Below are 288,358 nucleotides of genomic sequence, written 5' to 3' on the forward strand. Positions count from 1 at the left end.
TGTCTGTCTGTGTGTCTGTGACCGCTGTTTCTCGACAACTACCGGTCCGATATACTTGAAACTTGCCAGGTATATTGCTGGGGACCCGAGGATGTGCCTTTTCAAGGTTTGAAATTAATCGGACAAGTACTTACCGAGCTATGGCGATTTAGCCGTTCGCCGTTCGCTTTGCCGTTGCGAATGGACCAAACCATTCATGTAAATAGAGGGGGGGGTTCTGTGGTCGTTCGCTTTGGCTTTGCGAATGGACCAAACCATTCATGTAAATAGAGGGGGGGGTTCTGTGGTCGTTCGCTTTGGCTTTGCGAATGGACCAAACCATTCATGTAAATAGAGGGGGGGGGTTCTGTGGTCGTTGCGAATGGACCAAACCATTGTTTTTTTTTTGCAGTTTTTTTTTTTTTTGCAGTTTTTTTTTTTTTGCAAGGAACGGGCACCCACGTACGGGCACGTCCTAGCTTATATATAGTACGGGCATGCCCTAGTATATATAGATTGCAGGAGGAGGTGGTGGTCGACTCCAAGGGATCTGAGTGATATATAGTATTGTAGGAGGGGGTGGTGGTCGATTCCAAGGGATCTGGGTGATATTTAGTATTGCAGGAGGAGGTGGTGGTCGATTCCAAGGGATCTGAGTGATATATAGTATTGTAGGAGGGGGTGGTGGTCGATTCCAAGGGATCTGAGTGATATATAGTATTGTAGGAGGGGGTGGTGGTCGATTCCAAGGGATCTGGGTGATATATAGTATTGTAGGAGGGGGTGGTGGTCGATTCCAAGGGATCTGGGTGATATTTAGTATTGTAGGAGGAGGTGGTGGTCGATTCCAAGGGATCTGAGTGATATATAGTATTGTAGGAGGGGGTGGTGGTCGATTCCAAGGGATCTGAGTGATATATAGTATTGTAGGAGGGGGTGGTGGTCGATTCCAAGGGATCTGGGTGATATTTAGTATTGTAGGAGGGGGTGGTGGTCGATTCCAAGGGATCTGGGTGATATTTAGTATTGCAGGAGGAGGTGGCGGTCGATTCAAAGGGATCTGAGTGATATATAGTATTGTAGGAGGGGGTGGTGGTCGATTCCAAGGGATCTGAGTGATATATAGTATTGTAGGAGGGGGTGGTGGTCGATTCCAAGGGATCTGGGTGATATTTAGTATTGTAGGAGGGGGTGGTGGTCGATTCCAAGGGATCTGGGTGATATTTAGTATTGTAGGAGGGGGTGGTGGTCGATTGTGAGGGATCTGAGTGATATTTAGTATTGCAGGAGGAGGTGGTGGTGGTCGATTGTGAGGGATCTGAGTGATATATATATAGTCGCGAGCCAAGGAACATCACGTGATCGCTCTGAGCGATCGATTGCAACTCTGCATCCTGTCGTGGGCGTGGCCAACGTGGCCTCATTACCCCAGGTGATTGGCTAACTCGAGCTCGAGAGAGCCATAATGCGCTACGTTATGGCAAAAAATATGAATCTAAAGATGAAAGGGAAAAAAACCTATATGGTGTGAATGGCAATGTTCGTCGCTTATATGTGAAAAAGGCAATTGCTTTTCGCTCTGAAATACGTGCGAACACGTAACTGAGTTAATGGTGGCAGGGAACATCACGTGATCGCTCTGAGCAAATCAGCGTGCTGCTCTGCGACCGGTCAGATTCCGGTCATAATATTTCGCGCTGAGATAAAAATATGGTAAAAGCATATTATGAAATAAATTTTTAGGTCAGCCATGTTCGTCCCAGGCTCAATGGCCATGTCTGTGCCAAATATCAAGTACGTGAGCCTCTCCGTTTAGGAGTCTATCGGTAACATTACATACACACACACACACACACACACACACACACACACACACACACACACACAAACTGTTTTTTATATGTATAGATTTTGATGTATACAAGTGTAATACACCCTATCTAATGAAGCACACACATTTCCGCACTAGAAGGGTGACTTGCAACCAAAGAAAGGTGCACTTTTATGTCAAAACTGCGTATTTTTGCCATACAAGATTGGATTTGCGCGAAAACAGTTTTCTGTCAAATATGTATTATTTTGATGGATACAAGTGTAATACACCCTATCTAATGAAGCACACACGTTTCCGCACAGGAAGGATGACTTGCAACCAAAAAAACGTGCACTTTTATGTCAAAACTGCGTAATTTTGGCATACAAGATTGGATTTGCGCGAAAACAGTTTTCTGTCAAATATGCATTATTTTGATGTATACAAGTGTCATACACCCTATGTAATGAAGCACACACGCTTCCGCACTAGAAGGGTGACTTGCAACCAAAGAAACGTGCACTTTTATGTCAAAACTGCGTATTTTTGGCATAAAAGATTGGATTTGCGCAAAAAGTTTTCTGTCAAATATGTATTAAATTCATTGTATACAAGTGTAATACACCCTGTCTAATGAAGCACACACGTTTCCACACTAGAAGGATGACTTGCAACCAAAGAAACGTGCACTTTTATGTCAAAACTGCGTATTGTTGGCATACAAGATTTGATTTGCGCGAAAACAGTTTTCTGTCAAATATGTATTATTTTGATGTACACAAGTGTAATACACCCTATCGAATGAAGCACACACGTTTCCGCACTAGAAGGGTGACTTGCAACCAAAGAAACGTGCACTTTTATGACAAAACTGCGTATTTTTGGCATACAAGATTGGATTTGCGTGAAAGGTTTTCTGTCCAATATGTATTATTTTGATGTATACAAGTGTAATACACCCTATCGAATGAAGCACACACGTTTCCGCACGAGAAGGGTGACTTGCAACCAAAGAAACGTGAACTTTTATGACAAAACTGCGTATTTTTGGCATACAAGATTGGATTTGCGTGAAAGGTTTTCTGTCCAATATGTATTATTTTGATGTATACAAGTATAATACACCCTATCGAATGAAGCACACACGTTTCCGCACTAGAAGGGTGACTTGCAACCAAAGAAACGTGAACTTTTATGTCAAAACTGCTTATTTTTGGCATACAAGATTGGATTTGCGCGAAAACAGTTTTCTGTCAAATATGTATTACTAGCAGAAGTACCCGGCATTGCCGGGCGGGGGAGGGGAGGGGGAAGGAGAGGGGAGGGGAACGGGGGGAGAGCGAGCCCCTTGGTAAAGCGAGCGATTTTTTTTTTTCATAGCATCATAGCGTTCATAGCGTCATAGCGTTCATAGCGATTTTTTTTTTCATAGCGTCATAGCGTTCATAGGGTCGTAGCGTTCATAGCGTTCATAGCGTTTCATCGCGTCATAGCGATTTTTTTTTTCATAGCGTCATATCGTTCATAGCGGTCATAGCATAGCTTCATAGCGTCATATCGTTCATAGCGTCATCGCGTTCATAGCATTTCATAGCATCATAGCGATTTTTTTTTTCATAGCGTCATATCGTTCATACCGTTCATAGCTTCATAGCGTTTCATAGCGTCATAGCGTCATAGCGTTCATAGCGTCATCGCGTTTCATAGCGTCATAGCGATTTTTTTTTTTTATAGCGTCATAGCGTTCACAGCGTCATAGCGTCATCACGTGATCGCTCTGAGCGAATCAGCGCCCACCTGCTCTGATTCCGTTGATTCCGTGCGCTTAGGTAAATATGAATAAAAAATATGGATCGTCAAATATTTTGAGTTCGGCCATGTTCGTCCCAGGCTCAATGGCCATGTCTATGCCAAATATCAAGCACGTAAGCCTCTCCGTTTATGAGTCTATCGGTAACATCACACACACACACACACACACACACACACACACACACACACACACACACACACACACACACACACACACACACACACACACACACACACACACACACACACACACACACACACACAAACAAACTGTGTTTTATCTATCTATAATTCCAGTAATCTCTGTGTGTATGTGTGTGTGTCTGTGTGTGTGTGTGTGTGTGTGTGTTTGTCTGCGACCGCTGTTTCTCGACAACTACCAGTCCGATATACTTGAAACTTGCCAGGTATATTGCTGGGGACCCGAGGATGTGCCTTTTCAAGGTTTGAAATTAATCGGACAAGTGGTTCCCAAGGTATGGTCACCGTACTCGCAAGCCGTTCGCTTTGGCTTTGCGAATGGACCAAACCATTTCATGTAAATAGAGGGGGGGGTTCTGTGGTCGTTACTGCCACGTGCAAGCCGTTCGCTTTGGCTTTGCGAATGGACCAAACCATTTCATGTAAATAGAGGGGGGGTTCTGTGGTCGTTACTGCCACGTGGTTTCAAAGTTTTTTTTTGTTGTTGTTGTTTGCACGCATGTTTTTTTGCACGCACGTACGGGCAAGCACGTACGTGCGGGCACGCCCTAGTATATATAGATTGCAGGAGGAGGTGGTGGTCGACTCCAAGGGATCTGAGTGATATATAGTATTGTAGGAGGGGGTGGTGGTTGATTCCAAGGGATCTGGGTGATATTTAGTATTGTAGGAGGAGGTGGTGGTCGATTCCAAGGGATCTGAGTGATATATAGTATTGTAGGAGGGGGTGGTGGTCGATTCCAAGGGATCTGAGTGATATATAGTATTGTAGGAGGGGGTGGTGGTCAATTCCAAGGGATCTGGGTGATATTTAGTATTGTAGGAGGGGGTGGTGGTCGATTCCAAAGGATCTGGGTGATATTTAGTATTGTAGGAGGGGGTGGTGGTCGATTCCAAGGGATCTGGGTGATATTTAGTATTGTAGGAGGAGGTGGTGGTCGATTCCAAGGGATCTGAGTGATATATAGTATTGTAGGAGGGGGTGGTGGTCGATTCCAAGGGATCTGAGTGATATATAGTATTGTAGGAGGGGGTGGTGGTCGATTCCAAGGGATCTGGGTGATATTTAGTATTGTAGGAGGGGGTGGTGGTCGATTCCATGGGATCTGGGTGATATTTAGTATTGCAGGAGGAGGTGGTGGTCGATTCAAAGGGATCTGAGAGATATTTAGTATTGCAGGAGGAGGAGGTGGTGGTCGATTCCAAGGGATCTGGGTGATATTTAGTATTGTAGGAGGTGGTGGTCGATTCCAAGGGATCTGGGTGATATTTAGTATTGTAGGAGGGGGTGGTGGTCGATTCCAAGGGATCTGGGTGATATTTAGTATTGCAGGAGGAGGTGGTGGTGGTCGATTGTGAGGGATCTGAGTGATATATATATATATAGTCACGCGGCAAGGAACATCAAGTGATCGCTCTGAGCGATCGATTGCAACTCTGCGTCCTGTCGTGGGCGTGGCCAACGTGGCCTCATTGCCCCAGGTGATTGGCTAACTCGAGCTCGAGAGAGCCATAATGCGCTACGTTATGGCAAAAAATATGAATCTAAAGATGAAAGGGAAAAAAACCTATGTGGTGTGAATGGCAATGTTCGTCGCTTAAATGTTAAAAAGGCAATTGCTTTTCGCTCTGAAATACGTGCGAACACGTAACTGAGTTAATGGCGGCAGGGAACATCACGTGATCGCTCTGAGCGAATCAGCGCGCTGCTCTGCGACCGGTCAGATTCCGGTCATAATATTTCGCGCTGAGATAAAAATATGGTAAAAGCATATTATGAAATAAATTTTTAGGTCAGCCATGTTCGTCCCAGGCTCAATGGCCATGTCTGTGCCAAATATCAAGTACGTGAGCCTCTCCGTTTAGGAGTCTATCGGTAACATTACATACACACACACACACACACAAACTCTTTTTTATACATATAGATTTTGATGTATACAAGTGTAATACACCCTATCTAATGAAGCACACACATTTCCGCACTCGAAGGGTGACTTGCAACCAAAGAAAGGTGCACTTTTATGTCAAAACTGCGTATTTTTGCCATACAAGATTGGATTTGCGCGAAAACAGTTTTCTGTCAAATATGTATTATTTTGATGTATACAAGTGTAATACACCCTATGTAATGAAGCACACACGTTTCCACACTAGAAGGGTGACTTGCAACCAAAGAAAGGTGCACTTTTATGTCAAAGCTGCGTATTTTTGGCATACAAGATTGGATTTGCGCGAAAACAGTTTTCTGTCAAATATGTATTATTTTGATGTATACAAGTGTAATACACCCTATCCAATGAAGCACACACGTTTCCGCACTAGAAGGGTGACTTGCAACCAAAGAAACGTGCACTTTTATGTCAAAACTGCGTATTTTTGCCATACAAGATTGGATTTGCGCGAAAACAGTTTTCTGTGAAATATGTATTATTTTGATGTATACAAGAGTAATACACCCTATCTAATGAAGCACACACGTTTCCACACTAGAAGGGTGACTTGCAACCAAAGAAACGTGCACTTTTATGTCAAAACTGCGTATTTTTGGCATACAAGATTGGATTTGCGTGAAAACAGTTTTCTGTCAAATATGTATTATTTTGATGTATACAAGTGTAATACACCCTGTCTAATGAAGCACACACGTTTCCGCACTATAAGGGTGACTTGCAACCAAAGAAACGTGGACTTTTAAGTCAAAACTGCGTATTTTTGGCATACAAGATTGGATTTGCGCGAAAACAGTTTTCTGTCAAATATGCATTATTTTGATGCGTAATTTTGTATCTATTATGCAACCAAAGTGTAATGTGTACTTTAGGGGCGATGGTTCTTGGCGCGCTGCCGGCGGGGCCACGGTCGGCGCTTGTGGCGCGACACTCGGACCGTCACCGCGCGCGTCTCGTCAGGGGTCTAACGTGCGCCTCGGGTGGCGGCGGGAAACTCTCCGGTGCCGGTGCAAGTTTCCGGGTCCCCGGCCCCGTCCTTCGGCCGGCGGGCCTGCGCCCTCAGCGTCGGCGACCTGGGCCGGATCGGCCCAGCAGCGGTCCCGGAGCGCGAGGTACTCTGTTGCGAACGTGAGCCGTTGCCTCCCCGTGGAGCGCACCGGCTGCGGCACGCAGCCGCGCGCGCGGTCCGCCCGGACCCGCCGTGTCCTGCGCCCCCTTCCGCTCGTGCGGGCGTGCTCGCGCCGGCGCGTTGCATCGTCAACTCGTTGCTCACGGCGGTTCCCCGCTCATGCATGCGGTCGACGGGCAAAGGTGCGAGGCTCGGGTGTGCGCATGCGCCTCGGCGGGCGACCGACAGTCGCCTAAGAACCGGTGTGGACAAGGGGATTCCGACTGTTTAATTAAAACAGAGAATCACGATGGCCGGTGAGTGAGTGTGGACGCGATGTGATTTCTGCCCAGTGCTCTGAATGTCAAAGTGAAGAGATTCACAGAAGCACGGGTAAACAGCGGGAGTAACTATACGCTTCATCCTCATACCGTGTCTTAAGATGCTATATTAATGGCGAGTTGTTAGGGTTGTTGTTAGGGTTAGGGTTGTTAGGGTTAGGGTTAGGGTTAACCCTAAATGCATGTAACTATTACAAGTATGGTTAAAACACACACAAAAATCTGATGTTGGATTTATTTTTGTTTTATGAGAGAGAATTTTTCAGGACGATAGGAATCAAGTATGCCCTCCCAACTTTACTCCTTCTGTTTATGTAACCTACCGGTAGTCTTTTAACCAGAATAATGCCTGTATAAGTAACAGTATGCATATTCAATAGAAGCGATGGTTTTTATTATTTATGTTGAAGCATCATACATGTAATATTCAAGATTCATTTCCTCTGTAGGCCATGGGCTACCTAGACCCCTGGTGCACCCCCCCCCCCCCCCCCCCCACCAACCTACCACCCAAGGTTTTTTTAAAGCCTTGGGGTGTCCTGAACACGAAATTGAATGTTACAGTGAAAATATAGGGACGAACTTTCCTGCATCAAACACCATGGTGACTATCCGTTAACACCTGTTAACCTTCACAAAAAAAATTTCAAATTTTTGAAAAATTTGGTAATGTTGGAAAAATTTCCAAATTTGGGAATTCTGGGAATGTTAGGGAATTCTTTACCGGACGAAATTTAGGGAATTTAATCCACAGTACAAGATTTATGGAATTTAATCAGCAAAGCCGAGCCCCCAATACAACATATGGAATTTAAGGCCGCCAACGCGATTCATGGAATTCATGTTTTCTCCAACACTCTTTACGATTATTCGCCAAACAGTTTTTGTTTTCAGTTATATCTCCTGTTGTACATGTGAAAATATAGTTAAGTTCTACCCAGGCAATTCTGAAAGGACTTCGTCACAGGTTAGTTAAGTTTTTACTAATACATGTCGCGTGACATGGCTATGAAAATTCACAACAATTCACAGATTCACAAATTTCACAAACAATTCACAAACAAAATCACAGACTGGTCAAACAAGTGGAACATGTCTTTCAATCCTGACAAATCTCACACTCTTACTATGTCTCTCCGAAAAGCTCGACTGGACAACCCTCCCATCTACTTTCTCAACAATCCTCTCCAAGAAGTTCTGTCGCTCAAGATTTTGGGTCTCACTATCTGCCATGATCTTTCTTGGGAAAACCACATTTCCAAGCTGGCCTCCAAAGCCAGTCGCCGACTGGGCATCCTCCGTCGTGCGAAGTCCTTCCTCGGCACACCTGAGCTCCTCACCACATACAAGGCTTTCATCCGCAGCTCAATGGAATACTGTTCTCCCCTATGGGCCGGTGCTCCTGCCTCACACCTAGCTCGGCTTCACGCTGTTGAAACCAAAGCTTTCAGAATTATTGGAATCTCCCGCGATGAAGCTATCTCTGAGGGCCTTTCACTCACTCACCGCAGGCAGGTAGGTGGTCTTTCTGTCTTCTACCGACTCCTCTCCGGCCTTGCACCCCCAGCTCTCTCTGTGCTCTGTCCCCCAAATATTCCTACAGGTCGCACAAGATCTGCCAGCAACCCTCTGATGGTTAAACTGCCGAAATCTCGGCTCTCCGCTCACCTTCACTCTTTCATTCCTCTTTTCTCCCGCCTCTGGAACAAACTCCCTCACTCCCTTCAATCCCACTCCTCCCTCCAGGTCTTTAAAACAGCTGTTCACCACCATCTCTTATCTTCCCCCATCCAAAACCTTGATCTTTTCTACCCCCGCTAATTCACCCCAGATCCACCTTGTTTGAAATTCCAACTTCTTTCCTGGAAGTCCTGGCAGTGTCCATAAGTTTTATACCTCTCCCACTGCCCCCTTCCCACGCCCCCCCCCCCCCCCCCCCAAAGCCCTCGCCCTCTCTCAGATCTCTCGATGTCTCCATGTCTCTCGGTCCCTGCTCTCAAATGTTGTGTTTGTGTCCTTCCCCCTCTCTCCCCATCTTGTCTACCGCTCCCTATGTTATATGTTTTATGTGTCGGTTTGTCTTTCTGTGTGTTCATGTGATTAATGTTCGCTCTTTCACGAGCCTCGATATTGTATACAAAAAAAAAAAAAAAAAAAAAAAAAAAAAAATTGTAGTTAAGTTTCAATTTCCAGTGTACCATTCAACCAAGTGAATATATACGTCTCCTGATTCTCTTACCTTGGTTTTACACATAAATACTAAATATTACACATATATTTGATTGTCTTCTGTTTCTAAATGACTTTAAACGTGTCTTTTCAGGTCCAGTGTGAATGCACCAAATGACGCAGCCTGATCATGTCTGATCCTACTGACCCCTCCACGCCGATGGAGACTGGTCCACCTCCCCAGAAAAAAACACGACACGATAGTGGTTCTACAAGTAATGAAGAAACACAGACACAGAAACATATACCCGAATGCATTGTCCATGTTCCAGGATTAAAGTATGGACCACTTCAGCTTCTTTCGAGCACCAGTACCGCCGAGAACAAATTGTCGAAGTTGCAGGACATCAGACAAAGACGGCTTTCCCAACCAGTGGATTCTACACACAGGATGAAAGGATCATGTGATCTAATACCCAGTACCCTGTCAGACCATCATGGTTATCACCGACAATGTTACCAACGCTTCACTATGAATCTGGATCGCCTGCAACCATCTGAACCATCTGACCCACTTGAAACAGGTACTGCCCCCAGAACAAGTCGGTCGTCCGAAGGTGATCGCGTCCTCTTCAACCCCGACTGTTTATTTTGTAAGTCTGAAGGGAAGAAGATCAAATCAAGTGGATCGTGGACATCAGAAGGTTTGTCAATGTTTGAATTTGACGGAGGGAAAAATGTTGTCGCGTCAGCTGAGGAGCGAAGTGATGAGAGCTTGCTACGTCGGATCAGAGGGCATGACCTGTTCGCATGCGAGGCCAAATATCACAAGTCCTGTCGGGCCAAATATGTACAGAAGCTGCAAAAGTGGAGAAGCACTGACGATGAACAGCGGAAGAGGCAAGCCGACATGGAGAAGGCACATGGAGAAGCATTCAAGGCTGTCTGTAGCATACTGGACACAGATGTCCTCGAAAAGAAACAAATTATGAAACTAACGGATTTACGCAACATTTACATATCATCCCTGCAGGATTCGCAATACCCTAATCCAGAATACAGGAGCGAAAACCTGAAAATAAAGCTGCAGACGCGTGATCAATACAAAGACAAACTATCATTCTGTAACATGGGCTGCTACAAATCATTCATAGTGTACAGCTCCACTATCGACACGGATACAGCTGTGAAGCATGCCTACGAGCTTGGATCCGCTGATCCAAGCTCGTAGCACTGACGATGAACAGCGGAAGAGGCAAGCCGACATGGAGAAGGCACACGGAGTTGTGTGAAGGTTAACAGGTGTTAACGGATAGACACCATGGTGTTTGACGCAGGAAAGTTCGTCCCTATATTTTCAATGTTAACATTCAATTTCGTGTTCAGGACACCCCAAGGCTTAAAACAAACCTTGGGTGGTAGGTTGGTGGGGGGAGGGGGGGGGTGCACCAGGGGTCTAGGTAGCCCATGGCCGACTATTTCTTGTGATAAAATATTAGTACAACTAAGAATTGTGAACTAAAAACAATTATTCAAAACAAAAGTACTCAACAGTTTACATTATCAAATTATTGTATTCAAGAATTACGAAGTTTGGGTGTTAAACAGTGTAATTGTTTATTATTCCGTTTAAACTGAACATAAGGAACCGTGTGTAAGGTTCATCGCACAAAGAGCACCCAAGGGATATTTTGAATACTTTGAATCGCAGTGTCATTAGATTTTGTGACCGTTTTACATACAATTGTCTTTTTTCCTGTGTGCTATTTATTACCTCAAATTTAAGACTACTTTGTACATAAGAAAGAGATGACTGAGACATCATGTCACTATTGCACTCAATAGTGTTCATGAAGTGTGGTAAAAATAAAAAGATGTAGAAATCTATCACATAAAACTATTTGCCATTAAAGCTTTGGTTGCTTTAATCATTGTTGTAATGTATCTAACTGGAATTATGTAACCATAAACGCTTACATTCATGAAGAGGAACACATAATGTATGCTAAACTGTTATGTCATCTAACATGTACCATGATATGCAAATTATGTGACATTAATTGGCCATAGGCCCCTCCCTGGGAACATCAAAGGATTTTTGCTTTATATAAAGGAACTCTGCTCAACTGTTGTGCCGCTGTGTATCTGTGTAATGTAAATTAGTTCTGCATTGAGTCGGGTTTTCTCCGCAATAACTGAATAAATCCCTGTTTGTCGTTAAAGGCGGCAAAAAGGGTTTGCGTCAGGAAGGGCATCCGGCCGTAAAACATTGCTTCAAAAAGGGGACGAAAAAACAACAACAACCACGGTTCCCGAAAAAGGCCAACCCCCGCTTTGCGGGGAAAAATGGCCTCCAAAGGTGGTTATTAACTGAATAAATCTCGAAAACAAAGTGAAGTCGAAGTCTTTGAAACTTTAGACATCTCTCGACATCTTCGATTCTTCAACACCGTCCTTGCACCGTTCACTCACACGGTACTCACGGCCCTCCTTACGTCGCTCACTCACACGGTACTCACGGCACGGCCCTCCTTACGTCGTTCACTCACTCGGAACTCACAGCTGTCCTTACACCGTATACTCACTTGAAACAACTCACAATCCTCCTGACACCACTCACAGTTAACTCATGGCCCTCCTGACGTTGTTCACTCACACGGTACTCACGGCTCTCCTCATGTCATTCATTCACTCACTCTGAACAACTCACCACTCACACACCACTCACCACTCACTCGCACAATTCACTCCAGTCTTTCTTGCTCGGTCCCTCATACCACAGAACAACAGAACAGATTACCATGTTTGGAACATGTCCAGACAGGTATTTTCGTTTGTAAGAAGAGAATCTGCATAAAAACATTTTATTCACTCAATTTTCAAGATCTGGGGTCGGGAGCAATTGCCCCATTTGCCCCCGTTAAAATCTGCCATTGATTAGGACTGAAGGTTTCACGTTATCATTCATGGGGGACCTCCATTGCTTTCTTCAAATGTAAATTTTATTGTTTGGTGAGCATAAGGCACAGAAAAACAGGCAATACACATGACTTGGCTTCTACTTGAGATAATTTGAAAAATATCAATCAATTTGGTTCAGCAATGATGAAACCAACTCCACCAACTTAAAGTCATAATTGCTACTTGTCTTGTTCTTCTTTCCCCACAAAAGGGCAGTATCTGAGACTTGTTGGCATGTTATGCATTTGAACACTTCAATAAATCTCATTTTACCCTGTGTCATTATTTGGGAGCTCACCATCCCCCTTTCCCTCCCTTCTTCTTTTTGGCCTTTTTTTTGGTTCCAGCAGTAGAGGGTTTCTGCTGCCTCGGGGGTACCACATTGCTAGCTCCGCCACTGCCAGGCCGAGGGGATGCAGGAGGACTTGACACACCCTTGCTGGCATCCCTAAAAGGAATACAGACAACCAAAGCCGTAAATATCTCCCTTACAATAATAAAACAAAATTGTGATTTCATACATCATTGGATTCCGACTTTGTAGACATATGCACCTTCACAACACGAGGTCAACTGAATAGCGACCAAGTCTACAGACAGAGTTAATGGCGACACTTCCAAAATCCAAGCTCACTGCTCACATCCATAATTTATTCCTCTTTTCTCTCAGCTGTGGAGTCAACTTCCTCAGTCTTTTAAATCCCATTCTTCCCTCCAGGGATTCAAGATAGCTGTTCACATTTTCCTCCTCAGGTCACGCCCCACCTCAACCCCCCACCACATCCATACTCATATTTTTTTTACTACAATTAACCCCCTATCCCTCACCCCAACCAACCAAACCCACGTGTTTTTGTTTGTTCCATTGTTCTGTCATCCCAGTTTTCACTTCCTGGTCGTTCAGCCATCTTCTTGCTGTTTGAAACTTCCGAAACATTTTTCTTTCTTTCTTTCTTTCTCTCTTTCTCTCTCTTTCTCTCTCTCTGTGTGTGTGTGTGTGGGGGTGCATTGTGTGTCATCATGGCCACCGTGTGCAGCTGCCCTGGTTTGTGTTGAGTCGTTAGCATGGTTTTATTCTCTCCTGCCCCCCCCCCCCCCCCATTCCCTCTCCTTTTCCATCCTGTGTGCTTTGGGCATTTTGTTTTCATCCTTTCTACACCTTTGTCTTCAAGAGAGAGAGGGTTGAGGGCTGGCACATTTTGGGTGCGGCCTATCTGCTTCGACGACGCTTTGTAAGCTTTTTTTGTACTTATAATGCACTTTCTTATTTATCTTAGTTCGATTTATTTCGGTTTGATACCTTCTTGTCCAGTTCGGACAAGCGGGGGGTGTTAATTCACTGGTATGGCGAATATACAATCTCAGTTAGAGGTGTTCAACAATTTAACAAGGAAGCATGCATTCATGTCTGTTCCACCTAAAGGAACTTACACCGAGGACATTGTTTTGGCGGTGGGGAAAAGAATCGGTTTTGAGAATGTACGAGCAGTGTCGAGAATGAAACAGAAAGTTGTTGCATTTGTGTCCGAGGAAAAATTCGTTCACGATGTTGTAAGTGTGGGATTAACCACAAGGACTGGTCTCTTTGTCTTGGAGGCTCTTGGAGGAATGCATGCTATGCCTCTTGGAGGCTAAATTACCCCAACAATGGAAATCTCCACTCATGGCTTGCGGACTTCCTCTCTGGTCGTAGGCAATGTGTGGCCCTGAATGGATTTCTCTCATCTCCCCCCCCCCCCCTTCCTGTTCTGGCTGGAGTTCCCCAAGGTAGTGTTCTGGGCCCTGTGCTATTTCTGGTCTTCATCAATGATCTCTCCGACTCTTTGGAAAATCCTCTCTATCTCTTTGCTGATGACTCCACTATCTGCCGATCCATTCCTCATCCCTCAGATCGGCAGCCTGCAGCCTCCTCACTCTCTGCAGGCCTGGTCAAAATCACAGACTGGTCAAACAAGTGGACAATGCCCTTCAATCCTGACAAATCTCACACTCTTACTATGTCTCTCCGAAAAGACCGACTGGAAAACCCTCCCATCTACTTTCTCAACAATCCTCTCCAAGAAGTTCTGTTGCTCAAGCTGTTGGGTCTCACTATCTGCCATGATCTTTCTTGGGAAAACCACATTTCCAAGTTGGCCTCCAAAGCCAGTCGCCGACTGGGCATTCTCCATCGTGCGAAGTCCTTCCTCGGCACACCTGAGCTCCTCACCACATACAAGGCTTTCATCCGCAGCTCAATGGAATACTGTTCCCCCCTCTGGGCTGGTGCTCCTACCTCACACCAAGCTTGGCTTCACGCTGTTTAAACCAAAGCTTTCAGAATCATTGGAATCTCCTGCGATGATGCTAACTCCGAGGGCCTTTCACTCACTCACCGCAGGCAGGTTGGTGGTCTTTCTGTCTTCTACCGACTCCTCTCCGGCCTTGCTCCCCCAGCTCTCTCTGTGCTCTGTCCCCCCAATATTCCTTCAGGTCGCACAAGATCTGCCTGCAACCCTCTTATGGTTAAACTGCCAAAATCAAGACTCTCTACTCACCTTCACTCTTTCATTCCCATTTTCTCCCACCTCTGGAACAAACTCCCCCACTGGGTCATTCCATGTCAAATCATCAAAGAATCTGCCGTCATCTCTCAGATTTTTGTAAAACTTTGGGAACCAATTGGGACCCATGAAAAACGGCAAAAACTCAAATATTTTTGCTAACAGCCTCTTAATTAGTGAGATACAGACTAACAAACTTTGGACTAATTAGCGCGACATCGCGAATTCAAATGGCCATATCTCTAAAAGTATAACACCTAGAGAGCTGGTTTTGGTGTCATTTTAAAGGTATTTTCATGCCCTATGAATTTGTCTGGGCAACATTTTCCTACCTCCAACCACAAAAAAGTTATCACAAAATATAAACTTCAATTGTGAATCCCCCAAAAATGTATCCTTCAAATTTCCTCAAATTCATCCCAGAGGTACCTTAGGATGTCAAGAAGCTTCCACATAAATTTTGTGATGGGCACTCCAATAGTTTCTGCGATATGAGCAATAATGTACATGTACGTATGGCATATAGGTTCGAAAACTTTTCTTCAACTGCTTCAAGATGAACTTTTCCTTGGCAGTCGTCATTTTTCTGCAGCTCCTTCAGAAGTGAACTGCCAATTTCTGTTGGTGGCAGGCCTAAGCATTACACTAAGCCAACTTGGACTTTCCCTGGGGATCTTAGACTGTGAAAGTTGCATCACCTCGAATTACCCACATGGGAAATCCCAGTTGGAATTCCCCAGATGAGAATTCCCCTCAGGCCCAGTTGAAAATGAAAGTATATGATACCTCAAAGCAATTGATGGTTGTTCCCTGTGTTCCCTGTCATGGCTAGGTTAGAATGATTGTATAATACATTACAAATGCTGATTTTCGAACCTATATGCCATACGTACATGTACATTATTGCTCATATCTCAGAAACTATTGGAGTGCCCATCACAAAACTTATGTGGAAGCTTCTTGACATCATAAGGTACCTCTGGGATGAATTTGAGGAAATTTGAAGGATACATTTTTTTTGGATTCACGATTGAAGTTTATATTTTGTGATAACTTTTTTGTGATTGGAGGTAGGAAAATGTTGCCCAGACAAATTTATAGGGCATGAAAATACCTTTAAAATGACACCAAAACCAGCTCTCTAGGTGTTATACTTTTAGAGATATGGCCATTTGAATTCGCGACATCGCGCTAATTAGTCCAAAGTTCGTTAACCTGTATCTCACTAATTAAGAGGCTGTTAGCAAAAATATTTGAGTTCTTGCTGTTTTTAATGGGTCCCAATTGGTTCCCAAAGTTTTACAAAAATCTGAGAGATGACGGCAGATTCTTTGATGATTTGACATGGAATGACTGCACTCCCTTCAATCCCACTCCTCCCTCCAGGTCTTTAAAACAGCTGTTCACCACCATCTCTTATCTTCCCCCATCCAAAACCTTGATCTTTTCTACCCCTGCTAATTCATCCCAGATACACTTTTTTTGAAATTCCAACTTCTTTCCTGGAAGTCCTTGCAATGTTCATATGTTTTATACCTTTCCCACCTCCTCCAAAGCCCTCCCCCTCCACCGCTGCCCTTATTTTTGAGTTTTATGTGTCGGTTTGACTTTTTGTGTGATTAATACTAGCTCTTTCACGAGCCTCCATCTTGTATACAAAAAAAAAGAAAAGAAAAAAAAGAAAAAAAAAGTGATTTGGCGGTAAAGGGTATTTTTGATTTATTGATTAATCAATTAATTATTTAATTTCTTTTATTAATGACTTATTTAATTAAATTCTAAAAGTTACATCTTCAGATGAAGCACTTGTGGTTTAGTTATGCTATTAGCCAAATGAGTAAGAAAATATTTTATGACAATCTTTTATTGATTTTAATTATGCAATTAATCAATCAAATATTGAGCACCTCTCCCTCCCAATGCAGTCTCTATGAGCTGCACTGCGGTATCGCCCGGCGCCCGAGGCACCCCGGCAATGCCGTGCTGGAGGATATTTAATTATTTGGCATGGGGGTCGTGTACTTTGAATGTATCTGTACTTGTTTTCTTTCTTTCTTTCTTTCTTTCTTTTTTTCTTTCTTGTTTGTCCGGGCGATATCTCAGCCATCCTTTGAGCCAGGAAGCTGAAATTTCGACACAATAGTGAGCAAGTACTTTGTCATAAACGGTATTTTTTGTGTTTTTGATTTATCAATTAATTGATGAGTTATTTAATTATTAGCGATTAATTAAGTACTTATACATTTCCTTTCTCTTCTGGCCATTATCTCAGGCACCGTTTGAGTTAGGAAGCTGATATTTGGACATCACATTGACCATCCACATTGGACAGTTAGGAAGCGACATTGAGTGTCGTAAGAGACGACTAAGAGGGTTGGCGTCAGGAAGGGCATCTGGCCATAAAAACATTGCCTCAAAAAAGAGAACCATGACAATCACAAGTACATATGGGCAGGGTGCAGCCCGAAGTGGAGATCGGTTTCTGAGGTTTGGGACATGGAATGTGGGGACAATGACAGGGAGATCAGGAGAAGTGGTGGAAGTATTGGTCAGAAGAAGAGTGGACATATGTTGTGTGCAAGAGACGAGATTGAAGGGAAGTGGTGTGAGAATGGTGAAGGGTAGGCAGGGACAGAAATACAAGTTTGTGTGGCAAGGGTGCCCGGAGGGCGTGAATGGTGTTGGTGTCCTGTTTTCTGAGGAGTTTGTAAACAGTGTGGTGAGTGTGACTAGAGTGAGTCATAGGTTGATGATGGTGAAAATGATGATTGGAAAGCTCTTGGTGAACGTCATCTCGGCATATGCTCCGCAGGTTGGTCGAAGCGATGCAGAGAAGGACAAGTTCTGGTGTGCGATAGAGAAGCTGATGGAAAACGTGAAAGATGAGGAAGTTGTTGTGGTGGGAGGAGACCTGAATGGACATGTGGGAAGGAGTATGGATGGTTTTGAGGGAGTTCATGGGGGTTACGGATATGGTGTGAGAAATGGAGAAGGTGAAAGGATTTAGGAGTTTGCTGATGGAGCTGATTTGTTGATTTGTAATACTCAGTTCCAGAAAGAGGACAATAAGCTTGTTACATACACGTCAGGTGGGTCGACGACAACCGTTGACTACCTGATGGTGCGTCGGCGAGATAGGGGGCACCTCCGGGACACAAAGGTGATCCCGGGGGAGGAGGCTGTTTCACAGCACCACTTGGTTGTCTGCGACATAAGGGTGAAAGGTGCGAGGAGAGCTCGGCGGGTGAAGTACCAACCGAGAATGAAGGTGTGGAGGTTGAAAGAGGTGACAGTAAGGGAGGCATTAAAAGAGAGGCTGAGTAGGGTAGAGGATGATGTGGTTGAGCTTGAAAGTGGTTGGATGTCAATGAAAGCTAGTCTGTTGGGAGCCGTTGGTGAGGTATGTGGATGGACAAAAGGACCACCGCGGCACTCGGAAACATGGTGGTGGGATGTTGAGGTTGGAAAGAGGATTGACGAGAAGAGGAAGAAGTTCAAAGAGTGGCAGAAGGCGAAGGGTACGGGAGCAGAAACAGCAGAGCATGAAAGTTATAAGGCAGCCAGGAAGGCTGCAAAGAAAGAGGTAGCAAAGGCGCAGGAGGCATGTAGGAAAATGTTCGGAGAACGCTTGGATTCGGAAGAGGGTCAGAAAGCAGTATTCAGGATTGCAAAGCAGATAGCGAAAGAGAGGTGTGATGTGATGGGGGTGAGTTGCTTGAAGGATGAAGTGGGACAAATCGTTGTCGACCCAGATGGAATTAAAGGAAGATGGAAAAGATATATGGAAATGCTGTTGAATACAGAGAATGAATGGGATGGCAACATAGAGAGTAACCCAGTTTTAGGACCGGCAGAGAAGATAACTGAGAAGGAAGTTGAGGAAGCGATAAAAGCAATGAAGAGTGGAAAAGCGGGAGGGCCGACGGGAGTTGTGGGAGATATGTTGAAGGCAGCAGGAAGTTGGGGTGTGAAGGGAATGACAGAGATCTGTAATCTGGTGGTGAAAGAAGGCCGCATTCCAGTGGTTTGGGAACTGAGTACCCTCGTCCCTCTATACAAGGGGAAAGGTGACCCTCTGGAGTGTGGCTCGTACCGAGCGATAAAGTTATTGGAGCATGGAATGAAGATATTGGAAAGGGTGTTGGAGAGGAGGATAAGGAAGAAAGTGAAGATCGACGAAATGCAGTTTGGATTTATGCCAGGAAGAGGAACGACAGATGCGCTTTTCATTGTGAGGCAGTTGCAGGAGAAGTACATGGATAAGAGGAAGAAGTTGGTTTTTGGGTTTGTTCATCTGGAGAAAGCATTCGATAGGGTTCCACGCAAAGTATTGACATGGGCATTGAGGAAGTTAGGAGTGGAGGAATGGTTGATCAGAGTAGTGATGGCAATGTACAAAAGAGCACGCACAGCTGTAAGGACGAAGGACGGCAACAGTGGTGAGTTTGAGGTGAAGGTGGGAGTGCATCAGGGGTCGGTACTAAGTCCACTACTATTTGTAGCTGTGATGGAGGTGCTGGCTCAGACCGTAAAGGAGGGTTTACCGTGGGAATTGTTGTATGCAGATGATCTGGTGTTGATTGCGGAAAGTATGGATGGACTGAAGGAAAAGATGAACAAGTGGAAGGAATGTATGGAGACAAAAGGTCTGAAGGTGAATATCGGAAAGACAAAGGTGATGGCAAGTGGTAAAGCATGTGGTGAGATGGAAAGAACTGGGAAGTGGCCGTGTGCTGTGTGCAGGAAGGGTGTCGGAGTTAACTCCATTCAATGTACAATGTGTGCTGAGTGGGTTCATCAAAAATGTATTGGTCTGAGAGGGTCATTAACCAGTGTGGCAGCTACATTCAAATGTAAGGTGTGCACAGAGGGAGCTGCAGATGGAGGAAATGTTGAGTTGGATCTTGGAGACGGCGTGAAGCTGGAAGGTGTGAAAACATTTTGCTACCTCGGAGACATGCTGAATGGAGAAGGTGGATCAGACTCGGCAACGGTTGCTCGAGTGAGATGTGCATGGAAGAAGTTTCGGGAACTGAGTGGCGTGCTGATGAGGAGGAGAGTGTCGCTGAAGCTGAAGGGAAAGGTGTATGCTGCATGTGTGAGAAGTGTTATGATTTATGGGAGCGAGACATGGGTAATGAACGTAGAGCAGCAACGAAGGCTGGAAAGGGTGGAAATGCGAATGGTTCGATGGATGTGCGGAGTATCGTTGAGAGAGAGGAAGACAAATGATGAATTGCGAAAGATGATGGGAATATTGCCTGTGATTGATGCTGTGAAGAGGAACAGATTGAGATGGTTTGGTCATGTATTGAGGAAGGATGAAAGTGACTGGTTGAGAAGAGTGATGGAAGTTAATGTAGAAGGAAGTAGAGGACGGGGAAGACCGAGAAAGACTTGGCTAAAGATGGTGGAAGAAGAAATGCGGGCAAGGGGGTTAACAAGGAGAGATGCAGAAAATAGGGCAAAATGGAGAAGATTGTCATGGGGACCGCAAGGCTAACCCCCGCTCTAGCAGGGAACATGGCCTTAAAATGCATGTTGTGTGTTGTATTGACCAAGTGAGTTGGCTGCAAAGGCTATTTTTGATTTATTGATACATCAATAAATCCATTAATTATTTAGTTATTTGATTAATGACTAAAAAAATTTTTTATAAGTTACAGATTCGGATGAAATGGTGGTGGTTTATGTGTTCTATTAGGCAATTGTTTGATTATTTAATTTATTTACGATTATTATTTATTTCTTTTCATTATTAATCATTTATTTATGTTCTCTCATCTGGGAAATATCTCAGGCACCTTTTGAGCTAGGAAGCTGATATTTGGACATGGCAATGACTAAATGATTTGTCTGTAAAGGGTATTTTTGATTTATTAATTATGCCGAGCTAGCTCGACGCAGTAGTAGTCGTAGTAGATTAATCAATTAATCGATTAATTATTTATTGATTAATAAATTCTTTTTGAAATTTTTTAATTAATGACTTATTTAATTATATTTCTAAAAGTTACATCTTCGGATGAAGCACTAGTGGTTTCATTGTGCTATTAGTGAATTGATTAAGAAAATATTTTTTGACAATCTTTTGTTGATTTTAATAATGCAATTAATCAATCAAATATTGTGCACCTCTCCGTCCAAATGCAGTCTCTCGGAGCTGCACAGCGGTATTTTTGTCGGGCGCCAGAGGTGCCCCGGCAATGCTGCGCTGGAGGATATTTAATTATTTGGCATGGGGGCGGTGTACTTTGAATGTATCTGTACTTGTTATATATTATATATCTTCTGTTATTCCAAGTGCCCCAGTCCCTGCTGATGAGAAACATCCCCATAACAGGATGCGGCCACCACCATGCTTCACAGTGGGGATAGTGTTCTTTGGGTGATGTGCTGTGTTGGTTTTGCACCAAATGTAACATTTTGCATTTAGGCCAAAAAGTTCCATCTTGGCTACGTAAGATCATAAAACCTGCTGCCATGAAACTTGCAATTGTCATGTTCCAACATGACAATGACCCCAAGCATACGGCAAGCAACCCTGGAATGGCTTCAGAACAAGAATGTGAAAGTCCTTGAGCGGCCCAGCCAAAGCCCAAACTTGAATCCCATAAAGAATCTGTGGAAAGACTTGAAGATTTCTGTTCACCGACGCTCCCCATCCAACTTCACAGAGCTTGAGCGAATCTGCAAGGAAGAATGGGAGAAACTCCCCAAATCCAGATGTGCAAAGCCCCCGAAAGTGGCCGGAGGAATTATGTTTTCGGGTTGTCCGTCCGTCCGTCCGTTTGGGATAAACCTCGTTTTTCTCAGCAACCACATGTCTGATTGAGACAAAACTTTCAGGGTAGGAGTGACACCAATGTCGAATGTTTTATGATAATTGTGACTTTCAGGGTATAAGTGACACCCATATAGAATGTTTTATGATAATTGTAACTTTCAGAGTAGAAGTGACACCCATGTAGAATATTTTATGATAATTGTGACTTTCAGGGTAGGAGTGACACCCATGTAGAATGTATTTTGATAATTGTGATGTCCGAGTCATTGTGATTTCAGGATCATGTCAGGCGAGACAACTAACAACTGGCAGCCATCTTAGATTAAACGTAAATAATTAAATCATTTCTCGGAAACTGCTGAATGGAAAAATTCGAAACCTAGCACATTGTTATGTGCTCCCAATGGGGAACAAAAGCATTACAATGATGACATCATCAGTGTAGTGGTATACAAACCATAAATGTTTTAATCAAATGCCTTATCTTAAAAATCAAAAATTGCATGCACATAATCTATGGCCCATTTGTACAAAAATATTAAATCTATCAAATCATTGGCAGCTATATTGGATTTAACCTAAAACCTTAAAAACAAGACCGAAAGTATAACATCGGCATAGCCGGCCTTGTTTGATACTTTAGTTGAAGAGGAAAGTATGACCTGGGTGGGGATACCAGTTCGCAAATAAATGCAAGTATTAATTTTTTTTGGAAGTACTCTAAGTCTCCAAGCTGCTGTCACTATGGGAAGTGAAGAGATTGCAATGAGACCCTGGTTTATTCTATGTTTCGAGTCAACAATGAACCAACCATACACCACTTCTAGAAACTTTGAAATAACGACAAAGGGATTGCAGTGTTACGATTATATTTACTATGTTATTAGTATTAACGCTATTATTATTATTATTACGAAAACAATACCACTGTATTATTAAACCTGGGCTAAGTTGTCCGAAGTGGCCTGAAGGTGAGCCATGAGGGCATGAAGCCGAAGGCCTATAAGTACTGTGTCAATGGAAGACCCGTAACGCATATGCTTTCGATATTTGATGGTCATTTTAACAATCGGTTTGTTTGTGTTTCATACTGAAGGAGAAACATACAGGTAGAGCATGGCGATTGTGATATATGACAGTGATATATGATATACGACACCTTATGTAAAATGTGACTTCAAGAGCTCAAACTCTCTCCCTTCCCGCCCCCACCCCTCCCACATCACGCACACTGCACCGGGGAGTGGATCACATACCGAGGAGTGGAGCGCACACCGAGGAGTGGAGCGCACACCGAGGAGTGGAGCGCACACCGAGGAGTGGAGCGCACACCGAGGAGTGTAGCGCACACCGAGGAGTGTAGCGCACACCGAGGAGTGGATCGCACACCGAGGAGTGGAGCGCACACCGACGAGTGGATCGCACACCGAGGAGTGGATCGCACACCGAGGAGTGAATCGCACACCGAGGAGTGGATCGTACACCGAGGAGTGGATCGCACACCGAGGAGTGGATCGCACACCGAGGAGTGGGTCACACACCGAGGAGTGGGTCACACACCGAGGAGTGGGTCACACACAGGGGAGTGGGTCACACACAGGGGAGTGGGTCACACACAGGGGAGTGGGTCACACACAGGGGAGTGTGTCACACACAGGGGAGTGTGTCACACACAGGGGAGTGTGTCACACACAGGGGAGTGTGTCACACACAGGGGAGTGTGTCACACACAGGGGAGTGGGTCACACACAGGGGAGTGGGTCACACACAGGGGAGTGGGTCACACACAGGGGAGTGTATCACACACCAAGGCATGGATCACACACAGGGGAGTGGGTCACACACAGGGGAGTGGGTAACACACAAGGGAGTGGGTCACACACAAGGGAGTGGGTCACACACAAGGGAGTGGATCACACACCAAGGAGTGGATCACACACCAAGGAGTGGATCACACACCAAGGAGTGGATCACACACCAAGGAGTGGATCACACACCAAGGAGTGGATCACACACCAAGGAGTGGATCACAAACCAAGGAGTGGATCACACACCAAGGAGTGGATTACACACCAGGGCACACACAGGGGAGTGCGTCACACACCGGGGCACACACAGGGGAGTGCGTCACACACAGTGGAATGGGTCACGCACAGGGGAGTGGGTCACGCACAGCGGATTGGGTCACGCACAGCGGAGTGGGTCACGCACAGCGGAGTGGGTCACGCACAGGGGATTGGGTCACGCACAGGGGAGTGGGTCACGCACAGGGGAGTGGGTCACACACAGGGGAGTGGGTCACACACAGGGGAGTGGGTCACACACAGGGGAGTGGGTCACAAACAGGGGAGTGGGTCACACACAGGGGAGTGGGTCACACACGGGGGAGTGGGTCACACACGGGGGAGTGGGTCACACAAAGGGGAGTGGGTCACACACAGGGGAGTGGGTCACACACATGGGAGTGGGTCACGACATTCATTGGTGGTCTCATTCTGTTTTTTATTCATTTTGAAAATGGCAGTTACAAATGACCCTCATGCAACTCATTGAGACAGCACTGACATAAAGAAACAGGAATGACCACCCACATACCCCACATTATGCAACCTTGAGCTGAAGACAGCTCGGATACACACGACGCATATGGAGTATATTCTGACATCGAGAGCAACTCTCGCACCAATAACCTGACAAGACAACATCCGCAACACGTGACAGCACGGGATCACGACGAATGGCAGCGGCCACTTCGGCAGCAATTATAATCATACGTTTTTTTAATCGTAATTAGAAATTATAAATTTTTTCATTGTAATATATAATCGTAATTATAATCGCAATTATAATCTTAAGTAATTACCAGACCAGATTCAATCTGTTCCAACATAAACATTAAACACCTCAACCTCAGCTGCAGGTTCGGCACCAGCCTTTGGAGAACAGAGCTCTGCCGCTCTCCCCATGTGCAGAGTACCTAATTGTAACTTTTTATTGGGACTATGTCTAAAGAATGAAACATTCCGACTATACAAAGAATACAGTTCAAATGGAAAAGTCCCTGGGAAAAAAGTCTTATGGGCGGTGTATAAGAACATTACCTTACACCTTTCTGTCAAGCGAATACCAAAGTTACTCTTTTCGTTACAGCATACAAAATGAAATTTTGAAATGAAAGATTTCAAGTAAACCTCTTTAAAGTGTATGCGCACATCTATATATATATAAAACACAGTGTGTGTGTGTGTGTGTGTGTGTGTGTGTGTGTGTGTGTGTGTGTGTGTGTGTGTGTGTGTGTATGCGCGCGCGTGTAATGGTACCGGTAGACTCCTAAGCGGAGAGGCTCACGTACTTGATATTTGGCACAAACATGGCCATTGAGCCTGGGAAGAACATGGTCGACCTAAAAATTTATTTCATAATATTTTTAAACCATATTTTTACCTCAGCGCATTTCAGCGAGGCATATTATGACCGGAATGGCAGAGCAGCGCGCTGATTCGCTCAGAGCGATCACGTGATGTTCCTTGCCGCCATTAACTCAGTTACGCGTTCGCACGTATTTCAGAGCGAAAAGCGATTCCGTTTTTTCACATTTCAGCGACGAACATTGCCATTCACACCACATAGGTTTTTTTCCCTTTCGTCTTTAGATCCATATTTTTTGCCATAACGTAGCGCATTATGCCTCTCTCGAGCTTGAGTTAGCCAATCACCTGGGAGCATGAGGCCACGTTGGCCACGCCCACGACACGACGCAGAGTTGCAATCGATCGCTCAGAGCGATCACGTGATGTTCCTTGCCGCGCGATTGTGTTTTTTCACATTTCAGCGAGGAACATTGCCATTCACATCACATAGGTTTTTTTTTCTTTCATCTTTAGATCCATATTCTGAATCGGTGGCAGAGCAGCGCGCTGATTCGACGATTCGCGTGCCCTCCCCCCTCCCCCTCCCCCTCTCCTTCCCTCCCCCCTCCCCCCTCCCCTCCCCTCCCCTCTCTCCTCCCCTCCCCTCTCTCCTCCCCTCCCCCCTCCTCTCCCCTCTCTCCTCCCCTCCCCCCTCCTCTCCTCCCCTCCCCCCTCTCCTCCCCTCCCTCACGTTTATACACGGAATGCCGGGTACTTCCCCCCCCTCTTCTCCCCCCCCCCTCTTCCCCTCCCCCCACCCCCGTTCCCCTCCCCTCCTCTTCCCCGCCCGGCAATGCCGGGTACTTCCCCCCCCCCTCTTCTCCCCTCCCCCCCCCCGTTCCCCTCCCCTCCCCTTCCTCCCCCCTCCCACTCCCCCCTTCCCCTCCACCTCCACCTCCCCCTCCCCCTCCCCCCTCTCCCTCCCCCCTCTCCCTCCCCCCCGTCCCCCTCCCCCCACTCCTCCCCTCCCCCTCCCCCCTCTCCTCCCCTCCCCCTCCACCTCCCCCCTCTTCTCCCTCACGTTTATACACGAAATGCCGGGTACTTCCCCCCCCCCTCTTCTCCCCTCCCCCCCTCTCCTCCCCTCCCCCCCTCTCCCCCGTTCCCCTCCCCTCCTCTTCCCCGCCCGGCAATGCCGGGTACTTCCCCCCTCCCCTCTTCTCCCCTCCCCCCCCTCCCCGTTCCCCTCCCCTCCTCTTCCCTCTCCCCTCCCCCCTCCCCTCCCCTCGCCCCTCCCCTCCCCCCAATCTCTCGGCAATTTCCCCTCTGTGTTTATTTATTTATTTTACATATTTGAATTACATGTCCATGCACACATGAAATGAAGTTTCTTTAATGATCCTGGATGTGAACACAATTGATTCAGCCTTGAAAACTCGTGTGTAAACCCCAAAAAAAAATTTTTTTTTTTTTTTTGAAGATTATTGAAGCTATTGAAGATTTCAATCTTCTAATACCTGTGAATAAAAGTGGAGCAATAGAACGAAACAGAAATTTCAGTGTCCCAGGCCTATGTTTGATAGGGTTAATGCTATTAATGCTAATTTTGCTAATTGCCCAACATATGCAAGTTAGCATCCGGCAGTTTCTAAGTGCTGGGGACCCATACTGTACATTTCTAACTTAAAACTTTGGGGTACTCAACATTTCCGGGTTCACATTGCTGGCAAGTAGACTATATTGTTTCATTCCATGGTTGGAAAAGAGTTAACTCGCTTTATTTGGGCGGTGTATAATCGCTCCAAACTAAACGGGCAGTTTCCTTTGCTTGAGTTGTAATAAGAATGGACCTTTGTTTCTTCAAAAAGTAATTTATGATTGAAGACATGTTGATTGAGTCTTAAAATGCACATCAGTCACGGGTGACTTCATTTTTAAACTTGAATGTATCGAAAACCTTTCACTTTACAAAGTAAAATAGATTGTTGAAGACGTGTTGACTTGTTGATTGAGTCTTAAAATGCACATCAGTCACGGGTGACTTCATTTTTAAACTTGAATGTATCGAAAACTTTTTGCTTTACAAAGTAAAATAGATTAAAACCAAACGTTATTAATAAATATTGTATTCCGTAGTTAGTTTACATTATACAGGCCATCTCATGAAAAATGCATTTTGTTCTGTAAACGTTAACTTTCATAGAATATTTCTCATCTGTGTTATTTGGGCGGTATTTGATAAACCGAGCCGATCTCGTCTATTTCCTGCCTGTGGGTTAACTTTCAACAAATCTCCTTCCCGTTTTTTGCAACAGAGTTTAAAACCATGTTAGCAACTGTGAAAAATGAGATGGTAAATTAGAGTCAAGATAAAGCCGTGAGAGAGTGTCAATGGACTTTATGTTACAGGCCTTCAAAGATGCATTTCGTTCTATAAACGGTACCTTTAATTGAATTTCCTTCCCGTTTTTTGCAACCGAGTCAAAAACCATGTTAGTGACTGTGAAAAATGGAATCAGATGGTGAATTTGAGTCGAGATAAAGCCGTGAGAGAATCTCAATGGTGTTGGTGTTACAGGACTTTGAAAATGCATTTTGTTCTATAAACGGTAACTTTCATCGAATTCTATTCCTTTTTTTTCATACCGAGTCTAAAACCATGTTAGCGACTGTGAAAAATGAAATGAGATATCAAATTAGAGTTGAAATAAAACTGTGAGAGAGCGCAAGAAAACACAGGCTTAACAAAAGAGGTATCAAAGCTATGCGAGTAAACAAAATGGTGGATATTTTGTTTTGAAGCCCCTCCCAGACCAGGTGTAGCCACTCCCCCGGACAGACAGACAATCACAGAATCACCTACGGAGAATATAGATATAGATGATATCTTAGAAATCACTTATCCTATCATTGTTATATCACATTTCTTATTAGATCACGTGGTCTTAGCTCACAGCCATCTTGGATAGAAAAACGAACCTTATCCGATCAAGACGAAACTTCACAAACATGATCTCCTACCCATACATATAGTCAGGTTCACTATGTTTTTTCGTTCAAAATCATGGTAGATTAGCAAACCTATACATTTTTGGAAACGTTATTACATGGAAAATCTGAAAATCAATGTTTACATTTGCCAATTCCGACCAATTCGATTCGACCAATTCGACCAATTCCATTCGACCAATTCGACCATTCGACCATTCGACCAATCGCTTCGATCGACCATTCGACCATTCGACCAATTCGATCGATTCGATTCGATTCATCAAATTCGATTCGATCGACCATTCGACCAATTCGATTTGCCAATCAATTTGACCGACCTTTGCTTGTGTGGAACGGACTGTGAAAACGATGCGGACTATATTGTCGGATACGACACACAGGACAGTGATGACGAACTCTAAATGGCATATTCTGTAATCGTGTATGTTTGATGCCATTGACTGCCTGTGTATATTTTGTCATTGACTGCCTGTGTAGATGTGAAGTCTACACAGGCAGTCAATGATATATATAATTTTAGCTCTTTCACGAGCCTCGATTCAGTATACAAAAAAAAGAAGAAAAAAAAGAAAAAAAGTTATACTGACTGCATGTGTATATATGATTTTGCTGACTGCCTGTGTATGTTTGGTGATATGAATTATTGTGACACATTTTGATGTTATTAACTGCCTGTACAAAATGATAACATGTATTTGATTATGCAACTTATCGCGAATATAAAGACAGTATTTTGCCATTCAAAACCTTTGATTCGTGTCTTACCATTCCCCATAGCACTAATTTGATACTTTCATTGGATTCCTTGTCCCTGAAAATATAGGTTTAGTATATTTTTAAAAGTTTTTAGGGTAATTAGAGGCAGAAATAGAACAAAATATGTATTTTACAGTGGCCATTTTGAAAATCCAAAATGGCCGCCATACAGGTATCTCTCCAAATGTAAACATTGATTTTTAGTTTCCTTATGCTATAACCTTTCCAAAAATGTATAGGTTTGCTAATCTACCATGATTTTGAACGAAATATAATTTATTGACATCGTGAACCTGACTAATATGCAGAGTGTACATTTTTGATGTCATATGTCACGTGGTTTGGCAGCCATATTAGCTTGAAAGCCGATATTGTAAAAAAAAAAAACCTCCGAAAACCGCTTCACCGAATGATGTGAAACCTGTCATGTCTGGTAAAAATGTGATACTTCAGAACAGCTGAAGGGATTTAAAAATCAAACTTGTTTATTTTTAGGACAGTCAATGAGGGAATCTATCCGTTGTCAAGGGGAGGGACTACGCGAGGCATATTGATGACACAGTCGCATTGCTCTAGTTAAAAAAAAAAATTCTAAAAATAAAAATTCCACTTTGACATTATGGGATATTGTGTAGATCTGTGACAGAAAATCTCAATTTAATCCATTTTAAATTCAGCCTGTAACAACAAAATGTGAAAAGGTCAAATGGTGTGAATACTTTCTGAAGGCACTGTATGTACATTGTACTTTTACCTCCCATAAGTTTGATATATATAGTCTTCTGCTGCAGAATATTACAACGTGTGTCATTTGGGCTTATCTTCTACCTTCCAAACTATTTATTAACTCAACTGGACTACCGTCCAGTTGAGTTCATCACATACTGAACCCATCGTCCGTCGTCTGTCGTCGTCCGTTAACTTTTCGACGTTAACACTCCAGCGTCCACAAATATCAACCGATTCTGATCAAACTTGACATGCAGCATCCTTACGCCAAGTACCAGGTTGGTATTACATTTCAGCCCAATCCGTTGAAAAATGGCGGACTTAGGAGACCATTTTGTTTTTGGTCACGAAAACGACGTTAACACTCTAGCGTCCACAAATATTAACAGATTTTGATCAAACTTAGAATGTTTAACCCTTACCGCACAAGGTAGGTTGCTATTGCATTCCAACCCGATCCGTCACAAAATGGCCGCCATAGGACGCCATATTGTTTTCAGCTCCGAAACGACGTTAAGACTTTAACGTCCACAAATATTTATGGATTAGGATTATGGAATATTTCATTTATCTAACAACTGACCTACTTTAAAGTTGTCCAGTCAGTTCAGTTGAGTTCTGCGTCCCTGGAAGCTCTCGTTTTAGATACAATCGATGCATATATTTTGGACACTTACAATTCTGTTGCACCTCCTGTTGTTGAACCTTGGGTTCCCTTTCCAATCTGTTCCTTCTTCTTAGTCTTCCTCTTTCCCCTGTAGTACGAGCGCTCCTTCATGGGTAACCACCTCTCAGGGTCAGGGCCATTGTTGGGGTCATAACTCTTGGGTAACTTGCCTTGAAAAAAAAGGAGCAACAAGACCTTCACCAAGAGCAAAAATGTACTGCAGTAATGGAACCTTTTCACAGTGTAATGTGACAGCAGGTGCAAAAGAATTTGGAAACATTTTTACAATATTTCGTGAACGCTGCAGCAATTGAACACAAAATAATTTACAATACGACGCGCTGTTTCATCAGAACTGGCACCTTCTTTGCATAAAATATTGATGTTTACAGAAAATTTGATACAATTACAGAAAACAACACTATACCTGCACGTGTCAATCCAACAACTAATAGTCCAGTATAATTAGGTATTGGGGTGGGGAAAAAGGTTATAGTTTTCATTTTTCGCACACAAAAAGAAGAGGGGCCAAACTTTATCCTGTGAAAGTTCCCGAAACATCCAGTGTCAGCAACATAATTATTTATTGCATTCATTTTAAGCATTTCCGCTATAGAATAGTGTGTCGGATATTTAGAGGGTATGGATAGATTATTATCCAATGCCTTTCAAATACTAATTATTATTGGTGCATTCATCACATAAAAATGAAAGTAAACACATTTATCTTCATAATCATACCCATTTTTAACAACATAATAATCATACATGACGTTATATTTGTGCTGATGTCAGCTTGAAATAGTGATTTTCAGTCTGAAAACGTACTGCAAACTAAAAATTCACAAAAAATTATTGATCAGTCTACCAAGTCATTCAGTTCCAATGCATTGTTGCATGTTGGCTCCATACAGTTACAGATGACGGAACAAGGCATGCCTACTCGTCGACAGCCACAGCCACCAGTGCAGTCAGCCTTGCACTTGCATGACACAATGCGCATCAGTTTATCCGGTGCTGAAGGCAAATCCGTTGGCACTGGCAGAAGGGAACCATTGGACAGAATCCATCCCCATTTGGTTGGATCAATGGTATTTCCCATCCACTGCTGAACCTGGCAGTGGGTCCTGAAGGAATGCTGACGAGCAGCTGCACTCGTCGGTGGCAGGCTTGCCATTTGGAAAACACTGTTTGTCGACTTTTTGGCGTTATTTTTCTTGACGCTGCGAGTCTGAAATCATCCAAACTGTTCAAAGGTGAACCACCATACAGTGCCAGCAAAAATTCTTCGCCTGCCTTTGCAATGTCCTCTGCGTCTGCTTCTGGGATGTTGAAGACTGTCTCAGTCTGTGCCAGGTGGTCATTTGATTTCAGTACTTTGTAGCCTTTCTTTTTCCTTGCTGGTATGGCGCTGATGTCGTGTCGCTGCCGGTTACAGCATGAAGAAACAGTAAGTTGTCCTTCAAGTTTCTAAGAGCTTGCTGGGTGGCAGGCACACTGAATACTTTCTATGGGGCTTTACTGTGCCCAGGATTGACCTGACAGATGTTGCAATCAGAAGGTGCTCTGGCCACGAGGCTCACGAGAATGTCAGTGTCAGTTCCTATGACTACCACTGGCTGGCCCTCTGTCGTGTGATGGAGGGCTGTGGACACAATCAGTGTCTACATCGCTGACTGCTTGTTTCACATCAATGCCAGCAGCTTGAAGACATTCACTGAGTTTTTATGAGTCCCTTCTTGTTGTGTGGATTCCCAAGAAAATCAGCCTGGCACACAGTAGCTTTAATATGACCAGCTATGTCAATGTCAGCAGATGTGCGATTTGCTGCTCCTCTCCTCTGCTCCTCTGACTTTGTGGAGGGAGGGCCAGCATAACCATCAAAAACCACAGTTGCAGCCATTCCATAGTGAGTGAGAACATGCCTCACGTATGTCTGACAGATCTCTGCATACGTCGCTGGGCACGGCCATACAACACTGTGAAGAAGGTGACTTCCATCAATGACATAAAGTGGGTCATGAGGCACGTCAGCAGGCCCAGGTGGAAGAAGTGACAACAGAAGTGATGCTAATGCAGCTTTTGAGGGTCGTCTCAATGAATTGTCATCAAACAGAGATGGTGGTCGGGGCACAAGCTCATGCTTCATGTATGTTGCTAAATTTGATTCTGAGTCCAGAATTGAGAGGATACGATTCAGCATCTGTTGTGGCTGAACAACCACTTATTTCCCTCGGATCTTCACTGAGTTGTTCATGGAGGCAAGGGATTTGACTCTGTTTTTGCGTTGCAGTTTCACTTCAGCATAAGTTTTGCCGATCATGCCCTCTTGGGAACCAATCCCCACTCTGAGTGCATTGTCACAGTTGACAGATTCATCAGCGATCACTCCTGTTGACAAACTGACCAGCATGTTGGCAGGCTTGGCTTCAAAGGGTGAATGAGAGGTTAACCATTGGATGAAGCAGTCCACGTCGTTATTGTCTTTCGTTTGTCTTGAGGGTCGAAGCTCTTTGTGTTCTTATGTTTCATGAACAACACCTGCAAAGTTTTCAAGGCTGTTGCAGAGTGCAACTGTCAAAGGTAGTGCTTTTATGCACCGGGCAAGGGTGCTGTCAGATATCCCTCTTCCTCGAGTGAATCCTCCAGATGTTTTCATGGCCCTCATCAACACCTGTTCTATGGTCATGTCAGACCACACTCCACCCCAAAGTTTGTCTGAGCGGCGGATTGTAAAGTAGCCAGATTCCACAAAACAAGTGTTGGACCTCTGGGTTAAGCTCTTCCATCTGCTGCATATACAGGTGAGCAGACTTGGCTAATAGGCAAGATGTCCTGCAGCATGCAGGTAGGGAAACATCTGTTTGACGGTGTAGAGATGAAGATGCCAGTCCCCTGTTCGCTCTGCATGGACAAACAGTCTCATGATCTGCACAAGCTCGAAGTACTGAATCCACAGTTTACCTGTTCGGTTGCTATCCTTCATTTGATTGCAGATTTGTTGTATGTGATCAAACAGTTTTGCAACGTCTTCGGAGGAGAAGGCTTCTTCAAGATCAGAACCTTCCAAAAGACTTGCATACAGTTGACGAAGACTCTCTTTGCAAGTGTCATCAAGTAGATTGGAGGTCTTCAGAAGAATAGTTGCCAATGCTTCTTGAGTCAGAAAGTGCGCTCTGAGTGCTCGTGAGTATGCGTGGCCTGTGACCATGTGTGATACAGATGAAGGAGCATACACAGTGCTCCACAGTTGCTCAAGTCCACTCCCAGCCATTATATTGCCAACTGCACCCATGAAAGACACCAACGGATCTGCACCTGCTTCACCAGGACCAGCAAGCCTCACAATGACATTTCCGAGGTCTTCTGATGATGCTGCGATGATTTCTGAAGCTTTTTGATAGAATGGTTGATCAAACGTCATGACGCACCAGGTTTTGTTGTTCTTCTTGCACTCGACAAACATCAACAGCAAACATCAGAGCTGTATAGATGGCACTTGGTTTGGTTGGGTCAAGGTTTATGAATGGAAGTGCATCAACCGAACTGACTGCATACAGTCCTGAATTTTGCATTGCTTCCTCCATGAAACCAGCCCATGATGGCCTTGGTAGTATTTGCATGGCACAGCCTGCCATCCATAAAGAGTCCAACTTCATGGCCCTCATCAAGGATCGAGATGCTTCCTCAGGACACAAAGACAGGCTTCTGACTGTGATTCGTTGCAGTCCAGGTGTTTCTGGCTTTTTGTTTGTCCTGATGGGTACGTCTCCAAAAGTGCAAATGACACCTGCAAGTAAATTTTCCTTGCACCTTGGGACTGGTGTATTCCTTCCAGTGTTCATGGCAGGGGTGATGCACTCAATGCCCCTCATTGCGTGAAATGTGTTATGACCATCAAGGGTGTTGGTGTTGAAATCAGCATTGTCGAATGCAAATTGCATGAATCCCTCTATCAATGTGTTGTCAGGAGTTGATGAGTCCAGGACAAGGGAATTTTCGTATCGGAGTGCTTCAGCATAGCTCTCTGCTAATCCAGTATGATGCAGCAGATTGATGAGATCCTTATGGCCATATGTACGATGTATGTACACCGCAATACTCAACAGGATTGGTGACACAAAGGATCTTGGGCGGCTTGCAAACATGATAGCATGCTGGATAGTTGCTGACTTTCTGTCTGAGTTTTTGTTTCTTCCTTTGCGTGGTTGAGTGACACCATCAACGAAGCATTTCAGCGTTTCTGGGACCATCTTACCAGCTGTTTCTTCCGAAGAATTCGCTGCTGGATAGGTATCGCCATCGAAGATGTACCACCTGACATCCTCTCGGGCAATTGCTGCTGCCGTCTCAACTATGCGTTTTCGTTCAGTCATTGTATCAGACTCTTTATCTGTGATCATTGTATCAGACTTCCAAAGAATTCGCTGCTGGATAGGTATCGCCATCGAAGATGTACCACCTGACATCCTCTCGGGCAATTGCTGCTGCCATCTCAACTATGCGTTTTCGTTCAGTCATTGTATCAGACTCTTTATCTGTGTACCACTTGGTATGAAGGATCTTCTGTGCGTTGTCTCTGAAACTCACCACTCCATTCTTCCCTGGTAACTCAGTTATGGTGAGATTGTCTCCAAAGTTTGCCAGTAGTTTTTCTTTAAAATGTTTCCTGCTGTATGCCTGGTTGCCTTCTTCATTCATTCTTTCTTCAAGCTCGGCAATAGAATATTGACATTCATCATTCTCATACAGATATGCACAAAGCTTGTTGAATGCATACTGCTTTTCTTCATCCTCTGGACGACCTTGACTTTTATCAGAGATCTTGTCAGAAAAGTATCTTGAATAGCACTTGTTGTGGTACTTTACTTCAGCTGCTACAAAATCTAGGACACTCTCTGCCCGGGCTAGAACAACCTCACCCCACTCATCCCCTCTTTGAAGAGCTCGGGCAATCACTTTGTCTCTCATTTCAATGGTTCTGACTTCATAGATTTCCCTCCGAAATTTAGCTCCTTTGTTCTTTTCACCCCTTGTGCTGGCTTCCTCGCCACAGAAGACGCAGTCAGTCTTGAAATCAAATTCTCGCATGGCAGAACGTAGACCGGGTGTTCTGATGTTGGTTTGTCTGTGCTGGAAGGTTTCTTTTTGGATCCTGGACGGGTATAATCCTTTCGACAGTCTGTATGCACAACAATTGAGGAACAGTCTGTGAGCTGAGTATGCAGCCCATCTCCATACTCTAAACTTTTCTCAATAATGGTTTGAAGTCCTCTTGAAACAGCACAAGAGGAACCCTGGTTCAAACTTTCACCACAGAACAAGCAATCTTCTGCCATTTTTGAAGCCTGCGAACACACATAAAGGCAATAACAATTAACAATATTTGTTTCCCAGCAAACCTACCCCCAAAAATTATTCTGCCGCAGTCATTAAAAGGGTAGGCATGTTTTGTGTGACATTTGACAAAGTTGCTGACATTGGATTTTTCAGGAACTTTCAGACAGCAAGCAATGATGATTATACTGTATGTGTGCAAAGTATAAAAACTATAACCTTTTTCCCTGGGTTGCCTTATATAACTCGCCTAAAAATACTGGACTATAATGCGCTATGCTCAAATTGCTTTTGTATCGCTTTCTCCAATATTAGGGGTTTTCAATCGAAATTTGCTTCTGTGCAATTATATATATTCACATAAATTCACCTGGTCTGTTAGCTTTGTCAGAAAGTAGATTGGATAATGACATTGACTCTTTTGTAAAACCTGGTTACATATTTGACCTGATCATCATCCATCTCATGGTCTTGGTATTTATTTATGTCAAAGACTCTCTGCCTCTTGGTCATGAAAACTTCAAATGTAGCACTCATAAGTTTGTGTGTTTTCATCTTGGTCTCCTCCATTGCACAACACATCTGTGTTTTCTATATCATTCACCTTCATCACCCTTCTGTGCAGTGCTCGACGCCATCTCATACAGTATTGACCGGGCAATGTTCTTGCACCCTTCAGCTTGGATAATGGTATTTGGTGACTTCAATGTTCACCACAAGGAATGACTGATATATACACAAAGAATTAAGTTAAGCACCCCTACACAACGAATTAAGGTAAGCACCCCCTAATATATATTCTTTGTGTATATGTATACATTGGCATATATTCTAAGGTATGTGAGATCAAATAATGATTGGTATGACATTAGCAATTATCCATTGATGAAATTGAGTGATCAAAGTGAAAAAAAGTGATTGGTTGAGTCAGTGATCCGATCACGTGGGTCCTACACACGTTATTGACGCAAAGATCGCTAGAGGTCTTCACAGAACAATGACTGTACGTTAGAAAACATAAACGTCATCCACACTGTCCGTGATGGACCTATAGCTCCATACTTAAATTGAGGTGAAAATATGCCTAAAATTCCCAAAAAATTTCACCTTAAATTATTCAGAATAAAATATTGAAAACGGCATGATTGTTATGTTTTTATGTGACCATAATATCACTTCTCCAGAAAATATAGCAATATCATGGGTATATTACACTGTTTTGACGACAACAAACTTGTAATGTGCGAGGTTGTAAAAAAACGGGGGGGGGGGTGCTTAACTTAATTCTTTGTGTATAGATATATATTTGAAATACAGATCCTCCTGGCATCGAAAGTTGTCATTTTTTCTGTTTCTCAAAATCTCACCCAAATGATAGCATCTCCTTCTCATATCCCTGATCGTTATTCTGATGCAAGATACTTACTTGAACTCTTCATGTGTTGCCAAGGTTCTGCCTTCAATTGACAACTCGGATCACTCAACTGTTTCTGTACATCTATCATATTCTTCACCCACAACTACATTTCATCCTTTTCACCAAACTGTTTTTCAGTTTGGGAAAGCTGATTGGGATGGATTTCGTTCTTTTCTGGCTGATGTTCCATGGGCATCTGCTATCAGTCTGGTCCGGATTTGGCTGCTGAGGAAATATCCCAATGGATTCACATTGACATTGAGAATGATATCCCTTCACGTACCTGTGAGATAAAGTCTCAATCTCAAACCTGGTTCACTCCTGCTTGTGCAGCAGCAATTGCTTATTGGAAGCATTTTTTCAAGCAGCACCATTTACTGGGGACCATTGATTCAAAGCACCTTTTTCATGAAGCTAATTAATCGGTGTAAGAGTTTTGGAGGATGCGAAGCAGTATTATGCAGACTCTATTGCTGTTTCTATTACGACTCTGTGGCTTAGCTCAAGCGACTTCTGGAAGATTGCCAAGTGTTCCTTCCCTCAGATCGGCAGTCTGCAGCCTCCTCACTCTCTGAAGACCTGGACAAAATCACAGACTGGTCAAACAAGTGGAACATGTCTTTCAATCCTGACAAATCTCACACTCTTACGATGTCTCTCCGAAAAGATCGACTGGACAACCCTCCCATCTACTTTCTCAACAATCCTCTCCAAGAAGTTCTGTCGCTCAAGTTTTTGGGTCTCACTATCTGCCATGATCTTTCCTGGGAAAACCACATTTCCAAGCTGGCCTCCAAAGCCAGTCGCCGACTGGGCATCCTCCGTCGTGCGAAGTCCTTCCTAGGCACACCTGAGCTCCTCACCACATACAAAACTTTCATCTGCAGCTTGATGGAATACTGCTCTCCACTCTGGGCTGGTGCTCCTTCCTCACACCTAGCTCGGCTTCAGGCTGTAGAAACCAAAGTTTTCAGGATCGTTGGAATCTCCCATGATGATGCTGATTCGGAAGGCCTTTCACTCTCTCACCGCAGGCAGGTTCGTGGTCTTTCTATCTTCTGCCGACTCCTATCCGGCCTTGCTCCCCCAGCTCTATCTGTTCTGTCCCCCAAATATTCCTACAGGTCGCACAATAACTGCCAGCAACCCTCTTATGGTTAAACTGCCAAAATCAAGACTCTCTGCTCACCTTCACTCTTTCATTCCTCTTTTTCCCCACCTCTGGAACAAACTCCCACACTCTCTTCAATCCCACTCCTCCCTCCAGGTCTTTAAAACAGCTGTTCACCACCATCTGTTATCTTCCCCCATCCAAAACCTTGATCTTTTCTACTCCCGTTAATACAACCCAAATCCACCTCTTTGAATCTCCGACTTCATTTATACAGTGTACCCCTTCCCTCCCCCCGACCCCCCCCCCCCCCCCGGCCCTCTCCCTTCCACATATCTCCTGATGTCTCTGTTCTCTGCTGTTGTGCTTGTGTGCTTCCCTCTATCTCCCCATCTTGTCCCCCCCCTCCCTTTATTGTTTTTTGTGCCCATTTATGTTTTTTGTGTTTTATGTGCTAATATGTGCTTAATGTGCTTGCTCTTACATGAGCCTCAATGTTGTATACCAAAAAAAATAATTCAATTGATTGGACTTGATTTAGAAAAACACACACCTTTCTATATGAGTTCATTTATTTTATTTTTTTTTTTGGGATACAGGATCGAGGCTTGTGAAACAGCAAACATTTATCACACAAAAAATCAAACAGACACAAAATATATAATATGGGGAGCGGTAGACAAGATGGAGAGACAAGGGGAAACACACAAACACAACATTTGAGAGCAGGGACATCGGGATAAATCATGGCAGATAGTGAGACCCAAAAGCTTGAGTGACAGAACTTCTTGGAGAGGATTGTTCAGAAAGTGGATGGGAGGGTTGTCCAGTCGGTCTTTTCGGAGAGACATCGTTAGAGTGTGAGATTTGTCAAGATTGAAAGACATGTTCCACTTGTTTGGCCAGTCTGTGATTTTGTCCAGGTCTGCAGAGATCGTCGACGCTGAGGAGGCTCTCTGAGAATGGCCAGAATGTTGTCCACTTTAACAAGCACATGATCAGATGATGAGCCGATTGGAGCAGAAGAAGAGCAGCAGATATTCGCAGGGAAGATTGTCATAACCAAATCTAGAAGAGAAGATGCTCCGTTGACTGAGATCTGGGTCGGGAGATTGACAGATTGTGTCAGTCCCAGTGAGTCGTATAAGTCCTTTGTAGAGGAACCATGGCTGGTGAGAGAGGTACCCACACCCAGCCAACTGGCATGGTGACAATTGAAATCACCACATATGAGGAAGACAGAGTTGGGATGAGTAGATAGAAGTTGGTCCATAGTATCAGACAGCAATATGTAGATGGAGTCATCACTGTTTGGTGGACGGTACAACACACATATGAACAAAAGGTGGGAGAGAAGGGGAAGCCGTAGCCAGAGGTACTCCTGGGGGTGAGGTGGAGAGAGAGCAGTGCAGGGCGAGTGAGGAGGAGAGTTTTTGATAAAGATAACAACCCCACCTCCAGGACGAGGCTCAGGTCTATCATACCGGAGGAGGGAGGGAATCTATCTTTTTCACTTGGTGCAATGGAGTGTCATTTTAATGGACGACAAAGCCTTAATATAATACATAGAATAAGGAAATAACTACTGAACAGGGATATTATAGTGTCCTTCAATGTATGCTTTATGGAATTAACTACCGGGACGCCCTTTTGACTTCGATACACAACACTGGAGGCAGGAGGGGCCAGAATCAAGCAATGATAATAATAAAGCACACAATAAAAAAAATACAATCCTCATATCCGCAACAATATATATACGTATATATATATATATATATATATATATATATATATATATATATATATATATATATATATATATATATATATATATATATATATATATATGTATGTATGTATGTATGTATGTATGTATGTATTGTATGTATGTATTGTATGTATGTATATACAACCACAACAACAACAACAACATGCATTTTAAGGCCATTTTCCCTGCCAGAGCGGGGGTTAGCCTTGCGGTCCCCATGACAATCTTCTCCATTTTGCCCTATTTTCTGCATCTCTCCTTGTTAACCCCCTTACCCGCATTTCTTGTTCCACCCTCTTTAGCCAAGTCTTTCTCGGTCTTCCCCGTCCTCTACTTCCTTCAACATTCATTTCAATCACTCTTCTCAACGAGTCACTTTCATCCTTCCTCAACACATGAACAAACCATCTCAACCTGTTCCTCTTCACAGCATCAATCACAGGCTCTATTCCCATCATCTTTCGCAATTCATCATTTGTCTTCCTCTCTCTCAACGATACTCCGCACATCCACCGAACCATTCGCATTTCCACCCTTTCCAGCCTTCGTTGCTGCTCTACGTTCATTACCCATGTCTCGCTCCCATAAATCATAACACTTCTCACACATGCAGCACACACCTTTCCCTTCAGCTTCAACGACACTCCCCTCCTCATCAGCACGCCACTCAGTTCCCGAAACTTCTTCCATGCAAATCTCACTCCACCAACCGTTGCCGAGTCTGATCCACCTTCTCCATTCAGCATGTCTTCGAGGTCGCAAAATGTTTTCACCCCTTCCAGCTTCACGCCATCTCCAAGATGCAACTCAACATTTCCTCCATCTGCAGCTCCCTCTGTGCACACCTTACATTTGAATGTAGCTGCCACACTGGTTAATGACCCTCTCAGACCACTACATTTTTGATGAACCCACTCAGCACACATTGTATATTGAATGGAGTTCACTCCGACACCCTTCCTGCACACAGCACATGGCCACTTCCCAGTTCTTTCCACCTCACCACATGCTTTACCACTTGCCATCTCCTTCGTCTTTCCGATATTCACCTTCAGACCTTTTGTCTCTTGTCTCCATACATTCCTTCCACTTGTTCATCTTTTCCTTCAGTCCATCCATACTTTCCGCAATCAACACCAGATCATCTGCACACAACAACTCCCACGGTAATCCCTCCTTTACGTTCTGAGCCAGCACCTCCATCACAGCTAGAAATAGTAGTGGACTTAGTACCGACCCCTGATGCACTCCCACCTTCACCTCAAACTCACCACTGTTCCTGTCCTTCGTCCTTACAGCTGTGCGGTGTGCGCACTCTTTTGTACATTGCCATCACTACTCTGATCAACCATTCCTCCACTCCTAACTTCCTCAATGCCCATGTCAATACTTCACGTGGAACACCATCGAATGCTTTCTCCAGATCAACAAACCCAAGAAACAACTTCTTCCTCTTCTCCATGTACTTCTCCTGCAACTGCCTCATAATAAAGAGCATGTCTGTCGTTCCTCTTCCTGGCATAAATCCAAACTGCATTTAGTCGATCTTCACCTTCTTCCTTGTCCTCCTCTCCAACACCCTTTCCAATACCTTCATTCCATGCTCCAATAACTTTATCGCTCGGTATGAGCCACACTCCAGAGGGTCACCTTTCCCCTTGTCTCGAGGGACGAGGTTACTCAGTTCCCAATCCAATGGAATGCGGCCTTCTTTCACCACCAGATTACAGATCTCTGTCATTCCCTTCACACCCCAACTTCCTGCTGCCTTCAACATATCTCCCACAACTCCCGTCGGCCCTCCTGCTTTTCTACTCTTCATTGCTTTTATCGCTTCCTCAACTTCCTTCTCAGTTATCTTCTCTGCCGGTCATAAACTGGGTTACTCTCTATGTTGCCATCCCATTCATTCTCTGTATTCAACAGCATTTCCATATATCTTTTCCATCTTCCTTTAATTCCATCTGGGTCCACAACGATTTGTCCCACTTCATCCTTCAAGCAACTCACCCCCATCACATCACACCTCTCTTTCGCTATCTGCTTTGCATTCCTGAATACAGCTCTCTGACCCTCTTCCAAATCCAAGCGTTCTCCGAACATTTTCCTACATGCCCCCTGCGCCTTTGCTACCTCTTTCTTTGCAGCCTTCTTGGCTGCCTTATAACTTTAATGCTCTGCTTTTTCTGCTCCCGTACCCTTCGCATTCTGCCACTCCTTGAACTTCTTCCTCTTCTCGTCAATCCTCTTTCCAACTTCATCATCCCACCACCATGTTTCCGAGTTCCTCGGTGGTCCTTTTGTCCATCCACATACCTCACCAACGGCTCCCAACAGACTATCTTTCATTGACATCCAATCACTTTCAAGCTCGACCACATCATCCTCTACCCTACCCAGCCTCTCTTTTAATGCCTCCCTTACTGTCACCTCTTTCAACCTCCACACCTTCATTCTCGGTTGGTACTTCGCCCGATGAGCTCTCCTCGCACCTTTCACCCTTATGTCGCAGACAACCAAGTGGTGCTGTGAAACAGCCTCCTCCCCCAGGATCACCTTTGTGTCCCGGAGGTGCCCCCTATCTCGCCTACGCACCATCAGGTAGTCAACGGTTGTCGTCGACCCACCTGACGTGTATGTGTCAGGTCTCAGATTTGTTACTGCTTAATGCTCAATTATAAATGCCGGTTGACTGACGTATTACCACGTAAGCTATGTTATAAAATGCTGTTCTATAATGTTATTTCATGAGTTAATAAAATGTATTCGAACCTTAGGTAGGCTGCTTGAATCGTAGACATAAATCCTTTGATAAATTGCCAAAAACATTAACTGTTTTGTTTAATGACAGTGACGCCTGAGTTACAATGAGGTTTTTGCTTCGCTTTCATTGAAAATGAGGAAAGGCTCGCTTCAGTCGTGTTGGACAAATTGTATATGTGTGCACTTTCGAGGCTAGATAAGGCCGGTCGTAAAATCCCTATCATGATTCTCAGACGGCGCCTCGAGCCGCGGGCAGGAGAACGCTCACATGCGCGTGATTTTGCGTAACACTAGCAGAATGTTTAGGTTGCAGACATAAAACCTATCGTGAACCATATATATTTTTTGTATTAATCACAGCGACGCTTGACTCTGTATAAACATGCTCTGAATTACTCATTTTGAACAAACCCATATACTTTATGGGTTTGTCGAAGCCAAGAATGCACCCTCCCTTTAATGAGTTATATTTTCTGCCTCGTCGGAGTTTTGAAATCACATCTGGTCCGAATGATAAGGTGCGTGCTGCACTCCCCCGAATGACAGAGCGGATAACGGTGGGGGCTAGGAATGACGGGGAGGGACTCTCGCCAGTCGCTTTGTTCTCTCGGAGATTTTCTGATAATCGTATTCATATATAAATGAATGAGAATCAATGTGTTTTCAGGAAGGCTTGACTTGGCATGTTCTTGCTGTAGCTTGCTGTAGATGTCTGTCTCCTCCGGATCCGTATAAAGTGTTATTTTAATAAAGGTCTCGTCATTCTCAAGCCTGTTGGTGGAACTCTACTTCGATCAGAAAAGGTGGTTTCTGACATTTGGTGCCGTGACTCGGATTGCAGCAGACAGAGGACAGAGAGAGCGGACCCCGAGCGACAGAAGGAAGGCTGTCCGAACGCCGGGACGCCGGCACGTCGTACCTTCCTTCCTGGAGCGGGTTCAGCCCGTTCCTTTCTGCCTTCTGCTCTGCCTGCTCTCCGAACAGAAATTGTAAGTAGAGGCTCATTTCAGGCCACAGAATGACGTGTCTTTGTTGAAATCACCTGGATATCATTTAAGAGTAACGTTACAATATTTGCGCTGGATAAACATTAAGAGTAAAGCTAAGGATAGATTTAGCGCTGGATATTATTTAAGAGTAACGTTACAATATTTGCGCTGGATATTATTTAAGGGTAACGTAATAATTAACAAGGACGAGGGGGAAAGTGAGGTCGGACAGCCGTAAAGGTTGAGTAGGCCGAGAACTTTCCAGGAAGGATCAGCCCAGAGCAACAAGATGGGAAACAAGCTAACGAAAGAAGGGGAACCCCTCAAGGGAACCCCGGCATCTTTCATGTTTAAGAGGCATCATTTTGCCGCGGTAAGACCAATAAAGGACTGGGCTGTGCTAACTAAAGATTTAAGTCATCCCTGGCCAGAGGAGGGATCGTTTGCACTTGACAAATTGGAAGTGTTGTACGGAGCTTTGGATAAGCTAGAAAAGGAAAAGAAACACTTCCCACCCGATTATTGGAAGGTGTTTGGGTGGTGGGAAAAGGAAGGAATGAAGCGATTGGCGGCCACAAGACAGGCTAGCCTGGCAGGGGAAGTACTGAAGCTTCAGGACCAAAAGAAGCAAGCAGACAAGGTTCAGGACAAAACAATTAGGGAGGTAGTTAAGCAAGCAAATCAGCGGCTAATGCCGCTCGTCCAAAATCCGGACCAAGACCCCGCGGTAGGGGAGGCAGCTGCCATGCCCCTACCCCCTCAAGCCCTGAGCCCTGTCCCCGGGCCACAGGCGCCACCTCCCCCACCCCCGCCCCTGTTTCCCCAGGGGTTAGACCCCCAGAAAACTAGACCAGCCGCCCCTCAGGTTCACCTTAGCCCGGGCAATCCATTTAGAAGACAAGAAGCTAGTGGGGCGGACAGCGGGTTCGCGGCCCCAGAGGGGCTAGGAGAACTGTACCCCTCATTGGAAGGGTTCACGGAATCAGAGAACCCACAGCCTACAATCGGGATGTGTCCCTTAAAAACCATAGGACTGAACAGGGGGGCACCCATTAACGTCAGGATACCCTGGAGAGAATCAGATTTGGCGTCTATGCAGGAGCGGGTGAGAACCCTGCTGGCTGAACATCCCGGTCAGATACCGGAATTTATGCGTATGTGGATACAAAATACAGGTGCAGATTGGCGGGACGTCTGCCACATGGGGAAGGCTGTATTGCCCGCGCGGGTGTGGGACCAGGCCAAAGTACACGCACGCTGGCCAAATGTAGCACCGCCCCCGGCCGCAACCGCGGCCCAGACCCTCGCCGATTGGGAGGCCCTGGTCGACCTATTGTTGGCCGGGGTATACACCGCACTGATGCCAGCCGCAGGGCCAGATTGGAATAAAATATACGGCCTAAAACAGAAGCATGGCGAAGCAGCCATCGATTGGAGAGAGAGGGTAGAAAGAGCAGTGTTAAAGTGGGGAGGACTGGGCCAGGTGCGGGCACAAGATCTCCCTCACGCTGTAGTGAACAACTTTTTGTAGAAGGAATGAGACCGACAGTTAAGAAGCGCATTCAAACGGCTATGATAGGATGGAGAAACACCCCAACCGACCAACTAGTCGAAGCGGCCGAACAATGTGGCGAGGGCGACGAGAAGAAGGCCGATGTTAAGGACGACATGTTGCAAATGCTCGTCCAGGAGAAACGGGACCGACTCAACCAAAATAAGAAGGGAAATCAAGGCCAAGGACGGGCCCAGAATCGGGACACCAGGTTAGAGCCCAACGAAGAGTGGGGGCGCGACGACGAAAACGAAAATGACGCTGATGACAACGACAATGGACGAGTCGACATGCGGACACAAGGGCCCCCTCCCCAAAATTGGAACCCACAAGGGCCCCCTCCCCAAAATTGGAACCCACAAGGGCCCCCTCCCCAAAATTGGAACCCACAAGGGCCCCCTCCACCGCAAAACTGGAACATGCAGGGGCCCCCTCCACCGCCGCAGAGCTGGGCCATGCAACCACCCCCTCCACAGACCTGGGCAGTACAAATGCCCCCTCCCCAGAACGGGTATCCACAGGGACCCCCTTCCCAAATCGATGGGCCTCCCCCAAGTTATTGGGCCCCAAGCGGAGCGAACGGGAATGGGCCGCCACAATGGGACCAACGGAACCAACAGCCTGCGAGGCGTCCGACGCAACAGGGTCAGCGCAATAGCAACAGGTACCCCGCATCCACCGCTCCACAGGGGGCGTGCTTCCGTTGCGGACGGACGGGACATTGGAAACGCGATTGCCGGGGGCCCCGCCAGGGGTACCCGCCACAGAGAAATCAAGTAGCCTATTGACAGGAAGCCGGCGGGCCGCCCGTAGAATGTCCCCTCTTGACTATGACACCAACCGAGGAGCCGACCTTGACACTAGACGTAGATGGGCAACAGGTAGACTTTCTCGTCGATACGGGCGCTACTCGCAGTACTATTAACGAGGGGCAGCTACCATCCTTGCGCCCCACAGATAGGGATGTCCAGATAGTGGGAGTTTCAGGCTTGCCCCAAGCGCTCCCTATTTCAGAAGAGGTAAGAGTGGTGTGCGGCCCACTAGAGGCTAGACACGCTTTTTTGATGACTACCACCGCCCCGACTAACTTGTTGGGACGGGATCTACTTTGCCGTTTAGGCTGCCAAATTTCATGTACGGAGCAGGGAGTTTTTGTAGACGTCGCGGAATCCAAACGCGATCTGTTAATGACGGCATTGTCTCGGCCCGGCCCCACCGCCTACTGGTGGAGCCTGGAAAAGAGGGCTTTGGCCACTTGGATACATGTCCTAGACACAGTGTGCTCCCGGAACGACGGGTTGCGAGATTGGCTGCGCGTACATCAAATTACAACAGACATAAAGGACAACCCTCCCCATTGCACGGCTTACTACGATGCTAGGGGCGATGATGACGAGTACCGAGAAAGGATAAAGGGGTCAATAGGTAAGAATTCGGACCTATCGTTGTCAAATATATGGGTTGGACGGGAGGGAATAGGCGTCAAGGTAACCCTAACTGCGGAGCAGCGGGCGTTGTCTCAGTATCCCGCAGGGGTGGACGCCCATGTTACCCTCACCACCGCCAAAGGGTGGCCGGCAGAAAGTGTAGGATGGATGATGGGGCGCTTGCGAGAAATTCCGTGCAGCGCCATTTATGAAGTGGACCACTGGACAGTGACAGTGCTCGACAAAAACGAGGGGTATGTAATCACCCATGATGAGCAGAGTATAGAAGGAAAATTTGAAGAGACAGACCTGCCCCCAAAGGGCAACCACGTTGTACGAACGGTGTCTCAGGGCCCGGGCGAGTCCGATGACCTCTTGGAGGAGGTCCCGGCCGATTTGTGGTCCCAACACGACAACGACGTGGGGCGAATTCGCGACGCCAAACCTCTGGTAATACCGATCCAACCAGGAATGCCCCTCCCAAACGTGAGACAATATAAATTGCGGCACGAGGCCGATGCGGGCATAGAGCCAGTGATTCAATCTTTGGTGAAACAGAAAATAATTGTGGAAACTAACAGCCAATGCAACACACCGATTTTGCCCGTGAAGAAACCAATGCAGGATAAATGGAGGTTCGTGCAGGATTTGAGGGAAGTGAACAAAGTCATACAAGGCATACACCCAGTGGTACCAAATGCGGAAGGCCTTATGACATCTATCCCACCGGACGCAACACATTTTACCGTCATTGACCTATGCTCTGCCTTTTTCTCCGTACCCATCGCACCCGAGTCACAATACTTGTTCGCCTTCACCTTTAGGGGGCGCCAGTTCACCTGGACGGTGTTACCCCAAGGGTTCTCCGACAGCCCCACCCTGTTCTCCCGAGCGCTGCACCGCGATTTGGCAGACGTGGAACTAAAAGGGGGATCGGTGTTGTTACAATACATTGACGACTTGTTGATTTGTTCCCCTTCCAAGGAAGCCTGCGAAGGGGACTCCATGGCCCTGCTAAGAGCCTTGGCGGCCAAGGGCCACAAGGTGGGACGGAGAAAGCTCCAATTTGTACGGAAGGTAGTAACCTATTTGGGTCATGCCATTTCACACGGGAAGCGAGAACTGCATGCTGGACGAGTGACCGCTATCATGGAATCGCCACGGCCAAGTACGCAACGACAGATGTTGCGCTTCCTAGGTATGACGGGTTACTGCCGCTCTTGGATAATTGACTACGCACTACTTGCTAAACCGCTGTACGAAGCCACCAGAATAGGAGAACCAAACTACTTGGTTTGGACGGACGAATTGATGCGCTGTTTCGAGGGGCTGAAAAAGGCATTGGTAACGGCACCGACTTTAGGACTCCCCGATTATGCGAAACCATTCACCCTTTACACTCATGCAATAAGGGGTTTTGCTCAGTCCGTTTTGACACAGACTCATGGAGATAAGGAACGACCGGTAGCCTACTTTAGTAAAAAGCTGGAACCGGTCGAGCAAGGGTTTCCGGTGTGCCTGCAAGCCGTGGCAGCGGCTAGGTACGCAGTGGAAAGGACAGCGGACATTGTGATGGGGCACCCGGTAACGCTACAGGTACCACACTGCGTCACTTCACTGTTACTACAGCGGACAACACAACACTTATCGACCACTAGATTAATGCAATACGAAACAGCACTGATTACGGCCGCCAACGTCACCATTAAACGTTGCACTACACTCAACCCGGCCTCACTGATGCCCACCCCAGAGGAGGGCGAACCCCATGTATGTGTTGATGTAGTACAGCAAGTCTCTACGGTACGTCCGGACTTGAAGGACGTTCCCCTCGATAACCCCGATCGTGTGTACTACGTCGACGGATCAGCTAAACGCGGATGGGACGGCTCTTTGCTATCCGGATACGCGGTGTGTTCAGATAATGAGACGATAGAAAGCGGGCGCCTTCCGCCCACATTTTCCGCCCAGCAGGCGGAGCTGTGCGCCTTGACTAGAGCATGCAGCTTGGCGGCGGACCTTGCCGTCAACATTTATACAGATTCAGCATACGCGCACGGGGTAGTTCACGACAAAGGGGCAATCTGGAAGATGCGAGGCTTTCTCACATCCGCGGGTTCGGTCATAAAGAACGGCGAACTGGTTGAAGGGCTACTCCGAAGCATCTTGCTCCCCCGCGCTATCGCGGTGATCAAATGTCGCGGCCACCAAAGGACAGACTCTGACGTCGCCCGAGGCAACGCCAGAGCAGACGCAGCGGCAGGAAAAGCGGCCAACCAACAAATAGGACAGAACATGCCGATGGTAACGCGAGCAAAGGGGGCACACACGCAAACTGCCAACGTACCGACCTCAGGACCTACCCCCTCCCCGCAAATTGGGTGCACCATCATCACCGCCTCACCAACTAATGAGGACGTTATAAAACTTCAAAACGCAGCAACAGCAGCCGAACACAATGACTGGGTAAAAAGAGGGGCCACACGCCCCGGACCAAATGCGATGTGGACCCTTCACGGAAAACCGATAGCACCCAAGGAACTACTGCCTTGGCTGGCACGTATGGGACATCAAAATGGCCATGTGTGCCAGAGGGGGGTGATGGAACAGATAAACTATACCTGGGCGGCACCGGGACTGTCGCGAATCGCATCAGAGGTGTGCCGGTCATGCGCGGTTTGCCAACAACACAACAGGGGGGCACCCCCTAGGCACCCACATAATGCGGGCCATCCTCGGCCAATCGGGCCCTTCTGTCATGTCCAGTTCGATTTCATTAACATGGAACCAAGTATGTCGTTCCGATATGTCCTGGTAATCGTGGACATGTTCACAAAATGGGTCGAGGCCTATCCATGCGTTAAGTCAGACGCCCCGACAGTAGCCAAGCGCCTCGTGCGGGATTTCATGTGCAGATTCGGCATCCCTCAGAAAATTTCGTCAGACAAAGGGGGCCATTTCACGGGAGAGGTGATTAAGGGCATCCTAAAGGCACTGGGCGTGAAACAATCTTTCCATTGCGCTTATCACCCACAATCAGCGGGACTTGTGGAACGCACCAATGGGACGCTGAAACTTAAGGTAGCCAAGATCTGTGCAGACACAGGTTTGAAGTGGCCGGAAGCACTCCCGCTGGCGTTAATGAGTATTCGTTCCACCCCGGGCCACACCACGGGCCTTTCCCCCCACGAGATATTAATGGGACGACCTATGAGTTTGCCCGTTTCGGCCCCGATGGACATGTCCAAATTTGACTTGCCTGTGATGGATGACATGCTTTTAAAGTTTTGCAGAGGATTGTCCAACGTGGCACGCAGAATTCACGCCCGGGTACGAGAGGCGTTGCCTGAACCAACAAGCCACGCCATCCACGACTTCCAGACCGGCGATTACGTGCTCGTAAAACACTTCACCCGCAAGAACGCCTTGGAACCAAGGTGGAAGGGACCAGTCCAGGTGTTGCTGACTACACCAACGGCAGTCTTTTGCGAGGGCAAGACTTCGTGGATCCACGCCACGCACTGTAAGTTGGCCATACAAGCACCAGACACTACACCACAGCAACCACAGTAAGGATGGGCCTAATCATAGGTACGATACTATTGGTAGCGACAGCAGCTAGGGGAAACTCCGATTCCAATAGATGCGAAAACGAAACCCGACACCTCACCGTAACATGGGGACAAAGAGTATCACTACCATGTTTCGAACAGAAAGCCCTGCACACAAATTGGGTGAACATAAATTGGCTAGCACTGTCGGCAGGGCCTGGACGCGTTGGCATGGTACTACAAAAGCAACGAGAGTTCCGGGAAGACGGGCAAGCTAGAATTAAGACCTTGGCCCAACCAGGATACCAATGGGGAACCCCTGATTTTAAGCTACAAACACGCACACGCCTAGGGAAAGACATGACCATGCAGGTCCGGTGCAGCGTCTGGACCCCTGGCGCGGCCAGGGGCGAAACTAAATACACACCATGCATCGAATACATACTCACGCCACACCCCCAGAATAAGGCCCCAAAGAAGGGGGAAAACACATATTGGAAAGTGGCCAGGGAGGTGGCAACAATTCAAAATAGGACACACTGCTGGTCGTGCATGCACTTTCCCCAAGCAGGCACCACAGGAATACACATGATAGTGCTACCTCTGTCCCTCAATGACCTCTGCTCACAACCTATCGATTCCCCATGTTTAGTCACCACGCTGGAAAGAGAAGGGGTTGACAACGGCAAGAGTTGCAATCGACAATTTAATTATCGCCCGTCAATGATTGCCCATGTGGCCGAGAGGCCTGCCCCCGTCTGGGTCAAACCACAGAAAGGGACGGTCTGCCTCCAGGGTTCCGGCCACTTGCGTATGGGAGAATCAGAATGCGCCTACACTCTCCCCGGGAAGCTGGGACAAGGGAGCTCGGGGATTACACTACGAATAGTACTGCAAGATAAACACAACCACAACATAACGGCTATAACATTCTCTAGGGGGGTTAGTAGGATTAATGGGGTGGTAAGGGGAACCCAGTGCTTATCCACCCACCTGGTCCCACCCCATGGGACAATGTTTATATGCGGCGACAAGGCTTACCCCTATTTACCAAATAATTGGGGGGGCACATGTTATCTGGGTTCAGTCCTTCCTGACGTTGAGATACTGGATGAGCTAGACCCAAAGTCCTTGGACAGGCGTTATAAGAGGTCAGTCATGAACGAAGATGGAACCACTAAACTACACGGGAGCCTATGGGAAAAGGTGTTTGGTTTCTTCTTCCCAGGAGCGGGCACAGTCATGGATAGTTTCCGGATAGATAAATTGGCTTTGGCCCTAGAAAAGGTGGCAAACGACACCGCTACGGCTCATGACATACTATTGGATACGGTGATTCACATGCGTACAATGGTGATGCAGAATCGGGTGGCTTTGGACATGCTCTTGGCAGAGAAAGGAGGGGTATGCGGAATAATAGAGGGAAAATGTTGCACTTACATACCCGATCCATCTGAAGGAGTGTCAGCCGCAATAGTGAGACTAAGGGAAACTAGCCACGCCCTGACGATCGATCGGATCGCGCGCGAAAATTCTTATACATTTAGCTGGCTCACTGACTGGTTCCAGGGATGGACGGGCACCATAGTGAAGTGGTTATTGACCGCACTGGCTGTGATAATCGGGGTAGTAATTTGGGGGGCACTAATGAAATCTCTAGTCCTCCTCTGTATGAGAAAGTATTTTACAGGATGGAAATTGAAGAAGCCGCCGACAACGACTATGGTTCTGACCACAGAGGCCGTCGACCTGAACGGGTCCTTCAACAAGGCAGACGTGACCGGCGCTCCAGAAAATTGCATTGAATTTTGTAATGACTGTGATACTTGTGTTGATCCCATGTGGGAACTGGCTGCTGCCTGTAACGGTGTCTGTGATGACTGTGATACTTGTGCTATAAACCCCTTGCGTGTACTGGCTAACGCCTCTTATGTATTACAAGCTGACAGCTGCACGCCCCCTTCTGACCCAACTATGGATCTGATTGCGACGCTGGGTCTGGCGGTTGAGGGACCCGACGCGGATGTCCTAGACCCGCAAGCCGACCAGGCGCCCATGGGAGACTTTGACATAAAGGAAGTCCCTCTCTTTTCTTCAAATGTTTCGGATCTCTTTGATCCACATGTTGCGGATCTCTTTGCTTCAAGTGATTCGGATTCGGATTTTTACGCTCTGTACCCTGACCAGGAAATTGAGACACAAGATACTGACGACATTTTGTATTCCCCAGAACAGCAACACGTGAGGGACCTCATGGGCATGACCGTTGATTAACTTCGAAGATCTGCAAGGACTGCGTCTGCAAAGGGTGGGGGGAGCCAGTTCCGCAGGGGAAGTGATGCACCCTCTGGCGGAGCAGAACCTCATCTGGACCAGACGTCTTCGTTGTGGATCCGAAACGTTAATGAACTTTCATGTTTTGAGCCCTCAGGCTCCAAGCACGCACCACACGACACGTTCCCCAAATGCACGGGCGAGGCGCTATGGGCGCACGGTATGCCCTTGGGAGATACCCGCATTACACGATGGTCTTTCAATAAAGCCCGATGTGGCACGTTGTCTCTTGAGATACTTTGTCTCGACGAGACAAGAGGAAGGAATGTCAGGTCTCAGATTTGTTACTGCTTAATGCTCAATTATAAATGCCGGTTGACTGACGTATTACCACGTAAGCTATGTTATAAAATGCTGTTCTATAATGTTATTTCATGAGTTAATAAAATGTATTCGAACCTTAGGTAGGCTGCTTGAATCGTAGACATAAATCCTTTGATAAATTGCCAAAAACATTAACTGTTTTGTTTAATGACAGTGACGCCTGAGTTACAATGAGGTTTTTGCTTCGCTTTCATTGAAAATGAGGAAAGGCTCGCTTCAGTCGTGTTGGACAAATTGTATATGTGTGCACTTTCGAGGCTAGATAAGGCCGGTCGTAAAATCCCTATCATGATTCTCAGACGGCGCCTCGAGCCGCGGGCAGGAGAACGCTCACATGCGCGTGATTTTGCGTAACACTAGCAGAATGTTTAGGTTGCAGACATAAAACCTATCGTGAACCATATATATTTTTTGTATTAATCACAGCGACGCTTGACTCTGTATAAACATGCTCTGAATTACTCATTTTGAACAAACCCATATACTTTATGGGTTTGTCGAAGCCAAGAATGCACCCTCCCTTTAATGAGTTATATTTTCTGCCTCGTCGGAGTTTTGAAATCACATCTGGTCCGAATGATAAGGTGCGTGCTGCACTCCCCCGAATGACAGAGCGGATAACGGTGGGGGCTAGGAATGACGGGGAGGGACTCTCGCCAGTCGCTTTGTTCTCTCGGAGATTTTCTGATAATCGTATTCATATATAAATGAATGAGAATCAATGTGTTTTCAGGAAGGCTTGACTTGGCATGTTCTTGCTGTAGCTTGCTGTAGATGTCTGTCTCCTCCGGATCCGTATAAAGTGTTATTTTAATAAAGGTCTCGTCATTCTCAAGCCTGTTGGTGGAACTCTACTTCGATCAGAAAAGGTGGTTTCTGACATATGTATCAAGCTTATTATCCTCTTTCTGGAACTGAGTATTACAAATCAACAAATCAGCTCCATCAGCAAACTCCAAAATCCTTTCACCTTCTCCATTTCTCACACCATATCCGTAACCCCCACGAACTCCCTCAAAACCGTCCATACTCCTTCCCACATGTGCATTTAGGTCTCCTCCTACCACAACAACTTCCTCATCTTTCATGTTTTCTATCAGCTTCTCTATCGCACACCAGAACTTGTCCTTCTCTTCATCGCTCCGACCAACCTGCGGAGCATATCCCGAGATGACGTTCACCAAGAGCTTTCCAATCATCATTTTCACCATCATCAACCTATCACTCACTCTCGTCACACTCACCACACTGTCTACAAACTCTTCAGAAAACAGGACGCCAACACCATTCACGCCCTCCGGGCACCCTTGCCACACAAACTGGTATTTCTGTCCCTGCCTACCCTTCACCATTCTCACACCACTTCCCTTCCATCTCGTCTCTTGCACACAACATATGTCCACTCTTCTTCTGACCAATACTTCCACCACTTCTCCTGATCTCCATGTCATTGTCCCTACATTCCATGTCCCAAACCTCAGAAACCGATCTCCACTTCGGGATGTACCCTGCCCATACGTAGTTGTAATTGTCATGGTTCTCTTTTTGAGGCAATGTTTTTATGACCGGATACCCTTCCTGACGCCAACCCTCTTAGTCACCTCCTACGACACGCAGGGATACGGTGTACCTATTCTAAACCAGGGTACACACTATTATGATTTATTATGTCTATGATTTATTATGATTACAACAAATAAACATGACATGGGCCCAACACACATTAACGGGGGAGGGGAAAGGAACGAACAAACGTTGGAAGCCTGCCAGCACAAAGGGCTACGATGCTCCAGATGCCACTCCTCATGACGCCCCCGTCCCGGTGTCGCCACTGAGCAGCATGAGCAGGTAATGGTGATCCCAGCACGGACTTGGTCAGGCAAGATCGATCGTCAGCGTGGACTTTGGGTAGGTTAAGTCGATCGTCAGCATGGACAGGCAGGTAAGGTCGATCGTCAGCATGGGCAGGCAGGTAAGGTCGATCGTCAGCATGGACAGGCAGGTAAGGTCGATCGTCAGCACGGCAAAGTGAGGTTGTGCACATGTGCACCAAGATGGAGTCTGGCAGCCAGCAGAGAACAATGAACACGTGCAAAACGAGCAAGTTCAAGGCCTCTTTGTCGTGTTCTCATGCAGCAAGAGGGAGCAGGGAGAGTCCGGCCAAGAGAGCAACCACGTGCAGAAGCTGAGTGAACCCGGCAGAGAGGGAGAATAATCTTGCAGGCACGTACTGAGTGAACCCGGCAGAGAGAGAGAGATAGAGAGAGACAATAACGTGCAGAGGCCTGTGAGAGAGTTCGGTCGAGAGCGGATGGACACGTGCTGAATCAACCCGGCAAAAAAAGTCATGCGCACGTGCAGAGGTAACAAAGTCCAGGGCCAAGAGAGAGAATTGTAGGCACGTGCTCAGTGAAACCAGGCAGAGAGAGAATGAACACGTGTACAATGGCCTTTTGTCCACCCTCGCCAAGGGTGGGGGGAATGTTCGAGGGTGTCCTGGCTCCCGATTGGTGAAGCCCGTTACTCTGCCCCACAAGCTCCCATGAAGTTCCTCAAGTCCTGATTGGTGGAGTGTCGCTTCCCCTGCCGCCACAAACTCTCTTAAAGGAACTTTTACCTGGTGCTTGGATGGTGTGCCTTTGAGCCTGCATGCATTGCCTGGCAAATTATGCCTTATGTGTGTGGGACCTGTGTTTCCCTTTCTCCAATGCATAACGACATAATAACCCGAAATAAAGATAATGTAAGGAGCCTGTATGGTGATTTCCATTACTTTTTAGTGGTTTCCCAAAACCGCAACAATACCTAACTTTGATGACGAGGAGAGCTTGGAAGAACACTACCTCGCCGGCAGAACCGGAAGCGGCTGTTTCAGGTTTCAGTTTTCAAGATATTCCAAATTGTTGTATTTGCTATGCCCAATTTTTGTGCTTCGATTCATTTTTTATTTTTTTTATACTTGGGCTAAAACTCGTAATGGAGCTGACACAGTGACACACACACACCGACACACACACAAGTTTGTGGTGACAAATTCTCACAACTACTACGTTTTCAAAACATACATCCCATGACAATCTATCTATAATTCCAGTAATCTCTGTCTGTCTGTCTGTCTGTACGTTTGTTTGTCTGTGACCGCTGTTTCTCGGCAACCACGGGTCCGATATACTTTTAACTTGCCAGGTATATTGCTGGGGACCCGAGGATGTGCCTTTTCAAGGTTTCATATTAATCGGACAATTACTTACCGAGCTATGTCCAAAAAACGATTCAACCAATCAGAGAGCAGCGAACGATCGCGTGTGCCGAACGTGGCGGGCACACTCTGCCTCGGATGGCACATTTGAGAGCGTATTCATTTATTTCACGTTTGCAAACTATGTTGGCGTTAAACTATGTTTTACAACTAATAAAAACGAATTTGCGATTCATTCGCTTTCCTGCGCGTTTGTGCACGCGATGGCGATTTCTTTACCAAACTCCGGAAGCCGTTCGCTTTGGACCAAACCATTGCATGTAAATAGAGGGGGGGGATTGTCACCACTCGCAAGCCGTTCGCTTTGGACCAAACCATTTCATGTAAATAGAGGGGGGGGATTGTCACCACTCGCAAGCCGTTCGCTTTGGACCAAACCATTTCATGTAAATAGAGGGGGGGGGATATAATTTTAGATATAGATATAGTACGGGCATGCCCTAGTACATTTAAAAGGATGGCAGTTGACGTGGAGTTACCTTTTTTCTTCTTCTTCTTCTGTTTTTTTTTCCTTCTGCAAAAGTTTAAGTGCATTAGAGAGGAGCCACACACCGGTGTACAACAACAACAACAACAACAACAAAAGGCATTTTAAGGCCATTTTCCCTGCGAGAGTGGGGGTTAGCCGAGCCACACACCAGTGTCCAACAGAATACACATATCACAATTATTTAGTTAGCCAGAAACTTTGCCAACATTGCTCTGAAGCAATAATCCACATGCCTTAACCAACCAATAAAAATTAAGGGCCTTCTTGAAGGCATGCCTGTGTGATGCAGAGTATTTAGGTTACCCCAGCTCAGCCTGTGGCTGCAACTGCTTTTCCATTGGCTTAACATTCCGCTTGCGCATGTGAGTCATGCCGTAAGAGTTCTCCAGTTGATCCACGTCCACCTTGAGAGAGATGCAGTCTGTTGCTGGCAAATACTTGCTCAATCTGTATCAAAATAGCTCAGGAAACTTTCAACTAAAAAAACAACAACAAAAAAACATTTTTTTGCTCTTCCAGAAATGTGCCTTGGTCCACCAAAAGTGGAGAAAAATAAAAAAAGCTATGGCAGCAAAAATATTAATGAACATCTGTTTCATGTTATCTGTTTCCACGGCCTTTGTGTGGATGGCATCACCACAAAGTGAATTATTTGCTCGAGTTTGAATGGGGATGGGGCGGGGAAAGGAGATGGGTGAGGTGTGCCGCATCAATGTAAAAATAAAAAAAAGAACAGAAGTCGTTGAAACAGAAAGTAATATATTTTGTTGTTTTAAATAAGCGTTTCATTTCAAAAAAATGTTATTTGTTGTTTATATATATCTCTATATATAAAGGAGTGTCTGTGTGTCTGTCTGGATGTCCGCTTATAACTCAAGAACTACACATCAGAGAAACGTTTTAGACACAGATTCGGAATCAGCATAAAATTCCGGTGGTTATAGGCTACTTTTTATTTTAATATCAATGGTTTAAAAAAACCGCGCCAGCTGCAATTCCATGGTGTAGTTTGTGGCGGCGCTATTGCCCCTTTCCGATCCCATGACGCATTGCGGTTCCGATTCGCGATAAGGTCTATGCGCTATCACCGACACTTTTCCACCTTTTAATCAGATTTACCTTATCGTCCATCGTAACCACATTACGCTTGGAAACACGAGCATTATCCTTCTTCGGACCCATGGCTAACACAGACACAGTAAAGGAATACTGTACGTCGCCTCTGTTTTGAATGAGAATCAGCAGTGGTGCGTACGTACAGTATGCTGTACGTACATATTTATATATTTTTAATGTGCTTTTTATTGTATTTTAAATTGTTTTTTAGCTTCTTTTATTGTTAATTTATGTACTATTTTATTTATTTTAAATATATTTTTAAGGAAAACAAATGTTTTCACGTCCGTAGGAGTGACGTAAAGTCGCACATAATGACGTTCGCTGCCAGGTCATGAAATAAATTATGATTCTCTTGACAAAGTGACATGAAGATCAGGCAGTAAACCTCCCAACTGAGTTTCTCAACAGTCGTCAGCCTCAATTCTAAAATCCTTAATTTTCATCCTATTGACTTGAACTTTGAATAGGATTTACAAATCGGCTTACTGAATTAAACCACCAACTATTTTTGAGATCGGCGTCGGCCAAAAGGTCAACGTAGGCCAAAGGTCAACCACTTTTTTTTTTAGTTTCTAAAATCCTCAATTTTCATCCGATTCACTTGAAATTTGAATGGGATTTACATATCAGCAAACTGAATTCAACCAACAACTATTTTTGAGATCACCATAGGCCAAAAGAGAAACATAGGCCAAAAGTCAACAACAATTTCATATATATATATATATATATATATATATATATATATATATATATGTTGTTTATATTATTATACACGAGGAGTACCGGGCGAGGGGAGGGGGGGGGGGTTGGGGGGGAGAGGGAGGAAGCAGGAGAGGGAGAGGGAGGAAGCAGGAGAGGGAGGAGTGAGGAAGGAAGTGGGGGGAGTGGAAGAGGGTTCATCACCTTTTTGTTGAATATATGCTGCTGAATGTGCCGTTCATGACGTTTCTGAGTTAAGTATGATGCCGATCAGGAAGAAGAAGCCCTACTACAAATTTCGTACACTTCCGGAATCGTTTGATTTATTTGTGTTCAAATGTCTGGTGATTGTTTTGTATTTATTTATGCGATTGTGTACTTGTATATAACTGTCATTAATTTTAAAAGGTTTAGGCACTATTGAGCGATTCTTTTTTTTCTTTCTTTTGAGCGATTCTTTTTTTTCTTTCTTTTGAGCGATTCTTTTTTTTCTTTCTTTTGAGCGATTCTTTTCCCGAAAACACTCACAAGCATTCACTGATGCATCTCTGAAAGTCACACACACACACACACACACACACACACACACACACACACACACACACACACACACACACACACACACACACACACACACACACACACACACACACACGCACACACGCACACACACACACCTCTTATATAGGAGATTATTACATGCATCACTTTCGACATGAACAGACGGTGCAGGCAGAATTTATTCACCATGCTTGTTGCTGGCATACTTACACTACTAGCAAATGTTCTGATAGCTGGGCATGGTCTAAAACCAGGAACAACCAATCAGCTCCCAGGACTTGAACACGAAAATGGAGAGAAGCATAAGAAAAATAAAGAAGGATATTCGGATGGGAGAATATGTTCTCTGGAGGGATTTGAGAGCTTCAAGCAAGTATGGTGGAGTTAGTCAAATACTATACTGCACTGTGTTTCTTTTTCCCTGGGACCATCTGCACGGATCTCCCTCACTACTCACGAGCTGGCTACTCATGTGAACCGACAAATTTTTCTACTTCTCAGGTATTTTATCCACCATGGACACTCCCGTGAGCTGCATTTTCCTTCCATCATTTTCGGATTGCTTTTTCAGCTGACTAAATATTCATCTTGACGACCGATCTTTAACCAATAGTGAATATTAATCTTTACCACCGCTCGCTTCACCACTGCTGAAAATCAACATCTCGCCACGTGTTTACCTGCCAAGCAAAAGGATCAGTAGATAGAGGGGGAAAACACCAACAGCAGAGTTGAAGACCAAGACAGAGGGAGACTTGGACAAACAATGGGTTTCGGGAGGAATGGGGGAGGGGGGGGGGTAGGAGAGGATGCATGGGGTGGACAAGATAGATACAGAAAGAAACTCTCAGGTGGAAAAACAGGAAATCTGGAAGGAGGAGGGATTTGGATGGGGTGGTGGGGTGGGGGCAGGACGGGGGATGGGGGTTAACGAGAGTAGAAAAGATCATGGTTTCGGATTGGGGGTGAACTGAGATGGTGGTGAACAGCTATCTTGAACACCTGGAGGGAAGAATGAAACTGAATAGGATGTGGAAGTTTATTCCACAGGCAGGGAAAAAAAGAGGAACAAATAAGTGGAGGTGAGCAGTGATCCAAGATTTAGATAGTTTCACTATAAGGGGGATTAGAGTGGACCATGTGAGTCCTGAAGAAAGCTGGGGGGAGGGTGGGTGAGAGATGACCAAAAGAGAAGAGGGTGAAGAAAACAGAAAGGAGGTGTTACAAGACAAAGACACCACCGATCTGTCCGCGATGGCGACGTGTTGGACCCATAGACTCGGCTTCCTCATGAGAAATTCCAATAATCTTAAAGGCCTTGGTTTCCACAGCATCGAGCTGAGCAAGATGGGAGGCAGAGGAGCAAGCACACAAGGGAGAGCAGTACTCCATCAAGCTACAGATGAAGACCTTGTCGGTGGATAGGAGTTCAGTATGCCAAGGAAGGGCTTTGTATGATGGAGGATCCCCCCTTGGAGGTGAGCTTCAAGCTCTAATAGTATAGTATTTGACTAACTCCAAAAAGTTCAATTTTCATCTCATTAGACCACAGAATATTTGGCCTCATGCTCTCACAGTCAGAAGAAGCTCAGAAGTGGTGAAAAAGGACTTCGCACGACAGAAGATGCCCAGTCGGCGATTGGCTTTGGAGGCCAGCTTGGAAAAGTGGTTTTCCCAAGAAAGATCATGGCAGATAGTGAGATCCAAAATGTTGAGTGACAGAACTTATTGGAGAGGATTGTTGAGAAAGTAGATGGGAGGGTTGTCCAGTCGATCTTTTCAGAGAGACACAGTGAGAGTGTGAGATTTGTCAGGGTTGAAACACACATGTTCCACTTGTTTGAACAGTTTGTGATTTTTTTCCAGGTCTGCAGAGAGTGAGGAGGCTGCAGACTGCCGATCTGAAGGATGAGGAATGGAGCGGCAGAGAGTGGAGTCATCAGCGAAGAGATAGAGAGGATTTTCCAGACAGTCTGAGAGATCATTGATGAAGACCAGAAAAAGCACAGGGCCCAGAACACTGCCTTGGGGAACTCCACCCAGAACAGGAAGGGGAGATGAGAGAAATCCATTCAGGGCCACACATTGACAACGACCAGAGAGGAAGTCCACCAGCCATGTGTGGAGATTTCCATGGATACCATAGGAGGAGAGTTTGGTGAGCAGAGCTGGGTGCCAGACCGTATCGAAGGCACGTGATATGCCAAGGGAGACAGCTCTGATTTCCTGTTTGGTGTTCAGTACCTCCAACCATTGTTGAGACAGCAGAGGCAACATGTCCAGAATAGAATGACCTGGTCTGAATCCAAATTGATGATCAGAGATCAAGCCATTGGAGAGGAGGCAATGATATCCGAAGCAATGATGGATTCCATGACTTAGCCGATAATTGGGAGCAAGCTGATTGTTCTGTAGTTGCAAGGATCTGTTTTTGCACCTTTTTGTGTAAAACGGTAATGTTTGCTGATTTCCAAGATGCTGGCAGATGACCTTCAGCAAAAGAGAGGGTGAAAAGAAGATAGAGAGGGTGAGATAGAACGGCACAGCAGGATTTTAGGACCCGTGGGCTGATGCCGTCTGGTCCAGTTGCAGAATCAGAGTTGAGGGTTGACAGAAACTTCGCCACCTTGTCAGGAGAGAAGGACACAGAGTCCAGGAGCAGTTGGGTTCGACTGGGTAAGGTCGGAACAGAGAGAGAGGTGGGTTTGGGACACAAGCTTTTGAGGCAAACAAAGAGTTGAGGCATTCGGCTTTGTCACGTGCGGTGTCAACTGTGTAGCCATTTGAGGTAAGGGAGCGGATGGTGGGGGAATAAAACACCAGAAACGGATTTGACCAGACGCCACCAGGATTTGGAGGAAGGAGACAGGTTTGAGAGTTCATTCTTGAGTGTGGAGAGATAGTGCTTCCTGGCACTCCTGAGGGTAGACACACACTTGTTCCGAGCTTGGTGGAAGGAACTGAGATTGCCTTCAGTTGGATTAGCCTTCCAAGAGGCAAAGGCAAGTTGTTTCAGGGCAACTGCCTCACCACAAGATTCAGTGTACCATGGACGGGAGGAAGGGTATGACAACTAAAGACGAGATGGGATAAATCTGTGCATGAGAGAGAGCAATTTACTTTGGAAGAATTCCCAGGAAGAGTTGATGTCAGAGGCAGTAGAGATGGGAGACCAGTCCAGATGATTGATGGCTGCTTGCAGACCGTGCCAGTCAGCCTGAGTGAAATGCCAGACTCGTCGACACTGAGGAGGCTCTCTGAGAATGGCCAGAGAGATGTCCACTTTAACAAGCACATGATCAGAAGAACCGATTGGAGCAGAAGAGCAGCAGACATTTGCAGGGAAGTTTGTCATAACCAAGTCGAGAAGAGAAGATACTCCATTGACTGAGATCCGGGTCGGGAAATTGACAGATTGTGTCAGTCCCAATGAGTCGCAGAAGTCCTTTGCTGAGGTGCCATGGCTGGTGAGAGTGGCACCCACACCCAGCCAGCTGGCATGATGACAGTTGAAGTCACCACATGTGAGGAAGAGAGAGTTGGGATGAGTTCATAGAAGTTGGTCCATGTTGTCAGACAGCGAAATGTAAATGGAGTCATCACTGTTTGAAGGACGGTACAGAACAAATATGAACAAAAGGTGGAAGCGGAGAGGAAGCCGTAGCCAGAGGTACTCCTGGGGGTGGCGTGGAGAGAGGGCAATGCAAGGAGAGTGAGGAGAGTTTTTGATAAAGATAGCAACCCCACCACCAGGACGAGGCCCAGGTCTATCGTACTGGAGGAGGGAGTAACCAGAAAGAGATATTAAGGAATCAGAGACATCTTGAAGGAGGAAAGTTTCTGTTCAGCAGACCAAGTCTGGATTGTCACAAGCAACCTGACTGGAGAGATCAATCAGGTTTGAGTGAAGGCCCCGGATGTTTGAGGTCCATACCGTTAATGAGGAGAGAGGGGGAGCATCGGGTGCAGGACAGGGGAGGGGGGGGAGGGGAGGGGAGGGGTAGGGTCAGATGAAGGATGAGAAAGGGAGGGAAGGGAGAGCAGTTGATAGTGTGTCAGAGATTACAGCAGCGTTACAAGAAAGGGAAGGATGAGGAGGACGAAAGGTTTGACGGTGATGGGATGAGGCACAGTGAGGAGTTGTTTGAGGAGGGGCAGAAGAAAGTAGAAGGTTGGGGGAGGTGGAGGTATGAGATAGAAGGGCTCCGAAGTGGGGAGGAGGCAGCTTTGAGGAGGAGGGGGGAGGGGGGAGAATTGGAGAGGGATGGTAGGGGGGGAGGAGATTTGAAGGGGAGGGGTTGGGGGGGAGTTTTGAAGGGGAGGGGTGAGGGGGGAGTGTAGGAGGGGAGGGGCAAGGGGGGAGTTTCGGAGGGGAGGGGCAAGGGGGGAGATTTGGAGGGGAGGGGTAAGGGGGGAGTTGAGAAAGTGGATGATTAATGAAAGACGAACATTTATAACAATTTGGGTTGATTGTGATTTTCAAGTTAGCGATCCGTTTAAGAACGATAGAGGAGGAATGAATGAATGAATGAATGATCGTTTTGAGGCCATTTTCCCCGCTACAGCGGGGGTTAGCCTTGCGGGCCCCATGACAATCATGGTTCCCTGTTTGAGGCATTGTTTTTAAGGCCGGATGCCCTTCCTGTCGCCAACCCTGAGACGCCTCTTACGATGCGCAGGGATACTACACATAGTATACATGCATTACTACTACACATGCGTTACTACACATATTCTAAACCGGGGTACACACCGGGATCATTCATCCCAGCAAGCTGGTACTCAATTTGCCGACCTCAGAAGGATGACAGGCTGAGTCAACCCCCCTGGTGTTAATTCAGCGATGGACCGGGATTCGAACCCAGGATCCTGGGATCCCAAGCCGGCACCCTAACCGCTAAGCCAACACCAGGCTAACGATAGAGGAAGGGTGGAATGAATGTGAATTTAGAGCATGTAGTGAGGAAGAATTATAAGTGATTGAATTTTTTTTTGAAGTGGAATGAGTTGAAGAGGAAATTGAAAAGAGACTTTTAAATAGGAAGAAAAACAGCGTGTTGTAATAAACCACTGAATAAAACACTGCAGGGGAAAGTTTAAACATATTTAAACAGAACCATGAAGAACAATCTTATATTCACAAAAATACCAACGGGGAGAGGGCCCAGAGGGACAACCACGAGTCACGTGAACAGGGCAAAATGTGGAAGGCGAGGAGATAATGATCGAGGCTCGTGTTAAAATAATCATCAAAAGTCCCATTGTCGAGAACCAAACCAACTCGATTCAAAGGTTATATTTTAATCACAAAACCAATCCAACTGTCACAGGCGTAGTGATTCGGGAGTGAGGTACCACTCTGAGCACGAACGTTGTCCATGGGGTGCCAAATGACACCACACAAAAAAAACCTATTCATGCTCCATTTGCTGGATATAAATGTAAATACAACGGACTCGTGAGAGCACGAGACGTTACTTTCTGAACGATGTGTTACAGGTTAACCCTTTGAGTACGGATAACGTCCAGTGCCGCAACCCGCGAAAAAATTTTGTGTACGGATGACGTTACTACACGTCATCGACTATACCTATAAATAGATCGTCAGTACGTGGTTGCATTCCCGTAATCCTAAACTAATCCCGTACCTGGGGGGGGGGGGGGGGCGGGGTATTTTTTATAAATAAAAAAATCCCGTACTCAAAGGGTTAAACTCTGTGGTACGTGTCAATGTGTCAATGTGTCATGTTTACAAACGCTTTGTATTCGGTTTCACATTTTTCGTAATTCCTCATCACCTACACACAGTAAATAAATCCATATTTGTAATTATGTGGCTGCCGGGCTGTGTAAATATCTTATCTAATTGTCGTTTGAATCTTCAAACAGACGAGGTTATGCATTCTGTAATACAGAGATCGTACATAGGCCCAAGGGAAGGAGGGGTTATAATTGTTGGAGAGTTATTTCGTAGTTATGTGCCGAAACGGGCAAATAAGACGAAATAAATGGAGTGGGAGACAAGAATGGGGAGAGTGGGGGGGGGGGGGGGGAAGCACACAAGTACAACATTTGAGAGCAGGGACATCGGGAGATCTATGGGAGGGAGAGGCTTGGGGGGAGGAGGCACAGGAAAGTGGGGGGGGGGGGGTGGGAGAGGTAAAAAGTGCCCAAGTGTGCCATAAGTGCCCGATAAGCAACCGTCAGGATCACACGTCAACTTAGCTCTTTAACTTCCTTGTCCGCCTCTTTTCCTTTTGACGTCTTGGATTGGAATCTCCACTTTCCTGTAATTTCAGCCTCTATATAATGTGTTCGGCCATCCAAGGATAATTGTAATCTGCGCTCTTTGTTAATTTTTTCTCTCGTTCACGGGTAGTTTCATTCAGCCCGGCCCATGTGTACACACAAGATACGCCATGACATATGACGTATGGTGTGGAAGGGAGCATGAGGAAAAAAAGCGAAGAAGGCACTGGCACTCGAAGGGTCTGGACACAAGGGTAAACGTAGTGAGAGGCCTTAGTGAGTGTGCTGGGCTGGCAGGAAGGCCTCGAGGTACGCACACCAACATCTAAGCTGTCCATCCTTGGTTCAAATCCCGACCCAGCTATAAACTGTCATCCCGGTGTTTCACAGGTGGAGTGATTCATCAATGTGTGTGCCCGTCCCTCGAATGGACGTTTACCTGGGAGTCCCGTCTGCCGGCATTAGTTGGCTGACATTAAAGATCCCATGGTGTTTGGAAAGAGTAGGGGAGCACAGCTCTGTTTCTGAGCCCGCTGGGGAAGCTTAGAGCTCTTTCATATCACCCCCCCCCCCCCCCACCCACCCCACCCTCTCTCTCTCTCATATCTTCATATCTCTTTCATATCCCCCACTCCAATAGAAATTCCTGACAATGCCAGTGCCCGTGGGGCGCCATTATTACTCCCACCAGGTAGTAATGCATTCGATCGTGTGTGTGTGTGTGTGTGTGTGTGTGTGTGTGTGTGTGTGTGTGTGTGTGTGTGTGTGTGTGTGTGTGTGTTCGTGTGTTCATGAACAGGATATCTGGAAAAGTTCTGAACGGATTTGGATGAAAGTTGGTGGGATGATTGCCCTTGGGATAAGGAAGAATTGATTAGTTTTTGGTGAAGCTCAGGATATTATTCTGGATCCAGGAATTTTTTTGGGGAATTTTTTTGGGAAAGATTTTTTCTGTTTTACTGCATTAAAGCTTTTAATCTTATTCTTAAATGATGTTTTTCTCCTCTAATTCCGAGATATATCAAAATAAATTCTCTGACAGTTAGGGCTTACTTTCTTTTTCATTTATTGTTTTGGGGAGAGGGGATGTTTTACAAAACGTAATATTCCAACTAAACCCATAGCGGGAGTATGCGCTCCACTGAGTGGCGTTCTAGTTACTCCCGCCAGGGAGTAATGCATTCGAGTGTGTGTGTGTGTGTGTGTGTGTGTGTGTGTGTGTGTGTGTGTGTGTGTGTGTGTGTGTGTGTGTGTGTGTGTGTGTGTGCAAGATATCTGGAAAAGTTCTGAACGGATTTGGATGAAAGTTGGTGGGATGATTGCCCTTGGGATAAGGAAGAATTGATTAGTTTTTGGTGAAGCGCAGGATATTATTCCGGATCCAGGAATTTTTTGAAGGATTTTTTACCATTGGAAGATAGGGCTCATTTTTTTTTGGACATAATCTTCTATATATTCTATATTTAACATTGTGATATGAAAATAGTTTTCATATTTGTTGTAAATGTAGTTTAAAATCGTAGTTATGCGTTAGAGCGGTGTATTTTGTAGCAGTGTCGGCTTCAATGTTCATTTTTTTTTTTTCTAATAGACATTCTGTCATTTTAATACCACCAAAGTGTGCATTAGGTTTCCCCGTTTCATAAAATGTATCGTTTGATACGTATAATGCTTTAAAACTGTTTTTTTGTTTTGTTTTTGTTTTTTACCTCAGAAGAGATATCAACATTTACCTCAGCGAATGTCAATCGCCGTGTCAGTATTTGATGAACTTATAAAGACGTAGGTGACTTACAAGTGTGACCAGCATGTGCACGGGATTCTTCCCAGAAGAATGAGTGGTCGCATTAGCTTGTACGACTTAAAATGAGCGAGTTTGTTTTCACGTTTGGGCCAGTTTTACATGTTGTATCCCTAAGGAATGAAACGAACGTTTTCCTGGCTTATAATTTTATTTGAAGTCACACATGCCTCAAAATACACTCACTTATACAGAACGCTGAATCCGAAAATGTAAGTGAAATTGCCTTGTTTTTTTTAACATTATCTTCTATATATAATTTCTTTTTCTTTTTTTTCTTTTTTTTTTATTACGATTATTATTTCTTATTTTGTGGATATGAGTGAGTGGGTGAGGGTGTGTGTTTTTGCATGAACTAATTTTTGCATGAGTGTGTGTTTTTGTATGTTGAGTGGTGTATGTTGTAAGAGTAGGTGGTTGGTTGGTGTTGTGTGTGTATGTATGTGTGTATGTATGTGTGTATGTATGTGTGTATGTGTGTGTATGTGTGTGTATGGGTGTGTATGGGTGTGTATGGAAGTGTATGGGTGTGTATGGGTGTGTATGAATGATCTGGTGTGTTTTGTTGGTGAGTGGTGAAGGGTATAAAGGTGGGTGTTTGCGTGTTCCACCATGTTTGTTTGGTGCTGTGGATTCGGATGCGAGGCGCCGTCACGAGTGAACCAGTTCTGTTTCTCTGCCGGTGTTTTCGTTTCCTGTATTTTGCTGTGTTTGCATTTATTTCTTATTATGTATTTATTGCTTTGATTATTGCTTGTTTGTCCTGCATTTTCGTTAGTCTTTTCCCTCCCCGCTTTCCCCCATCTTCCTCCTGTTTGGGGGGCGTTGCCCACCAGACAGGGGGGAGTCTTGTGCTCCCCTTAGTCTCCCGTCCCTCCCCCCCCCCCCCCCCCCCCACCCCGAGTGTTGTCCTCCGCCCCTCCTAGAACCCCGGCATGGCGAGTAGGCGCCATAATTGTGTCCGGTTTCGGTTGGTTGAAGTGGATTACAGTGTGCCGGCTAGAGATAGATTCGGTAAAGATGTATTGTTGGGTGTGCTGGGGTTCAAGGCTGTTGACTTTTTCTGCCTGATCTCCCTCGCCCGTGGCTTCGACGTGTCCTTTCAAACAGGGCAGGGACTTGCCGAGTTCTGGCGCCGGTGGGCTACCGCTCGGTCTGCTGGGAAACTGGCAGACTGGGCGGTCGAGGCTCTCTCAGAAACACAGGAGAGAGTCGTGGCCGTCCACCTGTACAATGAAGGCGTGAGTGACTATGATGTCAAGGTTTGGCTCAGTCGATACGCGGACATCCGAGGCCCAGTACGGCTCGTCCGGGACAGCCTCGGTATTTGGACCGGGACTCGGCAGTTCCGGGTAAAGCTGCGGACGAGGCAGGATGGCACGGCCACCCATATCCCTAATGGAATTATGGTTGGGATGGACCGAGGCCAAGTCTTTTACGCGGGACAGCCGAAATTATGCTGCCGATGCGGTCAACTTGGCCACTTGATTACTGGGTGTACAGTGAACATCTGCACCCAGTGTGGCGAGTTGGGACATTTGAGGGAGCGCTGCACCCAAGCGGTGCGGTGCAACCTCTGTGGTGCGCCGGGGCACACTTTCCGCTCCTGCCCGCAGAGTTACGCGAGCAAGATGCGTGCTGCTGCGGGCGGGAGTGGGGGTGTTGCTCAAGGGACAGGGGACGGTGTGCCCCCAGGGACAGGGAAAGGGGACGGTGTGCCTCCAGGGACCAGGGGGGGTGTTGCCCAAGGGGTGGGGGAGGGGGTTGCCCAAGGGGTGGGAGAGGGGGTTGCCCAAGGGGTGGGGGAGGGGGTTGCCCAAGGGACAGGGGAAGGGGTTGCCCAAGGGGTGGGGGAGGGTATTGCCCAAGGGGTGGGGGAGGGTATTGCCCAAGGGGTGGGGGAGGGGGTTGCCCAAGGGGTGGGGGAGGGAGTTGCCCAAGGGGCTGGGGAGGGGGTTGCCCAAGGGGCGGGGGAGGGGGTTGTCCAAGGGGTGGGGGAGGGGGTTGCCCAAGGGGTGGGGGAGGGGGTTGCCCAAGGGGTGCGGGAGGGGGTTGCCCAAGGGGCAGGGGAAGGTGTTGCCCAAGGGTCAGGGGAGGGTATTGCATCTGGGGTCGGGGGGGGGGGGACTAATGTGTTTGTGTGTGTGTCAGCCCCCTGCCCCGTAGAAAGTAAAGGGAGGGAGGTGGAGGGAAAGGAGAACATGGAGGAGGGAGGGTTAGATCAGGACCTGGATGTGGCTTCGCCGGGTGTCGGGCCCACTGCGGTGGGAGGGGAGGATGCACGAGGAATGGTGGCTCCAGTGGCGGGGTCAGAAGAAACATCCTCGGTGCCAGAAACCCCGCTGCCGGAGGCTGGAAGTGATGGCTCCTCCTCCGGCTATGAACAAAGCGATCCCGGACAATGGATGGAGAAAAAGCGTCGGAGGAGGGGCCAGGACAAAGGAAAAGCTCCTCTGGGCAAAGCCCCACAGGGAAAGAACACAAGAACGTCAAAGAAGAAAACCCCTGTGGGGTGCAGAGCCCCCCGTGCATCAAGCGACCCATCCAGGCCTGGGGGATCGCCTGCTCGTGGTAGGGGTGGGGTGCAGTCGGGGTTGGCCGCAGCAGGTCTCCGGGGGAGGCCCCAAATGCCGTCTTCCCCTGAACGCTCACGTTCCCGTTCCCCCGTGAGTCGTTCCCCACCCGTTGACCTCACCCCTCCTCCGGGGGCAGCTGCGGCCATGGGCCTCAAGGAGGATTTGCTCGCGGAGGACTGGTGGCTTTCTTCCCCGGGTGGCGGGCGAGGGGGGGTAATTTATTTGACCCCCGAGGAGGAGGACCTCTCCCTGCTACCCGGGGAGAATGTCTGCATAGATGGGGACTGGCTCCCGGGCACCCTCATGGCTCCTGGCTGCGGGAAGAACCGCAGGGGGAGGAAGAATGGTAGCTCGTCGTGTCTTGGCAAGGAGGGAGGAGCTTCATAAGTCCTATGACTCCCCTTTCGTGGTTCGCACTAGTGTTGGTGATTAATACACTAACACCTATGAGCTTTAAACCAACGAGTTTAAATGTACGGGGAGTCCGTACCACGGTCCGGAGGATCGCTATTTTTGAAGAACTGCGCAATTTTGAATGGGATGTCTGCCTGTTGCAGGAATGCCATATTCCGCACGGTGAGTATGGATACCTCCGAGCAAATTGGCGGTACGGAGAGTCGTATTGGTCCGGCAGCTACACTAACAGGGCGGCAGGATTAGGGTTCCTTATTAAGAGCCCGAATGTCGAGGTCCTTAGTTTAGAAGAAATTATCCCGGGGCGATTGGCCGTGCTCAGGGTGGTGGTGTCCTCGACCCCACTGACCCTGGTCAACGTGTACGCTCCAACGACGGGGGAAGGAAGAGTGGAGCTCCTGCGCCAGTTGGGGCCCCTCCTCTCCACCTCTGGCCCCGTGATTGTCGGGGGAGATTTTAATATAAGATTGGACAGGTTGCCCCTGGGGCCATCGGCGCGGGCCCTTAAAGGGCTTGTTCAGGATCTTAGGTTGAGGGACACGGGTGCGGCAAGGAATGAGGTCACCTGGACCGATGCGGCTGGTACCAGTCGGGCTAGGCTTGATTACATCCTTTTGGCACCAAATTTTGGCGACCCGGACCTGGTACTTCACACGGTGGCATTTTCAGATCACTGTCGTTTGTCTCTGGGTATTGAATTAAATGGGGTGCGTCCCCGGCGCTCTGGACTCTGGAAGCTTAACTGTCGCCTTTTGCAGGATGACAGTTTAGTGCATGCCTACGTTCGGAAGTATAGGGAGTGGGAAACGGTTAGGTGCCTCTTCCCTACCTCGGCAGCCTGGTGGGAGGAGGTGAAACGTAGGACCATAGGGTTTTTCCGTACGGCCGGGCGAATGAGGGCCGCGGGGAAACGAGAGCGTTTGAAGCGCATGCAGGCATACCTCCAGCGCCTGCATAAGAAACTTTGCGAAGGGAGGGACGTGTCGGGGAAAATCCGCCGGGTGAAGGGGAAGCTTTTTTGCCTCCTCGAAGCCAGGGCGAGGGCCGTCATCTTCCGGAGCAAGGTGCAGGCATTGGAGGGGAACGAAAGGTGTACCAGATTTTTCTTCCAACGATGTGCCAGGCAGAGGGGCGACTTGGCCCAGGTTAATGTGGGGGGAGGCCGTGTTTCGGATCCGGACCAAATTACTGAAGCAGTGGAGGACTATTACTCCAGGCTTTTTGAAAAACGACCGGTTGACCAAATCCAGATGGCCGACGTTCTCGGCCATCTGAGGAATCATCTGAGCCCCGAACAGCGGGAGCGATTGGAGGAGCCGGTGAGCCTGGAGGAATTGACCTCCGCTGTTGGGGATTTGGCCGCGAATAAAACCCCGGGTGACGACGGCCTGCCTGTGGAGTTTTATCGCCGCCTTTGGCACGTCCTTGGCGAGGATTATCTGCAGGTAGTGAGGGAGCTAGCCACCTCTGCGAGGCTTCCAGATTCGATGCGCCGGGGCGTCGTAAACCTCGTGCACAAGAAGGGTGATCGGGAGGATCTGTCCAACTGGCGCCTGATCACTTTGTTGAATGTCGACTACAAGATACTAACAAAGGTGCTGTCTAAGAGGGTGCATGGTGTCATGGTGGACCTCGTGCACCCGGACCAGACTTGTGCTGTTCCGGGACGCAGAGTGTCCGACAGCCTGGGCCTGGTTCGAGAGGCGATCCAGCTAGCGGAGGAGAGAGGCCTCCCACTGAGCATAGTCAGTTTGGACCAGGAGAAGGCTTTCGACAGAGTGTCACATGAATACATGATGGCCGTTTTGGACCGTTTTGGCTTTGGGCCAAATTTGATGCATTGGGTAGACCTGATGTATAGGGACGTTGAAGCCCGCGTTTTGGTCAACGGACACCTTTCGGGAGCCTTCCCAGTCGCTTCTGGGGTCAGGCAGGGCTGCCCAATGTCACCAGTCCTTTTTGTCCTTTGTATTGAACCGTTTGCTTGTGCACTGCGAGCGGACCCATCCTTCCCTGGGTTGTGGATTCCCGGAACCCATGGGGAGCGCCTAAAGGTGAGTCTGTACATGGACGACGTGTCGGTGTTTGTCACCGATGCAGTCGCCATGTGCAGACTGGTGGGTCTCTGCGAGCGTTTTGGGTTGGCCTCCTCTTCTAAAATCAATCCTCAGAAGAGTGAGGTCATGCACTTTGGTCGGCACAGGACGGGCTCCGGCCCCCCTTGCCCGTACACGGAGCGGAGAGATCGATTAAAGATCCTCGGGGTCTGCTTTGACCCAGGTGGCGTGGCCGCTGAGAACTGGCGAACGGTCATTGGGGGATTGGAATTGGAGGTCGCTTCTTGGCGGTCTCGTCGCCTAACCATGGAGGGGCGAAATTTAGTTATCAAGAATGTTTTGATCGGTAAGTTGTTGTATTTGGCGAAAATCTCCCCACCTCCTCCTGCGGTGGGACGGGCTCTAGAAAGAATAATTTTCACTTTCTTCTGGGGTACCCGAGCAGAGCGCAGGAGTAGGAGGGTTGTGAAGATGAGCCTGTCCTTGGGTGGGAAGGGTGTCCCATGCCCGGTGTTTGTATGTATGTCTGCGTTTACTCTCATGGAGTTATTCGTGTCTGAGGACCCGGGTCGCCGGCTGGCGCGGGACTTTCTGTTCTTCTTTCTGGGGCCGTCCGTCGCGCGGTTGGAAGGGCGGTCCCTCCCGCTGTCTCGGCCTTTTTCCGGGTCGTGTCCGGGGCATTTCCGGATGTTTGAGGGGTTCGCCCGGGAGCAGGGCCTGTTGACCTGTCGGCCCATCGGTTGGCAGTTGTCGCGGGTCCTGGATCACTTGCGCCCAAGGGAGGTGCTGCGTGAGGTGCGTATCCTTCGCGGAAGGCCTCTCGCAGAACGTACGGCGAGAAAGGTTTGGGAGAACGTTTCGGCTCGCTGTCTCGCCAACGACCAGAAGGACGTCGCGTGGCAAGCCGCCCACGAGTGTCTTCCGGTCCGGGTGTTTCAGTTCCAGAGGGACCTGAACGTGTCGGTCCAGTGTCCCCGACCCGGATGCACAGGGGACGAAACCGTCAGGCATGTCCTTTGGGACTGCCCTGTCGACGAGGGGGTCTGGTCGCTTGCGGCTGGCCTCCTCGAATGCTATGTGCCTTGGCTGGTGATGGTCAGCCGGGACGTCTTTGCGTTTAGCGGGCTCCTACCACAACCAGTGCCTGTCCGCAAGTGGCGGCAGGCCTGGAGAACGGTCTGTATAATCAAGACCGTCTTGTGGCGAGCAAGAACCAGAGGTTTCCATACCAGGGTGTGGTTGGATCCTGGGCAGATATGGGGCATGGCCCAATCCTGCCTCCAAAGGTACAGGCTTGGCGACAGCCTGCGGGCGACGGGGCGGGGTGCTGGCCGCAACGATGCGTCAGGTGTGTCGTAAAGCCCTCCCTGGAGCGGAGAATACGGCCGGGCTTTTCCGTGGTGAAGGGGGGGGGTCCCGTGGGACGTTACTTCCAAATGTGCGGGCGACAGTCATGTGCAGCCGTAGTCCCTGACCGAGCTTGCCGCCCGGGCTTGGAAAGGTTGGGGGTGCTCCGGCAGGTGTGCTTGCGGGCCCTGTCGGGCGGTGATTCTCATTGGGACACTCACACCTCGTGGGCAGCTCAGGGAGCCGGGGCCTTCCTTGTGGGGCATCTTCCGGGTGGGCCCTCCCGGGCGCGGCCTGGGGAGGGTGGGGGCAGTTGGGTTTCCTTTTGTTTGATCTTGATTTTGCCTTGGTTTGATTTTTATTTTCTTTCATTATTATTTCCAGCGGTGGGTCGAGCCCTCAACGTGTTTGTGGCTGCATGTTCCCGGCTGCGGTTAGCAGCCGGTTGTTGATTTCGGTATGCAAAGGAAAAAAGGCCCCTTGACCCTTATTGTTTTAAGGTGTCCCTTCTTTGGTTGTTTTCGGGGGGGTGGGAGGGGGGATAGGGTCTTCTTTCCTTTCTCCCTCCCCTTTGGTTAGTTAGAGTTAGGTGTCTGCTGCCTGGGGTGGGAGAGGGGTTTTTGGGGGTTTGGGCTAGGGATGATGGACTTTGGTTTTTATGATTTATGGTTTATTGAGTTTGATTTGATTTTCATTTTGGTCTTTGAACCTTGTTTTCTTTCGTTTCTTGATCTTTGGTTTGCTTTCTCTCTTTGATTTCCTATTTATTGTTTGATATCTTGTTTCTTGGCTTTTGATTTCTTGGTTTTTGATTTTCCTGGGTTCTTGTGTGGTGGTGATGGTGATGGGTTTATTGATGGATTGATTTTTGAGCGTGTTTTTTTACCTTTTTTTTATAATAAAAAAGGCCTCGGCCATAAAAGAGGTGCTGTTGTAGTCTGCGTTCGCAATGGCTGGGGGTGGGGGTATGTATGCATCCAGGTGTAGTTGCTGCACGTGGATGTGTATGTGCCCCTGCTGGCCCACCTTAGCTGACCGTATCGAGGTTGAAGGGCTGAAACGGGATGATGCTGAGGACCTCGACTGAGGACCCAGTCAGTGCGGCACACTTGTGACCAGGTGTGTTTTGAATATATATATATATTGTTGCGGATATGGGATTTACATCCATCCATATCCGCTTGTAAATATTCCCCTATTTCCTCAATACTTCCCAACTATCCCCAATCCCCCATTCCCTAGTCCCATTTTCTGTAAACAACACTCTGTAGACCCGACCTCCCCCTATTTCCCCCATTAAATGTCGTGCCCAGGTTCACCGCATCTCATGTAAGACAACTATAGGACATCTTGCTAGTTATTCTTAGTCTATGTCAGTTAAGGACTCGTTTCCATTAATTCTGACCCTTCGTTGCACCAGAATGTGATTGTATGGCACCGTTAGGAAGTTTAGGACCTCCCAATACCTCCCCGCAGCTCTTCCTCACGGTTCAGCAACAACAACAACAGCAACGGCAGCGGCGGGCGCGGGGAGTGCACGTCATCACTCCGGCTTGGTTGGTAGGGGGTGTTGGGAGGGCACCAGGCCTCCCCAACGAGCCACCATCGAACATGTGCTCGACGGGGTTACCAAATAGGGGCTCCCTGTCAGCTCCTCGTCAAGGGCGGAGCCCGGTAACCCCCGCACCCAATAGAAGCGGCGGACCGGCCCCAGTGGGGCGGAGCCAACCAGCCGAGGGCGTGTCACTCCCCGCTGAGCATGCGCAGGAAGAGGGAGGTGACGTCAGATGCGCGCTGAGCTTGGAGCAAGCAAGACGTCCCTTCCGAGCGCTGTGAGGCCTCCCCGCATCTTCTGGACCGTGCTTTATCCTGTCCCCGAGCCAAGGTGCACCTTGTGCTATCGACCTACCTGTCCCTTCCTGCCATCAATCCCTGTGTAAGTCCGCCTTGTTCCGTTTGTCTGTGGTCTGTCTGGGATAAGATAAGACGGTAATTAGGTGCCCATCTCTTCTGTGTCTTTACCTCACTGCCTTGTAATCTACCCCCTTTTCTCCACCACTGTAATTATACCCTCCTCCGGAGGTCTTGAGAACTGTACCCCTTGCGTCGTTTCCTCTTTCCCAGTCGTCGCGTCCTTTCCATCATTGATTTGGCATAGCGCGATTTGGTCAACGTCTGGGTGGAATCGGGGTCTAGTCGGGGAATAACTGTTCGGTCGCGGTAATACCACCGCTCGGTAAATAACATCTAAACCGCGTCCGTAACAATTGGTGTCTGGGAGTGAGATACGGACCCGAAGCGCGCTTAACGCGCTCAAAATTACAAGTCACCGAAATTTGTTTTGTTTTAAAATAAAAACCCGAATTTTGAAATCGCGCCATGGCTGGTCAAGGCGATCGGATGCCGGTGGGTGAGCTAGAGGAGGGGTTAGGAGTAACCCAGGATCAAATGGAGGGGAGCAATGAGGAGGCGGTTGAGGGGGTATCAGACGCACAAAATGGCGGCCTCGCGCACGAGGCTTCAGACGCACAAAATGGCGCTCTCGCGCACGTGGTTGAGGGGGCAGCTGCGGCCGCACCCTTTGTACTACCAACGGTGGCCCAAATGCAAGACTTCATGGCGCAATTCGCCGAGATGCTGAGAATAAACGGGGAGAAATGGAGTAATAGAATGGAAGCCAAAATGGAACAATGGGGAAACCAAATTGAAGCAACAACGAACGGAATGAGGGCCGATAGGGAGGAAAGGGAGCAGAGGGACAGAGACCGCAAGTTGGGCGAAAGGGTCCCAGGGGTGCACGAGGAGGTAACGCGGGTCGAGAAGCGCTGGTTGAGCGAAGTGGAGGAAAGCACGGGTAACCGGACCAGGGTAGAAATCGCGACACGGGGTTTGGAAAAGCTGGCGACCGATGAGGTAGAGGGAATTTTTTTAAAGCCAACGGTCGTCGATCGAGGTGAGTAAAGAAAAAGTGGAAGTGGGCATTGAAATTGAAGAGACCGGGGACTTAGAAACCCACTCGCGGCGGCAGGGAGAAATGGAAAATGTGCAAAGTCCCTGCTCACATCACGATGCTGTGCTTAACCCGAATGGAAGTTTGCAGGTGCGCGTGGAGAAAAGGATCCCCCAGGTGAGTCGTGCTGTATATTGTGCGGGTAGATTTTGTAAGAGGATGTTTAGCGACAAAAGAATTTTCGCGCGCTTGGGATCGAGGAAGCATCCGGGCGTTGGTGAAGGGTCCCGTGTGAGTGGAAATGGCACGCGTGGGAGGAAAAAGTGTGCATCGGCGAGTGGGTGTGTTATAAAGTGTGGGAGTGAAACCGAGTGCGAGCGAAAATGCACGTCGGGGTGTACGGAGTGTGACACGAGGAGTGAGTTGGTGGTGGAGCGGGTGCGAGAATGCACGCTTGGAATGGTCGAGGGTGTGCGAGGAAGCACACCTGAGTTAGTGGTAGCGCGGGTGTGGGAGAGCCCATGTGAGTGCGTTAGTGGGTGGATGCAAGAGTGCACGCCCATGGTGAGTGTTACGGAGGACGTAACGGAGGAGAGGTGTGGACCGAAGTGTGCGCAAGAGTGTGCGCGAGAGGTGTGGTGTGTAACAGGGAGAGCGTTGGTGGAATGTACGAACGGCGTTGGAACGCCGGGTTTTGTGAGGGTGAAAGGGGTAGCGTATGCGTGTGAGCATGCAAGTGAAGCATCGACGGTAACCGGGTTAGCGGTTAGGGCGACGGGTAGCCGATGCGAGCACTCGGGGCGCGGTGTGCTTTGTTGGGTGCGAGGCCCGGCGCGGATCGATGCTGCGTCGCTTCTCTTCGAAGCGTTGTTGCCGATTCGGGCTTGGCCCCGCCCTGCACGGTCGAGTCCGGGCCTTGGCGGGCGAGGCAACCGGTACGGTTCAAGGGCGAGTGGGAGGAAGCGGAACGGTGCCCCCTCACGGGGACGGGGTTCCGACCGGGGGAGATTGAGCCATCGGGCCCGGGACCGCAAGGTACCGCGCCGAGATGGTGCGTGGAACCTCGGCCCGACCAAACCACCTCCCTTGAACCGAAAGCCGGACGGATTCAACCTGCAGGCGACCAAACCACCCGAATTCATTGCTCGGCTTTACGAAGCCGAGTTTAATGATGTCATGACGCACCGAGGCTAGGACATAGTGGACGGTGATGATGATAATAGTGATAGTGGTTTTGATACGAAATTTAGAAAGTGAATAAAATTGGCAGTAAATAGAAAATTTTTGATTGGATGGATTTGGACGAGCAAAATTTATAGTGGGACCTCCCCGATGTGGTGGGATGGCAACTCTGTCATCCCTCACAGAAGGGGGGGCAAAGGAGCACTAGCTTATGGGGTGTATGGCAGTGAAAACTAGCCCGGGTGGGTTAGGATATTGTGTGTAGGGCCCTAGAAGATGACATTAGGTAACGTTAAGATTAGTTTGTGACAATGACACCTGTAGTGGGGACGCAGGTAGAGTAGAGTGGATGATAATGACGTGGGAGCGCAATAGTTTAAAGGGACGACTGGGAAGCGCAAGTTTCAGAGGGGAGTAGTTAGATGAGATGATGCTGTGTGAGAACTGGACAGGTGTGTGGAGCAGTGTATGAGTAGTGAGTGTTGTGGATCAGCGCGAATGCGCTTGGGGGAGAGAAGGGTGCAGGCGGCACCAAGTATGAGAGCACAGGTGTGCAAGTACAGGTGTGTGGAATATATGGAGCAGAGAATGAGTGGTGTGGAGAGAGTTGGAGTAAGTGGTACGGAGTGGTGTGCATGGTGCGAAGGTGTGGATGGGGGAAGAGTGGACCCCTTTTCACGAGTACCCGGGGAGGGTAGTTTAAAGAATAGTTAGAAGGTATAGGTAAATTGTGGTTGGATATTGGCATTTGTGGTGCGGTTGCAGAATGGTATTATGGATGGGTGCATTGGTGTGGTGAAATTGGCTGGTCATGTGGCCTGTTAGTATGAGTGTGAATGGTTGGGCACTCCGCCACTGTTAGATGTCGGCCGGGTGAGGCCGCAGGTGGGCTCTGGGAGCCGTTAGTGTCAGTGGGTGCCTGAGGATCCCGGGTGTGGATCGGGCAGCCCGTGCCAGAGAGGGCACTGAGGGGGTGAGAGTGCGAGAGGGCCTTCCCCAGTTAGTTAGGTTAGGGTGAGGAGCAGGTGAGCTCGGTAGGCAACAACAGTGGTGGAGGTGTGCAGGTGGGCAGACCAGCTGGGAGCGTCACACGACCCAGCCACCGAAATTGTGCGGGGGCACCGAGTGTTGAATCGGGGAGTGAGACCCAAATTGATGGTGTGCACCACAGATGGTCAATGGGATTTTGGTTCTTCGAACCACATAGAGTAATGAGGGCCAATGGTTTGGCAGGAGAAAGACCCCGGGTAATGTAAAGTTGTTTAAGTCATTTAGGAAATAGTTAGGATTGATGAACCTGTCGCACCATACGCAGCCACTTGCCTGAGGTGATGATGATGACTCCACACCTGTGTTTTCTTTGTTTTGTGTTGCAGGAAATGAGAATTGCTGTTTGGATTTGTGAGACGCATCATGACGTGGATAAGACATTGGGGTGATTCCATCTCTCCCTCCTTAGGAGGGACTGATGATGAATTGGTGATGGCAGATTTTGATGTTGAGTTGGAGGTGGCAGATTTTGATGAGAGTTGGAAATGGCAAATTTGATTGGTTAGGAGGGAGAGAAGACGAATTTGGTTTATGGGAGGCATGGGGAAGACAGTAGGGACGTTTGTTGATGTGTAAAGTAGATGTTTATGGGTAGTGTTGTGTTTTGTGGATACAGTAAGGGTAAGGGAGGGGCAACGTAGGTTACCTGGTGGGGGGGGGGGGCGTACGGTGTGAACGTACCTGTCTCACCTGGTTCCCATGTGCCCCCAGTGTGCATTACCTTGTATTGCGTGCACTTTTGCGCCCTTACCACCTTACTCACTTGTCTTATTTTGTCTCCCACCTCCGAGGATCTGGCTTTGGGGCAGAGAGAGAGGAGAGAGAGGTGCTGGCTCCGCAGTTGTGGGCCTGTACTTCCGCTGCTTGCTGCCTGGATCGATACACCATATGGACCGCAATTTTTGTGGCCGCCCACAATGGACCGCAGTTCTTTTGCGGTCAAGCACCACCCGTGGATGGACCTCTGGGTCAACGTGGCACCTATGCCATACAGGTGAACCACTTTTAGTTGGCCCCCTGACGGCCACAATTCAGAAATGGACGCGGTTGGCGCCTTTCTTTATTTCTAAAGAAGCCAGAAGGCCAAGTGCACTCCATGAAGGCAAGACCAGCGGCAGAACATCGGCCGGCTGCGACACCACCGGTGACTATGAACACTTTATTGGTGCACCGGATGGTGCTGACTGTGCGTAATGGGATGGTGCTTGTGGTGCTTGGACGGGGTGCTCTGCACATTATTAAAGGCCGTAGGGCCACAGGGCACTCATGGGTTGGTGTATCGATGCTGGCATGCGTGCTCTCCCTATGCATAACATCTGCATGTGTTCCTCAAAGAACAGGTCCTGGATCATAGTGTAAATATCAGTGTTGTATAAATAATGCTCCCTACCGGCTGTATGTTTAGTTTGAGGATGCTTTCCGCGATTCGGTTATCCTGTGGGTGTGTTTCTGTTAGGAGAAGGGTGCAACGTCGCAGGGGGACATATTTACTCATTTGTGAACATCTGTAAAACTGTCGCACTCAGGGTTGAGTTAATAGTAGAGGGAACTACATCTGAGTGCCACACTAAAGTAGGTAAAAATTGATCGGGTCGGGACGCCCCGAGGTAGAGAAGGGTGCAATGTTGCGGATATGGGATTTGCATCCATCCATATCCGCTTGTAAATATTCCCCTATTTCCTCAATACTTCCCAACTATCCCCAATCCCCCATTCCCTAGTCCCATTTTCTGTAAACAACACTCTTTAGACCCGACCTCCCCCTATTTCCCCCATTAAATGTCGTGCCCAGGTTCACCGCATCTCATGTAAGACAACTATAGGACATCTTGCTAGTTATTCTTAGTCTATGTCAGTTAAGGACTCGTTTCCATTAATTCTGACCCTTCGTTGCACCAGAATGTGATTGTATGGCACCGTTAGGAAGTTTAGGACCTCCCAATACCTCCCCGCAGCTCTTCCTCACGGTTCAGCAACAACAACAGCAACGGCAACGGCAGCGGCGGGCGCGGGGAGTGCGCGTCCTCACTCCGGCTTGGTTGGTAGGGGGTGTTGGGACGGCACCAGGCCTCCCCAACGAGCCACCATCGAACATGTGCTCGACGGGGTTACCAAATAGGGGCTCCCTGTCAGCTTCTCGTCAAGGGCGGAGCCCGGTAACCCCCGCACCCAATAGAAGCGGCGGACCGGCCCCAGTGGGGCGGAGCCAACCAGCCTAGGGCGTGTCACTCCCCGCTGAGCATGCGCAGGAAGAGGGAGGTGACGTCAGATGCGCGCTGAGCTTGGAGCAAGCAAGACGTCCCTTCCGAGCGCTGTGAGGCCTCCCCGCATCTTCTGGACCGTGCTTTATCCTGTCCCCGAGCCAAGGTGCACCTTGTGCTATCGACCTACCTGTCCCTTCCTGCCATCAATCCCTGTGTAAGTCCGCCTTGTTCCGTTTGTCTGTGGTCTGTCTGGGCTAAGATAAAACGGTAATTAAGTGCCCATCTCTTCTGTGTCTTTACCTCACTGCCTTGTAATCTACCTCCTTTTCTCCACCACTGTAATTATACCCTCCTCCGGAGGTCTTGAGAACTGTACCCCTTGCGTCGTTTCCTCTTTCCCAGTCGTCGCGTCCTTTCCATCATTGATTTGGCATAGCGCGATTTGGTCAACGTCTGGGTGGAATCGGGGTCTAGTCGGGGAATAACTGTTCGGTCGCGGCAATACCACCGCTCGGTAAATAACATCTAAACCGCGTCCGTAATATATATATATATATACACATACATACATACATACATACATACACACACACACACACACACACACACACACACACACACACACACACACACCTGTGCAGTGTCTGTCTTGTGTTGTGTTGTCTTGTGTTGTGTTTTCACTGAACTACTCCCTCAAACTTTTGTGAAATCGTACTATTCCAACTTGACCCACGGCGGGAGTATGCGCTCTACTGAGTGGCGTTCTAGTTGACCTTTGGCCCCAGGCGCCACAAACCCTAATTATACCACTGCCTACAGTTACAGGATAGTGATGTAGGAAGACCTGTTATATTATGGCACGATTACAAAAACACCATCACAAGCTCATGCAGGGTACGATCGATCATCTTTCCTAGATTGGATGTTTAATGCCATAAACATATGCTCAGCGCCCAAGTCCACAAAAAAAAAAAAAAAAAAAAAAATTAAATATCCATTCAAAAGGATACTTCTTTGCTTTCTGTGCATCTAATTGAGAATAAGCAGAAATTAATTGCGCCAAAGTCTTCATATCTTCTGGGTTTTGTCTGCAAGAAAAGATGGACCTCATAAGACAGTAGAAATCCACAATCAAAGCAAAACTAGCAATTCAGCTTTAAACTAGAACGGCACTTAGTGGAGACCATACCTCCACCTGGTTGGCCATATCACTCAATGGTGAAGAATCACTTTTAAAATTTCTCCAAGCTGGATCCGGATCCGAATCCGGATCTTCACCAAAATCTAATCATTTCGTCCTTGTCACATACGCTACATCGCTGCCAAACTTCGTCCGAATCCGTCCACAACTTTTGAGATATTTTGTTCACAAACAGACAAAGACAATCAAACAGACAGGGGTGAAAACATAACCTCCATCCACTTTAGGTGGTGGAGATAATAAAATGAAACGGTGCTCTCTTTATTTGTTTCTCCAATCGGTCTCACCCCATTTCACTTTTTATGTGAAACCTCTCCCACCCTCCCTACCAATTATTCAATCATACAGCCCTCTCTTTCAAACTTCCTTTTTGGCCCTTCATTGCAAATTACCCGTCACCCCTCCAATGAACAACTCACCCCTACCCCAATGATCTCCATTACAATTACCCTTACAGCTTACATGCCCATCACCCAACAGGCCTTGACCCCCAATTACAGATTTACAGACACTCATCAATCCTCTCCCCACTTTACAAACCCCTTTCTTACTTCCATAACTGCTCCAGATCTGCAACTGCTTCATTTTCACGGCTGTGTCTTATCTTGTAATTGGCAGATTCTTTCATGAGCCGCAGGTACACAGGAGATCCTGGCTGAAAGCAATGCATGCAAGTGCTGATTAGTCCATGTGAATTCAAAGTTACAAAACGACAAAAAAGAGCCTCGTCATTTCTTGCCAAGATTTTAAATGTATGAAACTGCATTGGTGAATATAGACAGAGAGAAAATATTTTTGGTTTGCATTACACACTGAATGACAATCCCAGAAATCAGGGTTCACGATATAACTTTGCGTGATGTACATTTTCAGACTACTTGAATCTCAACCATTATGAACACCGATTCATGAATACCTCCAAGATTCTTGCAAATCCCAACCAATACACCAAAGCATATAAAAAAAGAATATAAAATAAATAAGTAAATAGAACAACACTCATAGAGCACCTAGTCTCACCTCACACATTAGTAGGGACTTAAAGGAGCCTCTGGCCCGTGATTTGGTACCGTAGCCAAAAAGCTCATAATAGCTCAACTCGCTTCGCTCGTCTCACTATCATTCGTTTTCGGTCTCCGTTACCAAATCACAGTCCAGGGGGCTCCTTTAGGTCCCTACTCCACTGTGTGGGCTTGGCTTCGCCCTTCTTTCACCAGTAGAATAAAAAAAAAAATTTGAAATAATATTAAAGTCAAGTTTATTGAATTTAAGAAAATCATTCATAGATCCAAGAAATATCTGATCATGTTTTATCTCTCTGATAAGATCCATCATTTTAGCACAAGAATCACCATCAAGAATATTCACAAATAAAACATCTTTATCTTTTCCCTCTTCAAGATATTTCTTTTGAAGATTAATAAAATTATAAACTTCTATCAGAGTTCTATTCTGAGCTCCTCCAGAACTACACACCATCTTCGGATTATAATAAATAATATTACCATTAAGGTATTGACAATAATCGAAATCTTCAGTCCATTTAAAAATGTTAAAATGCCTAAAAACAAAAGATAACTCATTTGTTTCAACATCTATTCTTTTAGTTTTATACGAGCCGAAACCCATGGAACATCCACGGAAAGGAGGATGTGGTGTAGTACACCGCGATCGACGACACCGGCACAAATGCATGCTCTGGATTGTCCACTCAGTGGATGGCTTGCTTTCGCCTTCGCCTGTCCAATCAGCGGACGGCTTGCTTCGCCTTCACCCAGCCGACGCCAATACGATGGCGTGTGGAACATCCACAGAAGGGAGGATGTGGTGTATGGATAGAGTGTACCATTATGGATGGCATAGGGGATTTGCTTGTCCGAGTAAGAGTTAGGAAGAAATATGAGAATGAAGAGTGTGTGGGAGCTGTGCTCGCACGATAAAGCCAGACAAAATGGACGACATAGGAACGAAGTTTCCCCGAGCTATTTATTTAGCTCAAAACCAAAGAACTCAAAAGCACACTGAATCCGCCCCTCGAACGGGCGGCAATTTATAACGCAAACTCAACACACAAAAGCCACGCCTCTCTGGCGGGGCATGGTATGCAAAAGAGGTAAGTCACGCCTCTCGACGGGGCGTAGTATGCAAGGCAAGTGTTCGCCCGAGAGGGCAAGTCTGGACACACCCAAGCGAGTACGGACACGTGACCGCTCGCCGGTTGCGTCATCGACCGGTGCACGGTATTCCGGTAACCGCTACAAGTGCGTATATGAACAACGATCGCCGACACCGGCACAAATGCATGCTCTGGATTGACCACTCAGTGGACGGCTTGCTTTCGCCTTCACCTGTCCAATCAGCAGACGGCTTGCTTCGCCTTCGCCCAGCAGACGCCAATACGATGGTGTCGTAAGATGGCGTCGTATCGGCAGTTAAATCGGATGCTTTTGGGCCCCAACGTCGGCTAATTCAGATTTTTTGAGTATGGCTGTACGTGATAAACAAAGTGCGCGGTTCGTAGATCGTAAATACATTAGTGCCGTGGGCATCGGGTCACTGGTTGCGGCGTAAAAGCGGCAAAGTCGAGTCCTTACGCTATTATAATATAGATAGTTTAACACCAGTTTCTACTTCAATTGATTTAGCTTTGTACTTTTCACATTCATAATGTTTACCATTAATATACCAATCTGAACTATTCCTCCATTCTTTAGTTTGATTCAATTATATAGATTTCAACCCGTATGGAAGTGCATTTATTTTATCTTCCTTTGAATATCTTTTATCATCAAATGAAGAAAGAGCTTTCTTATTGAATGTCTCCGTAAAAATCTCATGACCATAACTTCCAATAAGGTTCATCTCTCGAAAGATTTCCTTACAGTCATGTATACAATCTATATATAATGCAGCAAATGTTTATGTATGTACTGTATGTACAGTAACGTGAAAAAGTAAGTACACCCCATGTAAACTTTTGACTTTTTCAACATGTTTCAACATACAGCTATTTGATCTTCATTTCAACAATATTGACAGATAAAGGTGATATAATATAACAAATATCATGAAACATTTACATTTTGTAGTCTATTGTATAATTTAAATAAACATAAATGCAAATTTCGCATGTGGAAAAAGTAAGTACACCCCTACATTTATCACTACTTCAAATACCTAAAATTAGAATCAGGTGCACCAGCTCAGGTGCAAATGATTAGAACATGGTTAAAGAGGCTCTTGGAGGAACCTGTCTTATTTAAACCTCAGACATTGAGTTTGGTTTGCTCTATGTTGTTGAAGTGTGTGGCATCACCATGCCTAGATCAAAAGAGATCTCTGATGCCTTCAGAAAGAAGGTTATAGATGCCTACGAATCTGGGAGGGGATTTAAAAAGATCTCCAAACAATTTAAAATCAATCATTCGACTGTCCGGAAGATCATCTACAAGTGGAGAGGATTCCAAACAACTGCCAACTTGTTCAGGCCAGGCCGCCCCAGCAAGTACAGCCCGAGAGCAGACCGAAAGATGCTGAAAGAAGTCTCTAAGAACCCCAGAATGTCATCACAGGACCTACAGGTAGCTCTTGCCACTGTTGATGTCAAAGTGCACGAGTCTACCATTAGAAAGAGGCTGCACAAATTTGATCTACATGGGAGGTGTGCCAGGAGGAAATCTTTCCTGTCCAGAAAGAACATCAGGGCAAGACTAAAGTTTGCCAATGAACACCGAGGCAAAGACCAGCACTTCTGGAACAATGTGCTCTGGACAGATGAGTCAAAGGTAGAGCTATTTGGCCACAGTTCCAGAAGACATGTTTGGTGAAAACCAAAGACAGCATTTGACCACAAGAACCTGATACCAACTGTAAAGCATGGTGGTGGAAATATTATGGTTTGGGGCAGCTTTGCTGCATCAGGGCCTGGGCAGCTCACCATCATAGAATCCACTATGAATTCTTCATTGTACCAGAGGGTGCTTGAGGATAATGTGAGGCCATCTGTCGGAAAGTTGAAGCTCAACCGAAGGTGGACCTTGCAACATGCCAATGACCCTAAACATACCAGTAAATTCACCAAGGAATGGCTGAAAAGAAAGAAATGGAGGGTTCTGGAATGGCCAAGTCAAAGCCCAGATCTAAATCCCATTGAGATGTTGTGGGGGGATTTGAAACGAGCTGTGCATGCAAGAAACCCCTCAAACATCGCACAGCTGAAAGAATTCTGCATGGAGTAGTGGGCAAAAATTTCTCCCAGTCGATGTCAGAGACTGGTAGACAGTTATAAGAAATGCCTACTCCAGGTTGTTTCTGCCAAAGGGGGCAATACCACCTATTAGAGCCAAGGGTGTACTTACTTTTTCCACATGCGAAATTAACATTTATGTTTATTTAAATTATACAATGGACTACAAAATGTAAATGTTTCATGATATTTGTTCTATTATATCACCTTTATCTATCAATATTGTTGAAATGAAGATCAAATAGCTGTATGTTGAAATATGTTGAAAAAGTCAAAACTTTACATGGGGTGTACTACTGTACTTACTTTTTCGACTTCCGTTGAACTTGGGACCGACTCAGAAGAAGACCTTTGTTGGTCGAAAGCTTGTCAAATTAAAGACCGAAGTCCTGAAGCTACGTTCGCGTCTGATTTAATCTCCCGATTATTTATTCAATGCAAATGAGACGCCCTGCTCGTACTGTGGAGTTTCTACTATTTCTCACAGTTATATATACTAGGGCATTGCCCGTACGTGGGTGCCCGTTCCGTGGCCAAAAAAAAAAAAAAACGCTACCCGTACGCTCTACCCCGCCCGTACGCCCGTAAACAAAAAAAGCAACGCTCTTCGCTTCCGCCCTTCGCTCTGACTGAATTGGGAGAAATAATGCGCATAAGAAATCGAATTACGTACCGTAATGGCGGTCAGCTCGTAACGCGCTCAGCTCCGCTCGTCTCACATCGGCCACGCCTACGCAACAGAGCGTTCTGTGATTGGCTGCCGGAAGATAAGTCGTCACTGTCCGGAAGTTCGCAAATCGCAGTTAGGATGAATCGTTTTAATTTAATCGCAGTTTGAATTCGTTTTAAAACATAGTTTAACGGCAACATAGTTTTCCAACGTGAAATAAATGAATACGCTGTCAAATGTGCCGTCCGAGGCAGAGTCTGATCGCCACGTTCGGCACACGTGATAGCTCGCTGCTCTCTGATTGGTTGAAGCGTTTTTTGGACATAGCTCGGTAAGTAATTGTCCGATTAATATGAAACCTTGAAAAGGCACATCCTCGGGTCCCCAGCAATATACCTGGCAAGTTTCAAGTATATCGGACCCGTGGTTGTCGAGAAACAGCGGTCACAGACACACAGACACACAGACACACAGACACACAGACACACAGACACACAGACACACAGACACACAGAGATTGCTGGAATTATAGATAGATATATATTGTTACGGTTCTCCACCACCCTTCTTCCCCTTACCAAGGGGGGATTAATCCCCTTGTTCTTTCTGGGCTTGGCGGAACCGAGAGACCTGAAACGCCTCTTCCGGGCAAAACGCAAGGTAGGGTTTCAGGAGCAAGTCTCGCTCGTACCTAAATCCCTGCGCCGCCACGAAAGCGAGGAAGCAAGCCTCACACGAGCCACGTGTGATCTGTGTACACCGAGCGGATTGAGTACCACGTGGTCCGTGCAGTTTTAGGTAGTGGAACCCGATTTGAGCGGTTCTATTCATACCACACTTAGCCAATGAGGAAATCACAGGAACGATCGAATGGAAAAGGAAGAACACAGGTTTAATTATTATTCCCACACGTATGTACAATGATCGGGACGCAGAGACAGAGTAGCACTTAAACAGTCTTATCATACTCCCCAGACTCGGGCCCGTCAGACTCACACAGGGAATTGCAGGCAGGTTGATGCTCCGCCCAGACGCGTCGACGTGGTCGTCCAGGAATGGCCCCGTCTGGCTCTCCACGGTCCCAGCACGTCCCGCAAAGATGGCAAGCAGGCGGTGGAAGGGTCCTCGTAGCGCGTCTCCCGAACAAAAGGCAGCCGATGAGGTAGAACAGAAAATGCGCGTCTCTCAGCGTGGCTGGCGGTTACACAGCCGTTATCACTCGCGTGACTTAATGCACTGTACGCGGCTCGGCCTCCAGCTCAACTGAGCGTCACTTTATAATAGCGCATATTCCAGTTCATGCGCGTTTTCCTCCACTCGCGTATCTCTCAATTCCTGCTCGTCAACGAGTCCTCTCATCAGTCCTTCAGTTCATCAGCCAGCCAGGTCCGCGCAAGTCCTCCAGTTAAGTGCGCGCGGGTCCTCCTGGGGGCTTTGCACGATGGGTTATATAGATACGCCCCAAACCTTCTTGAACCCTCTCAAACCTTCCAACCACGCCCTGTGACGCAGTGCTGCCGCCACAACCTCTGCGCCCTGGTTGGTGGCTAGTGCTTACCGTCAGCTCCTCTGCCGCCCTCATTCGGCCCCGCCCCGACCCTCCTAGGCCTGCCTCGTGTTAATTCGCCCAAAATGAACCAAAGTCAGCGCAAAGGGGCATGAGGCTAGGGAGGCGGGATAGTCAGTAGAAGTCGGACCTATTCTCCTTACTCTACTCAACGCAGAACTAACATAGGAAAAGGACTAAGCTCACAAATACTAAGAAATAATGACACTATCGCGAGGCTACATGTTGCTTGTGTGACTAACTATGAGGGGGAAATTTTAACCTTTATTATATTGACTGTACAAACTCAAAACCACAACACCACCCCTCTCCCTCGTCAGACTCGTCCCTGAGTCGAACCTACAAAAATTGGAACAACCAGTTTTGAGAAAGATCTGGGAACTAACACTTACGTTTACATGCGACATATAGATGTGGTTCCCCCTAACATTTACTCTAACCCGTGGGTGCGACAATTTTAAAACTCTAAATATGTCCCACCTACTGCGTTGAGTAGCTACTCTAACAGAATCACGCCCACAATTAACCGAATCCGGAATTGTTTTCAAACTAAACATAGAGCCAGTGGGCAGCATTTTTATATACAAGCACAAAACCTACTCCTTATTTACAGTTCTATGACCCAGGACCTGTCCTTTTTGGAAAGAAGATTGGAGGGGAGAGAAAGCACAGCAAAGTACACAAACACACTCAAAAATCATATTTTTGCTGCTTGCTTCTTGCATCTTCTTCTTGCATCTTCTGTGTGCGTGTATCAAACCGGCAAGCCCCCGGACCGGCATACAGGCCATTCCTGCTCTTCAGGGCTAAATAAACTTACAATTCCTCTCGTCCCTAGCACACAATAATAAAAATACACAAAAACTGTGTTTATTGTATTCTGCCAGCAGGGCAAACCCTATGTGGTCCGACTGCGTGACATTCATGCCACTCAAAACAAGTGGCCCGAAGATGCAAGGTGAATTTGCAGCAAGGTGCTGCACAGTAGAGGTGTAAGGCCACAAAACCTGTGGTCCATCAGCGTAATGTGCAGCAAAGTGTTTGTGGCAGCAAGGTGCTGCACAGGTGCAGCAAAGTTATGACAAAAGAAAATGATACGGCAGCAAAGTGCCATGCTGTTCAGCTGCACAGATGTAGCAAAGTGCAGCAGGGATGCGGCACAGTCGATGGTGCTGCACAGCTCCACCTCCAAAATGGTCCTGGGGTGGGGCGAGAAACAAAGCACGAACAGCAAAGCGGAAAGGGCACAAAGGTACACAGCAAAACAAGGCAATGCAGCATGAGGGGCGCGGAAGAGCGAGCAGAGCAAGGTCGTCCCTAACCGTCCGTACCCCCCAACGTCGGCTTACACTACCCTGGCCATTTTTGGTATTTACAAATTCAAATTCGTCTCTACGTCTTGTCTCCCATATCCCCCTCTATCTCCAAGTTCGTCTCCCAATCCCTCCCAGGAAGGAAGGAATGGAAAAACCACAATGTCTCATCACGTCATGATGCGTCTTACTCACTCAACAGTTCACTTGGTCCTGGTGCGGAGCTTCGTCCTCCTTGGTGAATGGCTGTGGATGGCACAAAGGGAATTCCTTATTTCCTAACTACACTAACTGACATTAACTCTTTTAATCTACCCGGGGTTGTACCCTGCCAATCGGCCTCTTTAAACTATGTGGTTCTAAAAACCGAATTCCCATTGCCCACCTGTGATGCCATCAGAATTTGGGTCTCACTCCCCAATTTTTCTTACTGTACCCTTGCACAATTTCGGGGCTGGGTCATGTGGCTCCACTAGCAGGTCCAACTACCTGCGCACCTCCGCCACTGAAGTCGCCACCCGAGCTTACCTGCTCCTGAGACTACCTAAACTCGGGAAGGCCCCTCCTGGCTCTTTACCCCTTTGATGCCCTCTTTGGCATTGGGCTACCCGGGTCCTTCCTTTGGATCCTCGGGCCCCACTCAACAATTCACAACTACTCTGACTGGCTCCCAGAACCTACCTGCGGCCTCCCCTGGCCGACAAACTACCAGTGGCGGAGTGCCCCAATAACCATACGCACCAATTAAGCCACACGCCCAGCCATGTCACTGACTCATGCACCCACCAAAGCACCACTTGCCACTACCTGCACCACAGGTGTCAATATCCAAACAATTTACCGAAGACCACGACCTGACTTTAAACTACCCACCCCGGGTATTCGTGAATGGGTCCATCTCCCCCCATTCACTCCTTCACACCATGCATTCCACACATTTTATTCCACACCAAGCATTCCACACCAAATATCCTCACACACCATATTCGCACACCTTTTATCTCCCACACTACTTTCCTCGCACACCTTTTGTGCTCACTCCTCAAACCGATTCCATTTATTCTCAAACAATTCCTCACACACACAGCATCATCTATCTCGCTGCTTTTCCCCTAAAACTCGTGCTTCCCCGTCATCCCATTAAACTATGCACTTCCTCCGTCATTAACAACCATCTAATTTCTCTACGTCCCCACTACAATACAAATGTCACTACTTAAATCTCATGTCCTCTACTGTCATCTAATTCCCTATCAATTATCCTAGCCCTCCCTCGGCTAGCTTCGGTGCCCCATGGAGGTAACCATCGCTGGCCCTCCATATGCCTAACACTGCCATCCCCCTAATCTAATGCTCATGAGCCCGGAGTGAGGAATGGTAAAACTACCATTCCCCCACGTAGGGTACACTATTGCCATTCGTCCACTGCACATGAGCCTCTCCAAGTGGGAATACATCGCCATTATGGCTCGACCTTGAGAAGCCGAGCGATCCGTGCGGGTGGTTGGTCTACTGTAGGTTGGGTCCGTCCGGCATTTTCGATCCAGGGAAGGAGGCATGGATGGGCCGAGGTTCAGGGCCCAATCTCTGCGCAGGGCCTCGCGGTCCCACGCACGATGGCCCAACCGCCAACGGTCGGAGCACTGCACCCGCCAGGGGGCGCGGCTCCGAACTCTCCTACCTCCCCTTGAACCTTGCCGATCGCCTTTCCCGCCACGGTGCGGCACCAACCATACAGGGCAGGGTCCGGCACGAATCATGCACGTCGGTCCTTGTGACACGGCCGTGGCATCGATCCCCGCCGGTCCCTGCCGCACCCAACTCACCGAGGGCTCAAGTCGGCTATCCGTCGCGCTAAACGCTACCCCAGTCTGTGTCGATGCTTGAGCCGCGTTCTCACCACACGCGACCCATTCCACACTCGCACACCGCGGCGCTCCCATACACTCCATACATTCTGTTACAGCACTCTCCTGTGTACACTCTTCTCTTACACACTCAGGTGCACACCACCCAGGCGCACTCATGCCCCTCACACAACCCGTTACACACTTTTCTGTTACGTACTCAACGCCCACAGGCGTGCACTCTCCTGGTACACACCCGATCCTCACACCTTTTTCTCCACACACTCGGGTGTGCACTCCTTCACACACTCTGTAACACACTCTCCTGTTACACACTCCGTAACACACACTTCTCCGACACACTCCGGCGCACACTTTCCTCGCTCGCACTCACGCTTTGGTGCACACTTTTCTTGCACACACGCACCAGTCGCCCTCGCACACCGCACAATGGACCTTCCACGACCGCCCGGGTTTCGTCCATGTCCCAAGCGCGCCAAAAACCTTTTCGCGCCAAACACATTCCTACTCACCTTGGAGACCTTCTTCTCCGGCAGCAGCACCTGCAAACTTTCCATTTGGTTAGCAAGCCCGACATCACGGTGCAAACACAGACTGAGTACATTCCATTCCTTTGTCCCGCGATTTATTTTCTAACTCTACCGTCTCTTCGGCCCCAATTTCAATCATTTCTTTTATTTCTTCGACGACCGCCGGCACGCATAAAATTTTCCTGTCCAATTCGGCGGCCGTCGGATCTTTTACACCCCGAGTCGCGATTTCTATACTCGGTCAATTTAGCTGCGCTCTGCCCAAGCTCGCTCCCCACGCGTTCCTCGCACCGCGTTACCTCGCACCGCGTTACCTCGTTGCGTACCAATGCGACCTCCTCGCTCAGCCCACGCCCAATGTCCTCCCCTATTTTTTTTATTAACTCCCCTCAGGTGTCCATTCTTTCATTAATTTTGGCCATGTCATTATTTATCCCCCAAAGTTCGTCTGTTTGGGCATCCATTATTTCTTTCATTTCCTTGGTTAACTTGTCCCCCTCTTCTTTTATGTCTTCCTTAAACTTGACCATAAAGGCCCTCATTTGTGCCATAAATAGGCCCCAGTCCGCTGGCACCACGGGCTCGGCTCTCGCCACCACGTGCGACGTGCCGCCATTTTTTTTGCCAGCTACCGCCCCCTCATCAATTCTTCCTTCATCTACCAGCTCCTCATGTGGGTCCTGGGTCATTAATTTTTCATTTTCTACTCCCACCGGCATTCGACCGTCTTGGCTAGCCATTAAACGAATTTAAAATTTTGAATTTGAAAAAGTAAATTTTGGTCGCTCATAATTTGGAGCCAATCCATCCAAAAAAAAAATTGGTTAGGGTTCCAAATCCCACTCCCGGACACCAAATGTTGCTGCCAATATGTAAATTAGGTGTCCAAAATTTTGATGTCCAAAAATTTTGTCCAGGGTTCCAAATCCCCACTCCTGATGACCAAATGTTACGGTTCTCTGTTGCCCTTCTTCCCCTTACCAAGGGGGGATTAATCCCCTTGTTCTTTCTGGGCATGGCGGAACCGAGACACTTGAAACGCCTCTTCCGCGCAAAACGCAAGGTAGGGTTTCGGGACCAAGTCTCGCTCGTACCTAAATCCCTGCGCCGCAACGGAAGCGAGGAAGCAAGCCTCACACGAGCCACGTGTGATCTGGGTACACCGAGCGGATTGAGTACCACGTGGTCCGTGCAGTTTTAGGTAGTGGAACCCGATTCGAGCGGTTCTATTCGTACCACGCTTAGCCAATGAGGAAATCACAGGAACGATCGAATGGCAAAGGAATAACACAGGTTTAATTATTATTCCCACACGTATGTACAATGATCGGGACGCAGAGACACAGAGCAGCACTTAAACAGTCTTATCTTACCACCCAGACTCGGGCCCGTCACACTCACACAGGGAATTGCAGGCAGTTTGATGCTCCGCCCAGACGCGTCGACGTGGTCGTCCAGGAACGGCCCGTTTGGCTCTCCACGGTCCCAGCACGTCCCGCTAAGATGGCAAGCAGGCGGTGGAAGGGCCCTCGTAGCGCATCTCCCGAACAAAAGGCAGCCGATGAGGTAGAATGGAAAATGCGCGTCTCTCAGCTGGCGGTTACACAGCCGTTATCACTCGCGTTACTTAATGCATTGTACGCGGCTCGGCCTCCAGCTCAACTGAGCGTCACTTTATAATAGCGCGTATTCCGGTTCACGCGCGTTTTCCTCCACTCGCGTATCTCTCAATTCCTGCTCGTTAACGAGTCCTCTCATCAGTCCTTCAGTTCATCAGCCAGCCAGTCCCGCGCTAGTCCTCCAGTTCAGTGCACGCGAGTCCTCCTGGGGGCTTTGCACGATGGGTTATATAGATACACCCCGAACCTTCTTGAACCCTCTCAAACCTTCCAACCACGCCCTGTGATGCAGTGCTGCCGCCACAACCTCTGAGCCCTGGTTGGCGGCTCGTGCTTACTGTCAGCTCCTCTGCCGCCCTCATTCGGCCCCGCCCCGACCCTCCTACGCCTGCCTCGTGTTAATTCGCCCAAAATGAATGAAAGTCAGCGCAAAGGGGCACGAGGCTAGGGAGGCGGGATAGTCAGTAGAAGTAGGACCTATTCTCCTTACTCTACTCAACGCAGAACTAACATAGGAAAAGGACTAAGCTCACAAATACTAAGAAATAAAGACACTATCGCAAGGCTACATGTTGCTTGTGTGACTAACTCTGAGGGGGAAATTTTAACCTTTATTATACTGACTGTACAAACTCAAAACCACAACAATATATATATATATATATATATATATATATATATATATATATATATATATATATATATATATATATATATATAAGTACAATATATAAGTTCAAAACACACCTGTTCACAAGTGTGCCGCACTGACTGGGTCCTCAGTCGGGGTCCTCAGCATCATCCCATTTCGGCCCTTCAACCTCGATACTGTCAGCTATGGTGGGCCAGCAGGGGCACATACACATCCACATGCAGCAACTGCACCTGGATGCGTACACACCCCCACCCCCAGCCAGTGTGAACAACAACAACAACACCTCCACATCCAGAATCCACAGCACCAAACAAACATGGTGGAACACTCAAACACCCACCTTTATACCCTTCACCACTCACCAAACAAAACACACCAGATCATTCATACACACACATACACACACATACACACCCATACACCCCCATACACCCCCATACACACCCATACACACCCATACACACACAACACAAACCAACCAACCACCTCCCCTTACATCATACACCACTCAACACACAAAAGCACACACTCAAGCAAAAATTAATTCATGCAAGAACACACACCCTCACCCACTCACTCATATACACAAAATAAGAAATAATAATGATAACAAAAAAAACAAAAAAAACTTCTTCCATATTGTTGCGGTTTTGAGAATAAAGGATGATCCCCCTCGTAGGTAGACACACCACAACATGAAGCCACACGATAGTTCAGTTATTTCTTAGTAAATGTAAGGTAGTCCTTTCCTGTGTTAGTTTTGCGTCGAGCAGGCCCGTGAATAGGGCGGTCGTTTGGGCTGGAAATGCCACGTGGTAGGCCTTCAACAAGTCTGGCAAGGCCGAAGGGACGAGCTGCAGGGGGAGTGGCCGGTAAGCAACGAGCCGCCAATCAGGGCTCGAGGGGAGTGAATTACCATGGTGGCAGGAGGCGGGGCGTGGAACATTCAGGTAAGATCGGGGAGGTGCCATAAAAGGCCCTGCCCCGAGCCCATTAGGCAGAGTTCGTGGAGGAGAGTGATAAAGTCAGAGTTCCCATGCTGTTCCATCCCCATGACCTCCTCCTTTTGCAACCGCTCCTCCATCTCTTCCAACTCTGCTCTTGCATTCCACTTCCGACTTCCCTTCTTCTCTGGGAGAGCATTCTTTACCACTGCATCACTTGAATCCCGCAACATCATAAACTCCCGCACCCTCACAACCTTAAACTCCTCAGTTAATGATGTCAAGGGAAACTGGAGTTTTCCACCCTGAACATAAAAGGCAATGCTCGTCAAACAGCATGGCACTCCCAACCACCTCCTCACAAACCCGCTCACCACAACCTCCATCCTCTCTACATGCCCAATTGCAATATCATACATCATCAATGGCCACAATACTCGTGGCATCAACCCAAACTTCAAACACCATACCTTCAACTTACCTGGCAAACCACATCCATCAATCCTCTTCAAACCTCTCAAAAGCTTGTTTCTTATCTCCTCCACTCTTCCCACATCATTCAACTCCACTGTATACCATCTTCCCAAACTCTTCACAGGGGCCTCTACCAATGATGGAACCACCTCCCCTCCCAGCTCAAACCTGTGCATGTTATCCACCACTCCTCGTCTCACGACCACACTCCTCGACTTTCTTGCTTTAAATCCCATTCTTGCCCACCGCATCAACCTTTCCAGTCGTCCCAGTACCTCTACTGCTGCATCAGCAGACTGTTGGACAACTGTCAAGTCATCCATGAAAGCAAACATTGCTGGCAACCTCTGACCAGGGGCAAGCTCCACTTCTTTCCCATGTCCACTCACCGCACGTATCAACAACTCCATAACCAGCACAAACAAAATCGGGGAGATGGTACATCCCATCGGGATCCCCACTTCCAACTTCTGCCACTCTGTTACATAGGACTGTGTCGCAAACCGAATCCAAAACAGATCATAAAATGCCATCAAAAAATCCCTAAATCTCCGTAGCACCCAAAATAAATCCATGGCATACCTGATCAAGGCATGCGGCACTGACCCATATGCATTCTCCAAATCCAGCCATAACACCACCACATCCTTCCTTTGCCTCTTTGCCTCCTGTAACACTTGTGTGTGTGTGTGTGTGTGTGTGTGTGTGTGTATATATATATATATATATATATATATATATATATATATATATATATATATATATATATATATATATATATATATATATATATATATATATACACACTTTTTTTTTTTTTGGTTTTTTTTTTATACACATGCGTATATATATATATATACATGTGTATATATATATATATACATATACGTGTATATATATATATATATATATATATATATATATATACACGTGTATATATATATATATATATATATATATATATATACGTGTATATATATATATATATATATATATATATATATATATATATATATATATATATATATATATATATATATATAATAGTATCTGTAATCTGGTTCTCCAACCTAATGAGCGGACAACATGACGTCATCGCCATGCATGTCCGCATTGCCTGCAAAGCTCCAGAGGAACCATCTAGCAGTGCGTCATTACGGTTTATAAATTCAGATACTGTCACAAGTGCATGCAAAACTCACAGTTACCGACCTGGTTTCGCCCTTGTTGGGGCTTCATCATCAGGGCAACGCAGTGAGGTTTCCATACGCTTGTAACTCTGTGAACCTTTCGGTTTTTATATCAGTCACTATGCGACCTTCATATCATCAGTGGAGAACCGCCAGCAAGGTGTCCCATACAGCTGCTGCTGCACCTTGCTGGGAGCGATAAGCACCGCCTGCCACACGGTAACGTTATCTCTGGTATCCACTCATCATATGGAGTCGACCTGGTTGCGGTTGGGAGTTACTAATAATGGTATCTGTAATCTGGTTCTCCAACCTAATGAGCGGACAACATGACGTCATCGCCATGCATCGCCATGCTCCTCTGGAGCTTTGCAGGCAATGCGGACATGCATGGCGATGACGTCATGTTGTCCGCTCATTAGGTTGGAGAACCAGATTACAGATACCATTATGTTTGCCACTCTGTCAAAGCGCCTTTGGGCTTCTGGAAAAGCGCTATACAAAATAAATGAATTATTATTATTATTATTATTATTAGTAACTCCCAACCGCAACCAGGTCGACTCCATATGATGAGTGGATACCATAGATAACGTTACCGTGTGGCAGGCGGTGCTTATCGCTCCCAGCAAGGTGCAGCAGCAGCTGTATGGGACACCTTGCTGGCGGTTCTCCACTGATGATATGAAGGTCGCATAGTGACTGATATGTATGTATATATATATATATATATATATATATATATATATATATATATAGATAGATAGATAGATAGATAGATAGATAGATAGATAGATAGATAGATATATATATATATATATATATATATATATATATATATATATAGATAGATAGATAGATAGATAGATAGATAGATAGATAGATAGATAGATATATATATATATATATATATATATATATATATAGATAGATAGATAGATATATATATATACACATATAGATATACATATACAGTGAAACCTTGACTTACGAGTTTAATTCGTTCTGTGACCGAGCTCATAACTCAATTTGCTCGTTTCTCAAATTAAATTTCCCCATTAAAATGCATTGAAATGCTATTAATCCGTTCCAGCCCCCAAAAACCACACCAATTTTTTTTTAAATATACAGTATATATAAAAAATATCTCGCGCTTTATATTTCACCTGTATGCAGCATACAAGTTGGCAGGATGGCCTGGACTGGAGGTACGCACACTTGACTCTAAACTGTCCAGCCTGGGTTTGAATCCCGACCCAGCTATAACCTGTCATGGGTGAATCACAGGCAGGGTGATTCATCAATGTGTGTACCGCTAAACTGGGCGCCCCGTTTGCGTCCCATTAGTTGTTGGATGTTAAGGATCTCACCGTGTTTTCCACAAAGAGAAGGCGAGCTATCGCCGGCACTCTGAACAAGTTGTGGCCTGGCATGCTCTTCTCCTCTGCCGTTATATACGTCCTCCTCGGCATCTTTTTCCAGAAGAGCCCTGTCTCGTCACAGTTGAAGATTTGCTGGGGGATGTATCGTTCGGCTTCTATCAGTTCGGCAAAAGTTATAATAAAATCTTCAGCTGCCTTCACATCCGCCTCACCAAGTCGACAACACGCACACCTCGCTCATGTTTTTCGAAGATTGCGTGTTTTATATCCAAGCACATCATCCTCTTCTTCTTCTCAGTACGGCCCTTGGCACTCAATTTCTTAGGACCCATGGTTAAAACTAAGAAATTTTCCAAAATAACCAAAATGCGAAAACAAAGCAGCAGCGATATACGGCAGGGATGCTTGCACGGCAAGATAACCACGTGACCGGAACCCACTTGGTGGCGGGTGGCGTAAGCTCGTAACTCAGATCTCGGCTCGCATCTCAAAGCAATAAACCGCCCGAGCGACGGCTCGTATCTCGGAAAACTCGTAAGTTGGTGCACTCGTAAGTCAAGGTTTCACTGTATATATATTATATATATATATATATATATATTGACCGGTAGTGTATATATATATATATATATATATATATATATATATATATATATATATATATATATATTGACCGGTAGTGTATATATATATATATATATATATATATATATATATATATATATATATATATATATATATATATATATATATACACTACCGGTCAAAAGTTTAGAACACCTCAATTTTCCAGTTTATATTGAAATTTAAGCAATTCAAGTCCAGTGAATAACCTGAAATGGTACAAAGGTAAGCAGTAAACTGCTTGAGGATAAAAAAAAAAGTTTAGGTTAGCAAGAACGGGAAAATAATGTAAATTGCACAGTTATATTGTAAAAAAAAAAAAAAGGCCTTCTTCAGGGAACAAGTAATGGGTTAACAACTTACAGCTGTTCTGCAGCAATGTAAGTAAATTAAGCCTTGAAAGTTGATGCAAACAATTCCTGCAGGTGTGCCAGCCTCTGCTGATCACTTGATTACAAACCCCCTGTCTGTATAAAAGCAGTATTGGAACCGACTGTTATTACACCCTCTGAAGCATTATTTGGACAATATTGCACTGCAGGAAGTAGTATGTTGGAAACTGGAGGAAACTCTGACAGGAAGAGGTCTGACAGACCCAAAGCCACACCAGAATCAGAAGACAAGTTTCTGAGAGTCAACAGCTTGCGTGATAGGCGGCCCACAGGACAACAGCTTCAAGCACAGCTTAACACTGGTCGAAGTAAGCAAGTCTCAGTTTCAACTGTGAATAGAGACTTCGAGCTGCAGGTTTGACAGGTCGAGTGGCAGTAAGAAAGCCATTGCTAAGATGGCAAAATAAGAAAAAGAGGCTTGCCTGGGCCATGAAGCAACGCCAGTGGACTACTGAAGACTGGAAGAAGGTCTTATGGACCGATGAATCAAAATTTGAAATCTATGGTTCATCACGCAGGGTTTTTGTACGCCATCGAGTAGGCGAAAGGATGATTCCTCAGTGTGTGACACCAACTGTCAAACATGGAGGAGGAAGCGTGATGGTCTGGGGCTCTTTTGCTGGATCCAAAGTCGGCGACTTGCACAGAGTGACTGGCACCCTGAACCAAAAGAGCTACCACAGCATTTTGCAGCGCCATGCAATACCCTCTGGTATACGCCTAGTTGGTCAGGGGTTCGACCTACAACAAGATAATGACCCTGAACACACCTCCAGGCTATGCCAAAAACACCTTTGAGGAAAACAACAAGACGGTCGACTTCAAATCATGGAATGGCCAGCACAGTCTCCAGACTTAAACCCCATCGAGCTGGTTTGGGATGAACTGGACAGAAGGGTGGAAGCAAAGCAACCTTCAAGTGCAACACATTTGTGGGAACTTCTGCAATAGTGTTGGGAAGAACTTCCCGAACAATATTTGATATCCATTGTAGAAAGAATGCCACGAGTGTGTTCGGCGGTTATATCTGCAAAAGGTGGCTACTTTGCTGAGTCAAAAATTTTAAATTAAATTTTGTCAAACAATATGATTCCATGATTTCTTTTTTATCTCCAATTGTTTATTTGTTCTATGCTTAATTTCAAAGTACATTGAGACATTAAACTGCGTAAATTTCAATGAAAACTGGAAAAATTGAGGTGTTCTAAAACTTTTGACCGGTAGTGTATATATATTACATTCAAAGAAATTTAAGAGAATAACTCAGACTCTGAGTACTGAATCTCAACCATCATGAACACAGACTCTGAGTTGACTCAAGTATTGCTTTTGTGATGGAAAGACATACATATCTCTCCTTTGCAGTCCTATGTACTAATTTGGGGATAAGGTCTGTGAGAGCTTTATTGTACAAAGACAATTATCTTTTAGTTCATTTAGTTTTAGTTCAAATCAATGAATGATTTTAGTCCAGAGAAGATGACGGTTTAATCAGGGATCTCTCATCCCCCGATCTAAACCCTCCCCATTCCCTACTCCCTAATCAGTAATTCCTCGAACCCCAATCTACCCCTCCCCAATCCCTTATCAGAATCCCTCGTCCCCCGATCTCCTCCTTCCTGCCCCCTCCCACTGTGAGGACTCAATCAAATCTTCTCCCATTGTCTTCCCAATTGCTATAAATGAAGCCAAAGAAGTGCGATCGAAGAATTATACTCGTGTCGACCCGGGGTCCTTGTGCTGTGTGAGTTGGTTATACCATGCATTGCTGTTGTAACAGAATGAGTATTTTTCCCAGTGTTATTCAATTTTACAAGTATGCAATGAGTGAACATGACTTGGTTTATGTGCACAAATTGTTCCAAGAACAATATGGTGCCCAACGTGGGGCCACTTCAGACAGGGATTAAGACCGACTCCTCTCTGGCCTTGGCCCCCCCCCCCCCCCCCCCAGCTCAGCTCTCTCTGGGCTCTGTCCCGCAAATATTCCTACAGGTCGCACAAGATCTGCCTGCAACCCTCTTATGGTTAAACTGCCAAAATCAAGACTCTCTGCTCACCTTCACTCCTTCATTCCTCTTTTCTCCCGCCTCTGGAACAAACTCCCTCACTCTCTTCAATCCCACTCCACCCTCCAGGTCTTTAAAACAGCTGTTCACCACCATCTCTTCTCTTCCCCCATCCAAAACCTTGATCTTTTCTACCCACACCAATCTCACCCCAATTCCACTTTTTTGAAATACCAACTTCTGTCCTGGAAGTCCTTGGTGTCCTTGTGTTTTATACTTCAAAACCTTGCCACGCCTCCTCCCCCCAAGCCCTCTCCGTCCCACACATCTCCCTGCTCTCAAATGTTGTGTGCTCTCAAGTGTTTGTGTGCTTCCCCTCCTCTCCCCATCTTGTCTTCCGCTCCCTCTTTTTATATATTTTGTTTGTCTGGTTGATTTGCTTGTGAAGTAAATGTCAGCTCTTTCACGAGCCTCGATTCAGTATACAAAAAAAAAAAAGAAAAAAAAAAAAAGACCTGTACCAGGCTAGGTGATTCCAGAGTTCTGATGTTGAGGTGGAATGATGGAGTCTCACCTGCTGGTAGACGGAGTTCTTCTTAGCCTCTGTTGAACGTGGCTCCGGAAAATGCAAATATTTAATATCACTGTTGTTGTGTGTATATATTATATGTGTTGATGTTCCAGTGTTTCATGATGTTATTGAATAGGTCATTGAAGAGGTCACTGTAGAGAGTTGGGGATGAAGGGAACTCCCAGGCACTGATAATGCAAAACCCTGTTGTCCAATAGGTGTTGAAAAGATACAGCTGGACAAATCACAAGAGACGACCTTCTAATATTTTACCCACAGCCTTGAGCGGTCCCAGAAAATGTGTCCTGATAGTTGAAATCTTGTAGGTATACTTACGGTGAGGTCCTGGAGCACACATGCCGAGTAGACGCTGGGGTGGTATGTAGTTTAAAAGCTGGTCAGTCTGCTCGAGAGAGAAATTTATTTCTCGCCCCCCAAACACTATATCTCGCTCCCCAAACATATATATAACATATACATATGATATAGAGATATAGAAATTTATTTACGAGAGAGAAAGCGTAAATTGTAAAGAGTGTTTAAAAAATATTAAAAAACCCTTCACAAATGTCATACAACAATTTTGTGTGTGCACCACAAACTGGGGTATGGCTTTGTGAATTAAAATATCAAATAAGTAAGGTCTGAATGTATCTAGTTTGATAGAGTGATAAATTGAAAAAAATTGTCTATTTCAGATGCAAGGAGATTGAATAAATTATTCAGTAAAATCTGGATGGGTTTGAGAAAATAAAATATCGAGAGATATAAAGATTTTCCATCATTAAGCTACTGGTTGTGAAATTGATATTTCAGAAAAACATCGTAAAAGATTAAGCAGGGGGGAACAAAGCGCAATGTCTTTTGTAAAAGTCTGCATAACGTTATCTGCTGGTTGTAAGCGCGAGGTCTATTTTTAACATTGGCCCTCACTGCAACGTAAGGAATAATCTAACTATTTGATGTTAATTAAAGGGCTGTCACACATGGTTGGCTATAACGAGCGATGGTCAACAAACGAGTGCGTTATAACAGAGAACGGCGCTCATTAGAGAGCTTACCTCCGCCTGGTTGGCCGTATCACTCAATGGTGAAGAATCACTTTTAAAATTTCTCCAAGCTGGATCCAGATCCGGATCCGAATCCGAATCCGGATCTTCACCAAATCACTTAAAAACTAATTATTCTCGAATCAATCTCGAGATCATTACCAAAATCGAATCGATTGATCTTTGTTGAGCACCAAGTCTATTCACCGAGTTTCGTCAAAATCCATCAACAAGTTTTTGAGATAGCCTCCTCGCTATCGTTTTTGGCCTTGTCTCCCAAATGGTGAAAAATAAAAACAAACAAAAAAAATATTATATTGGCCGGATCCGAATACGGATCTTCACCAAATTATAATCGTTTCATTCTTGTCACATACGCTACTCCCCTGTTAAATTTCGTCCAAATTCATCCATAACTTATGAGATATTTTGATCCACAAACGAACAGATAAACGGGGTATGAAGACTTAAAGAAAGAAAGGATTATCTCGGAGTCCCCCTCCCCCCCCCCCCCCCCCCCCCCCCGATGCTTCTCGAAAGGAAATATGCACAGAAGCTTACTGGCTTTGACCAACCTCATGCTTTTGGTACCACCAGGTTGCTTCATTTAAGACTTCCACTGCTGTGCTTACATCTTCCTGATGGCTGTACAACATAACAAGAGCAGAAACCTAAAGGAGAGAAGGAGAGAGAAAGACAGACTGGGGTGACAGGGAGATTGAAGGGGTGCAAGAAGGGGAATATATGCAGAGAGTTAGAGGAAGGGGAGGAGGGGAGAGAGACAGAGAGGAGGAGGGGATTGAGAGGAGGCGGAGAGGAAGGGAGGGGAGGAGGGGAGTGACGGAGGTGGGGGGGGGGGGAGGGAGAAGGAGAGAAACTGAGGGAGGGGAGGTGGGAAGAGAGACAGAGAGGGTGGGAAGAGGGGAAAGAGATGGAGGGAGAGAGTGGGGGAAAGATGAGGGGAGGGAACGGAGGAAAGAGATGGAGGGAGAGGGAATGAAAGACAGGGGGGGGGGGGAGGAGAAAAAGGGAGGGAGTGGGAAGGAGAAGGGGTTGGGGAGGGTGGGGGAAGAGAGATTGAGAGAGAGGAGAGGAGGGAAGAGAGGGAGAGGAGGGGAGGGAAGAGAGGGAGGGAAGAGAGGGAAAAACAGGGGAGGGAGTGGTGGAAGGAGATGGAGGGAGTGGTGGGGGAAAGGAGACGGAGGGAGTGTTTGAGGAAAGGAGACAGAGGGAGTGGTGGCGGAAAGGAGACGGAGGGAGTGGTGGAGGAAAGGAGATGGAGGGAGGAGAGGAAAGGAGACGGAGGGAGAGAGTGGGAAGAAAATGGTTGAAGGGGAAGAGATGGGGGGAGGGGAAAGATGAGGTATGGGTGAAAAAGATGAGTGAGAGGGAGGAGGAAGGCGACGGGGGGAGGAGAAGGAAGGAGACAAAGGGAGAGGGGAAAGAAGGCGATGGGGGGAGGGGAAAGAGACAGAGGGAGGCAAAAGAGATGGAGGGAAGAGGAAGCGATGGAAGGAAGGACAAAGAGAGAGGGAAGAGACAGAGAGAAAGGGAGGGAAGAGACAGAGAGAGCGTGAGAAGAAAAAAAGAGGGTGGGAAGAGACAGGAAGAGGATGGAAAGAAACAGAGAGAGGGTGGGATGAGATGGGGAGAGAGAGAGAGAGTGGGGTGAAATGGGGGAGGAGGGCGAGGTGGGTTGATGTGCAATGCATGTGCTCATACACTGATTTGTGTGTGATGGTTCTTCCACAAGCCTTGGTAAAATAAATAAATAAGTAAACATGTCCAAAACTAGGTGTTGCTCAGATCCTTCATTTACATTCAGTTGCTAGTCATTTATTTATTAATACAAACCATTCCAGGACAAAACTTCCAATGATCTATACTTCTCAGTATCTCGGTGCCTGCTGACAAATGTCCTACAAGAAAAAACAAAAACAAAACATTATTATCGATATAATTTAAACATTGCTATTTAAAGTATGCTGTATTACATCAGTATACTTATAAAGCACAGTGTTTAGAACAGTTCTCACTGAGCACCTTTGCACCTAACCCCCACCTCCGTTGCCAAAACCCTGCCTTCAATGTCGATGGGGAGACATCTTAAGCCCAGCCAGCAATATTGAACATATCTGCATTGTATTGGTCTGCACAGCCGGGGTTGGAAACTAAGTGCCGTGCAATGGCAGAAGAAGACGAAGAAATGGTCGACGGTCCTTGAACGTTCATGCATGCTCGTACCGGTTGAGTCCTCACTACCAAGTTCTTTCCAGGTGGACATGCTGTTTGATACGATCAGCCAACCTTTGGGTTGTACGGCCCACGTACCGAGCTTCACATCGGCACTTAAACTCATAGATAACATTGCTAATTTGTGAGGTGGGCAGCACATCCTTGTTGACTGACGTGAGCAGACGGCGAGAGGCGAAGATTACTCGAGGTTGCACATCCAGGTAGGTGTTTGATACCGCATGTTTCATTTGTTCTTCAAACCTTCGCGATGATTGTCCTTTCCATGGGATCCTGATATACGTACACCGGACATTTGCCAGGACCGATCTTGCGTTCCTTTGTTGTGTTGAGAAACTAGTGCATATATCCCTTGATTATATACTGCAGGTAACCATTGTCACCGAGTATATTCATGATTTTGTCCATTTCAGCAGGTAGATTACAAGGTGAGCAAATCCTCCAAGCTCTGTTCACAAGGATGTTGATCAAGGCAATTTTGTATATCTTGGAGCTGTAGGAATCCCAGTGAGTATACCTGCCCAGTGAAGGTAGGCTTCCGGTAGATGGATGTAATGAAACCACGTGCGGATCTTTCAACCAACACATCCAATGTTGGGAAAGTGTTTGAAGATTCCAGATCCATGGTGAACTTCAGCGCTGGATGGAGAGTGTTGAGCTGCGTCAATAAGTTATCACATGCCATCCGAGTTTCATGCCTGAGTCTCAGATGACATGTGATAACTTCTTGACATAAGTTTGATTTGAGTCTCATGTCTGAATCTCAGATGGCATGTGATAACTTCTTGGCATTGCAAGGGAATTGTTTTTTTTGGTTTTTTTTGTATACAAGATCTAGGCTCGTGTAAGAGCTAACATTAATCACAAAAAAAACAAACGGACACAAAAACACACAACAAAGGGAGCGGGAGACAAGATGAGGAGAGAGAGAGGGAAGCACACAAGTACAACAGTAGAGAACAGGGACAACGGAAGATCTGTGGGAGGGAGAGGGCTTGGGGAAAGGAGCAGGGGAAGGGAGGGATGGGAGAAGTAAAAACAAATGGACACTGCTAGGACTTATTTAATAATAATAATAATACATTTATTTTATATAGCGCTTTTCAAGAAGCCCAAAGGCGCTTTGACATAGTACAAAAAAACAAGTGCAAAAAGACAAAAATAAATAGGTAAATAATCAAAGCAAAAGGAAGGAGAAGGAGAAGAGATAGTCAGGGGTTAAATGCTGTGGGTTAAATGTTGAATGCAGTGTTGAATAGGTGGGTCTTGAGTGATGTTTTGAATGTGGTGAGTGAGGAGGAGTCTCTGATGGTGTGAGGTAGTGAGTTCCAGAGGGTGGGAACAGCGATGGAGAAGGCCCTGTCCCCCCAGGATCTGAATTTGGTCCGGATGGGGGGGGGTCAGGAGGTCGTTACCAGCAGAGCGGAGGTTGCGGGTGGGAGTGTGTCTGGAGAGGAGGTCAGTCAGGTAGGATGGGGCCAGGTTATGGAGGGCTTTGTAGGTCAAGAGGAGGATTTTGTACTGGATTCTCTGGGGGATGGGGAGCCAGTGAAGCTTGTAAAGGACGGGGGTGATGTGGTCACGGGTCCGGGAATGGGTGAGTAGACGGGCAGCGGAGTTCTGAATGTATTGGAGTTTATTGGTGATTATTGAGGGTGAACCATAGAGGAGGCTGTTGCAGTAGTCCAGAGGGAGGTGATGAAGGCGTGGATGAGGGTTTCTGCAGCCGTGGAGGAGAGGGATGGACGGCGATGGGCGATGTTTTTCAGGTGAAAGAAGGCTGTCTTTGTGATGTGTTTAGTGTATTTGTCGAAGGAGAGGGTTTGGTCAAAGATGATGCCAAGATTCCGGATGTGAGGGGAGGTGGATACTGGGAAACCGTCGATGTTGAGAGCAAAGTTATGGGTGGATTTGGTGAGCGTTTTTGGGCCAATGATGATTATTTCAGATTTATATATTTATTATTTATTGATTGATTTTTGTATGCAAGATCGAGGCTCGAGAAAGAGCTAACATTAATCACACGAAAAGTCAAACCGGCACATAAAACATCTAACAAGGGGAGCGGTAGACAAGATGGGGAGAGAGGGGGAAGGACACAAACACAACATTTGAGAGCAGGGATATCGAGAGATCTGTGGGAGGGAGAGGGCTTGGGAGGAGGTGGGAGAGGTATAAAAAACGTATGGACACTGCAAGGATTTCCAGGAAAGAAGTTGGAATTTCAAAAAAGTGGATCTGGGGTGAATTAGCGGGGGTAGAAAAGATCAAGGTTTTGGATGGGGGAAGATAAAAGATGGTGGTGAACAGCTGGTTTAAAGACCTGGAGGGAGGAGTGGGATTGAAGGGAGTTTGTTCCAGAGGTGGGAGACAAGAGGAGTGAAAGAGTGAAGGTGAGCAGAGAGCCTAGATTTTGGCAGTTTAACCATAAGAGGGTTGCTGGCAGATCTTGTGCGACCTGTAGGAATATTTGGGGGACAGAGCCCAGAGAGAGCTGGGGGAGCAAGGCCGGAAAGGAGTCGGTAGAAGACAGAAAGACCACCAACCTGCCTGCGGTGAGTGAGTTAAAGGCCCTCGGAGTTAGCTTCATCGCGGGAGATTCCAATGATTCTGAAAGCTTTGGTTTCCACAGCGTGAAGTTGAGCTAGGTGTGAGGCAGGAGTACCGGCCCAGAGGGGAGAACAGTATTCCATTGAGCTGCGGATGAAAGCCTTGTATGTGGTGAGGGGCTCGCTCAAGTGTGCCAAGGAACGACTTCACACGACGGAGGATGCCAAGTCGGCGACTGGCTTTGGAGGCCAGCTTGGAAATGTCATTTTCCCAAGAAAGATCATGGCAGATAGTGAGACCCTAAAAGCTTGAGTGACAGAACTTCCTGGAGAGGATTGTTGAGAAAGTATATGGGAGGGTTGTCCAGACGGTCTTTTTGGAGAGACCAAGTAAGAGTGTGAGATTTGTCAGGATTGAAAGACATGTTCCACTTGTTTGACCAGTCTGTGATTTTGTCCAGGTCTGCAGAGAGCGAGGAGGCTGCAGACTGCCGATCTGAGGGATGAGGTATGGAGCGGCAAAGAGTGGAGTCATCAGCAAAGAGATAGAGGGGATTTTCCAGAGAGTTGGAGAGATCATTGATGAAGACCAGAAAAAGCACAGGGCCCAGAACACTGCCTTGGGGAACTCCAGCCTGAACAGGAAGGGGAGATGAGAGAAATCCATTCAGGGCCACACGTTGGCTGCGACCAGAGAGGAAGTCCGCAATCCATGAGTTTGTTTGCAATAGTTTGCAGTAGAGTGTGGAATATTTCAGGAGTTTGACAGTAATGTCCTTTGACAGCATAATGGCAGGGGCCCCATGGAAATTCCAAGGAGTCTTTTGGATCTGAAAGGTCTTCGGGGTCTGAAGGGTCTTTTGGGTCCTCGAGGTCTTTTGAGTATTTTGGGTCTTCAGGGTCCTCGGGGACTTTTTGGTTCTCTGGGTCTTCCAGATCTTAGAAGTCTTTTGGGGTCTTCAGAGGTCAAAGGGGCCTTAGCAGTCCAAAGGGTTGAAAGGTGCATTCCAATAGTACATAATTAATAGACGTATGTAATTAATAGACAGAATGCAACCGACGCTCAATCAGTACATAATTAATAGACATATAGTCACACGGCTAAATGGATGAACGGCTTTACCAACCATGTTGTTTTCGGTTTTATATATTTCGATATATCGATAGATATAGACAGATCGACTGAATCGTTTTTTGTTTTTTTTTACTTCCTGTATATGTGCAAACCAATGACTGAGCATATACTCCACGTGCGCAACAACAAAAAAGAATATAAGTTGAGATTGCATGAAGAACAATAATTTCAAACCTTATGCACTGTCTGCACCCAAGCTCTTAAATGAGGCACCATTCATCCGTGTAAGTGTATACCCCAATTAGATACCCAATGTATACCCCAATCAGATGCAAACAGACAAACAGGCATCACATCTCACCCATAATTGGAAGGAACAACAAAATTAGGTCTCGGGCTCACCTCATCAAATTATCCCCAGTTTCAACTTGGACTTTTTTAAATTAATCCCTTGCCCTTCCAGCCAAAGAAAGCTGCACAAAGCAACCAAGAAAAGCTTCACAACGTAAAAGCTACGTACTATAAGGGCTTACCTTGTGTAGCTTTTCTTGGTTGCTGTATGCAGCTTTCTTTGGCTGGAAGAGCACCCTGTATAATGTATATGAAACACCATGGTAACAGTTTAAAACTGGGTCGAGGTTGAATCTAGGCCAGACAGCTCGTAGGTAACTGCACAGGCCGCTCGGCTATCCTTCCAGCCCATAGATAACAATTATTTTGAGAGGTCACCTTGTGCCAAGTTCAGCTGTGCGATTGCCAGCTTCACGAGACTCGAGTCTGCATTCTTATTGCAGAAATCCTAAAAAAAAAAGGAATAAAATATGCTTGATGTACATTCATGTTTCCTCAACGCGTGTCCTCAAGAGCACCTCTCCGTCGGCCCCGCCGCAATAGACAAGACACTAACCACGGAAGTACAAAAGGTGAGATGCTGCCACTGGTTACTTCTTTCCCATAGCTACCTGCAAGACCTGTAGTGCCATATTCTGCTGCTTTTCATGGTGGTAGAGGGCAGTCAGCACCAGCACAGGCAGGGGATCATGTGGGAAAGATTCCCGCAGGTTCTGCACAAGTTGCTTGCATTGATCCGACTGCACAACATGCACAGTGCATTCTTTCAGTGCATTTAAATTCCAAGATTCCAAGGGAGAATGAACACTTTCACCAATTCTTCCACTTCTCATCTCAACAGCCTTATATTTTATCGCCACTGATAGAGAATACAATTGGTTGCCTGCCTTTCATATATAAAGAAGGCTGTTCACATGAAACATGCAAATCACCTGGACAATTTGTTTATAGGGCAAAATCTGCTGCCCAGACAGCAACCATAGTCAAGATAGCAACTGATGTAAACCAATGTCAAGGAACCTCCAATTAGACCAAACTATTCGTGACCCGCAGTCCATGCAGGAATTTGGAATTGGTTCAGGGTGCCGGCGATAACTTGCCTACTCTTCACAAAAGCTGCACCATGGGATGCATAAAGTCCACCAACTAATGCCAGCGGATGGGAGAGGGATCAACATCCGTCCGAGCATCCGAAGGACAGTGCACATTGACCAAATTCCCTACCTGCGAAACACCAGGGTAAGTTTATAGCAGGGCCAAGATTCAAACCCAGGCGAGAAAGCCCAGAGGTGAGTGCACTTCCCTCCATTGGTTGTGTTGCACCTCATCCACTGGTATAAGAATTAAAGAGAAATTTCCATCGGGATTTCATCATGATGGCGAAGTTACCTCCAGATTTGCTTGAGTGGCAAGCTATCCTGAAGTCATAATTATCCGTTGTAGCAATGTGCAATGGCCAGAGTTATTGAAGGACCATTAAACTGTCTTTTTGCAATCGTTAATTTGTCTTTTACAGACTTTCATGATCTGCAAATATTAAAAATACTTATAATAGTAGTATAAAAACAACTAGCGAGGTACCCGTGCTATGCTCGGTTGGGAGGACAAAAACAAACGACCAATGCGGAAACGGTGAATGCTAAACCATGGAACCAATAAATTCCACATTCGTGTGCCACCTTCAGTCAAACGTTAGACATGGACAGCCGGTCCTTCAATGACTTGAGCAAAAAACGGCAAATGGAAAACGATGAACCAATAAATTCCACATTCCTGTGCCACCTTCAGTCGAAGGTCAGATATTGACAGCAGGTTCTTGAATGACTTGAGCAAAAAACGGCAAATGGAAAACGATGAACCAATAAATTCAATATTCCTGTGCCACCTTCAGTCAAACGTTAGACGTGGACAGCCGGTTCGTGAATGACGAGCAAAAAATGACGAATGGAAAACGATGAACCAATAAATTCCACATTCCTGTGCCACCTTCAGTCAAACGTTAGACATGGACAGCCGGTTCGTGAATGACGAGCAAAAAACGGCAAATGGAAAACGATGAACCAATAAATTCCACATTCCTGTGCCACCTTCAGTCGAAGGTCAGATATTGACAGCAGGTTCTTGAATGACTTGAGCAAAAAACGGCAAATGGAAAACGATGAACCAATAAATTCCACATTCCTGTGCCACCTTCAGTCGAAGGTCAGATATTGACAGCAGGTTCTTGAATGACTTGAGCAAAAAACGGCAAATGGAAAACGATGAACCAATAAATTCAATATTCCTGTGCCACCTTCAGTCAAACGTTAGACGTGGACAGCCGGTTCGTGAATGACTTGAGCAAAAAACGGCAAATGGAAAACGATGAACCAATAAATTCCACATTCGTGTGCCACCTTCAGTCAAACGTTAGACATGGACAGCCGGTCCTTCAATGACTTGAGCAAAAAACGGCAAATGGAAAACGATGAACCAATAAATTCAATATTCCTGTGCCACCTTCAGTCAAACGTTAGACGTGGACAGCCGGTTCGTGAATGACTTGAGCAAAAAACGGCAAATGGAAAACGATGAACCAATAAATTCAATATTCCTGTGCCACCTTCAGTCAAACGTTAGACATGGACAGCCGGTCCTTCAATGACTTGAGCAAAAAACGGCAAATGGAAAACGATGAACCAATAAATTCAATATTCCTGTGCCACCTTCAGTCAAACGTTAGACGTGGACAGCCGGTCCTTCAATGACTTGAGCAAAAAACGGCAAATGGAAAACGATGAACCAATAAATTCAATATTCCTGTGCCACCTTCAGTCAAAGGTCAGATATTGACAGCAGGTTCATGAATGGCATTGGGCAAAAACGTACCCAGTATGAATCGTTCTTAACCCAGTCAATGGTGAATCTGCAATATGGTGAATCCACAAATGTCACGGTTAGAAAGCGGAAACCCTCACGTCATTTCCTCATTCATATTTAAACTCAATATCTCTATTTTCATTTCAAACAGCATTATTTCAAACAGCATTATTTCAAACAGCATTATTCCAATCACACATTAATACTATAACAAAATACTGTGATAAATCACGATTGTATTTAGATATTATCAAACCAGCCCATTGTCGTCATGTGTTCACTCCCGGATTCGTAGCAGCTCGGTATTTTTATTTTTATTTTTTTTGTATACAAGATCGAGGCTCGTGAAAGAGCGAACATTAATCACACAGAAAGACAAACCGACACATAAAACATATAACATCGGGAGCGGTAGACAAGATGGGGAGAGAGGGGGAAGGACACAAACACAACATTTGAGAGCAGGGACCGAGAGACATGGAGACATCGAGAGATCTGAGAGAGGGCGAGGGCTTTGGGGAGGGCAATGGCTTTGGGGGGTGGGGGAGGGCATGGGAAGGGGGGGGGTGGGAGAGGTATAACACATATGGACACTGCCAGGACTTCCAGGAAAGAAGTTGGAATTTCAAACAAGATGGATCTGGGGTGAATTAGCGGGGGTAGAAAAGATCAAGGTTTTGGATGGGGGGAGATAAGAGATGGTGGTGAACAGCTGTTTTAAAGACCTGGAGGGAGGAGTGGGATTGAAGGGAGTGAGGGAGTTTGTTCCAGAGGCGGGAGAAAAGAGGAATGAAAGAGTGAAGGTGAGCAGAGAGCCGAGATTTCGGCAGTTTAACCATCAGAGGGTTGCTGGCAGATCTTGTGCGACCTGTAGGAATATTTGGGGGACAGAGCACAGAGAGAGCTGGGGGTGCAAGGCCAGAGAGCAGTCGGTAGAAGACAGAAAGACCACCTACCTGCCTGCGGTGAGTGAGTGAAAGGCCCTCAGAGATAGCTTCATCGCGGGAGATTCCAATAATTCTGAAAGCTTTGGTTTCAACAGCGTGAAGCCGAGCTAGGTGTGAGGCAGGAGCACCGGCCCATAGGGGAGAACAGTATTCCATTGAGCTGCGGATGAAAGCCTTGTTTGTGGTGAGGAGCTCAGGTGTGCCGAGGAAGGACTTCGCACGACGGAGGATGCCAAGTCGGCGACTGGCTTTGGAGGCCAGCTTGGAAATGTGGTTTTCCCAAGAAAGATCATGGCAGAAAGTGAGACCCAAAAGCTTGAGCGACAGAACTTCTTGGAGAGGATTGTTGAGAAAGTAGATGGGAGGGTTGTCCAGTCGGTCTTTTCGGAGAGACATAGTAAGAGTGTGAGATTCGTCAGGATTGAAAGACATGTTCCACTTGTTTGACCAGTCTGTGATTTTGTCCAAGTCTTCAGAGAGTGAGGAGGCTGCAGACTGCCGATCTGAGGGAAGAGGAATGGAGCGGCAGAGAGTGGAGTCATCAGCAAAGAGATAGAGAGGATTTTCAAGAGAGTCAGAGAGATCATTGATGAAGACCAGAAAAAGCACAGGGCCCAGAACACTACTTTGGGGAACTCCAGCCTGAACAGGAAGAGGAGATGAGAGAAACCCATTCAGGGCCACACGTTGACGACGACTAGAGAGGAAGTCCGCCAGCCATGCGTGGAGATTACTTCAGCTTCAACGCTTCAGCTTCAATACAACAACTCCCACAGCTTCAGCAACTTCAGCTTCAACGTCAACTGCGCAGTCAACTTGGTGTGAGCCAACTCAATGGTATGGAGTCAATTTCAAAATCAGAATTGTAATGAGCAACTTATGAAACATCTTACCTACCTTACAACATCTGCTGGGACTTCAAAAACGTTCCACAGAAGGTTTGGCGGGGCTAGCCCCAAAACTGAGGGAGTAGTTTGGGGACGGACGGACACAGACAGACACACAAACAGACACTCCTGTTTTATAATACAGATAAAGTTAGGATACACAAGGAACTTGGATGCAGGACGAGGCTAAAAGAACCATCAAGTCATCAACTCAATACAACAGTTTATCAACATAACTCAACTAGAATGGTATTCATAGAATGCACAGTCATTTGTCAACTGCGCAGTCAACTTGGTGTGAGCCAACTCTTCTATTTTTGAACGTTTCTTTTTTTTTTATCCAATATGGCTGCCAGACGACGTGAGCGATGACATCATCAATTTATATTCTCTAAATAATTGTTGCAGAGATTATAACAACAACAACACAACATGCATTTTAAGGCCATTTTCCCTGCAAGCGCGGGGGGTTAGCCTTGCGGTCCCCATGACAATCTTCTCCATTTTGCCAGATTTTCTGCATCTCTCCTTGTTAACCCCCTTGCCCGCGTGTCTTCTTCCACCGTCTTTAGCCAAGTCTTTCTCTGTCTTCCCCGTCCTCTACTTCCTTCTACATTCATTTCCATCACTCTTCTCAACCAGTCACTTTCATCCTTCCTCAACACATGACCAAACCATCTCAACCTGTTCCTCTTCACAGCATCAATCACAGGCTCTATTCCCATCATCTTTCGCAATTCATCATTTGTCTTCCTCTCTCTCAGCGACACTCCGCACATCCACCGAACCATTCGCATTTCCACCCTTTCCAGCCTTCGTTGCTGCTCTTCATTCATGACCCATGTCTCGCTCCCATAAATCATAACACTTCTCACACATGCAGCACACACCTTTCCCTTCAGCTTCAACGACACTCCCCTCCTCATCAGCATGCCACTCAGTTCCCGAAACGTCTTCCATGCACATCTCACTCTAGCAACCGTTGCCGAGTCTGATCCACCTTCTCCATTCAGCATGTCTCCGAGATAGCAAAATGTTTTCACACCTTCCAGCTTCACGCCGTCTCCAAGATCTAACTCAACATTTCCTCCATCTGCAGCTCCCTCTGTGCACACCTTACATTTGAATGTAGCTGCCACACTGGTTAATGACCCTCTCAGACCACTACATTTTTGATGAACCCACTCAGCGCACATTGCACATTGAATGGATTTCACTCCGACACACTTCCTGCACACAGCACATGGCCACTTCCCAGTTCTTTCCACCTCACCACATGCTTTACCACTTGCCATCACCTTCGTCTTTCCTACATTTACCTTCAGACCTTTTGTCTCCATACTTTCCTTCCACTTGTTCATCTTTTCCTTCAGTCCATCCATACTTTCCGCAATCAACACCAGATCATCTGCATACAACAACTCCCACGGTAGACCCTCCTTTTAGGTTTGAGCCAGCACCTCCATCACAGCTACAAATAGTAGTGGACTTCGCTGTGCGTGCTCTTTTGTACATTGCCATCACTACTCTGATCAACCATTCCTCCACTCCTAACTTCCTCAATGCCCATGTCAATACTTTGCGTGGAACCCTATCGAATGCTTTCTCCAGATCAACAAACCCAAGAAACAACTTCTTCTTCTTCTCCATGTACTTCTCCTGCAACTGCCTCACAATAAAGAGCGCGTCTGTCGTTCCTCTTCCTGGCATAAATCCAAACTGCATTTCGTCGATCTTCACCTTCTTCCTTATCCTCCTCTCCAACACTCTTTCCAATACCTTCATTCCATGCTCTTGCTCCAATAACTTTATCGCTCGGTACGAGCCACACTCCAGAGGGTCACCTTTCCCCTTGTATAGAAGGACAAGGGTACTCAGTTCCCAATCCATGGGAATGCGGCCTTCTTTCACCACCAGATTACAGATCTCTGTCATTCTCTTCACACCCCAACTTCATGCTGCCTTCAACATATCTCCCACAACTCCCGTCGGCCCTCCCGCTTTTCTACTCTTCATTGCTTTTATCGCTTCCTCAACTTCCTTCTCAGTTATCTTCTCTGCCGGTCCTAAAACTGGGTTACTCTCTATGTTGCCATCCCATTCATTCTCTGTATTCAACAGCATTCCCATATATCTTTTCCATCTTCCTTTAATTCCATCTGGGTCCACAACGATTTGTCCCACTTCATCCTTCAAGCAACTCACCCCCATCACATCACACCTCTCTTTCGCTATCTGCTTTGCAATCCTGAATACCTCTCTCTGACCCTCTTCCGAATCCAAGCGTTCTCCGAACATTTTCCTCCATGTCTCCTGCGCCTTTGCTACCTCTTTCTTTGCAGCCTTCCTGGCTGCCTTATAACTTTCATGCTCTGCCTTTTCTGCCCCCATACCCTTCACCTTCTGCCCCTCCTTGAACTTCTTCCTCTTCTCGTCAATCCTCTTTCCAACTTCATCATCCCACCACCATGTTTCCGAGTGCCTCGGTGGTCCTTTTGTCCATCCACATACCTCACCAACGGCTCCCAACAGACTATCTTTCATTGACATCCAACCACTTTCAAGCTCAACCACATCATCCGCGACCCGACTCAGCCTCTCTTTTAATGCCTCCCTTACTGTCACCTCTTTCAACCTCCACACCTTCATTCTCGGTTGGTACTTCACCCCCCCAGCTCTCCTCGCACCTTTCACCCTTATGTCGCAGACAACCAAGTGGTGCTGTGAAACAGCCTCCTCCCCCGGGATCACCTTTGTGTCCCGGAGGTGCCCCCTATCTCGCCTACGCACCATCAGGTAGTCAACAGTTGTCGTCGACCCACCTGACGTGTATGTAACAAGCTTATTATCCCCTTTCTGGAACTGAGTGTTACAAATCAACAAATCAGCTCCATCAGCAAACTCCAAAATCCTTTCACCTTCTCCATTTCTCACACCACATCCGTAACCCCCATGAACTCCCTCAAAACCGTCCATACTCCTTCCCACATGTCCATTTAGGTCTCCTCCTACCACAACAACTTCCTCATCTTTCACGTTTTTCATCAGCTTCTCTATCGCACACCAGAACTTGTCCATCTCTTCATCGCTCCGACCAACCTGCGGAGCATATCCCAAGATAACCTTCACCAAGAGCTTTCCAATCATCATTTTCACCATCATCAACCTATCACTCACTCTGGTCACACTCACCACACTGTTTACAAACTCCTCAGAAAACAGGACACCAACACCATTCACGCCCTCCGGGCACCCTTGCCACACAAACTTGTATTTCTGTCCCTGCCTACCCTTCACCATTCTCACACCACTTCCCTTCCATCTCATCTCTTGCACACAACATATGTCCACTCTTCTTCTGACCAATACTTCCACCACTTCTCCTGATCTCCCTGTCATTGTCCCTACATTCCATGTCCCAAACCTCAGAAACCGATCTCCACTTCGGGCTGTACCCTGCCCATATGTAGTTGTAATTGTCATGGTTCTCTTTTTGAGGCAGTCTTTTTATGGCCGGATGCCCTTCCTGACGCCAACCCTCTTAGTCGCCTCTTACGACACGCAGGGATATGGTGTACCTATTCTAACCAGGGTACACACCGTACACACCGGTCAAAGTCAATTCATGTAAAACTAAAAGCACAAGGATGGCCGAGTCGTCCTCCCAAATACATTACACATACAAGCTCCTCCACAAGCTTGAGATCACCATTGATAACAAAGAAAAGGTTCGTTTACACTGCACGTAAAGTCGCTAAGATGGCCAGGCGTACAGAATGTAAACGCAACACTTTCGAAGGTGATGATGCACGAAAGAAAATGCTTGATGCTTGATGAAATGAAAATGAAAATGCTTGATGGAAATGCTTGGTGCACGAAAAAAAACGATCAATAAACTATATTCCCAAATGGAGCACTCCCAAACATACCCAAATACAGACAAAGGGAAATCCAACTGAAAAACAAAGAGGTGTGATTTAGTGGGCACTTAGTCTTAAATCGGCTGGTGTATCTCATCAGGAATCGTCAAAGATCGTCCGAGGCCCTGGCGTCTTTGTGCATGAAGCACACTCCTTGGCGCGAAGTAGGCCTTCCGCTTGAAGCGAACGGCCTTGGCGTGCAGCTCGCTCTTCCCAGCCGTGCTTGTCCTCACGATGTCTGCACAGAAACCACAGCTCTCCGTCCACAGTTCCCCTCCTCATGACCGACCCCAGCAAGACGTCAGAAGACGACCGCTCCTGATGAAGCCGGGACTCGAACTCGCATGACGTGAGAATGTCTTGCCTGATCGATGTACCTCCAAATTGGCTGGTGTATCTCGTCAGAGATCGTCTGAGGCCTTGGCGGGAAAATGTGTTCGTTGGCGCGAACTAGGCCTCGCTGCGTGTCCGCTCCACGCACAGCTTATAGAAGGTCTGCAGGACGAACCGCCGCTTCGAAGTCAGCACGAACCAGGACGCACAGCTTAAAGAAGGTCCGCAGGATGAGCCGCCGCTTCGAAGTCAGCACGAACCAGGACGCACAGCTTAAAGAAGGTCCGCAGGAAGAACCGACGCTTCAAAGTCAGCACGAACCAGCAAGTTGCATAGACCCTCAACCCTCTTAGTCATCTCTTACGACACGCAGGGATAAGGTGTACCTATTCTAATCCAGGGTATACACTGGGATACGTTTAAAACATGGAAATTCTGGGGGGGGGGGGGGGGGGGAGGCCGTCAGCACCACGCCACGGCGGTCAGGTCAGCACCACACCACGGCGGCCCGGTCAGCACCACACCACGGCGGCCCGGTCAGCACCACACCACGGCGGCCCGGTCAGCACCACACCACGGCGGCCCGGTCAGCACCACACCACGGCGGCCCGGTCAGCACCACACCACGGCGACCCGGTCAGCACCACACCACGGCGGCCCGGTCAGCACCACACCACGGCGGCCCGGTCAGCACCACACCACGGCGGCCCGGTCAGCACCACACCACGGCGGCCCGGTCAGCACCACACCACGGCGGCCCGGTCAGCACCACACCACGGCGGCCCGGTCAGCACCACACCACGTCGTCCGGTCAGCACCACACCACGTCGCCCGGTCAGCACCACACCACGTCGCCCGGTCAGCACCACACCACGTCGGCCCGGGCAGCACCACACCACGGCGGCCCGGTCAGCACCACAACACGTCAGCCCGGTCAGCACCACACCACGTCGGCCCGGGCAGCACCACACCACGTCAGCCCGGTCAGCACCACACCACGTCGGCCCGGGCAGCACCACACCACGTCAGCCCGGTCAGCACCACACCACGGCGGCCCGGTCAGCACCACAACACGTCAGCCCGGTCAGCACCACACCACGTCTGCCCGGTCACCACCACACCACGTCGCCGGTCAGCACCACACCACATCGGCCCAGTCAGCACCACACCACATCGGCCCAGTCAGCACCACACCACATCGGCCCAGTCAGCACCACACCACGTCAGCCCGGTCAGCACCACACCACGGCGGCCCGGTCAGCACCACACCACGTCAGCCCGGTCAGCACCACACCACGGCAGCCCGGTCAGCACCACACCCTTGGAAAGGACTTCGATGCTGTGGATATATATATATATATATTGAAAACAATGACATGCTTCCCCCCAAAACACCTTACCTGGTGTGTATGCATTGCCAGCAGTGCACGATTCAAATTCACTGCTCGTTGCTGCTTCTTGGAAAGTTTGTTTTCAACACCTTCTGCACAAGTCAGTTTGATTTTCTTTTTGGAATCAAAAATGTTTTGATCCTGAAAAAAAAAAAAAATTAAAGATATATTTCTCTCCATACATATTTCCATATATGTATGTATGTATGTATATATATATATATATACATATACATATACCTATTACATGTATACATATACAGTCATGGCCAAAAATATTGGCACCCTTGCACTTTTTTCAAATGATGTACCATTTCTTCCAGAAAATTGTTGGAATAAAAAAATCTTTTGGTTTCCACATTTGTATTTCTTTGGTTTGCAGTGGAACAAAACCAAAAAGCTGAAAAAATTAATAAATGTTAGCTTATTCCACAAAAAAATCAAAAGAAGGCCTGGACAATATCATTGGCACCTTTTAGAAATTGTTAGACATAATTAGCTTTCAAACAGGTGATTCTCCCACACTTTGGAATTGAACTCACCTGCAGTGATTTGCAGGTGTCTTCAATATAAATATCACTCATTCAACCAGTTTGAATCGAGAAAAGGAGTTATTTTCTGATTTAAAAGGATATATTAAGTTCTGAATCAAAAACAAAGGTTCTTAATATTAAGTGAAATAAAGAATTGTGGAGACCAAATACTTTTGTCAATTTCAACTTCTTTTTACAGAAAATTGTGAGTTATTTTGAAAAAAAAGTGCAAGGGTGCCAATATTTTTGGGTGTGTGTGTGTCTGTGTCTGTGTCTGTGTCTGTGTCTGTGTCTGTGTGTGTGTGTGTATATATATATCTATATGTATGAATATACAGACTTGGCATTTAATATGGCATATTTTTTTGTGGGGGTGAACTTACTTTTCAAGATGACTTAGAACCAAAAGTTCATTGGAATTATGTTGAAATTATTCTAGATTTTGTTAATGTGACCTTTAAAAGAAACAAAAACCACATTTGACATTTCGAAGCAAATAAATTGATCCTTGAAAGTGATGCAAACTGATATCGAACTCAATTCATGGACAGTACTGTGTTAAACTTCTGTGCGTTTTCCAGAAGTATCTCTATTTTGTACATCAGCCAAAAAATTTTTTAACAAAAACAAAAGTTAAATTACGACTGGGATTACGGACAGTAAAATTACAGTTCAGTACTTCGTGTAACCCCCACGAGCATTCAGGAGAGCACGTACACGTTTAGGCATGCTGTTCACGAGATTTGCCAAGGTTTGGACAGGAATCGCTTGCCATGCAGTGACAATAGTCTGCTGTAATTCACGCACAGAGGTAGCCTGCTGGTCCAAGTTGTCGATTTGATGCGTTAATTCTGCCCACAAGTTCTCGATAGGATTCATATCCGGGGACATGACAGGCGACTCCATATGCTCTACACCACGGTCAGCAAGAAAGTGTTGGATCATGCGAGCACGATGAGGCCGTGCATTGTCATCTTGGAAGACAAAGTTTCCTCGAAAGGCTGCACGAGCAAATGGAAGCAATGTTTCTTCCAGAATGACCCTGTACTTGAACTGGTTCAAGTTTCCATTCAGAACAACCAGGTAAGTTTTGCCCCCTGCATGAAAAGCAGCCCAAACGGTCACCCCACCACCTCCAGCTTGGACTCTTGGCACTATACAATCTTCGTTGTAGGCTTCATGCACTTGTCTGCGGACTCGGACGTGGAACTTCTTGACGATAGACCAGAAATCTAGACTCATCACTGAAGATCACGTGATTCCAGTGTCCTGGCTGCCATTGACTGTGCTCTCTGGCCCACTGCAATTGGCGCTGGCGGTGTTGTCTGGTCAGTCGTGGCTCTCTCAGGGGACGCCTGGCACGATAGCCTGCTTGAACCAGTCGTTGGTTGACTAGCCTTCTGGATACAGACACATTTGTCAGTTGCTGCCACTCAGCCCGAAGCCGATTAGCTGACTTGGTACGGCCATTGCGGACTAACCGGTGCAGCTGGCGATCATCCCTCCTTGTGGTTCTGCGGTGCCGTCCTGGCCTCGGTATTGGAGTAGGGACACCCCTCTGAGCATTTCGTTTCAGGATATTTGACACCTGACCTTGAGCGATGCCATACTGCCAAGCAATAGCACGCTGTTTCATGCCGGAATTTCGTAAAGCCACCACTAAATGACAAACAGCATTGTCGAGTTGACGGACCATCTCCAGGGGAAGCGGCAATAACTTTTGAAGACGTGCAGCAGTTGTTTACCACTAATACAGAACGCAACAACCCTTATATACCAGATTGTGAAGCCAATCGTCAAATGTACCTGTCCGTACATTTTGTCACGCCACCTGTGATATAATCCTGTTATTGCCTTCTTGCTGCGACAGACAATCAGTGACATGGTTCTTTCAACAAAGAAATCACCGAAGCATAAAAGAAACTCACCAGATTGATATACCGAGTTCAGAAAGTAAACCCGTCAAGAAAAAAAAATTTATTCCATATTAAATGCCAAGTCTGTATATACACTACTGATCAAAAGTTTGAGAACATCTCAATTTTTCCAGTTTTTATTGAAATTTACGCAGTTTAATGTCTCAATGTACTTTGAAATTAAGCATAGAACAAATAAACAATTGGAGATAAAAAAGAAATCATAGAATCATTTTGTTTGACAAAATTTAATTTAAATTTTTGTCTCAGCAAAGTCGCCACCTTTTGCAGATATAACCGCCGAACACACTCGTGGCATTCTTTCTAAAATGGAAATCAAATATTGTTCGGGAAGTTCTTCCCAACACTGTTGCAGAAGTTCCCACAAATGTGTTACCAGAGAGTATTGCATGGTGCTGCAAAATGCTGTGGTAGCCCTTTTGGTTCAGGGTGCCAGTCACTCGGTGCAAGTCACCGACTCTGGATCCAGCAAAAGAGCCCCAGACCATCACGCTTCCTCCTCCATGTTTGACAGTTGGTGTCACACACTGAGGAACCATCCTTTTGCCAACTCGACGGCGTCCAAAAACCCTGCGTGATGAACCAAAGATTTCAAATGTTGATTCATCGGTCCATAAGACCTTCTTCCAGTCTTCAGTAGTCCACTGGCATTGCTTCATGTCCCAGAGCAAGCCTTTTTTTCATATTTTGCCATCTTAGCAATGGCTTTCTTACTGCCACTCGACCTGTCAAACCTGCAGCTCGAAGTCTCTCTTCACAGTTGAAACTGAAACCTGCTTACTTCGATCAGTGTTAAGCTGTGCTTGAAGCTGTTGTCCTGTGAGCCGCCTATCACGCAAGCTGTTGACTCTCAGAAACTTGTCTTCTGATTCTGTTGGGGCTTTGGCTCTGCCAGACCTCTTCCTGTCAGAGATTCCTCCAGTTTCAAAGTGCCTTTTGATGATGTAGGAAACTGTGCAATTTACATTATTTTCCTGTTTTTGCTGATCTAAACTTTTTTTTTGAACCTCGAGCAGTTTACTGCTTACATTTGTACCATTTCAGTTTATTCACTGCACTTGAAATGCTTACATTTCAATAAAAACTGGAAATATTAGGTGTTCTAAAAGTTTTGACCGGTGGTGCATATATATATATATATATATATTGTTGCGGATATGGGACTTGGCCTCAATATCCGCTTGTAAATACTCCCCTATTTCCCCAATACTCCCCAACTATCCCCAATCCCCCATTCCCTAGTCCCATTGCCTGTAAATAACACTCTGTAGAACCGACCTTCCCCTCTTTCCCCCATCAAATGTCGTGCCCAGGTCCACCGCATCTCACGTAGACAACTTTCGGACATCTTGCTAGTTATTCTTAGTCTATGTCAGTTAAGGACTCGTTTCCATTAATTCTGACTCTTCGTTGCACCAGAATGTGATTATATGGCACCAGTAGTGAGTTTAGGACCTTCCCATACCTCCTCCCATCTTCTTCCCCAAACAACAACTACAACAACAACTACAACAACAACTACAACAACGGCGCGCGCGGGGAGTGTGCGTCCTCACTCCGGCTCGGTTAGCCGCCATTACCCATGCGCTCCACGGGGTTACCACGAAGGGGCTGGCTGTCAGCTCCTCATCAAGGGCGGAGCCTGGTAACCCCCCCGCACCCAATAAGAAGGGCGGACCGATTCCATCTGGGGCGGAGCTAACGAGCCGAGGGCGTGTCACTCCCCGCCGGATATACGCGGCCACTTACCGGACGTGACGTAAGATGCGCCCCCAGCTTGAAGAAGAGCCAGTCACCACCTCCAAGCGCTGAGCGAGCTCCACGCATCGACCCGGTATTGCAGTACCTCCGAGAACGGTGCACCCCCTCCGAGAACGGTGCACCTTGAGCCATCGACTGCCCGCTTTCCTTGCCATCAATCCCCGTGTGAGTCAGTTTTTGTCCTGTTTATCTGTCGTCTGTCAGGGAATAAGATAAGTGTGTCTAAGTGCCTGTCTTTCTATGCTGTCCCTCTTGTCGTTGTAATCTGACCTTCCGCCCTAATATAACCTCCTCCGGAGGTCTTGAGAACCGTATCCCTGGTGTCGTGTCATTTTAATCCCAGCCGTTGTGTCCTTTTCCTTCATTGATTTAGCATAGCGCGACTTAGTCAACGTTCGAGCATAATCGGGTAACTTGTGCGGACACGGCGGCCATTCCGCTCGGCCCACCATAACATCAAAGTCGTGTCGGTAACAACTGGTGTCAGGAGTGTCGGATTCGGACCTGGGACTAAATTTATTAGGCCCAAATTTTGGAACACCAATTGTACCACTAGGGTAACAATTGGTGTTGGGGAGGTAGAATTCGATCCGGAGCGCGTTTCCCGCGCTCGACGAAATTATAACGGCGAAATTTGATTTTGTTATACGGAAATAAAAACCCGAATTTTGAAAGTCGCGCTATGGCAGACCAAGTCGGCTGGGGTCCGGTAGTGGAGAGTGAGGCAGGGTCGGTCCAGGACCAAATTGAGGGACGTGAGGAGAGCGAAGCAGCGAGGGTAGCAGACGCACAAAATGGCGCCTCGCTGGTCACCGCGCCCGCGACCGTGGCAGCGCCCCTGGTGGATTCGAACCTTTTCCTCCTGCAAATGAGGGCCCTTATGGAACAAATGGGTGAGCGATTGGAGGGCCAAATGGGGGTAATGAGGGACGAAGCGAGGGCTCAGAGTGAGCAATTGGGGGTAATGAGGGACGAAGCGAGGGGTACCAGTGAGGGGTTAGACAATAATTTTAAGGGATTAGACAAGAAATTTGGGAAGTTAGACAATAATTTTGAGGAGTTAGACAAGAAATTTGGGAAGTTAGACAATAATTTTGAGGGGTTAGACAACGGGATAAAAGAGGTGAGAAATGGGTTAATAGGGTTAGAAAACAGTATGGAAGGCAAATTGAGGGACATGAGGGACCAAGCGGAAAGGGAAGTTAAACAAATGGAGCAGCAGATAGAGGGGGTCAGAATGGGGGTAGAAACCAAACTGGATGCTCACAGGGAGGAAATGGAGCAGATGAGGGTGGCATCTGGGCAGGAGATGCAAGTGATGGGAGAGGAGATCAGAAGAGGAGTGAGTGAGGAGGTCGGAGGAGTGCGCGAGGAGGTGAGGCACTGTAAGGAGCACATGGAGAAGGAGGTGAGAAAGGGGACTGTAAAGTTACAAGGGGGCATAGAGGACCTGACGCAGGAGGTGGAACGGCTGACGGAGGGACAAAAAGAAGTAACAGAGCAGGTTCAAAGGAACACTGCGGTATTAGGAGGTTTAAAAGCGACACAGAAAGAACTAAAAGATGACTTGGTAGCGACGAAGAGGGAATGTCAGATGGTACGTGAGGGACTGACAACGAGGCTGGACGAGGTGATAGAGGTAATGGAGACGAAGGACCGGCAGGTGAGGACGCACATGGAAACGGTCAAGGTAGCCTTGGAGGACGAGCTTGAGGAGACGTACCGGGGAATAAAAGAGGTGAAGCAGAAATTAGAAGAAGTGGAAGAAGGGGTGAGCGAAATTAAGAAGCGACGGAGAGGGGATAACAAAGAGATAAAAGAGGAGATAAAAGAATTGGTCCAAAGTCTGTGTTTGGATCGTGATGATGTGCTCATTAACCGGATGAGGGATTCGCAGGTGATGGAGGAGAAGCGAAGAGGAAGAGGACCCGGTGTAAGTGGTGACCAATATGGTCGTGCGTATGATGCGCCAGGTGATTTAAGAAGCTTGGGGGTCGAGATGGACCCGGGTGTTCGTGAGAGGCCGTTGGTGAAGTGTGCGACAGGTCTGGTGTGCGAAAAAGGAGGTGTGCGAGAAAGTCCGACTCTGGGGTGTGTGAGGAAAAAGTGCGTGCCAAGGAGTGAGGGAGCTGGCGAGAGTGAGTCGGTCGTAGCGTGTGTGCGAGGGAGCACATGGAAGCGCGGTGTGGTAAGTGTTACAGAGGGTGTGACGGGAGAGTGTGCGCGAGAAAGGTGTGTGACGGACAGGTGCATGGGGAAAGAGTGCGCTGTCAAGAGTAAGGGTGAGTGCGCTGTCAAGAATGGAGGTGAGAGTAGTGAGAGTGACAAGGAGAGTGAGTTGGTTGTGACAGGTGAGCGAGGATGTACACCTGGGATGGAAGGATGCACACCTGGAATGGTAGAGCGTGAGTGGGAATGCACGCTGGAGTTGGTGGTGAGGCACGTGGTTGGGTGTGCGAATGAGAGCACACCTGTGATTGTCACAGAGGAGGTGACAGAGGAGGGGGTGCGAAGAGGTGTGTTGGTAAGGTGTGCGAGTGCCGAATGTGTGCCATGGTGTTCGGTGGTCAGGTGTGTGACCAAGGCTGTGAGTGGAATGAGGGTACCTGGGTGTGTCAGGAAAGGTACGAGGAGCATGGAAACGGCTGGATGTGTGAGCAAGGAACGGGCTGCGGGGTGTAAGCGTCCAGGTGAAGCATCGACGTTAGACGGGTTAGAGGTTAGAGCGACTTTTAGCCGAAGCGGGCCCTCGGTGCGTGCTGGGCCTCGCTTTGAACGGCCGCGTCCGTGCTCCACTAGGCGGAGCGGGCAGCCCGATAGAAAGGGTCGTCATGGCGACCACTTTTTGTTGAGGCAGTCCGGCAGGTCGAGATCGGGACATTGGATGGCTCCACGCCGAGATGGTGCGTGGGATCTCGGCCCGGGTAAGCCCCCGTCCCTGCACCGAATGCGGGACGTGTCCAGCCACTGGCACCAAACAACCCGCATTCATGGCTTGGCTTTACGAAGCCGGGCTTTGGACGGGAATTGGCGCACCGAGAGGCATTAGTGAGTAGACTGGGTGATGAGGTTAGTGTTTTGGACCCAAAATTAGAGAAAAACAAAATTTGATGATTGGCAAGGGATTGGCAGTAGTGATTGGCAGATGATGGGTAGTGATTGGCAAATTTTTGATTTGTTGAAATTTGATGTGCAAAATTAGTAGTGAGCGATGAGCCCGGTGGGTAAGGGTGGCATCCTTGCCACCCTTCCCATATAGTGGGGCAAATGCGCAATAGTTTATGGGGTGTATGGCAGTGAAAACTAGCCCGGGTGGGTTAGGTTATATTGTGTGTAGGGATCTAGCGAAGATGACGGTAGGTAACGTTAAGTTTAGTTAGTGACTGATACCTGTAGTGGGGACGCAGGTAGATTAGTGTGGATGATAATGACGTGGGAGCGCAATAGTTTAAAGGGACGACTGGGAAGCGCAAGTTTCAGAAGGGAGTAGTTAGATGAGATGATGCCGTGTGTGTGTGAGGATGGAACAGGTGTGATTGCACAGGTGTGCAACTGGACAGGTGTATGGAGCAGTGTGTGAGTAATGAGTGTTGTTGATCAGCGCGAATGCGCTTGGGGAGAGAAGGGTGCAGGTGGCACCAGGTGTGAGAGCACAGGTGTGCAGGTACAGGGTGTGGAGAGAGTTGGAGTAAGTGGTACGGAGTGGTGTGCATGGTGCGAAGGTGTGGATGGGGGAAGAGTGGACCCCTTTCACGAGTACCCGGGGCGGGTAGTGTAAGTGTTAGGTAGAGGGTACAGGTAAATTGTGGTTGGATATTGGCATTTGTGGTGCGGTTGCAGAATGGTGTTGTGGATGGGTGCATTAGTGTTGTGGAAATGGCTGGGCGTGTAGCCTGTTAGTGTGTGTAGTTGGTTGGGCACTCCACCACTGTGAGGATGTCGGCCAGGTGAGGCCGCAGGTGGGCTCTGGGAGCCGGTAGTTGTGAGTGGGTGCCTGAGGATCCCGGGTGTGGATCGGGCAGCCCAGTGCCAGAGAGGGCACCGAGTGGGGAGAGCGCCAGAGGGCCTTCCCCAGGTAGTTAGGTTAGGGTAAGGAGCAGGTAAGCTCGGAGGCAACTGCAGTGGTGGAGGTGTGCAGGTGGGTAGACCGGCTAGGAGAGCTACACGTCGCAGCCCAGAAATTGTACGAGGGCACCGAGAGATGAATCGGGGGAGTGAGGCCCCAAATTGAAAAGCACCACAGTTTGGTCAATGGGAATTGGTTTTTAGAACCCATAGTGTAAGAGGGCCAATGGTTTGGCAGGAGAAAGACCCCGGGTAATGTAAAGTTGTTAAAGTCATATAGGAAATAGTTAGGATTGATGAACCTGTCGCACCATACGCAGCCACTTACCTGTGGTGATGATGATGACTCCACACCTGTGTTTTCTTTGTTTTGTTGCAGGAAATGAGATTGCTGTGAGGATTTGTGAGACGCATCACGACGTGGATGAGACATTGGGGTGATTCCATCTCTCCCTCCCTAGGAGGGACTGATGATGAATTGGTAATGGCAAATTTTGATGTTCAGTTGGAGATGGCAAATTTTGATGAGGGTTGAAGATGGCAAATTTGATTGGTTAGGAGGGAGAGAAGACGAATTTGGTTTATGGGAGGAACGGGGAAGACAATAGGGATGTTTGTTGATTTGTAAAGTAGATGTTTATGGGTAGTGTTGTGTTTTGTGGATACAGTAAGGGGTAAGGGAGGGGCCATGTAGGTTACCTGGTGGGGGGGGGGGCGTACGGTAGGAACGTACCTGTCTCACCTGGTTCCCATGTGCCCCTAGTGTGCATTACCTAATGTTGCGTGCACTTTTGCGCCCTTACCACCTTACTCACTTGTCTTCTTCTTTTGTCTCCCACCTCCGAGGATCTGGCTTTGGGGCAGAGAGAGAGGAGAGAGAGGTGCTGGCTCCGCAGTTGTGGGCCTGCACTTTTGCTGCTTGCTGCCTGGATCGATACACCATATGGACCGCAATTTTGGTGGCCACCCACAATGGACCGCAGTTCGTTTGCGGCCAAGCACCACCCGTGGATGGACCTATGGGTCAACGTGGCACCTATGCCATACAAGGTGAACCACTTATAGTTGGCCCCCTGACGGCCACAATACAGAAATGGACGCGGTTGGCGCCTTTCTTTCTTTTTTGGAAAGAGGCAAGAACACCAAGTGCACCACACGAAGAGCAAGAGACACCTGCAGGGTTAGGGGTTGTTGTTTTTATTTTAATGAACAATGGTGACTGCACCGATTGGTGCAGGGGTGGTGCTTTTGGTGCTTGGAAGGGGTGCTCTGCACATTATTAAAGGCCATAAGGCCACAGAGCACTCGTGGGTTGGTGTATCGATGCTGGCATGCGTGCTTTCTCTATGCGTAACATCTGCATGTGTCCCTCCAAAAACAGGTCCTGGATCGTAGTGTAAATATCAGCGTAGTCTTGTAAATAATGCTCCCTACCGGCTGTATGTTTAGTTTGCGAATTCTTTCCGGATTCGGTTATCCTGTGGGTGTGTTTCTGTGAGGAGAAGGGTGCAACGTCGCAGGGGGACATATTTACTCATTTGTGAATATCTGTAAAACTGTCGCACTCAGGGTAGAGTTAATAGTAGAGGGAACTACATCTGAGTGCCACACTAAAATAGGTAAAAATTTATCGGGTCAGGACGCCCCGAGGGTAGAGAAGGGTGCAATGTTGCGGATATGGGACTTGGCCTCAATATCCGCTTGTAAATACTCCCCTATTTCCCCAATACTCCCCAACTATCCCCAATCCCCCATTCCCTAGTCCCATTGCCTGTAAATAACACTCTGTAGAACCGACCTTCCCCTCTTTCCCCCATTAAATGTCGTGCCCAGGTCCACCGCATCTCACGTAGACAACTTTCGGACATCTTGCTAGTTATTCTTAGTCTATGTCAGTTAAGGACTCGTTTCCATTAATTCTGACTCTTCGTTGCACCAGAATGTGATTATATGGCACCAGTAGTGAGTTTAGGACCTTCCCATACCTCCTCCCATCTTCTTCCCCAAACAACAACTACAACAACAACTACAACAACGGCGCGCGCGGGGAGTGTGCGTCCTCACTCCGGCTCGGTTAGCCGCCATTACCCATGCGCTCCACGGGGTTACCACGAAGGGGCTGGCTGTCAGCTCCTCGTCAAGGGCGGAGCCTGGTAACCCCCCCGCACCCAATAAGAAGGGCGGACCGATTCCATCTGGGGCGGAGCTAACGAGCCGAGGGCGTGTCACTCCCCGCCGGATATACGCGGCCACTTACCGGACGTGACGTAAGATGCGCCCCCAGCTTGAAGAAGAGCCAGTCACCACCTCCAAGCGCTGAGCGAGCTCCACGCATCGACCCGGTATTGCAGTACCTCCGAGAACGGTGCACCCCCTCCGAGAACGGTGCACCTTGAGCCATCGACTGCCCGCTTTCCTTGCCATCAATCCCCGTGTGAGTCAGTTTTTGTCCTGTTTATCTGTCGTCTGTCAGGGAATAAGATAAGTGTGTCTAAGTGCCTGTCTTTCTATGCTGTCCCTCTTGTAGTTGTAATCTGACCTTCCGCCCTAATATAACCTCCTCCGGAGGTCTTGAGAACCGTATCCCTGGTGTCGTGTCATTTTAATCCCAGCCGTTATGTCCTTTTCCTTCATTGATTTAGCATAGCGCGACTTAGTCAACGTTCGAGCATAATCGGGTAACTTGTGCGGACACGGCGGCCATTCCGCTCGGCCCACCATAACATCAAAATCGTGTCTGTAACAATATATATATATATATATGTATATATATATATATATATATATATATATATATATCATATATATATATATATATATATATATATATATATATATATATATACATATATATATATATATATATATCATATATATATATATATACGTATATATATATCATATATATATATATATATATATCATATATATATATATATATATATCATATATATATATATATATATATATATATCATATATATATATATATATATATATCATATATATATATATATATATATATATATATATATATATATATATATATATATATCATATATATATATATATATATATCATATATATATATATATATATATCATATATATATATATATATATCATATATATATATATATATAATATATATATATATATATATATATATATTATATATATATATATATATATATATATATGCATATGTATATGTATATATTGTTGTGAATTTGAGAATGGTGTTTTTTTGTGTTGTGAAATATCACCCTCCTTCCTCCAGTTGTTGTGTATAAAGGTCAAAGGGCATCCCTTAGTTAGGTCATATACAATCACGTAGCCAAATCAATCACGTAGCCCCCCCCCCCCCCACCCCCTTCCCACGCCTCCCTCCCGCCAAGCCCTCTCCCTTCCACACATCTCCCTGCTCTCAAATGTTGTGTTTGTGTGCTTCCCCCTTCTCTCCCCATCTTGTTTTCCACTCCCTCTTTTTATATATTTTGTTTGTCTGGTCGATTTGTTTGTGAAGTAAATGTTAGCTCTTTCACGAGCCTCGATTCAGTATACAAAAAAAAAAAAAAAAATCTCCCTGTTCAATTGTTATCTCCTTATTATGTGTATTAGATTAAGGCTGTGTCTTCCATTCATTGATACTCCATTGCACCGAAGTCAAATAAGCTCGGTCCCCCTTTCGTTTTCATCCCAGCGGTGCGAGTGGTTTTCCATCGCCGCAAGGCTCCATTAGCCACGAGGTAATCTCGGAGAAGAAGGGGGAGGAGCCAAATCACGGCGTTGCCCGCCCATCGTCATCAAAAGGGTGGAGCCAGCGAGCCCTGACCAGCCAACCAGGGCTGGGGAAATACCATCAAGGGCGTGGGCGCGGGTTGATCTGAAAGCGCGTTATAAAAGCGCCACGCGCAAGCATTTCGAGAGATACGGCAGATGAGTCCAGATACACCAAGAGAAATGGCAGAGCAGAGAGAGAGAGTTCTGAGGGGGGTGCGCTGGGCGAGAGGCAGATTCTATGGAAGTGTAAAGCGAACTTCGGAGGCGGAGGACGAACAAAGAAAGCTGCCGGTGTGAAACCGAATACGTGGAGCTGCCGGCTCCTCTCTGCCAGCCCGACGCGGAGCTGTTTTTGCCGGGTTTTCGCCTTGACCCCAAAAGCGCGGATCGGAGCACGTGCTCGGAGCTGGACCTCGACACCTACCATCTGCCTGGACCCTTCTCTGCCGTCCCAAACCATTCCTGCCATTCCTGTCATCATCCCCCGTGTAAGTGTGCTTGTAGTCTGTCTTTTGTCTTGTCCTGGGGTATAAGTTAAGCCTGTTTCGTTAAGCTAGAGTTTCACTGTGTCCTTCTGGTCCGTCCCTCTTTCTGCATTATTTTATTATCGTTCTTTCTTCCTTGGTTCCTTTGATACTTGTAAATAGTAGTAATAAATCATATTCGTATTTCCTACCTTTTGCCGCCTTCTTCTTCTTCTTCTTCACATCCGTTCGTCTTTGAGGTTTCCACATTGAATACCTGTGGCACGATTTGGCCAACGTTTCAGGATCGGGTCGAGTCATTGTTAATAGTTCGTGCCGCGGTTGCTTAAAACCGCTTGGCAATTAACATCTGTCCGCGATACGAACGGGGCTGTGCCACCGGCCTTTCCGGAGGTCGCTGTACAGCGCCCGGTACCACGTCTGTCAGTTATAGAAGAGGGGATTAATCCCCCTCTAAGGGGATCCGAGGCCGACGTTGGATTCCGCAACAATATATATACACAGTCACGTGAAACAGTAAGTACACCGCTTGTGAAGTTTTGGCTTTTTCAACATATTTCAACATACAGCTATTTGATCTTCATTTCAGCAATATTGATAGATAAAGGTGATATAATATAACAAATATCATGAAACATTTACATTTTGTAGTCCATTGTATAATTTAAATAAACATGAATGCAAATTTTGCATGTGGAAAAAGTAAAGTACACCCTTGGCTCTCATAGGTGGTATTGCCCCCTTTGGCAGAAACAACCTCAAGTAGGCGTTTCTTATAACAGTCTACCAGTCTCTGACATCGACTGGGAGAAATTTTTGCCCACTCCTCCATGCAGAATTCTTTCAGCTGTGCAATGTTTGAGGGGTTTCTTGCATGCACAGCTTGTTTCAAATCCCCCCACAACATCTCGATGGGATTGAGATCCAGGCTTTGACTGGGCCATTCCAGAACCCTCCATTTCTTTCTTTTCAGCCATTCGTTGGTGGATTTACTGGTATGTTTAGGGTCATTGTCATGTTGCAAGGTCCACCTTCGGTTGAGCTTCAACTTTCCGACAGATGGCCTCACATTATCCTCAAGCACCCTCTGGTGCAATGAAGAATTCATAGTGGATTCTATGATGGTGAGCTGCCCAGGCCCTGATGCAGCAAAGCTGCCCCAAACCATAATATTTCCACCACCATGCTTTCCAGTTGGTATCAGGTTCTTGTGGTAAAATGCTGTCTTTGGTTTTCACCAAACATGTCTTCTGGTACGGTGGCCAAATAGCTCTACCTTTGACTCATCTGTCCAGAGCACATTGTTCCAGAAGTGCTGGTCTTTGCCTCGGTGTTCATTGGCAAACTTTAGTCTTGCCCTGATGTTCTTTCTGGACAACAAAGGTTTCCTCCTGGCACACCTCCCATGCAGATCAAATTTGTGCAGCCTCTTTCTAATGGTAGACTCATGCACTTTGACATCAACAGTGGCAAGAGCTACCTGAAGGTCCCATGACATTCTGGGGTTCTTGAGACTTCTTTCAGCATCTTGCGGTCTGCTCTCGGGCTGAACTTGCTGGAGCGGCCTGGCCTGAACAAGTTGGCAGTTGTTTGGAATCTTCTCCACTTGTAGATGATCTTCCGGACAGTAGAATGATCGATTTCAAATTGTTTGGAGATCTTTTTAAATCCCTTCCCAGACTCGTAGGCATCTATAACCTTCTTTCTGAAGGCCTCAGAGAGCTCTTTTAATCTAGGCATGGTGACGCCGCACACTTCAACAACAAAGAGCAAACCAAACTAAATGTCTGAGGTTTAAATAAGACAGGTTCCTCCAAGATTCTCTCCAACGATGTTCTAATCATTTGCACCTGAGCTGGTGCACCTGATTCTAATTTTAGGTATTTGAAGTAGTGATAAATGTAGGGGTGTACTTACTTTTTCCACATGCGAAATTTGCATTTATGTTTATTTAAATTATACAATGGACTACAAAATGTAAATGTTTTATGATATTTGTTATATTATATCACCTTTATCTATCAATATTGTTGAAATGAAGATCAAATAGCTGTATGTTGAAATATGTTGAAAAAGTCAAAACTTTACATGAGGTGTACTTACTTTTTCACGTGACTGTATATACATATACATGTATATATCGATACGTTACCAACATAATTTCCTTCGATCGTTTTTTGCAAAAAAAAAAATCTTCACTGTTAAGAATGCCTAACTATACCCAACATGTCCAGAAAATTTCATGACGATCAAACTCATTTTCGATCCAAAAAACGCGATTTTTATTTTGGGAAAAATTGCCTCATGCACAAAAGTAGTCTCAAAATCGGCGAAGGCAATTATGTTAGTAATGTATCGATACATGTATGTATATATATATATATATATATATATATATATATATATATATATATATATATCTATATATATATATATATATATATATATATATATATATATATATATATATATGTACGTGGGGATTGTTATGTGATGGCAATACTGTGAGCTGCTCTCTACACAAACATCATCCCTATCTTGTTTAGGACCTTTTTTAGACTGTAGTTTGTCATCCCTACATTTAGGCTAGTGGCCAAATGAGGTTTTGGGTGGCATACCCCTACCCACGGTAGAACAAGTGACAACCTATTTTTTCTTGAAGAGGGATGTTTGGGGAGTTAGAAAATCATGGTTGTGAACCTGAGATCATTGCACAACGTTTTGAAAATCACGTTTACATATGTACCACTGCAGACTGCAAAAATGGATTTAATCGCCACAGATTTTGGCTCATATTGGCTCATATATTTGTTAATACTGGTGCTACAAACACAAATTTGGTACCACAATGTGCGGAATGATGACATATATATCTGTAAAAACCATTTGTGATGTAACAAAGGCTTTTGTGTGACCTACAGGCAAAAATAGTGGAATTTTACTCAACAAATCAGCTTCGGGTTTACCAATAAATATCAACAAAAACATTAATTACTTCAAAAATATTGGACTTGCAGACATACTTGTTACATCAACATAATCCAAGTTTATTTACCCTTTGAAAAATATATCTAATGATATAATTGTCACTGAAATGATATAGTTATAACTGAAATCATATGTCGCCCCACTAATGCTGACCGATAGAAATCCCGAAGCAGATATGCAACATGAAGAATTGACTTAAGATTCTGACACAATTGTGAAAGTGACTTTTATAGACATCATGTTGATATAAGCTATTTCACATATGACGATAATGAATTCATAACATGCACTATAACTTATGTACATCTATTACATGAAGTAATACATGTAATACATTAAAAAGTTCAGTCACGCTCTTCATCGGTGCTGTCGTCAAAGACAACAGAATCATCAGCATTTGGACAATCGTCTGCACTACACGAGCAGAATTCAGTGCAGGTCAGTCCTGCAGAGATACAATGACATGTTCTGCTCTGCCTACAGTCATCGTCGGTGCAGTAGAGATGCGTGAGATCTCGAACCTCCCTTGGGGCTGCATCCTTTTGGAACATGACAGGCTCAAGTTTGTTGTCTCTGACCTGCCATCCATTACCATCGGGGTTCCAAAGTACAGGCTTCGCTACATGGCTGTGGGTCCATATCGCCACCTGGTAATTTGCTCGCTTCAGATGTTGTTCGAAAGCATCGTCTGTTGGTGGGAAGAGAGATGCCCGTTTGTCACTTGTGCAGGCATAAACATAACGAAGTTGGTCGAGTGTGTGAATTGACTTTGAACCATACAACGACAGAGCATATTTTGTGGCAGTGCTGACGACATTGGTTGTATCTCTGGTTTGGCCTAACCGTGACAGTGGTGCCAAGTGTGCAATGTTTTGCTTGAGTTTCGAATATGCAGTGCGTTTCCCGACTTTGAACAGCGAGGAGGTTGTGTCACAGCCACTTATAGCATGTGATGCTGGCAAGCAACTTGACGTATCCTGACCGATGTCGTCCGTTATTCTGTTGACAGGAATGAATCTCTGACGATTCGTTGTTTTTGTACAGTGACCTGCATTCATGTACACTTTGGTGTCCCCAAACATGCCTTTCCCACAGTAATAGATGAGTAGGACCAACACGTCAGTGTCATCACATCGTACAATGACCCTTGAGTGTGCTCTGGCGAGATGGATAGCATGTAGCAGGAGCCATGTGTCAGCCTCCTCATGTGTGCTGAACAATTCAGGTAGTTCCCGGATGCCTCTATGATCCACAACTTTAACTAGCAGGCCATCGTTAAAGCCTCCTGCCAGTGTGACAGATTGGTTTTCCTCAAGCTGCAATTGGGCGGCTACTGTCAAGTAACTGCAGAGGAAATCGGCAAGCGCTGATTTGTTTGTGGTGTTCTTCAGGAACTTCCTGTAGTTTGGAACTGTGCGTTGTCCAACGATGACATATCTGGGTGTTGACTCTCCACCAGTGCGACGTTCTCTTTCCAGCTGCTTGATAGAGAGTGGTACATCATACCTGTCAAAAACCAATGTAACTGATGTCACACCTTGGTTACTAGCAAGCAGTGACTGAATCGTCTGCATTATGGTACGTCTGAGATCGTCAAATGTGTCAAACTGGGCTTCATCAAGTGCCTGAAGTAGTGCCATCCCATCAATGACATAAGCAGTATCATGTTGGTCAGAGGGTTCGAGCACCTGGACTTCCTCGCAATTAGCTTCTTACTTCTTTGCCAGATCCGCCTTGTTGGTTTTTCGCATTGTCCCATCATTGTTGAAGAGGGATGGTGGCACAGGAGCCAGTTCATGTGTCAGGACTTGTTCCAGACTGACATCGCGTTTCTTTGAGACAGCAAGCAGCCGCCGGAAAAGTACTTCTGAATCCACCATCAATTTATCTCGTTTGTTGGTTTTCATGGGTTTTGACATGTCCGCAAACGTTGGTGTCTTTGTTTGTGAGTCTGTTTCCCAGAAACTCTTGGTTTGGTCAGCAAGAAGTCGCTTTTCGATAAAACTTTTGTTGCATTTCTGGGCGTCTGTTAAGAAATGTCCAAGTCCGTTTGATACTTCTTGTGAAGCACCCAACCTGGCCTGTGGCGATGTTGACCAATTCGTCAGGTACAGTACGTAGGTCAAACGGATTTTGTGCGTTTGATACAAATTCCGTGATCTTGGTAACATCTTGTTCATCCCTTACCATCCTTGTCTTTCCATGCTCAGCGTGGTTTGTGGAAGCTACTTCAGTGTCCCCATCACAGAGTTCTTTAAAAGCCGTCCTCAGGTTGACAAATGGCGATCGTCCTCAGGTTGTTCTTCATAACACCTTCATCACTACAGCTGGTTACATTCGTGTGTGATTTCTCACTGGTGCACCACTGAATAAAGTCGTAGAGTGTATTAGGAACGAATTCTGCACAGTGCTGAATATCTGTTTCCTCGACAGGTGCATACATATTTCCAACATGCTCGATATCAGCCATGTGCTTCCTCAGGATACCAGCTGCAGCATGCAAAGTATGCATTTCACTATCTATGGCTGATGGTACATCAGACGGGATGTCTTCATATTCTGGTTCATCAGTCATGCTCTGCAGAATCGTGGCTTTTCTCAGGGCATCACCTAAGGTCACAGAAGAAGAGCATATGATGTCAGTGTGGCCATCAAATGTTACACAGACTATTTGGTCACTATAATATTTAGTTAATCGCTCCTTCAACTTCCAAGTTTTATACTGTTCTGCATTCGTGGTACCCAGTGAAACCAAATATCCAACGTATTCATCTTTCAGATGAACGAGGGGTGTCACTGTCTTAGTTTTGGAGAACACAGTTTGTTCCAGATAACATTTCAGTTCATCAAAAGCTTCATCATGTAATGTGCCCATTGTTTCCTCTCCTGATTTACGAATTGCAGCAGTGATGTTCCGTTCTGAAATATAGTGAGAATAGCATAACCTGTGGTACTTGGCATCATAGGCGAACAAATCTGGAAAGGCAAGCATGCGCATGTGTATTTTATTGTCTTGTCTTTTGTCAGCTGCTGCCAGAACTTTTTCTCTGGTGGACTGTCCAGTTCCTGTAGATTCTGCACAGTGCTGCACAGTGTAAGTGTGTTTCTGGAAGTGTTGGATTTTCCACAAATGAAGCAGTTAGTCCTGATGTCAAACCCAGCTGTTTCATTTCTGCTGATTCTTGTGTGTTCTGTTGCCGCAGACGTGCATGGTTGCTGGTCACTCTCACTGGGGTTGGATGTGGAGATATTTGACTTGCTGGTATACTTGGCCCGACACGATTTGTGGAATGATACTTTCAAATCAAGACTCAATATGTCTTGTTGCAAAGGCCAGATACTTTCATAAACGTCATCTTTTCTGATTTGACTTGCTTTGAAGATTGCACTCAAACCATTAAATGTTGGGTTCGTTACAACTTCTTGCTTTTTAGGGTTGAGGGGTTTAAAGCATATGATGCAGTGGTCAGTGTCAATTTTACGACGCTTCACAACAGGTGGTTCCAGATCCATAATTGCAGATCAATTGTCAGCACAAGCATCTGAAATGAAATAATTACAGATAAGTATATATCAGTCGTTTTAGAAAAAGGCAATTAAGCTCAAAATTGATTTTCTGCAACTGGATTTAAAATCATTCTTGTTTGATTAATGCATATACATGTATTATAAATTAATCAATGTCGGTTACTTTTAGGGGGGGTGACATATGGTTTCGGTAATAACTCTATTAATTCAACTGATTTATCTTTATGAGTTATATTTCTAAAAAGGAGAATGATAGAGGGTTATTTTGATGTAATATGTAGTAATACAACTCAAATACTTATGAAGAAATTAATTGTTTAGTTGATATTTATTGGTAAACCCAAAGCTGATTTATTGCGCAAAATTCCACTATTTTTGCCTGTAGGTCACACAAAAGCCTTTGTTACATCACAAATGGTTTTTACACATATATATGTCATCATTCCGCACATTTTGGTACCAAATTTGTGTTTGTAGCACCAGTATTAACAAATATATGAGCCAATATGAGCCAAAATCTGTGGCGATTAAATCCATTTTTGCAGTCTGCAGTGATACATATGTAAACGTGATTTTCAAAATGTTGTGCAATGATCTCAGGTTCACAACCATGATTTTCTAACTCCCCAAACATCCCTCTTCAAGAAAAAATAGGTTGTGACTTGTTCTACCGTGGGTAGGGGTTTCTCACATTTTAGGCCCCTTTTTTAATTTGGCCACTAGCCTAATTGTCTTTTTAATTTCGCATAAATTTTTTTATTCACTAGTTTCTGCAATTTTTTACAATGTGGAATAACACAATGGTATATGGTACTCAGAGGATACCCAATCTTGCAAAAATGCCAAGATACCTTCGTCAGCAATATCAAACACTGCACATGTTCCTATATTATCTTACGTAACCCTGACTGTATCTTGCAGCTGTCTTATTTCTCGTTTCTCAAAGAGTATTGTCTTCATCCAGCCTCAGGCCACACAAGGACCTGCAATTAGAAATGCCCAAAATAACTGGTGTGGTTGGAAGGTTTCCCTCTAACCAATAGGGTGGGGGCAGAGGGGAGGGGCGGAGCCTCTCGAGGAATTTACGCACGGCCAGACGTGAAAGACACCGTCGTGGTTTTTACTGTTTTGCTTGCTTGAAGTGTCAATAAAACTTATTATATACTCGAACTGCAAATGTCCTCGATAAACTACGATTGTACGAAAAGATACTCCAACCTTTGTTTTGTATCAGTGGGTGGGGCCGACATTTTTTATCCATGTCATCCCGACGTTAGTACGTAGTCGAGAGTGCCAACGCGTTTTTTGATAATAGTTTTGTAAAATTAACTTCAATGAAGAACTTTATCAAAACAAGATATAAGTATTTATCTGTAGTATCCAAATCCTGGTTCTGAGAAATCAGAAGACCTCGGTAATAGTCGAGTATATTCTCGCCAGCCAAATACAGCCACTATAAATCATCAGAAAGACGTTAGTCATGTACACGTGACACACTTTCTAATCTGCGCATGTGCATAGCAAGGTCCAGGGTTGAGCGAGTAGGGAAACTAAGATCTTTATATTGAAATATCAATTAATTGACCATTGACCACTGCAGTCAAGGCAGTATGCCAAAACAAAGATGAAATTGTTCCATACGAAGGCCTCAGTGATGCGCTGACGTAGCGAATCTGCCGCCGAGAACCCGTGACTGGATAGTTCGTGATCACGTGTCCCGTGTGTGGTGTATAGCACTGGTACCTCACTATTATTTTATTTTCATAAATGTAACAATGAAAAACAAGGCATTTCCCGAGACGTGATATTTCTGCTGATATTATTTGATGCCATATAACATTATCACGCATAACACAGACACCGAGGCAAATGTGTCTAGCGGCTCCGCCCCCATCAAACTGATTGACAGTCATAGCAACGCCTACCCCAGTCTTATGCTTTTGCACAGTAATGTAGTTTTACGTACTTTTCGTGGAATCCTTTCAAGCGACGAGAATTGTAATACCAAAGGATGTTGCAGGAAGTAAAACTCTGTCGGATGGTAGCAGAATCATTGTCATTGATAGAGGCAGCTCGGACATATGCCGTCTAAAGAATATTATTATTATTATGAACAAGAAGATGAATTCCCGGGTTTGACCTATGTCGTTTTTTTTTGGGCTTTATTTAGCTTTTGCCTTGGTCTGGAGAACTTAAAAGTGATCCCTGCCGAGACAATCAGCTGAACAGATCAGGTAGGTTATCATATGTAGCCGAAGTAAGTTTTTAAAGAAGATCATCCAACTTTAGTTTTGTATGTAGCAGATGGGAGCGACATTTATTTTCTGCGTCATCCCTACATAGAGAGTACTAGCATATCAACAATCAATCTACTAGCTAGCGTATCAACATAGAGAGTACTAGCGTTTCAACAAAGAAGAGGATACAATCAACAGGCAAACATGGCATTTAAGAAAACATGAGACAAAGAGCACAACACCGATAGGCAATATGTGCATGCATGCACGATGCCCGTGCATGCACAATGCCCATGCAATTCTCTTGCGCGCATGCAAGATGCCCATGTGATGCCCACGCATGCACGATGCCCTGCGATGCCCACATGTGCACGATGCCCTGCAATAACTGCATGCCCATGATGCGTATGTGATGCCCACATGCACCCAATGCCCATGTGATTCCCACATGTGCACGATGCCCGTGCAATGCCCGAGCACACACGCATGATGCCTGAGCAATGCATACATGCACACAATGCCCATATGATGCCCGCATGCACACAATGATGCCGTAGCCCGCACGCATGATGCCTGCACGATGCGCACATGTACACACACACACACACACACACACACACACACACACACACACACACACACACACACACACACACACACACACACACACACACACACACACACACACACACACGAGTTACAACTCATCAGCAAGAAAAGCTTTACCTTGTTCAAGGTCACAATGTTATTTGCAGCCACAGCCAGTGGTCCCACATCTGAGGGTCTGAAATAGATAAAACATAATAAGACATCAGAGTAGTTTACTATAAACATAGGAGCAATACCGCTGGCGCCCACCTGGTAGAATAAACAGTGTACTGCACTGACTAAAGGTATTTTAAACCAATTTCAATGGTTGCTTGAAGACAGGGCAGCATATCGAATCACACTAACATACTCACAAGACTTCAAACAAACAAAAAAAATACCAATTTTGGGGGGCAACCCTCCACCCCTTTCCCCCAACCCTGTATACCTCCTCAGACCCCAATTTTTCTCATGTTTTGAACAAACTTTGGTACAGCATGGGTGATGAAGATTGTGGTCAAGTTTCATCGAAATAGTGTTTGAAGTTTCAGAGGAAAATCAAATTCCTATTTTGGGGGGGGTCAACCCTGGATCCACTTTGACCCCCCGGTAAACCTCCTTAGACACCGATTTTACTTAGACCCAGATTTTTCTAATTCCGTGAACAAACTTTAGTCACAACACAACAAATATAATTTGTGCCAAGTTTGGTCACAATCCCTTCAGCGGTTTCGGAGAAGAAGTTGCAAGTGTTTACGGACTGACGGACAGACCAACGGACGACGCGCCATCGCATAAGCTCCCAGAACTTCGTTCCAGGTGAGCTAAAAATGTTAGAGGAGGGGTGATATAAAGGCGAGTGTAGAGAATGTAGAAAGGAAGAGCTGCACGTGTTGTAATGATTGAAGGATTTATTTGAAAACACGTTTGAAGAGGAAGAAGAAGAAAAGGTCAGTGGAATACAGAATTCAACATGGGAGAAAGAGGAAGTTTGAACATTGTAAAAGGCACCGTGAATATCATCAAGGTAAGTTGTGGTTTATATAAGTAAATGGTTGGTACGTACGGTGGGAGCAATTACCTTTTTTCTGTTATAATTATTTTTATATATTTATTTATTGTTTTGAAGGTTTAGCAGAAGAGGGGAAAAGCAACAGGTTGAAGAAAATAAAGTTTAGCTGTGTCATGAAAACGTTCATGATCACATTGAGAGTGCCGAGTGGAAAACTGCAAATATTTCAGAAAACATTCAGTTCGGGTGGTCTGGGAGGTGTAATATTTGAGGGTAATGAATTGAATTTTTTTTTAAGACACTAAACGGGCTTTAATTGGGAGGAATTGAAGGAGAGGTAAGGGGTTTGAGGAGAAAACAAGATGGCTGAAGGTGGTGGAGAGAAAAGACAATAAAGAGGGAACGTGGACTCAAACTAGGTGAAGGTAGGCCTCAAATAATCCGGTTGGAAAAGTTCGACGAATACTTAAAAATTGGCACCAACTTTAAAACAAAACCGAGCTCAGAGCACACAGCAAACATGGAGACAACAAAATAAACAGCAAAAACGCAACGAAAACGACAGGAAAGTCTTATCTTTGAGGAAGTTGGCAGAGGTGAAAATCACTCATCCAAAACTAATCTGATAATTTCCTTTTAAAGTGGACTTCTCGCTGGCCATTGTCAAAGCGTCACCTCAGCTTCGACGAGTCTGGCATTTCACTCAGGCCGAATGGCACAGTCTTCAAGCAGCCTTCCATCATCTGGATTGGTCTCCCATCTCTACTGCCTCTGATATCAACCAATCCTGGGAATTCTTCCAAAGAAAATTGCTCTCTCTCTCATGCAGATTCATCCCATATCGTCTTCAGTGGTCACACCCTTCCTCCCATCCATGGTACACTGAATCTTGTGGTGAGGCAGTTGCCCTGAAACAACTTGACTTCACCTCCAGGAAGTCAAATCCCACTGAAGGTAGTCTCAGTTCCTTCCACAAAGTTCAGAATAAATGTGTGTCTACCCTCAGGTGAGCCAGGGAAACAATATCTCTCTACACTCAAGACTGAACTCTCAAACCTGTCTCCTTCCTCCAAATCCTGGAGTATGGTCAAATCTGTTTCTGGTGTTTGCTTCCCTTCCATTCCCTCCCTTACCTCATACGGCTACACAGCTAACACCGCACGTTAAAAAGCGGACTGACTCAACTCTGTGTTTGCCTCCAAATCTTGTAGCCCAAACCCCCCTCTCTTTGTGCCCACCTTACCCAGTCGAACCCAGCTGCTCCGAGACTCTGTGTCCTTCTCTCCAGACATGGTGGAGAAGTTCCTATCAAACCACGACTGATTCTGCAACTGGACCAGACTGCACCAGCCCACAAGTCCTAAAATCCTGCTCTGCCACTCTATCTCACCCTCTCTCTGTTCTCTTCACCCTCTCTTTTGCTCAAGGGCATCTGCCATCAGTTTGGAAATCAGCCAACATTACCGCTTTACACATAAAAGGTGCAAAAACAGATCCTTGCAACTACAAACCAATCAGCCTGCTCCCAATCATCAGCAAGGTCAGGAAATCAATCATTGCTTCCAATATGAAATCCTTCATCTTCTCCAATGGCTTGATCTCGGATCATCCATTTGGATTCAGACCAGGTCATTCTTCTCTGGACATGGTGCTTCTGCTGTCTCAACAATGGATGGAGATCCTCAACGCCAAACAGGAAATCAGAGCCGTCTCCCTTCACATATCACGTGCCTCCGATACAGTCTGGCACCCAGCCCTGCTCACGAAACTCTCGTCTTATGGAATGGTAACTAAACTCTCCCCATGGTAACCTCCACACATGGCTTGCGGACTTCCTCTCTGGTCGCAGTCAACCTTAGCCCTGAATGGCATTCTCTCATCTCCCCTTCCTGTTCAGGCTGGAGTTCCTCAAGGCAGTGTTCTGGACCCTGTGCCTTTCTGGTCTTCATTAATGATCGATCTGACTCTCTGTAGAATCCTCTCTATCTCTTTGCTGATGACTCCACTCTCTGCTGCTCCATCTCTCAACCCTCAGGTTGACAAGCAGCAACCTCGGTCTCTGCAGACCTGGACAAAATCACAAACTATTCAAACAAGTAGAACATATCATATTGTTATGTGCTCCTCCCCAAACTCCGGCCATGGTGTACCTCCGAGCCTCAAAAGGAGTCACGGCAGAAAGATGTGCTATTATGTGCGTGTCCCAATGACCAATGGTAGAACCACACCAAGCAATTGATACAAAACCAAATATTGTATTCAAACTCGCACAATAATAACACAACGAAAGTACAAGAAAACTCTCACTTGTACATCATAAACCATACAATTCCTATGATGGTACCACCAATATTTCCTTAATCAATAACTCACAGTACTCCAACATGAGCGAACTGTAACATTCCCCAAAGTCACGGTGTCATGACAAGGCCAAAGTCGATCCCCGCTCTGATGATCACACGAAAAGGTCGTACCGAGACCTGAACCCAGGTCGGTCGACAGTCAAAGCTGCAGCAGAGCCGCTTGGTGAAAGGTCGGGCCGAAGTCGGTCCGGTAATGGTTCACCCAAAAGGTGAATGGAAACTCGCACCTTCCGTTCACCCGATAATGAAGCTGATATGAACAATCAGCAGTTCCCATGCTGAGGTCGCTCTGGGAAAACCCACGACACAAACGTGGAACCGGGTGAAGGGCTGGTGCGAGGTGAAATGGCGGACCAGCTGATCATGGAGGCGTCAGATTGCTCTCCAACGATGATTCACTCTAGGAACCAAAACCCGTCACGCAGGTTTATTTGCAACAGCAATAACGACTCTGTCACGGGAATCCCTTTCGCGGGGAAACCAACATTCGCTCGCGACCAAGGTCCACAAGGTCCGCTTGCCAGCACGAAGCAGATATGCCTTTCTTCTCCAATCTCTCTCGATCCTATCACCCGCCTCTTCTTCTTCTTCTTCTTCTTCCGGTTTCTCATTCACCCATTTCGTTTTTCTTCTGAAACACTATTTTTACCTTTGAAGACAGTTATCTCCATTTCACACCAAAACCGTGACAATAATAGTACCAGAAACTAAAAATGCTTCAAGTAGATGAAAACCACAAAGACGGAAGTGACTATTCCGTAACAATATCTTCACACGTCACATATGTTAATGTCTTTCAATCCTGACAAATCTCACATTCTCACTTTGTCGCTCCGAAAAGACCATCTGGAAAACCCTCCCATCTACTTTCTCAACAATCCTCTGAAATAATTTCTGTCGCTCAAGCATTTAGGTCTCACTATCTGACATGATCTTTCCTGGGAAAACCACATTTCCAAGCTGGCCTCCAAGGCCAGTCACCAACTGGGAATCCTCCGTCATGCGGTCCTTTCTTGGTACTTCTGAGCTCCTCGCCACATACAAAGCAGCTTTCATCCGCAGCTCAAAGGAATAATGCTCTCCTCTCTGGGCTGGTGTTCCTGCCTCACACCTAGCTCGGCTTCACGCGGTTGAATCCAAAGCATTCAGAATCATTGGTATCTCCCGCGATGAAGCTGGTTCTGAGGGCCTTTCCCTCTCTCACCGCAGGCAGGTTGGTGGTGTTTGTCTTCTACTGACTCCTCTCCGGCCTAGCTCCCCCTGCTCTGTCCCCCAAATATTCTTGCAGGATGCACAAGATCTGCCAGCAACCCTCTTCTGGTGAAACTACGAAAATCAAGACTCTCTATTCACCTTCACTCTTTCATTCCTCTTTTCTCCCGCCTCTGGAACAAACTCCCACACTCTCTTCAATCCCTCTCCTCCCTCCAGGTCTTTAAAACAGCTGATCGCCACCATCACTTATCTTCCCCCATCCAAAACCTTTATATTTTCTACCCCCGTTAAAACAACCCCAAATCCACCTCTTTCAATCTCCGACTTCATTCCTGAAATTCCTGGTAGTGTCAATTTGTTTTGTACCGTGTACCCCTTCCTCCCCCAATCCCTTCCACAGATCTCCAGATGTCACAGTTCTCTACTGTTGTTGTACTCGTGTGCTCCCCTCTCTCTCCCCATCTTGTCTCCTGCTGCCTTTATTACGTCATATGTGTCCGTTTATGTTTTTTGTGTTTAATGTGTTAGCTCTTACACGAGCCTCGATCTTGTATACAAATAAATAAAACGAGAAAAAAGAAAAGCACCCCATTCATACATATTTGGTATAAAATATTCAGAATGGAGAGGCCAATGATGCTATGTGACAGCTGCATCAATATACGTACAGCTCAGTGCTTTTAACGTAAACGCTCAAGTTACTTCACTTTCAAGACCGCAGCCTTTGAACAAAGTCGGCAACAGAAAATTCTCACAGCCAATATATTTGGAACATCACTATATTAAGTATTCACCTTTTAAAAGAAGGAAGACATCATTACAAATAACTATATGCTTGTTTGTCCTTCCTTGCAACATGTGCAAGCACAAAATGTATCCTCAATGTTTGTTTAGAAATAAAGAACAATCAACTGGAAGCTTATAGTTAGTTAGGCAATTAGTTGAAACTCATTTATCTCCTCTTTCGGAATCATTTTCGTCACCTCCAGGGTTGTGGCCTGCGCCAAAGGATGTGCACAATGAAACAAATGTCACCTTCAGCATCAGAAACAGGATACATAATTTGAACACTTTTAAACCATTGCAAATGCCAGTTATCTGGGCATATCATGATTGATCTTCCCTAAATGTCTTCTTCAATTGGGTAGACACATGCGTATGGGAACAAATGAAGGCAACACTGGTCGAGCTTGAACTAGCGGAGAAACCTGATCTGCCAGAACATGTTGAAAATCTCAACAAAGATTTATTACATCCTGGTGTTGGCTTAGCGGTTAGGGTGCTGACTTGGGATCCTAGGATCCTGGGTTCAAATCCCGGTCGATTGCTGATTAACGCCAGGGGGGTTGACTCAGCCTGTCATCCTTCCGAGGTCGGCAAATTTGAGTACCAGCTTGCTGGGATGAATGATCACGGTGTGTACCCTGATTTAGAATAGGTACACCGTATCCCTGCGCATCGTAAGAGCGTGACCAAGGGTTGGCGTCAGGAAGGGCATCCGGCCATAAAAACATTGCCTCAAACAGGGAACCATGATTGTCATGGGGCCCGCAAGGCTAACCCCCGCTCTAGCGGGGAAAATGGCCTTAAAACGTTCATTCATATTCAATCATTCATCTACTCTCTCAGATATATATCTATCTATATATCGACATATCTGGGCAGTCTAAATTGTCACTGAACTACTTCCTCAAACTTTTGTTTTTCGTGGTTGTTATGTGTTTTTAATAACGTGGCTGTGAGGTGTTTTGAATCACGTGGTGGTGAGGTGTTTTTAATTTCGTAGTGGTGAGGTGTTTTGAATTACGTGGTGGTAAGGTATTTTGAATTACGTGGTGGTGAGGTGTTTTTAATTTCGTGGTGGTGAGGTGTTTTGAATTACGTGGTGGTGAGGTGTTTTGAATTACGTGGTGGTGAGATGTTTTGAATTACGTGGTGGTGAGGTGTTTTGAATTACGTGGTGGTGAGATATTTTGAATTACGTGGTGGTGAGGTGTTTTTAATAACGTGGTGGTGAGGTGTTTTGAATTACGTGGTGGTGAGGTGTTTTGAATTACGTGGTGGTGAGATATTTTGAATTATGTGGTGGTGAGGTGTTTTGAATTACGTGGTGGTGAGGTGTTTTGAATTACGTGGTGGTAAGATATTTTGAATTATGTGGTGGTGAGGTGTTTTTAATTTCGTGGTGGTGAGGTGTTTTGAATTACGTGGTGGTGAGATGTTTTGAATTACGTGGTGGTGAGGTGTTTTGAATTACGTGGTGGTGAGATATTTTGAATTACGTGGTGGTGAGGTGTTTTTAAATACGTGGTGGTGAGATATTTTGAATTACGTGGTGGTGAGATATTTTGAATTACGTGGTGGTGAGGTGTTTTTAATTATGTGGTGGTGAGGTGTTTTGAATTACGTGGTGGTAAGATATTTTGAATGACGTGGTGGTGAGGTGTTTTTAATTTCGTGGTGGTGAGGTGTTTTGAATTACATGGTGGTGAGATGTTTTGAATTACGTGGTGGTGAGATGTTTTGAATTACGTGGTGGTAAGGTGTTTTTAATTTTGTGGTGGTGAGGTGTTTTGAATTACGTGGTGGTAAGATATTTTGAATTACGTTGTGGTGAGGTGTTTTTAATTTCGTGGTGGTGAGGTGTTTTGAATTACGTGGTGGTGAGATGTTTTGAATTGCGTGGTGGTGAGGTGTTTTTAATTACGTGGTGGTGAGGTGTTTTGAATTATGTGGTGGTGAGGTGTTTTGAATTATGTGGTGGTGAGGTGTTTTGAATTATGTGGTGGTGAGGTGTTTTGAATTTTGTGGTGGTGAGGTGTTTTGAATTACGTGGTGGTAAGGGAATTTGAATTATGTGGTTGTGAGATGTTTTTAATAACGTGGCTGTGAGGTGTTTTGAATCACATGGTGGTGAGGTGTTTTGAATTTTGTGGTGGTGAGGGATTTTCAATTACGTGATGGTGAGGTGTTTTGAATTACGTGGTGGTGAGGTGATTTGAATTATGTGGTGGTGAGGTGTTTTGAATTATGTGGTGGTGAGGTGTTTTGAATTATGTGGTGGTGAGATGTTTTGAATTACATGGTGGTGAGATGTTTTGAATTACGTGGTGGTGAGGTGTTTTTAATTTTGTAGTGGTGAGGTGTTTTTAATTACATGGTGGTGAGGTGTTTTTAATTTCGTAGTGGTGAGGTGTTTTGAATTACGTGGTGGTGAGATGTTTTGAATTACGTGGTGGTGAGATGTTTTGAATTACGTGGTGGTGAGGTGTTTTGATTGAATTACGTGGTGGTGAGGTGTTTTGAATTACTTGGTGGTGAGGTGTTTTTAATTTCGTCGTGGTGAGGTGAGGTATGTATAATTACGTGGTGGTGAGGTGTTTTTAAATCACATGGTGGTGAGGTGTTTTGAATTACGTGGCGGTGAGAGGTTTTGAATTACGTGGTGGTGAGGTATTTATAATTATGTGGTGGTGAGGTGTTTTTATTACGTGTATTATGGCTGTGAGGTGTTTTTAAATGACGTGGTGGTGAGGTGTTTTTAATTTCGTGGCTGTGAGGTGTTTTTAATTTCGTGGTGGTGAGGTGTTTTTATTACGTGTTTTATGGCTGTGAAGTGTTTTCAATTTCGTGGTGGTGAGGTGTTTTGAATTACTTGGTGGTGAGGTGTTTTGAATTACTTGGTGGTGAGGTGTTTTTAAATGACGTGGCTGAAGTGTTTTTAATTTTGTGGCTGTGAGGTGTTTTTATTACGTGTATTATGGCTGTGAGGTGTTTTTAAATGACGTGGTGGTGAGGTGTTTTTATTACGTGTTTTATGGCTGTGAGGTGTTTTTAATTTTGTGGTGGTGAGGTGTTTTTATTTCGTGTTTTATGGCTGTGAGGTGTTTTAAATTTCGTGGTGGTGAGGCGTTTTTAATTTTGGGGTGGTGAGGTGTTTTAAATTGGTGGTGGTGAGGTGGTGGTGGTGGTGAGGTGGTGGTCGTGGTGAGGCGTTTTTAATTTCGGGGTGGTGAGGTGTTTTAAATTGGTGGTGGTGAGGGGTTTTGAATTACGTGGTGGTGAGGTGTTTTAAATTACTTGGTGGTGAGGTGTTTTGAATTACGTGGTGGTGAGGTGTTTTGAATTACGTGGTGGTGAGGTGTTTTGAATTACGTGGTGGTGAGGTGTTTTGAATTACGTGGTGGTGAGGTGTTTTGAATTACGTGGTGGTGAGGTGTTTTAAATTACTTGGTGGTGAGGTATTTTAAATTACGTGGTGGTGAGGTGTTTTGAATTACTTGGTGGTGAGGTGTTTTGAATTACGTGGTGGTGAGGTGTTTTGAATTATGTGGTGGTGAGGTGTTTTGAATTTTGTGGTGGTGAGGTGTTTTGAATTACGTGGTGGTAAGGGAATTTGAATTATGTGGTTGTGAGATGTTTTTAATAACGTGGCTGTGAGGTGTTTTGAATCACATGGTGGTGAGGTGTTTTGAATTTTGTGGTGGTGAGGGATTTTCAATTACGTGATGGTGAGGTGTTTTGAATTACGTGGTGGTGAGGTGGTTTGAATTATGTGGTGGTGAGGTGTTTTGAATTATGTGGTGGTGAGGTGTTTTGAATTATGTGGTGGTGAGATGTTTTGAATTACATGGTGGTGAGATGTTTTGAATTACGTGGTGGTGAGGTGTTTTTAATTTTGTAGTGGTGAGGTGTTTTTAATTACATGGTGGTGAGGTGTTTTTAATTTCGTAGTGGTGAGGTGTTTTGATTGAATTACGTGGTGGTGAGGTGTTTTGAATTACTTGGTGGTGAGGTGTTTTTAATTTCGTCGTGGTGAGGTGAGGTATGTATAATTACGTGGTGGTGAGGTGTTTTTAAATCACATGGTGGTGAGGTATTTTGAATTACGTGGCGGTGAGAGGTTTTGAATTACGTGGTGGTGAGGTATTTATAATTATGTGGTGGTGAGGTGTTTTTATTACGTGTATTATGGCTGTGAGGTGTTTTTAAATGACGTGGTGGTGAGGTGTTTTTAATTTCGTGGCTGTGAGGTGTTTTTAATTTCGTGGTGGTGAGGTGTTTTTATTACGTGTTTTATGGCTGTGAAGTGTTTTCAATTTCGTGGTGGTGAGGTGTTTTGAATTACTTGGTGGTGAGGTGTTTTGAATTACTTGGTGGTGAGGTGTTTTTAAATGACGTGGCTGAAGTGTTTTTAATTTTGTGGCTGTGAGGTGTTTTTATTACGTGTATTATGGCTGTGAGGTGTTTTTAAATGACGTGGTGGTGAGGTGTTTTTATTTCGTGTTTTATGGCTGTGAGGTGTTTTAAATTTCGTGGTGGTGAGGCGTTTTTAATTTTGGGGTGGTGAGGTGTTTTAAATTGGTGGTGGTGAGGTGGTGGTGGTGGTGGTGAGGTGGTGGTCGTGGTGAGGCGTTTTTTATTTCGGGGTGGTGAGGTGTTTTAAATTGGTGGTGGTGAGGGGTTTTGAATTACGTGGTGGTGAGGTGTTTTAAATTACTTGGTGGTGAGGTGTTTTGAATTACGTGGTGGTGAGGTGTTTTGAATTACGTGGTGGTGAGGTGTTTTGAATTACGTGGTGGTGAGGTGTTTTGAATTACGTGGTGGTGAGGTGTTTTGAATTACGTGGTGGTGAGGTGTTTTGAATTACGTGGTGGTGAGGTGTTTTGAATTACGTGGTGGTGAGGTGTTTTAAATTACTTGGTGGTGAGGTATTTTAAATTACGTGGTGGTGAGGTGTTTTGAATTACTTGGTGGTGAGGTGTTTTGAATTACGTGGTGGTGAGATGTAATTGTCCCAAACTTCGAGTCTGCACCTACCCCTCCTTGTCAGGTTCACTATGTTTTTTCGTTCAAAATCATGGTAGATTAGCAAACCTATACATTTTTGGAAACGTTATTACATGGAAAATCTGAAAATCAATGTTTACATTTGCCAATTCCGACTAATTCGATTCGACCAATTCGACCAATCGACCAATTCCATTCGACCAATTCGACCAATTCGACCATTCGACCATTCGACCAATCGCTTCGATCGACCATTCGACCATTTCGATCGATTTGATTCGATTCGATTCACCGAATTCGATTCGATCGACCATTCGACCAATTCGATTTGCCAATCAATTTGACCGACCTTTGCTTGTGTGGAACGGACTGTGAAAACGATGCGGACTATATTGTCGGATACGACACACAGGACAGTGATGACGAACTCTAAATGCCATATTCTGTAATCGTGTATGTTTGATGCCATTGACTGCCTGTGTAGATGTGAAGTTATACTGACTGCATGTGTATATATGATTTTGCTGACTGCCTGTGTATGTTTGGTGATATGAATTATTGTGACACATTTTGATGTTATTAACTGCCTGTACAAAATGATAACATGTATTTGATTATGCAACTTATCGCGAATATAAAGACAGTATTTTGCAATTCAAAACCTTTGATTCGTGTCTTACCATTCCCCATAGCACTAATTTGATACTTTCATTGGATTCCTTGTCCCTGAAAATATAGGTTTAGTATATTTTAAAAAGTTTTTAGGGTAAGTAGAGGCAGAAATAGAACAAAATATGTATTTTACAGTGGCCATTTTGAAAATCCAAAATGGCCGCCATACAGGTAACTCTCCAAATGTAAACATTGATTTTTAGTTTCCTTATGCTATAACCTTTCCAAAAATGTATAGGTTTGCTAATCTACCATGATTTGGAACGAAATATAATTTATTGACATAGTGAACCTGACTATCTATCTATAATTCCAGTAATCTCTGTCTGTCTGTCTGTACGTTTGTTTGTTTGTCTGTGACCGCTGTTTCTCGACAACCACGGGTCCGATATACTTGAAACTTGCCAGGTATATTGCTGGGGACCCGAGGATGTGCCTTTTCAAGGTTTCATATTAATCGGACAATTACTTACCGAGCTATGTCCAAAAAACGATTCAACCAATCAGAGAGCAGCGAACGATCGCGTGTGCCGAACGTGGCGGGCACACTCTGCCTCGGATGGCACATTTGAGAGCGTATTCATTTATTTCACGTTTGCAAACTATGTTGGCGTTAAACTATGTTTTACAACTAATAAAAACGAATTTGCGATTCATTCGCTTTCCTGCGCGTTTGTGTACGCGATGGCGATTTCTTTACCAAACTCCGGAAGCCGTTCGCTTTGGACCGAACCATTTCATGTAAATAGAGGGGGGGGATTGTCACCACTCGCAAGCCGTTCGCTTTGGACCAAACCATTTCATGTAAATAGAGGGGGGGGGATATAATTTTAGATATATATATAGTACGGGCATGCCCTAGTCTATCTATAATTCCAGTAATCTCTGTACGTCTGTACGTCTGTACGTTTGTTTGTCTGTGACCGCTGTTTCTCGACAACCACGGGTCCGATATACTTTTAACTTGCCAGGTATATTGCTGGGGACCCGAGGATGTGCCTTTTCAAGGTTTCATATTAATCGGACAATTACTTACCGAGCTATGTCCAAAAAACGATTCAACCAATCAGAGAGCAGCGAACGATCGCGTGTGCCGAACGTGGAGGACACACTCTGCCTCGGATGGCACATTTGAGAGCGTATTCATTTATTTCACGTTTGCAAACTATGTTGGCGTTAAACTATGTTTTAAAACTAATAAAACCGAATTTGCGATTCATTCGCTTTCCTGCGCGTTTGTGCACGCGATGGCGATTTCTTTACCAAACTCCGGAAGCCGTTCGCTTTGGACCAAACCATTGCATGTAAATAGAGGGGGGGGATTGTCACCGTACTCGCAAGCCGTTCGCTTTGGACCAAACCATTTCATGTAAATAGAGGGGGGGGATATAATTTTAGATATAGATATAGTACGGGCAATGCCCTAGTATTATAAAGACTTATAAGAGCTATTGTTCTTCCTTACAGCGGTTGAAAAATAGATCCAAAACAATGAATCTATAAATGAATGTGATAGGGATAACATCCTCAATTTGAATACGTAATTTAATTGTGGGTAAAGGAATTAATTCATTGTAGTGGATTGTTAACAGCAGCCTGAAATGTCCTGAGAGTGTGCATCCATATAATCAGAAATCCCAGATTTTTAAAGTTTGGTAGAGGTCTTATGTGTAAGAATACTTGCTTGGTAGATAAAAAAAGGTACTGCGTGTTGGCAGCCACTTTTGCGGCTATTTAGGCCAAACAAATTGGGAGAAAATTGTAATTCAATATCTAATTTACAGATGGCTATTTGTACAGTTGGTAAGGAAAATTATTGGATGAGAATTAGATGTGTTTATAAAATGAATTTGTTGACCCTTTGAAGTTCATTATAATAATAATAATAATAATACATTTATTTTGTATAGCGCTTTTCAAGAAACCAAAAGACGCTTAAATTATTCGAATTGTTGTTCCACTAGCATTTTGAGTTCAAATTGGAAATGGTTTGGTAGAGCTTTGGTTGAAACCTTTGGTTACAGTGTTTTGGAACAAATTGGTAAACCATATGAGGTTGATGAGAACAGAAACAAATGTGGACCCAAAATAGAACGACTTTTATGTTGACATGAATGTGGAGATAAAAAGATTGAATTAAGTAATGTTGTAAATGAGTACAGTTGAGTTAAGATAATGGCATAACGAAAATGTTATGAATTGTGTCAGTTTTACAAGATCAGTGAACTCATATCACCACAAGTTACACACCATGAAAATTTAAGTAATATAGGGTATAATTTGAAGATCACTTACTTGTAGTTAACATTATAGAATCAATTACTCATGTTTAAAAAAAAAAAAGTGGGAGAAATATCATAATAATACATTATGCATAGTTTGTTTGTTAAGTATAATTTATTGGGAATTAGACATTCCTGTTTGTGATTTTAATCATATACATTCATTTATTAATGCATTTATTTTCTTTGAGTAGTGTTAAAATAACTGCATGAGTTTAATTTTTCAAACTATATTAACCTGGAAGCAACTTTCAATGCTATTCTTAGTTTAGTAGTAAAATACGTACCTGATTTGGATATTATTCGTGTAAGAAGAATAGAAATGAATATAACTTTTTGAATGTTTTAAGGAAAACAATAAATTGTCAAATGTGAAGCTGTTATAATATACATGATCATTGATCATGGTGATTTCATGTTAAGATGTACCCTATCTGATTCAGTGTGTGTAGAGAGCAGATTTAGATGTGGCTGAGTAAAGGATAAGACCAGATCACATCTCAAATGGAGTGATAACGGAATTGGGAAGAAGTTCAAGAAAGAAAATTTGTGGCTAAAAATGAAGTTCATCTTGGCATACACCCTCCTTCTCAAAGAATGATGAAGATATTCTCCTTTGTAAAATTGGAGACGGATGCTTACCTTCACCAAGGAAAATTTATGTGACCATTTGCCTGGATCACACTGAAACATATGGAAGAAAGGCGATCACTTACTTTTGTTCAAATGCCTCGAACATTCATCAAGTCAGCAATTGCAGGATGGCGACATCTTGCCTGCGACTTCTACGGAATGCGGTGACGTGTGTCATCACTCTACCAACAACTGGAGAGCCAGCGTGGAGCTCTAAGTGGACGGCTGTGCTTTTCCTCCACAACAGCTGTGCACAATTCTGCTGGAGGCTCCTGGTATGGACCATGGACAACTTGAACACCATGGTCCTAACATCGTTGTGGATGCATCTGGCATCTCTGTTCCACATCTTGCTAGTCAACCAACATCACATCAACACTTGCTCCATACTCATGATGAGTGAGGAGGCAAGTCGACTACAACTGGACGAAGGCCTTGTTCAAATCTACTATGGCTCACAGCAAGAGTGGCAAGGATGCTACATGCAGAGCAGGGTCAGTTTATGACTCCACCCAGCTTTCACAACAGCGGAAAATCCTACGCGAAATAGTGTAGGTGCTATGAAGACACCAGAAGAAAATGTTTCATACTTGAATTTCAAACACGAGTGATCAGCCTCTTCTCTTCTTTTCAAAACACAAAAGTCAATATTTGTTTTGAAGCAAAATGTACTGCCAAATGTTGCAGATGCTTTATTATTTTTAAATGGTGAATTGAAATTATTGTGGTAAAGGTGAAGTGTTGTATGCTTTATGCAAATGAAATGAATTGCATTCTCAATATGGAAAGAGCCAATGAACAAAGAAATGTTTTGTGATCAGATTCTTCCAGGATGACGGTGTATGCTTATGTATGAAAAAATTGGATTACCAAATTTGTGGTTTGAATATTTAATAGGTTGATGTTTAGATTAATGGTTAATATAAACAAAAATAAAAAAATGAGATATTGTGGGATAATATATACATTCATATATATTATCAGTATATGTTAATATTGCTAAAAACAGTTAAATTGCATCTCAATGTGAGCTTGTGTAAAATGGGTTTTTAAATCGTGCAGCTTTGGGGTGAAATTAGCGGGGGTAGAAAAGATCAAGGTTTTGGATGGGGGAAGATAAGAGATTTTTTTTTGTATACTGAATCGAGGCTCATGAAAGAGCTAACATTTATTTCACAAACAAATCAACCAGACAAACAAAACATGTTTTGTAGATCATGACATGGTCAAAATAAAAGATACGTCGTAAAAACCCGGCCGGAAGTCTAAGGGATGTGGTGTATTGGGGGGCACATCTGCTCTGTGAGGCTGGAAGTTCAACTGTCCCATCCAGTTTTTGATAAATTTGTATTGACCTGCCCTTCCAGCTCGAACTGATAATTTAAAACAAAATATATATTTGTACTCGGTTCCTTTTTATTTATATGTGTTGGGTTCTGACTTCTGATTTACAGTGTACATTCAATCAAAGCATGAAATATATTTTGCCGCTCTCCCCCACCAATCACCCCATCCCCCCCTCCACCATTCCCCCCAAGATCCCCAATCCACCATTCCCACCCTCCCTCACTCCCTGAAAAAGCAGACATGGTCAAAGATGCCTCGCCCTCTGAAACAATGTGTGGATCGCAGGGCGCTGTTTGGAATGAATGCTGTTTGGAATGAAAATAGAGATATTGAGGTTAAATATGAATGAGGAAATGACGTGAGGCTTTTTACATTCTAACCGTGACATTTGTGGATTCACCATATGCAGATTCGCCATCGACTGGGTATCGAACCATTCAGACTGGGTACATTTTTGTGCAAGTCATTCACGAACCGGCCGTCCATGTTCGACTGAAGGTTGCACAATAATGTGGAATTTTTTGGTTAAACGGTTTAGCATTCACCATTTCCGCATTTTTTTTTCTGTATACAGAGTCAAGGTTTGTGTAAGAGCTAACACATTAAACATGAAAACATGCACTGACACATAGAACATACAAAAAGGGAGCAGGAGACACAACAGTAGGACGGAGAGGGAAGCACACTAGCACAACAACAGTCGAAACAGGGACATCGGTAGATCTGGGGAAGGGCGGGGGCAGGGGGGCAGGGAGGGAAGGGGTGGAGGAGTACACAGTATAAAGCAAATGAACACTCCAAGGAATTTCAGGAATGATGTCGGATGTTGAAAGAGTTAGATTTGGGGTGTTTTAACGAGGGTAGAAAAGATCAAGATTTTGGATGGGAGAATATAGAGATGGTGGTGAACAGTTCTTTTTTTTAATCTGGAGGGAGGAGAGGGATTGAAGAGAGTGAGGGAGTTTGTTCCAGAGGTTGCAGAAAAGAGAATGAAAGAGTGAAGGTGAACAGAGAGTCTTCATTTTGGCAGTTTCACCAGAAGAGGGTTGCTGGCAGATCTTGTGCATCCTGTAGGAATATTTTGGGGGCAGAGCACAGATAGAGCAGGGGGAGCTAGGAGTAGAGTAGTCGGTAGGAGACAGAAAGACCACCAACCTGCCTGCGGTGAGAGTGAAAGATCCTCAGAATCATTTTCATCGCGGGACATTCCAATGATTCTGAAAGCTTTGGTTTCTACTGTGTGAAGCCGAGTGAGGTGGGAAGCAAGAGCACCAGCCCAAAGGGGAGAGCAGTATTCCATTGAGCTGCAGATGGAAGCTTTGTCTGTGGTGAGGAGCTCTGGTGTGTCCAGAAAGGACGATGCACGACGGAGGATGGCTTTGGAGGTTAGTGAGACGTTGAAGTCTCCCGACGTTGGCGTTGACCGTCTCCCTGTTGTCTCCCGATGACTGGCTAGTGAGAGTGTGAGACTTGTCAGGATTGAAAGACATGTTTTTTTTTTTTTTTTTTTTTTTTTTTTTTTTTTTTTTTTTTTTTTTTTTTTTTTTTTTTTTTTTTTTTTTTTTTTTTTTTTTTTTTTTTTTTTTTTTTTTTTTTTTTTTTTTTTTTTTTTTTTTTTTTTTTTTTTTTTTTTTTGTATACAATATCGAGGCTCGTGAAAGAGCGAACATTAATCACACAGAAAGACAAACCGACACATAAAACATATAACATAGGGAGCGGTAGACAAGATGGGGAGAGAGGGGGAAGGACACAAACACAACATTTGAGAGCAGGGACCGAGAGACATGGAGACATCGAGAGATCTGAGAGAGGGCGAGAGCTTTGGGGGGGGGGGGGCGTGGGAAGGGGGCAGTGGGAGAGGTATAAAACATATGGACACTGCCAGGACTTCCAGGAAAGAAGTTGGAATTTCAAACAAGGTGGATCTGGGGTGAATTAGCGGGGGTAGAAAAGATCAAGGTTTTGGATGGGGGAAGATAAGAGATGGTGGTGAACAGCTGTTTTAAAGACCTGGAGGGAGGAGTGGGATTGAAGGGAGTGAGGGAGTTTGTTCCAGAGGCGGGAGAAAAGAGGAATGAAAGAGTGAAGGTGAGCGGAGAGCCGAGATTTCGGCAGTTTAACCATCAGAGGGTTGCTGGCAGATCTTGTGCGACCTGTAGGAATATTTGGGGGACAGAGCACAGAGAGAGCTGGGGGTGCAAGGCCGGAGAGGAGTCGGTAGAAGACAGAAAGACCACCTACCTGCCTGCGGTGAGTGAGTGAAAGGCCCTCAGAGATAGCTTCATCGCGGGAGATTCCAATAATTCTGAAAGCTTTGGTTTCAACAGCGTGAAGCCGAGCTAGGTGTGAGGCAGGAGCACCGGCCCATAGGGGAGAACAGTATTCCATTGAGCTGCGGATGAAAGCCTTGTATGTGGTGAGGAGCTCAGGTGTGCCGAGGAAGGACTTCGCACGACGGAGGATGCCCAGTCGGCGACTGGCTTTGGAGGCCAGCTTGGAAATGTGGTTTTCCCAAGAAAGATCATGGCAGATAGTGAGACCCAAAATCTTGAGCGACAGAACTTCTTGGAGAGGATTGTTGAGAAAGTAGATGGGAGGGTTGTCCAGTCGATCTTTTCGGAGAGACATAGTAAGAGTGTGAGATTTGTCAGGATTGAAAGACATGTTCCACTTGTTTGACCAGTCTGTGATTTTGTCCAGGTCTTCAGAGAGTGAGGAGGCAGCAGACTGCCGATCTGAGGGAAGAGGAATGGAGCGGCAGAGAGTGGAGTCATCAGCAAAGAGATAGAGAGGATTTTCGAGAGAGTCAGAGAGATCATTGATGAAGACCAGAAAAAGCACGGGGCCCAGAACACTGCCTTGGGGAACTCCAGCCTGAACAGGAAGAGGAGATGAGAGAAACCCATTCAGGGCCACACGTTGACGACGACTAGAGAGGAAGTCCGCCAGCCATGCGTGGAGATTTCCATGGATACCAAAGGAGGAGAGTTTGGTGAGCAGAGCGGGGTGCCAGACCGTGTCGAAGGCACGTGATATGTCGAGGGAGACAGCTCTAATTTCCTGTTTGGCATTGAGGACCTCCATCCATTGTTGAGACAGCAGAAGCAGCATGTCCAGAGTAGAGTGACCTGGTCTGAAACCAAATTGATGATCAGAGATCAAGCCATTGGAGAAGAGGAAAGATTTCATATCAGAAGCAATGATGGATTCCATGACTTTGCTGATAATTGGGAGAAGGCTGATTGGTCTGTAGTTGCTAGGATCTGTTTTTGCACCTTTTTTGTGCAAAGCGGTGATGTTGGCTGATTTCCAAGCAGATGGCAGTTGACCTTGAGCAAAAGAGAGGGTGAAGAGAACAGAGAGAGGGTGAGATAGAGCAGCAGAGCAGGATTTTAGGACCCGTGGGCTGATGCCGTCGGGTCCAGTTGCAGAATCAGAGTCGAGGGTTGACAGAAACTTTTCCACCTTGTCAGGAGGAAAGGACACGGAGTCCAGGAGCAGCAGGGTACGACTGGGTATGGTGGGTACAGAGAGGGATGGGTTTGGGACACAAGATTTAGAGGCAAACACAGAGTTGAGGCATTCAGCTTTTTCACGTGCGGAGTCAGCTGTGTAGCCGTTTGAGGTAAGGGAGGGGATGGAGGGGGAACAAACACCAGAAACGGATTTGACCAGACGCCACCAGGATTTGGAAGAGGGAGACAGATAAGAGAGTTCGGTCTTGAGAACGGAGAGATATTGTTTCCTGGCTCTCCTGAGGGTGGACACACACTTGTTTCGGGCTTTGTGAAAGGAAATGAGATTTCCTTCCGTTGGATTTGCTTTCCAGGAGACGAAGGCAAGTTGTTTCTGGGCAACAGCCTCACCACAAGATTCCGTGTACCATGGACGGGAGGAAGGGTATGACAACTGAAGACGAGATGGGATAAATCTGTGCATGAGAGAGAGCAATTTACTTTGGAAGAATTCCCAGGATGAGTTGATGTCAGAGGTGGTAGAGATGGGAGACCAGTCCAGATGATTGATGGCTGCTTGAAGACCGTGCCAGTTGGCCTGAGTGAAATGCCAGACTCGTCGACGCTGAGCAGGCTCCCTGAGGATGGTCAGAGAGATGTCCACTTTAACAAGGACATGATCAGATGATCCGATCGGAGCAGAAGAAGAGCAGCAGACATTTTCAGGGAAGTTAGTCATAACCAAGTCCAGAAGAGAAGATGTTCCGTTGACTGAGATCCGGGTCGGGAAATTGACAGATTGTGTCAGTCCCAGTGAGTCGCAGAAGTCCTTTGCTGAGGAGCCATGGCTGGTGAGAGAGGTACCCACACCCAGCCAACTGGCATGATGACAGTTGAAATCACCACATATGAGGAAGAGAGAGTTGGGATGAGTAGATAGAAGTTGGTCCATATCATCAGACAGCGAGATGTAGATGGAGTCATCACTGTTTGGTGGACGGTACAACACACATATGAACAAGAGGTGGGAGCGAAGGGGAAGCCGTAGCCAGAGGTATTCCTGGGGGTGAGGTGGAGAGAGTGCAGTGCAGGGCGAGTGAGGAAGAGAGTTTTTGATAAAGATAGCAACCCCGCCTCCAGGACGAGGCTCAGGTCTATCATACCGGAGGAGGGAGTAGCCCGGGAGAGATACTATGGAATCAGAGACATCATAAAGGAGGAAAGTTTCTGTTAAGCAGATCACGTCTGGTTTGACAGAAGCAACCTGTATGGAGAGATCAGTTAAGTTTGAACGAAGGCCCCGGATGTTTGAGGTCCATACCGTTAATGAAGAGGAAGGGGGAGCATCAGATACAGAACAGGGGGGAGGAGGGGTAGGGTAAGATGTGGAAGAGGTGGAAGAGGTAGGGAGAGCTGTTGAAGGTGTGTCAGAGATTTCAGAATAGCTCGGAGAAAGGGAAGGATGGGGCGGACAAAAGGTTTGATGGTGATTGGGTGAGCCACAATGAGGTGTTATTTGAGGAGGGGGAAGAGCGAGGCAGAAGGTTGGGGGAGATGGAGGTGAGAGTTTGAAGGGGGAAGAAGCGGGGAGGACGCTTTGAGGAGGGGGAGTGAGCGGGGGGAAATTGAGAAGCAATGAGGGTGGGGAGATTTGAAGGGGAGGGGTGAGGGGGGAGTTTGGGAGGGAAGGGACAAGGGGAGGGATTTGAAAGGGATGGGATATGGGGGAGATTTGGAGGGGAGGGGTGAGGCAGGAGTCTAGGAGGGGAGGGGCGAGGGGGCGTCTTGGCGGGGAGGGGTGAGGGAGTAGTTTAGGAGGGAGGGGGCAAGGGGGGAGATTTGAAAGGGATGGGTGATGGGGAAGATTTGGAGGGGAGGGGTGATGGGGAAGATTTGGAGGGGAGGGGTTATGGGGAAGATTTGGAGGGGAGGGGTGAGATTGGATTTTTGAAAGTGTACGATTTATGGGAAACGAACATTTATTGCAAAATGAGTTTCTTGTGACCTTCGAGTTAAAAATACGTTTAAGGACGCTGGATGGAGGATGGAGTGCAGGAGAGTTTAGGGAATGTAGAACAAAGGCACTATAGGAGATGGATATTTTTTTTGGGATGAATTGATTTGGTGAGCAAGTCGAAAGCAGCCTTTTAAAGAAGAAGAAGAAAAAGGTGTTATAAAATATGACGGAATACATAACTTGAGGGGAAAGTGTAAACATTGAAGGTTAATGAGTGAAAACTATCTGGGGAAATGGGGGAGAAACACGTGGTCGAAGAACGAACGAACGAATAAGAATGAATAAACGAATGAGAACAGAGAAGGAAATGTTTTTTTTTTTTTTTTTGAGTTGAGATTTACACAAGGAAGTAGGCTATGGGTGAAAAGACTGGGAATACAGAGAACGAAAGTTATTGGATCACAAACGACGGACCACTGAGAGAAAAACAAAGCCTCAAGGTTGTACAGTGCACACTGTACAAGGCCTTGCTCGCGACACGGCAAACAGACGATCAATTTATGAAAGATAAACACCGAGAAACAACCAAAGTTGCACACAATAACTTCACACACCGAAAGATAAATACAGTTTCGACAAAATACAATTGTGAACAGACTTAACTTCGAAAAACGTGGAGACCGTGTGGGGCTTCGAAAATCCCTGCCGCCGTCTCCAAGATGATATATATCTCCTATGATGTTGCTATGATGATGATATATGTTGCACTTGTTTTACCAGTTTGTGATTTTATCCAGGTCTGCAGAGAGTGAAGAGGCTGCTGCCTGCTGCTCTGAGGATGAGAGATGGAGAGGCAGAAATTGGAGTCATCAGCAAAGAGATAGAGAGGATTTTCCAGAGTGGGAGAGATCATTAATTAAGACCAGAAAAAAGCACAGGGCCCAGAACACTACCTTGGGGAACTCCAGCCTGGACAGGAAAGGGAGATGAGAACATTCCATTCAGGGCCACACGTTGACTACGACCAGAGAGGAAGTCTGCAAGCCATGCGTGGAGGTTTACATGGATACCATAAGAGGAGAGTTTAGTGAGCAGGGTGGGGTGCCAGACCATATCGACGGTATGTGATTTGTCAAGGGAGACAGCTCTAATTTCCTGTTTAGCATTGAGGACCTCCATCCATTGTTGAGACAGAAGCAGCATGTCAAATTGAAGTTAAGGTCAAATTGTGGTTTTCGTGAATGGTCAAATAATTTGTACGAGGTTATCATTCAAATGTAAATACTGCATTTCGTAGACCGCACAAGAAATATTGAGTTCAACAGGACTGAATGTCACTAAGATGTCCCTTTTTTAAATGAGATCTCATGTAGCTTTGTGTACAGCTGGTTGATTAATTTCCTTTAAAAAATGGCCCTTTTCCACGGTCTATCAGTGGCCTATGCTCTGCGACTGTTGCATGTAATCACAGAGATTATGCTTTTAAAATGTATGTTCATATATACAGTGAGGATAAGGTTCAGCTAGATGGGAAGATGGCGTGAATGGCAGGGCAGGCGGCGGGGCTAAATAGATGCCCCCCACAACCAAAGATTATCCACAAATCAACAAGGACCAGTTTCAAAGCACGACGACTCCACATTGAACAGTCACTTGTCATTGTAAACCAGGCACTGCAATTTAAAAAATTCAAAGAGACAGGTAAATGTCCCATTTCAAAAGCAGCAAAGACCAGACTAATCAAACAAAATAGTGATCGGTGCAATGCCTCCTATAAAACGGCAGCAAAACTCAAAAGTTTATATTGTAGAAACGATTATGGCTGACTGTGAAACAGTGTGAATGCCACAGTGGGTGCCACAGTATCTTTACTTCCGTGGAATTGAATGCCAAATACGAGACAAGGATTACTACTATATGACACGCACCTCAGTTAATCAGGTTCCAAAAAAAATGGTTCGGAGATTACAATCACATAAACGAAAGGAAAGGATGCATTAAAACGAACCTGCCCTTCACAACCTGGCTGTAGAGCTGCAAAGCCTCTTCGGTGAAGCCCCGTCGCTGCAACACATAGGCCATCTGTACGTGGATCACCGAGAGCTCATCTTGAAGCTCTTCCTCTGCCACATCCTACCAATACCACCACCACAATCATTATTCAGGTGATGGCACAACTCACAGTATTTCCAAGCTTCAAGGATGAATTACAGGCTTCAATTAAACTTGCCAAGTAGTCAGGTTCACGATGTTAACAAATATAATTTCGTTCAAAATTTTGGGATTAGCAAACCTGTACATTTTTGGAATCTTCAGAGCATGGAGAATCCGAAAATCAATGTTGGCATTTGCACAGACACCTGCATGGCCGCCATTTTGGATTTTCAAAATGGCCGCCATAAAATACATATTTTGCGTGATCTCGGCTTCCAGTCAACCTGGAAACTTAATTAAATATGCTAATCCTATGTTTTCTGGGTCAAGGAATCCAATAAAGGCCTCAAAATAGTGCTCAGGATTATAGAAAAGCAACAAACAAAGGTAATTGAAAACCATTGTCTTTATATTTGTGATATAACTGTATTACATAATACATGATATTGCAAGTCCTTTGAAGTTATAGGTATGGGTTTATAAAGCAAGAAAGCAGCCTTGTTAGTATCAGATTGAACTATAAGTCCTATACACAGGATCTACGAGGTCTATACCGTTCAGGAATATGCTTTTACAGATCCTCATCACTGTCCTGAGTGTCATTTTCGCAAAGGTGTCGACGCAAATGCCAACATTAATTTTTGGATTCCTCATGCTCTGAATATTCCAAAAATGTACAGTTTTGCTAATCTCCAAAAAAATTAAACGAAAAAACGTAGTGAACCTGACAAAAGGTTATACACAAGGAAATAGAGGTGTCAATGGGTTGAATCGATCTGGTGAACGAGTTCTGGAAACTTTATGGTTCACAGTCAATTTCTTCTATTTAAAATAGCACACCCTCATTATATGCAGGTGTCTAAAATTCACTGATATGACAAGGTTATAAAAGCAACAAACCTGTGATACAATCAGATATCATGGAAAAACTGACACGAACTACCAATGCTTCATGACTTGTGGCACCAGGGTACAAATTGCTTGCCAATTGATCACCAATGGCCCTATCCAGAGAGTGGTAGAGATGTTTTGCCCTGATCTTTCCCATAATCTTTTTTGCCAGTCAGGCGGTACACTGGCAGTATGAATAAGCACTTTATACATCGGAGTCGTATTCCCAAAACTCTGTCCAGCTGTGATTTTCTTTTCAGACCTTCATGGTCATGCACCTGGTGCTTCATCTTTCTCCCTGTAGTGATGCATGATCTTTGATTCTCACAAATCATTTATGTTTAATGCATTATCTATAATGTTCTCGGATGTCGAAATGCCTCTTGTCTGCATGTTCCCCGCTGTCCCACTGACCGGTTGTCTGTCCTCTACCCACTGTCTTTTCGCTCTTCCAGAAGATTTGATTTCTGAAATTGAAGAAAATTAAAAATAAATTTAAGTAGTTAAGTAGTTAAAAAATGGCGGCACCGTTTCTTCAAATATTGTCATGAACGAAAGTACAAATAAGCAAAATACGTTTTATTTTGGTAAAACAGTACATTCTGATGATTTGGCAAAATGTGGCATCAAATGTGGCAAAAAAGAATGTGGCATCAAATCCCTTTCCCCATGCATATTACCCATTCTGACACCTCAACATGTGCACTGTTCCACATGAAGTCCTTCTTTACATACAACCTCCTTAGTCAAACCTCTCACTGCTCACCACATACACCATCCTCAATTCAAACTGTTCACCACATGCACCATGCTCAAGTCAAACCATTCACCACATGCACCATCCTCAAGTCAAACTGTTCACCACATGCACCATGCTCAAGTCAAACCATTCACCACATGCACCATCCTCAAGTCAAACCGTTCACCACATGCACCATCGTCAAGTCAAACCGCTCACCACATGCACCATCCTCAAGTCAAACCGTTCACCACATGCACCATCCCCAAGTCAAACCGTTCACCACATGCACCATCGTCAAGTCAAACCGCTCACCACATGCACCATCGTCAAGTCAAACCGCTCACCACATGCACCATCCTCAAGTCAAACCGTTCACCACATGCACCATCGTCAAGTCAAACCGCTCACCACATGCACCATCCCCAAGTCAAACCGTTCACCACATGCACCATCCTCAAGTCAAACCGTTCACCACATGCACCATCCCCAAGTCAAACCGTTCACCACATGCACCATCCCCAAGTCAAACTGTTCACCACATGCACCATCCTCAAGTCAAACCGTTCACCACATGCACCATCTCCAAGTCAAACTGTTCACCACATGCACCATCTCCAAGTCAAACCATTCAACACATGCACCATCCTCAAGTCAAACTGTTCACCACATGCACCATCTTCAAGTCAAACTGTTCACCACATGCACCATCCTCAAGTCAAACTGTTCACCACATGCACCATACTCAAGTCAAACTGTTCACCACATGCACCATCCCCAAGTCAAACTGTTCACCACATGCACCATCCTCAAGTCAAACCGTTCACCACATGCACCATCTCCAAGTCAAACTGTTCACCACATGCACCATCCTCAAGTCAAACTGTTCACCACATGCACCATCCCCAAGTCAAACTGCTCACCACATGCACCATCCCCAAGTCAAACTGTTCACCACATGCACCATCCCCAAACCAAACTGTTCACCACATGCACCATCCCCAAACCAAACTGTTCACCACATGCACCATCCCCAAGTCAAACTGTTCACCACATGCACCATCCTCAAGTCAAACTGTTCACCACATGCACCATCCCCAAGTCAAACCGTTCACCACATGCACCATCCTCAAGTCAAACCGTTCACCACATGCACCATCCCCAAACCAAACTGTTCACCACATGCACCATCCTCAAGTCAAACCGTTCACCACATGCACCATCCCCAAGTCAAACCGTTCACCACATGCACCATCCCCAAACCAAACTGTTCACCACATGCACCATCCTCAAGTCAAACCGTTCACCACATGCACCATCCCCAAGTCAAACCGTTCACCACATGCACCATCCTCAAGTCAAACTGTTCACCACATGCACCATCCCCAAACCAAACCGTTCACCACATGCACCATCCCCAAACCAAACTGTTCACCACATGCACCATCCTCAAGTCAAACCGCTCACCACATGCACCATCCCCAAACCAAACTGTTCACCACATGCACCATCCTCAAGTCAAACTGTTCACCACATGCACCATCCCCAAGTCAAACCGTTCACCACATGCACCATCCTCAAGTCAAACCGTTCACCACATGCACCATCCCCAAACCAAACTGTTCACCACATGCACCATCCTCAAGTCAAACCGTTCACCACATGCACCATCCCCAAGTCAAACCGTTCACCACATGCACCATCCCCAAACCAAACTGTTCACCACATGCACCATCCTCAAGTCAAACCGTTCACCACATGCACCATCCCCAAGTCAAACCGTTCACCACATGCACCATCCTCAAGTCAAACTGTTCACCACATGCACCATCCCCAAACCAAACCGTTCACCACATGCACCATCCCCAAACCAAACCGTTCACCACATGCACCATCCCCAAGTCAAACCGTTCACCACATGCACCATCCTCAAGTCAAACCGCTCACCACATGCACCATCCCCAAACCAAACTGTTCACCACATGCACCATCCTCAAGTCAAACTGTTCACCACATGCACCATCCCCAAGTCAAACCGTTCACCACATGCACCATCCTCAAGTCAAACCGTTCACCACATGCACCATCCCCAAACCAAACTGTTCACCACATGCACCATCCTCAAGTCAAACCGTTCACCACATGCACCATCCCCAAGTCAAACCGTTCACCACATGCACCATCCCCAAACCAAACTGTTCACCACATGCACCATCCTCAAGTCAAACCGTTCACCACATGCACCATCCCCAAGTCAAACCGTTCACCACATGCACCATCCTCAAGTCAAACTGTTCACCACATGCACCATCCCCAAACCAAACCGTTCACCACATGCACCATCCCCAAACCAAACTGTTCACCACATGCACCATCCCCAAGTCAAACCGTTCACCACATGCACCATCCTCAAGTCAAACCGCTCACCACATGCACCATCCCCAAACCAAACTGTTCACCACATGCACCATCCCCAAGTCAAACCGTTCACCACATGCACCATCCTCAAGTCAAACTGTTCACCACATGCACCATCCCCAAACCAAACTGTTCACCACATGCACCATCCCCAAGTCAAACCGTTCACCACATGCACCATCCTCAAGTCAAACTGTTCACCACATGCACCATCCCCAAGTCAAACCGTTCACCACATGCACCATCCTCAAGTCAAACCGTTCACCACATGCACCATCCCCAAGTCAAACCGTTCACCACATGCACCATCCTCAAGTCAAACCGTTCACCACATGCACCATCCTCAAGTCAAAGCGTTCACCACATGCACCATCCCCAAGTCAAACTGTTCACCACATGCACCATCCTCAAGTCAAACCGTTCAACACATGCACCATCCACAAGTCAAACCGTTCAACACATGCACCATCCTCAAGTCAAACCGTTCAACACATGCACCATCCACAAGTCAAACTGTTCACCACATGCACCATCCTCAAGTCAAACCGTTCACCACATGCACCATCCTCAAGTCAAACCGTTCAACACATGCACCATCCACAAGTCAAACCGTTCAACACATGCACCATCCACAAGTCAAACCGTTCACCACATGCACCATCCTCAAGTCAAACCGTTCACCACATGCACCATCCCCAAGTCAAACCGTTCACCACATGCACCATCCCCAAACCAAACTGTTCACCACATGCACCATCCACAAGTCAAACCGTTCACCACATGCACCATCCACAAGTCAAACCGTTCACCACATGCACCATCCCCAAGTCAAACCGTTCACCACATGCACCAACCTCAAGTCAAACCGTTCACCACATGCACCATCCTCAAGTCAAACCGTTCACCACATGCACCATCCTCAAGTCACACCGTTCACCACATGCACCATCCCCAAGTCAAACCGTTCACCACATGCACCATCCTCAAGTCAAACCGTTCACCACATGCACCATCCCCAAGTCAAACCGTTCACCACATGCACCATCCTCAAGTCAAACCGTTCACCACATGCACCATCCCCAAGTCAAACCGTTCACCACATGCACCATCCTCAAGTCAAACCGTTCACCACATGCACCATCCTCAAGTCAAACCGTTCACCACATGCACCATCCTCAAGTCAAACCGTTCACCACATGCACCATCCTCAAGTCAAACCGTTCACCACATGCACCATCCCCAAGTCAAACCGTTCACCACATGCACCATCCCCAAGTCAAACCGTTCACCACATGCACCATCCCCAAGTCAAACCGTTCACCACATGCACCATCCTCAAGTCAAACCGTTCACCACATGCACCATCCCCAAGTCAAACCGTTCACCACATGCACCATCCTCAAGTCAAACTGTTCACCACATGCACCATCCCCAAGTCAAACTGTTCACCACATGCACCATCCCCAAGTCAAACTGTTCACCACATGCACCATCCTCAAGTCAAACTGTTCACCACATGCACCATCCCCAAGTCAAACTGTTCACCACATGCACCATCCTCAAGTCAAACTGTTCACCACATGCACCATCCCCAAGTCAAACTGTTCACCACATGCACCATCCTCAAGTCAAACTGTTCACCACATGCACCATCCTCAAGTCAAACTGTTCACCACATGCACCATCCCCAAGTCAAACTGTTCACCACATGCACCATCCCCAAACCAAACTGTTCACCACATGCACCATCCGCAAGTCAAAGCGCTCACCACATGCACCATCCCCAAGTCAAACCGTTCACCACATGCACCATCCCCAAACCAAACTGTTCACCACATGCACCATCCTCAAGTCAAACCGTTCACCACATGCACCATCCCCAAACCAAACTGTTCACCACATGCACCATCCTCAAGTCAAACCGTTCACCACATGCACCATCCCCAAACCAAACTGTTCACCACATGCACCATCCCCAAACCAAACTGTTCACCACATGCACCATCCTCAAGTCAAACCGTTCACCACATGCACCATCCCCAAACCAAACTGTTCACCACATGCACCATCCCCAAACCAAACTGTTCACCACATGCACCATCCCCAAACCAAACTGTTCACCACATGCACCATCCCCAAGTCAAACCGTTCACCACATGCACCATCCTCAAGTCAAACTGTTCACCACATGCACCATCCCCAAGTCAAAGCGTTCACCACATGCACCATCCTCAAGTCAAACAGTTCACCACATGCACCATCCTCAAGTCAAACCGTTCACCACATGCACCATCCTCAAGTCAAACTGTTCACCACATGCACCATCCTCAAGTCAAACCGTTCACCACATGCAGCATCCCCAAGTCAAACCGTTTACCACATGCACCATCCTCAAGTCAAACTGTTCACCACATGCACCATCCCCAAGTCAAACTGTTCACCACATGCACCATCCTCAAGTCAAACCGTTCACCACATGCACCATCCCCAAGTCAAACCGTTCACAACATGCACCATCCACAAGTCAAACCGTTCACCACATGCACCATCCTCAAGTCAAACCGTTCACCACATGCACCATCCCCAAACCAAACTGTTCACCACATGCACCATCCACAAGTCAAACCGTTCACCACATGCACCATCCCTAAACCAAACTGTTCACCACATGCACCATCCTCAAGTCAAACCGTTCACCACATGCACCATCCCCAAGTCAAACCGTTCACCACATGCACCATCCTCAAGTCAAACTGTTCACCACATGCACCATCCCCAAGTCAAACCGTTCACCACATGCACCATCCTCAAGTCAAACCGTTCACCACATGCACCATCCTTAAGTCAAACCGTTCACCACATGCACCATCCTCAAGTCAAACCGTTCACCACATGCACCATCCTCAAGTCAAACCATTCACCACATGCACCATCCTCAAGTCACACCGTTCACCACATGCACCATCCCCAAGTCAAACCGTTCACCACATGCACCATCCTCAAGTCAAACCATTCACCACATGCACCATCCTCAAGTCAAACCGTTCACCACATGCACCATCCTCAAGTCAAACTGTTCACCACATGCACCATCCTCAAGTCAAACCATTCACCACATGCACCATCCTCAAGTCAAACTGTTCACCACATGCACCATCCTCAAGTCAAACCATTCACCACATGCACCATCCTCAAGTCACACCGTTCACCACATGCACCATCCTCAAGTCAAACTGTTCACCACATGCACCATCCTCAAGTCAAACCATTCACCACATGCACCATCCTCAAGTCAAACTGTTCACCACATGCACCATCCCCAAGTCAAACCGTTCACCACATGCACCATCCTCAAGTCAAACTGTTCACCACATGCACCATCCCCAAGTCAAACCGTTCACCACATGCACCATCCTCAAGTCAAACCGTTCACCACATGCACCATCCCCAAGTCAAACTGTTCACCACATGCACCATCCTCAAGTCAAACTGTTCACCACATGCACCATCCTCAAGTCAAACCGTTCACCACATGCACCATCGTCAAGTCAAACTGTTCACCACATGCACCATCCCCAAGTCAAACTGTTCACCACATGCACCATCCTCAAGTCAAACTGTTCACCACATGCACCATCCCCAATCAAACCGTTCACCACATGCACCATCCCCAAACCAAACTGTTCACCACATGCACCATCCTCAAGTCAAACCGTTCACCACATGCACCATCCCCAAACCAAACCGTTCACCACATGCACCATCCCCAAACCAAACTGTTCACCACATGCACCATCCCCAAACCAAACTGTTCACCACATGCACCATCCCCAAGTCAAACTGTTCACCACATGCACCATCCTCAAGTCAAACTGTTCACCACATGCACCATCCCCAAGTCAAACCGTTCACCACATGCACCATCCCCAAACCAAACTGTTCACCACATGCACCATCCTCAAGTCAAACCGTTCACCACATGCACCATCCCCAAACCAAACCGTTCACCACATGCACCATCCCCAAACCAAACTGTTCACCACATGCACCATCCCCAAACCAAACTGTTCACCACATGCACCATCCCCAAACCAAACTGTTCACCACATGCACCATCCCCAAGTCAAACTGTTCACCACATGCACCATCCTCAAGTCAAACTGTTCACCACATGCACCATCCCCAAGTCAAACTGTTCACCACATGCTCCATCCTCAAGTCAAACCGTTCACCACATGCACCATCCCCAAGTCAAACCGTTCACCACATGCACCATCCTCAAGTCAAAGCGTTCACCACATGCACCATCCTCAAGTCAAACCGTTCACCACATGCACCATCCTCAAGTCAAACCGTTCACCACATGCACCATCCACAAGTCAAACCGTTCACCACATGCACCATCCTCAAGTCAAACCGTTCACAACATGCAGCATCCCCAAGTCAAACTGTTCACCACATGCACCATCCTCAAGTCAAACTGTTCACCACATGCACCATCGTCAAGTCAAACTGTTCACCACATGCACCATCCCCAAGTCAAACTGTTCACCACATGCACCATCCCCAAGTCAAACCGTTCACCACATGCACCATCCTCAAGTCAAACCGTTCACCACATGCACCATCCCCAAGTCAAACCATTCACCACATGCACCATCCTCAAGTCAAACTGTTCACCACATGCACCATCCTCAAGTCAAACTGTTCACCACATGCACCATCCCCAAGTCAAACCGTTCACCACATGCACCATCCTCAAGTCAAACCGTTCACCACATGCACCATCCCCAAGTCAAACCATTCACCACATGCACCATCCTCAAGTCAAACTGTTCACCACATGCACCATCCCCAAGTCAAACCGTTCACCACATGCACCATCCTCAAGTCAAACCGTTCACCACATGCACCATCCACAAGTCAAACCGTTCACCACATGCACCATCCTCAAGTCAAACCGTTCACCACATGCAGCATCCCCAAGTCAAACCGTTCACCACATGCACCATCCTCAAGTCAAACTGTTCACCACATGCACCATGCTCAAGTCAAACCATTCACCACATGCACCATCCTCAAGTCAAACTGTTCACCACATGCACCATGCTCAAGTCAAACCGTTCACCACATGCACCATCGTCAAGTCAAACCGCTCACCACATGCACCATCCTCAAGTCAAACCGTTCACCACATGCACCATCCCCAAGTCAAACCGTTCACCACATGCACCATCGTCAAGTCAAACCGCTCACCACATGCACCATCGTCAAGTCAAACCGCTCACCACATGCACCATCCTCAAGTCAAACCGTTCACCACATGCACCATCCCCAAGTCAAACCGTTCACCACATGCACCATCGTCAAGTCAAACCGCTCACCACATGCACCATCGTCAAGTCAAACCGCTCACCACATGCACCATCCTCAAGTCAAACCGTTCACCACATGCACCATCGTCAAGTCAAACCGCTCACCACATGCACCATCCCCAAGTCAAACCGTTCACCACATGCACCATCCTCAAGTCAAACCGTTCACCACATGCACCATCCCCAAGTCAAACCGTTCACCACATGCACCATCCCCAAGTCAAACTGTTCACCACATGCACCATCCTCAAGTCAAACCGTTCACCACATGCACCATCTCCAAGTCAAACTGTTCACCACATGCACCATCTCCAAGTCAAACCATTCAACACATGCACCATCCTCAAGTCAAACTGTTCACCACATGCACCATCTTCAAGTCAAACTGTTCACCACATGCACCATCCTCAAGTCAAACTGTTCACCACATGCACCATACTCAAGTCAAACTGTTCACCACATGCACCATCCCCAAGTCAAACTGTTCACCACATGCACCATCCTCAAGTCAAACCGTTCACCACATGCACCATCTCCAAGTCAAACTGTTCACCACATGCACCATCCTCAAGTCAAACTGTTCACCACATGCACCATCCCCAAGTCAAACTGCTCACCACATGCACCATCCCCAAGTCAAACTGTTCACCACATGCACCATCCCCAAACCAAACTGTTCACCACATGCACCATCCCCAAACCAAACTGTTCACCACATGCACCATCCCCAAGTCAAACTGTTCACCACATGCACCATCCTCAAGTCAAACTGTTCACCACATGCACCATCCCCAAGTCAAACCGTTCACCACATGCACCATCCTCAAGTCAAACCGTTCACCACATGCACCATCCCCAAACCAAACTGTTCACCACATGCACCATCCTCAAGTCAAACCGTTCACCACATGCACCATCCCCAAGTCAAACCGTTCACCACATGCACCATCCCCAAACCAAACTGTTCACCACATGCACCATCCTCAAGTCAAACCGTTCACCACATGCACCATCCCCAAGTCAAACCGTTCACCACATGCACCATCCTCAAGTCAAACTGTTCACCACATGCACCATCCCCAAACCAAACCGTTCACCACATGCACCATCCCCAAACCAAACTGTTCACCACATGCACCATCCTCAAGTCAAACCGCTCACCACATGCACCATCCCCAAACCAAACTGTTCACCACATGCACCATCCTCAAGTCAAACTGTTCACCACATGCACCATCCCCAAGTCAAACCGTTCACCACATGCACCATCCTCAAGTCAAACCGTTCACCACATGCACCATCCCCAAACCAAACTGTTCACCACATGCACCATCCTCAAGTCAAACCGTTCACCACATGCACCATCCCCAAGTCAAACCGTTCACCACATGCACCATCCCCAAACCAAACTGTTCACCACATGCACCATCCTCAAGTCAAACCGTTCACCACATGCACCATCCCCAAGTCAAACCGTTCACCACATGCACCATCCTCAAGTCAAACTGTTCACCACATGCACCATCCCCAAACCAAACCGTTCACCACATGCACCATCCCCAAACCAAACCGTTCACCACATGCACCATCCCCAAGTCAAACCGTTCACCACATGCACCATCCTCAAGTCAAACCGCTCACCACATGCACCATCCCCAAACCAAACTGTTCACCACATGCACCATCCTCAAGTCAAACTGTTCACCACATGCACCATCCCCAAGTCAAACCGTTCACCACATGCACCATCCTCAAGTCAAACCGTTCACCACATGCACCATCCCCAAACCAAACTGTTCACCACATGCACCATCCTCAAGTCAAACCGTTCACCACATGCACCATCCCCAAGTCAAACCGTTCACCACATGCACCATCCCCAAACCAAACTGTTCACCACATGCACCATCCTCAAGTCAAACCGTTCACCACATGCACCATCCCCAAGTCAAACCGTTCACCACATGCACCATCCTCAAGTCAAACTGTTCACCACATGCACCATCCCCAAACCAAACCGTTCACCACATGCACCATCCCCAAACCAAACTGTTCACCACATGCACCATCCCCAAGTCAAACCGTTCACCACATGCACCATCCTCAAGTCAAACCGCTCACCACATGCACCATCCCCAAACCAAACTGTTCACCACATGCACCATCCCCAAGTCAAACCGTTCACCACATGCACCATCCTCAAGTCAAACTGTTCACCACATGCACCATCCCCAAACCAAACTGTTCACCACATGCACCATCCCCAAGTCAAACCGTTCACCACATGCACCATCCTCAAGTCAAACTGTTCACCACATGCACCATCCCCAAGTCAAACCGTTCACCACATGCACCATCCTCAAGTCAAACCGTTCACCACATGCACCATCCCCAAGTCAAACCGTTCACCACATGCACCATCCTCAAGTCAAACCGTTCACCACATGCACCATCCTCAAGTCAAAGCGTTCACCACATGCACCATCCCCAAGTCAAACTGTTCACCACATGCACCATCCTCAAGTCAAACCGTTCAACACATGCACCATCCACAAGTCAAACCGTTCAACACATGCACCATCCTCAAGTCAAACCGTTCAACACATGCACCATCCACAAGTCAAACTGTTCACCACATGCACCATCCTCAAGTCAAACCGTTCACCACATGCACCATCCTCAAGTCAAACCGTTCAACACATGCACCATCCACAAGTCAAACCGTTCAACACATGCACCATCCACAAGTCAAACCGTTCACCACATGCACCATCCTCAAGTCAAACCGTTCACCACATGCACCATCCCCAAGTCAAACCGTTCACCACATGCACCATCCCCAAACCAAACTGTTCACCACATGCACCATCCACAAGTCAAACCGTTCACCACATGCACCATCCACAAGTCAAACCGTTCACCACATGCACCATCCCCAAGTCAAACCGTTCACCACATGCACCAACCTCAAGTCAAACCGTTCACCACATGCACCATCCTCAAGTCAAACCGTTCACCACATGCACCATCCTCAAGTCACACCGTTCACCACATGCACCATCCCCAAGTCAAACCGTTCACCACATGCACCATCCTCAAGTCAAACCGTTCACCACATGCACCATCCCCAAGTCAAACCGTTCACCACATGCACCATCCTCAAGTCAAACCGTTCACCACATGCACCATCCCCAAGTCAAACCGTTCACCACATGCACCATCCTCAAGTCAAACCGTTCACCACATGCACCATCCTCAAGTCAAACCGTTCACCACATGCACCATCCTCAAGTCAAACCGTTCACCACATGCACCATCCTCAAGTCAAACCGTTCACCACATGCACCATCCCCAAGTCAAACCGTTCACCACATGCACCATCCCCAAGTCAAACCGTTCACCACATGCACCATCCCCAAGTCAAACCGTTCACCACATGCACCATCCTCAAGTCAAACCGTTCACCACATGCACCATCCCCAAGTCAAACCGTTCACCACATGCACCATCCTCAAGTCAAACTGTTCACCACATGCACCATCCCCAAGTCAAACTGTTCACCACATGCACCATCCCCAAGTCAAACTGTTCACCACATGCACCATCCTCAAGTCAAACTGTTCACCACATGCACCATCCCCAAGTCAAACTGTTCACCACATGCACCATCCTCAAGTCAAACTGTTCACCACATGCACCATCCCCAAGTCAAACTGTTCACCACATGCACCATCCCCAAACCAAACTGTTCACCACATGCACCATCCCCAAGTCAAACCGTTCACCACATGCACCATCCTCAAGTCAAACTGTTCACCACATGCACCATCCCCAAGTCAAAGCGTTCACCACATGCACCATCCTCAAGTCAAACAGTTCACCACATGCACCATCCTCAAGTCAAACCGTTCACCACATGCACCATCCTCAAGTCAAACTGTTCACCACATGCACCATCCTCAAGTCAAACCGTTCACCACATGCAGCATCCCCAAGTCAAACCGTTTACCACATGCACCATCCTCAAGTCAAACTGTTCACCACATGCACCATCCCCAAGTCAAACTGTTCACCACATGCACCATCCTCAAGTCAAACCGTTCACCACATGCACCATCCCCAAGTCAAACCGTTCACAACATGCACCATCCACAAGTCAAACCGTTCACCACATGCACCATCCTCAAGTCAAACCGTTCACCACATGCACCATCCCCAAACCAAACTGTTCACCACATGCACCATCCACAAGTCAAACCGTTCACCACATGCACCATCCCTAAACCAAACTGTTCACCACATGCACCATCCTCAAGTCAAACCGTTCACCACATGCACCATCCCCAAGTCAAACCGTTCACCACATGCACCATCCTCAAGTCAAACTGTTCACCACATGCACCATCCCCAAGTCAAACCGTTCACCACATGCACCATCCTCAAGTCAAACCGTTCACCACATGCACCATCCTTAAGTCAAACCGTTCACCACATGCACCATCCTCAAGTCAAACCGTTCACCACATGCACCATCCTCAAGTCAAACCATTCACCACATGCACCATCCTCAAGTCACACCGTTCACCACATGCACCATCCTCAAGTCACACCGTTCACCACATGCACCATCCCCAAGTCAAACCGTTCACCACATGCACCATCCTCAAGTCAAACCATTCACCACATGCACCATCCTCAAGTCAAACCGTTCACCACATGCACCATCCTCAAGTCAAACTGTTCACCACATGCACCATCCTCAAGTCAAACCATTCACCACATGCACCATCCTCAAGTCAAACTGTTCACCACATGCACCATCCTCAAGTCAAACCATTCACCACATGCACCATCCTCAAGTCACACCGTTCACCACATGCACCATCCTCAAGTCAAACTGTTCACCACATGCACCATCCTCAAGTCAAACCATTCACCACATGCACCATCCTCAAGTCAAACTGTTCACCACATGCACCATCCCCAAGTCAAACCGTTCACCACATGCACCATCCTCAAGTCAAACTGTTCACCACATGCACCATCCCCAAGTCAAACCGTTCACCACATGCACCATCCTCAAGTCAAACCGTTCACCACATGCACCATCCCCAAGTCAAACTGTTCACCACATGCACCATCCTCAAGTCAAACTGTTCACCACATGCACCATCCTCAAGTCAAACCGTTCACCACATGCACCATCGTCAAGTCAAACTGTTCACCACATGCACCATCCCCAAGTCAAACTGTTCACCACATGCACCATCCTCAAGTCAAACTGTTCACCACATGCACCATCCCCAATCAAACCGTTCACCACATGCACCATCCCCAAACCAAACTGTTCACCACATGCACCATCCTCAAGTCAAACCGTTCACCACATGCACCATCCCCAAACCAAACCGTTCACCACATGCACCATCCCCAAACCAAACTGTTCACCACATGCACCATCCCCAAACCAAACTGTTCACCACATGCACCATCCCCAAGTCAAACTGTTCACCACATGCACCATCCTCAAGTCAAACTGTTCACCACATGCACCATCCCCAAGTCAAACCGTTCACCACATGCACCATCCCCAAACCAAACTGTTCACCACATGCACCATCCTCAAGTCAAACCGTTCACCACATGCACCATCCCCAAACCAAACCGTTCACCACATGCACCATCCCCAAACCAAACTGTTCACCACATGCACCATCCCCAAACCAAACTGTTCACCACATGCACCATCCCCAAACCAAACTGTTCACCACATGCACCATCCCCAAGTCAAACTGTTCACCACATGCACCATCCTCAAGTCAAACTGTTCACCACATGCACCATCCCCAAGTCAAACTGTTCACCACATGCTCCATCCTCAAGTCAAACCGTTCACCACATGCACCATCCCCAAGTCAAACCGTTCACCACATGCACCATCCTCAAGTCAAAGCGTTCACCACATGCACCATCCTCAAGTCAAACCGTTCACCACATGCACCATCCTCAAGTCAAACCGTTCACCACATGCACCATCCACAAGTCAAACCGTTCACCACATGCACCATCCTCAAGTCAAACCGTTCACAACATGCAGCATCCCCAAGTCAAACTGTTCACCACATGCACCATCCTCAAGTCAAACTGTTCACCACATGCACCATCGTCAAGTCAAACTGTTCACCACATGCACCATCCCCAAGTCAAACTGTTCACCACATGCACCATCCCCAAGTCAAACCGTTCACCACATGCACCATCCTCAAGTCAAACCGTTCACCACATGCACCATCCCCAAGTCAAACCATTCACCACATGCACCATCCTCAAGTCAAACTGTTCACCACATGCACCATCCTCAAGTCAAACTGTTCACCACATGCACCATCCCCAAGTCAAACCGTTCACCACATGCACCATCCTCAAGTCAAACCGTTCACCACATGCACCATCCCCAAGTCAAACCATTCACCACATGCACCATCCTCAAGTCAAACTGTTCACCACATGCACCATCCCCAAGTCAAACCGTTCACCACATGCACCATCCTCAAGTCAAACCGTTCACCACATGCACCATCCACAAGTCAAACCGTTCACCACATGCACCATCCTCAAGTCAAACCGTTCACCACATGCAGCATCCCCAAGTCAAACCGTTCACCACATGCACCATCCTCAAGTCAAACTGTTCACCACATGCACCATCCCCAAGTCAAACCGTTCACCACATGCACCATCCCCAAACCAAACTGTTCACCACATGCACCATCCTCAAGTCAAACCGTTCACCACATGCACCATCCTCAAGTCAAACCGTTCACCACATGCACCATCCACAAGTCAAACCGTTCACCACATGCACCATCCTCAAGTCAAACCGTTCACCACATGCAGCATCCCCAAGTCAAACCGTTCACCACATGCACCATCCTCAAGTCAAACTGTTCACCACATGCACCATCCCCAAGTCAAACCGTTCACCACATGCACCATCCCCAAGTCAAACCGTTCACCACATGCACCATCCACAAGTCAAACCGTTCACCACATGCACCATCCTCAAGTCAAACCGTTCACCACATGCAGCATCCCCAAGTCAAACCGTTCACCACATGCACCATCCTCAAGTCAAACCGTTCACCACATGCACCATCCCCAAGTCAAACCGTTCACCACATGCACCATCCTCAAGTCAAACTGTTCACCACATGCACCATCCCCAAGTCAAACCGCTCACCACATGCACCATCCTCAAGTCAAACCATTCACCACATGCACCATACTCAAGTCAAACCGCTCACCACATGCACCATCCTCAAGTCAAACCATTCACCACATGCACCATACTCAAGTCAAACCGCTCACCACATGCACCATACTCAAGTCAAACCGTTCACCACATGCACCATCCCCAAGTCAAACCGCTCACCACATGCACCATCCTCAAGTCAAACCGCTCACCACATGCACCATCCCCAAGTCAAACCGTTCACCACATGCACCATACTCAAGTCAAACCGTTCACCACATGCACCATCCTCAAGTCAAACCGCTCACCACATGCACCATCCCCAAGTCAAACCGTTCACCACATGCACCATCCTCAAGTCAAACCATTCACCACATGCACCATCCCCAAGTCAAACCGTTCACCACATGCACCATACTCAAGTCAAACCGTTCACCACATGCACCATCCCCAAGTTAAACCGCTCACCACATGCACCATCCTCAAGTCAAACCGCTCACCACATGCACCATCCCCAAGTCAAACCGCTCACCACATGCACCATCCTCAAGTCAAACCGTTCACCACATGCACCATCCTCAAGTCAAACCGCTCACCACATGCACCATCCTCAAGTCAAACCGCTCACCACATGCACCATCCCCAAGTCAAACCACTCACCACATGCACCATCCTCAAGTCAAACCGTTCACCACATGCACCATCCCCAAGTCAAACCGTTCACCACATGCACCATCCCCAAGTCAAACCGTTCACCACATGCACCATCCTCAAGTCAAACCGTTCACCACATGCACCATCCTCAAGTCAAACCGTTCACCACATGCACCATCTCCAAGTCAAACCGTTCAACACATGCACCATACTCAAGTCAAACCGCTCACCACATGCACCATCCCCAAGTCAAACCGTTCACCACATGCACCATCTCCAAGTCAAACCGTTCACCACATGCACCATACTCAAGTCAAACCGTTCACCACATGCACCATACTCAAGTCAAACCGTTCACCACATGCACCATCCTCAAGTCAAACCGTTCACCACATGCACCATCTCCAAGTCAAACCGTTCACCACATGCACCATCCTCAAGTCAAACCGTTCACCACATGCACCATCCTCAAGTCAAACCGTTCACCACATGCACCATCTCCAAGTCAAACCGTTCACCACATGCACCATCCTCAAGTCAAACTGTTCACCACATGCACCATCTCCAAGTCAAACTGTTCACCACATGCACCATCCTCAAGTCAAACCGTTCACCACATGCACCATCCCCAAGTCAAACCGTTCACCACATGCACCATCCTCAAGTCAAACCGTTCACCACATGCACCATCCTCAAGTCAAACCGTTCACCACATGCACCATCCCCAAGTCAAACCGTTCACCACATGCACCATCCCCAAGTCAAACCGTTCACCACATGCACCATCCCCAAGTCAAACCGTTCACCACATGCACCATCCTCAAGTCAAACCGTTCACCACATGAACCATCCCCAAGTCAAACCGTTCACCACATGCACCATCCTCAAGTCAAACCGTTCACCACATGCACCATCCTCAAGTCAAACTGTTCACCACATGCACCATCCCCAAGTCAAACCGTTCACCACATGCACCATCCCCAAGTCAAACTGTTCACCACATGCACCATCCTCAAGTCAAACTGTTCACCACATGCACCATCCTCAAGTCAAACTGTTCACCACATGCACCATCCCCAAGTCAAACTGTTCACCACATGCACCATCCCCAAACCAAACTGTTCACCACATGCACCATCCCCAAGTCAAAGCGCTCACCACATGCACCATCCCCAAGTCAAACCGTTCACCACATGCACCATCCCCAAACCAAACTGTTCACCACATGCACCATCCTCAAGTCAAACCGTTCACCACATGCACCATCCTCAAGTCAAAGCGTTCACCACATGCACCATCCCCAAGTCAAACTGTTCACCACATGCACCATCCTCAAGTCAAACCGTTCAACACATGCACCATCCTCAAGTCAAACCGTTCACCACATGCACCATCCTCAAGTCAAACCGTTCACCACATGCACCATCCCCAAACCAAACTGTTCACCACATGCACCATCCACAAGTCAAACCGTTCACCACATGCACCATCCCTAAACCAAACTGTTCACCACATGCACCATCCCCAAGTCAAACCGTTCACCACATGCACCATCCTCAAGTCAAACCACTCACCACATGCACCATCCCCAAACCAAACTGTTCACCACATGCACCATCCCCAAACCAAACTGTTCACCACATGCACCATCCCCAAACCAAACTGTTCACCACATGCACCATCCCCAAGTCAAACCGTTCACCACATGCACCATCCTCAAGTCAAACTGTTCACCACATGCACCATCCCCAAGTCAAACTGTTCACCACATGCACCATCCTCAAGTCAAACCGTTCACCACATGCACCATCCCCAAGTCAAACCGTTCACCACATGCACCATCCTCAAGTCAAAGCGTTCACCACATGCACCATCCTCAAGTCAAACCGTTCACCACATGCACCATCCTCAAGTCAAACCGTTCACCACATGCACCATCCACAAGTCAAACCGTTCACCACATGCACCATCCTCAAGTCAAACTGTTCACCACATGCACCATCCTCAAGTCAAACCGTTCACCACATGCAGCATCCCCAAGTCAAACCGTTCACCACATGCACCATCCTCAAGTCAAACCGTTCACCACATGCACCATCCCCAAACCAAACTGTTCACCACATGCACCATCCACAAGTCAAACCGTTCACCACATGCACCATCCCCAAACCAAACTGTTCACCACATGCACCATCCACAAGTCAAACCGTTCACCACATGCACCATCCCTAAACCAAACTGTTCACCACATGCACCATCCTCAAGTCAAACCGTTCACCACATGCACCATCCCCAAGTCAAACCGTTCACCACATGCACCATCCTCAAGTCAAACTGTTCACCACATGCACCATCCCCAAGTCAAACCGTTCACCACATGCACCATCCTTAAGTCAAACCGTTCACCACATGCACCATCCCAAAGTCAAACCGTTCACCACATGCACCATCCTTAAGTCAAACCGTTCACCACATGCACCATCCTCAAGACAAACCATTCACCACATGCACCATCCTCAAGTCACACCGTTCACCACATGCACCATCCTCAAGTCAAACCGTCCACCACATGCACCATCCTCAAGTCAAACCATTCACCACATGCACCATCCTCAAGTCACACCGTTCACCACATGCACCATCCTCAAGTCAAACCGTTCACCACATGCACCATCCTCAAGTCAAACCATTCACCACATGCACCATCCTCAAGTCACACCGTTCACCACATGCACCATCCCCAAACCAAACTGTTCACCACATGCACCATCCACAAGTCAAACCGTTCACCACATGCACCATCCTCAAGTCAAACCGTTCACCACATGCACCATCCTCAAGTCAAACCGTTCACCACATGCACCATCCTCAAGTCAAACCGTTCACCACATGCACCATCCTCAAGTCAAACCGTTCACCACATGCACCATCCTCAAGTCAAACCGTTCACCACATGCACCATCCCCAAGTCAAACCGTTCACCACATGCACCATCCCCAAGTCAAACCGTTCACCACATGCACCATCCCCAAGTCAAACCGTTCACCACATGCACCATCCTCAAGTCAAACCGTTCACCACATGCACCATCCCCAAGTCAAACCGTTCACCACATGCACCATCCTCAAGTCAAACCGTTCACCACATGCACCATCCTCAAGTCAAACTGTTCACCACATGCACCATCCCCAAGTCAAACTGTTCACCACATGCACCATCCTCAAGTCAAACCGTTCACCACATGCACCATCCCCAAACCAAACTGTTCACCACATGCACCATCCCCAAAGTCAAACCGTTCACCACATGCACCATCCCCAAGTCAAACTGTTCACCACATGCACCATCCCCAAGTCAAACTGTTCACCACATGCACCATCCTCAAGTCACACCGTTCACCACATGCACCATCCTCAAGTCAAACCGTTCACCACATGCACCATCCCCAAACCAAACTGTTCACCACATGCACCATCGTCAAGTCAAACTGTTCACCACATGCACCATCCTCAAGTCAAACCATTCACCACATGCACCATCCTCAAGTCACACCGTTCACCACATGCACCATCCCCAAGTCAAACCGTTCACCACATGCACCATCCTCAAGTCAAACCATTCACCACATGCACCATCCTCAAGTCAAACCGTTCACCACATGCAGCATCCCCAAGTCAAACCGTTCACCACATGCACCATCCTCAAGTCAAACTGTTCACCACATGCACCATCCTCAAGTCAAACCATTCACCACATGCACCATCCTCAAGTCAAACCATTCACCACATGCACCATCCTCAAGTCAAACCGTTCACCACATGCACCATCCTCAAGTCAAACCATTCACCACATGCACCATCCTCAAGTCACACCGTTCACCACATGCACCATCCCCAAACCAAACTGTTCATCACATGCACCATCCTCAAGTCACACCGTTCACCACATGCACCATCCCCAAACCAAACTGTTCACCACATGCACCATCCCCAAAGTCAAACCGTTCACCACATGCACCATCCTCAAGTCAAACCATTCACCACATGCACCATCCTCAAGTCACACCGTTCACCACATGCACCATCCCCAAGTCAAACTGTTCACCACATGCACCATCCCCAAGTCAAACTGTTCACCACATGCACCATCCTCAAGTCACACCGTTCACCACATGCACCATCCTCAAGTCAAACCGTTCACCACATGCACCATCCCCAAACCAAACTGTTCACCACATGCACCATCGTCAAGTCACACCGTTCACCACATGCACCATCCCCAAGTCAAACCGTTCACCACATGCACCATCCTCAAGTCAAACCATTCACCACATGCACCATCCTCAAGTCAAACCGTTCACCACATGCACCATCCCCAAACCAAACCGTTCACCACATGCACCATCCCCAAACCAAACTGTTCACCACATGCACCATCCCCAAGTCAAACCGTTCACCACATGCACCATCCCCAAACCAAACCGTTCACCACATGCACCATCCCCAAACCAAACTGTTCACCACATGCACCATCCCCAAACCAAACTGTTCACCACATGCACCATCCCCAAGTCAAACCGTTCACCACATGCACCATCCTCAAGTCAAACTGTTCACCACATGCACCATCATCCCCAAACCAAACTGTTCACCACATGCACCATCCCCAAGTCAAACCGTTCACCACATGCACCATCCTCAAGTCAAACTGTTCACCACATGCACCATCCCCAAGTCAAACCGTTCACCACATGCACCATCCTCAAGTCAAACTGTTCACCACATGCACCATCCCCAAGTCAAACCGTTCACCACATGCACCATCCTCAAGTCAAACCGTTCACCACATGCACCATCCCCAAGTCAAACCGTTCACCACATGCACCATCCTCAAGTCAAACCGTTCACCACATGCACCATCCCCAAGTCAAACCGTTCACCACATGCACCATCCTCAAGTCAAAGCGTTCACCACATGCACCATCCCCAAGTCAAACTGTTCACCACATGCACCATCCTCAAGTCAAACCGTTCACCACATGCACCATCCACAAGTCAAACCGTTCACCACATGCACCATCCCTAAACCAAACTGTTCACCACATGCACCATCCTCAAGTCAAACCGTTCACCACATGCACCATCCCCAAGTCAAACCGTTCACCACATGCACCATCCTCAAGTCAAACTGTTCACCACATGCACCATCCCCAAGTCAAACCGTTCACCACATGCACCATCCTCAAGTCAAACTGTTCACCACATGCACCATCCCCAAGTCAAACCGTTCACCACATGCACCATCCTCAAGTCAAACCGTTCACCACATGCACCATCCCCAAGTCAAACCGTTCACCACATGCACCATCCTCAAGTCAAACCGTTCACCACATGCACCATCCCCAAGTCAAACCGTTCACCACATGCACCATCCTCAAGTCAAAGCGTTCACCACATGCACCATCCCCAAGTCAAACTGTTCACCACATGCACCATCCTCAAGTCAAACCGTTCACCACATGCACCATCCTCAAGTCAAACTGTTCACCACATGCACCATCCTCAAGTCAAACCGTTCACCACATGCACCATCCTCAAGTCAAACCGTTCACCACATGCACCATCCACAAGTCAAACCGTTCACCACATGCACCATCCTCAAGTCAAACTGTTCACCACATGCACCATCCTCAAGTCAAACTGTTCACCACATGCACCATCGTCAAGTCAAACTGTTCACCACATGCACCATCCCCAAGTCAAACTGTTCACCACATGCACCATCCTCAAGTCAAACTGTTCACCACATGCACCATCCCCAAGTCAAACCGTTCACCACATGCACCATCCCCAAACCAAACTGTTCACCACATGCACCATCCTCAAGTCAAACCGTTCACCACATGCACCATCCCCAAACCAAACCGTTCACCACATGCACCATCCCCAAACCAAACTGTTCACCACATGCACCATCCCCAAACCAAACTGTTCACCACATGCACCATCCCCAAACCAAACTGTTCACCACATGCACCATCCCCAAGTCAAACTGTTCACCACATGCACCATCCTCAAGTCAAACTGTTCACCACATGCACCATCCCCAAGTCAAACTGTTCACCACATGCTCCATCCTCAAGTCAAACCGTTCACCACATGCACCATCCCCAAGTCAAACCGTTCACCACATGCACCATCCTCAAGTCAAAGCGTTCACCACATGCACCATCCTCAAGTCAAACCGTTCACCACATGCACCATCCTCAAGTCAAACCGTTCACCACATGCACCATCCACAAGTCAAACCGTTCACCACATGCACCATCCTCAAGTCAAACCGTTCACAACATGCAGCATCCCCAAGTCAAACCGTTCACCACATGCACCATCCTCAAGTCAAACCGTTCACCACATGCAGCATCCCCAAGTCAAACCGTTCACCACATGCACCATCCTCAAGTCAAACTGTTCACCACATGCACCATCCTCAAGTCAAACCGTTCACCACATGCAGCATCCCCAAGTCAAACCGTTCACCACATGCACCATCCTCAAGTCAAACCGTTCACCACATGCAGCATCCCCAAGTCAAACCGTTCACCACATCCACCATCCTCAAGTCAAACCGTTCACCACATGCACCATCCTCAAGTCAAACCGTTCACCACATGCAGCATCCCCAAGTCAAACCGTTCACCACATGCACCATCCTCAAGTCAAACTGTTCACCACATGCACCATCCCCAAGTCAAACTGTTCACCACATGCACCATCCCCAAGTCAAACCGTTCACCACATGCACCATCCTCAAGTCAAACCGTTCACCACATGCAGCATCCCCAAGTCAAACCGTTCACCACATGCACCATCCTCAAGTCAAACTGTTCACCACATGCACCATCCCCAAGTCAAACCGTTCACCACATGCACCATCCCCAAGTCAAACCATTCACCACATGCACCATCCTCAAGTCAAACCGTTCACCACATGCACCATCCCCAAGTCAAACCATTCACCACATGCACCATCCTCAAGTCAAACTGTTCACCACATGCACCATCCCCAAGTCAAACCGTTCACCACATGCACCATCCTCAAGTCAAACCGTTCACCACATGCAGCATCCCCAAGTCAAACCGTTCACCACATGCACCATCCTCAAGTCAAACTGTTCACCACATGCACCATCCCCAAGTCAAACCGTTCACCAAATGCACCATCCTCAAGTCAAAGCGTTCACCACATGCACCATCCTCAAGTCAAACCGTTCACCACATGCACCATCCTCAAGTCAAACCGTTCACCACATGCACCATCCACAAGTCAAACCGTTCACCACATGCACCATCCTCAAGTCAAACCGTTCACCACATGCAGCATCCCCAAGTCAAACCGTTCACCACATGCACCATCCCCAAGTCAAACCGTTCACCACATGCACCATCCACAAGTCAAACCGTTCACCACATGCACCATCCTCAAGTCAAACCGTTCACCACATGCAGCATCCCCAAGTCAAACCGTTCACCACATGCACCATCCTCAAGTCAAACCGTTCACCACATGCACCATCCCCAAGTCAAACCGTTCACCACATGCACCATCCTCAAGTCAAACTGTTCACCACATGCACCATCCCCAAGTCAAACCGCTCACCACATGCACCATCCTCAAGTCAAACCATTCACCACATGCACCATACTCAAGTCAAACCGCTCACCACATGCACCATCCTCAAGTCAAACCATTCACCACATGCACCATACTCAAGTCAAACCGCTCACCACATGCACCATACTCAAGTCAAACCGTTCACCACATGCACCATCCCCAAGTCAAACCGCTCACCACATGCACCATCCTCAAGTCAAACCGCTCACCACATGCACCATCCCCAAGTCAAACCGTTCACCACATGCACCATACTCAAGTCAAACCGTTCACCACATGCACCATCCTCAAGTCAAACCGCTCACCACATGCACCATCCCCAAGTCAAACCGTTCACCACATGCACCATCCTCAAGTCAAACCATTCACCACATGCACCATCCCCAAGTCAAACCGTTCACCACATGCACCATACTCAAGTCAAACCGTTCACCACATGCACCATCCCCAAGTCAAACCGCTCACCACATGCACCATCCTCAAGTCAAACCGCTCACCACATGCACCATCCCCAAGTCAAACCGCTCACCACATGCACCATCCTCAAGTCAAACCGTTCACCACATGCACCATCCTCAAGTCAAACCGCTCACCACATGCACCATCCTCAAGTCAAACCGCTCACCACATGCACCATCCCCAAGTCAAACCGCTCACCACATGCACCATCCCCAAGTCAAACCGTTCACCACATGCACCATCCCCAAGTCAAACCGTTCACCACATGCACCATCCTCAAGTCAAACCGTTCACCACATGCACCATACTCAAGTCAAACCGTTCAACACATGCACCATACTCAAGTCAAACCGCTCACCACATGCACCATCCCCAAGTCAAACCGTTCACCACATGCACCATCCTCAAGTCAAACTGTTCACCACATGCACCATCCTCAAGTCAAACCGTTCACCACATGCAGCATCCCCAAGTCAAACCGTTCACCACATGCACCATCCTCAAGTCAAACTGTTCACCACATGCACCATCCCCAAGTCAAACTGTTCACCACATGCACCATCCTCAAGTCAAACCGTTCACCACATGCACCATCCCCAAGTCAAACCGTTCACAACATGCACCATCCACAAGTCAAACCGTTCACCACATGCACCATCCTCAAGTCAAACCGTTCACCACATGCACCATCCACAAGTCAAACCGTTCACCACATGCACCATCCACAAGTCAAACCGTTCACCACATGCACCATCCTCAAGTCAAACCGTTCACCACATGCACCATCCCCAAACCAAACTGTTCACCACATGCACCATCCACAAGTCAAACCGTTCACCACATGCACCATCCCTAAACCAAACTGTTCACCACATGCACCATCCTCAAGTCAAACCGTTCACCACATGCACCATCCCCAAGTCAAACCGTTCACCACATGCACCATCCTCAAGTCAAACTGTTCACCACATGCACCATCCCCAAGTCAAACCGTTCACCACATGCACCATCCTCAAGTCAAACCGTTCACCACATGCACCATCCTTAAGTCAAACCGTTCACCACATGCACCATCCCAAAGTCAAACCGTTCACCACATGCACCATCCTTAAGTCAAACCGTTCACCACATGCACCATCCTCAAGTCAAACCGTTCACCACATGCACCATCCTCAAGTCAAACCATTCACCACATGCACCATCCTCAAGTCAAACCGTTCACCACATGCAGCATCCCCAAGTCAAACCGTTCACCACATGCACCATCCTCAAGTCAAACTGTTCACCACATGCACCATCCTCAAGTCAAACCATTCACCACATGCACCATCCTCAAGTCAAACCGTTCACCACATGCACCATCCTCAAGTCAAACCATTCACCACATGCACCATCCTCAAGTCACACCGTTCACCACATGCACCATCCTCAAGTCAAACCGTTCACCACATGCACCATCCCCAAACCAAACTGTTCACCACATGCACCATCGTCAAGTCAAACTGTTCACCACATGCACCATCCCCAAGTCAAACTGTTCACCACATGCACCATCGTCAAGTCAAACTGTTCACCACATGCACCATCCTCAAGTCACACCGTTCACCACATGCACCATCCTCAAGTCAAACCGTTCACCACATGCACCATCCCCAAACCAAACTGTTCACCACATGCACCATCCCCAAAGTCAAACCGTTCACCACATGCACCATCCCCAAGTCAAACTGTTCACCACATGCACCATCCCCAAGTCAAACTGTTCACCACATGCACCATCCTCAAGTCACACCGTTCACCACATGCACCATCCTCAAGTCAAACCGTTCACCACATGCACCATCCTCAAGTCACACCGTTCACCACATGCACCATCCCCAAACCAAACTGTTCACCACATGCACCATCCCCAAAGTCAAACCGTTCACCACATGCAGCATCCCCAAGTCAAACCGTTCACCACATGCACCATCCTCAAGTCACACCGTTCACCACATGCACCATCCCCAAACCAAACTGTTCACCACATGCACCATCCCCAAAGTCAAACCGTTCACCACATGCAGCATCCCCAAGTCAAACCGTTCACCACATGCACCATCGTCAAGTCAAACCGTTCACCACATGCACCATCCACAAGTCAAACCGTTCACCACATGCACCATCCTCAAGTCAAACCGTTCACCACATGCACCATCCTCAAGTCAAACCGTTCACCACATGCACCATCCACAAGTCAAACCGTTCACCACATGCACCATCCTCAAGTCAAACCGTTCACCACATGCACCATCCCCAAACCAAACTGTTCACCACATGCACCATCCTCAAGTCAAACTGTTCACCACATGCACCATCCTCAAGTCAAACTGTTCACCACATGCACCATCTCCAAGTCAAACCGTTCACCACATGCACCATCCTCAAGTCAAACCGCTCACCACATGCACCATCCTCAAGTCAAACCGCTCACCACATGCACCATCCCCAAACCAAACCGTTCACCACATGCACCATCCTCAAGTCAAACCGCTCACCACATGCACCATCTCCAAGTCAAACCGTTCAACACATGCACCATCCTCAAGTCAAACTGCTCACCACATGCACCATCCCCAAGTCAAACCGTTCACCACATGCACCATCCCCAAGTCAAACCGTTCACCACATGCACCATCCCCAAGTCAAACCGTTCACCACATGCACCATCCCCAAGTCAAACCGTTCACCACATGCACCATCCCCAAGTCAAACCGTTCACCACATGCACCATCCCCAAGTCAAACTCCTCTCCACGTACACTCTCCCTAGTGAAGCCCACCTCCATGCACACCCTCCTTCACTGAAGTTACTTCACTAATATCTGACCTTAGACAAAAAGCTTAATTTGACAATAAATAAAAAAATTCAGTATTGGCAAAACAACAACTTCAAAATGCATTCTCCCATCAATACAAAAGGTTTCCTTTGTTAAAGTAAGAAAAAGGAATGCGATGTCACTTACAGGGTCTTCTGTGAGACTTTGTCTGCAAAGATCTGCAGAATTCAAGAAAATAAATTGAGAAACAAACAAATGTCAAAATCAACAAAAAAACAGAAAATCAAGTCAAAAAGTTGTTTGTGTGTAAAATAAACATGAATTTGCTCAAAATTTAGAGGTAGCTCAAAAGCCTCAAAGTTTAACCGGAAACTCTGAAAATTAACACAAATTCACGTGTTCACATGTGAGGGAGTTTTTATAGATTCATGCAATGTATTTTTAAAGTCTCTAAAGTACTTTATTAAATAAATGTTATTATATTGTATTGGTAATTTAATTATTATTTTATAATATTACGTGTCCCTCGTTTCATATGTATTAGATTTTTCACGATGGAAAACACTCGTGCTCATGCAACCGAACTCTATTTGCTGGGTCGTGAGATCTCCGAGGTCACAGGCTCCAAGCTGCCGTCCATCCGGCGGTCTCTGGGACCGTTCCTCCATCGACACCTCGATATGACGAACAACCGAACTCTATTTGCTGGGTCGTGAGATCTCCGAGGTCACAGGCTCCAAGCTGCCGTCCATCCGGCGGTCTCTGGGACCGTTCCTCCATCGACACCTCGATATGACGAACAACCGAACTCTATTTGCTGGGTCGTGAGATCTCTGAGGTCACAGGCTCCAAGCTGCCGTCCATCCGGCGGTCTCTGGGACCGTTCCTCCATCGACACCTCGATATGACGAACAACCGAACTCTATTTGCTGGGTCGTGAGATCTCCGAGGTCACAGGCTCCAAGCTGCCGTCCATCCGGCGGTCTCTGGGACCGTTCCTCCATCGACACCTCGATATGACGAAAGCAAGGCGTGAAGCATCTGCGTTCGTGACCAGAAAAGTCGTGGACGTCTGGGAAAAAGCAGCAATCCCAATAAGAGCCGTCCAACAATGTCAGCTGAAGCTGGAGAAGTCGGTCGATTTATTGGAGACGGCATAACAAGAATAAAGCGTGCCTGACGAAAACACAGGACAATGAGGGCCAATTTTGCGATGTTCTCGACGATCTGTTTGATATCGCACATGCAGATGCACCGACCGATCACGATTCCTGAAGACCGAGAGTTCTTGGTCGCTCGGAGAGAGAAGGGAAGCCGTGGATGCATGGCTGGCCTGGACCCTGGGCCCTGGACTGCCGACGAAAGATGAAAAAGAGCTGCAGTTTGTGTTTCAGGTCGTACATGAACAGACAGCGAAACCCTGATGCCCCAAAGAAGACTTTGGATGATTGACTGAGACTGCTTTGATGCTGTTGAACATATTTTTGTCTTACATAATGCTCTAATAACCATGATACTCCTCTTAGTTTAGTTGTAGTTCTTATTGTTACAACTGTATATAATATTTTCAATTCCAGAAAATTCCCATTTTTGCATCTCTTATTTGCCATAGATACTAGATAAAAATTTATATTTTGCATACAACATACACTACTCACAATAAGTTAGGGATATCGGCAGGTTCTTCGGTGTGGTTGATTTTGTGTATTAATTATGTTGAAAAAAGTTGTTGGTCCTAATTCTATGGTTATTAATGTGTGAAAAAACACAGCATTCTTGATTTCAATACCCTAACCCTAAACCCTATAAAAAAACATAAACTCACTCCCACAATATCCCTAACTTATTGTGAGTAGTGTATGATAGAAAAACCAAAAATCGCCGAATTTAGCATAAATTGTTCAAAATCAATGATAAACCACATTTGACAAAGAAGGAAAAGAAAAATAAGGTAGGTCCTTGGCAGGAGTTAAACCGGTGATAGTAGGCTGGCTGCGAACAAAGGCTGTGACCTTTGACCTCATTGAGCTAACTCCAAAAACAAAAACAATGTATCCAAACCTCACCATTTTGAAGAGCGAGATGTCACATGACTATGGCGGTTTTCTGGAATTTTTAAGGGCGGGACCCGCCGAATTGGCTTTTTTAACTTTAACACCTCAAAAAATTATCACAATTAAAAACCACGTTCAGCTCTGTGTTTATCTATCTATAATTCCAGTAATCTCTGTTTGTACGTTTGTACGTCTGTACGTCTGTACGTCTGTTTGTCTGTGACCGCTGTTTCTCGACAACCACGGGTCCGATATACTTTTAACTTGCCAGGTATATTGCTGGGGACCCGAGGATGTGCCTTTTCAAGGTTTCATATTAATCGGACAATTACTTACCGAGCTATGTCCAAAAAACGATTCAACCAATCAGAGAGCAGCGAACGATCGCGTGTGCCGAACGTGGAGGACACACTCTGCCTCGGATGGCACATTTGAGAGCGTATTCATTTATTTCACGTTTGCAAACTATGTTGGCGTTAAACTATGTTTTAAAACTAATAAAACCGAATTTGCGATTCATTCGCTTTCCTGCGCGTTTGTGCACGCGATGGCGATTTCTTTACCAAACTCCGGAAGCCGTTCGCTTTGGACCAAACCATTGCATGTAAATAGAGGGGGGGGATTGTCACCGTACTCGCAAGCCGTTCGCTTTGGACCAAACCATTTCATGTAAATAGAGGGGGGGGATATAATTTTAGATATAGATATAGTACGGGCAATGCCCTAGTTACTTAAAAATCAATATCATCACATAAAAAAAAATTCTGATTCTGTGGACCTTTAAGGACAATAATCTCGCGAGATCTCGGAGACGGTGGGAGGGATTTTCGAAGCTCCACACGGTCTCCACGTTTTTCGAAGTTAAGTCTGTTCACAATTGTATTTTGTCGAAACTGTATTTATCTTTCGGTGTGTGAAGTTATTGTGTGCAACTTTGGTTGTTTCTCGGTGTTTATCTTTCATAAATTGATCGTCTGTTTGCCGTATCGTGTCTTGAGGCCTTGTACAGTGAGCACTGTACAACCTTGAGGCTTTGTTTTTCTCTCAGCGGTCCGTCGTTTGTGATCCAATAACTTTCGTTCTCTGTATTCCCAGGCTTTTCACCCATAGCCTACTTCCTTGTGTAAATCTCAACTCAAAAAACAAAACAAAAAACATTTCCTTCTCTGTTCTCATTCGTTTATTCATTCTTATTCGTTCGTTCGTTCTTCGACCACGTGTTTCTCCCCCATTTCCCCAGATAGTTTTCACTCATTAACCTTCAATGTTTACACTTTCCCCTCAAGTTATGTATTCCGTCATATTTTATAACACCTTTTTCTTCTTCTTCTTTAAAAGGCTGCTTTCGACTTGCTCACCAAATCAATTCATCCCAAAAAAAATATCCATCTCCTATAGTGCCTTTTTTCTACATTCCCTAAACTCTCCTGCACTCCATCCTCCATCCAGCGTCCTTAAACGTATTTTTAACTCGAAGGTCACAAGAAACTCATTTTGCAATAAATGTTCGTTTCCCATAAATCGTACACTTTCAAAAATCCAATCTCACCCCTCCCCTCCAAATCTTCCCCATAACCCCTCCCCTCCAAATCTTCCCCATCACCCCTCCCCTCCAAATCTTCCCCATCACCCATCCCTTTCAAATCTCCCCCCTTGCCCCCTCCCTCCTAAACTACCCCCTCACCCCTCCCCGCCAAGACGCCCACTCGCCCCTCCCCTCCTAGACTCCTGCCTCACCCCTCCCCTCCAAATCTCCCCCATATCCCATCCCTTTCAAATCCCTCCCCTTGTCCCTTCCCTCCCAAACTCCCCCCTCACCCCTCCCCTTCAAATCTCCCCACCCTCATTGCTTCTCAATTTCCCCCCTCTCACTCCCCCTCCTCAAAGCGTCCTCCCCGCTTCTTCCCCCTTCAAACTCTCACCCCCATCTCCCCCAACCTTCTGCCTCGCTCTTCCCCCTCCTCAAATAACACCTCATTGTGGCTCACCCAATCACCATCAAACCTTTTGTCCGCCCCATCCTTCCCTTTCTCCGAGCTATTCTGAAATCTCTGACACACCTTCAACAGCTCTCCCTATCTCTTCCACCTCTTCCACATCTTACCCTACCCCTCCTCCCCCCTGTTCTGTATCTGATGCTCCCCCTTCCTCTTCATTAACGGTATGGACCTCAAACATCCGGGGCCTTCGTTCAAACTTAACTGATCTCTCCATACAGGTTGCTTCTGTCAAACCAGACGTGATCTGCTTAACAGAAACTTTCCTCCTTTATGATGTCTCTGATTCCATAGTATCTCTCCCGGGCTACTCCCTCCTCCGGTATGATAGACCTGAGCCTCGTCCTGGAGGCGGGGTTGCTATCTTTATCAAAAACTCTCTTCCTCACTCGCCCTGCACTGCACTCTCTCCACCTCACCCCCAGGAATACCTCTGGCTACGGCTTCCCCTTCGCTCCCACCTCTTGTTCATATGTGTGTTGTACCGTCCACCAAACAGTGATGACTCCATCTACATCTCGCTGTCTGATGATATGGACCAACTTCTATCTACTCATCCCAACTCTCTCTTCCTCATATGTGGTGATTTCAATTGTCACCATGCCAGTTGGCTGGGTGTGGGTACCTCTCTCACCAGCCATGGCTCTTCAGCAAAGGACTTCTGCGACTCACTGGGACTGACACAATCTGTCAATTTCCCGACCCGGATCTCAGTCAACGGAACATCTTCTCTTCTGGACTTGGTTATGACTAACTTCCCTGAAAATGTCTGCTGCTCTTCTTCTGCTCCGATCGGATCATCTGATCATGTCCTTGTTAAAGTGGACATCTCTCTGACCATCCTCAGGGAGCCTGCTCAGCGTCGACGAGTCTGGCATTTCACTCAGGCCAACTGGCACGGTCTTCAAGCAGCCATCAATCATCTGGACTGGTCTCCCATCTCTACCACCTCTGACATCAACTCATCCTGGGAATTCTTCCAAAGTAAATTGCTCTCTCTCATGCACAGATTTATCCCATCTCGTCTTCAGTTGTCATACCCTTCCTCCCGTCCATGGTACACGGAATCTTGTGGTGAGGCTGTTGCCCAGAAACAACTTGCCTTCGTCTCCTGGAAAGCAAATCCAACGGAAGGAAATCTCATTTCCTTTCACAAAGCCCGAAACAAGTGTGTGTCCACCCTCAGGAGAGCCAGGAAACAATATCTCTCCGTTCTCAAGACCGAACTCTCTTATCTGTCTCCCTCTTCCAAATCCTGGTGGCGTCTGGTCAAATCCGTTTCTGGTGTTTGTTCCCCCTCCATCCCCTCCCTTACCTCAAACGGCTACACAGCTGACTCCGCACGTGAAAAAGCTGAATGCCTCAACTCTGTGTTTGCCTCTAAATCTTGTGTCCCAAACCCATCCCTCTCTGTACCCACCATACCCAGTCGTACCCTGCTGCTCCTGGACTCCGTGTCCTTTCCTCCTGACAAGGTGGAAAAGTTTCTGTCAACCCTCGACTCTGATTCTGCAACTGGACCCGACGGCATCAGCCCACGGGTCCTAAAATCCTGCTCTGCTGCTCTATCTCACCCTCTCTCTGTTCTCTTCACCCTCTCTTTTGCTCAAGGTCAACTGCCATCTGCTTGGAAATCAGCCAACATCACCGCTTTGCACAAAAAAGGTGCAAAAACAGATCCTCGCAACTACAGACCAATCAGCCTTCTCCCAATTATCAGCAAAGTCATGGAATCCATCATTGCTTCGGATATGAAATCTTTCCTCTTCTCCAATGGCTTGATCTCTGATCATCAATTTGGTTTCAGACCAGGTCACTCTACTCTGGACATGCTGCTTCTGCTGTCTCAACAATGGATGGAGGTCCTCAATGCCAAACAGGAAATTAGAGCTGTCTCCCTCGACATATCACGTGCCTTCGACACGGTCTGGCACCCCGCTCTGCTCACCAAACTCTCCTCCTTTGGTATCCATGGAAATCTCCACGCATGGCTGGCGGACTTCCTCTCTAGTCGTCGTCAACGTGTGGCCCTGAATGGGTTTCTCTCATCTCCTCTTCCTGTTCAGGCTGGAGTTCCCCAAGGCAGTGTTCTGGGCCCCGTGCTTTTTCTGGTCTTCATCAATGATCTCTCTGACTCTCTCGAAAATCCTCTCTATCTCTTTGCTGATGACTCCACTCTCTGCCGCTCCATTCCTCTTCCCTCAGATCGGCAGTCTGCTGCCTCCTCACTCTCTGAAGACCTGGACAAAATCACAGACTGGTCAAACAAGTGGAACATGTCTTTCAATCCTGACAAATCTCACACTCTTACTATGTCTCTCCGAAAAGATCGACTGGCCAACCCTCCCATCTACTTTCTCAACAATCCTCTCCAAGAAGTTCTGTCGCTCAAGATTTTGGGTCTCACTATCTGCCATGATCTTTCTTGGGAAAACCACATTTCCAAGCTGGCCTCCAAAGCCAGTCGCCGACTGGGCATCCTCCGTCGTGCGAAGTCCTTCCTCGGCACACCTGAGCTCCTCACCACATACAAGGCTTTCATCCGCAGCTCAATGGAATACTGTTCTCCCCTATGGGCCGGTGCTCCTGCCTCACACCTAGCTCGGCTTCACGCTGTTGAAACCAAAGCTTTCAGAATTATTGGAATCTCCCGCGATGAAGCTATCTCTGAGGGCCTTTCACTCACTCACCGCAGGCAGGTCGGTGGTCTTTCTGTCTTCTACCGACTCCTCTCCGGCCTTGCACCCCCAGCTCTCTCTGTGCTCTGTCCCCCAAATATTCCTACAGGTCGCACAAGATCTGCCAGCAACCCTCTGATGGTTAAACTGCCGAAATCTCGGCTCTCTGCTCACCTTCACTCTTTCATTCCTCTTTTCTCCCGCCTCTGGAACAAACTCCCTCACTCCCTTCAATCCCACTCCTCCCTCCAGGTCTTTAAAACAGCTGTTCACCACCATCTCTTATCTTCCCCCATCCAAAACCTTGATCTTTTCTACCCCCGCTAATTCACCCCAGATCCACCTTGTTTGAAATTCCAACTTCTTTCCTGGAAGTCCTGGCAGTGTCCATATGTTTTATACCTCTCCCACCGCCCCCTTCCCATGCCCCCCCCCCCCCCCCCCAAAGCCCTCGCCCTCTCTCAGATCTCTCGATGTCTCCATGTCTCTCGGTCCCTGCTCTCAAATGTTGTGTTTGTGTCCTTCCCCCTCTCTCCCCATCTTGTCTACCGCTCCTGATGTTATATGTTTTATGTGTCGGTTTGTCTTTCTGTGTGATTAATGTTCGCTCTTTCACGAGCCTCGATCTTGTATACAAAAAAAAAAAAAAAAAAAAAAAAATAACACTAATTAAATGCAACACTGAATGATTTCCCTAAGAATCCACAAATTGAATAGGCACAAACGTCACAGACAACATTGTAGCTACAAGTTAACTCATGACTCTCGAAGTGGCAAGCTAGGTCAAGCAAGCAGTTTGTAGCGTTAACGGGTTATAAATGGGTCAAAGGTCAGCAGTGAGCACGGTTGAAAGATCTCGTCCAGAGGGTGCTCACAGGATGAAGCCAACTGGACAATCACGTTTTCAAAGTCTTCAGAAGGTGAAGTTCTCATATCACTGAAACACGGAGAAAAACCCGAGTCCACAGGTAAAACTGCATCACAGATGAAGACTGGACCTCCAAGCTGTAAAGGACAATGTGTTACTTGAAGGACCGGAGAGGTTGGAGGGACGAATGAGGGTATGCACCAGTCAACCAGCCGAGTGCCCTCTCGAAAATGGCACATAAATCACTCAAAATGGCATCAACGAGGGTAGTAAAGGAGCAGTTATGAAATTGTCGGCGAGATAAGAGCAATGCAGTGTCCAACAGGTAGGTTCCACGAGTAACGGCAGTTCAGCGGAGAATAAGGCACAGCAGATGATATAAGAAGAGGAGCCAGTGCTTGTTATATGCAGCTGCTGGTGGAGCTCGAAATTACCAGGTCATTGCTGGACATGCATGCAGTTCCACAATGGACGAGGTTTATGACTATTGTCCAACATATCTACTCCGATACACTTCATCTGTAGTCACATCGCACAAAATGAAGCTTCAGCTGAAGAGCGTTCAGGGAACCAAGAGAAGCAGCTCTACCTGACGGGAGGCTTCTTGGATGGTACACTCAGCATGTATTTCATCTGAAAGTAGGAAGATTAACAGTCAGCATGTAACAATGCAGGATGGGGAAGATTTCTGGATATTTCTCCATATGAAGCAAGATGATGATCAGTTTCGAAGTCAGCCTGGTGTTGGCTTACGGTTAAAGTGGCTGGCCTAGGATCTTAGGGTCCCGAGTTTGAGCCGCTGTCGTGCCATTGAAATAACACCAAGTGGGTTGACTCAGCCTGTCGTCCTTCCGAGGTCAGAAAAATAAGTAACAGCTTACTGGTAATAGGGGATCATCAGAGGCATAGACGCGCCCCAGAAAATGATGTAGCCAAGCAGCCATACGCTGCATGAGAACCACCACCACCAATACCAGTTTTGAAGTCAGAGTATATGCGTGGAACCTTTATAATCAAATCCGCAGATACTGATGTGCTTGTGTTAGCAGTCTATTACTTTCTACAGCTTCAGCAACCTGACAAACTATGAGAAGAGAAAAGAACATCAGCCAGATGCAAGCTCATCAGATATGTAAAAGCTTGCCCACACAAATGTGTACACGGCTTCCTGCGCTTCATGCACTAACTGGTTGCGACAATGTATCAGCTTTATTTGGCTGTGGGAAAATGAAAACATGGAAAGCTATGAAGACGTTGCATCTTGACAACAATGGTCCACACCTCAAAACACTGGCAGCTGTTGATCTTCAGGAGGCTGTTACCACTTCAAGACACTTAGTCAGTGCCATGTATGGTCCAGAAGGAAAATACGTTGAAGATCACATCAACTTGAATGATCTTCGAGGAAAAACTAGCAGTGACGAAGAATGCGCCAGTGCAATAAGTTACCACCATTGGAACCAGCCTTTCTCGAACGTGAAGAGTTCTTTGCTCCAGAGCAGAGTGTGGACGAACGCCTTCATCGCAAGTGCAGAAATTCCTACACCAAAGTGTCGTGGATGGTACTGAGAAGCAAATGTACTGCATCCAAAGTTATTTGAGGGACCCTCGGCAGCTGAGATGTCAGATGGCCATGTACGTTCGTGTCGAGGGAGTGAGTGAGCCTTGTTCAAGTAGTTGTAGCTGCTCACAGCACAACTTGCCTTGCACCAATGAGTGAACAAAAGTGTGGCAATAAACATCGTCATGAAGAATAAAATGAAAGTGACAGTGACCACGATGACTGAACAGATGCAGGACCTTCAGTCACATCCCTTTATCTGCCAACCGTACAATTTGTTATCGCAATGTTCATATTTGTTACAATGCTGGTGAATCATAATGTCTATGATTGCATTCAACTGCACTCGTCTCTTCTACTGTGTTTCTTAACGGTTTCGATTGAGATCAATGGTATATAAATGTCCTTCAGCCTGATGCATTTTCTTTTTTTTTTCTCGTCGTTACTTTCTCATAGTAGAATGTATATCGGTGCAACATAGAGGGGTAACATGGTTAATTACATTTTAGATATACTGCAGTACTATTTCGTATTATTATACAACTGCAGGTATGTCCCATTACCATGATTACAATAAAGTTTGAGAACAGTACATATGTCAATGTAACGTGTGAGAATTTGCTGTTGTTCATGACCTTTGGAGGCAGCAGTCGTGACATTGAGGAAAATTAATCCATTTTTGGATTTACAAGCACAAAGCTATACATATATTGATTTGTGTGTCACATAGCATAATTGTCCTGTCCATTAGACACATTTTGACACCAAATATTATTAATGGAGTGATTTGCATCGAAGTTATGTCAAATTCTGTGATTTCTCAAAACGGTCAAACAAATTTCAACTGGAGCATCATTCATATGTAAATATTTCATCGACCGCACAATAGAGTACAACAGGGCTAACTAAATGTTCTCATGAGGTGTGCCTTTTTCAAATGAGCCCTGTTATAGCTTCGAATACAGCCGGTTGATTGAGTCAAACAAAATTCAGTCTATATCGCAGGTCTATCACATCGGCCCAACCCCTAGAATTTACACGACAACATTCAAGTCATTTTCCTTCCTCCTAATACGACAGGTTTTATACAAGCTATAGACCAAGGAATTATCACCACCTTCAAAGCCTGTTATTTATACAGTACGTTCGCACAACTCCTCATGGCTACTGATTTTTTTTGTTTTTGTATACTCAGTCGAGGTTCGTGGAAGAGCTAACACATAGAACATATAATAAAGGGAGCGCGAGACAAGAGGAGAGAGAAGGAAGCACAACACCGGTATAGAACAGGGTCATCAGGAGATCTGTGGAAGGGAGAGGGCTGGGGTGGGGTACACGGGATAAACAAGATGGACACTACAAGGACATTCAAGAAAGAAATCCGAATTTGAAGGTGGGTTTGAGATGATTAACAAGGGTAGAAAAGATCAAGGTTTTGGATGTGGAAAGATAAGACATGGTGGTGAACAGCTGTTTTCACGACCTGGAGGGAGGAGAGGGATTGAAGAGAGTGAGGGAGTTTGTTCCAGAGGCGGGAGAAAAGAGGAATGAAAGAGTGAAGGTGAGCAGAGCGTCTTGATTTTGGTAGTTTCACCAGAAGAGGGTTGCAGGCAGATCTTGTGCATCCTGCAGGAATATTTGCATTTACCCGTATTGAAGAGGGACTGCAAGTATTCACCAGCGACCGATAAAGACCCAAACAGAGAACGCAACTAAAGGATATAGGAATGTCATGGAAAGTCTTCCGTGCTACGATGAAATTTAAAAAAGAAAAGAAGAGCAGCAAGCAGTCAACCATTGATGCTTCTTTTTTTGGGAGGGAGGAAAACACTTATCTTAACAGCCAGCAGATGCCTTCACGTCACAGCAAGGGGGAGAATGAACCCTCGGGTCTCAGTGACTCACCAACCACCCACAGTCAATTGTTTTATTGTACCAAAGGGTGTTTATTTTGTCGTTTATTTTACATTTATTTGCAGAAATGTGTTACATTGTACAATACAGAATATTCAAACAATGAAAAGTGTGTGAATTTACTTTAATGTGACGCATTTAATGTGGGCAAAGGAACCTAACACTCCCATCCCCCTCCACACCCCCCACTCCTCGATTTACATTATTTTTTCCCCTGTGAAGCGAAAAGCAGGGTTAGGCATTTGATTGAGTACGTGTCCATTTTTTAAAATTCATTTTCTCGGGAACCGTTGGTCCGATTGACACAATTACACTTGTGGAACAGGCGCCATCTTGGAAAAAATCGAAAAAAGTTACACCTCTTTATCTCCGAAACCACTCCATGGAAAAAATTTAAACGTGGCTCATTGTCAAGTACTCCTCTTGGAGAATAAGATATTGTTACGGACACGGTTTTTGGATGTTATTTTACCGAGCAGTGGTGTATTTAACCGCGTCCGAACAGTTACTCCCCGATTAGAACCCGATTCCAACCGAACGTTGACTAATCGCGCTACAGATATTCAATTGGGAAACCTCTAAAGCGACCGAAAGAGAAGAAGAGAGAAGAAAGACAGAGTTTGGAGGAAGAACAGATTTATTATACACACACAAGCAATATTTTAGAGCGACCAATATTATTTACAGCAATAGATGGAAAAGAGCAGTCACACAGTGCATTGTTAACTTATTCTATTTCATTTACTTAATCCCCAAGACAAACGAGTAGGACAGGACGTTCACACTCACACGGTGGATATTGCAGGCAGGTAATGGCTCGAGGTTGATTGCTTGAGAGGAAGGCGAGGTCGGAGGCAGCAGCTTCCAACCCCTCGCGGTTTTGGCGGGAAAACCTCCGTCGCGTATCCGCGGCCGTCACGCGCTGGCTCGGCACACCTGCTCCTCTTCCTGGGGTGGAGCCGTCTCCCTCCGTTCAGCGCGTCTCTCCAACGACAGGGGGGTATTGCAGGCAGGCAGGTAGGTAGGTAGGTAGGTAGGTAGGGCTTGCGGTGGATTGCGCTCCTCTTCCAGGTCATCCCCCAGCGTATCTCTCAAGGCCTCTCTCCAGTCATCTCTCAAAGCAGTCCCTTACAGTCGCTTTTATCACCTCCGGCGGAATTAAGCCGCCGGCTCCGAGGGCACGCCTACCGGGTCACTCACCGCGGTGTTGATTGGCTGTTAGGGCCGGTTCACTCCTGCCCTCTTCTGACGAGGTGGAGACACGCCTTTCTTCTCCAACCTTACCTCGTGGCCAATGGTGGTTGAAGAGAACAACCGACCAAAATGCGGAAGGCAAATGGAAGGGAGGTTTTGGGGAAATTGGAAGGGCCTACGCTTATTTTGTTTGATACAATGCAAAGTCAATCTAGTGGAAAACACATACTTAGCCTACATGGAATAAGGAAATACACTATTTAAAAGATATATCGTGACCTGCGTGTATGTTCTATGAAATTAATTAGGAGGACGGCTGCGACCATTATTTACATTACCAGGATGTTACCATACCAAAACCATACTCTTCACATCCGTTACCCTTCCTCCAAAATTGTTACACTCCTCAAAACCCGTTACACTTCTCAAAACCCGTTACACTTCTCAAAATCGTTACACTGCACCCTCCTTTCTTCAGGCACGTCCTCGGGCCTACTAGACTTAACTGAGTGTGACATGTAGGTGTAATTCCCTCTACAATTAACCTGACCCTGAGTGTGACAATTTTAAAACACAAATAAGTATGTCCCCCTATTGCATTGCATCCTGTCTAACAGACTCAAGCCCACAGCTAACCGAATTACGGAATTATTCTCAAACTATACATTTACGGTGGGGAGCATCTATCTATAATTCCAGCAATCTCTGTGTGTATGTCTGTGTGTCTGTGTGTCTGTGTGTCTGTGTGTCTGTGTGTTTGTCTGTGACCGCTGTTTCTCGACAACCACGGGTCCGATATACTTGAAACTTGCCAGGTATATTGCTGGGGACCCGAGGATGTGCCTTTTCAAGGTTTGTAATTAATCGGACAAGTACCTACCGAGCTATGTCCAAAAAACGCTTCAACCAATCAGAGAGCAGCGAGCTATCACGTGTGCCGAACCGTTAATGCAATGCAAGCGTTAATGCGTTAATGCAAGGCTTTTCTTTTTTTCCCTCTTCTCTTTCTACTTTTCCTTGCGATTAAATTGCAAACAGCCAAAATACGTTGGCGCTAATTGAATAATTGGCCATTAACACTAAAATAATCGTAACTGCGATATGCCAACTTCCGGACAGTGCAGCCTTCCATGTTGTTGTTGTTTGCAGCAGCTGTTTGCAGCAAGGCAAGGCTTTTCTTTTTTTCCCTCTTCTCTTTCTACTTTTCCTTGCGATTAAATTGCAAAAAGCCAAAATACGTTGGCGATAATTGAATAAATGGGCATTAATAGATAGATAGATAGATATGCGATATGCGAACTTCCGGACAGTGTGCGCGTTACGAGCTGACCGCCATTACGGTACGTAATTCGATTTCTTATGCGCATTATTTCTCCCAATTCAGTCAGAGCGAAGGGCGGAAGCGAAGAGCGTTGTTATTTTTTGTTTACGGGCGTACGGGCGGGGTAGAGCGTACGGGTAGCGTTTTTTTTTTTTTTTGGCAAGGAACGGGCACCCACGTACGGGCAATGCCCTAGTTATTTACAATGACGTGATTTCTTATTTACAACGCAACCCAGGACCTGTGTGTTTTTTTCTTTTCTTTTTAGGGAACAAGAGAAAGAAATTCCTGTTGGGAGGGAGGAGACAGCACGCATTGCATCGATGCACCAGTACCAATACCACCAAAGCACCCAAAAGCACCACAAGCACCACAAAGCACCACTCGGTGCGCAGTCACCATGGTTCATAATAGACACAACAAAACAACTGGTGGTGGTCTTCTCCTTGTCTGCTGGGCCGATGTTCTTCCTGACGTCTTCTGGCTTCATGCGGCCTATTTGGACTTAATAAAAAGCACAACTTGTGTTCGTTTTTTATTATTATTTAGGGCCTCAGGGGCCAACTAAGGGTGGTCCACCTGTTTGGCATAGGTGCCACCTTACCGAGGTCCGCAAGCAAGATTCCCTGGCCACTATGGCCGGTCTCCAACAGAGGTGCTCTGCCCCAGAACCTGGGGTCCATCAAGTGGTACTTGGCCGCCGAACAGCGGTCCATAAAGTGGTACATCAACGCAATGCGTGCTGGTTCTGGGAATCTCGGGCGCACAATGGCCACCTCACGCACGCTCCCCTCGGCACCCAATGGCGCACAGGTCATGTGGGAGACAAAAGAAAGACAATTGAGCGAGGGGTAAGGTCACAAGGGTACACGTCAAACAAGGCAATGCAAGGTGAAATGCGTACGGAGGGCGAAGTGAGAAAGCTCGTCCCTACCGTACGTCACCCCCCTGTCACCTACACTACCCTTGCTCTTACCCCATATTTACAAAATCTACCCATTTACAAATTCGTCACTACTGTCACGTCTTCCCCATATTTCCCTTATACCAAATTCGTCACCACAATCCCTCTACTTCAAAATTTGCCATCACCAATTCATCATCAATCCTCCTAAGGAGGGAGAGATGGAATTACGCACAATGTCACACCCACGTCATGATGCGTCTCACAATCCAAACATTTGCATCATAAAAAATAATCAAAACATGGCATGGTGTGGAGTACCTGTCACCTCAGGTGAGTGGATGCAGATGGTGCGAGGAGATCCTTCATCCTAACTATCCTCTAAATGACTTTAACACACTTTACACTACCCGGGGTCTTTCCCTGCCAATCCATTGGCCAACTTACACTATGGGTTCTAATAACCAATTCCCATTGGCCAAACTGTGGTGCTCCTCAATTTTGGGGTCTCACTCCCCCGATTCATCTCCCGGTGCTCTAGCACAATTTCTGGGCTGCGACGTGTACCTCTCCCAACAGGTCTACCCACCTGCACACCTCCACCACTGTAGTTGCCACCCGAGCTTACCTAGCTCCTCACCCTAACCTAACTAACTGGGGAAGACCCCTCTTGGATCTGTCACCCCACTGGTGCCCTCTGGCACTGGGCTACCCGGGTCCGTCCTCCGGATCCTCGGGCCCCATCCACAACAACTACTACCGGCTCCCAGAGCCCACCTGCGGCCTCACCTGGCCGACATCCTCACAGTGGTGGAGTGCCCAAACCAACTACACACACTAACAGGCTACACGCCCAGCCATTTCCACAACACTAATGCACCCATCCAAAGACCATTCTTCCACTCGCACCACAGATGCCAATATCCAACCACAATTTACCTATACCCTCTACCTAACACTTACACTACCCGCCCCGGGTATCCGTGATGGGGGTCCACTCTTCCCCCATTCACACCTTCGCACCATCCACTCCACTCCACAATTTCCACCATACTCACTCCACGACCATCCATTCCAATACTCCATACCATTTATTCCATACACCTGCCCTCCATTCACCTGTCGTTGCACACCTGTGCAATCTCACCTGGTGCCACCTGCACCCTCCTTTCTTCCTGGACCACTTGGTCATCACAATACACAATCACCATCACTCACTCATACACTGCTCCATCCACCTGTTCAGTTGCACACCTGTGCAATCACACCTGTTCAATCACTCCCACACACGGCATCATCTCAGCTAACTACTCCCCTCTGAAACTTGCGCTTCCCAGTCGTCCCTTTAAACTATTGCGCTCCCTCGTCATTATCATCCATACTAATCTACCTGCGTCCCCACTACAGGTATCAGTCACTAACTAAACTTAACGTTACCTACTGTCATCTTCTAGGGCCCTATTGATATAACCTAACCCACCCGGGCTAGTTCTCACTGCCATACACCCCATAAGCTATTGCTCCTTTGCCCCCACGTCTGTGAGGGATGGTGGATTTGCCATCCCACCACATCGGGGGTCTCTCACTATAAATTTTGCTCGTCCAAATGCCAACCAATTCAAAAAATTTTTATTTACTGCCAATTCTACTCACTTTTCGAAATTTCGTATCAATTCACTATCACGATCACCATCACCCGTCTACTTATTACATCCTCTCGGCGCGCCAATTCACATCTACAGCCCGGCTTCGTACAGCCGAGCACTGAACGCGGGTGGTTTGGTTGCCTGCAGGTTGAATCCGTCCGGCTTTCGGTTCAAGGGAGGTGGTTTGGTTGGACCGAGGCTCCACGCACCATCTCGGCGCGGCACCTTGCGGTCCCGGGCCCGATGGCTCAATCTCCCCCGGTCGGAACCCCGTCCCCACGAGGGGGCACCGTTCCGCCTCCTCCCACTCGCCCTCGAACCGGACCGGTCGCCTCGCCCGGCAAAGCCCGGACTCGACCGTGCGGGGCGGGGCCAAGCCCGAATCGGCAACGACGCTTCGAAGAGAAGCGACGCAGCATCGATCCGCGCCGGGCCTCGCACCCAACAAAGCACCCCACGCCCCGAGTGCTCGCATCGGCTATCCGTCGCCCTAACCGCTAACCTGGTTACCATCGATGCTTTACTTGCATGCTTACAAGCATACGCTACCCCTTTCACCCTCACAAAACCTGGCGTTCCAACGCCGTCCGTACATTCCACCAACGCTCTCCCTGTTACACACCATACCTCTCGCGCACACTCTCCCGTTACACCCTCTGTAACACTCACCACAGACGTACACTTTCTCGTTACATCCTCTGTAACACTCACCACAGGTGTACACTCTCTCGTTACTTCCTCCGTAACACTCACCACAGGTGTACACTCTCTCGTTACTTCCTCCGTAACACTCACCACAGGTGTACACTCTCTCGTTACTTCCTCCGTAACACTCACCACAGGTGTACACTCTCTCGTTACTTCCTCCGTAACACTCACCACAGGTGTACACTCTCTCGTTACTTCCTCTGTAACACTCACCACAGGTGTACACTCTCTCGTTACTTCCTCCGTAACACTCACCACAGGTGTACACTCTCTCGTTACTTCCTCCGTAACACTCACCACACCGCGCTTCCATGTACCCCCTCGCACACGCGCTTCGACCGGCTCACTCCTGACGGCACACTCACTCCTCGGCGTGCACTTTTTCCTCACACACCCCATGGTCGGACATTCTCGCACACCTCTTTTTTCGCACACCTGACCTGTCACACACTTCACCAACGGCCTTTCACGAACACCCGGATCCAAACCAATCCCCAAGCCGACTGAATCTCCCCTCACATCATGTACATTGCCACTCACCTCCGTACCTCGTCTCCGCCCCTCCTTTGCCACCTGCAAACTCTTTATTTGGTTAGTGAGCATCACATCATGATTTGAACACAGACCTTGTACATAATCCATTTCTCCCTGCAATTCCCGGGCTACCTCCGTCATCTCTTCAATTTTAATTATTCCCGCTACTGCTTTTTCTTTATTAACCTCGGCGACCGCTGGCTCTAACAAAACACCCTCCTCTACCTCAGCGGTCGCCGGCTTTTCTAAACCCCGTGTCGCGATTTCTACCCCCGTCATTGTACCCGTGCTTTCCTCCGCTTCGCTCAACCAGCGCTTTTCGACCCGCTTTACCTCGTCGTGCACCGATGTGCCTCTCCCGCCTCCCATGCCATCTACGAACTCCCCCATTTTTTTTATGCTGTCGTTTATTTGCTCCCGATATCCCTCCGGGTTGTCCTTTGCTTCCTTCCTCCTTTTTTTCATGTCGATTCCCTGGGTAGCCATCATTGCATCCAATCCCCTACTGTCACCCTTCATAGATGCCATGAAATGCGTCATAAATAGGCAAAAGTCCATTGGCACTGCGGGCTCGACTGCCGCGACTAAATTTGGTGCCGCAACAACCATGTGCGCGAGGACGCCATCTTGTGCACCTGATACCCCCTCAACCACACCTTCTTTACTCTCCTCCACCATTTTCCCCACTTACATTTCCCCGAGGTCCTGGGTCGATTCTACCCCGTCTATTTCCCCCACCGACATCCGATCGCCTTGATTGTCCATGGCGCGATCTCAAAATTCGGGTTTTATAAAACAACACAATTTCGGCAGCTCGTAATTTTGACCAAGATTTTTTTTTTTTTAAATTTGGGCCTAACAAATTTAGTCCCGGGTCCGAATCCGACTCCTCGACACCAATTGTTATAGTACTAACACAATTGGTGTCCAAAATTTGGGCTAAATAAATTTAGTCCCAGGTTCGAATCCCATCTCCTGACTACCAATTGTTACGGACACGGTTTTTGGATGTTATTTTACCGAGCGGTGGTGTATTTAACCGCGTCCGAACAGTTACTCCCCGATTAGAACCCGATTCCAACCGAACGTTGACTAATCGCGCTACAGATATTCAATTGGGAAACCTCTAAAGCGACCGAAAGAGAAGAAGAGAGAAGAAAGACAGAGTTTGGAGGAAGAACAGATTTATTATACACACACAAGCAATATTTTAGAGCGACCAATATTATTTACAGCAATAGATGGAAAAGAGCAGTCACACAGTGCATTGTTAACTTATTCTATTTCATTTACTTAATCCCCAAGACAAACGAGTAGGACAGGACGTTCACACTCACACGGTGGATATTGCAGGCAGGTAATGGCTCGAGGTTGATTGCTTGAGAGGAAGGCGAGGTCGGAGGCAGCAGCTTCCAACCCCTCGCGGTTTTGGCGGGAAAACCTCCGTCGCGTATCCGCGGCCGTCACGCGCTGGCTCGGCACACCTGCTCCTCTTCCTGGGGTGGAGCCGTCTCCCTCCGTTCAGCGCGTCTCTCCAACGACAGGGGGGTATTGCAGGCAGGCAGGTAGGTAGGTAGGTAGGTAGGTAGGGCTTGCGGTGGATTGCGCTCCTCTTCCAGGTCATCCCCCAGCGTATCTCTCAAGGCCTCTCTCCAGTCATCTCTCAAAGCAGTCCCTTACAGTCGCTTTTATCACCTCCGGCGGAATTAAGCCGCCGGCTCCGAGGGCACGCCTACCGGGTCACTCACCGCGGTGTTGATTGGCTGTTAGGGCCGGTTCACTCCTGCCCTCTTCTGACGAGGTGGAGACACGCCTTTCTTCTCCAACCTTACCTCGTGGCCAATGGTGGTTGAAGAGAACAACCGACCAAAATGCGGAAGGCAAATGGAAGGGAGGTTTTGGGGAAATTGGAAGGGCCTACGCTTATTTTGTTTGATACAATGCAAAGTCAATCTAGTGGAAAACACATACTTAGCCTACATGGAATAAGGAAATACACTATTTAAAAGATATATCGTGACCTGCGTGTATGTTCTATGAAATTAATTAGGAGGACGGCTGCGACCATTATTTACATTACCAGGATGTTACCATACCAAAACCATACTCTTCACATCCGTTACCCTTCCTCCAAAATTGTTACACTCCTCAAAACCCGTTACACTTCTCAAAACCCGTTACACTTCTCAAAATCGTTACAATATGTTAATGATGATATCATCGGTACCTTAATTATGACGTCATAATTCGACAAGTACAACACTTGATTCGATCAGTATGATTTTTTTTTCTCTGCAATTCTTGGTCCGATTGAAATGAAATTTTCACCATAGGAGCGCCTCCTCCTGGAAAATATTTTAATGATAATCATGACGTCATAGGTCACGTGGTACAGGTGCCATCTTGGAAAAAGCGAAAAACGTTGCACCTCCATTTCTCCAAAACCGCTCTATGGAATAAATTGAAACGTGGCTTATTGTAAAGAACTCCATATGGGGAATAGGTGCTGTTAACGATGACGTCATTGGTGCCATAATTATCACGTCATAATTCGACAGGGACAACGCTTAGTCTGATCAGTTTGAAATTTATTGAGCGTGATCTATGCAACCATTGTATTAGAGAATATAAATTTATCATGTAATCGCTCGCGTGGTCTGGCACGTATTGGATCAAAGTCCATATTCCATATTGGATCCATATTGGATCACAGCAAAAAAAAAAAAAACCTTCAAAACAGAAGAGTTGGCTCACACCAGGTTGACTGCACAAGGTAAGTATTCTATGAATACCATCTAGTTTTGAGATAAATTGATCCATTTAACGTCGTTTCCCTTGATATGTTTTCAAGAATGTATCCACGATGTTAACTTGGGACCAAGTGTACTGTGAACCAGTGAAGTTATCCCCAGCTTTGTAGTACGGATGAAGACGTTAGGTCCAGACGTACTGTAGCCTAATATGCACAAGAACAAAGAACTTGGACCACAGAACAATGGTCAGTCAAAGTTCTTTGGACAGCCGGGTCAAAGTTTGTTATGTGGATCTAATTGAAGACAGTATGCAAGATGAAAAACCTAACCTTAAAAAGAGCCTTGAAGGCAACAATTAAACATGAGGAGGTTCAATTTAAGTTTGGGGATGCATATCCTCAAGTGGAGTTGGAAAATTCGTTAGTGTATTGACTGCACAGCAAGGTACAAGCAAAATCGAATTCACTATGCTATCCCCAGTGGTGAAAGAATTGTTGGTGTAAAATCCATCTTACAGCAAGATAATGATTCAAAACACTCAGCTGGAATAATTAAAACTTATTTGGAAAAGAAGGAGGAAGTTGGAGTTCAATGGCCCCCGAAAGTACAGATCTCAACATCATTGAAGCATTTGTGACTATTTGGCCAAAGCAAAAGTAAAAAAAGAATCCCATCATTAGAAGGTCTTGCAAAAACTGTGGAACACCATTTCACAATAGTTTATAACAAAATTATTTTAAAATGTCCCGAGAAGATTTACACTCGTTTTGAACGAAAAGAGTGGACATACTTACAATTAGTTTATATCAAGGTATGTTGTGTATAAATTTGGCTATAAGTATCCCCCTTGCTCCCCCCGTGCAGCGGTTGACCGGGTTTTGCAACCATGTCTGTGTCTGGAAGGCTGGATGGCTGGCTGTATGTCTGTGTGTCTGTCTGTGTGTCTGTCTGTGTGTCTGTCTGTGTGTCTGTCTGTGTGTCTGTCTGTGTGTCTGTCTGTGTGTCTGTCTGTGTGTCTGTCTGTGTGTCTGTCTGTGTGTCTGTCTGTGTGTCTGTCTGTGTGTCTGTCTGTGTGTCTGTCTGTGTGTCTGTCTGTGTGTCTGTCTGTGTGTCTGTCTGTGTGTCTGTCTGTGTGTCTGTCTGTGTGTCTGTCTGTGTGTCTGTCTGTGTGTCTGTCTGTGTGTCTGTCTGTGTGTCTGTCTGTGTGTCTGTCTGTGTGTCTGTCTGTGTGTCTGTCTGTGTGTCTGTCTGTGTGTCTGTCTGTGTGTCTGTCTGTGTGTCTGTCTGTGTGTCTGTCTGTGTGTCTGTCTGTGTGTCTGTCTGTGTGTCTGTCTGTGTGTCTGTCTGTGTGTCTGTCTGTGTGTCTGTCTGTGTGTCTGTCTGTGTGTCTGTCTGTGTGTCTGTCTGTGTGTCTGTCTGTGTGTCTGTCTGTGTGTCTGTCTGTGTGTCTGTCTGTGTGTCTGTCTGTGTGTCTGTCTGTGTGTCTGTCTGTGTGTCTGTCTGTGTGTCTGTCTGTGTGTCTGTCTGTGTGTCTGTCTGTGTGTCTGTCTGTGTGTCTGTCTGTGTGTCTGTCTGTGTGTCTGTCTGTGTGTCTGTCTGTGTGTCTGTCTGTGTGTCTGTCTGTGTGTCTGTCTGTGTGTCTGTCTGTGTGTCTGTCTGTGTGTCTGTCTGTGTGTCTGTCTGTGTGTCTGTCTGTGTGTCTGTCTGTCTGTGTGTCTGTGTGTCTGTACATGCCATAACTTTTTTACCATTTGAGTTTTTGTCATAAAATTTTCAACAAAACTATATGATGAGAATATGAAGGCAACTTAATAATTTGTTCAAAAGGTCAAAGGTCAACATCACAAAAACGGTCAATTTTCATCCAGTTGAACTAAAAATTTTAAGATTTTGTATATTGGGTCACTGAATTGGTTCACCAACAAATGCTTGAAGCCAATTGTTTGTTTTTTCCGATTAAAAGGTCAAAGGTCAAGGTTGCATAAAATATTAGTGTCCGGTCTTGCTGGCGACGGTTCGTTTTTTCGCAGGTCTCCACGCTCTCCATCGAAATCGAAGTTAAGTCATTGTTCCAATTTGTATTTTCGTTATAACTGTATTTCTTTTATGGTGTATGTACGTTTATTGTCCCGTCAAAGATTTTCGGTGCAAATCTTTCATACCTGTATTGAAAATCGCGTTAATTCGTGTCGTCTCGAGGTCTTGTACAGTGTACACTGTACAACCTTGAGGCTTTGTTTTTCTCTCAGCGCCTGTCGTTTGTGATCCAATAACTTTCGTTCTCTGTTTTCGCAGTCTTTCCACCCCAAAGCCTACTTCCTTGTGTAAATCTCAACTAAAAAAAAACAAAAAAAAAAAGACTACCTTCTCTGTGCTCATTCGTTTATTCATTCTTATTCGTTCGTTCGTTCTTCGACCACGTGTTTCTCCCCCATTTCCCCAGATAGATTGTCAAATTTCAATTCGTTATTTTATCGTCCATGTGATATTGTTTGATTATAGTTAGTTTTGGTTTGAATTTCCTGTAACTCGTAATTAATTAATCGTTTTCTGCCCTTGTGTGTGGCCTTGTAGTTGTACCCCCGTCGGTGTTTTGTTAACTTAAGTGTGTTTTGCTTGGCTCTTGGTTTTTTCCCTTCTACCCCGAACATAATACTGTCTAACGTTCTAATTCCCCACCCCCCCCCCCCCCCCCCCCCCAAAAAAAAAAACAAAAAAAAACAAAAACATTTATTTTATTTTCTCCACGTGTACTGTTGTCTCATCCTGTATTTTCTGTCCAGGTGTGCTGTTCGCCCCACCCCCATTATCTCCTTGCCATCCACCGTTTGCCCTGTTCACGTGACTCGTGGTGGTCCCTCTCGGCTCTCCCCCCGTTGGTATTTTTGTGCATATAAGATTGTTCATAGTTCTGTTTAAATATTTTTAAATATGTTTAACCTTTCCCCTTCTGTTTTTTATTCAGTGGTATATTACAACACGCTGTTTTTCTTCCTATTTAAAAGGCTTTTCTCAATTTCCTCTCCAACTCATTCCACTTCAAAAAAAAGAAATTCAATATCTTATACGTCTCCCTCACTACATGGTCTAAATTCACATTCATTCCATCCCTCCTCCATCATCCTGAACCGGATTGCTAACTTGAAAATCACAACAAACCCAATTTGTTATCAATGTTCGTCTTTCATTAATCATCCACTTTCTAAACTCCCCTCTTGCCCCTCCCATCCAAATCCCCCCCCTTGCACCTACACTCCGAAACTTCCCCCTTGCCCCTCCACTCTTAAACTCCCCCCTTGCCCCTCCACTCCTGAACTCCCCCCTTGCCCTTCCCCTCCTAAACTTCCCCTTTGCCCCTCCCCTCCTAATCCCCCCCCTTGCCCCTCCACTCCTGATCTCCCCCCTTTCCCCTTCCCTCCAAAACTCCCCCCTTGCCCCTCCCCTCCTAAACTCCCCCCTCACTCCTCCCCTTCAAAACTCCCCCCCAATCCCTCCCATTCAATTCTCCCCCCATACCATTCCTCTCCAATTCTCTCTCCTCCCCCCTCCTCCTCCAAGCTGCCTCCTCCCCACTTCGTCTCCCTTCTATCTCATACCTCCACCCCCCCAAACCTTCTACTTTCCTCTGCCCCCCCTCAAACAACCCCTCACTGTGCCGCATCCCTTCACCAGCAAACCTTTCATCCTCCTCATCCTTCCCTTTCTTGGAACTCTTCTGCAACATCTGAAACACTATCAACTGCTCTCCCTACCTCCCCCTCTCATCCTTCATCTTACCCTACTCCTCCCCTCCCCTGTCCTGTACCCGATGCTCCCCCTCTCTCTTCATTAACGGTATGGACCTCAAACATCCGGGGCCTTCGCTCAAACCTGACTGATCTCTCCATACAGGTTGCTTCTGACAATCCAGATTTGATCTGCTTAAGAGACTTTCCTCCTTCAAGATGTCTCTGATTCCTTAATATCTCTTCCTGGTTACTCCCTCCTCCGGTATGATAGACCTGAGCCTCGGCCTGGTGGTGGGGTGGCTATCTTTGTCAAAAACTCTCTTCCTCACTCTCCTTGCACTGCTCTCTTTCCTCCTCACCCGCAGGAGTACCTCTGGTTACGGCTTCCTCTCCGCTCCCACCTTTTGTTCATATGTGTTCTGTACCGTCCCCCAAACAGTGATGACTCCATCTACATTTCAATGTCTGACAACATGGACCAACTTCTATCCACTCATCCCAACTCTCTCTTCCTCATATGTGGTGACTTCAACTGTCATCATGCCACCTGGTTGGGTGTGGGTTCCTCTCTCACTAGTCATGGCACCTCAGCAAAGGACTTCTGTGACTCACTGGGATTGACACAATCTGTCAATTTCCCGACCCGGATCTCAGCCAATGGAGTATCTTCTCTTCTAGACTTGGTTATGACAAACTTCCCTGCTAATGTCTGCTGCTCTTCTTCTGCTCCAATCGGTTCTTCTGATCATGTGCTTGTCAAAGTGGACATCTCTCTGGCCATTCTCAGAGAGCCTCCTCAGCGTCGACGAGTCTGGCATTTCACTCAGGCCGACTGGGGCGGTCTTCAAGCAGCCATCAATCATCTGCATTGGTCTCCCATCTCCACTGCCTCTGACATCAATTCTTCCTGGGAATTATTCCAAAGCAAACTGATCTCTCTCATGCACAGATTTATCCCATCTCGCCTTCAATTGTCTTACCCTTCCTCCCGTCCATGGTACACTGAATCTTGTGGTGAGGCAGTTGCCCTGAAACAACTTGCCTTTGCCTCTTGGAAGGCTAATCCAACTGAAGGAAATCTCAGTTCCTTCCACCAAGCTCGGAACAAGTGTGTGTCTACCCTCAGGAGTGCCAGGAAGCACTATCTCTCCTCACTCAAGAATGAACTCTCAAACCTGTCTCCTTCCTCCAAATCCTGGTGGCGTCTGGTCAAATCCGTTTCTGGTGTTTGTTCCCCCTCCATCCCCTCCCTTACCTCAAATGGCCACACAGTTGACATCGCACGTGACAAAGCCGAATGCCTCAACTCTGTGTTCGCCTCAAAATCCTTAGTCCCAAACCCATCTCTCTCTGTTCCCACCTTTCCCAGTCGAACCCAAATGCTCCTGGACTCTGTGTCCTTCTCTCCTGACAAGGTGGAGGAGTTTTTGTCAAACCTCGACTCTGATTCTGCAACTGGACCAGACGGCATCAGCCCACGGGTCCTAAAATCCTGCTCTGCCGCTCTATCTCACCCTCTCTCTGTTCTTTTCACCCTATCTTTTGCTCAAGGTCATCTGCCAGCATCCTGGAAATCAGCTAACATTACCGCTTTACACAAAAAAGGTGCAAAAACAGATCCTTGCAACTACAGACCAATCAGCCTGCTCCCAATTATCAGCAAAGTCATGGAATCCATCATTGCTTCGGATATGAAATCTTTCCTCTTCTCCAATGGCTTGATCTCTGATCATCAATTTGGTTTCAGACCAGGTCACTCTACTCTGGACATGCTGCTTCTGCTGTCTCAACAATGGATGGAGGTCCTGAATGCCAAACAGGAAATCAGAGCTGTCTCCCTTGACATATCAAGGGCCTTTGATACGGTCTGGCACCCAGCTCTGCTCACCAAACTCTCCTCCTATGGTATCCATGGAAATCTCCATGCATGGCTTGCGGACTTCCTCTCTGGTCGTAGTCAACGTGTGGCCCTGAATGGATTTCTCTCATCTCCCCTTCCTGTTCAGGCTGGAGTTCCCCAAGGAAGTGTGCTGGGCCCTGTGCTTTTTCTGGTCTTTATCAATGATCTCTCTGACTCTCTGGAAAATCCTCTCTATCTCTTTGCTGATGACTCCACTCTCTGCCGCTCCATTCCTCTTCCCTCAGATAGGCAGTCTGCAGCCTCCTCACTCTCTGAAGACCTGGACAAAATCACAGACTGGTCAAACAAGTGGAACATGTCTTTCAATCCTGCCAAATCTCACTCTCTTACTATGTCTCTCCGAAAAGATCGACTGGACAACCCTCCCATCTACTTTCTCAACAATCCTCTCCAAGAAGTTCTGTCACTCAAGCTTTTGGGTTTCACTATCTGCCATGATCTTTCTTGGGAAAACCACATTTCCAAGCTGGCCTCCAAAGCCAGTCGCCGACTGGGCATCCTCCGTCGTGCGAAGTCCTTCCTTGGCACACCTGAGCTCCTCACCACATACAAGGCTTTCATCCGCAGCTCAATGGAATACTGTTCTCCCCTATGGGCTGGTGCTCCTGCCTCACACCTGGCTCGGCTTCACGCTGTTGAATCCAAAGCTTTCAAAATCATTGGAATCTCCCGCGATGAAGCTATCTCTGAGGGCCTTTCACTCACTCACCGCAGGCAGGTAGGTGGTCTTTCTGTCTTCTACCGACTCCTCTCCGGCCTTGCTCCCCCAGCTCTCTCCGTGCTCTGTCCCCCAAATATTCCTACAGGTCGCACAAGATCTGCCAGCAACCCTCTGATGGTTAAACTGCCGAAATCTCGGCTCTCTGCTCACCTTCACTCTTTCATTCCTCTTTTCTCCCGCCTGTGGAACAAACTCCCACACTCCCTTCAATCCCTCTCCTCCCTCCAGGTCTTTAAAACAGCTGTTCACCACCATCTCTTATCTTCCCCCATCCATAACCTTGATCTTTTCTACCCCCACTAATTCACCCCAGATCCACCTTGTTTGAAATTCCAACTTATTTCCTGGAAATCCTGGCAGTGTCCATATGTTTATACCTCTCCCACCCCCCCCCCCTTCACATGCCTCCCCCCCTTCACATGCCTCCCCCCCAAAGCCCTCTCCCTCCCACAGATCTCTCGATGTCTCCATGTCTCTCGGTCCCTGCTCTCAAATGTTGTGTTTGTGTCCTTCCCCCTCTCTCCCCATCTTGTCTACCGCTCCCGATGTTATTTGTTTTATGTGTCTGTTTGTCTTTCTGTGTGATTAATTTTCGCTCTTTCACGAGCCTCGATCTTGTATACAAAAAAAAAAAAAAAAAAAAAAAAAGTGTCAGTCATATCAATATATCAGTACCCAATTTGAGTGTAACCTTAGTCAGTGTCAAGGTCAAAGGTTCATCACAAAATCATCAATTTCCATCTGATTGACCTCATATTTGAGCAGGATTTGCATTTTGAGTCACTGAAGCCCATTGCTTTGAGGTCAAAAGGTCAATGTCATCTAAAATAATCAATCTTTTTGTAATTTTTTTTTTGTCATGTTTAGCATACGGAAGAAGATCAAGTCAAAATACAAAGCAGACGCGGACGGGCTTTGCATTTTCAGATGCTTTCTAGTGTGAATAAGATTTTTTTATTTTTTTATTTTTAGAAAGGTGTACTATATTTACATTGAGCACAAAGTTTGTTTTCTTATGCATCACATTAGAAAAATGTAAAATGTCTGACTTTTGTACAGCAGGGCACGCGCATGTACACGCACACGGGCACGTACACGTACACGGGCTTGCACGCGTACGGGCGTGCACACGCACACACTTCTTTTTCCAATTTCTTTCAACCCAAATTTCCTTTTCTTCCCAAACATTTCTATATTGATTTAAAAAATAAATAAAAAACCTTTAGAGGCCATTTTTCCCCGCAAAGCGGGGGTTGGCCTTTTTCGGGCACCGTGGTTGTTGTTGTTTTTTGGTCCCCTTTTTGAAGCAATGTTTTACGGCCGGATGCCCTTCCTGCCGCCAACCCTTTTTGTCGCCTTTTACGACAAACAGGGAATTACCAGTGAACTGGTACTCAATTAGCCGACCTCGGAAGGATGACAGGCTGAGTCAACCCCCCTGGCGTTAATTCAGCGATCGACCGGGATTCGAACCCAGGATCCTAGGATCCTAAGCCGGTACCCTGACCGCTAAGCCAACACCAGGCTATTGATAGATCGTGACATATAATTGTGGTTGGTAGGTCTGCATCTATTCACAAGCAGATTCAAATCACTGAAGGTTTATTACAATGTGGGCAGACAGGCCTACCTTCTGCCTTCTTTAGTTTCTCAAATCCTTCTTTCATCTTTCCTTGGCCAATTAGAGTGCAGGCAGCATTGTAACACAGTTCATAAGTGTTTTCTGGTATTCCAAGTTCTTCCTGCAAGAAAACTTTCAAAATCATTCATTTCATCGAAAGACATCAAAAGTTTGACTATCAAAATAAATACAAATTTTGTTACATCAGGAGGGTCATGAGATCACCCTCTGCTCTTTCCGTACTTTGTGCCACCCCAGGTTTCTGCAGGGCGCACGCAGTCCACCATCAACCCTTTCTCGTGAAACCACCAAAATACAGGATCACTGCTTCCTACCACTCATTTGTTCCTCTCTTTTCCCACCTGTGGAACCAACTTCCACATCCTCTTCAATCTCATTCTTCCCTCCAAGTCTACAAGTCAGCTGTTCACCATACAACAACAAACAACAGGCATTTTAAGGCCATTTTCCCTGCTAGAGCAGGGGTTAGCCTTGCTAACCTCTCCCCTTGCATTTTCTGCATCTCAACTTGTCCCTTGCCTGCATTTCTTCTTCCACCACCTTTAGCCAAGTCTTTCTCGGTCTTCCCCATCCTCTACTTCCTTCCACACTCATCTCCATCACTCTTCTCAACCAGTCACTTTCATCCTTCCTCAACACATGACCAAACCATCTCAACCTGTTCCTCTTCACAGCATCAATCACAGGCTCTATTCCCATCATCTTTCGCAATTCATCATTTGTCTTCCTCTCTCTCAACGATACTCCGCACATCCACCGAACCATTCGCATTTCCACCCTTTTCAGCCTTCGTAGCTGCTCTACGTTCATTACCCATGTCTCGCTCCCATAAATCATAACACTTCTCACACATGCAGCATACACCTTTCCCTTCAGCTTCAACGACACCCCTCCTCGTCAGCACGCCACTCAGTTTCCGAAACTTATTCCATGCACATCTCACTCGAGCAACCGTTGCCGAGTCTGATCCACCTTCTCCATTCAGCATGTCTCCTAGGTGCAAATTGTTTTCACACCTTCCAGCTTCACGCAGTCTCCAAGATCCAACTCAACATTTCCTCCATCTGCAGCTCCCTCTGTGCACACCTTACACTTGAATGTAGCTGCCACACTGGTTAATGACCCTCTCAGACCACTACATTTTTGATGAACCCACTCAGCGCACATCGTAAATTGAATGGAGCTCACTCCAACGCCCTTCCTGCACACAGCACACGGCCACTGCCCAGTTCTTTCAACCTCACCACATGCTTTACCAATTACCATCACCTTTGTCTTTCCGATATTCACCTTCAGACCTTTTGTCTCCATACATTCCTTCCACTTGTTCATCTTCTCCTTCGGTCCATCCATACTTTCCGCAATCAACACCAGATCATCTGCATACAAAAACTCCCACGGTAAACCCTCCTTTACATTCCGAGCCAGCACGTCAATCACAGCTACAAATAGTAGTGGACTTGGTACCGACCCCTGATACACTCCCACCTTCACCTCAAACTCACAACTGTTCCCGTCCTTTGTCCTTACAGCTGTGGGCGCTCTCTCGTACATTGCCATCACGACTCTGATCAACCATTCCTCCACTCCTAACTTCCTCATTGCCCATGTCACTAATTCTCGTGGAACCCTATCGAATGCTTTCTCCACATCAACAAACCCAAGAAACAACTTCTTCCTCTTCTCCATGTACTTCTCCTGCAACTGCCTTACAATAAAAAGCACGTCTGTCGTTCCTCTTCCTGGCATAAATCCAAACTGCATTTCATCAATCTTCACTTTCTTCCTTATCCTCCTCTCCAACACCCTTTCCAATATCTTCATTCCATGCTCCAATAACTTTATCGCTCGATACGAGCCGCAGTCCAGAGAGTCACCTTTCCCCTTGTATGGAGGGATGAGGGTACTCAGTTCCCAATCCACTGGAATGCGGCCTTCTTTCACCACCAGATTACCGATCTGTCATTCTATTCACACCCCAACTTCCCGCTGCCTGCAACATATCTCCCACAACTCCCGTCGGCCCTCCCTCTATTCTACTCTTCATTTCTTTTATCGCTTCCTCAACTTCCTTTTCAGTTATCTTCTCTGCCGGTCCTAAAACTGGGTTACTCTCGATGTTGCCATCCCATTCATTCTCTGCATTCAACAGCATTTCCATATATCTTTTCCATCTTCCTTTAATTCCATCTGGGTCCACAACGATTTTTCCCACTTCAAGCTTCAAGCAACTCACCCCCATCACATCGCACCTCTTTCGCTATCTGCTTTGCAATCCCCAATACCGCTCTCTGACCCTCTTCCGAATCCAAGCGTTCACCATCATCTCAGATAATCACGATCCAAACCCATGATCTTTTCCACCACTATTATCACCCTGCACCCCACCCTCAAAAGCCCACCTTCGAAATTTCCAGTTTTTCCTTCCTGGGAGTTTGCTTCTGGGAACCACACCTTCCCAGAAGGAAGGGAAGTCCTTCCACACCCTTCCACACCTTCTGCTACCCACACCCAATGTTAGTTTAAGTCTTCCTCTATTTTGTCCTTCAACCTTGCTGTTGGTATTTCCCCCCTCTCTATACTGTGTCCTGATTCGATTTCAATGTACTAGCTCTCTTCTACCAACATTTACCTTGCATACAAACATAGGGGCAATCAATACCCCTGGTGCTCACCTGGTAGAATAAACAGTATACTGCACCAACTAAAGGTATTTTAAACCAATTTCAATGGTTGCTAGAAGACAGGGCAACTTGTACAATCATACTAACATAATCATAAGTCTTCAAACAAAAAAATACCTATTTTGGGGGGCAACCCACCCCCTCCCTCAATCCCAAATACCTCCTAAGACCACAATTTTTCTAATACCTTGAACAAACATTGGTACATCATGGGAGATTAAGGTTGTGGTCAAGTTTAATCGGAATTGCATGTGTAGTTTTTGAGATGAAAGAAAATACCTATTTTGGTGGGGGGGAGGCAACCCCCACCCAGTAGACCCCCTCAGGTCCTGATTTTTTTAATGCTATGAACAAACTTTGGTACATCACGGGTGATGATGGTTGTGGTCAAGTTTCATTAAAATCGTGTGTGTAGTTTCAGAGAATAAAGCAAAAATCGTGTGTGTAGTTTCAGAGAAGAAAGCAAAAATCGTGTGTGTAGTTTCAGAGAAGAAAGCTCTTTCACGAGCCTCGATTCAGTATACAAAAAAAAAGAAAAAAAAAAGAAAAAATCTATTTGGGGGGGGGGGTGAAACCTGGACCCACTTTGACCTCCCCCCCCCCCCCCCCTTAGACTCCCTTAGACTTCGATTTTCTTAGTGCCGTGAGCAAACTTTAATCACAACATATCAAATATCATTTGTGCCAAATTTGGTCGCAATCCCACCAGTGGTTTCAAAGAAGTTTCAAGTGTTTACGGACTGACTGACGGGACGACGCGCCATCGCATAAGCTCCCCTGAACTTCGTTCCAGGTGAGCAAAAAATCATGCACAATCTAACATCGTGGTGCTCACACATCCTGAATACTCGGCGCAGCTTTAATGTTCGGTTGGGATGGTGGAAGTGGGGTGCGCAGAGTTTAGGGAAAAGGGTGTTCATAGTTTAGTTACCTCCACCACCGAAGTTGAATGGCGGTTATGTTTTCACCTGTTTGTCTGTTTGTGAACAAGATATCTCAAAAAGTTGTGGATGGATTCAGACGAAATTTGGTTGGGAGGATGTGTGTCTAACAAGGACTAATTGATTCGATATTGGTGAATATCTGAATATGGATTCGGATACGAGAATTATTTCATTTTTAAGTGATTCTTCACCATTGAGAGATCGGGCCAAAAGCGATATACATAACACGATATTAAAAAAAGTTATGGATGAGTTATGACTAAACATGGTGGACGAGTTGGTTAGGTGACAAGAACAAGCCGATTAGATTTTGGTACAGGTCCGAATCCAGATCCGGCTTATCAGTGGGATACAAAACATAAACCGTTCAGCCTGGCAGAGGTATGCACTCTACCGAGTGCCGTTCTAGTTACTCCCGCCAGGGAGTAATGCATTCGCTCGTGTCCGTGTGTGTGTGTGTGTGTGTGTGTGTGTGTGTGTGTGTGTGTGTGTGTGTGTGTGTGTGTGTGTGTGCGTGCAAGATATCTGGAAAAGTTCTGAACGGATTTGGATGAAAGTTGGTGGGATGATTGCCCTTGGGATAAGGAAAAATTGATTTTTTTTTTGGTGAAGCTCAGGATATTATTCCGGATCCAGGAATTTTTTGGGGGAATTTTTGGGGGAAATTCTTTTTCTGTTTTCCTTTAAAAACCATTTTCTCTGCAATAATTGGACCGAGAGCAAACTTTCACCATAGGAGGGACTCGGTCTGTGGAATATTTTAATGGTAATTATGACGTCACAGGTCACGTGGTTCGGCCGCCATATTGTTTTGAGTGAAAAACACTAAAATCCAATTTTCTCCAAAACGCCTGAACAGATCGAGGCGAAACTTTGCAGGCAGAATCGCATACCCATGACGAACAAAAAAGTCAGCCAGTATGACGTCATGCATCACATGGTTTCAGAGTTATGACGTTTTTAAGCACAAACCTTTAAAACCAAGCTCCTCCCTCATTTGTGATCCAATCGAGGGGAAACTTCACAGATCTGTTCAGCATACCAGTCTAATAAAATGTCCTTTTGGAATTTGCGAAAGGTCACGTGGTTTGGCAGATATCATTAATTAAACGATTTTTTTTTTTATTAAATGGATATCTCTTGAATCACTTCATTGATCGACGTGAAACGTCATATTGTAGTAGAAGTCATGAAGAGTAACAAGTGTACAAAATTTGAAGATGATTGGATGTACGGTCTGGAAGCTAGAAGTTATTGAGTGAAGAAGAAGAGTCTTCGACAGTGGACAATTAATTATTTATCACATGTACAGACTTGCAGGCATCGTTTGACACAATCTTCCAGGTTAATTTGAACCTCAAATAAAATTATAATTCCAGATTTATCAATGGCTGAGGTATATTAACAAACGAATGAAACAGATTTGGCAAAATTTCGACTTTTTTTATTGTAAGATCGCATATTCACCCAGGGTTGTGAGAGGCTGAAGAAGAAGAAACCTTGCATGGGCTTCCCAGACCAAATAAATAATTCTGGCTCAGCGATTTTCAGGTTTATTACTCCCGTCAGGGAGTACTGCATTCAATCGTGTGTGTGTGTGTGTGTGTGTGTGTGTGTGTGTGTGTGTGTGTGTGTGTGTGTGTGTGTGTGTGTGTGTGTGTGTGTCTATGTAACTGTGTGTGTCTGTGTGTGTGTGTGTGTGTGTGTGTGTGTGTGTGTGTGTGTGTGTGTGTTCGTATGTTCGTGAAGAAGATATCTGGAAAAGTTCTGAACGGATTTGGATGAAAGTTGGTGGGATGATTGGACTTGGGATAAGGAAGAATTGATTAGTTTTTGGGGAAGCTCAGGATATTATTCCACATCCAGGAGTTTTTTTTCTGTTTTACTGCATTAAAGCTTTTATTCTTATTCTTGAATGATGTTTTTCTCCTCCAATTCCGAGATATATCAAAATTAATTCTCTGACAGTTAGGGCCTACTTTCTTTTTCATTTATTGTTTTGGGGAGAGGGGATGTTAAACAAAACGTAGTATTCCAACTTGACCCACGGCGGGAGTATGAGCTCTAAAGAGTGGCGTTCTAGTTTTATTAAGTTTTAATGCAACAACCAGTCCAGAGGACACAGTTGCTCATGAAAACAAAATTGTACGAAATGACAATATTTGCCAAACACAACCGACTTCAAAGTCAACATAAATAAATAAATTCCTTTAAAAACAGTTTTCATTTAGAAGCAAAATCACAAAGGACTTGTGCAAGAGAGCCCAAGAGTAGATGGGAAGGAACCCACAAAACTGTCATGAAATCACTTGACTACAATGATTTCCAACTGATTCGTACAACTGAGGCATGGCTCCATCGTGTACGACGACACATGTGCCACTGCCACGCACATGAAAAACCCACAAACTTGCCGGCTCAACATCTATCCAGAGGGCAAGAGAAGCATGAGCTGCAGAAAGGTTTGTCCGCCTTTCTTCGTCATAATCATCCTGAGAGTTTCTGAGGAGATCCTGGTAAACATCCAAGCATTCCTTGTACTTTTCAAGACGATATAGCTGCAATGGATAATTTGGCCAAAAAAAAAAAAAAGGAAACATACAATTAATGTTATTCAATAACACAACAGTATTATTAACAAAGGTTTTTGGAGGGGTAACACTGAACATACACTTACCACTTGTCCATACAATTCTTGGAGTTTACATGATTTTTCTGCAGTGGCTTCAATTGTCTTGAGTGCATTCTCCATTCGATTCAAGCGGTACTCGCAATAAGCTTTCTCAAATCCAACCACGTCGCTAAAGTCAATGAACAAACAAGAATAAACATTAGCAAGAAAATCAGAACATTAGACAGCTTTACTTTGATAATGGTGCAATAAAATCAAGACTGTTATCATGAACTACAAAACTTTTATAAAACTACAACGACACTAGGTAGAGCCTCCTCCAGGCTGAAGGGTTCATCGTTTTGTATTCCATTTTGGTTCAGGTCTGGATCTAGATCTGGCCTTTCAGTGGGATACAAAACGTGAACTGTTCAGCCTGGAGGACGTGTGCACTCCATTGAGTGTCGTTCCAGTTCACATTGTCATTTGTACCTTCTTTTGTCAAAAAATTATTTTTCCAGAGTGATTTATGTTTTAATCATCTTGTGACATGTTCTAACCTCACCAGTTTAAATATCAGAGCTACACGATGAACATATAATTGCTAACGACAGTTTTGTAATATGTGTTCCTACTTTTTGATTCAATGTTTGAAACTCTCCTGGAAGTTGATGTACTCATGACTACAAATTACCCGACATTGATGAAATAACGATGCCACACCTCTTTGTTGGATGGTAACATCATTTGATTTGTTTGACATGAATGCCTCACAAAAACTAGACCAATGCGACTGTTGCCAAAATGCCTCCGCATAGTCCCACAATGGGAGGATGCTGTCCTAAAAGTTCACTGTCCAGTTCACTGTCCAGTTCACTGTCCTAAAAATAAACACGTTTGATTTCAATCCCTTCAGCTGTTTTCAAGTATCACATTTTCACCAGCCATGACAGGTTTCACATTGATTGGTGAAGCAGTTTCAGAGAAGGGGTTTTTTTTTTTTGGGCTTTCAAGCTAATAGGGCTGCCATACCACATGACATATGACTTTAAAATGTGAACTCTGCATATGTATGGGTAGAGGATCATGTTTGTGAAGTTTAGTGTTCATCGGATAAGGTTAATTTTTCTATCCAAGATGGCTGTCAAACCACGTGACCTGTGACATAATCATTTTCAAACCATATGCAAAAGTGGTATTCGATATTTGTAAAATTTCGCATCGATAGGGTAAGCGGTTTCAGAGATATAATTATTTCATATTTTCCTTCAATCCAATATGTCTGTCACACCATGTGACCAATGATGTTTTCATGATCATCTTTTAATCACCATGCCGAGTCAATAACACACAAAGTTTTGAGTCAATCGATTTGGTGGTTTGGGAGAACATGCTTTTTAAGGTTTTGGGTTGAATCCAATATGGCTGCCAAACCATGTGACCTATGATGGCATAAGTTTAATATTTCAATACACATGGATCATAGATCATGTGCATGCAATTTCAGATTTTTAGGATAAGGAATTTGAATAAACATTTTTGGCTGGTATACCACTTCGCCTATGATGCCATCATTATCATGCTTTTGTTCCCCATGACATGTGCAATGTGCAAAGTACATGACAATGTGCAAAGTTTCAAAAAATTTCATTCAACAGTTTCCGAGAAATCATTTTTTAATTATTTATGTTTAATCCAAGATGGCTGTCATACCAAGTGACCTATGACATCACAATTATCATAAAAACATTCTGCATGGGTGTCACTCCTACTCTGAAAGTTTAGTCTCAATTGGACATGTGGTTGCTGAGAAAAAACGAGGTTTAGCCCATGTTGTGGAAAACCAATCAGGTCCACACAACTTTAGTCCAACTTGTGGTTTAATTCCATTTAGATCATGACATCATCCTGTAATGCAGGAAATGCAATAAGTATACGATGTGGCATCACATGGGACCATTCATCTATCTATAATTCCAGTAATCTCTGTCTGTACGTTTGTACGTTTGTACGTCTGTACGTCTGTTTGTCTGTGACCGCTGTTTCTCGACAACCACGGGTCCGATATACTTTTAACTTGCCAGGTATATTGCTGGGGACCCGAGGATGTGCCTTTTCAAGGTTTCATATTAATCGGACAATTACTTACCGAGCTATGTCCAAAAAACGATTCAACCAATCAGAGAGCAGCGAACGATCGCGTGTGCCGAACGTGGAGGACACACTCTGCCTCGGATGGCACATTTGAGAGCGTATTCATTTATTTCACGTTTGCAAACTATGTTGGCGTTAAACTATGTTTTAAAACTAATAAAACCGAATTTGCGATTCATTCGCTTTCCTGCGCGTTTGTGTTTGTGCACGCGATGGCGATTTCTTTACCAAACTCCGGAAGCCGTTCGCTTTGGACCAAACCATTGCATGTAAATAGAGGGGGGGGATTGTCACCGTACTCGCAAGCCGTTCGCTTTGGACCAAACCATTTCATGTAAATAGAGGGGGGGGATATAATTTTAGATATAGATATAGTACGGGCAATGCCCTAGTAACATTCAATGCAAGCAAGCTGGATATTCTATGCTGGCGTACCGTTAGCGAGTCTACCATATGTAACGTGTCACAGGAGAAGTCTCGGAGCACCGTCCGCAGCAGCGGGTCTTATAGTCACGCCCCTAGCGGTGTCAACGAGCAGCGCGCATCACCCCCGGGTTCAGTACGAATACGATTTCACTACATTCTCCCCCCCCCATCAGAATTATACGGCGGTGCGGCTAGAAGCGAGCGAGCGTCAGCACGAACAGGGTACGGAACATCAGTCGACCCAACCGTATCGGGCCGGGCGGCGAATTTCTCTGCCAGCACGCGTCCGAAATTCCCCGGGTATGGCATCACGTATCCCTGTGTCCCCGGCGTCGGAGGCGCCATCAGGGTCGGGTGACGAAGGGGGTAACTCCAAGTCGTCGGGCCCAGGTAGACCCGGCGAGGGGAGAGTCGGTAGACTTTCGGCGATGGGAGCGTCGGGAGAGGCCATAGTCTCATAGATGGGTTCGGTCGGTCCGTCCGATTCCCTACTCAGGTCGGCGACCCCGCAAGGGGCAAGGTGACGGACGGAGACAGTAGTCTCATGGCCATCAGTCGTCATCACACGAGCATGCTCAAGATTAGCCTGGAGAATCTGCACTTTGTCCACTAGGGGGTCGTACTTGCTCGCGCGAACCGCCCGTTTAAGGTAGGCCGGCCCGGGCCCAGGGAGCCAACTGGGCAAAGACCGTATACACCCCGTGCTCCTGGGGTGGTGGAAAAGTCGCTCGTGGGGAGTTTGGTTGGTTGCCGTACACAGGAGAGCCCTGATCGAGTTCAACGCCGCAGGTAGCGACCAAGCCCATTTATCGAGGCCCCGGCCGAGGGTCCGGAGGTTGAGCATGACGGCCCTCCAGATAATCCCATTGAAGCGTTCGATCTGCCCATTAGCCTGGGGTCTGTACGGCGTGGTGTAACTAGAAGCAATGTTATTTTGGAGCAGATAGCCGCGCACCTCCTGAGACAAGAAGACCGCAACCCCGGTCAGTATGGACATAGGCCGGGAACCCGAACATTGAGAACAAGTTCTGTAAGCATCGCATCACCATGGCAGCAGTCATGTCCGCGCACGTATAAGCAAAGGGGAATCGTGAGTACTCATCGACGATAGTGAGCAGATAGCGAGAGCCGCTCGACACCGGCAATGGGCCCTTGAAATCCATCGCCAAGCGTTCCCACGGTCGCGTAGCCTTAACCAGAGTCCCCATGGGAGGGTTATAGAAACGCGGTTTGATTTCCGCGCAGATAGCGCAGTCGCGACAGATACGGCGGATATCGTCAATCGAGTATGGGTGATTGCCACGCCGCACAAAATGAGCGAAACGCGTCACGCCGGGATGGCCCGCAGTGGCATGCAGCACCCGTAGGCCCTCCAAAGAGGTGATACACGCGCATGTAGCCGGTCGTGATAAGGCATTGGCGGCCCGGTTATCCTTCCCCGGGCGATATTTGATGGTGTAACAGAAGTCGGCGAGTTCGATACGCCAGCGAGTGATTTTCTCATTCTTAATGCGCTGGGTGTGTAAGGTGTCGTACATGAACACAACGCTTTGCTGGTCCGTGATGATTTGGAAGCACCGCCCGAGTAAGTACGGGCGCCATCGCCGAATAGACTCGACGATCGCATACGCTTCCTTTTCGACGGACGAGTGTCTCCGCTCAGCAGTGGTAAGAGTCCGTGAAAAGAAAGCCACGGGACGCCCCCCTTGGGAGAGGGTCGCCGCGATGGCCTGATCCGAGGCGTCACTTTCGAGGACGAAAGAGCCACTCTCGTCGATTGTCGCCACGGCGGCTCGGGCGATGTCGGCCTTAAGGCCTTCAAAGGCCGCCAATGCGGCCGGACTCAGTGGGAAGGTGTCGCAGGCCACGAGGGGGCGAAGTTTCGCGGAGAAATTTTGCACCCATTTGGAGTAATGGGCGAATAGCCCGAGGGCGCGCTTCAGGGACGCCCGATCACAGGGAGGGGCCATGTCGAGCAAAGGTCGCAGACGCTCCTTATCCGGAGCGACAGAGCCATGGGTCACGGTGTACCCCAGAAGATCTATCGTGCGTAGCGAGTATTGGCACTTATCCTCGTTCATAGTTAAGTGATACCTCTGCGCGACCTCAAGGAAGCGCTTCAGATTAGCATCATGGTGCCCTTGGTCATATCCACAAACCGTAAGATTATCGAGGTAGACGAAAACATCGGTTAAGTGCTCCCGCGCAATGAGGTCATCCATTGCCCTCTGGAAACAAGCGACCCCGTTCGTTACCCCAAAAGGCAATCGCGTAAATTGGTACAACCGCTGCCCCGACTCAAAAGCGGTATAGATACGATCCGCCCTAGAGATAGGGATCTGGTGGTACGCACTACGGAGATCGAGAGTGCTATAGACCGAATACTGGGACACCTGTTGCACCAGCGCGTCCATCCCCGGAAGGGGGTAGGCATCCAGCTGTGTAAAGCGGTTAATCGTTTGGGAATAGTCGATTACCATGCGTCTGCGGTGGGCCTCGCTGCGCACCACCAAGACCTGGGCGCACCACGGCGACCTGCTAGGTTCTATGATAACGTCTTTCAAGAGCTGAGCCGTTTCGTCCGCAATGAATTGCATGTCTGCGCGAGAGTAGCGCCATGATTTCACCGTGACAGGGGTGCAGTCGGAGGTTAGATTGGGCAACAGCGAAAGCGGCTGGATGTCCATTTGCGCTAGGGCGCACACCGCAAGCGCGTCGTCCGCCCCCACAACAAGCGTGTCAGGCCCACCAAACTCCATTACCAGACGTCCATGCAGCTTAAGAAAATCGTGTCCTAACAGAATATCAGCACATAAAGCGGGTAAAACCATCAGGTGTACATCAGGAAAAACCCGTCCCTTTAGCACGAGTTTCAATCGGCATTCCCCCTTCGTGCTGAGTCGAAGCCCCTGGGAAGCCATGAAGATCCGTCTCGTAGACCTCCAGATCCGCCATCCATGCCTGAGCACAAGTCGCTGGTCGATAAAACTATCCGTAGACCCTGTATCCACCAAGGCCCGAACACAATGGCCTACGACCATGAGGGGAATAAGGGCTTGAGCCAGGCCAGACGAGGCTGCTGGGAGTGGGACTGAACCCCCCGAATGGGTCGGACAAGCCTCGCGGGTGGATCCTATGCCAGCAGCAGTTTTGCGGTCGTGGCCGGAGTATGCGTTGTCCATGGGGAATCCATTAATGCCATCAGAGGGCTTTCCCAAGCATTCCGGTGTTTCGCGATTCAAAATCTGACAATTCTGACGGGAAAAGGCCTCCGTAGTATTTGAAAACGCCTTTTGACACTTTTGGCAGGAAAAGGCCTCCGTAGTATTCGAAATCGCCTTTTCCGGGGTGAGGGCCACCGTTAGCTCGTGGGCGACACGAGGAGAACGTTCCGCTGGGGCTTGGCGAGGCTTCAAAGCCCCTGGCGTGGCCCTGAGTTTGGTCAAGGACACGTACTTCGTGCCCGATTGAGGATGAGACTGTAGTGGCTGTAGTGGCTGTCCGGTGACGCCCGCCAAGGACGTCTGAGCGCCCAGGGGCCCGCAGAGAGGGGCCCTCCCCTTCGAAGACGGGTAAGGCGCCGGGTTTCGGGCTCGGCTCGCAGGCTCCGCAATGAGCCCATTCAAGGTCGCCGCGACCACGCGACCGCGACCGCGCGATTCAATGAGCCGCGAGCCGCGTGCCGTTTTCCTGCACACTTTCGCGTAATGTCCCTTTTGCGAGCACAAATGGCATAAAGCGTCTCGGGCCGGACACACAGGCCGGGCATGGCGTGGCCCCCCACAGAAAAAGCATGCGGCCCCGCGTAAGGCCTTGGGTCTGGTCGTAGCGGCAGCCGTCAGGACTGGGTCTTCCTCCGGAGCATCCCGGAGTTCCGCAAGCAGGTCCGCGTCCTCGGCGGTAGCACTCTCCGGCCGGGCGTGTAGTGTAGTGCCCGCCAAGAGGCGCGTGCGATCATAGGTGTTCGATTGCATCCGCGCTTCGGTGTATACTTTCCCTTGCTCGAGTGCCGTAGTGAAGGTCAGGTCGGTCTTCTCTAAGAGCTTGAGCCTTAGTTCCTGGGAGGAGACCCCCGCAATGAAGGCATCTAAAAGAAGATCATCCTGAGCCTGCGCGGGAGTCCGTGGCTCCTTGATGCTGTCCAGCAAGAGCTGCCGGAGCTCCTGGGCATAGTGGTCCATCGCCTCGTTGGGTTGCTGACGTCGCGTTAGCAGCAAATATCGTGCATACACCGGGCTTTTTTCCTTGATGTACAGCCGTTTGAGCTCCGCGATCGAGAGGTCATACGTCGCGAATTGAGCGATGGAATTGTACACCTTGTAGTCGATTTTTGAATGAAGCGTTGCTAGCTTCGCGGCAGCCGTCGGCGCGGTCTCAGGCTCCTCGAAATGATTCTCCAATGTTCTGAGCCAGTGCTTCAGTTGCAAGCCACCATCCGGGGCTTGCGGGTCGGCGCAGAATACGGCAACCGCCAGCGTCTTGTTGCCAGCCATGTCGGTAGATATAAATGGAATTAAGTGTTGTGGAAAACCAATCAGGTCCACACAACTTTAGTCCAACTTGTGGTTTAATTCCATTTAGATCATGACATCATCCTGTAATGCAGGAAATGCAATAAGTATACGATGTGGCATCACATGGGACCATTCATAACATTCAATGCAAGCAATCTGGATATTCTATGCTGGCGTACCGTTAGCGAGTCTACCAGATGTAATGTGTCACAGGAGAAGTCTCGGAGCACCGTCCGCAGCAGCGGGTCTTATAGTCACGCCCTTAGCGGTGTCAACGAGCAGCGAGCATCACCCCCGGGTTCAGTACGAATACGATTTCACTACAGCCCATACGGACGGACGGATGTGCAGACTGACGGACAAACAACCGGACGGACGGGTAACCCGAAAACACAATGTCTCCGGCCACCTTTGGGGGAGCAGGCATGAAAAACAAAAACAAATAAGTATTCAAAAAAAAACTAAGTATACCAAGTCGATCAAGTATACAAGAAAAACAAAGATTGACAAGAAAAAGATTCTAACAAAAGAGATTGCCTTTTTTGGTATACAGTACTTAGTCGAGGCTCAGACAGTCACGTGAAAAAGTAAGTACACCCCATGTAAAGTTTTGACTTTTTCAACATATTTCAACATACAGCTATTTGATCTTCATTTCAACAATATTGATAGATAAAGGTGATATAACATAACAAATATCATGAAACATTTACATTTTGTCGTCCATTGTATAATTTAAATAAACATAAATGCAAATTTCGCATGTGGAAAAAGTAAGTACACCCTTGGCTCAAATAGGTGGTATTGCCCCCTTTGGCAGAAACAACCTCAAGTAGGCGTTTCTTATAACTGTGTACCAGTCTCTGACATCGACTGGGAGAAATTTTTGCCCACTCCTCCATGCAGAATTATTTCAGCTGTGCGATGTTTAAGGGGTTACTTGCATGCACAGCTCGTTTCAAATCCCCCCACAACATCTCGATGGGATTTAGATCCGGGCTTTGACTTGGTCATTCCAGAACCCCCCATTTCTTTCTTTTCAGCCATTCCTTGCTGGATTTACTGGATGTTTAGGGTCATTGTCATGTTGCAAGGTCCACCTTCAGTTGAGCTTCAACTCTCCGACAGATGGCCTCACATTATCCTCAAGCACCCTCTGGTACAATGAAGAATTCATGGTGGATTCTATGATGGTGAGCTGCCCAGGCCCTGATGCAGAAAAACTGCCCCAAACCGTAATATTTCCACCACCATGCTTTACAGTTGGTATCAGGTTCTTGTGGTCAAATGCAGTCTTTGGTTTTCGCCTAACATGTCTTCTGGTACTGTGGCCAAATAGCTCTACCTTTTACTCATCTGTCCAGAGCACATTGTTCCAGAAGTGCTGGTCTTTGCCTAGGTGTTCATTGGCAAACTTTCGTCTTGCCCTGATGTTCTTTCCGGACAGCAAAGGTTTCCTCCTGGCACACCTCTCATGTCGATCAAATTTGTGCACCCTCTTTCTGATGGTAGACTCGTGCACTTTGACATCAACAGTGGCAAGAGCTCCCTGTAGGTCCCGTGATGACATTCTGGGGTTATTAGAGACTTCTTTCAGCATCTTGCGGTCTGCTCTCGGGCTGAACTTGCTGGGGCGGCCTGGCCTGAACAAGTTGGCAGTTGTTTGGAATCTTCTCCACTTGTAGATGATCTTCCGGACAGTCGAATGATTGATTTCAAATTGTTTGGAGATCTTTTTAAATCCCTTCCCAGACTCGTAGGCATCTATAACCTTCTTTCTGAAGGCCTCAGAGAGCTCTTTCGATCTTGTCATGGTGACGCCGCACACTTCAACAACAAAGAGCAAACCAAACTAAATGTCTGAGGTTTAAATAAGACAGGTTCCTCCAAGATCCTCTCCAACGATGTTCTAATCATTTGCACCTCAGCTAGTGCACCTGATTCTAATTTTAGGTATTTGAAGTAGTGATAAATGTCGGGGTGTACTTACTTTTTCCACATGTGAAATTTGCATTTATGTTTATTGAAATTATACAATGGACTACAAAATGTAAATGTTTCATGATATTTGGATAGGAGATTGTATGCAGCTGTGATGAGTGTGATGTCTATGAGAAGGTCTTGTCAATGGATAGTGTAGTGTGTGGCTGTGTATTCTTCATCCAAAAACAGCGTTCACCTGCCACCCATTTTTTTTAACACCTGGTGATATCCCTGTACTTTCCACACTTAACCCTTCCCCTCCTCCATCCCCGCCCCTCATTCTCCTAATTAAATAAAGCTAGTAATTCAATGAAGCTAGTAATTCAAAGCTAGGAAATAGAGGAAGCTAGTAAATAGAGGTAGCTAGTAATTCAAAGTGAGTGAATAGAGGAAGCTAGTAATTCAAAGCTAGGAAATAGAGGAAGCTAGTAAATAGAGGAAGCTAGTAATTCAAAGCTAGTGAATAGAGGAAGCTAGTAAATAGAGGAAGCTAGTAAATAGAGGAAGCTAGTAAATAGAGGAAGCTAGTAATTCTAAGCTAGTAAATAGAGGAAGCTAGTAATTCAAAGGTAGGAAATAGAGGAAGCTAGTAAATAGAGGAAGCTAGTAAATAGAGGAAGCTAGTAAATAGAGGAAGCTAGTAAATAGAGGAAGCTAGTAAATAGAGGAAGCTAGTAAATAGAGGAAGCTAGTAAATAGAGGAAGCTAGTAAATAGAGGAAGCTAGTAAATAGAGGAAGCTAGTAAATAGAGGAAGCTAGTAAATAGAGGAAGCTAGTAAATAGAGGAAGCGAGTAAATAGAGGAAGCTCATAAATAGAGGCAGCCAGTAAATAGAGGAAGCTAGTAAATAGAGGAAGCTAGTAAATAGAGGAAGCTAGTAAATAGAGGAAGCTAGTAAATAGAGGAAGCTAGTAAATAGAGGAAGCTAGTAAATAGAGGAAGCTAGTAAATAGAGGAAGCTAGTAAATAGAGGAAGCTAGTAAATAGAGGAAGCTAGTAAATAGAGGAAGCTAGTAAATAGAGGAAGCTAGTAAATAGAGGAAGCTCATAAATAGAGGAAGCTAGTAAATAGAGGAAGCTAGTAAATAGAGGAAGCTAGTAAATAGAGGAAGCTAGTAAATAGAGGAAGCTAGTAAATAGAGGAAGCTAGTAAATAGAGGAAGCTCATAAATAGAGGAAGCTAGTAAATAGAGGAAGCTAGTAAATAGAGGAAGCTAGTAAATAGAGGAAGCTAGTAAATAGAGGAAGCTAGTAAATAGAGGAAGCTAGTAAATAGAGGAAGCTCGTAAATAGAGGAAGCTAGTAAATAGAGGAAGCTAGTAAATAGAGGAAGCTAGTAAATAGAGGAAGCTAGTAAATAGAGGAAGCTCATAAATAGAGGAAGCTCATAAATAGAGGAAGCCAGTAAATAGAGGAAGCTAGTAAATAGAGGAAGCTAGTAAATAGAGGAAGCTAGTAAATAGAGGAAGCTAGTAAATAGAGGAAGCTAGTAAATAGAGGAAGCTAGTAAATAGAGGAAGCTAGTAAATAGAGGAAGCTAGTAAATAGAGGAAGCTAGTAAATAGAGGTAGCTAGTAATTCAAAGCTAGTAAATAGAGGAAGCTAGTAAATAGAGGAAGCTAGTAAATAGAGGAAGCCAGCAATTCAAAGCTAGTAAATAGAGGAAGCTAGTAATTCAAAGCTAGTAAATAGAGGAAGCTAGTAAATAGAGGAAGCCAGCAATTCAAAGCTAGTAAATAGAGGAAGCCAGCAATTCAAAGCTAGTAAATAGAGGTAGCTAGTAATTCAAAGCTAGTAAATAGAGGAAGCTAGTAAATAGAGGAAGCTAGTAAATAGAGGAAGCCAGCAATTCAAAGCTAGTAAATAGAGGTAGCTAGTAATTCAAAGCTAGTAAATAGAGGAAGCTAGTAAATAGAGGAAGCTAGTAAATAGAGGAAGCTAGTAATTCAAAGCTAGTAAATAGAGGAAGCTAGTAATTCAAAGCTAGTAAATAGAGGTAGCTTGCAATTCAAAGCTAGTAAATAGAGGAAGCTATTAAATAGAGGAAGCTAGTAAATAGAGGAAGCTAGTAAATAGAGGAAGCTAGTAAATAGAGGTAGCTAGTAATTCAAAGCTAGTAAATAGAGGTAGCTAGTAATTCAAAGCTAGTAAATAGAGGAAGCTAGTAAATAGAGGAAGCTAGTAATTCAAAGCTGGTAAATAGAGGAAGCTAGTAATTCAAAGCTAGTAAATAGAGGAAGCTAGTAAATAGAGGAAGCTAGTAAATCAAAGAAGCGAGTAAATCAAAGAAGCGAGTAATTCAATGAAGCTAGTAATTCAAGGAAGCTCATATTTCAAAGAAACTAGTAATTCAAAGAAGCTAGTAATTCAAAGAAGCTAGTAATTCAAAGAAGCTAGTAAATAGAGGAAGCTAGTAATTCAAAGAAGCTAGTAATTCAAAGAAGCTCGTAATTCAAAGAAGCTAGTAATTCAAAGAAGCTAGTAATTCAAAGCTAGTAAATAGAGGAAGCTAGTAAATTGAGGAAGCTAGTAATTCAAAGCTAGTAAATAGAGGAAGCTAGTAAATAGAGGAAGCTAGTAATTGAAAGAGGCTAGTAAATAGAGTAAGTTAGTAATTGGAAGAAGCTAGTAAATCGAGGAATCTTGTAAATAGAGGAAGCTAGTAAATAGAGGAAGCTAGTAATTCAAAGAAGCTAGTAAATAGAGGAAACTAGTAATTCAAAGAAGCTAGTAAATAGAGGAAGCTAGTAATTCAAAGCTAGTAAATAGAGGAAGCTCGTAATTCAATGCTAGTAAATAGAGGAAGCTCGTAATTCAAAGCTAATAAATAGAGGAAGCTAGTAATTCAAAGCTAGTAAATAGAGGAAGCTAGTAATTCAAAGCTAGTAAATGGAGGAAGCTAGTAATTCAAAGCTAGTAAATAGAGGAAGCTAGTATTCAAAGCTAGTAAATAGAGGAAGCTCGTAATTCAAAGCTAGTAAATAGAGGAAGCTAGTAATAGAGGAATCTAGTAAATAGAGGAAGCTAGTAAATAGAGGAAGCTAGTAATTCAAAAAAGCTCTTAAATAAGAGGAAGCTTCATTCAAAGAAGCTCATATTTCAAAGAAGCACGTAAATAGAGGAACCTCGTAATTCAAGGAAGCTCATATTTCAAAGAGGCAAATAATTCAAAGAAGCACGTAAATAGAGGAACCAAGTAATTCAAAGAAGCTAGTAATTCAAAGAAGCCTAGTAAATAGAGGAGCCTGGTAATTCAAGGAAGGTCATATTTCAAAGAAACTAGTAATTCAAAGAAGCCTAGTAGATGGAGGAACCTGGTAATTCAAAGCTAGTAATTCAAAGAAACTAGTAATTCAATGAAGCCAATGATTCAAAGAAGCCTAGTAAATAGAGGAACCTAGTAATTCAAAGAAGCTAGTAAATAGAGGAAGCTAGAAAATCAAAGAAGCTCATAATTCAATGAAGCCAATGATTCAAAGAAGCCTAGTAAATAGAGGAACCTAGTAATTCAAAGAAGCTAGTAAATAGAGAAAGCTAGTAAATCAAAGAAGCTCGTAATTCAATGAAGCCAATGATTCAAAGAAGCCTAGTAAATAGAGGAACCTAGTAATTCAAAGAAGCTAGTAAATAGAGGAAGCTAGTAAATCAAAGAAGCTCGTAATTCAATGAAGCCAATGATTCAAAGAAGCCTAGTAAATAGAGGAACCTAGTAATTCAAAGAAGCTAGTAAATAGAGAAAGCTAGTAAATCAAAGAAGCTCGTAATTCAATGAAGCCAATGATTCAAAGAAGCCTAGTAAATAGAGGAACCTAGTAATTCAAAGAAGCTAGTAAATAGAGGAAGCTAGTAAATCAAAGAAGCTCGTAAATAGAGTAAGTTAGTAATTGGAAGAAGCTAGTAAATCGAGGAACCTAGTAATTCAAAGAAGCTAGTAAATAGAGGAAGCTAGTAAATCAAAGAAGCTAGTAATTCAATGAAGCTAGTAATTCAAGGAAGCTCATATTTCAAAGAAGCTAGTAATTCAATGAAGCCAATGATTCAAAGAAGCCTAGTAAATAGAGGAACCTAGTAATTCAAAGAAGCTAGTAATTCAAGGAAGCTCATATTTCAAAGAAGCTCGTAATTCAATGAAGCCAATGATTCAAAGAAGCCTAGTAAATAGAGGAACCTAGTAATTCAAAGAAGCTAGTAAATAGAGGAAGCTAGTAAATCAAAGAAGCTCGTAAATAGAGTAAGTTAGTAATTGGAAGAAGCTAGTAAATCGAGGAACCTAGTAATTCAAAGAAGCTAGTAAATAGAGGAAGCTAGTAAATCAAAGAAGCTAGTAATTCAATGAAGCGAGTAATTCAAGGAAGCTCATATTTCAAAGAAGCTAGTAATTCAATGAAGCTAGTAATTCAAGGAAGCTCATATTTCAAAGAAGCTAGTAATTCAAAGAAGCTAGTAATTCACAGAAGCTAGTAATTCAAAGAAGCTAGAAATTCAAAGAAGCTAGTAATTCAAAGAAGCTAGTAATTCAAAGAAGCTAGTAATTCAAAGAAGCTAGTAATTCAAGGAAGCTCATATTTCAAAGAAGCTAGTAATTCAAAGAAGCTAGTAATTCAAAGAAGCTAGTAATTCAAAGAAGCTAGTAATTCAAAGAAGCTCGTAATTCGAGGAAGGTCTGAGCCATCCGTGCAAAGCCGTGCTTGTGCATGACGTAATATAGAAATGAACATTTGATACATTGAGCGACAATCCAGTGCAAGCAGACATTTTTAAAATGGTGCACGATGTTCCACTTACGTACTCAGCACCTTAGTCTGGCCCTGGATGAGCTGCAAAGCCTCTTTGAAGGAGCCTTGTTGGATAAGACAAACCACCTTACAATGTAGCGCAGTGACGTTATCCTTATCTTCTTTCAAAACTGAGAACACAACACCAGGTAGGTATCAGGTAAGAGCCGAAGTCATCAGGTAAGAGGCGCACCAAACCAAACCAGGCCATAAACACAACCAACATGAATTACAAATGACTTCAACACCAAAACGAAACTATAACTTGAACGGACATTCCACAAAATATATATGGCCAAGGGTTTGCACGTGCCGAAATCTAAGGGGCCCCGTAAGTTAATCTAAGGGGTCCCCGTACGTTAATCTAGGGGTCCCCGTACGTTAATCTAAGGGGTCCCCGTACGTTAATCTTGGGGTCTCCGTCCGTTAATCTTGGGGTCCCCGTACGTTAATCTAGGGGTCCCCGTACATTAATCTAGGGGTCTCCGTCCGTTAATCTTGGGGTCCCCGTACGTTAATCTAAGGGTCCCCGTACATTAATGTAGGGGTCGCCGTACGTTAATCTAGGGGTCCCCGTACGTTAATCTAGGGGTCCCCGTACGTTAATCTAGGGGTCGCCGTACGTTAATCTAGGGGTCCCCGTACGTTAATGTCGTGCCGAAATGTAGGGAGTTCCCGTACGTTCGTCTCGTGCGACGGGAAGCACGTACGTTTAGTTATCGTCTTGAGAGCCCGGCTATAATCCCCAGTCTGGCCACAACGGTTCACATCGGCCCAGAGTTGCGGCAACGCGCCAGCACCCAACGCCATGTTGATTCTGCCGGGAAGTCGAGAGGCGAGAGCAGAGATACGTCACTTCCTTAATGTATGATTCGGGGCCTTGGTTTCCGTTAATTGTGGTTTTATTTCATAATTGATACACTGCATCCGTTCATTTTTGCTATACTTATTTAAAATTATTACATAACATACTTCCTCAAATTGAATTGTTATATTAGGATTCCTTGGACCGAAAAATAACTTCTTATTGTACTTTTATTGCCCCGATAGCTCACGAAATGATTTACTTTGGTTAATGTTACTTGTTAGGGTTAGGGTTCGTTTTCCGTACGGTTAGTCCCCGTACGTTAGTCACCGTACGGTTAGGGTTAGTCCTGTGGCGGACACGAAAGCACTGACGTGGTGACATCACCCCGCACACCAAGTGGGGGTGGGCCACGCCGGGGAGAGAGGCGTGGCCTCAGGATATACACGGGGCGCGCAGCCCCGAGCAGCTCAGTGCTGCAGTTTGAGTTTGTTTGTTTTTTTTGTTTGTTTTTTTGTTTTTTGTATACAAGATCGAGGCTCGTGAAAGAGCTAACATTAATCACACAAAAAGACAAACCGACACACAAAACACAAAAAACAAGGGGAGCGGCAGACAAGATGGGGAGAGAGGGGGAAGGACACAAAAGAGAGGGGGAAGAAGGGGAAGGACACAAACACAACATTTGAGAGCAGGGACATCGGGAGGACTTGGGGGGAGGTGGGAGAGGAATAAAACATATGAACACTGCAAGGACTCTGGGGTGAATTAGCGGGGGTAGAAAAGATCAAGGTTTTCGATGGGGGAAGATAAGAGATGGTGGTGAACAGCTGTTTTAAAGACCTGGAGGGAGGAGTGGGATTGAAGGGAGTGGGGGAGTTTGTTCCAGAGGCGGGAGAAAAGGGGAATGAAAGAGTGAAGGTGAGCAGAGAGCCTAGACTTTGGCAGTTTAACCATAAGAGGGTTGCAGGCAGATCTTGTGCGACCTGAAGGAATATTGGGGGGACAGAGCACAGAGGGAGCTGGGGGAGCAAGGCCGGAGAGGAGTCGGTAGAAGACAGAAAGACCACCAACCTGCTTGCGGTGAGTGAGTGAAAGGCCGTCGGTGTTGACTACATCGCAGGAGATTCCAATGATTCTGAAAGCTTTGGCCTCAACAGCGTGAAGCCGAGCAAGGTGTGAGACAGGAGCACCAGCCCAGAGGGGGGAACAGTATTCCATTGAGCTGCGGATGAAAGCCTTGTATGTGGTGAGGAGCTCAGGTGTGCCGAGGAAGGACTTCGCACGACGGAGGATGCCCAGTCGGCGACTGGCTTTGGAGGCCAGCTTGGAAATGTGGTTTTCCCAAGAAAGATCATGGCAGATAGTGAGACCCAAAAGCTTGAGCGACAGAACTTCTTGGAGAGGATTGTTGAGAAAGTAGATGGGAGGGTTGTCCAGTCGGTCCTTTCGGAGAGACATTGTAAGAGTGTGAGATTTGTCAGGATTGAAAGACATGTTCCACTTGTTTGACCAGTCTGTGATTTTGTCCAGGTCTGCAGAGAGTGAGGAGGCTGCAGACTGCCGATCTGAGGGATGAGGAATGGAGCGACAGAGAGTAGAGTCATCAGCAAAGAGATAGAGAGTATTTTCAAGAGAGTCAGAGAGATCATTGATGAAGACCAGAAAAAGCACAGGGCCCAGAACACTACCTTGGGGAACTCCAGCCTGAACAGGAAGAGGAGATGAGAGAAACCCATTCAGGGCCACACGTTGACTACGACCAGAGAGGAAGTCCGCCAGCCATGCGTGGAGATTTCCATGGATACCAAAGGAGGAGAGTTTGGTGAGCAGAGCAGGGTGCCAGACCGTATCGAAGGCACGTGAAATGTCAAGGGAGACAGCTCTAATTTCCTGTTTGGCGTTGAAGACCTCCATCCATTGTTGAGAAAGCAGAAGCAGCATGTCCAGAGTAGAGTGACCAGGTCTGAAACCAAATTGATGATCAGAGATCAAGCCATTGGAGAAGAGGAAAGATTTCATATCTGAAGCAATGATGGATTCCATGACTTTGCTGATAATTGGGAGAAGGCTGATTGGTCAGTAGTTGCTGGGATCTGTTTTTGCACCTTTTTTGTGCAAACCGGTGATGTTGGCTGATTTCCAAGCAGATGGCAGATGACCTTGAGCAAAAGAGAGGGTGAAGAGAACAGAAAGAGGGAGTGAAAGAGCAGAAGAACATGATTTTAGGACCCGTGGGCTGATGCCGTCAGGACCAGTTGCAGAATCAGAGTCGAGGGTTGACAGAAACTTTTCCACCTTGTCAGGAGGAAAGGACACAGAGTCCAGGAGCAGCTGGGTACGACTGGGTACGGTGGGTACAGAGAGGGATGGGTTTGGGACACAAGATTTAGAGGCAAACACAGAGTTGAGGCATTCAGCTTTTTCACGTGCGGAGTCAGCTATTAAGCCGTTTGAGGTGAGGGAGGGGATGGAGGGGGAACAAACACCAGAAACAGATTTGACCAGATGCCACCAGGATTTGGAAGAGGGAGACAGATAAGGGAGTTCGGTCTTGAGAATGGTGAGATATTGTTTCCTGGCTCTCCTGAGGGTGGACACACACTTGTTTCGGGCTTTGTGAAAGGAAATGAGATTTCCTTCCGTTGGATTTGCTTTCCAGGAGACGAAAGCAAGTTGTTTCAGGGCAACAGCCTCACCACAAGGTTCCGTGTACCATGGACGGGAGGAAGGGTATGACAACTGAAGACGAGATGGTATAAATCTGTGCATGAGAGAGATCAATTTACTTTGAAAGAATTCCCAGGATGAGTTGATGTCAGAGGCGGTAGAGATGGGAGACCAGTCCAGATGATTGATGGCTGCTTGAAGACCGTGCCAGTTGGCCTGAGTGAAATGCCAGACTCGTCGACGCTGAGGAGGCTCTCTGAGAATGGTCAGAGAGATGTCCACTTTGACAATCACATGATCAGATGAGCCGATTCAGAGATTCAGCACATGATCAGATGTGGCCGGACGGCCACAAGTGCTTTGTATAAAGACTCTTTTGTATGAACCGCGTTGTCCGCTTGCTCCTTTCGTAAGCCTTAGCGCGAGCAGCACCGCGCTTCATTTGGTGACCTCGACGTTGGATCTGCCGTAGTGATCCTTCCGAACACGACGCCACCATTGCAATGGCAAACAACGCGATGTCGGTCAAACTTCCCGAATTTTGGGAGGCCCAGGCCGAAGTTTGGTTCGTCCAAGCTGAAGCCCAGTTTCAGCTTCGGCGCATCACCAGCGACGACACGCGCTACTGCCACGTCGTCACCTCCCTCGGGCCCGGCACGGCCGCTCGAGTTGTATCCGTCCTTCGCCACCCACCGGACGGCCACAAGTACGAGGCGCTCAAGCGGCTACTCCTAGCCACGTTCGGCCTCACGGAGGACGTACGGGCCGACCACCTCCTGGATCTCCCCGAGCTCGGCGACACGCGCCCGTCGGTCCGATTGGACCATATGCTGTCGCTGTTGGGCGATAAAGCCCCTGGTTCTCTATTCCGGGCGCTTTTCCGTCGCCAACTACCAGCACAGGTACGCCTCGTATTGGCCGGGACCGTGATAACGGAACCCCGAGCACTGGCCGCCGAGGCAGACAGGTACTTCGCGGCTTCGGACACGCGGGCGAGAGTCGGTGCGGCCGTCGCGGATCTCGAGGCTGATGCTGCTGCACACCTCGTGGATCCCGAGGCTGATGCCGATGCACACCCCGTGGCCGCCGCCACGCCCCGCCCATCACCGTGGAGAAAACCACCACCGCGGGGAAAACCGCCGGCTCCACCAGCCTGGCGGAGCCAGCCGCGCTCCTCCAGCTCCACCACCTGGTGCCGGTTCCACGCCAGGTTCGGCCACGAGGCTCGACAGTGTCATCCGCCGTGCTCCTTCGACAGGTTGGGAAACGCCCGGGGTGGCGCTCGATAGTGGCAATGAGCACCGGCCGTTCAAACAGCCTACTGTTCATAACGGACACCTTATCCGGGTGCCGTTACCTGTGCGACATGGGAGCGCAGGTGAGTGTCGTTCCTGCCGATACGTCGGACAAGCACACCGCGGGCAGGGGCCCCGCGCTGCTTGCCGCGAACGGGACACCCATCCATACGTACGGAAAACGCTGCCTCTCTCTGCGGTTCGGAGGGCAGGTTTTCCGATGGTCGTTCGTCACCGCCGACGTGCCCATGGCATTGCTTCGCGCGGACTTCCTGTGCGCAAATGGGCTCCTGGTCGACGTAAAACACAGACGTCTTGTCCAGGCCGAGACGTTCAGCTCGCTCGCTTGTGCGCTGCCCAGCTCGTCGAGCAGCTCACCGAGCGGCTCACCGAGCGGCTTGCCAAGCGGCTTGCCGAACGGTTCGGTTCCGGCCACGTTGATCTGTACGCTTCCGGATGGGCCACCCCGACGTCACCCGCCTCCTCGCCAGCTTCCCGGCCCTTACGTGGCCCACCTTCTCGGCGGGGGCCGTCAAGCACGGGGTGGAACACCACATCCCCACCGTCGGGCCACCGGTCTACGCCCAGGCATGCCGCCTCGAGCCGACGAAGCTAGCTGTAGCAAAAGCGGTGTTCACTACCCTGGAGCGACTCGGCATCGTTCGGCGCTCGGAGAGTGTTTGGGCATCGCCGCTGCACATCGTGCCGAAGCCCGGCAGGGGATGGCGACCGTGCGGGGACTATCGCCGTCTCAATGACGCCACCACCCCCGACCGCTACCCCGTCCCCCACATTCAGGACTTTTCCGCCCGTTTGGCGGGCATGTCCTTCTTCTCGAAGGTGGACCTCATACGCGGCTACCATCAGGTCCTCGTCAGGCCGGAGGACATCCCGAAGACGGCGGTCATCACGCCATTCGGACTCTTTGAATTCCTGCGGATGCCCTTCGGTTTGAAGAATGCGGCTCAGGCGTTCCAGCGGCTGATGGACAGCGTCCTGCGCGACTTGGATTTTGTATACGTCTACCTGGACGATATCCTCGTCGCCAGCGCGTCCCGCGAAGAGCACCTACACCACCTCCGCACGCTCTTCGAATGCCTGGGCCAGCATGGCCTGATTGTGAACCCCGCAAAGTGCCGGTTCGGCGTCGCCGAAATCGATTTTTTTGGGGCACCGCGTCACCAGGCACGGAGCCGTCCCCCTGCCGGCCAAGATGGAGGCGGTGAAGGGGTTTCCGCGCCCCCGCACGATCAGGGGGCTCCAGGAGTTCCTGGGCATGATGAACTTTTACCATCGGTTCCTGTCCCGTATCGCCCAGCTCCTGCGCCCCCTGCACGAAGCTCTCTGAGGTAAGCCGGGCAAAGGTGACGTTACCTGGACCGAGCAGATGGACGCGGCGTTCACGGGCACGAAGCTCGCCTTCGCTAACGCCACCATGCTCGCGCACCAGGCGCCCGATGCACCGATCGCCCTCACCACCGATGCCTCGGACTACGCAGTGGGCGCGGTGCACGAGCAATGGGTGCGTGGAGCTTGGCAACCGCTGGCGTTCTTTAGCCGGCAGCTTCGCCCGCCCGAACGCCGTTACAGTACCTTCGACCGCGAGTTGCTCTGGCTTCACTTGGCGTTCAGGCACTTCCGCCATCTGCTCGAGGGCCGTGCGTTCACGGCCTTCGTCGACCACAAGCCACTGGTCTTCGTGATGGGCAAGGTCACCGAGCCGTGGTCAGCCCGGCAGCAGCGTCACCTCTCGGCCGTGTCTGAGTACGCGACGGACATCCGGCACGTCGCGGGGAAGGACAACCCGGTGGCGGATTGCCTTTCCCGGGCCGTCGCCCACGCAGTCCACCTCGGCATTGACTATGCCCGGATGGCAGCGGACCAGGCCGCTGACCCCGACGTCCAGGCCTTGCGGACCGCCGTCACGGGCCTCCGCGTCACCGAGGTGCCGTTCGACGGCGTGGTCGCGGCCCTCTTATGCGACGTCTCCCTCGGGCGGCCTCGCCCCATCGTGCCCACGGGCTGGCAGCGCCAGGTGTTTGACGCCATCCACGGCCTGTCCCACCCGGGCATGAGGGCCTCCCAGAGGTTGATCGCCGACAAATTCGTCTGGCATGGCCTCCGGAAGGCCGTCCGCGGCTGGGCCAGGACGTGCCTCGCGTGCCAGCACGCCAAGGTGCACCGGCACACCCAGGCCCCATTTACGGTGCCGGAACGCCGGTTTGACCACGTCCACGTGGACCTGGTGGGACCTCTGCCCCCCCCCCCTCACCGCAGGGTTTCACCCACGTCCTCACCATGGTGGACCGCACCACCCGGTGGCCGGAGGCCATGCCCTTGGCGTCGACGACGGCGGCGGACGTCGCGCAGGCGTTCATCGCCACCTGGGTCGCCCGGTTCTGTGCCCCCTCAGACATCTCGTCCGACCGCGGCCCCCAGTTCACCTCGGAGCTCTGGGGGGCGGTCGCGCGGGGGCTCGGGGTCTGGCTGCACCGAACCACGGCCTACCACCCCCAGGCTATCGGCCTGTGCGAGCGATTCCACCGCTCATTGAAGGCCGCGCTCCGGGCCACCCTCCGCGACGGCGGCTGGGTCGACAGGCTCCCCTGGGTCCTGCTGGGCCTCCGGTCGGTGCCCAAGGATGACCTGCGCGCATCCACGGCGGAGTTGGTCTTCGGGCAACCGCTGTGGGTGCCGGGCGAGTTCCTCCCGGAATCCACAGCACCATGGTCCGCGGCACAGCAGCGCTCCGCTCTGCAGGAGACCGCCCAGAGGTTCGCCCCGGTGCCAACGGCACGCCACGGGCACCCACCGACACACGTCGCCCCGGAGCTTCGCACGGCGGAGTACATCTTCGTCCGCGACGATGCCCACCGGACACCACTGCGGCCCCCGTACGACTGGCCTTTCCGCATACTGGAGACCGGGGTGAAGCACTTCAACCTGGACATCGGCGGTACTCCTGACCGCGTTTCTGTGGACCGCCTCAAGCCGGCCCACCTCGACGTGGACCATCCACCGCCAGTGGCCCGACCCCCGCGACGGGGCCGCCCCCCTGCTGGCGGACCCCCGGCACCGCCCAGCCCCGCCGCCACGCCACCCCCCGGTCCTGCACCCATCCCAGGGGCAGCCGGAGGCATCCCAGATGGCATCCCTGCATCCTGGACGCCGCCAGTCCTGGAGGGAGGAAGAGATGGTGGTGAACAGCTGTTTTAAAGACCTGGAGGGAGGAGTGGGATTGAAGGGAGTGTGGGAGTTTGTTCCAGAGGCGGGAGAAAAGAGGAATGAAAGAGTGAAGGTGAGCAGAGAGCCTAGATTTCGGCAGTTTAACCATCAGAGGGTTGCTGGCAGATCTTGTGCGACCTGTAGGAATATTTGGGGGACAAAGCACAGAGAGAGCTGGGGGAGCAAGGCCGGAGAGGAGCCGGTGGAAGACAGAAAGACCACCTACCTGCCTGCGGTGAGTGAGTGAAAGACCCTTGGAGATAGCTTCATCGCGGGAGATTCCATGTGTGTACATGTGTGCATGTGTGTACATGTATGTACATGTGTATGTGTGTGTGGATGTGTATGTATGTATATCGTGTGTGTGTGTGTGTGTGTATGTGTATGTGTGTGTGTGTGTGTGTGTGTGTGTGTGTGTGTGTTTGTGTGTGTGTGTGTGTGTGTGTGTGTGTGTGTGTATATATGTATATGTGTGTGTGTGTGTGTGTGTGTGTGTGTGTGTGTGTGTGTGTGTGTGTGTGTGTGTGTGTGTGTACAAATGTGTGTTGTTACGACCTGGCCCTTGTGTGAAGGGCTTGGGGTACTGCCTATTGTTCCGGAGATCTTAATCGATGTATTCGGGAGACCAATACGTTCCCCTTGCGTGTGTCGCGCCGTATGAGCAGTCAGAAGTGACCGAGAGAAGTTACCATCCAAATGCTGACACAATTCTACACCAGTGAAAGACACATGAAAGCCCGCTTGGAGTTTGCAAGAAAGCAACGAAAGGACTCTCGGACTGTGAGAAACAAGATTCTGTGGTCTGATGAAACCAAGATTAAACTGTTTGGCTTCCGTCTGGCCCATGGGTATGCGCCCACTGTGATCCACTCCCCACTGTGAGAAACAAGAATCCGCCTCGATCTTGTATACCAAAAAAAAAAAACACAAGTACACATACATTCAAAGTACACCGCCCCCATGCCAAATAATTAAATATCCTCCAGCGCGGCATAGCCGGGGCGCCCCTGGCACCCGGCAATACCGCCGTGCAGCTCATAGAGACTGTATTTGGAGGGAGAGTTGCACAATAATTGATTGATTAATTGCATAATTAAAATCAATAAAAGATTATCATAAAATATTTTCGTAATCAATTGGCTAATAGCATAACGAAACCACTCGTGCTTCATCCGAAGATGTAAGTAGATGTATATGGTAGGTTCTAGGCCAGACCACCCTCACCCTCAACACATTCCCCACATCCCCCTTACCCCCAAACATAAACTGCCTCAACTCAAAAACATGAAGTGACTCACCACAAACCGGAAGTGACCAATTACTTATTTTATTTTTCAGATTTTCACTATTTTCCAAAAATAAAAAAATTGATTTTCAAAATTTCTGATTTGTCAGATTTCACGATTTTCTCGAATTTCTCAAAATTTTCAAAATATCCGATTTTCACTAAAATAATTATAAAAACAAAAATATTGAATTTTTTATTGAACAGGATGAGAATTATAAATACAAATGAATAACTTAAATGAAAAAATAGATATTAATAATGAAATAATTAATAAATTTAACATGGAATTTGATGTACTTCATGGAAAATTAAATAAGATAAAAGATTTAATTGTAACTTACAATGAAACGTCAGTTGATATTGAAACAAATATTGCAAATATTTAACAAACATTACAGAATATTAATCAGGATAAAATGTTCTACATTGTATGGACAGGATTATTAATACATGAATAAAAATCAATTTTATCTAAACCACTATCACCGATGAATACACATAATCCAATCTTTAAAAAGAAAGTATCTATTATAAATGATGTTTTCGATATTGTTAAAGAAATAATAAGGTAAAAATTATGGAATATACACATTTGATATGAAATTAAACCTATCACTAATATTACTTGTACATTTTGTAAAAAATCAAAACTTATCTGATTTTGAAATAACTAACACAAATATTAAAACGTTTTTGTGGTGTAATAACCAACAATTAAGTTTTTACACTAATATGACTTATAATGATTATAAGAGAGTAAATATAATAGGGAAATATATTTACAATAGAGTTTCTCATTTTCAAAAATGTATTACTCAATATCAAGGTAAACAATATTGTAAAATACCAGAAAAAGTTTATAACGATCTGAATGAAAAGTTTAAAGCATATAGACTTTTGATCAACCATGAAGACGAGGTTATAAAATATTCCAATATCACGAAAAGTCGTATCATCATGTTTCTAAAAGAATTAAAATATATTAAACATTATGGTAATATTAATCTAATATATGTAACATTAACCAAGAAGAAATTGGATGATATTTCTCATTTAGAACAAGTGCTAATTACCGATTTTAAAACATTATTAAACCTGTACTATGAAAAACATGGTAGAGATAAGGTGAAGCACTAGATAGAAAAAAAATTCTGAATATACAATATTTATTATTTCAGTTATTGCATAAATATAATCATGAATGTAATCTTGAAGATTTTACTGGTTTAAAAACAATTGAGCGTAAACAATTTCATGATAAGATTTGTCATAACTAATTTAACACATTGGGGTGGACATTTACACCAACATTTTGAGCTAAAAAAGAGGAAGTCAGCAAAAAAATTGATTTTTAGTATAAAAAAACTATTATTAAAATGAGTGTATCTTATTGCAATGTTTGCGAACATAAATATAAAAATAAACCCAATTACAAAAAACATCTTCAAACCAACAAACACACACGCAATCGTTTACAACTGATAAATTCAATTGATCTCCTCCATAAATATTGTACCGTTTGTTCTAAGAACGTGTTAACAAGATACTTTCCTAAACATCTTCAGTCTAAAAGACACAACACCCTTTTCAAACACAACCCCATTTGAACGGGACCATAAATATTGTTTTGTTTGTTCTAAGTTTATTGAGAAAAATAACTACCCTGGACATACTCGATCACAAAAACACATAAAGTTGAGGGGATACACTATTAAGGACACTGATGGGGCATTTAATAGACATATTAAAATAAGGACTTTTAATTTACCACCCCCAGAAACAAAATCAATAGCTGAGGCGATTGAAACAATCAAACCCACCGTTAAAAGCTATGTAAATAATACGTTGACTAAGATTAACCCCCTTAAATTTTATATGGGAGTAAAAATGGAATTGAAAAAACCAAATACTGAAATAGGGGGATCTTATTATAAAACGTTATACGAGAACAAAACTTTACTTTATCGCATCACTCCAGGGATTCTTATTAATGGACGTTTATGATAAACTAAAAGAACAAGAAGAACAGGCGGATCATTCACTTGTGGGTAGTGGATTTACTATTACGAGAATACTTTTCATCGATATACATGTTCTAAAAATCAACCCCCAAAAAAGCTTCTTCTTATATTGAATTGCCGACAGTTATAAAGAATAAAACGGCGATTATTAATATTCAAAACAAAGATCATAAATGTTTTCTATGGTCTGTTCTTGCACGCTTACATGCTGCCGAACATCATGTTCAAAGGGTATCACATTATGAGAAATATGAAAAGGAGTTAAATGTTGCTGGTTTACCATTTCCAATGTCCATGAAAGATATTCCTAAATTTGAGAAAATGAATAATCTATCTATTAATGTTTATGGTCTAACGGATGAAAACAAAGTTCAGGTTTTACAAACTTCTGATAACTAAAAATGATGAAACTCATATTGACCTATAATATAATTTGGAAGAAAATTCACATTATGCTTACATCAAAAATTTATCAAGATTAGTTTCTTCACAAATAAACAAACAGGAGGCTAAAAAATACATCTGCAAGCGATGTCTCAACTTCTTTAATAGTCAAGAAAGATCAGACAAACACTTACAATACCGTGTTATACATAAAGCCACCATAATTAATATGCCGGCAGAAGGTTCAAACATATCATTCAAAGATTTCGATAAAACTATAAAACACCCATTCGTGATATATGCCGACTTTGAATGTATTTTTGAAAAGATAAATAACGCTTCTTCAAAACCAAACGAAACACACAAATAATATCAAAAACATACTCCTTGTGGGTTTTGTTATTACATTAAATCATCCGTTGGCGACAAATGCAACAAACAAGAACTTTATAGAGGAGAAGATGTGGCTTCTGAGTTTATAAAATGATTAGAAGAGGACTGTGTATGCTTAAGAAAGATAATTAGATTAACCAATAAACCGATGAACCCCCAAACAAAAGCAGAAGAAACAGGATTTAAGCAGCCAAATAGTATCTGTCATATCTGTGGGGAAAAAATTGATGGGAAGGAAAATACTGGGGGGTGCAAAGGTTAGAGACCATTGTCATCTCACTGGGTAGTATTGGGGTCCAGCTCATAACGAATGCAATCTTAATTATAAAACCCCCAATTTCATTCAGGTCTTTCTTCACAACAACGCCCATTATGATACACATCTATTTATTAATAGACTTGCAAAAACATATGGGAGTATTTCAGCAATTCCTACCACAGATCAGGATTACATTTCATTCACAAAAACAATACGTACAAAAATAGGATTTAACTAAGAAAAAGGTAAAGATATACAGTCACGTGAAAAAGTAAGTACACCCCATGTAAAGTTTTGACTTTTTAAAACATATTTCAACACACAGCTATTTGATCTTCATTTCAACAATTTTGATAGATAAAGGTGATATAACAAAACAAATATCATGAAACATTTACATTTTGTAGTCCATTGTATAATTTAAATAAACATAAATGCAAATTTTGCATGTGGAAAAAGTAAGTACACCCCGACATTTATCACTACTTCAAATACCTAAAATTAGAATCAGGTGCAGCCAGCTCAGGTGCAAATGATTAGAACATCATTAGAGAGGATCTTGGAGGAACCTGTCTTATTTAAACCTCAGACATTTAGTTTGGTTTGCTCTTTGTTGTTGAAGTGTGCAGCATCACTATGTCGAGATCAAAAGAGCTCTCTGAGGCCTTCAAAAAGAAGGTTACAGATGCCTACGAGTCTGGGAAGGGATTTAAAAAGATCTCCAAACAATTTGAAATCAATCATTCGGCTGTCCGGAAGATCATCTACAAGTGGAGAAGATTCCAACCAACTGCCAACTTGTTCAGGCCAGGCCGCCCCAGCAAGTTCAGCCCGAGAGCAGACCGCAAGATGCTGAAAGAAGTCTCTAAGAACCCCAGAATGTCATCACGGGACCTACAGGTAGTTTTTGCCACAGTTGATGTCAAAGTGCACGAGTCTACCATAAGAAAGAGGCTGCACACATTTGATCTATATGGGAGGTGTGCCAGGAGGAAACCTTTGCTGTCCAGAAAGAACATCAGGGCAAGACTAAAGTTTGCCAATGAACACCTCGGCAAAGACCAGCACTTCTGGAACAATGTGCTCTGGACAGATGAGTCAAAGGTAGAGCTATTTGGCCACAGTACCAGAAGACATGTTTGGCGAAAACCAAAGACAGCATTTGACCACAAGAACCTGATACCAACTGTAAAGCATGGTGGTGGAAATATTATGGTTTGGGGCAGCTTTGCTGCATCAGGGCCTGGGCAGCTCACCATCATAGAATCCACTATGAATTCTTCATTGTACCAGAGGGTGGTTCAGGATAATGTGAGGCCATCTGTCGGAAAGTTGAGGCTCAACCGAAGGTGGACCTTGCAACATGACAATGACCCTAAACATACCAGTAAATCCGCCAAGGAATGGCTGAAAAGAAAGAAATGGAGTGTTCTGGAATGGCCAAGTCAAAGCCCAGATCTAAATCCCATCTAAATCCCATCGGTCCCAAAGACAGTACAGGGTGGAGTTATTTAATTTTTTTAATTTTTTTAATATACTGAATCGAGGCTCGTGAAAGAGCTGACAGCCGCGAGGGAAAGACAGCACAGGGGGACCGCGAGGGAAAGACAGCACAGGGGGACCGCGAGGGAAAGACAGCACAGGGGGACCGCAAGGGAAAGACAGCACAGGGGGACCACGAGGGAAAGACAGAACAGAGGGACTGCGAGGGAAAGACAGCACAGGGGGACCACGAGGGAAAGACAGTACAGCAGAGGGACCGCGAGGGAAAGACAGTACAGGGGGACCGCGAGGGAAAGACAGCACAGGGGGACCGTGAGGGAAAGACAGCACAGGGGGACCATGAGGGAAAGACAGCACAGGGCGGCCGTGAGGGAAAGACAGCACAGGGGGACCATGAGGGAAAGACAGCACAGGGGGACTGTGAGGGAAAGACAACACAGGGGGACCACAAGGGAAAGACAGCACAGGGGGACTGTGAGGGAAAGGCCACAAGAACCTGATAATCTGAACCACAATTTGAAACGAGCTGTGCATGCAAGAAACCCCTCAAACATCGCACAGCTGAAAGAATTCTGCATGGAGGAGTCGGCAAAAATTTCTCCCAGTCGATGTCAGAGACTGGTCGACAGTTATAAGAAACGCCTACTTGAGGTCGTTTCTGTCAAAGGGGGAAATACCACCTATTAGAGCCAAGGGTGTACTTACTTTTTCCACATGCGAAATTTGCATTTATGTTTTTTTAAATTATACAATGGACTACAAAATGTAAATGTTTCATGATATTTGTTATATTAAATCACCTTTATCTATCAATATTGTTGAAATGAAGATCAATAGCTGTATGTTGAAATATGTTGAAAAAGTCAAAACTTTACATGGGGTGTACTTACTTTTTCACGTGACTGGATATGATATGACCCACATCAGGTTTCTTGACTCATTTAAATTTATGGCAAGGCCATTATCTACCCAGGCATCAAATATTAAAAACTTTCCATGTCTTTCAGAGTATATATCAGATTAAAAAAAGAAATTGAACTCTTATCACAAAAGGGAATATTCCTGTATGATTACATGGATTCATTTGAGAGATTTAAAGAAACACAACTTCCCCCTAAATAATGTTTTATAACAAGTTAAATAAATGTCATATAACTGATAAAGACTATACTCAAGCACAAAATATTTGGAAAACGTTTAACATAAAGAACCTTGGAGAGTATCATGATTTGTATCTTAAAACCGACGTCTTACTACTGGCCGACGTCTTTGAAACCTTTAGAACAGTTTGTCATAATAAGCAATCATATGGGTTAGATCCCGTCCACTACTACACCGCTCCTGGATTGGCTTGGAGTGCCATGCTAAAAATGCTGGATTTAATCAGTGATGTAGATATGCTTTTGGTGATAGAAGAGGCTAAAAGGGAGGGAATATCACAAGTATGTACAAAGAGATATGCTGAGGCTAACAATAAGTATCTTCCTAATTATGACGATGCGAAAGATAGTTCTTACCTGATGTACTACATTGCTAATAATTTGTATGGATGGGCTACGTCTCAAGCTCTACCTTATGGTGGCCTCAAATGGTTTGAAGAGAAAGATTATGAAAAGGTTTTACAAAATATCGTTACATCCTCACAAAAAGAATTGGATGATTCGGAAGTTGGATATTATTTTGAGGTTGATTTGAAATATCCTGAAGAACTCCATAATAAACACGACGACCTACCATATGCCCCGACCAAAGAATGTCCAAAAGAAGAATGGCTAAGTGATTATCAACGAACATTTAATAATAAAGCTAAACCAACAGAAAAATTACTTACTACATTATATGATAAAGAAAATTATGTTTTACACCAAAGGAACTTGAAGCAATATGTATTGGCAGGATTGATAGTAAAGAAGGTCCATAGAGTTATACAGTTCAATCAAAGTCATTGGATGAAGGAGTATATTGATTTTAACACTCAAAGGAGAACCGAAGCAAAAACTGATTTTGAGAAAGACTTTTATAAATTGATGAATAATTCTGTATTTGGAAAGACGATGGAAAATCTTAGGAATAGAGCAAACATAAGAGTTACCACATCTTTAGAGCAAGCATCAAAATTAATTAATAAACCTAGTTTTCAAAGAGAAGTGGTGTTTTCAGAGAACTTTCTTGCGATTCATTTACAAAAAGAGAGTATTAAAATGGATAAACCTATTTATATAGGAACGACGGTTCTTGATTTATCAAAATTACTAATGTATGATTACCTTTACAATAACTTGAAGAAGAAATACCAAAATAATGTTTCTCTACTTTATATGGATACGGATAGTTTCATTTTAGAAATTAAAGCGGAGGATGTTTATTCAGATATGCTTGAGGATAGTGACTCGTATGATACAAGCAATAATTATAAGCCAACTGATAAGTTGTTTTCCTCAAAGAATAAAAAGGTTATTGGAAAGTTTAAGGATGAATTAAGAGGAAAGGTAATGACTGAATATGTTGGATTGAGAGCTAAGGCTTATGCTTATAAATATATTGATGATAATAATATGGAAAGATGTGATAAGAAGTTAAAAGGAACAAGCGTTACGCATAGGTCCCCCATCGGTGAAGTGATGTGAGTTGACAAAGTGGAAGACGCAAGGCGGCCATCTTGGATTTTGACGTGGCGACCCAATTTTCAATAGCGTTCTCCCTTATGCGTAGATACACCCACACACCAGATTAGAAGTTAGTAGTTCGTTTATTTTTCAAGATATTTCGCTCACAAGTTTAAGACTTGTCGCAAGTTTTAAACTCTCTGGTCACACACAGTCAGTCATGGCTGTTGTCTACCGCCCTCCCAAACCACACCCATCATTCCTGTCTGACTTCTCCTACTTTCTGACCCAGCTATGTTTCCTCTCCCCCTCAATCCTCCTCCTTGGTGATTTCAATATCCACATGGACTCCACTGACTCCACGCTAACCACTGACTTCACCGATTTACTCACCTGCTTTAACCTCACTCAACATGTCAACTTTCCTACCCATAACCGTGGTCACATTTTGGACCTTGTCTGCTCTACTGGACTAATTTTGCACCATCTCTCTGGCTCCGACCTCACTCTCTCTGACCACCTAGCCATCACTCTGACCATCAACATCCCCACCCCAGCACCAAGGCATTATCGCACTATCAACTTCCGTAAGCTAAACGCTCTTTCACCTACCTCATTCTCATCGACCCTCTCTGAAAAAATGTCCACTTCTCCCTTCGTTGACCTCCACACCCCTTCTGACCTCACTGACTACTACAACCACACTCTCTCCTCCTGCCTTGACCAGCTTGCGCCTGTAAAAACCAAAACAGTTTCTTTCACCCATTCTGCTCCCTGGTTTACCCCTGAACTCCGCCTGATGAAAACTCGTGCTCGCCAACTTGAAAGACTCCGCAATAAAACAGGTCTCACAGTTCACTCCCAGGCCTACAAGGACCACATACAACACTATAAAGATGCCCTCTCCCGCGCCCGCTCCGCCTACTACTCTCAAATTATCCACTCTGGCTCCGGAAACCCAAAAGCACTCTTCTCTACAATAAACAAACTCCTCAGCCCCTTGAACACCACCACCCAGTCATTCACAAAAGACAACTGCATCTCCTTCCTTTCATTCTTCCAACGCAAAATTGAAAACATCTACAACAGCTTGACCACCGCCGCACCCGCTCCCCCTCAAACCACCTGCCCCCCCTTATCCTGCCATCCCCTGTCTCAATTCTCCCCAGTCTCCCCTACTGACCTCTCTGAACTCCTCATCGGAATGAAAACTGCCACCTGCACTCTTGACCCCATCCCCTCCAGCTTTGTCAAGGCCTCCCTTCTTGCTCTCTCTCCACTTATCATTGCAACAATAAACTCCTCCCTGTCTACAGGCATCGTCCCACCATCCCTCAAAATTGCTGCTGTTACCCCCATTCTGAAAAAACCTGGACTAAACCCTGACACCCTAAATAACTTCAGACCCATCTCCAACCTACCCTTTCTGTCAAAGGTTTTGGAACGTGCTGTAGCCACTCAACTCAAACATCACCTCTCTGCCAATAACCTGTATGAAACATTCCAATCCGGATTCCGCTCCAACCACAGTACTGAAACTGCTCTCCTCAAAATCACCAACGACCTTCTCCTCTCCTCTGACGCTGGCAACCTCAACATTCTCATCCTCCTCGACCTCAGCGCCGCCTTTGACACCATCGATCACACCACCCTCCTCACCCGACTTGAAACCACCTTTAACATTACCGGCACTGCCCTCTCTTGGATTAAATCATACCTCTCTGACAGACGTCAGTTCATCTCCATCAATAACTGCAAATCCCCCACTGCTCCCCTCCCCAAAGGTGTCCCCCAAGGTTCAGTTCTTGGCCCCCTCCTCTTCATCCTTTACCTGTCCCCCCTCGGTCACTTAATCCGCCGTCATGGTCTCCAATTCCACTGCTTCGCCGATGACATCCAGCTTTTCATCTCCACCAAGTCCATCTCCATCGCCACCCACTCTATCCTGACAAACTGCATCACTGAAATAAAATCCTGGCTTCAAATCAACTTCCTCAAACTTAACTGTGATAAATCTGAAATAATCATCATTGGCCCAAAAACGCTCACCAAGTCCACCCATAACTTTGCCCTCAACATCGACGGTTTCCCAGTATCCACCTCCCCTCACATCCGGAATCATGGCATCATCTTTGACCAAACCCTCTCCTTCGACAAATACACTAAACAGATCACAAAGACAGCCTTCTTTCACCTGAAAAACATCGCCCGTCTCCGTCCATCCCTCTCCTCCGTGGCTGCAGAAACCCTCATCCACGCCTTCATCACTTCCCGTCTGGACTACTGCAATAGCCTCCTTTATGGTTCACCCTCAACAATCACCAATAAACTCCAATACATTCAGAACTCCGCTGCCCGTCTACTCACCCATTCCCGAACACGTGACCACATCACCCCCGTCCTTTACAAGCTTCACTGGCTCCCCATCTCCCAGAGAATCCAGTACAAAATCCTCCTCTTGACCTACAAAGCCCTCCATAACCTGGCCCCATCCTACCTGGCTGACCTCCTCTCCAGACACACTCCCACCCGCAACCTCCGCTCTGCTGGTACCAACCTCCTGACCCCCCCCCCCCCCCATCCGGACCAAATTTAGATCCTGGGGGGACAGGGCCTTCTCCATCGCTGCTCCCACCCTCTGGAACTCGCTACCTCACACCATCAGAGACTCCTCCTCACTCACCACATTCAAAACATCACTCAAGACCCACCTGTTCAACACTGCATTCAACATTTAACCCACAGCATCTAACCCCTGACTATCTCCTCGTAGTAGTGTAATAATGTTGCTTCTGGGACACCTCCGTTTAACATGGGAAATCCCTATCTAATGTCATTTACCCCCTTGTCTTTTTCAAAAATCATAAACACCTCTATTTCTCCCACCCTCATCTTTATGAACCTTTTGTCTGTAGTACCTATCCTTAATGTTGTTCATTAGACCACTCAAACACTACAAATATTTGTTTTCTCTTATAGACCTATCATCCTTCTTCTACATATCATCTGGCAGATTAATCTTTGACCCACTCAAACATTGACCCATTCACTTCCATATTAATTCTTTCCCTCCCTCATTGCCCCTAAACACCTATATTTCTCTCACCCTGTTCTTTACGAACCTTCTAACCTTTTGACATGTTATCCTTATTCATTAGACCACTTAAACACCTGTGATCCTTCTGACCTCATGGACCTTTTAACCTTTTACTCTTAATATCATCTGGTGAATATAACCCACTCAAACAACGACCCTACAAATATTTGTTTATGCGTGGGAAATAATTTAATTCTCCTACAACTCTCCTCACCGTCTCATCCAACTCACCGGTATTTAAATTAATTCTCTTATTTGTTTTGTGAACTTTTTTACCAGTTGCCTTTTCAATTATACTTATTTGATATTTTTTACATTCATTTTGTTTTCCATTTATATACCACTCGAACCTTTTCTAATTAATAGCTCACTGTTAGGCTCATGCTCACTCGAACCACATACCTTGAGAAATGACGTTGTTTCACTTGGATAACTTCCAAGGAATTCTCTTTGTCTTGTTTCCTGTTTTTCACAAACACACGCCCTCAGTTTCCAAAAGCTGACAAGCACTTCAGTTCCCCGAAATACATTTTGTTCATTATAAAAAGAGAGGTCTCCGAATGGGACATTTAAACATTGTGAACGAAGATGAGCTTGTCTTATTCCAGTCTTTCCTCTGATGAAGAATACTCGCCAGGACATTGGTAAGTTCATTTGGTATTAAACACTGTTAATGAGAGCTTTGTATGTGATTAATTATACAACTAATAATTTATTTTTCCTATTCATTGCAGCAATTCAAATATTGTAAATATCCTGGCAGAATTTCAAGTTGTTTCTCAAGAGTTCCACAACGAACTGAATACGGGTTTGAATAACCTACCTCCGAGATGGTGGGCTCAGAATGAATTCAATGTTTCACCGTTCTTAGAAAATTCACGTGAAAGGTATGATAGAAAATAAAAAACGAGAGGTGTGTGCATGTGTGTGTGCATGTGTGTGTGTGTATGTGTATGTGTGTGCATGTGTGTCTGTGATTAAAATAGAGAGATCGAATTGTGAGGAACAGAAATGAAAAAATGAGATTGTGTGTGTGTGTGTGTGTGTGTGTGTGTGTGTGTGTGTGTATGTGTGTGTGTATGTGTGTGTGTGTGTGTGTGTGTATGTATCTGTGAATGTGTGTGTGTGTGCGTGTGTGTGATGTTTTGTCAGGCTTACTTCAGCATATAATAGTAATTTCTCCTTATTTTGTTTGCAGTATTAACCTCGAAGACCAAAATTTTGAGTGGGATGATTTTGATTCCCCAAGGAGTGGTTATTTCCTACCAACCTGTGAACCTCTACATTTTCAACTCAACGATCTTGACGCTAAGCTGGATTTTTTCGAGGTAAGCATGTGTGTACGTGTGTGTGGTTCACCGTTTATAATAGGTACACCATATCCCTGCGCATCGTAAGAGGTGATTCAGGGTTGGTGTCAGGAAGGGCATCCGACCCTATATTAATAATAATAATAATAATACATTTATTTTGTATAGCGCTTTTCAAGACGCTTTGACATGGAACATAAATATGAAATAAATATCTCTCCCCTCTTGTCTTTAATAGAAAGAGATTCAAAACCTGAAGACATCTGCTGAACCAACCTTTGACTTGTGCTGGGAAGAAATTGATGACTTATGCTGGGGAGAAGTTGAATGTATACCTCAAGAAAAATGTTTTAATAATATAAAGATTTTAATGTTTTCAATATTTATATATATTTGTTTTGTTTACAATTATTTAATTATTAATTACAAAAAGAGAATAAAGGAGGGAACGGGGAGGTGCACCCCTGCCAAAGACCCTTCACCCCCCTCATCCCACCCCTCCCCTCCCCTTGTGTGTGTGGGGAAGGTGGGGGTGGGATGAGGGGGGTGAGGGGTCAAGGGTGGGGGTGCACGGAGGGTGGGGGATGATGGGTGTGGTCTGTGTGGGCGGGGTCTGTGTGGGCGGGGTCTGTGTGGGCGGGGTCTGTGTGGGCGTGGTCTGTGTGGGTGTGGCTTATGATTTTAATTTATTTAAATTTTTTTTTATTACCACTAATTAAATTAGCTAATCTGGGTGGGGTGAATAGAAATGTTGTTTAATGAATTATTAGCTTTGTTTTTTGTAATTCTTGCGAGTAAAATGAACCCAAGATTTCTTCTCGATTTATATCATTTAATTTGTAGGTCCAAGGGACTGTATCCATTACATCAACGATTATAAATAATTCATTAGTCCATTTTTGTGTATAACCTTTCTCAAAATGGCTTTTCCATTTGTATATCCTTACAATATCACCAACTTTGAACTTGGGCTTTCTCAAATTAATCTCCTTTTCATATTCTAATTTTGTAAATGTTTCTGATGGTTTTGATTTTGTTGATGAATGAACTGTATTGTTGTAATCATCTACAATATCCTGAATTAAATACACCCATTTTTGAGAACCGAGTTGTGTGAATTTTTTATATAATTTCTCTTTCAAAGTACGATTAAAACGCTCAATAACAACTGCCTTTCCTTCATTAAAGGTGCTGTATAATTTAATGCCTTTCCCCTTAAGAAATTTCATGAATATTTTGTTGTAGAACTCTGTTCCCTCATCGGTCCACAGTTTCTTTGGTTTTCTTTTATCCCTATCAAATATTAGCTTAAAGGCTAACATTAAAGTATCACCCCTTTTATTTTTTAAAGGGACAACCCAGGCAAATCTACTCCTCAAATCAATAACGGTTAAAGCATACCTGTATCCCCTGTCATTATTCAATTCAATTAAATCAGCGGACCATATGTGGTCGGTGTATTTAGAATAAACCTTCCTTCTTTTAAACTTTGTGATTATAGGTTTGTGTAATTCTTCAGCCAAAAGCTCCTCAGTCTTGATGACATCATTAGAGCCTAATAGTTTTTTGAGGAATAACCAAGACCAAGTTTCAATTTGACACTTATCATTTTTTTAACAATAAACCTATCAACTTTCTCTCTCAATGTAGGATTTTGTATCAAAGACAAATTATATAACATTTCTCTGTCTGCTTCATGTTTTTCATCCAATGTAGTGGTTTTCCCATAAGCAATATCATGTTTCATACACACTTCATCAACCCTATTTATAGGTTTAGACCAAGATTTAGGATTGTCAGCCTCATCTAATCTTTTATCTAGGTTTGTTCCAGGACCACAGAACGAATATCCAGGTAGATGTAATTCCCCTGGAATTCCAGTTGTTGTAAATTTACTTCCTGAGAGAAACCTTTGTATGTCTCCTCCTCTTTTAGGAGAGATGAATTGGCACTTTTTAGAGCCACACACTTGACATATTCCTTTTTGATAAACTCTATTATTTTTAGCTTTAACATAAGAGATATTTTTAGATTTAGTTTTCTTTTTACATTTGAGACAATAACTCATATTTATTTATCAGAAAAATTCTGACAGAGTATCAAAACCTTTTTGGTTTTTAACATATACATTTCTATCTTAATTTTTAAAACATAAAGAATCCTAAGGAATGCCTTCACTCTCTCCTCCATTTATTTACAAATAAAACTAACTAAAGTCAATAACACCAACATCATCAACCACATAATCTTTTCCTTCTTCTTCTTCTTCACCACTTTCTCGTTTAAAATCTCCCTGAAATTGAAGACATTGACGTTGTTAATCTTGAAAATAATATTTCCATTAGACTTTTCATTTCTTTATTTTCCTCCTCAGTGCGTTGAGTTTGATTTATTTGGTGTAATACCTTCAATCTTTTATTAATCTCACTGATTTCCATCTTTTTATATTTTTCCTCCCTCTCTCTTTGCTCCCTCTCCTCCTTCTCTCTTTTCTCCCTTTCCTCCCTCTCCTCCTTCTCTCTTTTCTCCCTTTCCTCCCTCTCCTTTTTTTCCCTTTCCTCCTTCTCCTTTTTCTCCCTCTCTTCCTTCTCTCTTTTCTCCCTTTCCTCCCTCTCCTTTTTCTCCCTCTCCTCCTCCTTTTTCTCCTTCTCCTTTTTCTCCCTCTCCTCCTCCTTTTTCTCCCTCTCCTCCTTCTCCTCCCTCTCCCTTTCCTCCTTCTCCTTTTTCTCTCTTTCCTCCTTCTCTTCTTCAACTCCTTCCTCATCCCTTGCTACCCTTGAGTTTGAACCCCAAAGAATATTATACATATACTCATCTGGATTTTGAGATATTCTTGTATCTATAATTATTTTTCTCATAATAGGATACCAATAAGATTTGTTGTTGATTTCTAAAAGAGTTTTATATTTCATAACTTTGAGAAGTTCATTTTTATTTAATATTTTAAACAAGTCTCTATTTGTGGGTTTAACAATATCAGTATAAGGCCAGTTTTTTATGACAAAATTCCCATGTATATGCTCCAAATCATAAGGTATGTAATACCGAGCACCCTTTTCTTGTAGGTATCCTTGAATACAAAAATTATAATTCTCTTGTAGTCTTCTTCCTGCCATTTATGTATCAGAAATATATGTGAGATTAATATTATGACAGGTAATACCACCCCATCTTCCCACTACCAAATCGGTTTGTATTCCTCGGCTTTCTATCCTTATCTCATTACCTTCCTTCTTTGTCATGCGAACCATCGCTATACTATCATATATTTTTCTTTTCTTAAAATCACGTATTTGTTGTTTACTAATTGTACTTCCACATAAATCCTTATCCTCACCAAGTGGATAATATTCTTCTTTACGAGACTGATTTAAATCATGTAGGTCTTCTATGTTTATTGAAAAAGACCAATTATACCCTAAATCAGGCATATCATACCCCCATTTATTAATTCGCATATTAACTAAATGTCCTTCTTTATAAAATTCAATTGTAAGCAGGTAGTTAAATTCAATGAGGAAAGGTGTATGGTCAGTATAACCAGGTGTTGTGGTTGTAAATTTTACTTCTTTCACAAAACGTGCTGTTTTCTTTAAAAATATATATTGTGATAAATCACTTAATCTAATTAAGTCATTCGCATCTGTAGGGTTTGGATAATTGATTAATTTATAAGTATTCTTCATATTAATATTTTTACTTACACTATATTTTTGTCGTTCAGCCTGTGCCTTTGTATAATAATTTGATAAATCAATATCCTGAGAGGATTTTCCAAAGATAGAACCATCTTTTCCAACATAAGTCATTTATATTAGATTAAAAATGATATCATAAAAATTTTCATTATTGTTGAGTTGAAATAATACATATAAACATAATTGACCACAACATTTAGAATTAATTTCTTGAACTTGAAATGTTTGATAAACACCATTCTGTAAGAATTGTATTACTTCAACAGGTGGTGGCATACCATAACTATCAAAATAATATTTATCCTGACTATTATGAATACAAACCCAATGAGAACCATTCTGTGTGTCTAAATTCATAATAATATTCTTTGTATTCTTATTTATATGTATTAATTCATCTCTCATACAAATAACCACATTATCAATTTTTAGTGTTTTACAATACTTAGCTAGTTCTATATTTGACGTTGTATTCTTTCCAAATTGTTTAAACCATTTATCCATTTATTTATGAGAAAGATACAATCCATTACCCCGTTTAGTTAGTTTAACACCCGCTTGAGCGATAGAGGAAAGCATATCTCCAACCAACAATCTAGCTTTATCAGGTAGACTTTCAAGTTTTTGAGCAAAATCTACAATTACACCACTTCCACTAATTTGTTTCTCCAACTCCTTGTTATGTCTTTCCAATTCTTTTTGAGCTTTTAGTTGTGCCTTCCTTTCGTTAGCAGTTTTTACCGCTGCTGAAATACCACCAGTCAATGCTCCCGCCGCACTTAAACCAGCAAATAAAGGAATTAGAAACGGGAGAAATCCTCCTCTTGACTCGTCTATTGAATATTTCTTTAACATAGGTTTCGTCATTTTAATTTTAAGTGATCCAACATCATTTAGTGTTTTTACTTGTGTGTGTGTGAGTAAAACATCAATTCTTACAGCTCCTTTTCTTTGAATTGTATTAACATTAATAATACAAGGCTTTTGATTTTGAATACAAGATGTTAATTTATTAAGATTGATTTGATTAACATATACCCCAACCATTTATTTATGAGAAAAAACCTATGTGATATTAATCATAACACCATTATCTGTATTAATCTGTAATTCTGTTTCCTCCAAAAGCAAACAATATGCATTAACCTCTTCACTCTCCCCTCTTTCAATGTATAGAGAAGTATCCACTCGATTAGACTTTATAGTTTCCTTTTGAGAACTCAGGTCAATTGCGTAGATTGTATAAAGTTTTTGAAACGCAACCATATCCAAAATAGGATCATTATTACCATTACTTTCACACACCTTTTGGTAGGACTTGTAGGCTTCCGCATAATCATTTTTTTCCCAATCAATTTCCAATCTATCTCGCGGATAAAATGTGCCATCAAGAGAAACCCGAAGTTGTTTCACCTTAGCATTATCACTCAGCGCATTATTCTTATTAGTACCGTCCTCTCCATCTGGTTTTTTAAAAATGAGCCAGAGGTATCGTGGCTTTCCTTGAAGAACACCCAAATTCCAAGTGTAGGTAGTGTGTTCCAGTTTAACGTGTTGACATCTTCTTTTAAGGTATGATACATTTAGCGGTTTCTTTGAGTTAAGTCTTCTATTTAACATCTCTTCCGTTTTAAGATTAGGAGTATATTCACTGATATACCAACACAAATCATTAATAACAAATTTATTGTTGTCTCCAAAAGCATTTTCATCCCCAAAAAGCAACCTATTTACATTATCATTCCTTTGTAGTTGAAATCTAATTTTAAGACCATACAAAACTTTATCATAATCGCAAAATCCAAATATACCTTTAAGAGGTACTGCTACGGTAAAACTATTCACTGCTTTTGTTTCATCATTATACATTGACTTCCTTTGACTATAACCAGGGTCTGCGTTTGTACCCGTTGACATATCAGGAATAAAACCTTCAACAGCTCCCTTACCCATTCTATCACTAAACGAATATAGTGTAAATTTCATCATTTCAGATGTAGCAGAGACATAATCAACCGCTTCAACCTCTTGTGTTCCAATATACAGGCGGACACTGTCAAACATTTTCCAGAAGAAATCATTTACGAGTGTAGCATTAGTATTATTCGCAGCCTTAGTGAATTTAAATTTACACAGCAAGAAACTATCAGCTATATTCAAGTAAGTTTGTTGATTATTTATTTCAAAACTTTTTGTTCCGTTTGAATTCCAGTCTGTTCCTGTAATAGCATTTACCTTAAAATAGTCTTCCTTTTTAGTGGAGTTTGAAATCATAATCGTATCATCCAAATCATAGATACTATCAATCGCTTCCATACTTGTATTTATATAGCATTAAAATTGTTGAAACCCTGACCCAAGTATTTTAATGATTTTTTGTCGTTCTTGTGAAGATAGTTGAGTTTTACCTTTTTTTATTTCTTTGATTGCTTGTAATTTATGAGACTCCTTTTGAGCATCTTTTATACTCTTTATAGCACCCGCAACGGAGCCCACGGCAGAAGCAGTTGAACCAATTAGGTCTTTATGTTTAAGGACGGTTGAACCAATACCCATTAGAGTATCAATTATCCCATCTCCTTTATTTCGAAATTGATGACCTACACCTCGTTGTCTCTTAGGTTTATAGTATCCTCTACCCACATACCTTGTATAGTCTGGTGAAAGGAACATGCCCTCCCCTGTAATTATTTTATATTTTCCCAACTCGTGTTTTCTCACAATAACCATTATTTATTTATTGAAAAACTTCACGTAGGTGAATTCTGATGGATATAATTTCATCATTAAAGGATATCATACGATTATCTTGGTCGGTTATCCTAAAATTTACTCTGTATATGGTTTTTCCTGACACAGGTAAATAGACAAGATTTTTTGGTTCCATATTAAATTTATAACCAATCGGGGTTGAGTATGCACTGAATGAAAATATTGTATTTGTTCTTATTCCATCGTTATAAGCACCATCAATCAAATCACAATGAATTAATACTGAATTTATACCGGAGGATATTTGGATAACATTATCACTGTAAAACGTCCCGTTATTTTCAATCTTTTTTGAAGAGAAACCCAATAGCTCTCTAAACGAATTTTCAATCGTGAAATCAACTTTATAATTATTTTTAAGTTTAATAGTTGATTTTGAAGTGTGTTTTTGAATATCTATTACAATATTTTTTGGTTCATCACCTTTTTCTTTCATAAGGCGAGAGACTTCTGAAGATATTTGAGAAATCTCGTAAGCTCCAGGTGAAACGGTTATAGTTTTATATCCACTTCCTGGATTATAACTAAACTTGTTGTTTTTCTCTGTGATATTAAAAAGGGTATTGTAAGTTTCCATTGACAACAAAGATGCCTCATATGAGGTAAGGGGGTCAAGTTGTAGTGGGTAAGGGAATGAAGCTGTGTAATCGCTCGTTGTGAAATTAAAACTAAGAATTGTGCTTCTCATCTTATTTAATATCTAATAAAATATCTTTGTATTGACATTTATTAATTATTTTCATGTTCATCAACTGATCTAAAATGGCTGAGGATTCATTAAAACAATTGTTGTTTCCAGCCTTCTTACTACCTAACAACAATAATAGCCTATTAACTAATTGTGATGGGTCATTTGGAAGAAAACTAACACCCGAACCAAGCTTACTTAAAGCATCAATAATATGTTTCTCCTTCTCATTCTTCTTACTTTTACCAGCAACAGAAACTCCATAATCAAGTGCATTTAACAACTCAATATATACCCTATCTTCCTCTCTTTCCATATCAAGTGGTTCCTCAAAATATTTTGAACCGCTGAATCCGGGGTTTGTTAGAAGAAACATTAATCTTGGAGTTAATTTAACATTTGGTTGAGTAGAACTCAAGAACATCAATTCATCATTAAATATCAATACCTTTTCTTCCACAAGATGAAACACTGCTGGTTCTTCTGTTGGAATGAGACCTGCTCTGGTTTTTGAACCCGCCGAATATTCATTGTTTTGAAGAGCTTCCACAACATAATTAGGGGGTTGATTTACCTGCTCAAGTTTCCGAAATAATCCCTCGTCATCATATTCTAATTCACCAAGTTCTTGTTTTGTTATCTGACTAAAATCTTTGAGCATTTGAAGTTTTTTCGGAGTAAATTCTACCGTGGGAACTGTAGGTGAGTGTTGAGTTTTCAAAAGTGGTTTAAAGAATTTCTCTTGTTTTCTTTCAAAGGCTTCTTCACCAGTTAGTTTCTGTCTCCGTTTCTTCTTTATCTCTTCCTGTTGTTTAACAACTTTTGAAACTAATTGTTGATGTTCCTTAAACTTTCTTTCTCTTTCTTCGGTATTCATTTTCTGTATTTATTTATTGAAAAATATCATTTAGTATCTCATCTTGTTTCACAACAATATATTTATATTTTCCAATCGTGTGTTTCATATAATTTTCAAATTCTTTTTTACTACATAACGTAGAGCAATTATCTCTCCAAAAATTATTTACATCTATTGAATTTAACTTAAATAAAATAAAAGTATTGGCATTGTTTCTTATTGAGCGTCGAGGGAGTTGAAAATATGATTGACTAAGATATATACAATTACAAGAAGAATGTCTCCCTCTTGTATAGTAGCTATCCATTACTGTTTGGTTTCTCTCATTAACACAATCATCAAAGATGACGAGGTTCTTTTTTGATTTATCTAAATCTTGAGGTGAAGGTATATCATCCGTATTATCACTGAGAATACAAGTTATGGGTTTCGATTTTGATTTCTGTGTATCACAAAATAATTGTATTATATCTTCAATATTATAATCATTCAGTTTGTTTTGAAGTTTAAATAAACCGATAATGTCTTCCTTTTTAAGACCTGCATTAAAACCCTGTGAGAGTAGTTGATACTCGGGTTGAAAACTTGACTTTGTAAAAATTATTAAATTATCATAATCTAAAAAATTAGGACCAAGGAGCATCTTTAAAAGTAAACAGGTTTTCCCACATCCGCTTGAACCAACTATTAGACATCTCAATGAATTTGGAATGTTTTTATGGTTATTAAATTTTATCTTATTTTCCCAAACGGGTAAAAAATCATTCATTTATATATTTGGAAAACAAGTCATCCAACTTTTTTTGAGCTATTTTAGAAACTCTATATTTTATCCTGAGTTCGGGTTTAATTTCAAAATAATTCATTATTTTATTTATGTAGTATCTTGTATTAACATTTCCATTAAAATTATTTTGAATAATAAATATCATTAAACCCTTATACATTTCCTCAATACAAGGAGTCTCTTTCCTTGTAAGAAATGGTGTATTATCACCATAATGCTTAACATTCATCTCTCTTATTAATCTTGTAAAGTAATTCATTTTTGGTTCTAATTTAAAAGAGTTATATGTTTTTTTATATTTCTTATTATCATTAATTAGAATATAATCACAGAATAAACATTGTTTATATGAATCCTCATCATTAAGCCCCACTCTATCACAAGCCGGACAATTCTCTAATTTATCATATGGAGAGTCTGGAAATTCTAAATATCCTTCAGAACTTATCATATTTATGTGGTAAATTTTTACTTAAACTAAACGCAAGTTTATTCATTAATAAATACAATGTTTCAAAGCACAAAAGACAAATTTCAATCAATCTCTACTTCGGTGGAAGATATAGAAAAATATGTCAAAGATGTTAAATTGAACAAAGATAAATATGGAAATTTTTGGGTAAAACCAGTTATGGAAAATAACATGAGCCCCTCTATTTCATTTAAAGGAAGAGCTCTAACTATACCTGGAAAGACATCCATTAAAGTAAATCTAACAAAAGTTTCTCCTCTACTCCTGGCAATTTATTCAAAGCTTGAAAAAGTGATTGACCACGATACTTTGAAAAAGAATGATAAGACCATTAATAATTCTAGAGGAGACATTTGTATTTTCTTTAATAATCCAAAGGGTGTAGATCTAAGTAAAATGAATGATGTTAATATTTCTGGTGAAATGTCATTTCGTTCTATGATAGTTAGAGATTATTTAAAGATAACTTTTGATATAAAAATTGTAGAGATTGAATCTGTTAATGAAAGAAAGTATATAGATATTGATGGGAATATTTTTCTTGCTAATTAAATATGAGTCAATACAGCAGTGAAGATTTTACTATTTCATTGAACTTGGACGATGGTGATGATAGTATTTCATTGAACACAGATGATAGTTATGATACTAATAGTTTGTGCTCAAATGATAGTTATGAGAGTAGCTTTATTGATGACTCTGAGTATGATTCTGAGTATTCATGTGATAGTTATGACTTAGATGATTCTGAGTGAAAAAGTGTTTTAGTTTAAACACAGCGATATATATAAAACGGAGCTGTAAAGCCCAAAAGTGTTTTCTTTTAAGCACAGTGATATATATAAAACACCACGTTTTCTCACGCTATAAATATGGTTTATTGTGATACTTGCGAGAAGGAAGTAAAATATTATAAACAACATATTCTCACCGCAAAACATACATACAACATTTTTAACAAACTTTCCCCTCTTCCACCTGAAACAAAACACTGTTCTACATGTAATAAAAATATCCTCAAGAAAGGCTTCAAAATACATCTTAAAACAAATCTACATTTATCAAATTTTATCACAACTAAAAACTCTGATGGAGCATTCAAAGGACATATTAAAATAAGAGTCTTTAACTTCAAACCTCCTGAACCAGAGTCTATAGTTGATGCTGTAGAAATAGTTAAACCTGCTGTTCAAACGTTGATTGAAAAAACACTAAAGGAAATGAAACCACTTAAATTTTATATGGGAGTAAAATTAGAAATGACAAAGGATGAAGGAGTTATAGATGCACCATACATGAGAACTGAGCCACACTTTATATCTTCATATCAAGATTTTAAAACATCAGGAGTCTATGATGAACTTATTAAACAAGAGCAAGATGTGGATAATTCAATCGTAGGAAGTGGATTCAATATAGGAAAAATTATTTACATAGACATTCATATTCTTAAATCAGATCCTCTAAAAGCTTCTTCTTACATTGATTTACCCAGTGTTATCAAAAATAGAAAAGCAGTTATCAATATCAAAAATAAAGACAATAAATGTTTTCTCTGGTCTATTTTAGCACACTTACATCCTCCACATTTTCATGATGAAAGAGTATCTCATTATAAAAAATATGAGAATACATTAAATACGAAAGATCTAAAGTTTCCGATGACTTTAAATGATATTCCTAAATTTGAAAAGATGAATAATTTATCAGTTAATGTTTATGGTCTAACAGAAACAAACAACATTCAGGTTTTAAAGCTTTCTGACAATTGTAAACAAACTCATATTAATCTTCTATATTTTAATTCAGACGAAAATTCACATTATACATACATCAAAGATATTGCTAAATTAATAAAACCACAAGTCTGTAAGAGAACAAATAAAATATATATTTGTTTGCGTTGTCTTAACTTCTTCAATTCACAAGAAAGATTAGATAAACATTCAAATTATTGTGGCGAACATAAATCAACGGTAATCAATATGCCTAAAGAAGGCTCAAATATCACATTCAAAGATGAAAATAAAAAGATCAAACATCCATTTGTTATATATGCTGATTTTGAAAGTATTTTAGAAAAAATTGATACTGCTTCTCAAGATCCAAAAGAATCATACACAAATAAATATCAAAAACATACTCCTTGTGGTTTTTGTTATTATATCAAATCATCCGTTGGTGATAAATATAACAAGTTAGAGATGTATAGAGGCTCAAATACCCCAGAGGAGTTTGTGAAACGACTAGAAAAAGACTGTGTTCGATTAACCAAGATAATGAGAGAAACCAATAAACCAATGTCCTTAACAAGTAAAGAAAAAAGGGAATTTATAAAAAACAATGTCTGTCATATTTGTGAGGAGAAAATTGGTAAAGGTCTAAAGGTTAGAGACCATTGTCATCTCACTGGTAAATATAGAGGTCCGGCTCATCAAAGTTGTAATATTAATTATCAACTCCCCTCTTTCATTCCTGTCTTTCTTCATAACAACGCTCATTATGATACACATCTATTTATCAAGGAACTCTCAAAGACTTCTGGAAGTATCTCAGCAATTCCAAACACGGATCAGAAATACATTTCATTCACAAAAACAATTCACACATCTCCTATTACTCATATCAGATTTCTTGATACATTTAAATTCATGGCAAGTCCATTGGTTAACTTGGTTCAAAATCTAAAAGAGTTTCCATGTCTTTCAGAGTATTTTTTAGATAAAGATTTTCTAACACAAAAGGGAATTTACCCCTATGACTATATGGACTCATTTGAGAGATTCAATGAAACACAACTTCCTTCAAAAGAAAATTTCTATAACAAATTAAATAATAGTCATATATCTGATAAAGATTATGTACACGCACAAAATGTTTGGGAAAAATATAACATCAAGAATCTTGGCGAGTATCACGATTTGTATCTCAAAACTGATGTGCTTTTATTGGCCGATGTATTTGAAGCCTTTAGATCTGTTTGTCGCACTGGATATGGATTGGATCCTGCTCACTACTACACAGCACCTGGATTGGCCTGGAGTGCGATGTTGAAAATGACAAAACAAGATTTGGATTTGATAACCGATGTTGATATGCTTTTGATGATTGAAAAGGCAAAAAGAGGTGGAATTTCACAAGTCTGCTCGAGTAGATACGCAAAAGCAAATAACAAATATCTTCCAAATTATGATCCAACGAAAGAGAGTTCTTACTTGATGTACTATGACGCGAACAACCTGTATGGCTGGGCAATGTCTCAGGCTCTTCCTTATGGAAAACTTAGATGGGTAAAGGAAAAAGACTACAAAAACGTTTTACAAGATGTATGTATCTCTACACAAAAAGAATTGGATGAAGAAAAAGTTGGTTATTATTTTGAAATTGATTTAAAATATCCAGAGGAACTCCATAACCTACACAAAGATCTCCCATTTGCTTGTGAGAAAGCAAGTCCAAAGAAAGAATGGTTGAGTGATTATCAACGATCGTTTGATATAGGTGAATCAACAGAAAAATTACTTACTACATTATATAACAAGAAAAATTATGTTCTACACCAAAGAAATTTGCGACAATATTTATCAAAAGGTCTAAGAGTAGAGAAGATCCATAGGGTTCTAAAGTTCAATCAAAGTCATTGGTTAAAGGGGTACATTGATTTTAATACACAAAGAAGAACAGAGTCAAAAACAGATTTTGAGAAAGACTTTTATAAATTGATGAATAATGCGGTCTTTGGTAAGACTATGGAGAATGTGAGGAAAAGACAAAATATCAGACTATCAACATCTTGGGAACAAGCATCAAAATTAATTAATAGACCGAGTTTTACTCGAGCTGAGGTCTTTACTGAGAACTTTTGTGCGATCCATTTGATTAAAGAGAGTATTGAAATGAACAAACCTATTTATATTGGAACAACAATTCTTGATTTATCAAAGTCATTAATGTATGATTACTTTTATAATAACTTGAGGAAGAAATATCAAAATGATGTTAATCTACTTTATATGGATACAGATAGTTTTATTTTGAAAATTAATACCAACGATGTTTATTCAGACATGAAAAGAGACATTAATATCTATGACACGAGTAATTACAGTCCAGAGAGTGAGTTGTTCTCTTCTAAAAATAAAAAGGTGATTGGAAAGTTCAAGGATGAATTAGGAGGAAATGTTATGAGTGAATTTGTGGGATTGAGGTCAAAGGCTTATGCTTATAAATACATTGTGAATAACGTTGAAAAGACTGATAAGAAGTTAAAAGGTGTAAAGAAAAATGTTATTAAAGAAACAATAAACTTTAAGGATTATTATAACTGTTTAACAACAAAGAAAGAAGAGTTTAGAAAGATTAATGGAATAAGAAGTTATAAACATCAATTATATTCAGAAGAGATAAATAAGAAAGCATTGGGGGCTTTTGATGATAAGAGGTTTATTTTAGAAAATGGAATTGATAGTCTCCCTTATGGTTATATAAGTATATAAGTGATAAGATATATATATAAGTGATAAGATATATATATAAGTGATAAGATATACATAAGTGATAAGATATATATAAGTGATAAGATATATATAAGTGATAAGTTAAAAAGGGGGGGGGTTGGGGATTTTAACGGGCTACCGCCGCCTTTTTTACTATTATATAAATGATAGAACCAAGTATCAACCAGACTAAAGAGTGGAGGTGTAATCAACCTTGGTATATAAATGGAAAACATAATGAATGTGAAAAATATCAAATAGGTATAATTGAAAAGGCAACTGGTAAAAAAGTTCACAAAACAAATAAGAGAATTAATTTAAATACCGGTGAATTGGGTAAAAAAGATGGAAATATTTTTGAGTGGACGGAAAACTTTGATGGTTGTCAGGAAAATATATACTTTAATTTAAAAATGGTATGTGGCACTGGAGGCGCTCAAGCAAGAACATTGAGGGAGGTTTACCATTTTATCTTAGCTCAGTTAAAATATCTTAATAAAGAACCAAACTCAAACATATTTTTTGTTAATATATTAGATGGTGAAGAGAGTTGTAGGAGAATTAAATTATTTCCCACGCATAAACAAATATTTGTAGGGTCGTTGTTTGAGTGGGTTATATTCACCAGATGATATTAAGAGTAAAAGGTTAAAAGGTCCATGAGGTCAGAAGGATCACAGGTGTTTAAGTGGTCTAATGAATAAGGATAACATGTCAAAAGGTTAGAAGGTTCGTAAAGAACAGGGTGAGAGAAATATAGGTGTTTAGGGGCAATGAGGGAGGGAAAGAATTAATATGGAAGTGAATGGGTCAATGTTTGAGTGGGTCAAAGATTAATCTGCCAGATGATATGTAGAAGAAGGATGATAGGTCTATAAGAGAAAACAAATATTTGTAGTGTTTGAGTGGTCTAATGAACAACATTAAGGATAGGTACTACAGACAAAAGGTTCATAAAGATGAGGGTGGGAGAAATAGAGGTGTTTATGATTTTTGAAAAAGACAAGGGGGTAAATGACATTAGATAGGGATTTCCCATGTTAAACGGAGGTGTCCCAGAAGCAACATTATTACACTACTCCTCTCCTTCTCCCTCCTTTTGCTTTAAATATTTCCCTATTGATTCTTCTTTTTTTGCAATTGTTTTTATGTTTTGCTATGCATTATGTTTTGCACTCTGTCAAAGCGTCTTTGGGCTTCCTGAAAAGCGCTATATAAAATAAATGCATTATTATTATTATTAAGACATACTAGACGACCCATGACCCGTTGGGTCAATGTTATTATATATAATTAAGGGGTTACCATGGTTACATTGGGGGTCAAAGGTCAACCTATGGCGAAGATATATAATTTTCTCACACTTTCTAATAGAGAGGCAAAATTCCATATAAAACTAAATTTACTGGTTCTAATTGCTTTTATTTATCAATCCTCACATAGAAGAGCAGTTTTTAGTAATGAGCAGTGAGGAGAAGACCCCTCAGCCAATGATGCCACCCCGCAGCCAATGATGTGACCCCTCAGCCAATGATGCTACCCCTCAGCCAATGATGTGACCCCTCAGCCAATGATGCTACACCTCAGCCAATGATGCCACCCCTCAGCCAATGATGCCACCCCTCAGCCAATGATGTGACCCCTCAGCCAATGATGCTACCCCTCAGCCAATGATGTTACCCCTCAGCCAATGATGCTACCCCTCAGCCAATGATGCCACCCCTCAGCCAATGATGTGACCCTCAGCAAATGATGCTACCCCTCAGCCAATGATGCTACCCCTCAGCCAATGATGCTACCGCTCAGCCAATGATGCTACACCTCAGCCAATGATGCTACCGCTCAGCCAATGATGCTACCCCTCAGCCAATGATGCTACCCCTCAGCCAATGATGCTACACCTCAGCCAATGATGCTACACCTCAGCCAATGATGCTACCCCTCAGCCAATGATGCTACACCTCAGCCAATGATGCTACACCTCAGCCAATGATGCTACACCTCAGCCAATGATGCTACCGCTCAGCCAATGATGCTACCCCTCAGCCAATGATGCTACCCCTCAGCCAATGATGCTACACCTCAGCCAATGATGCTACACCTCAGCCAATGATGCTACCCCTCAGCCAATGATGCCACCCCTCAGCCAATGATGTGACCCCTCAGCCAATGATGCTACACCTCAGCCAATGATGCTACCCCTCAGCCAATGATGCTACCCCTCAGCCAATGATGCTACACCTCAGCCAATGATGCTACACCTCAGCCAATGATGCTACCGCTCAGCCAATGATGCTACCCCTCAGCCAATGATGCTACCCCTCAGCCAATGATGCTACACCTCAGCCAATGATGCTACACCTCAGCCAATGATGCTACACCTCAGCCAATGATGCTACCGCTCAGCCAATGATGCTACCCCTCAGCCAATGATGCTACCCCTCAGCCAATGATGCTACACCTCAGCCAATGATGCTACACCTCAGCCAATGATGCTACACCTCAGCCAATGATGCTACCCCTCAGCCAATGATGCTACCCCTCAGCCAATGATGCTACCCCTCAGCCAATGATGCTACCCCTCAGCCAATGATGCTACCCCTCAGCCAATGATGCTACCCCTCAGCCAATGATGCTTCACCTCAGCCAATGATGTCGCCCCTCAGCCAATGATGCTACCCCTCAGCCAATGATGTCGCCCCTCAGCCAATGATGCTACCCCTCAGCCAATGATGCTACCCCTCAGCCAATGATGCTACCCCTCAGCCAATGATGCTACACCTCAGCCAATGATGTCGCCTCTCAGCCAATGATGCTACACCTCAGCCAATGATGTCGCACCTCAGCCAATGATGTCGCCCCTCAGCCAATGATGCTACACCTCAGCCAATGATGTCAACCCTCAGCCAATGATGTCGCCCCTCAGCCAATGATGCTACACCTCAGCCAATGATGTCGCCCCTCAGCCAATGATGCTACACCTCAGCCAATGATGTCGCCCCTCAGCCAATGATGCTACGTCTCAGCCAATGATGCTACATCTCAGCCAATGATGTCGCCCCTCAGCCAATGATGCTACGTCTCAGCCAATGATGCTACCCCTCAGCCAATGATGCTACCCCTCAGCCAATGATGCTACCCCTCAGCCAATGATGCTACCCCTCAGCCAATGATGCTACACCTCAGCCAATGATGTCGCCCCTCAGCTATTGATGTCGCCCCTCAGCTAATGATGTCGCCCCTCAGCCAATGATGCCGCCCCTCAGCCAATGATGTCGCCCCTCAGCCAATGATGCTACACCTCAGCCAATGATGTCAACCCTCAGCCAATGATGTCGCCCCTCAGCCAATGATGCTACACCTCAGCCAATGATGTCAACCCTCAGCCAATGATGTCGCCCCTCAGCCAATGATGCTACACCTCAGCCAATGATGTCGCCCCTCAGTCAATGATGTCGCCCCTCAGCCAATGATGTCGCCCCTCAGCCAATGATGCTACACCTCAGCCAATGATGTCAACCCTCAGCCAATGATGTCGCCCCTCAGCCAATGATGCTACACCTCAGCCAATGATGTCGCCCCTCAGCCAATGATGCTACACCTCAGCCAATGTTGTCGCCCCTCAGCCAATGATGCTACCCCTCAGCCAATGATGCTACCCCTCAGCCAATGATGCTACCCCTCAGCCAATGATGTGACCCCTCAGCCAATGATGCTACACCTCAGCCAATGATGTCGCCCCTCAGCCAATGATGTCGCCCCTCAGCTAATGATGTCGCCCCTCAGCTAATGATGTCGCCCCTCAGCTAATGATGTCGCCCCTCAGCCAATGATGCCACCCCTCAGCCAATGATGCTACACCTCAGCCAATGATGCTACCGCTCAGCCAATGATGCTACACCTCAGCCAATGATGTCGCCCCTCAGCCAATGATGTCGCCCCTCAGCCAATGATGCTACACCTCAGCCAATGATGTCGCCCCTCAGCCAATGATGCTACACCTCAGCCAATGATGTCGCCCCTCAGCCAATGATGCTACCCCTCAGCCAATGATGCTACCCCTCAGCCAATGATGCTACCCCTCAGCCAATGATGCTACTCCTCAGCCAATGATGCTACACCTCAGCCAATGATGTCGCCCCTCAGCCAATGATGTCGCTTCTCAGCCAATGATGTCGCCCCTCAGCTAATGATGTCGCCCCTCAGCCAATGATGCCACCCCTCAGCCAATGATGCCACCCCTCAGCCAATGCTGTCGCCCCTCAGCCAATGATGTCGCCCCTCAGCCAATGATGTCGCCCCTCAGCCAATGATGTCGCCCCTCAGCCAATGATGTCGCCCCTCAGCCAATGATGTCACCCCTCAGCCAATGATGCTACCCCTCAGGCAATTATGATGATGATGCTACCCCTAGACGACCCATGACCCGTTGGGTCAATGTCAGTTTGAATAGATATGAGAATAGAACTAAAGCGAACGCTGGACATCATCAGGGAGATTATTTGGGCCAGCAAGCCATAAGGCTCACCTCTCCAGCGTTCTAAATCACTTACCTGTGACACGTGATTTCGGCCCTTAATATCTCCGATCACGTTGACGGAAATCACCACAGCATATCGTCAAGATCCCTCCAAAAGGCTCGTCTTTGTCACATACATCATGCAACGTGCGATCCACAGCCTCGAAACTCTCTCTCCTGATCATTGGACACATCCCACACGTGAGTTTTGTACTTCGAAAGAGGTCTGCGATAGTGGAATTTTTATCGATGTTGCATACGCCATCTTCCCTCGGTGTCAGAGGGATTTGGAACCTTGAGTGCGCTGTTCTTCCACCAGGCATGAGGGTAGCAGCTATGCCAGATGAGGCCACCGCAGGGGGCAACTTCTCCACTCGCTCTCACTTTAGAGAGAATCAGGTTAATAAGAAACGTCTTCCCTGTGCCTCCAGGCACGTCAATGAAAATCATTGATGACTGATTAGTGCGGATGTTGCTATTCGCGTCCATAGACGTGAGGTGTGATTCGTTGTCCGCGTCCGTAGCGCCGTCGGAGGGTTGATACGACATTCTTCCTGCAAATAGTATTGTGTTTGTGCTATCGTTTTGCCGATCATCAAATGACAAATAAATTACATTGTGAAAATTAAAGATTTCAAATAAACCTATTTAAAGTGTATGCGCATATAAATAATTTTTAAAATCGAAGAAATATCTCTCGGTAATTTCCTGAAACATATTTTACTTCCGGGTAATAATGTTGAATACAATGACGAAGATATATACTGTATGCCTGTTATTTTAGGCGGTGTATTTTTGTATATCAACGTGGCGCAATTTTTAAAATATATCTCTGCAATTTCCCGTGTGTGCGTGAATGTTCTCAATTATTTATTTTACTGAGTCTAAAACCATCGATAAAAATGAAATCAGATGGCGACTTAGATTGAAGATAAAGGCGTGAAACAGACGCAATGGCCTTGAAGATACAAGCCTTTCAGAATTCATTTCGTTCTTTAAACGGAAACTTTCATCGGATTTTCTTCCCGAATTTTTTTCAACCGAGTCTAAAACTATGTTAGCGACTGTGAAAAATGAAATGATATATCGAATTTGATTTGAAATAAAACTGAGAGAGAGAGCAAGACACCACGGGCCTACAAAACAGGCCTCAAAGCTATGCGAGTTAATAAAATGGTGGATATAACTACTCTCTCAAAGGGGTAAGCCACGCCCCCGGACCGATCGAATGTTACATACAAACACGCAAGATTTCAATTTTATAATTATATAGATATATGGTGGTGGCCATCTTGGATTTTGACGTGGCGACCCAATTTTCAATAGGGTTCTTCCTTATGCCGAGATACACCCACACTCCAGATTAGAAATTGGTACTTCGCTTATTTTTCAAGATATTCCGCTCACAAGGTTCAGACATACATGGCGTCAGACATACATGGCGGCAGCCATCTTGGATTTTGACGTGGGTTGCACCCACACACCAAATTAGAATTCGGTCCTTTGCTTACGCACACACGAACGGATGCACGCACGGACGCACTGAGGGGAAAACCATTGTCCCCCTTTCGCTCCGCGGTGCGACGGGGGACAATAAAGAAAGGTGTTATCAAAGAAGAAATAGAGTTTAAACATTATTATAATTGTTTAACTTTAAAGAAAGAGGAGTTTAGAAAAATGAATACTTTAAGAAGTTATGCACATCAATTATATACGGAGGAGGTGAACAAGAAAGCTCTTGTGGCTTATGATGATAAAAGGTTTATTTTAAACAATGGACTTGATTGTCGCTCTTATGGGAACATGTACATCATTAAAAAATAAATTAATCTAATAATAAAATGAGTTATTGTATCAAGTGCAAAAGGAAAACCAAAACTAAAAATATATTGTATGACATAAATAAAAAGAATAGAGTTTATGAAAAGGGAGAATATTTAATATGCGGGACTAAAAAGTGTCGATTCATCTCATCTAAAAGTGGGGGTGATATACAAAAATTTCTATCAGGGACTACATTTACAACCACGGGGATTCCAGGGGAACTGCATCTACCGGGTTATTCTTTCTGCGGTCCTGGAACAAACTTAGAAAAAAGATTAGATGAGCATGGTAACCCTTGGTCTAAACCTAAAAACAAGACTGATGAAGTGTGTATAAACCACCGTTTAGAGGCCATTTTTCCCCGCAAAGCGGGGGTTGGCCTTTTCGGGGACCGTGGTAGTTGTTGTTTTTTGGTCCCCTTTTTGAAGCAATGTTTTACGGCCGGATGCCCTTCCTGACGCCAACCCTTTTTGCCGCCTTCAACGACAAACAGGGAATTACCAGTGAACTGGTACTCAATTAGCCGACCTCGGAAGGATGACAGGCTGAGTCAACCCCCCTGGCATTAATTCGGCGATCGACCGAGATTCGAACCCAGGATCCTAGGATCCTAAGCCGGCACCCTAGCCGCTAGCCCAACACCAGGGATGAAGTGTGTATGAAGCATGATATTGCTTATTGGAATACCGATACATGAGAGGGAAAACACAAAGCCGATAGAGAAATGCTGTATAATCTGTCTTTGATAAAAAAGATATACCACTGAGAGAGAAACTCGAGAAGTTTATCGTGAAGAGAGCGATGGCTCTTAAATTGAAATTTGGGATGGGGGCAAAGCTCTTAAAAAACTTCTAAACTCCAAGGATGATATTAAACCTGAGGAAGGAGTCATTTTAGCTAATGAGTTGCACAAACCTATGATCACAAAGTTGAAACGAAGGAAGGTTTATTCTAAAGCCGTTGATTACATCTGGTCTGCTGATTTAATTGAACTAAATAATTATAAAGGACACAAGTAAGCTTTAACCGTTATTGATTTGAGAAGTAGATTTGCTTGGGTTGTTCCTATGAAAAACAAGAAGGGTAATACTCTGATGTTAGCCTTCCAACAGATATTGAATAAAAGCAAGAGAACACCTAAGAAGCTGTAGACCGATGAGGGGATGGAGTTCTACAACAACATATTCATGAAATTCCTTCAAGAGCATGGCATTACATTATACAGTACATTTAATGAAGGAAAAGCAGTTGTCATTGAGCGTTTTAATCGTACTTTGAAAGAGAGGCTGTATAAAAAATTCACACAAGTCGGTACTCAACAATGGGGTCGGTACTCAACAATGGGTATCGGAAATTGAGGATATTGTTGATAATTCTAACAATGTGGTACATTAATCGACAAAAGAAAAACCGTCAGAAACAGTTACAAAATTAGAATATGAAAAGAAGGTTATTTTTGAGAAAACCAAAGTTCAAAGTTGACGATGTTGTAAGAATATACAGATGGAAAAGTCATTTTGAGAAAGGTTATACAAAGAGATGGACTAATCAACTTTTTTAAATCGTTGAGATAACGGATACAGTACCTTGGACTTATAAGTTATATGATTTACATGGAGAAGAAATCTTAGGGTCATTTTATTCAGAAGAATTACAAAATACAAAACTTGGAGAATTAATTAATTTAAAAATTGATCTTTAGTATAAAGAAACATTGCGTTTTAAAATAAGTAATGCTTTTTTACGCTCGATCAAAACATTCAAACAAGTTTAAAGCCCTGTTTCAATTGTTATATAATAACATAACAATGCTTAACATAATGTAGCAATAACAGGCTTCCCCTTCGCTCCCAGCTTTTGTTCATATGTGTGTTGTACCGTCCACCAAACAGTGATGACTTCATCTACATCTCGCTGTCTGATAATATGTACCAACTTCTATGTACCCATCCCAACTCTCTCTTCCTCATATGTGGTGATTTCAATTGTCACCATGCCAGTTGGCTGGGTGTGGGTACCTCTCTCACCAGCCATGGCTCTTCAGCAAAGGACTTCTGCGACTCACTGGGGACTGACACAATCTGGCAATTTCCCGACCCGGATCTCAGTCAACGGAGCATCTTCTATTCTGGACTTGGTTATGACTAACTTCCCTGAAAATGTCTGCTGCTCTTCTTCTGCTCCAATCAGCTCATCTGATCATGTGCTTGTTAAAGTGGACATCTCTCTGACCATTCTCAGAGAGCCCTCCTCAGCGTCGACGTGTCTGGCATTTCACTCAGGCCAACTCGCACGGTCTTCAAGCAGCCATCAATCATTTGGACTGGTCTCCCATCTCTACCGCCTCTGACATCAACTCATCCTGGGAATTCTTCCAAAGTAAATTGCTCTCTCTCATCCACAGATTTATCTCATTTCATCTTCAGTTGTCATACCCTTCCTCCCGTCCATGGTACACGGAAGCTTGTGGTGAGGCTGTTGCCCAGAAACAACTTGCTTTTGTCTCCTGGAAAGCAAACCCAACGGAAGGAAATCTCATTTCCTTTCACAAACCCCGAAACAAGTGTGTGTCCACCCTCAGGAGAGCCAGGAAACAATATCTCTCCGTTCTCAAGACCGAACTCTCTTATCTGTCTCCCTCTTCCAAATCCTGGGGGCGTCTGGTCAAATCTGTTTCTGGTGTTTGTTCCCCCTCCATCCCCTCCCTCACCTCAAACGGCTACACGGCTGACTCCGCACGTGAAAAATCTGCATGCCTCAACTCTGTGTTTGCCTCTAAATCTTGTGTCCCAAACCCATCCCTCTCTGTACCCACCGTACCCAGTCGTACCCAGCTGCTCCTGGACTCTGTATCCTTTCCTCCTGACAAGGTGGAAAAGTTTCTGTCAACCCTCGACTCTGATTCTGCAACTGGTCCTGACGGCATCAGCCCACGGGTCCTAAAATCATGTTCTTCCGCTCTTTCACTCCCTCTCTCTGTTCTCTTCACCCTTTCTTTTGCTCAAGGTCATCTGCCATCTGCTTGGAAATCAGCCAACATCACCGCTTTGCACAAAAAAGGTGTAAAAACAGATCCTAGCAACTACAGACCAATCATCCTTCTCCCAATTATCAGCAAAGTCATGGAATCCATCATTGCTTCAGATATGAAATCTTTCCTCTTGTCCAATGGCTTGATCTCTGACCATCAATTTGGTTTCAGACCTGGTCACTCTAGTCTGGACATGCTGCTTCTGCTTTCTCAACAATGGATGGAGGTCCTCAACGCCAAACAGGAAATTAGAGCTGTCTCCCTTGACATTTCACGTGCCTTCGATACGGTCTGGCACCCCGCTCTGCTCACCAAACTCTCGTCCTTTGGTATCCATGGAAATCTCCACGCATGGCTGGCGGACTTCCTCTCTAGTCGTAGTCAACGTGTGGCCCTGAATGGGTTTCTCTCATGTCCTCTTCCTGTTCAGGCTGGAGTTCCCCAAGGCAGTGTTCTGGGCCCAGTGCTTTTTCTGGTCTTCATCAATGATCTCTCTGACTCTCTTGAAAATCCTCTCTATCTCTTGCTGACGACTCTACTCTCTGTCGCTCCATTCCTCATCCCTCAGATCGGCAGTCTGCAGCCTCCTCACTCTCTGCAGACCTGGACAAAATCACAGACTGGGCAAACAAGTGAAACATGTCTTTGAATCCTGACAAATCTCACACTCTTATGATGTCTCTCCGAAAAGACCGACTGGACAACCCACCCATCCACTTTCTGAATAATCCTCTCCAAGAAGTTCTGTCACTCAAGCTTTTGGGTCTCACTATCTGCCATGATCTTTCCTGGGAAAACCACATTTCAAATCTGGCCTCCAAAGCCAGTCGCCGACTGGTCATCCTCCGTCGTGCGAAGTCCTTCCTTGGCCCACCTGAGGTCCTCACCACTTACAAGGCTTTCATCCGCAGCTCTATGGAATACTGCTCTCCCCTCTGGTCTGGTGCTCCTGCCTCACCCCTAGCTCGTGTTCACGCTGTTGAAACCAAAGCATTCAGAATCATTGGAATCTCCCGCGATGAAGCTAACTCCAAGGGCCTTTCACTCACTCACCACAGGCAGGTTGGTGGTCTTTCCATCTTCTACCGACTCCTCTCTGGCCTTGCCCCCCCCCCCCCCCCACCGGCTCTCTCTGGGCTCTGTCCTCCAAATATTCCTACTGGTCGCACAAGATCTGCCTGCAACCCTCTTATGGTTAAACTGCCAAAATCAAGACTTTCTGCTCACCTTCACTCCTTCATTCCTCTTTTCTCCCGCCTCTGGAACAAACTCCCTCACTCTCTTCAATCCCACTCCACCCTCCAGGTCTTTAAAACAGCTGTTCACCACCATCTCTTATCTTCCCCCATCCAAAACCTTGATCTTTTCTAGCCCCGCTAATTTCACCCCAAATCCTACACTTTTTTGAAATACCAACTTCTGTCCTGGAAGTCCTTGCTCTCCTTGTGTTTTATACCTCTCCCCCCCCACCCCCCCTTCCCACGCCTCCTCCCCCCAAGCCCTCTCCCTCCCACACTTCTCCCTGCTCTCAAATGTTGTGTTTGTGTGCTTCCCCTTCTCTCCCCACCTTGTCTTCCGCTCCCTCTTTTTATATATTTTGTTTGTCTGGTTGATTTGTTTGTGAAATAAATGTTAGCTCTTTCACGAGCCTCGATTCAGCATACAAAAACATGAATACCGTTTGTGTCATGATAACTGCCGAAGCTTTACATCTTGAAATGTATACGACGCAGAGCATACTGATCAGAGTTATATTACCCCGCGATTGTTTCGAGGAATATTATTACAACCATACGTATATGTTTCATATTGGACTTGGATTACACATCACACAGTTTTTCAAATGTATCAAAAGCAAAGCAGAGCTCGTTTTTAAAATGGAAACACCCCTTGAATTTATCGTTGATGTGAAGTCGTTGGTTGATAATTCTAGCATGTGGCTTGGGATTAATATAGAATCTGTTCAAAATATAATTCCCGCAAATATTCAAACGTATCAAACGGTCGCACAAGTTTGGTTCCAACCGTTTGGAACCGTTTCAGGCCAGGACACCGCCACATGGCCGCCGCCATTTACACCTCCGACAGGCCTATCCACCTTGAATAGCACGTGCTATGACACCAGGAGGAGGAGCGGGAGTGGGAGTGATGCAGTGGGCGTGCACCTGGGTGAGCCGGCGAGTCGGTGGAGGCTCTAATTGGTTGGCAGCACGCAAGGGCTGACGTCACCGGCCGAGGCTATAAAAAAGAGCACGCGGTCCAGAGTTCAGAGATAATAGAGAGCCCATATTGAGTTTGAGCAGCACAGTTCGCAGATCCTGAGATCAGAGGTCATATGAACGAGCGCTGAGTGCAGAGCCCGAGTTGAGAGATCGGAGATCCCGAGAGAGTCGTTCCCAGATCCTGAGAGAGCAGTTCAGGGAGCCCGAGTTGAGTTGAACAGATCAGCGCAGTTCAGACATCCTGGGCAGTTCAGAGATCAGAGATGAGAGATCCTGAGCGAGTGAGATCCGGATGAACGAGGGCCGAACGCCATTTTCGCGCAGTTGGTTTTGATCCAGAGTGTTGAGTTCACAGAGACGAGGACTGTGGTTCGAGTGAGTGAGTTGTGCAGCACGAGTTGGGTTTTGAGAAGCGAGCTGGAAGGACGAGACGTGCAGTCACACCTGCGTCCTCTCCGTTCCTGTCTTTCCATGCTTCGTGTGGAGATCGACCTCGTGTGGAGCCACTGGCCTGCGTTGGACGCGTGGCGCTTGGAGCGAGGCCTTGTGGCACTTGGAGCGAGGGACCTCGTGGTGTGCGATCGAGGCCGAACGGAGCGGTGTTGGACGGCAGCCACCAAGACGACATACGAGATAAGGCGACATCCGCGAATACACTTTTCAAGAAAAAAGTGTTATTTTTGTATTTCATCCCCCTCGTCTTGTGTTTGAGGTCTGGTGTGCGGGATCCCGATTTAGGATATTCATTACCGGCACGTGCTTTTCCTGTCCTTGCCTTTTCCTGAATAAACCCTTGTATTATTTTGCATCCCCATTCAAACCTGTGCCCGCTTGAGTTAATTTCCTCCTGCAGGACCGGAGTTACGCCGGCGTGCTGCAGTTAAGTGCTTTCGCCGCAGCCTCCATTTTCCTTCTTCCTCCCGCGCGGCCATAGCCGAATCTGTGTTTGGGTAGTTGCCTCCAATAATACCGTTTAGGCTATCCACGACTCTGCTGTTAATCGGAGTTGCGTGACAACTGGTAGTCAGGAATGGGATACGAACTTTTGACAACAGACAACTGTTGTCGAGGAGTGGGATGGAACCCTAGAAAAAAAACAAAATTTGGTGTCAAGGAGTGTGGAGAATTTGGAAAGAAATTTTTTTGAAGTCAGAGGCGGAAATTTGCATAGTCGATTGGGCTACGAGACGCGAACAGCATGTCAGTTAAAATTTAATTTTATTCCGGTTGGAAAAGCCGCGCGGGA

At 45.6% G+C, this 288,358-nt stretch overlaps 1 protein-coding gene and 1 long non-coding RNA gene across 4 annotated transcripts; one reads left to right on the forward strand and one right to left on the reverse strand.

The window, feature by feature from the left end:
- Positions 1–12,355: 12,355 nt before the first annotated feature.
- On the reverse strand, positions 12,356–241,755 carry SRP72 (signal recognition particle 72). 2 transcript variants are annotated; one of them, XM_068131523.2, is made up of 19 exons: positions 241,599–241,755; positions 240,899–241,019; positions 227,102–227,225; positions 226,839–226,982; positions 220,785–220,896; positions 192,839–192,870; positions 164,227–164,351; positions 141,628–141,685; positions 119,596–119,727; positions 109,861–109,989; positions 109,628–109,697; positions 104,876–104,940; positions 103,597–103,692; positions 82,470–82,573; positions 81,728–81,805; positions 56,809–56,952; positions 56,495–56,529; positions 30,191–30,350; positions 12,356–12,784 (listed from the first exon to the last, which is right to left on the reverse strand). In XM_068131523.2, the coding sequence occupies exons 1-19, from the start codon at positions 241,696–241,698 to the stop codon at positions 12,631–12,633; spliced, it is 1,983 nt and encodes a 660-aa protein (XP_067987624.2). In that variant the 5' UTR covers positions 241,699–241,755; the 3' UTR covers positions 12,356–12,630. The 2 variants fall into 2 exon arrangements, with proteins under 2 accessions (XP_067987624.2, XP_078642951.1); XM_078786825.1 differs by lacking the exon at positions 226,839–226,982 and having other exon boundaries at positions 241,599–241,734.
- Positions 241,756–260,332: 18,577 nt separating this feature from the next.
- On the forward strand, positions 260,333–262,848 carry LOC144894304 (uncharacterized). Of its 2 annotated transcripts, XR_013624994.1 has the most exons (4): positions 260,333–261,078; positions 261,169–261,321; positions 261,633–261,762; positions 261,983–262,848. It is a non-coding gene; the product is annotated as an uncharacterized LOC144894304 (long non-coding RNA). The 2 variants fall into 2 exon arrangements; XR_013624993.1 differs by having other exon boundaries at positions 260,363–261,321.
- Positions 262,849–288,358: the final 25,510 nt, after the last annotated feature.

The sequence above is a fragment of the Myxine glutinosa genome, chromosome 11, assembly GCF_964187855.1.
Source record: "Myxine glutinosa chromosome 11, kmMyxGlut1.1, whole genome shotgun sequence".
Lineage (NCBI taxonomy): Eukaryota > Metazoa > Chordata > Myxini > Myxiniformes > Myxinidae > Myxine > Myxine glutinosa.

Excerpts from the sequence above, each read along its gene's own strand:
- SRP72 (XM_068131523.2), bottom strand. The coding sequence starts at position 241,698 with ATGGCGTTGGGTGCTGGCGCGTTGCCGCAACTCTGGGCCGATGTGAAC. Across the intron at positions 226,983-227,101 it reads AAGAATTGTATGGACAAGTG|CTATATCGTCTTGAAAAGTA; the intron begins GTAAGTGTATGT and ends TATCCATTGCAG. Across the intron at positions 109,698-109,860 it reads TGGCACTACAGGTCTTGCAG|GATTTCTGCAATAAGAATGC; the intron begins GTAGCTATGGGA and ends TTTTTTTTTTAG.